At 48.9% G+C, this 230,494-nt stretch overlaps 4 protein-coding genes across 7 annotated transcripts; 1 reads left to right on the forward strand and 3 right to left on the reverse strand.

Moving 5' to 3' along the window:
• Positions 1-7,183: 7,183 nt before the first annotated feature.
• On the reverse strand, positions 7,184-48,819 carry PODN (podocan). Its single transcript, XM_031969097.1, has 11 exons — positions 46,010-48,819; positions 34,609-34,871; positions 26,043-26,136; positions 22,708-22,772; positions 21,367-21,474; positions 20,992-21,127; positions 20,282-20,453; positions 16,824-17,481; positions 11,691-11,839; positions 8,496-8,711; positions 7,184-7,370 (listed from the first exon to the last, which is right to left on the reverse strand). Exons 1-10 carry the CDS (start codon positions 46,068-46,070, stop codon positions 8,519-8,521), a joined length of 1,899 nt encoding a protein of 632 aa, XP_031824957.1. The 5' UTR covers positions 46,071-48,819; the 3' UTR covers positions 7,184-7,370; positions 8,496-8,518.
• Positions 48,820-54,942: 6,123 nt separating this feature from the next.
• On the reverse strand, positions 54,943-125,776 carry SCP2 (sterol carrier protein 2). 4 transcript variants are annotated; one of them, XM_031969098.1, is made up of 16 exons: positions 125,518-125,744; positions 118,249-118,306; positions 117,377-117,448; positions 112,231-112,362; positions 111,511-111,575; positions 103,077-103,203; positions 100,555-100,618; positions 97,551-97,637; positions 96,527-96,677; positions 95,386-95,533; positions 93,862-93,969; positions 84,051-84,216; positions 70,857-70,950; positions 65,233-65,362; positions 59,101-59,180; positions 54,943-55,982 (listed from the first exon to the last, which is right to left on the reverse strand). In XM_031969098.1, exons 1-16 carry the CDS (start codon positions 125,587-125,589, stop codon positions 55,887-55,889), a joined length of 1,650 nt encoding a protein of 549 aa, XP_031824958.1. In that variant the 5' UTR covers positions 125,590-125,744; the 3' UTR covers positions 54,943-55,886. The 4 variants fall into 4 exon arrangements, with proteins under 4 accessions (XP_031824958.1, XP_031824961.1, XP_031824960.1 ...); XM_031969099.1 differs by lacking the exons at positions 54,943-55,982; positions 59,101-59,180; positions 65,233-65,362; positions 70,857-70,950; positions 84,051-84,216 and adding an exon at positions 90,310-93,270 and having other exon boundaries at positions 125,518-125,776; XM_031969101.1 differs by lacking the exons at positions 84,051-84,216; positions 93,862-93,969; positions 95,386-95,533; ... (7 more) ...; positions 118,249-118,306; positions 125,518-125,744 and adding an exon at positions 83,586-83,611.
• Positions 125,777-146,725: 20,949 nt separating this feature from the next.
• Positions 146,726-162,314, forward strand: ECHDC2 (enoyl-CoA hydratase domain containing 2). The gene is made up of 9 exons (XM_031968549.1): positions 146,726-147,026; positions 152,657-152,724; positions 154,870-154,962; positions 155,521-155,632; positions 158,101-158,445; positions 158,704-158,891; positions 159,615-159,665; positions 161,518-161,565; positions 162,236-162,314. The coding sequence occupies exons 1-9, from the start codon at positions 146,885-146,887 to the stop codon at positions 162,311-162,313; spliced, it is 1,125 nt and encodes a 374-aa protein (XP_031824409.1). The 5' UTR covers positions 146,726-146,884; the 3' UTR covers position 162,314.
• A 5,743-nt stretch (positions 162,315-168,057) lies between these two features.
• ZYG11A (zyg-11 family member A, cell cycle regulator) lies at positions 168,058-200,429 on the reverse strand. Its single transcript, XM_031969102.1, has 14 exons — positions 200,340-200,429; positions 197,623-197,788; positions 189,719-190,473; positions 188,053-188,193; positions 181,385-181,561; positions 176,901-176,965; positions 176,417-176,516; positions 176,272-176,325; positions 175,026-175,187; positions 174,897-174,944; positions 171,478-171,675; positions 171,330-171,391; positions 171,016-171,113; positions 168,058-169,209 (listed from the first exon to the last, which is right to left on the reverse strand). The coding sequence occupies exons 1-14, from the start codon at positions 200,427-200,429 to the stop codon at positions 169,028-169,030; spliced, it is 2,298 nt and encodes a 765-aa protein (XP_031824962.1). The 3' UTR covers positions 168,058-169,027.
• Between the last annotated feature and the right edge of the window lie 30,065 nt (positions 200,430-230,494).

Genomic DNA, 230,494 nt, shown 5'->3' on the forward strand with positions numbered 1-230,494 from the left:
CGGGGGCTCCAGATCCAGAGCGGGGCCTTCAGGTTCAGAGTGGGGGCTCCAGGTGCAGAGCAGGGCCTTTAGGTCCACAGCAGGGCCTTTAAGTCCAGAGTGGGGCCTTTAGGTCCAGAGCGGGGGCTCCAGGTCCAGAGTGGGACTTTCAAGCCCAGAGTGGGGGCTCCAGATCCAGAGCGGGGCCTTCAGGTTCAGAGCGGGGGGTCCAGGTGCAGAGCGGGGCCTTTAGGTCCACAGCAGGGCCTTTAAGTCCAGAGTAGGGCCTTTAGGTCCACAGCAGGGGCTCCAGATCCAGAGCGGGACTTTCAAGCCCAGAGCAGGGGCTCCAGATCCAGAACAGGGCCTTCAGGTTCAGAGCGGGGGCTCCAGGTGCAGAGCGGGAGCTCCAGGACCTGGGGCTGCTGGGTTTTGTTCTGCATCCCATGGGGACTCTCCCTGGCTGAGAGGTGAGAGATGGCCAAGCCCCCTTGGGCTCTGGCAGGGGCCCCTGAATGGGAGGCCGGGTTGGGGCTCAGGACCTCTGAAAGAGGGGCCTCGGCATCCCGGCCCAGCAGGCCGCCTTCTGTCTTCCCAACACTGACCAGAGACTTCCTGTCTCCTGAACCCCAGGCCACATTCTGGGGATAAAGGAGAAAACAGGGATGGCTGCTGGCATTGGGAGGACGAAGCTGCTCCTGCTTTTTGTGGGAGTGTATCTATAACAAACCTGAAGTTCGGGGGAAAGTTCGGGGGAAAGTTCGGGATTTGAACTTGTCGCTGGGGAGAGTGGGAGGCCATGGCGGACAAGGAGGGGAGGGGCGAGAGGAGGCAGCAGCATCAACAGTCTGGCCAGCCTCAGAGCCAGTCAGGGAGCATCTATTAAGCACCTAGGGTTTGCCTGGCCCTGTGTTCGGGAAGGGCCACCCTGGTGACAGCTTGAACTATTTAAAGAGCCTATTGTTAAACTCTCCGTGTGACCAGTTACACCTGGGAAATCTGCGAACTCGGCATCTCGTGGAGGGTGTTTGTGTCTTGTTGATTGTCTTGACTTAAGGAAATGATGGAAAGAATTTTTAAAATCCAATTTTATCATATTTTCAGCTCTGAATTCTCTCCTTCCCACTCTCTGTGCTTACACACAGACACACACACACAAGAGAAAACATGAAAAATAAAACCCTTAATTAAGATGAGCCTTCATTAAGCACCTACTATGTGTCAGGCTCTGTGCTAAATCTTTTACAAATACTTTCCCCCTTAATCCCCGTGACAATGCTGGAAGGTAGGTGCCGTTATCATCGCCATTTTACATTTGGGGAAACTGAGGCAAAGAGAAATTTGTTTGTTTTTTAATAGTTAAGATTATAAATTAGTATGAGTTGAGGTTGGATTTGAATTAGAATTAGGCCGTTTTGTTTACTTGGTACACCAGCGTTTCCAGAATCTGTATGGTTACAAAAAATTATAATTAGCTATGTGTGTGTGGGGGGTGCCTCAGTCTATCACCTTCTATCTGGAGGTTAGCAGCCTGTGGGAAAATGTTACTATTTGCAAATTAAGGGGCAGCTAGAAGGCACAGTGGAGAGGGCACTGGGGGGAGGGAAGGGGAGGGAAGGGAGGGAGGGGGAGGGAAGGGAGGGAGGAGGGAAGGAAGGAGGGAGGGAGGAAGGAAGGGAGGGAGGAGGGAAGGAGGAGGGAGGGAGGGAGGAGGAAGGAAGGAAGGAAGGAAGGAAGGAAGGAAGGAAAGGGAAGGGAAGGGAGGGGGAAGGAAGGAAGGGAGGGAGGGAAGGGAAGGAGAGGAGGAGGAAGGAAGGAAGGGGAAGGGGAAGGGAAGGAAGGAAGGAAGGAAGGAAGGGAAGGGGAAGGGAAGGGAAGGGAAGGAGGGAAGGAAGGAAGGGGAAAGGGAAGGAAGGGAAGGAAGGAGGGAAGGAAGGAGGGAAGGAGGAAGGAAGGGAGGAGGAAGGAAAGGGAAGGGAAAGGAAGGAGGGAAGGGGAAGGGAGGAAGGGAAGGAGGAGGAAGGAAGGAAGGAAGGAAGGAAGGAAGGAAGGAAGGAAGGAAGGAAGGAAGGAAGGAAAGGGAAGAGGAAGGGGAAGAAGAAGGAAAAGGGGAGAGCTAAGGGGGGAAGGAAGGAAGGGGGGGGAGGGGGGGAGAAGGATTTGGGGAAGGAGGCCAGGGCCTCCTCCTCCAGGTTCCCTGCCCTCCCAGGCCGGGAAGCCTGGGCCCCAGGCCCGGGCGCCTTCCCTTCCGGGTCTCCCGCTTGCCCTCCCCCACCTCCCCCCTCCTGGGTGACCCGCGCCGGGGCCCCCCGGGGCCACCTTCTGCCCTTCCCAAGGACTTGGGGACGCCGGAAAGCCCCGCCGCCGCCCCTTCAGGCCCTCCCCCCCGCCTTCCCTCCCCTCCTGCCCGCTGCAGCAGGACCTTGGTGGCCCGGAAGGCCCTGGGGCGGGGCGGCCTTCGCTTTCCCAGAGGGAAGGCTGAGGGCAAGACCAGGCCCCCGCCCGGGCCCTCCCAGAGCCCGGCCCGGCCCGGAGGGCGCCTCCCTTGTTGAGGCCCCCATGCCCTGGGGCGGCCGAGGCAGTGACCTTTTGTTGTGGTGGCTGCGGGAGGCAGCTGGGGCTGGGCGGCGGGGCTGGCCCGAAGTGTGTGTTGAGGCTGCATTAGAACTCAGGCCCTCCTGACTCCAGGGCCGGGGCTCTACCCACTGCGCCCCCTAGCGGCCCCATCGTGGTTCCTCGGGTGGGCCCTTTCTCGGGTGAGGCGGTTCTCTCAGGCCTCTGTGCCACGTGTCAGTCAGCGAGCTGGAGGAGGGACTTATGGGCCGGAAGTGATCACCACGTGTGCAGGCGGCCGGGCCGGAAGTGATCACCACGTGTGGAGGCGGCCGGGCCGGAAGTGATCACCACGTGTGCAGGCGGCCGCACCATTGGCTCTTGCTGGACGACGCCTTCCGGGCCCTGGCGAGGGACGTGATTGTACAGACGGCCGAAGTCGGGGAGCGGGAGTCAGGAGGGAAGGGGCTTGCACCAGACTGGGCCCGCCCAGCCCCAAGCCCACCGCTTACGGCCGCTCCCTTGGGCCCGGGGAAGAGGCCGCTCCGCAGGGTCAGCGCCACACCTCAGCGGCCGGGCCCAGGGGGCCGCCTTCCGCCCCCGCCCCCTCTCGGGGGTGACCCGGCGGGGTTACCCTAAGCTTCCGGGTCACTGGCTTTAGGTCTGCCTCTGTTCTCCCGGGAGGAGCTCCGAGCCCCGCCTCCCGGGGCCCCTCCTTCGGGGGCCCCGCCTCCCGGGGCCCCTCCTTCGGTGCCGCGTCCCCCCCAAGCTCGCGGCGGGAGACTCCCGGCCGAGAGGGCCCTGACTGCAGGGTCACAAGCTCGGCCTCCGGGTCCCAGGCTGGGAGATCGCCGCGGGGGCCATCGCACCGCCCTCCTCCGGGCCAGCCTGGGTAGCGAAGACAAGGAAGTGGAAGCTCAGAGCTGGCCTGGGGCTGAGGCCGCTGTGCGGGGCCCCTCGGGACCTCAGAGTCGTCTTCGGTAGAACAGCGGTGAGGAGCGCTCTCGGGAGCCGGCGTGCGGAGCCGTGGAAAGCGGTTCTGGAACCAGAAGACCTCGGGTTAAATTCCTTCTCTGCCGCACACTGGCTGCGGGACCTGAGGAGAGCCCCTGACTTCTCTCTCCCTCAGTTTACTCTTCTGCAAAATGAGGGGAAACCTCTAAGGTCCTTTGCCAGCCTGCATGAGCCCACGTGAAATGCCTACAGTGCCAAACAAGCATCAGCGAGCCAGAGAAGGAAGAGGCGGGGTTCTAAGTGGTTCTCTTCCTTCCAGACTACAGCATCAGGCTGCCCCCTCCCCCACCCCCACCCTCCCCCCGGAGCCCAGCAGGTGGGGAGCCCCATTCGGCTCCAGGGGCACCGGGAATCCCCAGCCCTTCCTCCTTCCTCCCAGGCTAAGATCCAACTCCAGAGCCGGCAGGGGCGTCAGAAACCTTGAAGCCAGCCCTGTTTTACAGAAGAGGGAAACCGAGTCACAGAGAGCCTCCATTCACTGCCTTCTCTTCGTAGTCTGCCGATGGTGGAGTGGGACCGAGCTCTCGGTCTGCGCAGCCCCGGGGTCCTTGGGAACCAATGAGCCTCCCGAGGTTCCAGACGGTGCCCCTGGATCTCTCCGGCAGGGCCGCCCCTCCCCGGGCCAGCCCCTCGTCCGGCTGATGTGTCCGCCTTGGCCACGAAGGCCGCTGAGGAGCGTCCCAGCCCTGCCCGCCTTACAGCTTCTCTTTGCATGGAGCCGCCTTCTTGCAATAGGGAACGTCCAGTCTCCCCTCATGGAGGCACAGGAATCATCATTCATACTCATCAGGTGGCCATTTGGCCGAACCCACACAAATACTGCCGCCCTACAGGCCATCCGCTGTAACCGAGTTGGTGATGTCGGCGGGGATATCCTGCTCCCCCTTCCCCCCTCCCCCCCTTCTGCAAAGAGGCTGGAACCCGGAGCCAGCGGTTGTCCTCATGACTCTTGGGATGGTCAGGGCCCTGAGGGGGGACTGGGCGCAGTGACCTGAACCCTTCCTGTGCCAGTCCTCCACCCACGTGACCAAGTGGCAGAGTGCTGGCAGGGCCTGTGGGGATGGGCCCTGAGCCCTCAGGAGAGGCGGGAGGAGTGGGTCTGGCTCCGGGGTGCCAGGAGCACCCCCACATTGGAGCTTCCAGACACATGGGGGACCCAGAGGCAGGGGCTCCCCCAGACTGTGCCCAGGTTCTCAGACAGCATCTAGGCCACTTCCATGCCTTTGTGGGACAGCCCCGGGGAGGAGACTTCTTGCCTCACTGTCCTCACTGTAAGCTGGAAGGAAAAATCCCATGTTCCTTTGTGAAACCTTTATGAGAGTGATCCATGTGACTGTGGAGCGTGGCCCTTCCCAGACGGGAGACGGGCCTGGCGGCCTCGTCACTCAGGACCAACCGTCTGCGGGCCCCGCCCTCCTGGTGCCCCCAAGCGCCAGAGGGGAGAGGATCAGGGGGCCGCTTGTGCCCGTCAGGGCTGGACGACTGACTGGGCCCTGCTTGGAAGGAGGCGCTCCTCCAGAAGGGGGAGGGGCTTTTAGGAAAGATTTCTCAAGGTTTCTTGTGAGCGGGCAGTTATAGCACAGTGATTTCAGGAGGACCTGAGTTCGAATGTGACCTCAGACACCTCACACTTCCTGGCTGGGGGACCCCGGGCAAGTCACTTAACCCCAACTGCCTCAGCAAAAAACCCAAAAACTATTTAAAAAAGAAAAGGTTTCTTGTGGTCAGTGGAAGTCTGAAGCAGCTCCCGGACGGGAGCCCCACCGAGATAGAGAATGTCCCACACGGAATGAGGGTGCAAGAGGCCCGGCCTCCAGGGTGAGCTCGCCCAGGGAGCCCTGGAAGGCAGGGAAGCCAATGAGGTCTCGGCCCACAGTGTGGGAGGTAAGTCCTGGGCAGATGCAGGGGCTGCGATCAGAGCGGTTCCCGCAAGGAGTGACTCCCTCCCGGGGAGGGCCCTTGGGACCCTTGTAGGAGACACTGCTGCCAGAGGTCCCGGCTCCCCCTGCCGGCGAGGAGGACAGGACCGCATGGAACCTCAGAGCCAGAAACCCCTCGGAAGGGACTCTGGTCAGGAACCCTCCCCGCGAGCTCTGTGGGATAAGCCGTTGTTCAGAGCTGGGTGGGCGCCGCTTCCTCCCGGTAAATGGAGAAGCCGGACCAGGGCTCTGGGGCCCCAGCTGCCTACGACCGGCTGCGCAAAGGGTTCTAGAGCTTTCTAGGCTTCCCTGTCCTCCGTTACACATTCCAAGGGCACCCAGAGTTCAGACGTTCCAGGGGCCCAAGAACCTGGTGCTGGGAAGGGGCGGCCGAAGCACAGAACCGGGCTTGTCTCCCCTCCTCAGTGTCCGAGGGGGACAGGACCCCTGGGCCTGGCTCTGGGCTCCTGGCCGCTGCTGAGCCCGCAGCTGAAGCTTGCGCAGGCTCAGTGTGTTCCTGCACCCCCCTTCCCCCCACTCACCCTGGGTCTGTTCTCCCGCAAGGCTTTTCCTCTGCTCCCCGCCCCCTGCCCCCCGCCCGGTTTGTCCCCCAGCCTGGAGTTTCTGAAGCGGAGCACTAAGTCCTGTTCTGGCTGCTTTGGGCCCACTCAGTCGATAAGCATTTATTAAGCGCCTATTGTGTGCCAGGCTCTCTCAGCCTGTCCAAGCAGGAGCCATTCTTCCAGGGAGGAGCCGGGAAAGAAAGCAAAATGCGACGCAGGGGAGCACCCGGGGCCACAAGGGAAGGAATATGCTTTTTATATTATTTTTTTAACAAGGCACAAAAATGAATTTTTTTCTTTCTTTAAAAACAAAACAAAACAAAACATGAAGAAATCCACCACCAAACCTGCCGGAATAAGTGACTCTAACCCTGTCAGGAAGAGGATCTCCGCCTGCCTCGGTCCAGATCGGCCGCCACCCCAGCCCCTCCCCCAGCCCCCAACATAAGGTCTTCAGGTCCTAAGCAAAGACTCCGCAGGGCCCGACAGGGGCTTCTTGGGCTATGGGAGTGTGAGTTTTCTGTGGCCACGGAGGACGCTGAGAGCGGGGCCACAGGGCGGTTGAGGGCGCACCTGGCCAGGCGGCTCCGAGTCCTCCCGGGCCGCAAGTTCGGGGCACTCAGTCTCTCTGGAGGGAAGGCGGCTGGGGCGGAGCAGGGGGACACCCTCAGCCGGGCTGGAGCCCCCAAGGGGGTGGGCGAGCCTGGGGGGGGGGGGAAGGGACTGGACCGTGGGGAGCCTCCCTGGAGGCTCCTGCCCACAGCCTGGAGGAACAAAAGCCAGCTTTTGTGTAGTGGGAGGCGGCCAAGACTTGGAGAGCCCCGGCCTTTTCCTCCGGGGGCTGGAAATGGCTGCCGGCGGAAGGGAAGCGAGGCTCCCCCAGCCCAGGATTAGGGGGCCTGGAGGGTAGCTGGGTGTGTGTGTGTAAGAAAGAGAGAGAAAGACCGAAGAAGAGGAAAAAGACAGAGTGGGAAAGGGAGGGAGATAGAAAGAGAGTCAGAAAGAAGGGAGAAGGGAGAGAGATCGACAGAAAGAGATAGAGACAGAGACAGAAAGATAGACAAAAAGGGAGGGAAAGGAAAAAGACAGAAAGACAGAGATAGAGACAGATAGAAGCAGAAAGGGAGGGAGATAGAAAGAGACAGAGACAGGGGCAGTTTAAAGGGGGGAAGGGAGGGAGAGAAAGACAGACAGTCAGTCAGTCAGAGGGAGGGACAGAGAGCCAGAGAGAGGCTGGGGGTGTGGCCGGGTAGTTGGGACTACGCTGGGCGGCTGGGTGGGAGGAAGCTCCGGGGTATAAATACACAGACACCGAGAGAGACATCATTTTCCATCCGCTGTCCTGTGGGAGACACAAGCAGAGAACCTGGGAGGCTTTGTCGGCCTGGCCAGGCCCCCACCCCCATCATCCCCTTCCTCAGGGCCCCTCTCCAACTTCAGAGACCTTCCCTAAGAGCTGACGTCATACCAATTACCCCCCTCCCCCCTCCACAGATAACTGGCCTCCTTTCCAGTTTGCCCTCAGACTCGTCCGTGCTCTTGAATTGGTCCTGGAAGACCAGAGTCTCCCCTCCAGTGCCACGAGGCACCAGAGGAAGAGGGACATGGAAGCTTCTACCAAGGGCAGACTAGGGTAGGGAGATGGGGCTTTGTCCAGGGTGACAAAATTAAGGGCACTTGCAGTCCTTGGGCAGCTTGAAAACAACGGAGCTTGGTGCCTAAAGCAGGATGCTCCCCCCGAGATAGCCCAACCCAGCCCTACTGGACAGAGACATGTGCCCCTGATACATCGCCATCCTCCACTCGCCCCATGCACACATCCCACAGCCACACACCTACATTATCAATAAAGCACCGCCCGGCCACGCCCAAATCTACATAAATTCATCGTGTAGGGGTTTCTTCCACAGCCCAGGGGTCCCCAAACTACGGCCTGCAGGCCAGATGCGGCAGCTGAGGACATTTATCCCCCTCACCTGGGGCTAGGAAGTTTATTTAAAGGCCCACAAAACAAAGTGTTTGTTTTTACTCTAGTCCGGCCTCCAACAGTCTGAGGGACAGTGAACTGGCCCCCTATTTAAAGTTTGAGGAGCCCTATAATAAGGGAACAAACTGTGGCACAGGCCCCTCACTAAGGAGAAGGCAGACCCTGTCCCCGCCTCCAGCAGAGTCTGGCCCAGACCCTAGCCACAGCAGGAAAATGTCTGAGACCCTGGGACTCCAGGATGAGGGCAGTAGACCAGAGTTAAAGAGAAATTTCTGGACGAGGGTGGGGGGTGGGGTGGGGGGAGTGGGTGTTAGAGGCAAACGTTCCCAAGACAACGAGACCCTCCTGCTTCCCAGGGGACAAAGGGGGGCTCTGGGAGCCCGAGAGCATCTGTCTGGGATGACCCTTTAGGCCTACAAGTCCCAGTCCTGCCTGGGAGCTGCCTCCCTGCCCTCCCTCCCAGGCCCAGCCCAGCCCTACCTGGGCCAATCCTGCTCCCTTGGCTATCTCATTTCCTCATCTTCCTCCTCCTCCTCGCCTTCCTCTTCCTCCTCCTCCTCTTCCTCCTCTTCTGGGCGCCTGCGATTCTTGGACCCCTCGCCCAGTTCAAAGTTGCCCTCGATGTCCAGCACCTGCAGGTGCGCCAGCCCTTTGAAGGTGCTTTCCTTCACGGCTCCCACAGCCAGCTTGTTAAACCTGCACAGGCCAAGAAGACAAGATTCAATTGGGCTGAATGTGACACCTTCAGAGACAGAATGGCAGAGTACACAGAGTTGGCCTTGCGGCAGGAAGATCTGAGTTCAAATCCACCCTAAGATACTTGCTAATAGTGTGATCCTGGGCAAGTCATTGAACTCCCTGCCTCAGTTTCCTCAACTGTAAAATGGGGATAATACCTCCTACAGTTATGAGGATCAAATGAGAAAATAATTCTAAAGTGCTTAGCACAGTGCCAGGCACATACCATAATAATATATCAATAAATGGTTATAAAAAAGTTGAAGTGGGTTTTTTTAAAAAAGTATATGTATGTGTATACATACATACAAATACATCTTACATCTAAGTATACAATATCTTACATACCAAGTATTAGACTTGGCTGGCTGGCAGTTCATCTGAAAACAATTTGGGGGTTTGGGTGGGCCACAAGTTCAACCTGAGGGTCATAAAGCAGGGAAAAAAGGCTAATGAAATTACAGGCTGCATTTAGTAAGAGGCACAGCACTGACAAGGAGGTCAGAGCACGCTGGGAGCGCTATTTTCACTTGTCGATGCCCCTTTTAGGGAAGATGATGGATAAACTGAAGATGGTGGCAGGATAAGGGAGGGTCCTGAGGGCCTGCCACAAAATGATCTGTTGGGGGAACTAGGACAGTGAAATCTAAAAGGAAGCCTGAGGGAACCAGCTGGCTGCCTTCGAGAAAGATTGCCATGGAGGAAAGGCCTTGCCTTGGTGCTCTGGACCCTGACGCCGGAACTAGGAAAAGCTGCTCAGTGTTGTGGGAAACCACCTTCTAATGGGCCACTAAAGGCCAGAAGGCAGGGCTGGGTGCCCTTGCTTGGGTTTGTGGCCCCCAGAACTCTTCGAGCACGGCTCAGACTGACTAGCTGCTGCCGAGCTCCCTCCCCACGCTGGGCGGCTGTAATCCAAGTGTCTAAAACCGAGACACAGACTCTCGGGCCAGGGCTCCATGTGAGAGTGACAGGTCCTTGGCCAGGACGCAGGGCATCCCAGCGTGAGACTCCTAGCTCTGACCGGTGGGGGGGCGGAGGGAAGAAACAGCCCCCGGACATTTTCCAAGCCAGCGACCACAGAAAGCAGAAGGCCATGACACAGAGAAGACAACATCCAAGGAGACAGAGGGAGTCAGGGCTGTCCATCCCACGCTCCTGGCCGGGAGTGTCCACCACAGACATACAGGCCATCAGCCTTCGATGCAAAGATCGGCCTTCAGGGCGTTAGCAGTGACACAGGATGAACAAGGAGCCATGCAACGGGCCATGGGGTTGTGCTTCCAATTAAGTCCCAACATGGAGGGCCTTCATCCCAGGTTTACATCAGAAGGACCTTAGTCCTAGAAGTGGTTCCCTCATTTAACAGATGAGAAACCGAGGCACAACGAGGTTAAAGGGACCCAAGGACACGGTTACTAAGTGTCTAAGGCAAGATTTGAACTCAGGTTTCTTGCTACCCCCTAATTTCCCCAATGCCCAGAGCCTTACAGCCAGTATGCTTTGGAGGTAGACCTTGAACCTGATGCCAGGCTGGCCCTCCATCCACTCTCCCCAAGACCCTCACCCTTTTTTGTGTCCAGGATTCCTTTAGCCATAAGGATCTCCTCTCAGAGGGTTGTTTTTAAATGCCCCAAACAAAAATCACAAGCTTACAAAGGAACCAATTCTACTGAAATAGAGGTGACATTTTCCCATCCAAGTTCACCTGGAATCTGTCCTTGTCCTCCTTCATCTCAGGTAAAAACAAAAAACAAAAACAAAACAACTCCAGTACACTAACTGCAGAAGCCTGGAAATAGCAGATTTCTTATTTAAAACAGAGATTGGTCTGAAGGGGTAGGGTGGTATATTAAGAAAACACGCCATGTGAGGAGATCCAAAATCTGGAACCAGGAAGAAGCGGCTGAAAAGAAGTGGAGAGGAAAACTGGTACAATACCGTGGGAAGGGCCGGCTACAGACCACCGGGTCAGAGGGAGGAAAGAGGCTGGGCCCTGGAAATGGAAAGGGTAGGAACAGCAGGGAGGAGCGGGTTGGCCAGGACCTGACGTGCCCCCAAGAGCCGGAGAGAACAGATTTCACAGAATGCAAAAGAAGTTCACATATGAAGCGTTGTTTCCTTATCTGGACGGAGAATTTTAGAAGAGATCTTGGTGAGACAGGGGAGGGGACTCAGGATCAACAAAGAGGATCAACTGGATGAAATGAGCTCAGAGAAGAAAAGACTTGGGGAGGACATCCTAGCTGCCACTTAGAGAACAGAACTAGGAGTGAGGGGCAGAAACTGGGGAGAAGTCAGTAGAGGGGAACTTCCTGGCTGGGAGCTGTCCAACAGTGAAAAAGGGCTGACTCCTTGGGGAGTGAGGGGATCCGCAGGCTGACTAGCCCTACTTGGAGCTGTTCAGGGTGATGGATCTTACTCAGACACAGGCTGGACTGGGGGATCTCCGAGGTCCCTGTCCAGTTCTGAGGTTTTTGGGGTAAGACCCAAGAAACCCAGCTAGTTAGTAAGGCTGCCAACCTGCAGATCCTTAGGCTAAGGCTCCATTTTGTTTCTCCCACAATTCCATAAGTGGGCCCATAATAGGTGCTGGGTAAAGGCTTGCTGGATCTACTCTTGGCTCTGCAGCCACCTCGTCATGTCTCCCGAGGAGACCCAGACTCCCTATCTTCTCCCATAAGATGGGGACGATGAGTTCAGTAACCTCCCTGGTCTCTTCCAGCTCTGGCATCTTAGGTTCTAAGGTTCTGTCCACTCCAGCAGTCCACATTCTAGTGCTCTGTGTTAAATGAACTGAATTAGGAAAACCCTGGCCTGGGATCTGGGGGGCTCCCAGGGGATGCTGGACAATAGGCACAAGGAGAAGTACTGGAGGAAACCCAAGATTCTCTGGGTATGTTCTGGCCCTGCATCCTGGGGCCCCGCCCAGCCTCCTACCTGAGAAAGATCCCCTTGAGATTGGGGGTCGACTCAAAGGCATTTTCAGACACGGAGCTAATCATGTTGTTCTGTAGGTAGAGGTACTCCAGGGACTCGGGCAGCCCCTCTGGGATCTCTGTGAGCTGGTTCCCGGCCATGTTGAGCAGCTGAAGGGGGTATAGGGAGGTGGGGAGATAGATAGGAAGGGGTTAAGAGGAGAGGGAGTGGAATTTAATTCCTCCAGATTTGGAGAAGCAACAAGATTGGGGTGGGAGCAGGGCCACCACCCAAGCCCCAGAACCCCCCTCCCTCTGCCCCACATGAGCTCTTAAGAAACAGAGCTGGATGTTGTGTTGTACAACAGTGCCAGGGTTAGGGTCCCATTTTACAGAAGATGGGGGGTCTGCCACCTGGAGGCTCCCCCGGATCCCACAGCTGCCAGTGTGAAAGCCAAACCGGAGCATCCAGCTGGGACTCAGGAGACCAAGCTCTATGTGGTCTCCATTCAGTCACTTCAGTTCACAGAGACTTAGCGATTGCCACCTAGATCCAAAGCATTCTGAGGCTCACAAGTTATTATAGATGAGGAAACTACCCAGGATCCCTCAGCCCAGCGGTGTCCAAGATTTACTCCTGACTCCAAGCCCAGCGTTTCATTCACCACAGATCTGCCTGATGAGAGGGGAAACCGCTGCTCAAATAACACCAAGAAGAGAGGCAAGCGTGGGAAAGCCAAAGAAGGAGATGGTCTGGCCAAGCAACACAGAAAAGTCAGAAAAACAAAATATACAGAGAATTGACTCTAATTTATAAGAAATCAAGCCATTTTTCCAATTGATAAATGGTCAAAGGATATGAACAATTTTCAGATGAAGAAATTAAAACCATTTCTAGTTGTATGAAAAAGTCGTTATTAATCAGAGAAATGCAAATTAAGACAACTCTGAGATATCATGACACACCTGTCAGACTGGCTAGAATGACAGGGAAAGATAATGCGGAATGTTGGAGGGGATGTGGGAAAACTGAGACACTGATACATTGTTGGTGCAATTGTGAACATATCCAGCCATTCTGGAGAAAGAGTTGGAACTATGCTCAAAAAGTTATCAAATTGTGCATATCCTTTGACCCAGCAGTGTCTCTACTGAGCTTATCTCCCAAAGCAAGGGACCCACATGTGCAGAAATGTTTGTGGCAGAAACTGGAAACTGAGTGGCTGCCTATCAGTGGGGGAACAGTTGAATAAATTGTGGTATATGAATATTATGGAATATTATTGTTTGGTAAGAAATGACCAGCAGGATGATTTCAGAAAGGCCTGGAGAGACTGACAGGAACTGATGCTGAGTGAAATAAGCAGGGCTAGGAGATCATTATATACTTCAACAACAATACTATATGATCAATTCTGATGGACGTGGCCATCTCCAGCAATGAGATGAACCAAATCAGTTCCAAAAAAACAGTAATGAACTGAACCAGCTATACCCAGAGAAAGAACTCTGGGAGATGACTATGAACCACTACATAGAATTCCCAACCCCTATATTTTTGCCCACCTGCATTTTTGATTTCCTTCACAGGCTAATTGTACACTATTTCAGAGTCTGATTCTTTTTGTACAGCAAAATAACGGTTTGGACATGTATACTTATATAAAGTATATATACTTTAACATATTTAATATATATTGGTCAACCTGCCATTGCGGAGAAGGGGTGGAGGGAGGGAGGGAGGGGAAAAGTTGGAAAAGATTTTGCAATTGTCAATGCTGAAAAATTACCCATGCATATAACTTGTAAATAAAAAGCTATAATAAAAAAAAAAAAGTTGGAAAAATAACGGTCCTGTCCAGGAGGGCTTCCTGAAGAAGGGGTCACCTGGGCTGGGTCTTGAAGGACTTTGGCAGATGGAGGAGGAAGCTAGAGGGGGTGAAGCTGATTCCAGGCACTGGGGAGGGTCTAAGTTAGGAAATGGAGAAAGGGAGAGATGGGCTGTGGCGCAGCTCCTCTTGTTTCTGGGGATCTGGGCTAAGTTTCCTGAGGGCAAGAACCTTGTCCCCTGCGGGTGTCCCTCCCACCAGCCAACCCCAGGTCCCACACAGAGCCAGACGCACAGCCAACCCCCCAAACGCTGCTGAATTGCTTTAAACCTGTTTGGTTTCCTGGACTCCAGCCCTTGCTCATTCCTATCCACTCTCTCCACAGCAGTCAGATGATATTTCTCCGGCCCAGGGCTGGCCACGGTGCTCCCTGCTTGATGACCCCCCTACTCAATGACCCCCCTGCTCGATGACCCCCCTGCTTGATGACCCTCCTGCTCGATAACTTCTCTGCTCGATGACCCCCCTACTCAATGATCCCTCCTGCTCGATGACCCCCCGTGCTCAATGACCTCCCTGCTCGATGACCCTCCCTACTCGATGACTTCTCTGCTTGATGACCTCCCTGCTCGATGACCCCTCTGTCGATGACCCCTCTGCTCAATGACCTCCATGCTTGATGACCTCCCTGCTTGGTGACCCTCTGCTCGATGACCCCCCTGCTCCTTCTGCCACAGATCAGACACAGATTCCTGCCTGGCTCTGACAGCCCTGCACAGTCTGGCTTTGGCCAGGGTTTGCCTGCTCGCGTAGCTCTCCTTTGCACGCTCTGCCGGCTCCCCCAGCCAACAGTCAGTCCATCTGCCACATCGGCTTCTGCCCAGGCTGGCCCTTGCACCCAGAATGCGCCCCCTCCCACCTCTGCTTCAGAGCCCTCAGAAGTTCGCACATGTTCTGGCCGGCCTGACCCCCCCCCAGTTCTGAGTGCCCCCAGATCCTTTTGGATAAACCCACCAGAACAGGGCTACTGTGCTCCGGGGACGGCACCTTCCCCCAAGGGAACAGAAGCTGCCTTAGACAAAGTCCATTGGTTTGTAGCCCCAGCACCTAATAGTGTCTGGCACACAGTAGGTCCTAATTAATGAGCACTGAATTAGGCTGAATCCTGCTCTATCCTGGATGATCGGGGGTCCCAGGGTCACAAGCTCATAGAACACTGAGTCTACCCCCTCCCCCACCTTCATAAGGAAGGAAATCACATGGCCAAGGGCGCACAGGCAGGAGGTGGCAGGGACAGGGTTTCTAAAACTGCACCTATTCTCCTGTCTCAAGCTGGAGGCAGGAGGACCTGAATTCAAATTCAGCCCAGACCCTTAGGAGCTCTGTGATCCTCGGCAAGTCACTTAACCCCAATCGACTCTGGCTCTACCTCAGAGAGCGGCTGCAAGGCTCTGTGCTGGCTCATAATGCTCTCATTTTACAGGGAGGGAGGTTGTCCAAAGCCACATAGGTAGGATCACTGGCAGGCCCTAAACGCGGGTCCATGAACTCCAGAACCCAGGGCCCGGAGCTCTGACCAGCTGCCTCTGAGCTGGCCACCAGGGGAGCCACCCCCCAGAGCCCCAGGCCCTGCACGTGCAGGTGGAGCAGAACCGGGGGTCGAGAGGAGCCAGGGCCCAGCGTGGAGCTGCCCCGGGATGCTGGGAGTGAGGGCAGAGCCCGAGGCCCCAGGGATCACAGCATGAGGACCCGCACCCTCCCGCACGTCTCTTTGGCTCGTCGGGGAGCAGAGAGCTCGGTCATGGGGAAGAGAGCTCACAGTTTCCCAGGGAGAGGGTGGGAAGCCCCTGGGGCTCCTTCCCGCCCTGACCCCAGATCTCTGAGCTGTTCCCTCAGATGTGATCCCCGTGACCACGACTTTGTCTGGCCTCCCGTTCCCAGGTGAACACCACAAGTCCCCAGTAGGATGCCCCGTTCTTCACCCCAGGCCGCAGAGTGACGCCGGGCCAGGAAGCCTCTGGATCCCCCGGGAGCTCAGCCACTCACCGACAGCACATGGACAACTGTCCAGCCCCGTCAGGGCCCAGGCCCCTCTGGCACCAGCCTAAGGGAGCCGAGGCCATTTCTGCCCCCACACCGGGCCCCAGAGGAGACTGAGGGCCCTCCCTGCCCCCCCCTCTCCCAGCATGCCCCAGGGCCCGGAAAGGGCACCCATGATCTCCAGCAGCAGAGACCCACACCCGTTCTGGGAGCCCGGGCACAAGCAGACGTGGCGAGATAGACAGCAATGTGTGATAGCAAGGAGAATAACCACAGCTGATTTTCCGTAGCCCTTTGAGGTTTGCAAAGCACTTTGTACATGTATCTCACTTTATTCTCACAGCCCTGCTTTTATGAGCCCCATTTTACAGATGAGGAAACCGAAGGTCAATGAAGTGACTGACCTGCAGTCACACATCTCACACACATCTGGGCATGGACTGAACTCAGCTGTGGGTCTGTGGGTCTCCTCCTTCTTATGGGGTAGGGATAGAAGATCTGAGCCCCTAATTTAATCCACAGAGAGAACTACCAACATGCAAACTCCCTCCCAGGTCAGCAAGATCTTCTGTGACAGATGGGCTCTGGGCGCTGTCTTGGACGCCAAGGTCAGGGGACTTGCCCAAGCTCGCCAAGTTAGGATTCGAACTCAGTGCTCCCTGCCTGCTAACGCTCTCCCTGTGTCTGTGTAATGTTGTACGTAATGGGCACCTCTGGGCCGACTTCCCTGTGATAAAAATGTGTCCTCCTCTATTTCCTAGATACGGACACATTAGGAGGGTGAAGGAGTGGGGGCGGGGGCTGGGTGGGGGCCACAGTCCAGATCCTCTCCATCCCCTTGATATGCTACTAAATCCCAGGTTATAAACCAGATCAACCAAGTTGGCCAGTGCAGAGTATTGGGGCCCATTTGGGGTCCAAAGGCCTCCGATCCCAGGTTGGCCAATTATCAACGTGCCCTTATTACAAATTTCTGAGGGCCCCGGTCTCCCCCCAGGCTCTCCCAGGCTCCCCCAGCCCTAACCCTCAGGCCCCTGCCCGGACCTCTGGTTGTGGACCCAGCAGTACCCAGCAATACCCAGGCTCCAAGGCTGGAGGGCGGCTGGCCCCGGGCCCTACCTGGAGGCTGGTGAGGTCGGCCCAGGTCCGAGATGGCACCGCCCGGCTCTAACCCCCAGGTCCCGTGCACTCCATAGACCCCTTCTCCGGGCCTCCGGCTGCGGGCCCAGCAGCACCCAGCAGTACCCGGGCCCCGAGGCTGGGGGGCGGCTGACCCCGGGCCCTACCTGGAGGCTGGCGAGGTCGGCCCAAGTCCGCGGCGGCACCGCCCGGCTCCTGAGGCGGTTGTTGGTGAGGTAGAGCTCGCGCAGCTGGGCCATGCCGGCCAGGGCCCCGCGAGCCACAGCTCCCAGGTAGTTGCTCTTCAGCTTGAGCACCTGCACGTTCTTGGGGAGGCCCAGGGGCAGCGTCTGCAGCAGGTTCCCCGAGAGGTCCAGGGACTTGAGCAGCCGCAGCTTGCGGAAGGCGTCACGGTGCACCTGGGGGCTGGTGATCTTGTTGTAGCTGAGGTTGAGCTCCTCCAGGAAGTAGGTGGTGGCGAAGTCGTTGCGGGCAATGCCAGAGATCTGGTTGTGCAGGATCATGAGGGTCCTGACCCTGCGGGGGAGCCCGCCCGGCACCCGCTCCAGGACGTTGTTGTACAGGTGCACCGTGTGCAGCTTCTTCAGGCCCTGGAAGGCCAGTGGGTGGATGCCTTTGGCCTTGAGCTTATTGCTGTGCAGCAGCAGGTACTCCAGGTTGCGGATCTGGGTCAGCACGTCGGGCCCCACGCTGCGGATGGCGTTCTTCTCCAGGTGCAGAAGCACGATGTTGCGGGGCAGCCCCGCGGGGATTTCCGACAGGTTGTTGCTGGACAGGTCAAGGTACTCGAGGCTCGAGAGCTTCCTGGGGGGGGGGGGAGACAGGAGGGAGACTGAGTCACATCAGAGCCGAGCCCCAGCCAGCGCCTCTCCCTCAGCGCAGATGTACCGGGGTGGGGTGGGGGGTACAGCGCTGCTCTCAGCCTCCTTGCAGGAGGTCCGGGCCCGAGTCCTCTTCTGGTGACCCTGGCAAGGTCCTTCTCTCGCAAAGCTCTAGGCAACTCTAGGCCTCACACCCTTCAGATTGGCTGAGATGCCGGGAAAAGATAATAATAAATGTTGGAGGGGATGCGGGAAAACAGGGACACTGATACATCATTGGAGGAGTTGTGACCACATCCAGCCATTCTGAAAAGCAATTTGGAACTATGCTCAAGTATCCCACGGAGATACTAAAGGAGGGAAAGGGGCCTGTATGTGCACGAATGTTTGTGGCAGTTCTGTTTGTGGCCAGAAACTGGAAAATGAATGGATGCCTATCAGTTGGCATTGGTTGTGGTGCATGAAAGTAGTGGAATATTATGGTTCTATAAAAAATGATGAACAAGTCTATTTTAGAGAAAGACTGAAAGGAACTGATGCTGAGTGGAAAGAGCAGAACCGGGAAGACACTGTGCACAGTAACAGCAAGATTATGTGATGCTCAGCTATGAGAGACCTGCTTCTTCTCAGCAGTCAGGGATCCAGAGCAATCCCAGGAGACTTTGCACAGAAAATGCATCTGCAGCCAGAAAAGAACTGAAGAGACTGGATGTAAAGCAGCACTAGGCTCACTTTTTTGTTTTTCCCCTCTCCCATGGTTTTGCCCTTTGTACTGACTTTTCTCTCCCAGCTGATTCGTAAGCAGTGTGTGCTAAAAGTAATTAATTCATTAATGGGGCCTCGGGCTTCGTCTTTTTGCCTCTTGGTCTCATCCTCGCCCCTGGGCCCCATGGTCCCTCACAGCCAAAGCCCTGCCCTCCCAAGCTGGCCCAGCTGCCGCCCACAGCTCCCACCAGAAGGGCCGGATTAGCATCCAGGACTGAAATCATTCTACTCTCCACCAAACCTGCCCCTCACTCAGACTCCTCCAAGAATGATCCGGATTCACAAACAAATAACCTTCAGCTTCTTTCCCTGCCAGGGTCAAGCCAACAAGCACCTGCCCACCTAACCGGCCCTCCCCTCTCTGGGCTAAGTGGCTGCCAAGCGTTGTCTGGTCCATTCACTTCCACAAGCTCTGGCTCCTTCCTCCTTCCCTCTGCTCAGCCCAGAGGCCGCCACCCCATTTCAGGCTCTCATCCCTTTGCTCCTGGGCCACACAGCCTGGGAGGTGAGGAGTGGGCTGAGCTTTGTCTCTGTTTTATATATGAGGAGACATTTCTGGACATGCCCTCAGTCCCACAGCCAGGAAGTGGCAGAGAGGGCCCCTAATGCAGGCCCTCAAGGGCCCCCTACTGCAGGTCTTCAAGGGCCCCCTAATGCAGGCCCTCAAGGGCCCCCTGATGCAGGCCTTTGAGGGCCCCCTGAGGCAGGCCTTTGAGGGCCCCCTGAGGCAGGCCTTTGAGGGCCCCCTGAGGCAGGCCTTTGAGGGCCCCCTGAGGCAGGCCTTTGAGGGCCCCCTGAGGCAGGCCTTTGAGGGCCCCCAGCCGTCTCCTCTGCTTTGTCTCCAGGCCTCCAGCCCCGCTCCACCTCTCAAGCCCCAACCACTTTCCTCCAACAAGGCTGCTCAGTCCACGTGCCTCCTCCTCCCCTCCTCACCCTAGGGGCCGACAGAGTCCAGAATCCTCCTCCCGCCTGCAGCCAACTTCCCTGAGGACGGGGAGTTACTGGAAGTGCCTGGAGTCTCCTGGCGGGGAGCCCCGGCGTGGCCTGATGGGCCCTGGCCCAAGCTCTCCCAACCAAGACCCAGAGGTCAGCAGCAGGCCGGGGACTTGGCGCCTGCCCCGGGCCTTCAGGGAAGGACTGGCTCCGGCCACGGTCCCTCCAGCTAAGGCAGGGGCACGAGGGCCGGACGGCGGATTTCTCCCCTCCCACCAGCATCACGGCCCCCCTTGTGTAGCTCTCCGAGGCTCTGACCGCGGCCCGCACGTTACACATGAGCAGACGGTGCTGCCCAACGTGTGCCAGGGGAGCCGGCCCCGATCCCCCTTGCCAAGGGCTGAGTCTGGGCCACATGGCTCACGCCTGACCGGGGCCTTGTGCACCACAGGCCTCTCCCAGAACAGGAGGGGAGGGAGTCGAGGACGTGGCGCTCGCCAGGGGCCTCGTGGCTGACCCGAGCTCTGAGGGGGGTGAGCGGGAGCAGCTGAGTCAGCTGGCCTGGCCCTCGGCCCACGTCCCCGATTCTAACACCGGGGCCGGGCCAGGGAGGCCAGAGTGCCTGACAACGGGGGCTTGTGGGAGGCTCACAACTGCACCGAGCCTTGGTTTCCCCCTCTGTAAAATGGGCTAATGATGTCTACACTAGCTCCTCCCACCAGGCCTGAGCAGAAAGCTTCGGTGGCGGCTCCCGCCTTGTGGGGCTGCGGCCTTTGCCAGAGCACAGACATCAGCGGCTCCCCGCCGAGAAGCCCATCTGTGGGGGTCGTGAGGGGCACGGGAAACTCTGCTGCCGTTGATGGCCAAGGTCCCCGACCTCAAGCTCCCGGCTCTTCCCTTAGCAGGGCCTTCCGCAGGAGGGGCCGGGCTCGGGGACCCAGAGAAGGGGCTTGGCCAGCCTGGGAGGGGGTCGGTGGGGTCCGGGGGGGCTGACCTGGAGACCCCGGCCCAGCCACTTCCCTCCCGTCTGCCTTCTGACTCTGGGCCCCACATGTGGGGAAGCCGGCGGCCGGCGGGAGGCTCACCAGAAGGTCTCGTTGTCCATGCCTTCGTTGGTCAGGTAGTTGTTCTGCAGGTAGAGCTCCCGGAGGCTGGTGAGCTCGCTGAAAGCCCCGGCCGGGATCTTCTCCAGCTTGTTATTCTGGGGGGAGGGGGCGGCGTGAGGGGGGGCAGTCCCGAGAAGGGCCGGAGGCCGGGCTTTCGGCCCCCAGAGATGGGCAGCCCCACCCGCGCCCCGCCATTAATCAACTGCCTTCAGCTTAGCTCTTTCTTGGACCTTTTCCCTCTGGCTCTCCCCTGGCAGCTCCCTCCCCCTCTCACGGGATGAGAACCCGGGGGGTGGGGGGAGGGGGCCGGGACACCCTCCCTGGCCGCCTGTGAGCCACCTCTCTCCCCCCCTCAGAAAGTCCCGCGGCTTGGAGGCTCTTGTCCCGGGCTCCAGCACCGCCCTCGGCCCCCCCCCGGGCTCCGTTCGTGGCTCGCACTCCCCCCCAGCTCCTGCCTCACTCAGGGGGCTTCGGGCTACAGAGCGGCCCCCTCAGTCACTGGCACCTCGGAGCTCCAGGGCCCCCTGAGCAGACCCTGCCTCGCGCTTCACCCCAGAGCGGGGGCTCCCGGGGGCTGCGCCCCCGCTCCCACCCCCACCCCCCGCAGCCTCCGGCCCCCTCCTCCAGGAAGGCCTCCGGCCCCGCCCCTGCCGCCACCCCCAGCCCCCTCACCTTCATTTGCCTTTGGCCGCGCATTTTCCGTTTGAGGAAGTTACTGGACATGATGAGGATCTCCACGTTGCTGGAGCCGTTGAACATGTTGTCCGGGAGCCCGGCGTCGGCCAGCTTGTTATTGTGCAGGTAGACGGACCCGGGGGGGGGCCCCTGCCCCCCACCCCCGCGCCCTCCCCTCCCCCCACAGGCCGGCCCTCCTTTGCCCGGATGGCATCCTCCGCCTCAGGGCGTGGGAGACCGCCGGCGCCTCCTTCCCCCCCCCTCCCTGCAGGCCGGGCCCAGCACCCCCGCCTTCCAGTGCCAGACGCCGGGCCCCGCCCCCACGGGCTGGGCTCCTGTGAGCCCCACCCCGCCCCCCCAAGGGGCCCCCCCCACTGCCCACGCCCCACCCTCCCTCGCCTCAAGTTTGGCTTCTGGCCGAAGGTGGCCCCAGGGATCTGGTAGGAAGTTGGCGGTTCGGCTGACCAGGGCTGGGCAGGAAACCTGGGCCAGGTCAGCTGACGGCGGGGCGGGGGCAAGGCGGGGTGAGGGACGGAGGGCAGGGACAGCAGGCGGGCCAGGGGACAACTGGACGGATGAGGAGTCGGACCTGAAACACAGGCCGGGCCGGAGCCTTCCCCCCCACCCCCCTCCCGTCCCGCTGGCGGCAGGAGGCGGGGGGAGCCCGGCCCGCCTGGCCCCCGGGGGAGCACGGCCCGCCTGGCGCTGGGGCGCCCCCCCCAGGCCGGGCAGTGATTCCCACCCCCGCTCCTCGGAAAGTTCTTGGCTCCTCCTCTAAGCGATGGACTGACCGCCCCCCCCCTCCGCTGGCCCCCTCCCCCTCCAGCGTTATCCCGAACCACGTGACTCCTCCTGCTTAGGGGACTCACTGACAAGGGCTTATTTGGCGCCTGCTCTGGGCCAGGGGCAAAGGGCACCATGAAAGGCCAAAGGTCATCCCTGCCCTCGGGAAGGTCACGGTCTAAGGGAAGAGACAAACCGCGTGGGCGGGACTTCCCGGCTTCAGAGCAGTAGGACCCGGGGAGGAAGAGGGGCGGGGACGCGGCCAGGGCGAGGAGGCTACGCTTGTGTCCCCGAGGTCCCCAAAGGCCACCGGGGCCCCAATGACGGCGCTGGGCCAGAAACGTGCAGAGTCCCCCCCACACGTGAAGGGGCGTCAGAACTAGAAGGTTCCTAGAACCCGGAGGTTCCTCTCATTTTACAGAGGAAGAAACTGAGATTTAGGGAGAGGCCAGGACTGTGACCCTCCCACTCTTCATGAAGACCCTGCAGGACCGGGCGTGGGGCAGAGCCCCAGGGGCCTGGGCTATCGGTGCCTTTTCTGCCTCCTCCATTTAAAAATCACCGAGGGAAAGTTCGGCTCCTTGTGCTGCTGGTGGGGCCTTCCCAGAGCTCCCCCAGAACACTCTCAGCCTCAAGGGAGCCCAGAGGGCCCCAGGCCAGCCCCCACTCAGCGGGGAACCAGCTGGGGGAGGGGAGCTCAGGCAGCCGGGCCCCTGCAGCGCCTCACGGCTAATGAAGCACCAGGTTCTCGCTCAGCCCGCTGACAGCCAAGCCCCAAAGGTCTTAGCCCCCCCCCCCCCCCCCCCCCCCCCCCCCCCCCCCCCCCCCCCCCCCCGGGCTACATGGGCCCCTTTCTAAGACCTGTGGCCTGGAGGGAGACCGAGCATTCTGGGAATCTGCAGGAGCCCCTCCCCCTCACATCCCCCCTCCCTCACACCCCCCCCTACCTTATTGTTGGCCAGGTACAGGTAGTTCAGGTTTGTGAGCTGCTTAAAAGCTTCCTCTGGGAGCCCTTTAAATAAACAACCAAGACAGATCAGCACCTTGGACAGAGGAGGGCGCTGGGGCAGAGCCGGCCCCCTGGGGTCCTAGCCCGGCATTCAGGGCTCCGCCACTGGGCCTGCTCAGGCCTTGCAGCAGCATCTACTCTTACTGCTTCCTGGAGCTGGAAGGGCCCGAGCCAGAGGCGGCTGGGCCAGAGCTCTGCCGAGGGGCCAAGGGAAGGGGGGACCACGAGGTGCAAGCTCAAATCTCTGTCAAACCATCTCTGAACCACGCACGACACCTCCTTTTTATCCCCCCACCCCCACCGAAGCTCAGACTCCAACCCAAGAACCGCCTCTGATGAGTGCATTTCCCCATTATCTTGCCCTGGTCCAAGCTTCCAGCTCAATCTGGGGTCAGGTTCACCCATGATTCCTGCTTTATGGTGTCAGTGTCTCTGTCTCTGTCTCTCTCTCTCTCTGTCTCTCTTTCTCTCTCTCTCTCTCACACACACACCCCCTTCTCCAGTCCCCCCCAGTGTATTCACTTCCCCGTTAGAAGCTAAGCTCTCTAACTGTCCCAATGATTCTAAAAAGCAGCTTGGAAGCCCCTTTGCTCATCCATCGCAGCCCTAGGCCCAAACCCCAAAGAAAGAGGAATAGGAGCCCGTAGGGAAGAGAAGCTCCTTTCTGGAGGCAAAGGCCCGGGGACCGAGGGGACGCCCATGAGCTGGAGAAGGAAGGTTTCAGAGGAATCTGGGAAAGCGCACAGGGGCTGAGGCAGGAGAGGAGCGGGACCAGGGGCACAGTTCATGCTATGGCATAAATACGGTAACAAATGAGCAGCTTTGAGAGACCCGGGAGCTCGGACTGACAGTGACTAACCCAGTGACCAGGTCACTGGTCAGGACCCGACCTCAGAGGAAGACAGAGCTGAGGGCTCTGAGGTTGCTGCATCTCTGGTCACGGGCGGGGGTGGGGGAGGGTGGGGGGGTGGGGATTTGTTTTGCTTGACTAGAAATAGTTGTTGCAAAAGTTTTATCTTTTTTTTCTAGAGGAAAGGGGTCCGAGAGAAATACATTCTCATAAATTGCAAGCTCTTGGAGAGCAGAGACCAGCTCACGTTCTGTTTCAGTCACCAGCACTTAATGCAGCCCCTGTATGTTGTAAGTCCCAGTTATCCTGACTCAGGTACTAAGTCACTGGCTACAGCCTTGGACCAATCCCAGCTCTCCCGAGGACCCCGAGGAGGCTGACAGACAGGAAAAGCCAGGACCAAATTCCCCAGTTCCACCTGAGAGAGCCTCACCTGTCCTCTCCCACTCTGCTCTCCGGGCTCCCCAAGAGCCCGTCTGATCCATCACACACAGCTCTGCTCCCTCATACCGTCCTAGCTCATCGTCCACGGGTGAGGGAGGTGCAACACACCCCATGCCCTGACTCCCCGGCTGCTTCCCTAGGCCCAGAGTACAGAAGGCTCCCTCCGGGCGAGCACACGGCCCCCACCCCCTCATGCTCTTTCCCTCCCCCAGCCCTGCCGAGCTTCTTTCTGACATCTTGTTTATAATAATAAGTTGCATTCCTAACGTTCTCCGGCACTCCCAGAATCCCGATCTCCAAGGCCCCCAAGGACAGAGGCTGCAAATGTTATTCTGGTCCTAAACAGGGGGGAAAATGGGCCCACTGAGGGGAAACTTTGCCAGACTCACAGAGCTTTTAGAGGAGCAGGGAGGATCCGAACCCAGGTCTCTCGCACCCAGTCACAGCATTCTTTCTCCTCAACCACTCTACCTGCAGTAGTGACCAGAGAAACTCCACCGGCTCAGGGTCTCTGTGACTGAGCAGTGTCCTAATGAGTATCACAGGAAGGCGGCCCCCAGTGAGTGCAAAGAGCTTGTGCTGGGAGTTGAGATACGGCTCCAATCCCAGCGTGGGCCTGACTGGCCGAGCCCTCCCGGGGCAGCCTCCCTCCTCCCTGCTCCCCAGCAGCATTCCTGGGAGGGAGATGCCTATTTCTGGGCCGTGGGGCAGGAGCCAGCTGAGGCAGCTCAATAAATCAGCCATTGTCTGGCCCAGGGAGAAGGGACCCATTCAAGGTCATGGGTGGGTCCTGACCCCAGGCCCCAATATCTCTGGGAGCCCTGAGCTTACAGGGATCCCCCTTCTCAGCTCTTTAATAGCCTCTGAGAGAGCAAGGGCGGTGCAGGGAGGAAGGGTCTGAGACATGGCACTTCCCAGACCTGGGACTCAGTTTCTTCTCTGTAAAATGGGAGCAGGTTCCCTTAGAACTCGTTTCCTTCCTTTCCTTTCCCTCACCCTTGGAGAGTATTTATGAGGACTGGGTGAAGTAACGTGGAAATACTCTATGGAGAAAATATAAATGATGGGAGAGATGAGAGAGAGGGGACAATAGCCATGATAGATCACTGCCCTCGGGAGTATCCTGGTCTTAGGCTGAGTCAGAGGGAGCAGCGAAAGCAGACAGAAATGAATCCAACAGAGATAAAGGTAAAATATTCCAAGAGCGCTCAAAAAAACCGACTTCACAGATATTAGGGAGCTGGTCAGTGATCTGAAGAAGATCTGGGGGGCTTAGTGGGCTGACAGCTCATACCAATCTAGACTGTGATGTGGCCGTCGAGAGAAGTCATTCAATGTTGGGCTACATTAAGCAAGGCCCAGGGTCCGAGAATAGGGAGGTGACAGTTCCGCTGCCCTGGGCCCTGCAGACTCCATCCGGAGTCCCGGGCTCGGTTCTGGGCCTTCCATTTTGAGGGAAACAGTTGATAAGTTAGGAAATGCCCAGAGAAGGGCGACCTGCCAAAGACTATGGCAAAAATGGCCAGGCCTGTTTAGCTTGGGAAGAGAAGCTGCTGATGGCAGAGGTGGGGACAAGAGAGGGGGCAGAGGCGGGGGCAAGAGAGGGGGCAGAGGCTGGGTCAGTGGGAGACTAGCCAAGAACAGGATGGCTCGCCCCGGGAGAGAGGAAGTTCCCCATCCAGCCCAGTCTCACTGGACATTGGGGACCCCGGGGCACCCCTCCTTCTGCCTCTGTTCTCTCCTCCTCCGGGCCTCCGCTTCTCACGTTAGGGCTCTCGGAAGAGATTCCCTAGTCACACCTGCTGAGTGCCTGCCTCCCCGACCTGGAGGAGCAGCCCCCCTGCCCTGGGCCGGTGTAGGCTCCCAAACACCCAGGGTAGCCACAGGGGGCCCCCAACCGAGGCTCACCCCTGGCACCCTCACCGCCTCCATCCAGCACTTCCAGCAGTCTCCATTTCCCCTGCCCAGGGCCCCCTCACCTCGGGACGTCAGCCGGTTATTCTGAAGGTTGAGGGTCTCTAGCCTGTGGAGTCGTGAAAGCTCATCGGGGTAGATTTTCTCCAACTGGTTATTCTGTGGGAGGGGAGGGGGGGGTTACACGTCAGAGGACAAAGCTCCCAAGGCTTCCCTTCTCTGAGCCTCGGTTTCTCTCCTTAGTGGGACTCGCCGGGGTTTCCCACATTCCCAGGGATGTTGTCACTGGGGCATCCCAGAGGGGGCAATGAGTGGGCAGTGGTTGCAATAGGAACGATGGGGAGGCCGCCCGGAGTGTCCCCTGCGAGAGCTTGTGGTGGAGAGCACGGAGTAAAGCACAGTCTGACATGGGAGACTCCGGGAGCAGAGATTGTAGGAAGGAAATGTGGGAGCCACGGACCACCCTCACCTCAGAATGAGACTCTCCCGGGGAGAAGATTGGGAGGAGAAAGAAAAATCACGAGTTGTATGAAAGATGCCTTACCCTGTGGGTCACAACCCCCACCCCGGGGGTCTCATAACCGAATGTGGGGGTCATGAAATGACCATTTATTATCAGCACATGGTTTGTATGTCTATTTCCTATACCTGTTACCCAGTGTCACACAAAAATTTCCCTCAGGGGGGCATCTGGGGAGGCGCAGTGGGGAGAGCCCCAGCCCTGAAGTCAGGAGGACCCGAGTTCAAATCTGGTCTCAGACACATAACACTTTCTAGCTGTGTGATCCTGGGCAAGTCACTTAACCCCAATTGCCTCAGGAAAAAAAATTCCCTCAGGAAAAAAAAATTCCCTCAGGAAAAAGGTAGCCAGTGGAAACAAGTTTAAGAAGCCCTGGTCTAAGGCAACCCAGTGTGGATGCCCAGGAAACTCAGCCACTGACTTTTATTTGAAAACCCAAGTACGGAAGAGAGAAACCAGGGCAAACACCTGAGAAGCAATAAGGCACCAAGCATTTAAGAAGCACTTACGGCATACCAGGCCCTGTGCTAGGAGCCGAGGATACCAAGCGAAAATTGAAGCATCCCCTGCCCTCCGGAGCTTGCACTCTGCTCCAGGAAACATTGGCGCATGTCTGAGGGTCTCCACAGCAACATACAGGACAGTGCTTATGGGGGGGGGGGGGGGACTCAGCCTGTCCCGATCTAAGCTGAGCAGCCAAAGAAACAAGAAGTTCTCTAGAAAGCAGAAGGAAGCTCCTATTCAGGACCAGAGATGGTGAGGGCAGGAGGGAGAGATGTACCCTAAGGCAGGAAAGAGGCTGGAGACTGTCATGAAGGACTCTAAGCTGCATTTCGTGCTGGGGCAGGGATTCTTAACCTGACCTGGGCTTCAAAAAGCCAGCGGGGCGAGTTCGGAGGGATCTGTGAATTTGGAGAGGAAGCATGTTGCTTTTTCCTCAATAGAACTGATTTCCTCTGTAACCCTATGCATCCAACTCCATGCATGTGAGAACATTATTGTGATGACGGGCAGGATGACGAGCCTGGAGCAACTTATAGGAACTGATGCAAAGGAGAACACAGCTAGGCTGCACGACGTTCAATTGTCGGTGACTTAGCTATTCTCAGCGGCACAGGGATCCAAGAAAACTCTGAAGGACGTGATAAAGATGCCGCCCGTTGCCAAAGAAAGAACTGGTCGATGGAGTACAAATGCTTTTCTTTCCTTTATTTTTTTGGGAGAAGGGGGTTTGTGTTTTCTCTCACAGCATGACAATGGAAACATGCTCTGGATGACCAGACATGTGTAACCTATGTTAAATTGCTTTCCTTCTCAGTGGATTGGGGGGGGGGGGAGAAGTCAGGGAGAGAATCTGGAGCTCAAAACTCAAGGGGGAAAGAGTTCTAAAGTTGTTTTTACATTTTATCGGGGAAATAAAATATTAAATTTTAAAAAATCATTATTTCTGAAAAAGGGGCCATAGGCTTCACCAGTCTGACAAAGGGGTTCATGACACAAAAAGATGAAAAATCCCTGTCCTTAAAAAAATTAGGAAAATCCTGGAGTTTATTGAGAAAGATGACAGATAGGCACTTTTGCGAGAACATTTTAGCAGCTGTGTCATGGATGGATCGGATGGGGAGAGTCTGGAGACAAAGAAACCCCTTGGGAGACGAATGCAGTAATCCAGGACCCGAATGAACAAGGTGGTTGTATGAGTGCAAAGAAGGGGACAGAGGTGGGAGATACTGTGAAGATAGAATCCAGAAGAGTTTAGAACAGAACAATTTATATAAAAACGGCAATACCGTAAAAACAAACCATTTCAAAAGACATGGACACTCTTATCAACTCAATGACCACCACAATTCTAGAAGACTAAAGGTGACTCATGCTCCCTTCCCTCCTGATAGACTGGCAAGAGCAGAGACTGGGGGGTAGGTCGGGAACATGGCCAAGGTGGGAATTTGTTTTCTTTAATTAAACAAGTAGGTCCCCATGAGCGCAAATAATGAATCACCTGAAGCAGTCACATTATGTGAATTTGCACTGCATATTTCCACTGGATTAGAACAATCACCAAATTTACCTGATTCTAATTTTGAATGGATTGTGTGAATTAGAACACACAAAACCACTTCACAGGACTCAGTAGCTGCACTAATTAGAACCTCGATATACATGTTTTACTTGCCTTCTCAATGGGCTGGGAGGCGGGGAAGGAAAGTGAGGATGTGAAGCTGAAAATAAAAAGAAGACTTGGCAACTGATAGGATGTGAGAATGAAGGGGAATATACAAGCACTTTTATTACCATAAGAACAGCCAGGCATGATAAAGCTCAGAATGAGTGAAAATGTCAAGGAAAGCTAAATATAACCCAGAAATGGGCGTCTGAAATGATCCTGAAGGAAAAAAGAAGCTGCAAGAAGGAATTGCCAGTGCTTGGGACAATGATAAATGGCAACAGAGAGAGGGTAATGCTGCTCAACTCTTAATTTGGGGGGAGATTTTCTTCTGCCAAAGAGAAGGTTCTCTACCTAGGAAATAACAGAACCCAAGTGATCAATAGAAGCTGGTGCCTACAATGAATTAGGAGATGGTAAGAAGCACTGAGCAACCCCTGATGAGTTCAAAGGTTGTTTGGTCCAGATGTATAACATCACCAGAGTGTGAAAGAACTAGCAGATGGAATGGACTTCCCTTTCACGATAACTGGGACATTAGCCTCTTTCCAGTCAATCAAATCAAACTGTAGGTCAGTGAACTTGACTTAAATTCTTGGGAAATGCAAGAATGAATCACTAAAGTAATGATTTGTGATCATCTCAAAAAAAGAGCAGGGGTGACTGAGAGGCAGCCTGGCTTCATCAAGAACAGGTCCTTTCAGACTGACCTCATATCCCTTCTGGAAAGGATTACCAGACTAACAGATGAGGGGGATACTGTGGATCCGATTTATCTAGAGTTGAGTGATGAAGTTCATAAAGCAACCCACAGCCTAGGTTAGATGGATTCAGATCTGGATGGATACAGATAGGATATACTTAGAGAACCCTAGAAAATCATCCAAAAATCTACTGGAAACAATGCACAGCTTTAGCAAAATTGTAGGATATAAAATAAACCCTTGCAAATCATCAGCATTTCCATATATTACTGACAAAACCCATCAGCAAGAGCTAGAAAAATAAATTCCATTTAAAATGACCGTAGACAAAATAAAATATTTGGGGTTTACCTGCCAAGACAAACCCAGGAACTTTGTGAACACTTCTCACATAAATAAAGTCAGATCTAAACAATAGGAAAAATATTAATCGTTCTTGGCTAGGCCAAGCTAATAGAATAAAAATGACAATTCTGCCAAAATTGCTCTACTTGTTCAGTGCCGTATCAAACTGCCAAAACATTATTTTATAGAACTAGAAAAAATAGTAACAAAATTCATCTGGAAGAACAAAAAGTCAAGACTGTACAAAAGATGTTGGCTTAGCAGTACCAGACCTAAAACTGTATACAGTAGGAGTTCTCAAAACCATTTGATATGGCTAAGAAATAGAGTGGTAGATCTGTGGAATAGATTAGTTCCACATGACATAATAATCAGGGTCTGTAGCAATCTAGTATTTGATAAACTCCCAAACTCCAGCTTCTGGAATAAAAATTCATTATTTGACAAAAATTGCTGGGAAAACTGGAAAATAATATGTCAAATTTGGCATAGACCTACACTCACACCCATACTAAAATAAGCTCAAAAATGGATGCATGATTTGGGCACAAAAGGATGACATAAACAAATTAGGAGAGCAAGGGATCATTTACCTATTAGATCTTCAGAGGAGAGAGGGATTTATGACCAAAGAAGAACTGGAGAACATTATGGAAGGTAAAATGGACAATGTTGATTACATTAAATTAAAAAGATTTCATACAAACAAAACCAACAGAAACAAGATTAAAAGGGAAGTACAAAGCTGGGAAAAAATCTTTACAGCCAGTATTTCTGATAAAGGTTTCATTTCTAAAATATATAAAGAACTGTATCAAAATTATAAGAATACAAGTCTTTCCCCATTGATAAATGATTTTCAGATGACGAAATTAAAGCATCTATAGTTATATGAAAAAAAAGTTCTAAATCACTATTGATTAGAGAAATGCAAATAAAAACAACTCTGAGATATCACCTCACATCTTTCAGATTGGCTAAGATGACAGGAAAAGATAATGATAAACGTGGGAGGGGAGGTGGGAAAACTGGGACACTGATGCGTTGTTGGTTGTGAAATATGAAATGATCCTGGAGAGCAATTTGGAACTATGCCCAAAGGGCTATAAAACTGTACATACCCTTTGATCCAGCAGTGTCTCCACTGGGTCTGTATCCCAAAGAAATCATAAAGGAGGGAAAAGGCCCCACGTGGGCAAAAATGTTTGTAGCAGCTGTTTTTGTGGTAGCAAAGAATTGGAAAATGAGTGGATGGATGCCCATCCACTGGGGGATGGCTGGACAAACTGTGGTATATGACGGTAATGGAATATTATTGTTCTATAAAAAGTGATGAACAAGCTGATTTTAGAAAGGCCTGGAAAAATTTACACGAACTGATGACAATCGAAACAAGCAGAACCAGGAATACGTTGTACACAACAACAATGAGAATGTACAATGATCAACTATGAAAGGCTTGGTTCTTCTCGGTGGTTCAGTGATCCAAAGTAATCCCAAGAGACTTTGGACAGAATATACCATCTGCAAACAGAAGAAGAACTAAGAAGACTAAATCAGCACATGCTTTGGTCACTTCTTTTTTCTGTTTTTGTTTATCTTTCTCATGGTTTTTCCCATTTGCTCTGATTTGTCTCTTCCAACATGATTCATAAAGCAATGTGTGTTAAAAATAAATTTTAAAAAAAGATCTGGATGGATGGTCTCAATCAAGGCAGGGTCATTAATGCTATAATGTCAATGTACCAGTGGAATGCCCCGGGCTTAGCCCTGAGCTGTTTAATATTTTTATCAATGTCCCAGACAGAGATAGAAGCATCATCAAATTCTAAAACAGGCTAATTGGGTTGAATTTTCAGATAAAATTCAATAGGGATAAATATAATTTTATACTTGGGTTCAAATAACCAAGTTCTCGAGCACAAGACAGGGGAGGCAGAACTAGGCAGCAGTTTGTTAGGAAAAGATAATGGGTTTTATTAAACTACAAGCTTGTTATGAGTCAGTCACATGATAGGACAAGCAGAAAAGCTGATAAGCTCTACTAAGCTCTGAGGCAGCAGCTTGGGGGTCGGGGGCACGCTTCCAGGAAGGGATGGCACTTCTTTCTGTCAGAGTGCATCCGGGTGCCCAGCTTTGGGTGCCAGGAAGAATGTCCAGAGGAAGTTAACAAGAACGAAGAAGGGTCTTACATTCTTAATGTATGAAAATCAGTCGGAGGACCTGGGCCTGGGAGCTGGAGAGGACTTGGGGGATACTTGATGGCCAGCTCTAAGTTGCTCATGGGCTGTTGTAGAGAAAGGGTAAGATTTGGTATTTGGGGCCTCAGAGGACAAAGTGAGCAAAGTGGGACATGGCAAGGTCACTTGACCATTTGGGGCACACGTAGTGGGAGGTGGGAGTTGGGGGACTTTTCAGGAAAGGAATTGGTCTAGATGCCACTGAAGTACCTTCCTACTCCTCTGAACTATGAATCCTCTACCCTACTTCTCCCATGTAAAGGGAGCCAGGTTAAGAAATGTCAAAGAAAACAGAGAAATTAGAAATAACAAACTATATCTTAATATAAAATTACAATTACAGGTTATAACTTTGGCATCCCAAAATGTTATACTTAATAGGTATTTTCAATAGGAATCAACCCTTAGCATTTATTAAATACCTACTACATGTCAGGCACCGGAAGAAAAGTGTTACATTCAATATTTGAGAAGGGAAAAGAGTGCTGGGATTGGCATTTTCTAACAGAATCTGATTCGTGTGAAATTTGGGAAATCCTCAAAAATCTTTCAAGCTCCAAACTCTGTTTCCTAACATTTTATGTTTATGGAATCCCAAGACTTGGAGTCAGACCTTGGAGATCACCTAGTCTTCCTCCTTCACTATCCAGATGGGGAAACTGAAATAAAAGCTGCCATTGATACAGCCCTTGAAGGTTTATAAGTTACCAGCAGTCTCTTCATTGCCCAATCTAATGGCCTCCCTTCCATCCTCTTCTTTCTGATCCTCTTGGGGGGTGTCTAATATTTTGCTTGCTCTCTTCCCTTTCTCCTGACACTGCTTTCTCTGGGTTTTCCTTCTCTCTCTCTCTCTGTCTCTGTGTCTGTCTTATCTGTCTGTCTGTCTGTCTCTCTACTTCTCTCTCTTTATTTCTCTTTCTGTGTCTCGCTCTCTTTTTCTATCTCTCTCTTTCTGTCTCTTTCTCCTTTCTCTCTCTCTCTCTCTCTCTCTCTCTCTCTCTCTCTCTCTCTCTCTCCCATCCTCAGTCTCTTTTGCTGCTTCTTCCTCTTAAGTCACACACACTAACCACAATGTCTCCCAAGACTCCAAGTGCTCTTCTCTTCTCCCTTCATATTCTCTCATCAGCTTCCGTGGGTTCAATGATCACCTCTAAACAGGTCATTAATTTTCAAATCTCTATTCATCTAGCCTTAATGAGGGATTTATCTAGACCACTGGCTGGCTAATTAAAACAGAGGCAGAGGTGATTCAATTGCAGATCAAAAGGGGAAGACCTTGTCTAACGGGGGCGACCAAGGAACGGGAGACACAACAGTGGGCAATCTGGCAGGAGAAAAGGCAGAGACCTAACACTGTCAAGAGGAGAGCTTCTGTGAGGTCCAAGGAGGAAACGGGTGACTCTGAGGGGCAGGGGACCAAGGAAGCTCCTTGGAGGATGAGATGATGAAGAATGGAGCAGATTTCTGCAGGTAAAGGGGAACAAGGGAACAGGGAGGCCAGATCCAGATCCAAAATCCAGATCCAGGTAAGAGCTTTGGCAAAGAAACAACAGCCGAACATTACCGAGCTGCCCGGTTTGGGTGATGGAGAACGCTCAGCTTATCTGGAAGGTAGAGTGGGTGAAAAATAGCTGGAAAACACTTTGAAAACTTTCTTTCAAGCACAATATAACTCAGTTATTCTCATATAAAATTTGTAACTATATATACAGATATGATCTTAGGTTCATCAATGTAGAACGGGGAACTACCTTAGGGCAGAGTTCTTCATATTTCATCCAATTAACTTGGAGGAAAAAAAATATATATATTTTTTTAATTTCAACATAGTGGGTTTCCTTTGTAACTTTAGGTATTTTGTGCCTTTAAAAACACGGTCCTGAGGAAGCTTCCCCAAATTGCCAGTGGCTTCCACAAGACCTGAAAGATTAAGAGCTTCTGCCTTATAGATTATCCGGACCATCTTTTATCTCACATCTTACAGAAGAAGAGACTGAGGTCCAAAGAGGTTAAGAGTAGTAGTTGTTTGCTCTCATTAGACTGTGAGCTCTTGGAGGGCAGGGACTGTCTTCTTGTCTGAATTCAAGTGTCCAGCACTTAGCACCATACTTGGCACATAGTAGGTGCTTAATGGCTGTTGACTTGATCTAGTTATATAGGTAGAAATGGTCAGGGTGGATTCCGAAGCCCCCTTTGCTGCCTCCAAAAGCACCTCTCTTTTCCCTCTTTTCCCTTTTGGTCTCTGAGTGGAGGAGATGTAGCGGAGAGGGGATCAGCAATGGAGAACCAACTTCAAGCCCTACCTCGGACACTTCAGCTATTTGACCCTTGGCTAATCAAGGAAATCTCTGAATGTAAATTATAGGTGAAGCGATGAGCGGCAGCTACAGAGGGGCTCTCCACACGGGAAGTTTCCTACACAGAATAACTCCCAGATTCAGATTAAGTCCAAAGGAATAAAATCGGGGATGTGTGTCCGGTGCTTCAGCATTGACAAAGCCCTCTGTGATCCAGATCTCGTCTGGAGAGCTGGCAGGTGGTTTGTAACCAAAGCTGTGGGGTGGGAAGTCTCTGGGATGGGAAGTTGTCTCTGTGGGGTGGGAAGTCTCTGGGATGGGAAGCTGTCTCTGTGGGGTGGGAAGCTGGGGCTCTTACCTGCAAGGACAGGTGATTGGTGTACTCGGGAAGGTCTCCAGGGAACTCCCTGAGGTCAATCCCTCCACAGTCCACCACCCCCTCCTGTGTGCACACACACTCCCGGGGGCAGTCGAGGCTCCCCTGGCCCGGCTCCGGCCTCAGAAAAAGGATGGGATCCTCCAGGAATTCGTTGTCTTCGTGGGTCTGACCGTGAGCACCGTGGGGCCCCCAGGCCCAGGCCCAGAGCACCAGCAGGAATGTCCTGCTTGGGACCATTGCCTCTGAAAAGGAAGGAAAGGTGTCAGGAGGAGAAGGGGGAAGAGCTCAGCTTCTGCTCTGGAGCCACGTGCTGAACACACAGTCAGAAGGAGCTGGGCTGGATTCTACCCCTGGCACTTGTGACCTCAGGTCATCTCTGAGTCTCAGCTCCCTCCCCTGTAAAGGGGGTGATAAAAGCCTGGGTCTGAGTCTGGTACCCACCACGCTCTCTGGAGCTGAAGGGAGCTTTGCACGGGGCAGGAGGTGGAGGGTGGGGGTAAGGGCCTCGGGTGGGCACCTTCCAGGTGGAAACGGGCCAGAACGAAAGCGTGAAGTGGTGAGCTGGGGGCTGGAGCCCTTTACCAGCTCCCCCCCTAATCCCCGCCCATCACTCCCACCCCCTTCCGCCACAGGCCCATAACCTGCCTGTCCTGGGGAGAACGTGCAGCACTTTGGCTGGCAGGGGCCACATGAGAAAGCGCTAGGCTTGGAGTCGGGAATTTTTATTTTGAGCCACACGCCCTCCCCATGAGGAGGCAGAATTTTTTTTCTCCATATAAAGGCAATATCTAGGGAGGGTCAAAGTTTCCCACAGAGCAGCGTCTCCTTCCCACGCCATTCCCCAGCCAGACAACCATCGGCCTGGGGTGACCTTCATTCCTCTCTCTGACCCAGAGGGCAGCAGGCGGAATAATCCCTCCTGGGGCACGGAAACTAGCAGCACCCTGGCCCAGTCAGCCTGCAAGCATTTATCAAGCACTTACTGTGTACCAGGCAACCACTGAGGATGCAAGGATAAGTAAAAATGACCCCCCCCCCAGTGTATGGGGGAAGACTATACTTAAATGAGCAGGTCCGTATAAGATACATACAGAAGAGAGAAGACATTTCAGAGAGAAAACATTAGGGAGGAGGGGGGCACAGGGAAAAGGCCCCCAGTTGCAGGTAGGACCCAGGTTGGGTCTTGAAGAGAGACAAGGGGGCAAAGCAGGCAGAGCATTTCAGGGGTGGAGGACGGCCTGGTAAAGACGGGATGTCCAGAGGAGCCAAAGGGCCCTTTGGGTTGGATTTCAGCTTTTTGTGAAGTGAGTGGAGAATGAATGAGTGGCTGACAAGCCAGGGATTGAGGAGCTTTTGACGCCAAGCGGAGTGGATGTCTGAACCCAAAGGAGTGAAGAGGCTCCTGGGGTTTCCTGGGCAGGAAGGACAACACGGCCAGACCTGGGCTTCGGCAACGCCAGACCGGCCGTGGTGTGGGAGTGGACTGAGGGTGTGAAAAGAGGAAAGCTGATGAGGTCCCTGCTGACCAGGTGACCCCAGGCTTCTGCTCCGAGTCTGGGGAAGCCACAGGCCCGATAGCACCTTCACCCCCCACCCATCCCTAGGAGCTCCCACATTTATGGCACCGGCCCCTGGACACCTGGAGTCAGAGGCTTCTCCTCCGGCGTCCTCCTGGCCCCTCTCTGTGCCCTTTGCATTCCTGGGCACTGACTGGCAGCTCCAAGAGGTGGGCAAGGGTTACGGTGGCTCCCTGAAAGCTTTGGCCTTGGGAGTTGGGCATTTTTTCTGAGTCACACATGCTCCCCAGAAAGCCCTTCCAGGCCCCTCGATACCTGAGGCTGCCCAGCAGAGTGCCCGTTGGTGTCCCAGAATCCCAAGCTGCCCCCCCTTTCTCCATCAAGATGTCTCACTCCCACCAAAGGCAGCCTAGATGGAGACAAAGCATTCTCTCTGGCTCAGACCCCAGCTCCAGCTGCTAGCCCCCCTCCCCACCATACACTCAGCGCCCCCATTGACCTGCTTCTCTGCACCCGGACGTCTCCCTTCTCGCGGGGGCTGAGGCTGGGTCTCCACAGCCCGGCACGCCAGAATCCCAGCCCCCGTCCCCTGGGAAGTCAGTCCATTCATCCCCCCGGGACAGTCCAGCCCGGTGGGACAACTTGAACTTGAACAGCTGCCTGCCAATGACCCTTTCCCCCCCTTCTCTGGTCACCCCTCACTTGGAGGCTTGATCATCTCCCCCGAACATGAGCCTCCTGCGGTCTCTGTCTCTCCTTCTGCGTGTTTCTAGCCCCAAGTAAATGCTTAACTAAATGAGTACTTAATTAACAACTCGTTATTCATTCAGCTGGAGGCCAGTGGCCAAATCACTCAACCATCTAGACCCTCAGTTCTCTGTAAAAATGGGCACAACTAACAACCTGCAAGACTGAGGGCAGCAGCACTCAGCAAGACTCAAGCTCCACCTGTGCAATGTCATCTGGTTAAAGGTTAGGGACCGAGTCAGGATTTTACCGCTTACTTTGTATGTTTGTTCTCATTAAATATGAAGTTTATGGATTGTAAAAATGAAAAAAAAAAAAAAAGGTTCCAGTTTCTCAGGTTTGTCACTTAGAACACCCGCCTCTACATCTCTACAGCACCGGGAGGGCGGCAAAGCCCTTTTTCCAGAACGTGTGGGAGACAGGCAGCCCGGGAGGTACCCAGTGTAAGGATCGTTCCCATTTTACAGATAAGGAACCTGAGGCTCCATGAGGGGAGAGGGGGGATTAGGATTGTAAGCACCATTATTTATTCTTTTTTCGTTTCCTTCTCTTTGTACTTCTAATAGGTATCTGTTATCTTCTCCATTAGAATGCAAGATCATTGACAGTAGGTTTGCTTAATTTTTTCTCCTTTTATGGTACATAGTAGGTGCTTAATAAATGCATGTTGATTGATTGTTCGCCAGAGTATTCAGGGAAATTGTATCACATTATTTAAACTTTAATTAACATCTAACTTAAGCCCTTCATCTAGAGGGAATATCCCCCACACACTGAGACCCAAAGCTGGTAACAGAGCTAGAATTTTACTTGAGAACCTCTGACCAGCCCAGCACTCTCACCACCACACCGGGCTGGGGAGTCCGGCCTCTCCCCTCCACAACCTCCAAGATAAAGGGTCTCTGCAGCTCTGCAGGGATGTCCCCCCTCCCAGTGCAGCCCGTTCCAGCCGGGGGTCCCCATGAGGATAGTCAGCAAGCCTTGATTTAGCCCCTACCACATGACAGGAACATCATAATAATAATATTGTTCTATTGTGTCCGAGTCTTCAGGATCCCTCTTGGGGTTTTCTTGGCAAAGGCGCCGGTCTGTCTGCCATTTCCTGCTCCAGCTCGTTTGGAGAGGACAGAGACAGACAGAGTTCAATGACTTGCCAGAGAGACCAGATCTGGACTCAGGGAGACGAGTCTTGCTGATCTAGGCACTTGCTACTGCCCCTCCCGGAGGGCCTGTAATAATAATATCCAGCATTTCAATATCACTGGAAACACTGCATGTTTTAGCTCATTGGCTCCTCACAAGCCTTTGTTAGGCAGTCACTGTTCCAGTTTTACAGACGAGGCAACCAAGTCTGAGGGCATAAGTTAAACGAAGGAAGGGCGTTGTACGGCGTGTCCTCGTACTGGGCCCCAGAAAGCTCACCGTTGGCCAACAGTTCTGGGCCCGAAGGCCTTTCCCTTGGGCCAGACCTACTGAAGTGGCTCCTGGGCCCAGAAGCAGGGGGCTCTCCATAGGTGACCTGCCCGCACTAGTCCTGCCCCCTTGGCCGAGAACAAGAACAAGGATGAGCTCTTTCAGCATCCTCCCCCAGCAGGAGCCAGGAATGGCTCATGCCCACCCCCAAGAGCACAAGGATGGCCCAGGACTGGTACTGGCCGAGCCCCTCCTTCCCAGGTCCCAGCCCCGCAGCCGGGCGCCTGGGAGGCCGCGTCCGCCGCCCCACTCCAAGGTTACTCTCCCATTCTCTCCCCACAGCCCCAGGTCTCCTAGGCTCGGGGGCTGCCAAAGCACACAACTGACAACCGCGGAGCCCCCGGCCCCCAGCCCCCAGCCCCCTCTCGTCTGCATCTGTGAGTCGGAGTCTGGAGCACGAGAACAAGGGAGTTTGCCTTTCTTCCTGCTAAATCCCACCACGGGTGTAGCCTGAGAAAATCCTGGGGCTCCTCTCACCAAGCGTGGCCCCCCCGAAACCGGCCACAGACAGGGGACCCGAGGCGCTGAGAGAAGTGTTTATGGCCCGGGGGCCTCCCCGACTGCGAGCTTCTGGCTTCCCCCTGAAGCACAAGCCAGCCTGGAGGTGTCGGGGCGCGCTCCCCACTCTGTCCCACCCATCCTGGGTCATGGACGCAGACTGAAAGGCCCAATCCTGCCGCTCCCATGTAAGAAAAAAATCCCATGTGGGAAAACTGGGACATTGATTCATTGTTGGTGGAGTTGTGAACGAATCCAACCATTTTGGAGAGTAGTTTGGAACTATGCTCAAAAAGTTATCAAGCTGTGCATACCCTTTGATCCAGCAGTGTTACTACTGGGATTATATCCCAAAGAGATCATAAAGAAGGGAAAGGGGCCTGTATGTGCACGAATGTTTGTGGCAGCCCTTTTTGTAGTGGCTAAAAACTGGAAACTGAGTGGATGTCCATCAGTTGGAGAATGGCTGAATAAATTGTGGTATATAAATATTATGGAATATTACTGTTCTGTAAGAAATGACCAACAGGATGGTTTCAGAAAGGCCTGGAGAGACTGACAGGAACTGATGCTGAGTGAAATGAGCAGGACCAGGAGATCATTATATACTTCAACAACAATACTATATGATGACCAGTTCTGATGGACCTGGCCATCCTCAGCAACGAAATGAGCAGGACCAGGAGATCATTATATACTTCAACAACAATACTATATGATGACCAGTTCAACTCTGGGAGATGACTAAAAACCATTACATTGAATTCCCAATCCCTATATTTATGCCCACCTGCATCTTTGATTTCCTTCACAAGCTAATTGTACAATAATTCAGAGTCTGATTCTTTTTGTACAGCAAAATAACGGTTTGGTCATGTATACTTATTGTGTATCTAAGTTATACTTTAATATATTTAACATCTACTGGTCATCCTGCCATTTAGGGGAGGGGGTGGGGGGGGGTAAGAGGTGAAAAATTGGAACAAGAGGTTTGGCAATTGTTAATGCTGTAAAGTCACCCATGTATATATCCTGTAAATTAAAGGCTATTAAATAAAAAAAAAAAAAAAAAAATCCCAGGCGAGAAAGAAATGTGCTCAAAGTCACCCAGGTAAGAGGCCTCTGGGAGGCCTGAGCCCAAAGCCTCCAAAGCCAGCACCGCCCACTGTCCCGCACTGCCTCCATCAATGTGTACAGAACCAAGTATGACAAGGATGTCATGCCCCCAGCTGCTGATACACAGCCAGGTGTTTTGTAAAATGCTTTGCTAACAGCTAAGGAAATCTCTTTGTGCAACCTTTCTCCCATTGGGCAAGAGGAGGGACAATGAGGAGTGTCTTCCATGGCCTGTTCCTGGTGAATCCCAATAAATTCCCTACATCAGGGAAGTCCTCCTCCTTCCCTACATCAGGAGAGATCAGGGGCTGGGAGTGGGGAACCCCCCCAACCGCAGTCCCCCACTAAACATAAACCGGGGTAAGGTCTTACTCATCCCATTTTACAGATGGGAAAACAGAGGCTCACGCCCTAGGGCAGGCAGCAAGGAAGATGTTTTTTTAAGGGCCCCAAAGTCCAGAGTTCCTCAACTCTTTCCCACGGCCAGTGTTTGTGATCAGCTTTGGGGTCTTCCTCTGATCAACTCAGGTATTAAGGATCAGCAAGGCTTGAGAAAGCCAAGCCAAAATCAACCATTTTACAGTCCCTGCCCTCCAGGGGCTTCCCGACTCCTAGGGAGGAGGGTTCCACAAGGTCTCCGTTCCATTACTGACTTGGAGCACCAATGGCAGCCCCTGCTCCCTGGGAGCCACTGAGAGCAAAGAACGGGGGTCACCTGGGTTGGGAGGGATGGGTGACAAGATCCAGCCTGAGGCCCTGGCCCCCACCCAAGGTTCCAGACCCTGTCCAAGGTTCTAGTCCCTGCCCAAGGTTCCAGCCCCTGTCGGAGGTTCCAGCCCCTGTCCAAGGTTCCACCCTCAGCCCGAGGTTCCAGCATCTGCCTGAGGTTCTGGCCCCCTCCCAAGGTTCTGGCTTCTGCCCAAGGTTCCAGTCCCCACCCGAGGTTCTGACCCCCGTCTTAAGCTCTTGCTCCCGCTTGCCAGGAACCAGGGAGGCCACTGGGAAGTCGTCTCTCTGGGGAGCCCAGTTTTCTCCATGTGGAGGATGAGGAGTTAGGACCCAGGGCCCATTACACTATCTGCCTGCTCTGAGGTGCAGGGACACGGGCTCCCTCAGGGGCTCCTCTCCCTGCTCAGACCAAGAGATTCCCGGACTGCGCGGGCCCTCCCAGGCCCAGCCCTGGCTTCTCCAGGAGCCCCGGGCTTTCTGGGGGAGGGTGCTCACCTCCAGCTAAAGAAACAGCAACAGACGGGGCGAATAACCGGGCTAACAAGGACCAGGGGGTGGCCACAGACAACAGGCCCGTGGGGGGTGTGAACCATGGCTTCGGGGTCATGGGGTATACGAGGGTGAAAAGGCCCAAAAGAGAAAGTGTCATTGGAGCTGGAGGGGGGGCTTAGAAAAGAGACTATCAGAGCTGGGAGGAGGCTTAGAACGGGGCATCAGAGCTGGGACAATGGGGAGGGAAGAAGAGAGTGGACATTTACTGGGAAGGTACAGCCAGGGCAGTCGTCACGATACCCCCCCCCCAACCCAGGAGCACATGGTCCCCTGGCACATACACAGTTCCTGGGGCAGATGGACTTGAACACAGGACTCATGTGTGGGGGATACATTCAAGGCTTCTCTTCTCCACGAGTCCCCATGAAGGTCAGCTCCAGAGAGAGCAGTTCCCAAGGCAGGATCACGTGGAGTCCCTGCGTGCCGGGGGGGACCTCGGTGTCTCAGCTTCCTGGCCGGCCGTGCTGCTGAAGGGCAGCCACCAGTGCTGACCCAACCCTCCCCCCCAGGTGCTCCTCTCCCAGGAGCCCCAGCGACCCCAGCCTAGACTCCCAGAGTCCTAGAGGCTCCACCAGCTCTCCCAGTCCTACAGAGACCCAGGGTGGGACCCATGACAAGACCCTTCCGGGTGCCGTCAGCCAGCTCCAGGCTGATCACTTGCACCTCCTCTATGTTCTCACTGGATCTGGCTGTTGGGGCCTTCTGGGATTAGGGAAGGGTGAGCCACTCCTTACACCAGCAAACCCAGAACACAAAATGGTTCCACGGAACTGAGAGAGAAACTGAGGGAGGGAGTCGGGAGTCCCCCACTTTCTAACTCCTGCTCTGGGCAGGGATGTTAATCCAATGGTGCTTCTGAGAGGGCCGGGGCATCCACCTGCCCTCCACATCAGCTCACCACCTGTTTCTGTTCAGAGGTCACCCTTGGCCATCCTTCTCTTCTTCCAAGTGCTTTTTCTAGTCTCATTTGTTCATTAATTTCATTCCTTCCTTGGGGATTCTGTCCTTAGCTCAGATGTTTCCCTTAGGGTGATGTAAACAGCCCCTTGGAGGATGTTAAGGCAGCAGAGAGTTTTAGGGAGCCTGGCCACGCAAATGATCGGGGGAGAATGAAAAGCTTCTGCTTAACCTGGGAGAGGAAAGGCCCAATGAAGCAGGGGAGCAGCGGCCTGAGCGCCACACACCCCACATCTGTCACCATTCAGAGCCGGAGGGACCCTCGGACGGCGTCACTCCTGTCCAACCTGCCATACACGAGTGAGGAAACTGGTTAACAGACCTCCCCAGCGTCACAAGCCGGGCCCCCGACCAGATGCCCCGACTCCAAGCACAGGGCCCTTCCGTGGGTTCGGGGCCCCTCCGTGGGTTCTGACCCTTCCGTGGGTTCGGGCCCTTCCGTGGGTTCGGGCCTGTGGGTTCTGGCCCTTCTGTGGGTTCGGGCCTGTGGGTTCTGGCCCTTCCGTGGGTTCGGGCCTGTGGGTTCTGGCCCTTCCGTGGGTTCGGGCCTGTGGGTTCTGGCCCTTCCGTGGGTTCGGGCCCCTCCGTGGGTTCTGACCCTTCCGTGGGTTCTGGCCCTTCCGTGGGTTGGGCCCCTCCGTGGGTTCGGGCCCCTCATGGTTCTGGCCCTTCCGGGTTCGGGCCCCCTGGGTTAGGGGCCCCTCGTGGCTGACCCTTCCGTGGGTTCTGGCCGTGCCGTGGGTTTGGGCCCCTCCGTGGGTTCGGGCCCTTCCGTGGGTTCGGGCCCCTCTGTGGGTTCTGGCCCTTCCGTGGGTTCGGGCCCTTCCGTGGGTTCTGACCCTTCCGTGGGTTCTGGCCCTTCCGTGGGTTCGGGCCCCTCCGTGGGTTCGGGCCCCTCCGTGGGTTCTGGCCCTTCCGTGGGTTCGGGCCTGTGGGTTCGGGGCCCCTCCGTGGGTTCTGACCCTTCCGTGGGTTCTGGCCGTGCCATGGGTTTGGGCCCCTCCGTGGGTTCGGGCCCTTCCGTGGGTTCGGGCCCCTCCGTGGGTTCGGGCCCCTCTGTGGGTTCGGGCCCCTCCGTGGGTTCGGGTCCTGCTTCCCTTCTTAAGAGATCTTGGGTAAGTCACCACCCCTCTGGGTGTCGGGTTTGTCTCCTATAAAATGAAGGGGTCCATAAAGTTCCCAGGATTAAAAGCTAAGAGGAAGCTTAAGCGGCATCCACAGGCATTGCCTTCACGTCACCGATGGGGAAGCGAGAGCCGGAACGTTGCCTCTTGCCCGGGGTCACACAGCTGACTCCCGTGCGGCGCTTTGTCAGCTCAGACGCCCCCAAAGCACCGGACCGGGCACGAGCCGACCGGGCACCAACGGCCGAGCACGAGCTCCGGACACGAACGGCCAGAGCCGACGGACCGGACACGAGCACCGATATGGACACGACCGACACGGACGCGAACCGTCGGACACAACGGCAGGACACGGCACGACACCGATCGGACGCGAGCCGGAAACGGACGAGCACGAACGGACGGGCCCGGACGGCGTTCCGGGGCCCGGCTCCAGGGCAGGGAAGACTCCCCTCAGTTAGAGCTCCCCAAAAGTTCAGTGGGGGGGAGCGGGCCCTTCCTCCTCCAGAGTCCGGATGAGCGCGCGGAGGCTGATTGTCTCCAGAAGTCCCTGGGAAAAGGCATGTTCTCGTGACAGGGAAGAAGCCTCCGCCGGCGAGTCGGGTGGGCCATAAAGCGGAGGCTCGTGCTCCCGGGCTCGGTGGGCCGCGGATGCTCACGGGGCAGAACGACTCAGTTTCCCCGTCTGCAAGATGGGAGCAAGAACAGCGCCACCCTGAGCGGTGGCTGTGAGCGTCGGTTTCTGAGGGCCCTTTGAAAGTCCGAGTTCTCGCGGCTTTAGTGGGGAGCTCGGCGCGCTGCCTCCCAGGGTCCTTTGGGCTGGGGCAGGAGGGTCAAGGGTGAGCGTGGCGAGGAAGCGGCCCGGGGCATCGCCGGCTACGGAACTCTCGGGGATGTGAGGGTCGTTCACCGCCCCGCCCCCCCGGCCCCGGGACCCCCCGTGGGGGACACCGCACGCGGCCCTGCAAGTGAGCACAACGCCACTGGGGGGGGGGGCCGGGAAAGGAGGCGAACCTGCCCCAGAGGGCGGGGACCGTGCGGTCGGCTCAGTGCGGAGGGGAGGGGCCGCCCGGGGAGGGAGGGGGCCGCCTTCCCTGCGGGCGCCGGAGCAGAGGCCGGACGGGGCAGAAGGGATTCTGCTCAGGTGAGGGCGCTCCTCCACCCCCCCACCTCCCCTGGCGCAAAGCGCGGGCGGACGGCCCCAGGCTCCGGCTCCCGGGGGCGCTCCCGCTCCCCCGCACTCCCCCAGGCTGCGGACCAGGCTCGGTCCCGCCCACGGAGCCTCCGACCCCGCTCCCGGTCTCCTGCCCCCCCCGCCCCCCCGCCAGCGTGTGTGCCCGGGACAGCGGGGGCGCCCGGCTGGGGACGGGGCTGCAGCGTCCCCGGAGGTCGCCCGCCGGGTCGGCGGAGGCTGGGGAAGGGCGCCGCCCCCCCGCCCCCTCAAGGTGTCAGTCTGCCCGTCCCGTGCCCGCCCCCGCCCCACGCGCCGCTCCCTGCCCCGCCCTCCGAGGGGAGCCTCTCCAGATGTGCGCCAAGGGGGGGGGCCCCCCCCCCCAGGGCCCCCCCGGGCCGCCGGGCCCGGGCGGGAATTTCCCCCTGAGGCTGGGGGTGGGGCGGGGCGGGGCGGGGCCCAGGCCCGGCCGGGACCCCGGGACAGGCAAGGGGGGCCCTCCCTCCCCTCCCGGCCCCGCCTTCCAGGGCTTCCCCTCCCCTTCTCCACCGCGGCGGCGGGGGGGGGACCCCCCCCGCCCCCTGCCCGCCCGCCCCCCTCCGGGCCGCCCCCCTCCCGCCGGCCCGTCCCGGGGGCTCGGTGCTGAGCTGCCGGCACTCCCCCCATTCAAGTCAGGGGCTCCCCTCCGTCAGCAGTTTTGTTGGGCCCCCTCCCCGGCCTTGAGGGCATCTGCTGGACCTTCCCCTGGACCAAGGGCCCAGGTTCCTCAAAGCCAGGGGGAATTCCACCCTCCCCTCCCCTCCTTCGTCCCTCCCCGTGATTCAGGCCCCCCCCCTTCCCCCCCTGTTCTGGTTAACTCCCCAGGGTCCTGGTGGGGGGGCCCCAAGGGCGGGGAGGGGCTCCCTCCCCTTCCCTCCCTCCCTCCCCTGCCCCCTCTCCCCCGTGCCCCCTCCCCCCCCTGCCCCCTCCCCTGCCCTCTCCCCGTGCCTCTTTTCCCCTCCCCTGCCCCTATCCCCGTGCCCTCCCTTCCCTCCCCTCCCCGTGCCTCTCTCCCCTAAGTTAAAATCCTAGAAGTATTTCAGCATTTTATTAACGAGCGACGAAACAATCCTCCCAGAATAGAAGCGAGTTCTTTGAAAGAGACCAGAATTCCAGGCTCTCGGCCTGCAAGCGCCCCATCCACTCCCAGCTAGGAGTGACCAAAAGCCCCTTGCCCGTAACCTCCCCAGAAGGAACCAGCCCCTTTGCTTTAAAACATATCATGTTTCAGTCCTTCCAGAATTTTCCTAAAAACAATCCAGAGTAAAAGTCTGGGGGAGGGCCGATGGTCACCTCCTTCTATCTCCCCCCTGCTGGAGGCGGGGCAGGGCGCCCAAAGGCCGCTTTCCTGGGCCCTAAGCCCACCCCGTGCCCCTTCTCTCTGCCCTGGGTCCTCCGCCCTCCCCTCCCCAGCCCCTTAAAGGACAGTATATGGGGGGGGGGGGGCGCCTGCTTACCCCAATCACAAGACAGAGGGGAAGAAAACCCTCTCTCCGAGCTGTGCCATATTGAGCTCATGAGCCAAGAATATTTCCAAGCAAACTAGTATTAACTGCTAACAGCTGAAGCAACATTTTGAGTTTTGGCTTGAGCTGTGTGTGTATAATGAACACAGAGGTGGTTCAGGCGTCAGCACCAGGCCAAGTGGCAACAGTGCACCAAGTCCTCCTGGGCTGGGCGTGGGGGGTCATAACATCCTCTCCCTGCCAAGCTGGGGTGGAGGGAGTGCCAGGCTCCGCTGCCTTCAGCCCGGGACCAGCTAAGAGCCAGAAGGGTCCCCCGGTGAAAGGGCAACTGCTGCTGGAAGAGACTGGAGGCTACTGGGAGACCATCCTGGGCATCCCTCCAACCTCTCTGGGCGGCGCAAGAGCATTCGTGCCCTCTCCCGAGGGGCCGCTGGGACTTGGAGGCAGGATGCCCCTGGCTGGAGGGGCTCGGCAGGGGGAGGACCTTCCCAGGCACAGGAGTCAAGCAATTGACTTTTTATTAAGCACCTACTATGCGCCAGGCTCGGTGCTAAGTTCAGGAGATACAAAGAAAAGTAAAAGAAATGGTGTCTGCCGTCAGGAAGCTCCCAGCCTAATGGGGGAGACTGCATGAAAACTACCCAAAAATTAGCTACAAACAGAATAAACTGGGGGTGGTCTCGGAGGCAACATGCAAGATTAAGAAAAACCTGAAAAGACTCCTTGCAGAAAGTGGGGCCTTCTCGAGACCTCAGGAGGCCAGGAGGCAGAGACAGAGAGGGAGAGCGTTCCAGGCAAGAGGCACGGCCAGTGCAAGTGTCTGGTGACCGAGGAGTGCAGACACGCCCCTGACTGGTTAGGGCTCCCCCAGCCTTTGTAGCAGAACCCAAGAGATGGTCAGGGAAGGATGCAGCAGGCCAAGAAGCGCTGCCTAGAGGCTCAGGCCTGGATCCGATCCCATCTCCACCTAGACCTGGGACCAGCAAACTTCTGGACCCCACTTTTTTTCTCATTCATGGAAGACCAAAGTTGGGTCCCTTCCAGCTCCTGAGCTGGCATCCTGTGGGTCTAAGGTTAAGGGCCCAGAGTTTGCGTCCCAGCTCTGCCGCCGAGCCCTGGGGATCTCAGGGAAGTTACTCAGACCCCTGAGCTTCCATCTGCAGAGGCCCCAAGGAGCGGCAGAGAGGCTTGAGTCGCAGACATCATGCTCTCCCCTCACCATCGGCCCTCAGCCGGGCAGCAGGAGAGGGCCCACCTTCTGGGGCCCAGACTAGCGGGCTTTCTGATGAGGAAGGATGGGGGCAGCAGCCGAAAGGGGCCCAGGTGAGGGCCAGAGGACGAGAGGCTGCCGGGCCCGTTCCACAGAATCCGAGATGCTGCCGGGGAAGGAGAGGAGGAATAAGGAAATGCTCATTAACAGTGTGGAGGACAGCAGTGAGGTGACCCCTAATTGGTCAGAGCATTAAATCATTAGTTAATCGTAAAGGTAAAGATGTGCACGTTAACAAATCAGTATCACATGCCCACTCCTTGGTCATGTTCCTTGTCCACAAGCACTTCTAACAGGTGCCTATGAGATCCACTCGAACCACTGGAGCACACCTGTATTATTGGGGTGGGGGGGGGCGGTCTGAGTAAGTAGCTCGCCTGGTCTCTCAGCAACCCAAGGACAAATGCCTGAGGCTGGATTTTAACTTGGGTCCTCCTGGCTCCAGAGCCGGGCTTTATCCACTATAGCGCCACCTAGCTGACCCCATAACTCTGCAGGAACTTAAAATACTACAATCGGGTGAGGGAGAAATCACTTGTGGTTGAGTATCTCATCTGTCTATTCCAGGGTCCAGATGTTCTGGGAACATCTGCTTTCCTTGGGGAAAGCGCCTCGAAGAGCTGATGGGCTCTGGCCCAGTCCCAGAGGTTTCAGAGATGAGCCTCCCTTTGGCCCATGACCCTATCAAGGGGCCTACCAAGATTTTGGAGGGGGGGGGGGGGGGCATTGACACTTCTGAGAGCATAAATCTTTTCACATTATTAAGCACAGAATAACTATCTGAAAGGTTGCCTGATTTTTGCAAATTTAAGCCAAGAAGCTACCTGTGAAATCCATCTAAAACTAAGTGATTTCTTTAGTCCCCGTCTTCAGTTTGTTTTCCCCCCATCCACATGCAGAAGTCTCGGTCCCTTCATTTCCTTTCATCCTTATGGTTTCTCTCCTAAGGAAGGAAAAGTGATCTGTTTCAAAAAGAGGGAATTCCGGGAAAGAACAATCATCAAAACAAATTACTCACAGTCAAGAAGAATGGGAGGAGAGACGTCATCTCTCTCCCAGTCCCATCTCTCGACTTCTCTCAATCTTCAGGGAATGTTCCCTTCCTTATCTCCTCCACCTCTGGGGATCCTCAATCCCCTCCGAGACTCAGCTCAAGCACTAACTCCTGTGCTTCCTGACCCTTTTCCCCCCTGAAGTTGTTAGTGCTTTCCCTAATTCCCAAATTGCTTTGCAGAGTGTCATGGTCTCTCAAGCAGGAAGTCAAATCCCAATGAGTTGTGTGATCCTGACCATGTCACGGAGCTCTGGTCAAAGGTTCTGAGCAGTCCGGTGACATCGCCACTCTCTTCAATCCCTCTCCTTAACTTACTTATATGCGCCCTCTGATATACACTATCTGCAAAATGCAAGGTGTTAGGGCCTCCTCTGCCTCCTGTAGGCGGCCTCTCCCGAAGCCCCGCTGGCTGGAGCCCCCAGTCCAAGTCTTTGATTCACTTTGTAAATACATTGTGTGTGTGTATACATTATATGCATATGTATGTGTATATATTGTATATGTATGTATATTATATGTGTATATTTATTGTGTTTTTACATATATATGTATATATATTATATACTATAAAGGTCTGAAACTCGAGTTGATACACTGGGGTCAGACAGCCGAGCACTGAAGGCTAATTACTGATTGGACAATACTCTATTAGCATATGCTTGGAAAATGGCCCTTCCCACTATCCTGTGCTGGCTCGATAATTGGTGTATACAGAGAATTGTGGGAGGGATTAAGGGGGGGGAGTAAGACTATCCAGGTCACTTCTGGGTGGGAGACAAAGAAGGAAGGTCAGGGAGATCCTGCGTCCATCCAATTCACTTCTACCCCTAAAGACCAAGAATAAAGATCAAGGACTTTTGCTTATCATGACTGTGACTGATTCTAAGGTTTCCAGGGAGCTAACTCGGGCTTTACAATATATATGTATATATGTATATACTCTTGGGCACATAGACTTGTCTTAGCTTTACACAGCCATGGTTTTGCAGAACGTGGGCCCCGGGCCGTCGGGGGGAAAGTCCCGCGCTGTCCATGTGCCCAGAGACGGCTGGGTAACTTTGATGAGCCTGGCATTCCTGGAATGCAGTGAATTCAGGACAGGAAAATGGCCCCTTCCAAGGACCGAGGGCTTGGCTCAAAAGCAGCCAGCGACAGCACTGTCAGCTTCCGTTTCTGGGAAGCAGTTACCAAGCCTTTAAGGGCCCCTCAAGTGGGCGCAGTGCTATACTATACAAAATGAAACAAGTCTGTGCCCCCCTCCCTCCGGAGCCCCAGAGAACGGGAGGGAGGCAGGGGAGCAGCCGCAATTACATGCAAGGTGCACGTGAAATAAGAATGGCTCTGTGGCTGGGAAGGGGAGCACTCGCCATGCCAGGCTTAGAGGGAACCCAGGGCTCTGGGAGGCTCCCAGCTCCCTTCTGGACTCAGCTCGGAGCCCACCTTTGGCCGAAGATCTCTCGGGGTCCCTCTGCCTCATGGTCCCCCGCCCCCCAGCAGGTGCCGGCACTGTCTACATCCCTCAAGGACAGAGTGTTGGAAGGCTGTCCAGCCCTTTCCAGCGTGAGCTCCCAGAGGGCAGGAAGTATGTGCTTTTCTTGTAATGCCAGGGCTTACTGGTATGCAGAAAATGCTTAATAAATGCTTGCTGACTGTCATTTTGAGGAAGAATAAGGTCAGTTTGGCTACACTGGAGAGTTCACCAAGGGGGAAGGAGATGTTTGAAATCAGGTAGTGAAGAGTTTTAAATGAGAAACAGAAGAATCTGTGGTTGATCTTCATGGAATTGGGGGCTGAGGCCCTTCACCAATCAGGGGCTGACACCACCAGGCAATCCGGCAGCAATGTGGAGGCTCACCTAGGGAGAGGTAAAGGCTTAAGTCTTTATGATCGCTAACATTTTCCTCACAATTCACCTGAGGTTGGGAGTGCGAATATCATCATCCCCATCGTTGTTGTTCAACGGTGACCAGCTCTTCATGACCCAATTTGGGTTCTCTTGGCAGAGATACTGGAGTGGTTTACCATTCCCTTCCTTTTACCGATGAGGAAACTGAGGCAAACAGGATAAAGTAACTGAGAATCACACAGCTAGTGTCCTGGAGGTCACCTTCCTGACCAGGCCCCACACTGTCTGTACCACATCACCTAGCTACCTATCCCCATTGTATTGAAGAACAAACTGAGATTGTTGAGAGGGGGGTTCGGTGCTTTGCCTAAAATCACAAGTCTGGTAAACATCTGGGCCTTGGAGCCAGGTCCATGACTCAGCAGTGCTATCTCCACCACACTATGCTAAACTATAATAAGAATTTTCACTAACAGAAGCCTCCGAAAAGAAGCCAGAGGTCCCCTCTGATGGAGATGGATGCATCCCTCTGAATATTCACACTATTTCTGCCCACTCCCAGCACCATAAACCTACCTGGGTCTGGGTATCCAAGGGAGCAGAACTTTTGTTCCGATCCCCAGCTCACCAGCTTTCACCCTGGGGAAATTCTCTCTGATATTCAGGCTCAAATTTCCTTTTCCTGTATTTCCTCCCATTCCTCCTAGTAACCAGGCAAAATAATTCCTCTCCCTTCTTGGTGTTTCCATCTCTCAAATATTTATGAACTGATATCATGCCCTCCCTTAGTTATCACTTTGCCAAGCACAAGGTTTCTGCCTTCTCAAGTGAACTCGTCTCGTTGCTGCAAATCTTTCCTGCGACCTTCTCTCAAACCGTAAACGCACAGAGGTGTCCGCAACCCAGCAAAGAAGGGGCCCGTCCATACTGAGGAAGGCTCCTCCTTTTAAAAATCATGTAAAAACCTAGCCTTCTACCATCAGAGAGAGAAGAGCCACATGGGTTTGGAGAAATCCCATGTGGGTGCCCTTTGTCCACTAGCAATCGAGCCAGGGTTTGAAAAGAAGTATGATGGAGTGGGAACGGCACTAAGGTCCTAAGATCAGATGTTTTTCCAAGAGCTCCATGTAACTCGGTTCCCCCCTGCTTTGCATAAAAATGTGAATCAAGAAAAGACTGAAAGACAGAGCCCAAGTCAGCCGGGCTCCAAAGCTCTCCTACCTGGAATCGAAACCCTCCTACATACAGAGAGCAAAGCATCGGGACCAAGGGGACTGCATACTCAGCCCTGCTGAGATTTGTATCAATCTCAGGTCTTCTCAAATCAACAGCCTTCTCCAAAAAGTTCTGCTAAATAAAACTGTGGTTCAGACTAAACTTACTGCCAAATGGAGTCACATTCCACATTTCCTGAGAGCTCCAATGCGAGACCAAGATTTTCTGTATTTACGACAAACTGGGGATTTATTTTACACACCGTAATACTGAGACAGAGATACAGGATGGGCACGCTCGGTGAATTCTGTAACCTACTATTAAGAAGAATCACCAATATTTGGCCAGATCCTCCCAGTTGAAAATAAAAAACCTGCTTCCTGGCAGCACATAAATAATCTTTGAGTCCCAGGTTAGTATCCGGTACAATACAGCTGGCTTTTCTCAAGTCTGATCAGAGGTCCTCAAAGGACCGATGGGTCTCTGAGACTGCAAGGTCAACCTGCCAAGTAACTTGTGAAAATGTTCCATGTGGTTGACCACCTTTCCTTCTATTTAATGGTTTCCTGTTTCTTTAGTACTTCTGAAAAGAAACCATGTCTTTCAGGGAGGCTCAGTACTATCAACAGATTTAAATGGAGTTCTAAAAGGATTCACACTAAATGCCCGCCTTGAGTAAGTGGTACATCTAGGATAGAAGCCGCCCCCTTCCTGCTCCAGCCTCCCCTATCCCAAGGACTTTTTCTTTTCCAGGACATGACCATCCTCCTCTCCAGCTTCTCTGGGGTCCTTCACTCTCTATCTCTCCCACCTCACAATCCACTGCCAACTCACAGCAATCCTACCTTCATATCTCTCACCTCAGTCCTCCCTTTTCTGTGCTCCCTCAACTCCAACCACCAGCAAAACATTATAACAGTCTGTGGAAAGGGGTTCCTTGTCTCCCAATCCCTCCTTCTTTAATCTATCTTGTACACGTCAAGCTAGGAGACGGAATGGAGAACATGGTGGGGATTAAGGGATAAGAAAACTGGAGAAGCAGAAAGCAGCCAAGTCATGAAAAGCTTTTGAAGCCAAACAGTTGTTGACCGAGTGGGAGGGATGTGTCAGGATGGTCAGCCCGGCGGCTGAACGGAGTAGGAAGTGGTGCAGGGAGACCAGAGGCAGGCAGACCTTCAGAGGCTGCTACAGCAGTCCTAGGGTGAGGTGATGGGGGCTTGCAGGAGGAAGGGCAGGGCCGGGGGAAGAATATGAGATGTTATGACAAGATTTGCCAAGGGGTCTGCGAGAGGGGGTACAGAATGGAGGGTGAGATCTCTGGGTTGCAAGCCTCCAAGACTGGGTGCTACACTTGTTGAGTTCTGTTTCAGACACCGTGCATGTGAAAAGTCCCCTGGACTCCCTGTAGCAAGACTGGAGGTCAGGATAGAGGTTAGCGCTGGGTAAGGAGATCTGAGAATCTCCTGCAGAGAGATCACCGCATCCAGGGGAGCTGCTGAGATCAGAGCTGCCAAATGACGCTCCAAACAGGTCACTCCTTAGTAAACCCCAGTGATTTCCAATGATCATTGGGATCAAATACAAACTCTTCTCTTTGACATTTAAAACCCTGCCCAGTCCAGCTCTAAGGTGTCTTTCCATGTACATTATGGGTTACCATCCATCTAGCAAAAAGGGCAACTAACCGTCAAAAAAAGCAACCATCGAGGCTAATGGTGGGATCCCATTTGGACTTTAAAATCAGAAGCCAGGATGTGCTAAATAAGGGGAAATGGCCCTGAAGAACACCTGTATGAGGACAGCAGCTCATCTAGACTAAGGCCACCGAGAGGGGACACAGCGAGGGACTGACACGTCCAACCTGCTCGTCCGAAAAATCCCATTAATTGTGAGCCACTCAGTGAGCTCGCTGCCCTCTACCAACTTGTAGATCACTTCAATCTGTGCCTTCCATGGGGAATCTCTTACAAAAGGCCAGATACTGTACGAGCACTTTGACCCTTGGCCAGTCTTTTAACTTTAACCTGCCTCAGTTTCCTCATCTGTAAAAATGGGGATGATAATAACAGGGCTGTTGGGAGGATCAAACAAGTCATCTGTAACACATTTAGCACAGGGCACGGCACATAGTAGGCATTGAATAAATGCTTGTTTTTGTCCTTTCTGTAGCAGGACCGGGGGGAGATACCATGCCAAAAAAGGTGTGGCCTCTGTCCTCAGAACTGGAAGGGGGCTGTGCTCCAGAGAAATGTCCCTAATACAGTTAACAGAAACAGAAATACCTGTGGGATGAATGAGCGAGGGGAAGGCTGTGTCTGGCCGATGACTCCTCCTCTAGCTGAGGACCGCTGGGGAAGGAAGGGACCCGGGTTACAAAGAGGACTCCCAAAGAGACAGCCAAAGGGTTGGCCTGCTCCCTGGCAGGGGACAGCCCCCCGATTCTGACTTATTTTCTTAGTCAGGGTTGATTCTCCCCATCTGCACAATGTGTCCTGGCTGCTGAGAATCTCTGGAGTTCCCTGAGACCCCAGCTGTGGGGGAGGTAGAACATCATCATCCAAGGGGGAAAGAGAATTTTTTTACCCAGGATTCCTTAAACGTACAGGCTGGAGATGGTTGGGTGTATGTGAAGGAAATAAGAGGTCGCCCGGAGCAGGGGAAAGCCCGCTAAAAGCAGAGGAGATGCCTAATGGGAAATGCACCATATCAATGACCTAGGAGGAGGAAAGGACTCCTAAGGAGGGGCAGGTGCAGGTAAAATGCGCCAACATGGGGGGATGGAGGGGAGGCTGTATGGCAGCAGGGGCCCCAAACCCATTCTCTACCTGAGGGACCATTATTACAGCACTCGGCTCCAAGCCAGAGGAGGAGCTGGGCGCTGTAGAGTCACAACTAAGGGGAGAGGCAAGATGACCGCCAGCTGGGGGACAACACGATGCCATACGAGGGCCCCTTGGTGACTTCCTACACATGCATGTATTTTCATGCCAAAAAATTCTGCTCTCCATGGCCTATGGGGATTATCTGATGATAAGTCAGGGTGAATTTCTGTTCCTCAGTCACATCTAGCTTTCCATGACCCTGTTTAGGGTTTTCTTGGCAAAGATACTGGAGCAGTTTAACATTTTCTTCTCTGGCTCATTTTATAGATAAGGAAACTGAAACAAACCAGGTAAAGTGAATTGCTAAGTAACACCAAGGCCAGACTAGAACTCACAGAGATGAGTCTTCCTGGATCCAGACTTTGCACTCTACTCACTACTGCCCCACACAGAGCCTCAGTGGACTGGAGCAACACATGAGATACACTATTCCATTAGACTGTAAGCTCTGTGAGGGCAGGGACTACCCTTTTCCCTTATTTGTGTCTCTAGTGTTTTTTACAGTGGCCGGCACATAGTAAGCACTTAATGCTTTTTGACTGACTAGTCAAACTTTGCCTAGAATACTCAAGTGCCTTTGTCACAGCTGTTCCCTCTCCAATAGTCCAAAATATCCTAAGCAAAAGCAGCACAAATAATACAAATAAAAACAAAGGAAACCAGGAAAAAAGCAAATTTAATTTTCTAGTATAGCTTTGATTGGTCATTATTTACCCCATCTTAGTAAATTACAAGAAAGTTAAAAAGAAATGTTGCATAATTAACATTCATTCACACACCAGAAAAATTAAATCAGGTTAAGTAATGAAATATACACGAAATAATAGTTATGAGGAAGGAATAAATGAAAAGTTTGCTTAATGAAGTCATCCAATAAATGCTGTGCCTCTCAAAGTAATTTTATTGCCCATTTAATTGTAAATAATGGTTGGTTCAAGAATCTAACACATTGATTTTTAAGAAGAAAACCAACCCTCCCTCCTCATTAAAGGGTTTGATTTTAAAAGAGGTGATCGAAGTCTCTCTCTAAGACCTATTCCTGATTTTTTTATAGTTACACAAAAACAAAGAATTAAATTCTCTTTAAAAATTCAAGTTCCGTTACAGCAGTTTAAAAAATATTAAGGAAAATAGATTAGGTATTCAAGTGCACAACACTAATTACTGCCCAGCTAGTGGTATTCTGTTTCATCCAGTTCTCCCAAGGAAAACTCTAAAATTGAAATCTCAGCAGAATAATCCTTAACTGTATTTTATAAGCAATATGAGATCTTTTGTTTACTGAGTTCTTGGATTTTGTTGCTCTACCCTGTACCTCAATTTAACCCAGACTATAATTACCCCATTAGCTTTTCAATGCAGTTTTATGTGATTCAGCAAGGCCACAGTAGTACTGTCGTGCTCTGTTAACACAGGGCTTGAGAAAGACAAGGTCAGTGATCCCGACGGCCTACGTTACTGACAATCCTTTTCTGAGTAGTTTCTGATTATAAGGACATATACATACATGCATGTGTGTAGGCACACATGTGTGAGTATGGGAACACATACATGTATATACATCCAGTCTCGCTGTTTTGCAGAAGTCTTCTCCAAGGCGCTCAGAGCTTCGCTTTGCCAGGCTGCAGTTGGAGGCTCTGTAACTTCATGGCCAGACCCATATTGCCAGTAATTTTCAATTTGCCTTGAAAGAAAGCCTGTAAGAGCAAAAGAAAAAGCATTACTTTGTCTTGTTCTCAGGCTCCGAGACTTCTGATGTTTCCTGGACTTTAGTGTTCTTGGATCAGCCGCTTATCCAGGTCATCTGAAATCCTTCAAACACTGGGCTTGGCTAACGGGAAGCTGCACTCAATTTCTTTCCTTTACAAAGCCTGAAGGAGGACCAAATTCCTCAAAACCACAGATTTTCTGAGCGACTATAAGAGACTCCTTCTGAGGTGTGTCTGAGGTGAGGTGACAAGAGGACGTGGGGCTGAAGGCAGTATGACACAAGATTCTTGAAAAGACTATGGGTAATCAGCCTAGAGAAGGAAGTTTGAGAGAAAGCAGATTGTTGTGTTCTAATGGGCATCGAGGGCCATGTGAAGAGTAGGGGAAGTCTTGTTCTGCCTGGCCCTCGAGACAAAACCAGGAATTAAAGAGAGACTGGCTCAGCTCGACAGAAAGAAAAGTGTCCACTTAGATCTGACCAGAAATTAAAAAAACCTAACTGCCTTGGGGATAGCAGCAAGACCGGGAGGAAGATCCTGATTTGATTGGGAGAGCATCGCCTCCACCAATGCAGATTGCCACTCCTTTCCATCTCCTTGGACAGTCTTCAAGATTTGTGAGAGCTAAAGAACTCCTCCCCAGGCAGGGCCCACAGTGAGAGGTTAATCTAATCTAAGCTAAGAGATGTCTTGTCCGTGTCAGGCCCAGACTCAAGGCCTTCTCAAAGCCCAAGGCTGAGCACAAAGAAGCCATCAGTGGAGGCCCATCACAATAATGGTGGATTCTCAAACAGGCTTTACATGTAGTGAGGGTCAGCTGGACCTGGTAGGGCAGCACACTGAACTCACACACCAGCCACAGAAATAAGTCAAAGTGAGCCACCTAACCCCTCCTGGATGCAGAGTCCTCATCTCTAATGGAAATAACACCCAGAGTATTGACAGCTGGTTGTGAGAAACAAAGGGAAGAACATCTAGGAAGAGCTTTGCAAGCCTTAAATCCTATTTATTAGTATCTAAAACTCAAAAGAGTCCTGAGAAGTGGATGCTACAAGTACAAGGACTGTAGGGTCATGGATTTATAGCTGGAAAGCACCTAAGAGATCAGGGGGTCAAGAGATGAGGTAACAGGCCCAGAAGGCTATGTAACTTGCCCAGAGTCACACATACATACATACACACACACACACACACACACACACACACACACACACATACACACACACACAGCGCACATACACATGCACTCATGCCCCATATGCAGAAAAGGGCTCAAGCCTTCCTCCTCCAAACCACACTCCCCACTAGCCAGCTGGGGGGCCTTAACCAGGGGCCCAACAAACTCAGACTAACAGGATTTGAGAATCACTCAGAGAAGAAAGGTGGAGAAAGACCCTCGCTCAACATCACTGGGACAGACGCAAAGCCTGTGCTTGCATGCTCCAGTTAGGTCTGACCAGTGGACCTCCACACTCTGTGCTGCATTGTGTCTGTCCTGCTGTGCTGAAGAGTGGGTAAGAGAACGTTGCCCCTCACTCTTTTCTTGGAAACTGGTTCCTGTTGGATGCCCTACAAAGGGAAGCCAAATTTCCAATATTTGGCCAAGCAGGTTGGCTTTAAATTTTCTTTAAAATTATTGCACAGGGCCTTGGTGTATAGGATTAAGTTTACTATATTTTTTCTTCTTAGAAAAGCACCAATCAGAATATATTCATAAGTCCTTGGACGGCAGCACAATGTGGATTAAATATCGCCCAATTCTTCTCCCCACAGAGGCCTTCTCCCCACAGAGGGCGGCCCGCCAATTCGGGGGCACTCCTGTTATTGCTTGGCTCCTTGAGGAAAGTCAACCCAATCTGTACTGGGAAGCCATTTTAACAACTACTAAATTTACCACGTAATAAAATCCCAGGCAAACTCAGGAGAAATGGCAGAACTGGGAACACAACATGTTGGATGTTTTGGGTGTTTCGACACTAAAATTCAGAAATGTTTGGATGAAAAGGATTTGGCAGTCTCACTTTTTCAGCAAGGAAATAAAAAAGTCACAGCCTCCATATGCATCACACTGGAGAATGTAAAGAACTCTGGCTTTCCCCGGCCTGCCTGGGAATAATGACTAATTCCTTTTATCCTCTGTCTGGACAAAGTAAATGTTTCCTTTCTTTATGGAACATAGGCCCCTGCCCAGAGACTTAAAAATTAGAGGCTTCAGAGTACGATACATTTAACAGAGGCTTTTTTTAAAAAGAGCACGCCGATGGGACAGACACCAAAACCCCCTCCCTCATTACTAAGGCAAGCAGAACAAATCTTCCCTTCCTGAATTTGGCTCAACTGTATGTAAATTAGTGATGGACTAAGTTAGTGATGGACGAATGCACATGCTGGCTAGGAGGCTGGCATGACCAAGACTCTCAGACTCCCCGTGCTGGAACACGGGGGCTGGTTTTTTCCTCACAATGAACAACTTCCCCCACCAGAATCACAAGAGGTGCCTGGGGACGCAAGAGACCAGCCCAATGCCATGAGCCAGTACCAGGGTGGGAGGCAGGATTCACCTGGGCTTTCTGATCCTGAGGCCAGTTCTCCCATAGGGACAGGAGTCATTCATAAGGTTCCTGACTAAAATGGCTCTGGATGTTCATTTAACCCAACCCTTTTGGAAGTCCATTGCTTTGCCCAAGGTCTCACTGAGGGTGTGTGCCACAGCCAGGGTCCAAATTCAGAGCTCTTCTCACCACATCCTCCTGCCTGCTTCAGGTCTGTTCCAAGTATTCTTTATGAGAGTATTCTACCGGTAATAGCAGAACACTGCCTTGTTGGAATTGGAACCAAAGTTAAGCCATTCTAAGTGATTGATTTCACTGCATTTTGTGTTTCCTGCTGTGCCTGGTGGAAGTACATGAACACATCATAGAGGTGACTGCCTTCTCTATCAAGGACCACCACTACTGTACCTCAGTTTCCCCATCTGTGAAATGGAGGGGTGAGCAAGGTGGCCTCTGCGATGTCTACCCACTGATGTCTTGGGAATGGGGGAAGCTGCAAAGGAGTTAACAAGGCTTTTATTTTTTTAGCCTTTTCCCCCGTGCATCAAGCTTACCGACTGAGGATTCATCTTGCCAGTCATTAAATCCAGTAAGTCAGTGTCAGCCATTGTAATTGTGCAATCAGCCTTCTTATCTGTAACAGACACAAGAGGGGGAAGAAAGGAGCAAAGTGAGCATGGGGCTCCACACACACGTTTTTCTGAAGGCTCAGGCGCCAGAGCCGGCACCCCAATAATTGCAGCAGAATGAGATCAAGGGGACATGCCTCCACCCAGATCTATAGGTACGGACACAGATGGCACAGAGCCAGACCCACAGACATGAGTGCTCAAAGAATCTGGACAAGCACTCAGCAAACATGTGCTCCAAGGCATCAGAAAGAACACACTACCCGAGGATGCATCCCATCCTGCCTTGCAAACTGGCAGGGAAGGGAAGCAGAGTCCAGCCGGAGGGGACAAAGACACGTGTCCCACTGGCTGAGCTGTCAGTCAGCCTGGTCAGAACAGCAAAACATGCCTTTCTGACCCAGTGATCTCATGACAAGGAACAGAGGGAAATTTCACAGATACCAAATTATTTCCAGAAGCATTTTCCATAGTAACAAAAAACTGGGAATAAAATGGATGCTCATAAACTGGGGAAAAGCCGAACCAACTGGGGGGAATATGAGACTCATCAGCAATGACAGAGACACAGCAAGACTGATGTATGAGACAATGAAATTAAAATCTTCTCTAGTCATATGGAAAAAAATGCTCTAAATCACTATTGACTAGAGAAATGCAAGTTAAGACAATTCTGAGGTACTATTTCACACTTTTCAGATTGGCTAAAATGACAGGAAAAGATAATGATGAATGTTGGAGGAGATGTGGGAAAACTGGAACACTGATGCATTGTTGGTGAAGTTGTGAAATGAGCCAATCGTTCTGGAGAGCAATTTGGAGCTAGGCCCAAAGGGCTATCAAATTGTTTATACCCTTTGATCCAGCAATGTCTCTACTGGATCTGTATCCCAAAGAGATCATAAAAGAGGGAAAAGAATTCACACAAGCAAAAGTGTTTGTGGCAGCCTTTTTCATAGTGGCAAGAAACTGGAAACTTAGTGGATGCCCATCAATTAAAGAATGCCTGAACAAGTTATGGTATATAAATGTTACGGAACAATTATTACTGTTCTATAAGAAACGATCAGCAGGATGACTTCAGAAAGGCCTGGAGAGACTTACAGGAACTGATGCTGAGTGAAGTAGCAGAACCAAGAGAAAACTGTATACAGCAACAAGAAAATTATGTGATGATCAACTGTGATGGACATGGCTCTTTTTAACAATGAGGTGATTCAGGTTGATTGCAATATTCTTGTGATGGAGAGAACCATCTGTGCCCCGAGAGGACTATGGGGAGTGCATGTAGTTTGATCACAGTATTTTAACTTTTTGTTGTTGTTGTTGTTTGTTTGCTTGGGTTTTTTTTCTTTCACCTTTTGATCTGATTTTTCTTGCATAGCATGACAAATATGGAAATATATTTAGAAGAACTGTACATGTTTAACATCTATATTGGATTGTTTGCTATCTATGGAAGGGGCTGGAGGGAAGGAAGGAAACATATGGAACACAAGACTTTGCAAAGGTGAATGTTGAAAACTATCTTTGCATATATTTGGAAAAATAAAAAGATATTTTAAAAAATTCAAAAAGGAAAAAGACTGAGGTGTGCTCACAAGATGGGGGAAAGGAAACTGAGCAACAGGCAGATGATATTCACCACGATATAATTGTTCAACAGTGATGCAAGCTGGGATGACCAGCCCCTATCCAGAAGGACTAGAAGCAAAGCAAGTTGGCCTCCTGGCTCCACTGTACCAGCCCAAGGCTCCTGGAGTCACCCCTGCCCAAGATGTCACAGAACAAGACAGTCTCCATTCCTAAGCATATGGTGATCATCCCCTGAAAGAGCCCACAGGAAGCCCACACTCCTCTGGGAATTAAACGTTTAATCATGGAAAGCTTTCTAGGACTGGGGGGCTGTCAGTACAGATTTTAGGGGAAAATGAGGCAGGGATTCTTGGAAGATGGAGAAAAGGGTCAGAAGGCCTGTCAGATGGGGTGGAAATACATGTGAGTCATTCTAACAAAAATCTCCCTGCAGTGTAGAGTCAACAAAATATGTTTTAAGTAGAGGTGGAAAGAAGTGGAAAGCCACAAATAAATAAGCCATTAACATAAAGATTCAAAGATTTGGAAAAGAAATCACCTCTCCAGTACCAGTTCAAGTTAGGACATGCTAACAATGCTTTAATGTTGCTGCTCTCTAACAAACAGTCACTTGTTGCCCACATGAAAGCAGCAGGCACGTCCCCACGCTCCCAATGTACACGTGCAGATTGCTGGACTGATCCCAGGTGCCAACAAGTATGGGTTTCAACAGATTATCCTTCCCTAAGGATGATAAAACTTTGGCCTGGAGAGGGGCACCCCATGGGGTGACCTTAAATTGACACCAGCAAATGGGCAATATTAAAGCTCTTCAATGTCTTTCTGCAACCAAAATTTCTCATGGTTAATTTTTTTCTTAAGAAGGAGAAGTACAGTTAGTAGAGCACTATTCAGAGATTATTTGTGTTTAAAAAGAAAGGGGCCTTTGAATCAGGGAACCCCTCAGCAATATTTAAAGCAATGTGCCATTTCCCAAATGGAATCCAGTCCACTTTCTTCTTCCTGTTTCATTTTGGGTCCAATTCACTGTCTACTTGTAGCATCCATCTCAAATAAATACTAACCTATTACCCTAATGGGATGACAGTCCAAGTGCCGAACCAGATCAAAATGAAATTGGGAAATATTTAACAAAATAAATAAAAATACACTAAAACATAATGTCAATCTGGGCTTGTCTAAATCAATACGTGACCACAGAGATCCCTATGTGTATTTTAGTGTCCTCCTTTCTAGTTCATTTGAACATTATGCTCCCGAGAATATGCATTTTTCATCCATTTAGTTCTTCCCATATGAATTGCCCCAGCAGTCTTTTCTGAATGATCATGATGATCAAGGGACTGAAGCAATCAGTACAATATCAATCCCAAACAAAAATACCTCACTCAGGCACGGTTTAGATCTCTGTGCTTCCTTTCAACTCCGATTCTAGGATCCCATGAATTTGATCTCATACAAAAAATAACACTCTTCTAAATGTTACGGAATCTGTGCATCACCTCTCATATCCCCTCCTAATGTCAACAACTTCTTATCTTACCTGCTGTTCCCACTTTCTCCTGATCTCCCTTGCCTCTAACATGTTCAATCTATCTTCCCCGATACCAATCTTCTAAAGCTCCATCCTCAGTCACTGTCCAACATTATCAATGACTAAATCGATACCTAAGGAGTGATGAGCCCAACCTGACCTCCTGGCCTAGTCTTTGAGGCCCTCTGTAAGCCAGGCCTACCCTGACCTTCTAGCCTTATCTGCTCTAAATATCCTGTCTAGCCCAGCCGGCTGGGAATTTGTAATTGCCAGAAGGTTCCCAGGACTTGGACAACTTTAATCTTTCCTCATCACTTTCATTTGGCACATTCCTCCCAGCCTCCCCATCTCCCACCTCCAGGCGAAAGCCTTCCTATTTTTCAAGTTGCAGTTGGGAAAGGCCTCCCCCAGTCTCTGTGCCCTAACTCCGCACAAGCAGAAGTAGCCTCTTCGCTCCTGTGAATTCCCTAAGCATTCTGTGGCTCTCCTACTACTCATCATATCTTGCCCTTCAATGCTGTTAGCTATGGATTCACTAAAGCATAAACAAGTCCTTTCTTAGATAAACACCTGGAGGGAAGGGTTTTATTGTAGCTCTCTTCTGCCTCCTATATCATCCCTATCATATTTGTGCACAGTAGGCACTAGACAAGCAGTTGCATGAATATGAAGTAAGAAGGAAAAAATCCAGGGAAATGTCTTTCCTAGAACTCACTTTAAAAAATGCCTAAAAGAAACCCAGTATTACCCTTATCTACTGGAGTGATTTCTTACGTGAGCATTTCAATTAGATTCCAATACAGCAGTTTGAAAAATAAGGTGGTTCTTTGATCCAGCAGTTGTCTTTACTGGGTCTACAGCCCAAAGAGATCATGAAAGAGGGAAAGGGACCCACATATGCATGAATGTTGTGGCAGCCTTTTTTGTAGTGGCAAGGAACTGGAAACTAAGGAGATGCCCATCAGTTGGGGAATGGCTGAATGAGTTATGGTATATGAAGGTTATGGAATATTATTGTTCTGTAAGAAATGATCAGCAGGACGACTTCAGAAAAACCTGGAGAGACTTACACGAACTGATGCTGAGGGAAGTGAACAGAACCAGGAGATCACTGTATACAGCAACAAGAAGATTATGTGATGATAACTGTGATGGATGAGACTCTTTCCAACAATGAGATGATTCAAAGTAATTCAATAGGCTTGGAATAGAAAATGCCATCAACATCCAGAGAGAGAACTATGGAGACTGAGTGTATTTTTTTTAGCCTTTTTGTTTCTTTCTTTCTTATAGCTTTTTCCCTTTTAGTCTGATTTTTCTTGCCCCAGTGTGACAAATATGGAAATATGTTTAAAAGGATTGTACATATCTATCCTAGATCAGATTACTCACCGTCTTGGGGAGGAGGGAAGTAAAGGAGAGATGGAAAAAAATTTAGAACATAATTTTACAAAAGTTTTACAAAAGACTCAACCCCCTGCTCGCAGACACTTAACTGGCAAAAGGATCATGAGTAAGTCCCTTAACATCTTCAACTCTCAATTTCCAAACTTGTAAAAGAAGGAGATTTATTCTTAACCCAGGGTCATGGTAAAGACATTTAGCATCGAAATGCTAAAACTGTATGTGCAGGTACATATGTATATGAGTGTGTGGGCCACTAAGGGATGCCATAAGCTGGTTGACCCTGGGTTAGTCACTTATTCCTGTCTGCCTCAGTTTTCTCATCTGTAAAATGAGCTGGAGAAGGAAATGGTCAACCACTCCAGTATCTGGTCACAGAGTTAGACCCAACTGAAACAACTCAACATGTGCATGTGTGTGTAGTATGTTGTGTGTGTTGTGAAACTCAGTGAGAGCACATCGTCCCATTAGCCACTGCTGCCAACGTGGCCCTGCTTTGCTGCCAGCTTTTCTCCTTGCCTTCCTGGGTAACAGTCTTCCACAACACCGGCCCATCAGGGACTCATGGCCAAGATCAGGGTCATTAGGCCCAAGGGTTCCCAGCTGGACCCTTCTTGACCCTCAGGCAGAGGCAGCCCTCAGCAGACCAGGTGTTTTAGGGGAAAGGGAAGGTAGAGATTCACTCTGGCAAGGTGGAGACCATGGGCAGCAGCCCCTCGAGGCCACCGCCCCCCCCCCTTCCCCCGCCCCTGCCCACTTTACCTCCCCAGCTTCTCTCACCTGGGGTTCTCTGCCCAGGTGCCAGCCTAGGGTTAAGGCTCTGTAGCTTCTCACCTGGACTGTTACAAGAGCCACCCCCACACAATCTCCCTTCTGCCCCTCCTCCCCAGAGCACCTTCTGACCTCCCCAGCTAAAAGGGCTGCTGGAGCTCCCTACTGCTCCTCCTCCGGACTCAGGGCCCCTCTCCTCCCTGCCGTCTCCTCAGCCCTCTCTCACAGAACCTCACATTCCAGGCTCCTCTCGAGGGCCTTTCCTTATCCCCCAAATTGCAGGTGCCTCCCCCAGAACCTGTCTGGATTACTTGTGTGTCTGTTTGGGCATCTGCCTGTGCACAAGCTGCTTCCCCAGGAGAACCCAAGATCCTTGTGTGTGTGCCATTTTGTCTTGTCTTCCACCCACAGCAGCTAAGCTCAGAGCCAGGGGTCATGGGAGCTTTCACTCAAGCTTGCCAGATGAACTTTCCCACAGCCCGGAGGGCCTTGCATCAGCTGGCCCAAGAGAGGGGAGGAGAAGGAGCCTCGGTCTGACCCCTGCGTTCTGCACCGCCCCCCCCCCCCCCAAGAGCCTCATGCAGGGAGAGTGCCTAAGTAGCCGGGCTCCCTCTGGTTAGCCGGTGCTCGCCTGTGGCCATGTGGCAGCACCTTTTCTGCTCCCACATTGGACCTGCCCCTCCCTGGAGCGTGCCACATCAGTCTGGGGCTGTCCCAGCACACAGTGGGAGCGCAACTCCCGCCTGACTGACCTGAATTAACAGCTACAGAGCCTTTGCCGTTTTTCACGTCCACTACCCAGGTGGCTTCTTTCCCACCGGGGCCATCTTTCACCTTGAAGGCAAACACGCCTCCAATTTTCTTCACGTACTGCTCTCCTTCCTGTAAGTGAGGAGGAAACATCAGCATCACAGGCTGTTCATCTGGATGGATCGCTTTGTTGTAAGCCTCCAGGTTCCGGTGGGACCATCCCCTTGGGCCGGCCTCCCCCATTACTGTGACCAAAGCCACAGTGCGCTAATGAGGGCAGAACTCAGGTGAAAAAGAGACTTTTCTGACCAAAACTCAAAAGCAGAGTAGGCTGGCCCCCATGCTCTCGCTCACACCAGCCCACTCTACCCTGCACCTGCATCCCTCTGTTAGATTCCTGAGAAGTGGCCCCAGAGCTTCCTGCAGAAGTCCAAGCTCAAACAAATCCAGCCTCTAAGGGCTGACAGAACAAAGGCTCAGCAAGGAGAGAAGTGGGGAGAGGACTGCTCCATTGGGTTTCCTCAGTATCTGGGGGTGATCTTCTCTGACAACAAGCTGCTCTCCACCCACAGCTGTCCCTGGCATAAGGGGCCTGCCCCTCCCATACCCGGGAGCTCAAGCTGTGCCCCCTCCTTCAGCACCAAGGCACAGTCTGCCCCTAAGGGCCCTCCCCGGAGAACCAGGATCCCCCCCCCAAGCTGTCTGGTCCATCACTGAGAGTCCGACAGGGCCCAAGTCTGGTCCCAAAGCACATGTCTATCCATGCTCTCTTGCTTAATTAAACCCCAAAGACAGAACCAGAACCAACAGGCAAAAACTTAGGGGGCATCTTCCGGATTCCCTTGGCCCTGGTTGCTGGCACCCCAGCTGTCGGTCACACTGGAAGGTGGGAAGGAGAGGAAGAAGGAGAAAACAAAGCATGGGGAGCCGAAGGAAAAGCCACACTCCATCCCGAGGCCTCCTCCCGCACCCCAGAGGGCAGCCCGGCTCCCACGCCAACGGCTGAATCACTAAAAAGAGTCAGGCCCGAATTCCAAGCAGGGTCATGGAGGGCTGTGCCAGCGAGGACAAAAGCGGAAAGAAAATCTCTTCTGGAGCTTCCTTGGCCATTTCACGGGGGTATTAATTTACAGAAATCCCCATGACTTTCACTTTCTCCCTCTAGCAGCAGAACCTGACAAGCGTGGGAAGAAGAAACTGCCAAGTGCGAAAGGCAAGGAGCCCATCTTGGGCTGAAGAATTCAAGGAGAAAAGCAAAGACCCAAAGCCCAAATCCTGGGGTGACCCCCTGGCAAGGCCCCAGGCTTCCCTGCTCTCAGGGTTTCTGACTCTTCAAACAAGCCCCCAAGAGCAGAGGAGTGAGGGATGGAGAGGGAGGGGCTTGTCCGGGTCCCAAATCTGGTCTCCGGACTCTCTGGCATGTGGGCAATGAGGTCCTGCTGACAGAGAAAGCCTGGAGTTCTGAGGAGATGACCCCTGAGGCAGGCGAGCAGGGCAGGCCCGTGGGGGTCAGCTCTGCACTCCCCCATCCCGGCAGTCCCCCCTGGCACCCGAAAACTCTGATCAGAGCCACCATCTTTGCTGAATCCCTTTGGGGACTACAGTCCGCCACGGCACTCTGCCTCAGGGAGAGTCTCTCCCCTGATCTGGCACCAAATGTCGGGGTTCAGTCATGTGAAGAATTCACAATGGCCATTCTCTTTAGCAAAAGGAGCTTCCTCAGACGGGGAAGTCACAGACAAAAGGTCTCGAGATACGACAGTGGGGAGGCCCCCAGTGCCACAGTGGAACTCGCCTTTACTCAGGGGGGAGGCTGGGGCAGGCCCTCAGTTGGCAGGTACCCCCGACAAGGACCGAGCATCCTAAGAGTGGCTGTGAGGAGGAGGCAGAAATCGGGAGGCAGGGGAAGAAGGCCAAAGACCCAAAGGAGTTCAGCAAAGATGGCGTGGGCCATGGACAGATTTACAGGGAAACAACCTCAAGAACGTGACGGGGATTTCCGAGGGGACACAGCAAGTTGGGGCTGCCTACGACCTCCACAGAGGTTAGGTCAGACAGGGATTTCTTGGCTGGATGTGGGAAGGTGAGGCTGTAAGGTTAAACCTTCTCTGCCTGCCCTAGGGAACAACTCCATCCATGCCCCAGGTCCTCTCTGCCAAGCGCCCCCAGACACCTCACCCCCTTCCCCTCTCCCTCACCACGTGGCACCTTCCCCTTCTCATGGCTCATTCCCTCTTTAGGGGGCGTGGTCCCTGCCTGCTCCCCTCTCCTGTTCCCTTTCTCCTGGGTAATTGTGAGCTCCATTAGGGAACCGTGTGGTCTCCCCACGCCATAGTCTCTTTTCATTGCCCATAATCTCTAGGCTTCCATTCTTTCACCTTCTTATACCTAACTCTTTTAGGATGCTAAATTCCTATATAAATTTAGCTCCCCAGCTAAAGGCACACTCCAACCTCCTCTGGAGTTTCTTTCTCCCAATAAATGGCAAGTTCTTCAGGGAACTCTCCCTTTCCATTATTAATTATTAAAATCCCTTTCTTCCATATTTAACATGTATAGGACTGTTTGCCATCTGGGGGAGGGGGGGGAGGGAGGGAGGGGAAAAATCGGAACAGAAGTGAGTGCAAGGGATAATGTAAAAAATTATCCTGGCGTGGGTTCTGTCAATAAAAAGTTGTAATTATTTAAAAAAAAAAAAAAAAAAGATTGTTTGGATCTAAAAAAAAAAATCCCTTTCTATGCTCTCCCCGCTCTGTTTCATAGTTACCATTCCTGGTGTCTACTGTACCTTCATTTCTGTCTGTTACTGCTTCCCCTGAATAAATCTACCTTTTGCCAAAGAGAATGGCCATTGTGAATTCTTCACATGATCGAACTCTAACTTGTGGACACCAGATGATGGTAGGTGCCAATCCCCCACATCTCTCGTATTATTAACAAATTAAATTTCTGCAGTGAATTTTGAAAGCCCTTTCCTCCCAAAAGCCTGTGAGGGAGGCAGTGCCGGTGCAAGTTTCCTTGGTCCCTAGAGCCCCTAAAAGCACAGGTGGGCACTGGGTGGGCAGCTGAGCCACAGCTTAGCCCCTGGGCCTCCTAGCTGGGACTTAGGACAATCTCCTCAAACCTCTCATCTAGTCTTTCTCCCTGGACTGGACTGGGTAGCATGTCAGCACTCCTCAGCCATAACTGAAAGAAAGCAAAGGAAAACTTGGGAAAACTTGATTTTGCATCAAAAGGCAGACTCAATTTTCTTGAGTAGGTTCAGCTCAAAGCTCCATTCATGGAAGGCACCTCCTGTGGCTTGGAGCCCCAGCCACCTGAGGTCTGGCCAAAGGGGCCCTTCAACTTGGAGGAGAGAAGCCGGGAGTGAGGACATGAGAGCTGTCCGCAAAGTCTCTGAAGAACAGGGAGAGGGAAAAGCGGCTGCATGGCTTCTGCTCGGCCCCTTGGCAAACACTAGGCAGCATGGGTGGGAAAGAGCCAAGCAGAGACTGCCCACCCTCAAGAAACACCCAAAGGGAAATAGGCCACCTCGAGGCAGGGGGTCCCCATTGCCAGAGGATGTCTTCCTCGGGCGGCTGGATGCCCAAGGGGCAGATTAGCTGGAAGGGCATCAGAGGTCCCCTGTAATGAGATACTCCCATAAAAACTTCACCAGCAGAATCCAGAATGCTGGGCTAAATATTCAACAGGATATTTCTTATGTTCAAAGTTTTTAAAATATAGGGATTTTTCCAGTTCACTTAAAAGTTGAGTAACAAAAACAAACCCCTCCAAAAAAATAAATAAATAACACTTCCTGGGATCTAAAAGAGCTCTGTGGCTCTAGAGACATGATTTCAGCCCTGGGGCTCCTCACCTACAGAATGAAGACATCTAGATGAGCCAATCTGTGCATTTCAGATATTTTCAGTGCAGCCAATGGACGTGAATTCTGAAACCAGCGAATTCTCTCCTCTAGTCAGGAAAAGCTGAAACACTCATCCTAGAACTCGCTTTCCCAGACTATCATAGTTAAGGTAGCCCTAATGTGCCCAGTCTACTCTCCATTTAAAGAGGTCTGGGCCTGGGTCAGCTAGGTAGATTCCACCTGGCTCCTCCCATCCTGCCTCTGCTCCTCGGAGACTTTAAAAGTTGTGTACCCTGAAATATAAACTGCTCGTTCATTTTGACTCTGCCTAGTAGCTGAGCCAGCAAAGCTATTCACATAAATAAATAGCATCCCTTTCTTTACTAACTCCTTTTCAGCACTCCGCCTGCTCTGAAATAAGTTCCTCATAGCATCTTCCCTCTACTGGCTTTTTCCTCTTAGTTAATTATAGTTCCTTTAAGGAATTTTCTCTCCCCTTGTTAATTCAGATAATAAATTTTGTAATCTATGATGGATGACTTGACATGGTTGCTCCATGTCATGAACTGAAGCTCTATTATGCTATTTTTTATATAATGTTCTTTTTATAATTTGTTGCTCTACCAAATCTATTTCTCTTTACCATTCCCGGTGCCTATTTTATCTCATCACTATGATGATCCTACTAGGAAATTTTGCAAAGCAACTGAGAAGGGGAAAATGGATGGAGAGGCCTAATTCTTTTGCTTAAAATGTCAAGCTATATATTCCCACCATTCAGCACAGTGAGTGGTACAGAACAGGTGTTTAATATATGCTTATTAACTGTCTGACTTCCCACTAGAGAGGTAAAAGATGGCTACCACAGAACATGGTAGATGTTGGTAAACAAGTTTTCTGCGCTGGTTGTTTTTGCTTAATTATTTTTCTTTGTCATAAGGTGGAGTCAATTAATGGAGAGGGGAATAATGGGATGTAAAGAAAATAGACATCAATAAAAAGATTACTCAAAAAAAAACAAAAAACAACAAAAAATAATGTCAAGCTAAATAAAACATCCAGGACAGATGTCTAAGTAACAGAAAAACAATGGACTCAAGACTTTTTTTGAGGGGATAATGGGGGAAAAAAAACCAAGGAAAACACACATTTTATTCAAGACTTAAAATGCACAATAAAAAAAAAAGTCTGTTCTGAAAGAATTGTTGTTTTTCGTATTTCCAAAATTAAGTCCATACTGTCTAAGGGTCTCAGTTAGCATGTTCAGCCAAAATGGTAATAAAATCCAGGTACACTTGTGCCAAAGCCCTGATTTATGCTGCATAAATCAAACCATATTTCCCACCGGCTAACAGGACGTCCTGATCATTTCTCTAAAATGCAGAGATAGCAAAGAAAATCCCCAGGGCTTCCCCTTCCCCATTCCTCATGATGCATCATGCTTGCAGACTGACTTGACCACATTCTCCTCGATTCCACTACAGATCCAGACTTGGCTACCCGGCTTTTTCAAACACCTTTTGCCAAAATTATTTATTAAGAGGAGACTGAGAAATGGAAAATGTATGCAAGCCCTGAGATGGCGGGAGACTCCTGATCACACAAGCAGCAAAGGCAGGATTCGACCCTGGGATCTCAGACTCCAGATCTAGGGCTTTTCCCATCATTCTCTGTCCAAACCACGCCTCTATCTGAATCATGGAGCTCTCTTCCCTTCCTTTGGGTCCTATCTCTTCACCCACCTCCTTCTAGACAAAAATGAAAAAGGGAACTGACCTCTTCAAGCTTCTTCTCAATCTCTTTAAAGATAAGATTTGCCTTAAATCCATCAAATGCTGTACTGGTAGGATAAGCTTCAATCTGATGCCTCCTAAAGGAACAGAAAGAAATCAGTCAGTTTACTTAACCCTCAAATCCACAAGCGTTCATTAAGCACCCCTAAGACCCAAGCACTGTGCTGGGTGATGGGAAGCCAAAACCAAAACAATTCCCGGCTCCAGGGAGCTAAACAGCCTCTCACGGGAGACGGCACACATGTAGGTATACACAGAACAGCACATGATAAAGGGAAGGCAGACAGCAGCAATCAGGGCAGATGTCAGGCCAGGCTTTGGGGCCGAAGGGGAGTGGGGGGATCTCTGCATGGAGCACAGCCAAGTGTAGGAAAGGAAGCTGCCTGGGGAGCTTGGGGAGCCACAGGAATGTACTGAAGAGTGACATGAGGGAGCATGTTGTGGTGCTGGAGTGAAGGAAAACCAAAATCACAACTCCTTCTCAGACCCTTACTGTGATCGACCTCAAATTTCCCCATCCGGGCCCCAGTGGCCCCCTGCGGTCTACACAAGCTTGCCGCCGAGCCTTTATCACTGCTTGGAGTCCTGGGGGACCTCCTGCCATATGGCAGCACGAAGCCCAGTCCGGCCTTTGGAACTTCCACCTGCTTCTGCTCCTCCTGACTTCCTCCAAAGCAGTTGGGAATTAATCCAACAATCCACCTTTCTCAAGCCCCTCCTGGGCCCCAGAAACTGTGCCCCATGCCCAGAGGCCTGCCAGGGCCCCGAAGGATCCTTCCAAGATTCTGGACTTCAAACAAACCCCAAATGGAAGCAGCTCAGCAAGTCTTGTAAGCAGCTCATCTTTGCTCACTTCCTTTTATTCTATTTTTAATAGAATAATAAAAAAAAAATCAATACTCCTCCTCTTTTGGGGCCTGATTTGACGTTCCTTCTCATCCTTTCCTCTCCTGTGACTTTTTCTGGATTTGGACTCAAAGCGGCTGAGCTGCAATCCTTCAGTCCTCCCCTGCTCCTGGGCCAGTTTCTTTATCTTTAAAAAGCCGAAGTTGGACTGAAGTACCTCCAAGGTCCCTTCTAGCTACAAGGGGAAGATCCTAATCACCTGGGTCTCCTCCAAGACCACAAAGAATGACAGAATGTTACAGCTGGAAAGAGCCTTGGGGATCATTCAGGAGAACACTCTTTGATGCTGGGGTCGGGGGGAGAGAGCTGAGGGGACAGAGACTGAGCTGGCGCGCTCGCTGTGGCTCTTGCCCTCTCTCCAGCTCTCGTCCTCCCTCCCTCCCTCCCACAAAAGCACTTCGTATTAGCACCATGACCCAAGTCCTGTGGCTCTGCATGGCTTCCATGGGAATGACCGATGAATCTGATGAGCTGCTGGTCTGTTCTGTCACGATAAAGATCAAAGGGCCAAACCCACCCCGGCTTTATCACTGCATCGAGTCCTGTGGGATCAGCGCAGGACACCTGGGGCAGCCAAAGAGCACTCCCCACAGATATGGCCTCTCCATCACTGAACCTTGAAGACCGGTCCATTCCACTAACCCTGAGGAGGTGGCTGCTGCCCGAGGCAGCTTTCTCCCACGGTATCTGTCTCCATACGACTTGGGAGAAAAGTCCAATAAAGTTGGTCTCTCTCCCAATAGCCTTTCAAATATTTAAAGGCCTCCATCACAAGTATTAATGACACCTTTGACACCATATATTTCAAATGTGGTCCACTTAAATGTAAAATCAATGGACCAATATTTTTTTATTTTTGATTAAAGCTTTTTATTTACAAAACATAGGCATGGGTAATTTTTCCAACATTGACCCTTGCATAACCTTTTGTTCCAAATTTTCCCCTCCTCCTTACCCCCTCCCCTGGCTGGCAGGTAATCCCATATATATTAAATCTGTTGAAATACATGTTAGATCCAATATGTGTATACATATTTATACAGTTATCTTGTTGCGCAAGAAAAATCAGATTAAGAAGGAAGAAAAAAACCTGAGAAAGAAAACAAAATGCAAGCAAATAACAACAGAGAGAGTGAGAATGCCATGTTGTGTTCCACCCTCTCTGTTCCCATGGTTCTCTCTCTGGGTGTAGATGGCTCTCTTCGTCACTGAGCAAGTAGAACTGGTTTGACAATGGACTAATTTTTTAAAACTGTTAAAGTTAAATTAAGGAATAGGATCGTTCACACACAGGAATTCACCTCAAACAGCAGATCACCCTACTGCATTTATGTCTGGACCCACTTTTTAAAGCTTGAAATGGCATGTCGTTTCAGTGAGCCGAAGGGAGCTACTTCGGCACCTTGGTCACACTGTTCTCTGTGGCGGGGTCCCTAACGGTGCTCCTTTATCTAATTCTCCTCTTTCTCATGGTGCTCTCTTAGCAGTCTCTTCTAATTAGTGCTGTCCTCTGAGGGATCACTCTACAGAGGGCAGAGTTCTACAACGAGGCCTTGTTGCAGTAAGCAGTTGCCTGAAACACACCCCATCACCTCCAAAGTCATGGGATCCTAAGTACCAAAGCAAAAACCCAAGGAAGTGTAATACAAGAGACAAATGAAAATAAAAAATCAACTTTTCTCTATCATGGCCAGTGCCCTGATTATGACTAAGCTGGTGGCCGTTGCCCAAACACTTAATCAAAGAGATGACAAACAGGTGTGAATTCCTCCTTTGCCTCTAAAAGCCAGAAGAATGGGTTTTTTTTATTGGTGTTTTGTTTTAATAAACTCCAAAGAAAAAGTTCAGATTTGAAAAATAAGAGGGAGGGAGGAAGGGAGGGAGGAAGGGAGGAAGGGAGGAAGGGAGGAAGGGAGGAAGGGAGGAAGGGAGGAAGGGAGGAAGGGAGGAAGGGAGGAAGGAAGGAAGGAAGGAAGGAAGGAAGGAAGGAAGGAAGGAAGGAAGGAAGCCAGAAGAATGATGTTCTACATGAATATCTCATTCTACCAGACATGCAGCCAACTCACAAAGAAGTTGGGTTCCATGAACATGGGGCAGCCACCAAGATTTCTAAGTTACTTATCACCACTGAGGGTCAGGATGTATCCCTGCTCCCAAAGCACTTCCTCATCCAAAATGACTCTTGTTCACCCAACAGGTGAGAACTGAGAGACCTTGCTCAAGGTCCTGTCACATTCTGTGGGTTTCTGGGTACCTTGGTTTCCTCATCTGTAAAATGGAGATAATAGTGCTATTTGAATGTTAGCAATCATTATCTAACCAGGTCACCTTTCCAAGTTATACATATCTTAATTACCAACTCACACCTCTTCTTCCACGGCAGCACCAATGTGCTGTTCCCTGTCCATGCCCACATGGAGCTTCCTTGGAGATTGCAATATTCCGAAATCCAAAGTCACTTTCTTTGACCGGCCCTGTGACTTCATTGGCGTAAAAGAGTTCTCAGACAGGAATCCCTTCAGATATTGCAGACGCCTTCCCCGAGACCGCCGGCTGACACAGGGCAGAGGGAAGGCTTGAGTGAGGCTTTCCTGGCTCTAAGGGAGCCTCCACTGCCTCTCAGTGATGGAAAAAGCTACCACGGCTCCTGAGAAGGAGCTTCTTATTTTGGCTTGGGCTTTTTTTGTTTTTTGGGGGGGAAGTTGGAGGGGGTTTCCAATAAGAAATTTGGGGTTGCTGAAAGCACCCCGGAGTCTCCTGGTAGAAGCTCACCTGCTCTCAGCCAACTTGCTTCCAGACCCTGCTGCCTGCTCGGGCAGCTCAGGGACGTGACCCCCATTGCCAGCTGGGTGAGCTGCCAGCCTACCTTCTCTGGCCCTCGTGAGAGTCTCCCCCAGGAAACTCCACAATCGGCACAGTGGCAACCCCCAGGAAGGCCTGAGGACCTCCCCATTTAAGGAGTCCCACTCTCGCCCATACCCCATCCTCCACAGTGGGCACTAATGCCTCTGGGATGTCTCTGTTGATCTATTTTATGCCTTGCTGATATAATCAGAATTTCATCCCAAGTTTTCTGTACCGGCATCTGCTCACAAAGACTCCGGAGAAACAAGAAGAGTCTGGAAGACCGCGTTTATTTCTACCACATCAAATGCTTTTCAGTGGACGATAAACAAAACAAGTGGGTTTTACTGTCCCTATATTCAGTTAATTTCTGATGGAGACACAGAGAATGGTGTATTATGCACATACAGAAAGTGGTTTGACTTAAAATTGCCAAGTCCTTGTCCTTGTTAGTTCTGAGACCCCAAGCCAAGGTTTCCTGGAGCTCCAATTTCATCGATCCAGCTCCAGCCTCCACCAACACAAAGCACGGCCCCCTTTAGCATGGTAGATGGCCTCTAGCAGAAAGACTCATCTTCTAATATGCAACCTGGGATGAGTCTTTCCTGCTTGGCTGGGAGTCCCTTGGATAGTGTATACAATGTCTTGTGGCTGGCTCACATTCGAAGCCCTCCTAACTTAAGAGACAAGTTTTTAAGTGGTTTTCAAGCACCTAGAGTCACTTCCATACCACGTGGAGGCTACAATGTAGAATTTTTGTGGTAGTGGAGACACAAAAGTGAAAAATAGAATAACTAGCTCCTGGCCTTGAAGAGCTTGTAACCCAGTGGGAGGATAAGGCTGGTACACAAATAATTACTGCGTTCCAATGTGCAGTGCACAGAACAGGTCAAAGGGAGACAAGAGACTGGGGAGCAAGGGATTACTTCCACTTTCTAGGGACAGGGAAAGGTATATTTATGAAGGGATGACAATAAACAAGGCCTTGAAGGAAGAGAAGGATTTCAGGAGACAGAGATGGAGACAAAGGCCATTCTAGAGATGGGTGATGTCATAAGCAAAGAGAGGAGAAAAATCAAACAAGAGCTGCTCATTAGTGTGGCTAAAATGCAAGCCCCCATGAGAGGAGAGGTATGAAACAGGACTGGAAAAGGACCCTGGAGATATAGAAAAGAAAGACTTCAGTGATGAGGAATTTATGTTTTATCTTGTAGGAAATGCAAAGCCCCTGGAGATCTAAGCAGGGAGTATCGTGACAAGCAGACTCAGGTGACAGAAGACTGGCAAGTTTGTGAAAGACCCAACAGAGAAGAGGCAGGATGGCACTCAAACAGCACAGCAAAAGCTCACAGAAGTCCAAATGAGGCAGAGGTAGAGAGACCAGATTTTAGTAAATTAGGGGATGGGAGGGAGAAGGAAGGATGAAATATAATTCCAAAGTCTGAGGCCTAAGTGACTAGGCCAATAGTGGTACCTAAGCCAAGATACAGGGAGGAGGGGACAGGGGGACAGAGTCGGGTTGTATGTGAGACTCCAGCAGAGACAAGAATAGATTAATAAGGGAAGCATGAAGTTTAGTATTGTGTGCCCTGCACTGTACTGAGAGCCAGGGCTACAAGTAAAGCTCACAGGGAAGTCCAAGATGCCCACTATGGAAATGACCAGAAGTATCACAATGGGCTTAAGACCAAAGAGGCTAACATGAAGGTCACCAAATGGAACCCAGTGACATAAGAGGTGGTAACTGAAGTTAGGGGAGAGTCCAGGAGAAGAGGAAAGAGGAGAAAAGTGAAGCTGAAGACAGTCAGGTAAACAAACCTAAGTGCAAGGAAAAGGAAAAATCAAACCAAAATAAGGGCAGAGAAGCACAGGAAAACCATGATAGAAGAGTATCATAAATCCAGAAAGATAAGGAACAAGGGGGAATGACTGACAGCATCAAATGCAGCACCAAGTCGGAGAACATGATATTCACTTGTAAGTCCTCTGTGACTAGGAAGAGCTACTGGCCCAGTCCCTTAAGCCTCAGCCTTTGGAATTATATGGCATGCTTCCCTCTCCCTCCCATCCCCACCATCTAGCAACCTCTAAAACCCATTACCTCGACTTCTGCCTAACTGGGACTTCTGGGACTTTCTGCCTATGTTACGAATGCCATCCCTGCCTCCCTCCCTGTCGTCCACCTCTTTTCCAGTTCGTCTTTCACATAACTGCCAGAGAACTCTCTGTCCCACAATAAGGAAGGAAGCCAGAATGCAGGGAACTGAGAATTCTTTCTAAAAGGCTGGCAGGAAGAAGCAAGATGGCACAGTGTGAGAAAATTTAAACTTGGGAGTCAGGATGGACAAAGGTTTGAATCTCACCCCTAAATTTACTGGCTATAAGTGATAATAGGCAGTCACTTTTTAAAGTTTCGGTTTCCCCATATTCTCCAGGACAGTATCTGTCGCTCCAGCTGCTGAAAGGTTCAAACAAATGCCAGAATGTGCCTAATGAGCAGCAAGCCTAAAATGCTACATAAAGGTCAGCTAGTACTGGAAAGGGGGGAGCAGTTGGGGAGGAGTTGTAACAAGGTCAAAAAGAAGCGGGTCTTTTCTCACATTTGTAAGTAGAGAGGAGTCAAAAGTGGGAAGAATCTGAAATTATAATAAATATTACAGGATAAAAATTCAAACCAACTAGAAGAGTGATATTAAAAAATTAAGTGGGTTTTTTCCCCCTTAAACAGACCACAGTTTCGAAATATGTCTGTTCTTTTATACTTGGCTAGTTCCCCTACTTAAAAATAAAATTCACATTTTCCCCAAGAGAAGTTATACTGCCCAAGCAACACCCAGACCCGTTCAAAGCTGGTTGAAAAGAAGGAAAGGTCAAGCTGCAAGACAAAATTCTCTGAAGATAAAAGAAACAGTTTTGTTCTGGTTTGGCTTTCTTCTTTAAAGACAATTTTACAATTTTACTGGGAGAGCAGAGCTTGGACTCAATGTTCTGATAATCAAAATGCAATTATCATTATTGCTTTACAGCAGAAATATTTACTGTTCTTCCCCTAAGTAATAAGTGATATTACATTTAAGCCAGTGATAAAATAAAACTTTGATATGGAAGAAGAAATCTTTCCAATGACTTTCCTTGGCTAGGAAAATTCTAAGGAAGAAAAACAAAATTAAGATAGAAGACAGATAAGAAGTCCTCAAATGCTGATGGATCTTTCCTCTTGGAAATGTAGCTTGGGCAAAAATGAGCTTTCCTCCAATTCAATTAATTACAAAAAGAAATCATCACCTCCACAAAAGCCAGGCAAATGGCTCATCGACAGTAGAGATGTGCCTAAATGGCAAGCACCAGAATGGCTCCCTGTGAAATGCTACCAGAATCACTCTGGAACTATTGCTTCTCTCATACTCAGACTATTGAATTCCTTGAAACTTAAGATGATGTTTGTGGACTGTGACCAGTACAGCTCACAACCTTCCCATCAAGGCCTTCTCATCCTGTGCCATTTTTGTCCCCGTTTTCCTAAAAACCCTCCTAAAAGGCATTTCATGTTAGTGGCCCTTCGGGCTGTCCATCAATGCCTTCTCCCTCTTCTTCCCTACGAAACTGCTTTTGTCCAGTTTGCTGATTCTTTAATGACATTGTGCTAAGATGCCACCACTGAATATACACCGTCCCCTACGCAAATTCACCATAGTGAGCAAGAAATAGGGAAGGGAAATCATTTCAAGGACTTGCGATCTCAGCAGAGCTCTGCTTTTTCACGTGTGCAGGAGCACACAGATCCCTGTTCAGCAGCTGAGTTAGCAGCTGCCTGAGGCTTGCTTAAGACTAGAGGCAGAACCTGAATCCAGGTCTTCCTGACTCAAAATCTAGCTCTCTAGTATTATACTATGCTAAAAGTAGGAGATGTTATCAATGGACACCAGGGAAAGGGAGTGGTCCAATCAAAGACCTGGAGGGAGGCTAACCACATGATGCACAGAAGCCTCAAAGGCAAGAAGGGAACAGCCTAAGCAGGTCTGGATGAGTTAAATCTGCACCCACGGAGGGAGGATCTCTATGCTGACAAGAGCATGAATCCACTCAAGTATCAATGTAAGCAATCTTTCTATGATTATTAAAACCACAGCACCTGCCACTCAATGATTACATATGTTTATGCTCTAGTGTTTATCTTTATCAAGCACGTACAGGTCATATCTGTATTTATGAATAATAAGCAGCAAATCTAAGGAGCAAGTAATAGAAAAACTAGGCAGAGACATTTTCCCAGAATTTCCAGCCAGAACCCTTGGGTCTAACAAGCTGACATACCATATAAGAAGTCAAATCAACAATTTCCTGAAAGAGAAGAAAATATTTATCGAACAGAATAGTGGGATACAAAAAAGTATAACACTCGGTTCTTGCTCCTGGAAAAATGCTATTAGAAAAGTAAAAAACACAAAAAGCTAAGCAAACACACAAACAACAAAAAACCCTCAAGAGAAATGAAATTTCCAAATTTTATAAGGTCTGGGTAGGAAGTTAGAACAGGCTAACATATTTTATGCAATTCACATTACTGAATTCATAAAAAAAAAAAAAACTGAGCAATAGCCTATTAACCTCTTGTCTCTAAATGTCCTTTACATTTTGACTAAGAATAGACCAACACTGGAAGTTCATCCCAATAAAAGTTTACTAATTCGGAAGAATTGGTGGATAAAGGAGTCAGTTAAAATGTTTTTGAAGGAAAAGAGTTTGTTTTGCCTTGAAGTATCTCCAGTAATGTGAATTAATAGAGTAGTGCCTTAAATTCTGTATAAAATTTCTATTTACAAAAGCCATACCCCAATTAATAAATGGTTAAAGGATTTGAACAATTTTCATATGAAAAAAATTAAAGCTATTTCTAGCCATACGAAAAAATATTCTAAATCATTATTGATTAGAGAAATACAAATTAAGACAAGTCTGAGGTACCACTTTACATCTCTCAGACTGGCTATGATAACAGGAAAAGATAATGATAAGTGTTGGAGGAGAGATGGAAAAACTGGAACACTAATGCACTGTTGGTAAAGTTGTGAATTGATCCAACCATTCTGGGAAACAATTTAAAACTATATCTAAAAGGCTTTCAAACCGTGCATACTCTTTGATCCAGCAGTGTCTCTACTGGACCTATATCCCAAAGAAATTCTAAAAAGGGGAAAAGAGCCCACATGCGCAAAAATGTTTGTGGCAGCTCATTTTGTAATAGCAAGGAACTAGAAATTCAGTTGGGTAATTCAGCTGGGAAATAGAAATTTAACCCCTTAGTTGGGTAATGGCTGAATAAGTTATATTCATAACATATGAATGTTATGGAATATTATTGTTCTGTAAGAAATAATGAGCAGGATGATTTCAGAAAAGCTTGGGAAGATTTCCATGAACTGATGCTGAGTGAAATGAGCAGAACCAAGCGAACATTGTATACAGCAACAGCAAGATTATGTGATGAACAACTTTGATGGACGTGGCTCTTTTCAACAATCAGGGGATTCAGGTCAATTCCAATGGATTTTGGATGGAGAAAGCCATCTGCATCCAGAGAGGGGGCTATGGAGATTGAGTCTGGATTACAACATGGTATTTTCACCTTTGTTGTTGCTGTTGTTTGTTTGCTTGGGGTTTTTTTCTTTTTTTTTTTTTTCCCTTTCTTTCACCTTTTGATTTGATTTTTCTTGCACAGTATGATGAATATGGAAATGTGTTTAGAAAGTATACATGTTTGACCTATATTAGACTGTCTGCTATCTATGGGAAGGGAAGAGAGGGAGAAAAACAGTCAGGTTTAGGTCTTTGCCAGATCCTCTGCCAAGTGCTGGGATACAAAAAGAGGCAAAAGAAGCTTTCTCAGAGCTCTAATGGGGGAGGCAACAAGCAAACAGACACACACACACACACACGATCTGAAATGATCTGGGGCTCTTCAATAAACAAGTAAAAATGACTCTGAATACCAGTAGTTACTCTGTAAAGAGAGATTTCAGAATGTTCTAAAATCAAGGATTTGTGAAATCAATTCCTTTGACACATTTTTACCCTCCCTATGTTAAGTGAATCCTTTCTCCCACTCTCCTCCTGTCAGACTTACACTAATTCTGAGTTAGTGCATTTTAATGAAATGAAGTTTATTATTACTTGGTTCCTGGCTATGTATATTTCCTAGTCTGGCTTGATTTGCCTCAGAATGTCTCTCCCCCCATTTTCACTAGTTCTTCCACTACCCTCCTCCTCCTCAGAGTCTTTCCTGATTTTTCCCAGCATCACATGTGCTTTCTCTTTATTATACAGGAAGGAAAAAAGCTATCTATTTTCTAAAGCTGTGATTCCTTAAGCTGGTGCTTAAAAGTTATTCATTAAAATTCTGTCTAAATATTTCTTCTAAAATAATATAACTCCTGCCTGGGACATAACACACAATAAATATTCACTCAAATGATGTGATGCTGTGATGATGTGACCAGCTCGATGCTGGTTTTGTTTGTTTTTTACTTTGAAACAGCTTTCCATATTAAAAAAAAAAAAAACACTCAAAACTCTACAGTATTAAATTGTAACTAATTTTTTCTGATCAGCCTCAGTTTCAGTCTAAACCTTTATTAGTTCTTATTTTTCTGGATTATGTCACATAGTTCTGGAGCAAGAAAATGCTAAAACTGGACAGAGAATTATGTAGTTGAGGGCTTTTGTATGAATTTATCATTAAAGCCACGTCACAGGTGTTCTAGAGGATTCAAAGATAAAAAAAACACATAATTTAGTGGGCAAAATAAGTGATTAAAAGGTATTACCTGGCATTTAGAGGAGAGAGCAAATGTGATGTTGGGAGAGATCAGGAAAGAGGAAGAGTAAGAGGAGGAGGAGAAGGAGGAGGAGGGGGAAGTATATGTACTGGTGAAAATGGGAAGAAGGGCATTCTGGAGCAAGTCAGGCCAGATTGGGAAATAGCATAGCTTGTGATTGATGGGTCACATGGCCAGAGACAAACTGAGGTCCAGATGCTGGCAGATAGAATAGTCAGTGATGGAAGAAAGCTTCAGCAGAAGATGGAATCAGGCTTCTCTGGCAAGTAAGAACACAGCCAGTGGAGAAAAGTAGAAAGGTGCCCTTTAAACTAGGTCAACCACCATGAGATTAAATACTAGTTGCCTTAGGACAAGATGTCTATATTCTGTGCATGTGTCTACTTGTCCATGGTTCCCTAGGAAAACTTTTCTGGAAGAATAGATGCTCTCATTAGCTGAGCTACTGAATAATTTAGGATACTAGCGGTCAATGGCCTAGAGGGGAAGAGACCTCAAAGGCCAATTTAGGCAAACTTCCTTCCCACCCTTTCAGAGAAGGAAACTGGGACCTTTAGAGATAACCTTCTTATCTAAGAACAGGGGGTGTCAGAGGCAGGATTCGAGCCCTCTGACCCCCCGTGCCCATCCTTTCCTGCTGCTGCTTCACTACTAGCCTCTGACTTGGAGAATGAGCTCTGGCCATCTTTTCTTGCTCCTTCCCTGGTCACTGTCTAACTTGGCAGGTCACAAAGTCCCGGGCACACCTACGTTGGCACGGTCACAAAGCCCGAGGTACATCCTCCTCACTGGATCCTCATAACAGCCCAGAGGGAGGTACTCAATGTCAAGACTAGGGTCACAAAGGCTCTGAGAGAACACATCATGTGAGGAGCTCCACTGAATCCCGGACCTGATCTGCTCCATAGGTTGCCTCTAACTGCTCCACGGAGCTCCTAAGAGATAATTCCAGCAAGATAAAAACAGTGTTGCTTACTGAGGCCTGCAGAACTTCCAAATTGACAATTTCTAACCAACTAATTCTGCCTGCACAGACTTGAAAAAGAACACACAAGTGCGTACCAAGGCCTCTTTCAAATGAAAATGCCAGTAAGTCCTTTAGGAAAAAAGATCCTTCAGATAAATAACTATAAGTACCAACATTCTAGCTAGAGGCTGAGGTCATTCATTCTCCGCTATAAAGGACGGCAAAATCTGGGGGATATAAGACCAGAAAAGTCGATAAAAATCTATTTTTAAAAAAAGAAGCTGCCCTTCTCCTATTCCCTATGTTCATCAAAGAAGGATGAACCTAAGTGAGGACAATGACCTGGAGAAAGCAATAACTCAGTACTGAGGAGCCGAGTTCTAGTCCTGGCTTCTTCTGTAACACCTACTCAACCTTAGTTTACTAAGGACCTTTGAACTGAAAACTCCAAAGGTCTTCTCTCGTGCTGCCGGAGCCTGCTGATCACTTCCTTCCCCAATGCCCTTCGGACATTCCTCCTCAGTCCCCTCTATGCCCGGAGCCCCGTCCCGGCCGCCTTTGCTACACTTGGGGAGCTCCTCAATCCCCAGTCATGCAGATGGCTCCCAGGTGCCGGTCAGTCCCACACCCACATCACCAGGCACCTCTTGGAATACCCCCCCCCACTTCCCCATACTTCCATCACCGCGGCTGACATCACTGCTCCATTGGCTTCCCCTCACCTGCCGCCTGTGCCGCAGGTCGCCAAACATCTCACGCATTTTCTCGTATGAAGATCCCCTTTCTCTCCCTCCCACCTTCCCCACGGCGGAACCGAAACCCCCATCACAAACCGCGTCCGACCCTGAGCCTTAGACTGCAGCCGGACTCGGGCCCCTCGCGGCTGCCGGGGACCCGCCCGTGGAGTCCCGCGGCTCCCCGCGCTCCGCCTCCCCGCGCTCCGCCTCCGGCCCTTCTCCGACATCACTGCCTCCGGCAGGCAGTCGGGGGAGCCAAATGACCTGCCCTCGGCCACTGCGCGCTGCCTGCCTCAGTTTCCTCATCCGTAAGGCGGGCTGGGGAAGGACGTGGCCGACCCTCGCAGGATCTCTGCCAAGAAAACCCAACTGGGGCCAAAAAGAGCCGGACACCGAGACAGCGCCCCAACCGGCACCCCCACCTGCAGGGCATCCTCCTCTCCCTCCTTCTCCCCCCCCCGCGCAGGGAGCTCTCGATCCCTCTCGGGGCGGGCGGCTTCGGGGCGCTCCGGCTCCATTCCCGGCTCCCCAGGGACCCGCCCCCGGGACACACCCCCTCTGGCTAAGGACGGCTGCGGCTTCTTCCCCGTCGCTTCGTGCACCGGCCCCAAGGCCGGCGCGGGCCCCCTCCCCCCCGACGGCCCGGCCCCCGGCCCCCGGCCCCCTCCCCCTCTGCGGGCCGGCTCCCCTGCGGGCCGGCTCCCCGACGGCCCCCGGCCCCCGGCCCCCCGGCCCCGGCCCCCCGGCCCCCGGCCCCCTCCCCCTCTGCGGGCCGGCTCCCCTGCGGGCCGGCTCCCCGACGGCCCCCGGCCCCCGGCCCCCGGCCCCCGGCCCCCGGCCGGCGTAAGGGCTGCACTCGGGCAGGAAGCCGTCCCCCGCCCTCTCACCTGCCGGCCAGCGCGGCGTCGTCCGGGAAGCCCATCCTGTAGAGGGTCACGACGACGGCTCCTCCGAGGCCCAGGTTATGCTGCAGCGCGACCTTCGCCCCCGGAACCTGCCTGGGGCCCGCCTCCCCGCGCAGCTGCCAGCAGAGCTCCGCGCACTGCGCCAGGCCTGCCGAGGCAAGCAGAGACACCGAGCGCGCATGCGTCAGCCAGGCCTGACCAGTCACTCAAGGAGCGAGCGAGCCAAGCGCGCGTGCCGGCCCGAGCCCAGCAAGCCTAGTCCGGGACCCACCTCCGAGCGAGAGGAGCTTCGGCCCCGGGCCTGGGGGGGGGGGGGGGGGGGGGGGGGGGGGGCATGGGAGCCAAAAAGACAGGTCCTGAAACCTACCCTCCAAATATAGGGCTCCATTCCAGGCTCAAACCTGGGAGTCATCCTCCACTCCTCCCCGTCTCCGCCCCTCCCCCCTTCCCCATAGCCAAGCTGCCGCCAAGACCTGTCAGTTTCACCTGCAGCATCTCTGGTCAGTTTCACCCTCAGCATCTCTGGGATGTGCCGCTTTCTCTCCGGACGCCGCCCCTCCCCCCGAGCAAGGCGCTCATCACCTCACCAGCCTCCGCTCAGTGGTCCCCTATTTCCAGCTGATTGCTAATTACTCCTCATGTTCTCTACAGCATGGAGTCCACATGAGCCCCAAATCTGGCCTGCTTACTTGGGGCCCGGGCCTATTTTCCCCGACCCAACCCATGGCTTTCCGTTTGTCATTTTTCTCACTCTTAGAGAAGCTGACAGCAGGTGGGAAATCTAGTTCCTTTAGCTTTTCCATAATCTATGCCCTCCCTCCCTTCACTCTCCAAGAGGGTTTCCGAGTAAACAAGAATTTGCTTCAGAGCTCTTACCTGGGGGAATAACAAAAATCAAAAGCTGACCTCAGAAATCTACTTACCAAGAAATCCTTCCAGCCAGTTACTAAAACACAAAATATCTTTAAAACAAGTTACCTTTTGTTTTTATTTTTTCTTTCTATTTATTTCACCTTCATGAAATAGTTTTTCTCCCCTAAGCTTGGGGACAGGGGTGAGGTTCAGAAATGCTGTCAAAACATAGTAATATCCTACAAATGAAGAAGGTTCTTTATTTGGCTTAATCCAATCCCATTATCTAATAATGGAAAAGAATAAATAAATTGTAACATAGCGTACACCCGTGTGGAATAGAGAGACAAGGTAAAGAACTTACAGGAATGTATGAATTCTTTTTCTGTATTTAATTTTCATGATTTTTGTGTCTCCTCTATGATCTGTATAATATGCACAGGCTCATATTTACTGAGCCTTGACCAGTTAGAAACATATTTAATTAACCTGAGCTGATGACACTTAACAGTATTTGGCATTTATTGATATTTAGTCTGTTAGCTTGTTTAAGCCTGAAGGCCTGATTTTGTGTTTCCTAGAAATCAGATTTCCCTGAAACCTTCCATTCCAATCTCTCCTGATAGCAACAACCGATTAGACCAGGGGTCCTCAAACTACAGCCGCGGGCCAGATGCGGCAGCTGAGGACAATTATCCCCCTCACCCAGGGCTAAGAAGTTTCTTTATTTAAAGGCCCACAAAACAGAGTTTTTGTTTTTACTAGAGTCCGGCCCTCCAACAGTCTGAGGGACAGTGAACTAGCCCCCTATTTAAAAAGTTTGAGGACCCCTGGATTAGATGCCTCCCCCTCCCCTTCTCAATGCTCTCTTACTTGTGATGTAATCTCTTGTATAAAAGCTGTATATTTTTACTACTTCTTTAGCCCTCCTACCACGAGCTTTCCCTTTCTTATCTCATGATGGGATGGATGACATCCTCCAGAGGTTTTCAATAAACAACTTTTAGGTTTTCTATTGAGTGATCTCTGAGTAGTCATTTTGGGTAAGGGTCTTCTGCATCCCTCACACTACACTATTCAATTTCCTTTCTTATTGTCAATATCCATTCCTGAAGTTTGGTCTACTGGACAAAGAATAGGCCTCTTATACCCACTGGCCATGTGATCCTGAGCAAGTCATTCTCAGAGCTCCATCAACTATCTAAAACTGAGATGTAGTGAAGACAAGAGCTTGACTTGGAAGGGGAAGTTCCTCATCTGAGGCACCTTACACTGAGAAAAATCACAGGTCTAGTCCAAAAAAAAAAAAAAAAAAAAAGACATTGATTCACTTAATTGAAAAACTTTTCCTAAACACATACCTACTCTCCTAAGTAGCCTGTAGGGGAGTGTTATGAGAGATGCAAAGATGAACCAGAACCCCAAAACATAAATACCTCCCTCCTTCCCAGCTCTTTTCCCTCCTAAACGTTTGTTCTCTCCCCCTACTAGAATGTAAGCCCTTAAAAAGAGGAACAGTGCTGCTCATTACAAGGCCTAACACACAGCAGTGCTTAATAAATGCTTCTTCATCCCTTCATTCACAAGTGAGGAAGTAGAAGAGTGCTGTAGGTATAGACAAGGGCACAGAAGAAGGTGAGTCCAGGACGTATCTGGGGCAGCCAAGTCATAGTGTGTTTGGAGTTTACAGTAGGTGAAAGAAGGGACTGTGAATTAGGACCGGAAAGTCTGGTTAGCTGGAGAGCAGGATCCTTCAACTTCTTTGTATCCTGAGCACCTTGGGCAGTCAACTGGGGAAATCCCTTTCTCAGAATATTTGTAAATACACCAAAAAAAATACAGAGGATTACCCAGGGAACCAAAGTTACTAGAAACATAAGGGTGCTTTCCCACCCTTATAAGGGCTAAGGTTAAAAACCCCAGATCTAGAATACCAGGAGTGGGGAGCCCAACTCTTAGGGAGGGAGGTACAAGCAGAAATTTGGGAGTAGGCCATGGGTGAGGTCACCATTGTAAATCAGAAAGCTTCATCTCATTTATTTGAGGAAAGAGGGGCTTTGACAGGCTAGAAGATGACTACATTATTCCAGATAAGGCAAAGAAAGCTGAACCAGGTTGATGTAAGTATAAAATCAGACTGCTTAGTTCTACCAACTGCTCCATCTCTTCAACAAGATAGCTTGGCTCTTCAACAATGAGATGAACCGAATCAGTTCCAATAGAGCAGTAATGAACTGAACCAGCTACATCTAGGGAAAGAACTCTGGGAGATGACTATGAACCATTACATAGAATTCCCAATTCCTCTATTTTTGTCCACTTGCATTTTTGATTTCCTTCACAAGCTGATTGTACACTATTTCAAAGTTCGATTCTTTCTGTACAGCAAAATAACAGTTTGGACATGTATACTTATATTGTATTTAATTTATACTTTAACATATTTAACATGTATTGGTCAACCTACCATCTAGGGGAGGGGGTGGGGGGAAGGAGGGGAAAAGCTGGAACAAAAGGTTTGGCAATTGTCAATGCTGAAAAATTACCCATGCAGATATCTTGTAAATAAAAAGCTATAAAAAAAAAAAAAAAGATAGCTTGGGGTTGAGTAGTGGGGGGGGGGGGGGGGGTTGGTCTTCAAATGCAACAGAAAACCCAAGCAGAAAATGATAATCACTATAGAAGCAAAACTAGATTGTGGAGCATATGACATTTTTTTTAACAGATTAATCTTTCTTGTGTATTTCTGAGTTTATTTTTTAAAATATGCCAATAAACCTGTCTTCACCTCATGAAAATGTATTTTTTAAAATGTGGCAAATAAATATGGAGGAAAGGCAGCAAGGACCATTAAGAGTCAATATAGCTTTATCAACTACAGTATAAACCAAATTACCTTAATGTCCTTTGTGATAGGGTTACTAGGCTTGGAGATTAAGAGTAATGCTGCCTATATAACTTAGTCAGATTTGTGCAAAGCTTCTTAAAAAGTCTCTTGTGATATTCCTGAGGAAAAGGGAGAAAGATGGGGGCTAATGATGGTCTGAGTAGCTGGGCTCAAAATAGGCTGAAATGAAAAACCCAAGAGAAGTCATTAAAATCAGTTTCTATGGCATGCCCCAGGACCTTATTCTTGGGCCTGTGCTATCCAAATTTTCATTAACAACTGAGTTAAAGAGAAGAAAAGCCAATGGAATTTACAGACAACAGAGTCAGTGCCTAAAGAGATCTCAACGGGCCACAGCACCCTGAGTTGAATCTATTAAGGCAAAATTCAACAGGGATCAACTGAAAATCTGAGTTTCGGTTCCAAAATTCTATTTCCCCAGGATAAGAAGAGGGAGTCTTGGAGAGACAAAAGCTCACCTGAAAAAAAAAACCCGGGGATTCACTAAGACTGTGAACTCAGTATGAGCCAGCACTGAGACGGCAATCAAAAGGTATTTCTATGAAAGTAAGGAAAGCATCATGGCCAAGCCTGAAAGGCAACCCTAGTTGGAACAAACAGAGGACTCTGGCTTTGGCTCCTCACCAGCAAAGGGAGGGGCTCACATTATATTGCCTCTAAAGTCTCTCCCAGTTCTAACCCATGACCCAAATAGATCATTCTAGTTCCATTCTGGGCAACGTATTTTAGGAAACACATTAATATACTAGATAACACTAAGAGAATGGCAAGGAAGTTGTGGAAAATGCTTCAAGGTCACAAAAGAAGGAGCAAGTAACTGAGGAGTAGACCAGGGGACAAGAAAGATATGTCAGGTCTTTGCAGGGCTATTATGGACAAAGAGGATGACCTTTGGCCTGGCCCTCATGAACAAAGCAAGAGCAACCGGAGAAAGATTTAAGGATAGACGTCCTAACCAGAGAAAAACCCAGAGTGAGACAGCCTGCCAGAGGCCGGCAACAAAGGTGGGAATAGCTGTTTCTGAAAGGGGAATTCTGTTCCCATACAGAAGGGTCTTAATGGCCTCTAGAAGAAAGTCCCTCCAACCCAGATGCTGTGATATCATCAAAAGGAAATCCAATCTGTTTTAAACATTCATTTTAAAATGAGACTGGATACCAAAAGTTAGCTAGCTGCCCCAACTCATTGCATGGGAGCTGATGGGAAAAAGTCTATCACTGAAAATCCACTGTAATAAGTCACATGCTGAGAGCTAACTAGGCTTCAAGTCAGCCAGTTTTCTATTTCAAGACTTAATTGGTGCCAGCTCTTAGCTTTTAGCCAAGTACAATGTGTTATATAACTTAGGGCCAATGTTTTAGGACTAATATTACTATTGTACATTTATTTCTAAATAACTGACTCTGCTTAAAAAATGATCTCCCAGCTATTTCCAAAAAGAATTTGTTTACTCATTTCAAGCAGATGGACAACTTTATTTTACTGCTCCCCCCCAGAACACTTTAATAGCCAACTGACTGTTCTACAAAGTTATCGTTCCATTAACAAAGATATCACCAATGTTGCCAAATCTGATCTCCCTCACCCCAAAAACCTATTAGATATAACTAGAGAAAGAAGCAAAGGCTGCTGTCAATTTTTAACCACACTGAAGGGTTTCTGCTATTTATCTAAGTTATCAAGATCAAATGCAAAGGTTATGAAGGCACTTCTCCAAAATCAGCACACTTGAACATGTATTGTGTAAGAAAAAGCTAACTTCCAAGCCTTATGACATATTAAGGAGATCAAATCACATTGGACCATTTTTAAGGGAATTCAATTGTATGCAATCCATCTGTTGCTCAACTAGAGCATTAAATTGTGCAATCTGAACCTTTCATCTGGAATATGTTCCCTCTCACATGGAAACCAACACTTTTATTCAATTGCTTCTTAAAACTTCTCTGTTAAAGGGGGGCAAACGCAGAAGCCCGCTTCCCGTTTATGGCAACATTCGGACACGGCACAAAGGCCGAGTCCCCAAAATCCTAAGGAGCTTCTTCAGATCAAAGGCAGAAGTCAACACAAGTGCTCAGAGCAACCCATCACTTCACAAGCGATTATTAATTACCTCCCATGTGGTGGACATTGGGAAGACAAGTACAAAGAATGAAAGAATTCCTATTGGAAATCTAATAAAACAAAATTCAACAGGGACCAACTGAAAGTCCAAGGCCTGGGTTCCAAAACTGCAATCCCAAGCCAATGGGAGAAATGAGAACATATAATTAATAATGATGATGAAAATGATAACTAATATTTACATGGTGCTTATGTAATGCCAAAGTTCACTTTTAATGGGGTGACCAGTTCCTACAATTGTCCTATTTTGTAATTCTTCCTTAAGGTTATGACCGACCCCTCTTAATGGTTGAGATAAAGGTTTTATAGACATTCCATAATGTCATTAGAATATCAGTAACCTCCCTCTATCCCCACCTAGGTCCCTCCATTGTTGTTATTCCATAAAAGGCTTGTTGTCCCGATACTCTCAAGGCTAGACTCTGAGATGATAGTCTCATCTAGCCTTGGGATCCATTGGTCCCAGTATTTCTCTCCATTTAATAAATTATTGAATTGGTCTCTAATCTCTGTCTTGCTCAATTTCTTTGGCAGTACACTTATTCTACGAGGAAACAGGCAAGGAGTGCGGGAGTGGCCAGGAGCTCTCGGTGTACAAGGCAACCCGTTTTTCTATTTTATGAAACTCCTTAGAAAAATTAACCAACAGTTGCATAATCCAAAATGCTTACATAATGAAGGTCTCGATCAAAAAGATTTTGAAATCAAATCACTCTTTTTAGTGTCTCCAAAATGAATTCTCCCCCCCAGCCTTATCATCATTTATCTCTAAGTGTAGCCCTAAAAACAAAGAAAAATAAAGGGCCCTCTGTTCCAGACACAATTATTGCCTCTCCTCTACCCCTTGCTATACAAGTCAAACAAGCACGGACTGAGCCCTCTCTCTGCGCATTCGGGACCCAAACCAAACCGAAGCAATCTCTGCCCTCCAGGAGCTTCCATTGCAATCCAGTAGCACAAACATTTACAGGTATTTATGTAAATATGAAAATATATTTTGTTTTCAGTGACTTTAGAGCTTTGTGACCACGTTTAGTTTCCTGGCAGAAATACTGGGGAAGGGGGATCTCTCCACTGGCTGCTAGAAGAGATCCAGCCTCACCTTAATGTCCTCTGCCATCTTTGTCTGGCCTTTCCCTCCCAAGTCAAAAGGAACTGGACTCCACTATCTTGCCCCCTCTTGCCTCCGTGGCTTGGCTATGTCACCGACTTTTGTTGTCTCTACATCTTCCTTCCAGCTCAGCTGGGCTGAGAGACCTTCTCTTCCCTCCACCCCCAGGGCCATCTGCCTCCCCCATTACACTGCAGGCAAGGGCCCATCTTAATGGAGAGCGCCTCAGCCATTTATCTCTGATGTTAATTCCTGTCGTGGAAAGCTACAAGTACTTGTAGCAAGCTGCCGGGTTAAGTGACACAGACTCAGTGTGGATCAATGGCAAGCCTTAAACCCACCCAGCCTAATTTCAAGGGGCCAGCCCCATGTCCATAATACCCACGCTGCTTCTTGCTCTGTGCTTAATAAATGTTTGTTGAATTGAACAGAACAGCAACATAAATGGTTAAAAGTGATTCTGGCCTCGGATAATTCAGAATTATGATCCAAGAAAATAGAACGAGTTTAATGGTGTTAACAAAAGAGTACAAGCCACAAACTAAGCTAGCTGGGGCAAAAACCACCATCCCAGTCCACATTCAGAGATCACAACACTTTACTGTTCGAAAGGACTGGAAAACAATAAGGTTTTAAGCAGCCTTGAAAAGACTCCAACGTCGGTGCACTTCCAAAACCACTCTATTAATATCTGCAAAGAACTGTGGGCAGAATTTGTGTTGGACATTTAAATATTTACACAGATTACACAGATTTTCTTGTGAGTTCTGTTTCCTGGGTCAAAATTGAAGAAAATTCTCATTAAAAGAAAAGTATATTTGTGTTTTCCTAGTCCCTCTCCCTGATTCTTGGTCCCTTTCTCCTCAGATGGCCTTCCGTCTATTTAGTCACATCTTATAGGTATCAAGATACCTACAGATGGTCTCCATTCTATTGTGAGATCCCTGGAGCAAAGATTGTTTCTGTCCTTTCTATGGCAAATAGAAAGTATTTAATAGATGTTTTATCAACTCTTTCTTAGCTGAAGAAGTAAAACTGGCAAATTTAATTCCACAAACGTTATTTTTTTAATGTTTTAAACTGGCAATTAAGCAGAAAATATGTAATTTAAGAATTTAAACCCAGGTGCCCAAATTGGATAGTATTAAAGCAACTAGGAACATCTCATGGATCCATGCACTGCATTCAAAAGTAATTCTATGGAAATATTTAGCTCCTACCGAGCTGGTATGATCTCATGCCTACACTGAGCCTATTCAGGTCCAGGTGGTCCCACCCCCTGCTCCCCACCCCTACACCACCCTGTCTTCCTGCAGTATGCTTGGAAGCTCTCAGAACCCACTGTCATTTGCTTTTCAAGCAGCCAATGGAACAACTCAGAGATCATCAGCCCCGAACATTTCCCAGGAGCACTCCAGCCACAGGCCACACCCAGATCATCTTGAAAATCGATGGCAAGTAAACATTTCCTCTCACTAACGGTCAGCCCTGTCAGATGACCTGACTCGGTTTTGGTGGTTTCCCCTTCACTTGACATTGCCCAAAGCCTCAAGCACTGGAATGGTCTCACCAAGGAATAGTGGGAATTCTCTTTCTTATCTCTCGATGAAAACAGCCAGGAATGGGAATTCAGTGAGGGCCCAGGGCCTAATCTCATGGCCCACCTGACAGGCTACTTCCGGGAGGAAACATCCCTGCCCGTGGCACCAAGTGATCACCCCCCCCCTTGGTCTCGCCTGCACCCTCTCCTAGGTACTGGGCGTAGGAGAAGTAAGCCGGTCTGCCCTAGAGCCTCTCACCGAGGGCAGAAGGTGCTCTTCTCCTTCCTTCTTTGTATCAGCCCTGCCCGGCACAGTCATCAAACACAGTACGAAGGAAAGGGGATCACAAGAGTCCAGGTGTGGGGCAGGGATGAGCTCCCAGGGGGTGCTGGGGGACAAGTGACACCATTACCCGGAGTCTGAGGGACAAGCAGAGGATCCGGGGGCCGCTCAGCAGAGAGGGCGGAGCCCCAGGCAGTCTGAGCCCAGAGCCCACTGCATAGAGACCCTGAGTGAAGTCAGGAGCAGATGCAGGCCAAGGCAAAGAAAAGGAGGGAGGCCAGAACCAGGCGGCGGAGGTAGGAAGCACCCAGTGCTCAGGGAAGGAGAGGCCAGAGAGGCAGGAGGAGACTCGTAAGGGTGCAGAAGCCAGGAGGAGGTCCAACACTGCAGAGGAAGCAAGGGAGAGGCCAGCCGGGACTTCACAGAGAGCCTCTTCAGCAGAGGGGAGGAGGCAGACACCAGGCAGATCACCCACTCTTGAGCGGGGTCTTCCTCTGGCCTAAATGGGGAAATCTCAGGGGCCCAGGAACCTGACCCTTTGGGACGTGGACAATGGTAGTCAACCTAAGTAGTTTGTTTTGTAGGGTTTCCTGAGGACTTTATCCGAGGCACTCACAGACACTATTCAGAGAAGAGGTTCCTGGCTCCCCTGGAATGACTGCCCAGGGGATCCGCAACAGAAAGAAAGGGAGGAAGCCCTCGCTCTAGAGGCACCGTCTGAGCCTATAGAATACATTCAAGCAGGAAGAAAACTGGCAAAGAACTTTACACCCAGAATTCTGATAAAGGCCTCATGTCTAAAATCCACCGAGAAGTCGCCCAACTTTATAAGTATACAAGCCAATTCCAACTGATAGATGGTCAGAAAACGTGAACAATTTTCAGACGAGAACATCCCCCTTCAAACCCTCCCCAGAAGCACCGGGCTCAGTGCACAGTCCAAGACTGCTAAGCATAGGAGCTGGGTGGGGTTACCTGTGGCCCCAAGGGGGTGGCCCTTGGAAATCAGTCCCCCGCTGGGGTTTATCACCCACTTCCCTCCGTAGGTGTTGTCTCCTCTATCAATCAGCTCTCCTGCCTTTCCTAAAAAAAATAAAGGGCAAAAATGAAGCTGAAGCTGACACCAGAGATGTTTCTTCAGTTTGCTGCGATGTTTAGAAATCTAAATAAGCATTTTCTATCAACACAACTTAAGACAGTTCTGACAGAGGGCGACAGGAAGAGCCATGTGAACTGTCGCCACAATGTCTATGGAAAGACAATCCAGATCAGATGTTGTGACATAGTCAAGAACAAGCCTGGAACCCAGAGAGAGGGAGAAGGAGCCTTGCTCTCTGCAGAAGGGCGGGCCTGTGGCAAATGGTTTCAAAGTTTCACAGGCTGCTTTTCCTCTTCCTCTTTTATTTTTTAATTATTTGGGATAAGGCCTAGGAGAGGACAGTGGGAGGGAAATGGGGGAAGACACCCAGGAAATGAAAAAAAATCTATTTGGAAGGTGAAAAAAACACTTGCACAGAGCTTCTAAGACGTGGATACTGAGCCGGAGGAGAAGCTGGTGGCTGAGGAAGGGCTTCATGCACCAGGAGAGCCCCCCTCCCTCCCAGGACCTGTAACTTCTGACAGAGTCCTGGGAACAAGGGTCTCTGGGAGGCTGGGGGCAAGGAAAGCATTCACCTCAGGGCCGCCAGTCACAGGAAAATGGCCAAGATCCAGAGATGGTAAATCTGACAGAATCTGAGCTCTGTTATTTGTCCTCCAGCTCTTCTCTGCATTCTACCCAACATTTACCCAACCATAATTGGCGGAGCGTCACCGCCCGTCCCCCACGGATCGTCCCAGGCATGGGATACGCTCTCCCCCACATCACGCATGTGTCCTCCACGCCGACGCCAGAAGGGACAAATGCACCCCCATGATGTCATTCGGCCCCGGGGCCGGAAAGGCCAGGGCCCCGATAGCCGGGTCCACCCAAGGGCCCAGAGCCCAAAGACCTCCTCAGCTCCAGCTCCAAGCAGGCTCCTCCCCTCCTCAGCAGAAACAGGGAAGGATCAGCAGTCCCGGCACAGGAGCCCCAGGCTTCTCCGGCCCAGGATCCGCTGCTCCCCCCAAGGACCTTCAGGGGCAAAGGGCCGGGAGGAGGGGGGATCATTCTGAGGGCACTCTGTCCTCTGTGATATGAGGCGTGGGGATGCTGAGCCCCCAGGGCTGAGGTCGGAGCCCAGCCTCCCTGGGGACAGAGGGAGGGGGGAGAGAAGGGGACTCTCCCACTTCTCCAGGCTGAGCAAGTCACTTCATCACTGCCTGCCTCGGTTTCCTCATCTGTAAATGGTGAATAACTCCACCGGCCTCCCAGGCTGCTGTGATCACCTTTGTCAAGTGCTCTGCAAAGCTCAGAGCATCCCACACACTCTCACACACACACTCACATACGCACATCACTCACACACACACACACTCACAAGCCCGGGGGGGGGGGGGGGGCCAAGCCGGCAGCCCTACCTTCCGCACACAGGCCCAGGGCCTCGTAGGTGATGAGCTCGTTGGCCGAGAAGCAGTCGTGGAGCTCAATCACGTTGACGTCCTTGGGCTTCAGGCCGGACTTCTCATAGCACCGTCTGGCTGCCTCTTTACTCAGGTCAAAGCCCACCTGAAGCCAGAAGGAGACAGAGCGGAAGCGCCCAGGTGAGGTCCCTGGGCTCGGCTGACCTGGACGGGCCCCTGTGGGTGGGGGTGGAGCAACCAGAGGAGGGGCAGGGTCATCTTGGCAGGAGATGAAAGGGGCTTCCTGCAGGAGGCGGCGCCCCACCCCCCACAGATGGCCCACAGACTCCCTTCCATGGCACAGTCCTTGTGGGGCCCCTGGGGAACAACTTCCCGGGCGCTCGTGGTCTACCCTGGGCCTCTGCTGCCCACACCGGCCAACCACAAGGGACCAGGGAAGCTGCAGTGCCCGGGGCCAAGTCTGACGCCTCTGGGGCAGCGCCTGGTTATCAGAGACATCAGTGTGATCGTGGGCAGGGACGCTAATGATAGACTGCCCAGGCTGTGCTTAAATTAACCTCGGCCCTCCCAAGCAGCACCTCTCTAGCATCCGGCCCAGAGAAGATGGGCCCTTGGCAGATGGCGGTTTCCCATGAGCTGCCCAGCAGCCCTGGGGTTGCCTAGTGAGCCGATAACTCTGGGGGTTCTTGGGGGATTTTTTCTGACAAATCTGTGATTTTGCTGCCATAGGGAACCCCCAATAGTGAAATGATGCCCTTGGTCTGGCAGCCCCCCAGCACTGCCTGGAACCTGAGGGGGGGCTTCCTTCAGTCCCTCTGCCCTCAGCCACCAGGTCTCACCAATGCACGTGCTCATTTAACAGCCAGATCAGTAAGAGAAAGCAGAATGCAGCCAGTGCAGAGAACAGGCACACACAGCTCTTTCAAGAGAAGCCGAAGGAAGCCCAGAGTATTTCTCTAAGGAGAAGGTCTGGGGGGGAGCAGAAGGTGACCACATGAAGGGCTCAAAGGGCCCAGAGGGAGCAGGTGGGCCCAGCAGCACAACAGAATGGACGACAAGTCCCCAGCCATTGGAGGGGTGAGGGGCCCACTCTCCCTCCCTGGGGGTGGGGGGGGGGGTCTCAGGCCATGGGACGTACCACCTTGATCATGCTGTCCTCTTGGAAGGTGCTCAAGCGGTCCGTCACCATCTCCTGGGCCACGATCTCCACGGCTTGGGACTGCAGGTTGTGCTGGATTACAAACGACTCGCTGGCCAGAATTGCCGCGGCCGCCCCATCAGAAGTGGGGCTGAAAGCACAAATGACAAATGACACCCATCCCCGCTCCAGATCAATCACTCCTGGTGCCTCCAGGAGGATCCTGGCCACCTTTTTCTACTCTGAACTGACGGGCCCCAAGGAAAGTCACCGAGAGCACATGCCGAATTAGCTGTCCCATTGCTCACATTTCTGGTAAAAGGTTAGAGACCGAGCCCTCTACGAGGCCCCCAGGAGGTACAGACCTCCCCCATGGGTCCCACTTCTCCATCCTGTCCCTATTGTCTCCCCTGTGAGTCTCCATCCTGTCCCTATTGCCATGACACCAGGCGACTGGGAAGAAGGCGCCTCCCCCTTATAGACCCCTTTGAGAGAGGGGAGGAGGATCCCACAAAAAGACGCCTGGGGTGCCTCCAACTGCCTCATGGCCAAGGGTTTGCAGCATCCCCCCCTCAGCCACGAAGGGCCTGCCTCTGTCCCCCCGGCCTCCCAAAGACTTCACTAGGCCAGCCCAGAACCTCACAGCGGGCTGCAGCCGGGGCAGCTTCACCAGGACCAAAGGGGAGGGGCTGGACGCTCACCTCGCAGTTTCCGCTCAAGGGGGATTTGAAGTTGGCAGGCCCAGGACAAAATGGCCACAGAGCCGTGAGCTCTAAGTGTGGCCGAGGATGAGGTGAGCCTCCTTCCTCGGGCAGAGGAACTGCTTGGGAGAAGTGGGGGGCAAGGACGGAGAAACAGGAGGCGCTGATATAGCTTTAAAGAAAGAGCCCGGGGCTCCACCACAGGCACCAGAGCTTGGCAGAGAATGGAGCAAAGGGGACTTGGGGAGCCCTGCGTCAAATGCCCAGTTTGTGCAGGAGCAACTGCGGCAGACTCTGCGCCATGTCAGATGGAGCGCTCTTACCAACACTGCAAGATGGTCAGATAATCAAAGACTTTCCGAGAATTCATCACTTCCTCTAAGTTGTACTTTTCCTGGAACTGGGAATACCTGGGGACAAAAAGGTCAGTTGTGAGACGGGGGCTACCAGGCTGGGGAAGGGAGGGACGGGGGATGGAAGGAACTCCAGGAGCATGGGAAGGGCTGCAGTGTTCAGCAAAGCATCTTCCTGGACACAAAGGATTGCCTATCCAAAGATACTCTTCTAAGCAAGGGAAATTTCGATAAAAACCAAATCTTCCCTCTTGCTTTATTTTCCTTTCAAAAAGTAACATGGTAACAAGCGCCAAAGGCTTTCCGATGAATCCGCTCCCTCTGCACCAGATTCTGTGCCAGGTGGAGGAGTCACAGCTGATGAAGACAGAGGACTTCCTTCCTCCTCCTCCTCCTCCTCCTCCTCCCCCCTCCTCCCTCTGCTTCTGACCCCCCAGACATGACTCAGGCCTCGGCTGCTTTGGCCCCTGGGAGCCCGCCCGCCTCAGAGACACCTTCCCCCTCCTGCAAGTGCCATTTAAAGAAGACCAAGAGCCAGGCAGCCTTCAGAGCTCTGCACCAGCCACCCCCTCCCTGGTACCTCCTCCTCCCTGATTTTTCCAACTCCCTTTTTTTTGGGGGGGGGGTCCTTTCTCAATTAGAATCCAAGCTCTTTGAGGGGCAGGGATTCTTTTCACCTTTATTTGCATCCCCAGTATCTTGTACATAACAAGCACTTAATAAAGATTTGTTGCAGGCTCAACTAAGTGCCTTTTGTTTGCAGACCAGTGTGCCCACACAACCTTCTGGTCCAGGAACAACTAAGGTAAACTGAAAGGCATGACACAAGCAGAAGGGCCTAAGGAAGTGAAAACAAAGCTCTGGGATCCCAGGGGAAGGGAGCTGCTGAAAGGAAGGGAGGGAGGGCTTCCTGGAGGAGGTGGTCTGGGAGTTGGTCCTTAAAGGATGAGTAACCATTCAAGCAACAAATAGGAGACGGGCACATGCGCAGAAGCACAACTGTGGATTCTGCTGCCTTTCCACTGCCTTCACAATTCCCAAGGAGGCCGGCTCAGTGCCCCACGAGCCCTTGAGGGTCCACTCCCAGGCAGGTTTAGCAGAGTAACCAAATGACCAGCATAAAGGGCCCACTTCCTGTCTCCACCCAGAAGAGAACCATTCTCCTCTTCTCCCTCTGCCAGCCCCTCTTTGCCATGCCCTCCTCCCTATGCCAGGCCCTCCTCTCTATGGCAGACCCTCCTCCACCATGTCCTCCTCCGGGATTTTCTGCCTCAGGCCTCTCCCCACACTAACCCACTCTTTCATCCAATATTTCATTCCCATTGATTACTCTTTGTGCCTGGAGCCGTGGGGGGCTGGGCAGTCAGAGCCACCTGCCCTCCTTAGACTCCACTGAGGGAAGCAGTGCACACAGAGAAATGCCTGGGCACGGGCGCTGGCAAGCAGGGGCATTGGGCATGGGGACTGGCCTCCAGGAGATGGCACCTGAGGCTGGAAGACAATTGGAGAGTCCAGGGCCTAGAGTGAGGATGGGCATTCTGAGCCCGGGACCAACCTGCCCAGGGCCCAGGCCCTGGGCGTCCGGAAGGAGAACTGGCCCTATGCTGGGAACCTGGAAAAAGCTTCACCAGGGAGCCCTGTTCTGTCTCTTAGGTGACACAGACCAAGCGTGGTGGCTCCTCCGCAAGGCAGCCTCCAGGTCCCCCCTTTCCCATGACTAACTCGGCTGAGCTCCCCCTTCTTACCATCCCCCAACTCCCACAAGCGTCTCTCTCCACACTGTGACTGCAGTGAGTTAAAATCTGTCCTATGCTGTTGTCTTGGCACCTAAGACATTAATCGCCTTTTCCTGACCAAGGCCCCTAGAGAACCCACTGAGCCCTCCCCCTTCCTGGCTCACCCACCCCCTGCCCGGCCCAGGGCTGAGTCAGGGCCCGGAGGCCTCCACACACAGTGGGCTCTGAGGGCCTGCCCTCTGCTCTCTCCAACTAACCCCGTGAGGATCCGGCTGGTCCCACTTATTTTGATGTTGTCTCCCCCATTAGAGGAGGTCAGGGGCTGCTTCTGTTTCCTTGAACTGGGCACAGGGCCTGGCACAAAGTCAGAGCCGAGAGGGGCTGCCCGCCAGCTGAGGAATGGCTGAGTAAGTTATGGTCTATGAATGTTATGGATTATTATTGTTCTGTAAGAAATGACCAGCAGGAGGATTTCAGAAAGACCTGGAGAGACTGACAGGAACTGATGCTGAGGGAAATGAGCAGGACCAGGAGATCATCCATGGCAACAACAAGATTGAGTGATGATCAACTGTGACGGGCGTGGATCTCTTCATCAATGAGATGATTCAGGCTAGTTCCAATAGGCTTGTGATGAAGAGAGCCATCTGCATCCAGGGAGAGGACTATGGGAACTGAGTGTGGACCACAACATAGTATTTTCACCTTTTTTATTGTTTGCTTGTTTTTTGTTTCTCATTTCTTTCCCCTTTTGATCTGATGTTTCTTGTGCAGCGTGATAAATGTGGAAATATGTCTAGAAGAACTGAACATGTTTAGCCTATATTGGATTGCTTGCTGTCTAAGGGAGGGGGTGGCAAGAGGAAGGGAGAAAAATTTGGAACACAAGGTTTTGCAAGGGAGAATGCTGAAAACTATCTTTGTGTGTATTTTGAAAACTAAAAGGCTATTATTATTTTAAAAATAAAATTTTGAGATTCTGAAAAAAAAGTGCTATTTGACTTGACTTGAACCCAAATCCCCTTCATCTTATCCCAGCACCTCTGACGCAAGCTTCTTCCTGGCGGCTGATCTCACTTCTACAGAGAAGACCGGGGAGGCAGGGAAGGGGGGTCGGAAAAGGACTCTGTGTTTGAAGTCCAGAGAACGTGAGTTGGACGCTCAGCCTCTGCTTCATTATGAGCAGTGAAGTTTTGCATAACACTGCAGGAAACCCTGCCATGGCTCTGGATACTTACGGATTGTTGACTGAATGGCTGTGATTCTTCCAAGCAATTTTTGCAAAATGTTCAATTTTTGTACCTGTGGACAAGGTAAACATCTGTTAAAGTATATAGATATCACTTTGTTTATATAATATTAATAAAAGGCAACATATTATGTTATTAATAATATTAATTAATATTAAATTGATATGTATTGATATTAATAGTTAACTAATAATTAATAAAAAAGGTAATATATAATATTAATAAAAGATAATGGTACCTACCTAATTTAATCACTCTACATGGAAAGTGTATCAAACAAGCCCGTCCCATTAGAATCTATTTGCCACTAAATGGGAATCTGGTTATCAAACTGAGTCAACTACTAAGCAGAAACCCCCCCCCTGCCTATTCTACCTGACACAAGAACTGGTTTCAGCTCTGGTTCCCCGGGCTTGCTAATAAGCCAAGGAAAATGTCCGGGAGTCTGCTTGAAGGAAGGCCTGCCAGAAGCCCTCCAGCGATGTTGGAACCAGTTCTGCACCCATCTGGACCTCTTTAAGGTACAATCAGTCTTCCAGCCTGCAGAATAGCCTGCTCTGCCTCCACCCAAGGCACTTAGGGGAGGCTGGTGACAAGGGGAGGAGCCTCGGCAGCAGTGACCGCTTCTGACTGAAGGACCTGATGTGGGCTGGGAGCAACTGAAAAGACGCTGCGAGGCTCATTCAGTGATAGCCTCAGATTCAACCTCCCAAGGGCTCTGCCTGGACCAAAATGATCTAAAATCACAGCTAGCCCAGCAAAGGGAAGCCACAGCAGAAGCACAATTCTCGACGCCCCACACAACAGGACGTGCCGGACTGGGCCAGAACTCAGAATTTCCCCATTTGGTAGAAACTCTTAGGACGTAGATTTCATCAGCTGAATGCAAGGAAGACCCTTCCCAAAACCGGAATGAGATGATCTGTCTCTGAAAGACAAGAGCACCCCACTCCCCTGAGAGGGAGAGTGATCAGGAATGAAGCATCCCAGTTTCCCAACTGTATCAATCCTCTAATTTTCAAAATACTTACAAAACCCCGAATAATCTCCTGTATACACCTGTGGGACATAGCAAGAGCTTCGAGCAATTCTCAAATCCCACCACAAGTTCTGAGCAAGTCTCTGGCTCAGGGAAAGGTCATGGGGATGAGGAATAACGTGCTGACTAAAATTTGCACCAATCTTAGCATTCTCCCGGCATTTGTCTTAAATATTACACTCTGAACTAAGACAAAGACTGCCAAATGGGGCATGTGTACGTTAAGCCTGCAGTACCAACAAAGGAGACAGGACACATTCTGCTTCCCCCATCTTCCAGCCTCATCCTGCGAGGCAGCAGGCGAAGTGGTCCCAAGGCCTGCCTGGCTCCTACATCTATGAACCATGTGAAAATGAGCAAGCCACAGCAACGTTCTGTCTCAGCTTCCTCATCTGTACAGTGGGTATAAAACTTCCGACAAGCTAAGCTTCCAGTTACTGTAAGAAGAGCCACAAAGGGTCCAGTTGTTTTTTTCTTTTAACTTCATAAAACAAACTAGAAAAGAAGCTAGATGGGATTAACCAACCAAGTGCAACTGAAAATCCAAAGAAAATTGATTTTTCAACATTTAGACCACTTGGTTGTTCTGAATGCTAAACAAAAAGTGACTTTCTGAGTATTTCCAGTCAAACAAGGAAATAGATTGCCCCAAGAAAGGCCTTTGGGCCAAGAATCTTCTGAAGCTAAGCACCCCTGCCCAGGTGAGCAGAGAGACTCTGCCAAGTGGCGATGCCCTCCACAAGCAGGGCAGGGCTAGAGCTCACGCCCTCTAAGGGCCCTCTCTCAGCAGATTTGCTCGAGCCAGCCACCACCATTCTCAAGCCATCAGAGAGATGAGGATGCAGCAGAGGCAAGGCCACCTTTGAAATGGTGCTTCCTGCGCAGGCACCAATATTTCAGAGATGATGTCAGGATTCCCTCGGCCCCTCTGCCCCTCTGCCCCTCGGCCCCTTGGCAGCTGTGACGGCTCCGACATGTATCATCCCACAGGTGCCCACGGCGCAGCTCTGCAGGCTGACTTAGACTGTTCTTCAGTGGGCCCAGCCTGAAACGTCTGGGCCTGGGGGACATACCAGGGCTTGCCTTCCAGGGTGAAAGCCCAGGATGCCAGCCCCCACCCACACATGCTGCAGCACAGACCAGGAGGACAAAGGAGGAAGGCAGGGCAATGAGGATGGTGACGAACAGGACTCTAATACCATTTAGAGCAATGTGGCTTCCCCACGTGACAGAAGCAAATCCCATCCAGCCAGACAGCATGAAGGCCAGAGGAAGGGTCCAAGTCCCCAAGGACTAAGCGAGGGCCCCAGGGGCACCTTCCTGCCCACTGGAGCAGAGCCGGGGTATGTGGCCCACAACATGGGAGCCTTCTGAGAGCAAGGACCCAGCCCCGAGCCCTCTGTGCTCTCTGCAGCACAGACCTGATGGCTGCTTTCCCCCCATCCCACTGAACCCGCACTCCCGCAGGTACCGTATTTCTCCATGTGTTCTTTGCCAGCGCATCCGAAGAGCTGAGCTGCGACTGGAGCTGAGGACAGGCCGTACTTGTCCACCATCACCTCCACGTGTTTGTCCATTGGATTGGCCCGGTCCACAAACTGAGGGGAAACAGAAATTCAAGAAGTGACCAAATGATTCCTTCCTGATGAAGGATGGAAGGTGAGCACATTACTGTCAAGACACCTGTGGGGAGATGCAGAGGGCTAGAACTCTGACAAGGTGCACTGGAATCTGAGACAGCAGAGCACTGACTGGTGCCTGCTGAATGCAGTGTGGTGAGGTAATTGTAGGGGAGGATTGGAGGGCTGAGGGAGAGGGTCAGAGTCTCTCTGCCGCAGGGCACTAGGCAGGGAAGACTTCAGGCTCCAGAGTCCAGAGTCCAGGATTTATCTTTAATGAGCCGCATGATCCTTTGACTGATCCTCAGATGTTCCAGAGAGCTAGGCCGGCCATTATGGGGAGAGGGAAATGAATGAGGACCAGGGAGCACTCCCCCGAGTTCAGTCCCCAGATGCACTCTGGAAAGTCAGTGCTGCTGGGACAGCCACTAAGAGCACTGGGCCAGCGGGCTAGGGAAGGATAACGAACCCCAACCCAGGCAGTCCCTGCTCTCAGAGAGCTCATATCATCGAGCATGGTGGAGTGGAGAGTACAGGATGACCACAGGCCGGTCAATTAACCCCTAAGACTCAGGGTCCTAACCTAGAAAAGAAGGAAGGTGGCCCCCAGGGGCTCCATGCTTATATTCCTGTGCACATGACCAAGGAATACAAAGGAAAACAAGCCATGGGACGGGGGGAGATGGGCAGCAAAACAGGGATTCCCAGAGGAGGAGGAGGGAGCCTTCTGTCTGGAAGCCGTCCATCTTTCACAGCCTGACTAACATGGACTACACACGTACAGCCTGTATCAAGCTGCTCGCCTTCTCGATGGGAGGGGGAAATCTGGACCTCAATTTTAAAAGCAAATGTTGAAAATTGTTTTACACGTAATTGGGGGGAATGAAATACTAAATAGATCTTCTACAGGGTATCTAACTACCCTAAAAGGCCTTAACCTGAAAAGTTTAGCATCACTCTGGGAATGGGGAGCCTGGGGGGTAACAGAGGAAGGATCTTTAAGGAAGAGAGGATTTCGAGCATTTCTGATGAAAAGAGTAATGGAGGAACTTTGACGTGCAAACCCAGGAGTCAAGAGTAACCAAGAAATTTCTCGGAGCAGCTGGAAGGCGCCACAGACGCAACTGTGAAGGTGGTGCTGGCGGTCAGTCCTTTCCCTCATGTTTGACTCTGCGCCCTCCCTTTGGGGTTTTCCTGGCCTAGATACTGAGGGTTTGCCATTTCCTTCTCCAGATTTCATCTTACAGATGAGGAAACCAAGGCAAACTTGCCTAGGGTGGCTCAGCTAGTAGGTGTCTGATAAGGCAAAGCCAGGAAGAGAAGTGTGGCCTCCAGGCACTCTGCGACCTGCATTCTAATAGGAGGAAGAGAAGTGTACCCTAGAACCCAAAGGTCTTCAGAGGGCATCGAGGGAGTCGGAGGGGACCCAGTTCCAAGAGCTTTTGCAGCAACTGAGCATCTCCCTGTATCACAGCATTCTCTCTATATCTCCATTTCCTGCCCCCCGCAACTCGTAACAAAAACAAAATTTAAAAGAAAAAAATGGCAGATTAGATAGCTGGACCAAACATCAGTATTTCCCTGCTCCACGGTCCACAAAGGGGCCTTTCTAGTTCTTTGTGGCCACAAAAGAGAGCTGCTGAGAGACTTCCTCTTTATTAGAGATCTCCATGGTATGAATGAGACTTCCAGGTCAAAGGGTACAGCCACTGCAGCTATTTTACTGGCCTGGTTCTAAACTGCTTTCCCAAGCAGGCTCAAAGCTCTACCGACTCATTACAGGAACCAGCACTTATGAAGCACCTACTGTGTGCCAGGCACTGTAGCGCCCTTCACACCTCTGCATTAATGGGCCCGTCTTTCTACAACTCCAACCTGTCTCCCCTTTTATCCTCATAGCCAATCTCTTCGCTGTGGGTTTATGAAACCTTTGGGAGGTGTCAGCCCGAATCCTGGGATCCTGGATCTGCTTGGAAATAGCTTGTGGTCCTATCTCTTCCTGATGGCTGACTGTGGACCTTGGATACCTAACTTTATGTGAGAAATCTGTCACAAGGCTTTTTTTCCCCCTTTGACCACATTCCCTTCATGCTAGAGGCATTAGTGTTTGCTTGTGCAAAAGCTCTTTAAAATTTCATGTAATCAAAATTACATATTCTATTTTTTGTAACTTTTGTAACTTAAGTAACTTAGAATTCATCTCTCATCCGTAATTCTGCACGGTATATGATCTCTTCTCTTTTTTTTTGAGTTTCAAGAGAGGAAAAGAAAAGGGAAAAGGGAAATGAAAGGAATACACTAGCTTAGAAACAGAGAAAACCGGCCTCCTGCTGCTTCTCAGAATTGGCGGGGGGAGGCAGAGTCTCAGAAGGGTGTACAAGAGAACCGTGCAGAGGAGGCTACATAAGTACAGAGTTTGGTTCAGAAAACAGTAACAGGGAAACAAGGTGGGAGGCAAATGCCAGGGACAATGTCCCGATCCCGAAGGCGGGGATAAGAAAAAAAAGAAAAGCTCTAGCATCTAGGGGCCACCCAGCCACTAGGGAACAGTCAAAGATGGTAACTGAAGGCAGAGTAATGAAAGAAATGACATGGGACAAATCCAGAGAACCCTGGGAAACATGAAGTGACACACACAGGAGGAGTCCAAACTTTGTGAAGGAAACGACTTGAAGAATTCTGGTTTGGAGTGAAGAGTGACAAGAATGGAGGTACTGCCCACCTTCTGCACAGAGGGCACATGCGCAAGTTGGGGAGCAGACTGCTTTTTGTTAGGAGACACCCGGATGTGGATTGATATCAATGTCAAAACACAAGGAAGGACCACAAGAGTATAGAACAGTGGTTCTCAAAGTCTGGTCCAGAGCATCCTGGGAATCTCTGAAATCCTTTCAGAGAGTCTACAAATTCATAATTAGTTTTTATTTTTAGTGTGATCAGTATCTATAACTATAAACCACATAAACAAAAACTCTTTGGACAGATCCTCAATCATTTTTAATAGGATAAAGATATTGAGAACAAAAGTTTGAGGACCACTCAGGAGGGAGTAGTGAACAATTTTGAAAGAAACATCTAGGACAAATTACATACTTTAAAAAATCAGCAAGTACAGTTTCATTAATAGCCTCTTTTTTGTAGAAGTGCTCTTTTTATATTTAAATTCAGAAAAGAACAATTTTTTTAAAAAGAAAAAAAGACTGGGAAGCAGATCGGAAAAGGGAATGAGAGACGTCAGACTCAAGGCTGCAACCCTGGGGCCTTGAAAGAAAAAGGAGGGTTAGGAAGCAGGGTCAGACCAGAGGGAAAAGCTGAGGTGATGAATGTGAGATGCCCCCAAGTATGAGCGGATCAGGTAGACATGTTCTCTCCCTTCAGATATGAGAGGGAACTTTATGGGAAATGTTTATCATAATCAATTTTTCTCCATGGGGGAAGTGGGGAAAGGAAATTAGCAAAAGAGATTGAATGAAAGGAAAAGGTTAACAAAAAGATGACAAACGCTGATTAGGAAGCATTCAGAGAGTTTATGAAATCTCCCCAGTTGGCCACACCAAAGACACGGACATACGGGTAAGGATCTTGGGTGTTCTGCCAATGGATGGGGATCTCTTGTTTATCAAAGACTAATAATGATCCATATCAATCTCCACACTGAAGAAAAACACTTCTTACACTGACACAAACATTCACATTAGCAGCTTTTAAAATGAGGGGGGGAAACACAAAGGTGTGTGCAACACATTAGCTCTATATCATGGCCAACAAATGAAAAAAATCTGGCCAGGAAAGACACATCAGAAGGAAGAGACAGAAGGAAAAAGGGACAGAGCCCAAGAGAAAGACAGGCAGAGGTGGAAAGGAAATGACATCTCTGGAGATGGTCTCCAGAGAAAGGCAGAAGCAGAGGGGGGGAGGTCACTGGGACTTTCTGAGACTCTGAAAGCTGATACTGATCACTGCATACATCATTATCCCAACCGCTCTAATCCTTCAGATCTTGAGCAACTCCAAAATTACTGGTTCCAGCATAATAAGTTCTACAAGGTAGACACTATTTCCTTGAGAGAAATTTTATAAATGGGTGGCAAGTGAAGAGAGCAGAAGCAGCGAGCTTACAGTAAGTATACTGTAAGTATAGAACTTACAGTAACTGAAGTAAAGGGAAAAGCACTAAAAGGCAGCTGAAGCAAATGCAATGATCATTCTTGGTCCTCAAGAACGGATAATGAAACACTTTTCTTAGTCAAGGAACAAGAGATGTGGGAGGAAGGCTACTAAACAGCCTTCTAGGTCAACTGGTTTTAATTCTTTTCTCTGGGAGCTGGAGGTAAGTGGTTTAAAAACAATAAGTATTTTAAAAAATGATTTCTTCGTGCTACACGCTTACACATCTGCAGAAGCCAAGAACCACAGGCTGATCACTCTCTCTGCAAACAGGAAGAAGCCCCAAATCCTCAAGAGCCTGGGACATAACTGGGGAGCTAAGGCAAATGCATTCAAACAAAGGAAGATGTTACTGATGTCTGAGCAATCTCTGAGATTGGGGGATCTCTCTCTGTGTGCACAGTTCTCTCTCCCAGGGCCCCCAGAGCAGCTAGACTGGCTCCCGCCATGTCAGCAGGGGCACAAGAAAGGAATTAGCTGAAGGGACAAATGGGAAATGACTAGAAAATAAAATCAGGTGCATTCAACAAGGTGGATGGAAGAGAAGAGGCAGTGCTCACAGTGCACCAGGAAGCCCTCTGGGTGGAGCCGTGAGCTGGGTCCTGAAAGATGCCTAGGAAGTGACATGGGAGAGACGTATGGTATAGGAATGATGGGACTCCCAAGCATGGAGGACATCTGAGCAGGGAAACGGGCCCAGAAAAACCCACTGGCCTAGAGAGCTTCAGAGTCAACTGAGAGGCCTTTAAACTAAGGAGGAGAAGCTGCTGTCACAATACAACTGGGCTTAGAGTCCCGAGGACCCCTGTTCAAATCCAGTCTCAGACACACGACTTTACTGCTTCCTGCCTCAGTTCCTTAATCTGTAAAATAACAGTGATAACCACTAACATTTATAGGGCACTGACTCTGTGCTGGGCACTCTCCTAAGCATGTTCCGTTCTGTCTCATTGGAGCTGGGGCAGTGGTTACAGCATTTCCCCCAGAAACCAGGAGGACCTGAATTCAAATCCAGTCTCTGAATCTTAATGCGTGCTAGCTGTATGACTCTGCGCAAGTTACTTAACTCCAATTATCTCACCAAAAAAAAAAAAAAAAAAAGATAAGAGAACTTCTATCTCATTTGATCTTTAGACAACAGTCCTAGGAGACAGGCGTCATTATTAAAATGGAGATAAGAACACCTGCCTTCCAGAGTGATCCGAAGATCCAGTGAGAGAATGTCTTTGCCAAGGAGATAATGTCTGTAAGTCATTTTACTAGGAGGAGGAAGAGAAAGAAGAGGAGAAGGAGGAGGGGGAGGAGAAGGAGGAGGAAGGCAGGCACAAACAAAGAACAAGTACTGATAGGCAGCAGATCACCAGTAGAGCCCACATGATTCTCAGGAGACAACCCAGCCAGGGAACCCCTTCATGGTAAACGTGCCTGCACCAGTGGACAGAGCACACAAGGCTCATCTTGAATCAGAGAAGTAGATTTAACTTCTTCAGTCCCCCTGGGACTCTGCTGGCTAAGCCATCAGTGGACCATGGCTAGGTCACTTGGGCTTCCCTCTATCAGATAGGATGAGAGGCCCTGGACCAGGGCCTGGGCTGGGGCTCAGCGGAGATAACAGAGGCAAAGGGCCAGGTGAATGGGGAGCTATGTCTTATCCAAAAGGAAGTGTTTAAAGGGGAGGAGAGTATTTGTGTTAGAAGCATGTCTGACGGCTGCAGGCCCCTCCCCAAGCTGCCCCTCCATAAAGCAGGAATGGACCTGGAGCACCAGACCCAGGCCTTGGGCCTGCAGGGCTCAGGCAAACAGCCGAGGCAATGGCCAACTCACTGGGGATGATCCTGGAAACATCACAGAAAAGGGGAAATGGGTCACTGGACCAAGAAAGACAAATGCTGCCCCAGTTTCCAAATGACAGACCCGTGAGCTGGGCTTCTGTTCCTCAGAAAATTCTCGCTGTGCATTAAAGGAAGGACTGTGAACCATCAGGAAGAGAAACTTTGGGATGAAGCAATAACGTGGCTTTGTGAGGGGCTGGGGGCGGGGTCACGGCCAGGGAGGCTCCCTGACTTTTTAAGCAGGGTATGCCGGGGATGCTCCGGGCTTTACCTGTGTTTCAGTAAATTGCTTAACCAAGACAGAAGAACGGACCAGATGGAGAGATGGGGGCCAAGGGACAAAGGGGAGATTGTTAAAGGCCTGAGCGAATGGCCTGAAAGGAAAGGCATTAGAGGATCCGAACCGCCCTGACAGGAGAACTCTGGCGCAAGGCCTGCCCTTGACCCCCTTTTCTTCCTCCTCTTTCTCAACAACTTGAAGGAGGGCCCAGTGACTGGCTCATCAAATTATCAGATAATTTTCAGCGAGAGTGAAAACTGATGCAATGAAGAAACCCCACAACTGCCAAGCAAGCTATAGAACTGCAGCCAGATGAACAAAGTTCAGATTTGGGGTAAGCATAAAGAACTTACTATGTCAAAGTCCAGAAAACTAAGTGCCCAAGCACAGGTGGGGAGGGGTAACCAGACAACCCTGAGCACACACCCCAGCCCTGGGAGAGGTCACTGACCCCCCAATCTTGTATCCCATCAGGCTTGGCCCAGGGGTCGGTGATCTTCAGCCCAGGGGCTGGCTTGGGCCCTGCCTGCCATTCCAGGCTTTGGGCCACACAAAACTCTGAAGCTGTAGTCAGGTGTCAGCAGTGTCCCCAAGCTTTGTGCTGCCTGCCCATCTGACAGGTGCCCCCCAGCAGATGAGCAGAAAGTACTTCTTGGGGGGCTCTTCTGGGCCGGGGGCTCTGCACTCTGTATGTAGCTCAAACCTTCCTAACTCACAAGGTTACAGTATTTATCTAGAGAGAATGATGTAGAGGCTGACATTGTGGGCAAATGGGGGAGGGGGGAGAGGAGGAAGAAGGGTGGCTGCAAATACATTAGGAGTCAGCACACAACGTGACAGCTAAGAACACAGTGTTGGGACATGCCAAGAGAGGCCCTGCATCTTCCAGAACAGGAAGGGACGCGGCCCAAACCCTCAGGCCCTCAGAGTCCTTCTGGAGTACCCGGTTAAATAAGGTGCCACATGCAGGACACATCCTGAGCGTCGGGGGAGGGTCCCAAGATCCTGCTGCACGAGGACAGGCTGAAGGGGACACTTGTCCCTCCCACTCTGGCTACCGTACCTCCCATCACATGCCCTGCGTGTCTGTCAAACTTTCCTTGCACTCCCCTACATCTCCCCAGAACGGCCTCCATGCTCTCTGTGGGAGCCCGCATGATGTGAGCCCCTCAAGGGCCACACAGGGCCTCTCCCCTTCTCAAATTGTTGTATATACTTTGGGTCTTCTTCTTGGTGGACATGGTGCGTTGTCTAGCAGAAGGGGAGCCCCTCTGGAGGGATCCTGTTTTGTTGGCCTTTGTATCCTATCAGAGTTCCTGGTATTCTTTATGTGAGAGAGACAGAGAGAATCAGAAAGAGACAAAGAGAGAAAAGAGACAGACAGACAGACAGAGAGAGGAAAGAGACAGAGAGAGACAGAGACAGAGAAAGAGAGAGACAGAGAGAGAGAGAGAGAGAGTGTGTGTGTGTGTGTGTGTGTGTGTGTGTGTAATAAAATGTATCTAAAGGGTTATCATGGAGAAGAGGGTTTAGACATGCCCCCCTTAACCCCTAAAAGGTTAAGAAGAAGAATGGGCAGAAGTTGCAAAGAAGAAATGTTTAAGGAAAAATTTCTAAAGCAGGAAAGTCACCACGGAGAGAGGGGAGGCTGTCCCAGGAGGGCTCTGTCCCCAGGCAGCACATGAAGGGGTCTTTGCGCAGGTGGGCAGCTTGGACAAGACCCCTCGGAGGTCCCAGCCCGCCCAGAGGCTCTCGGCCAGCTTCCCAGCCCAGGAAGGCATGAGGGAAAACCTGGGTAGGCAGACATTTTTCAATGGGCCAAAGCAGTGCTTGGCTGGTAGGGAAGCCTTTGTTATAACCCTACCCAAATCCTCCCATCAAAAACCATACAAGGAGACGATACAAAAAGCGCTCGTGAAAAGCTGCCCTTCTTCTTCCCAAGAGCCTCTTGGCCACATGGAGAGTTCTGTTCGCACCTGTGAGGCCTGAGCCACAGACGACACTCACTTTGAATGCGAGGGAGCCCTTCTCCATCTTCTCAAACCCCAGCGCCAGGACGCAGTTTGCCAGACCTGAAAAAAAGGCAGGGAGTTAGACAGCGACCACTCCCCATACTCGGCAGCGTGGGGAACATCTGAGGCTTTTTTTTTTTTGTATTTGTCTATTGAGGGCGGGCAGTACTTTATGTTCCTGAATTAAACTATTAAATTTAAATATGTTGTGGGGGTAAAAAACAAACCCAAGGTGCCTAATTACACAATGTTGCCTTAAGTCAGAGCAGCCTCTCAGAGCCCAGGGCTTTCCGGGGAGTGTCTTTAATCCCCATATCCTCTTCCACGAGACAACCCATGACCACTAGGTGGCACTGTGCTGCTGGGCTGAGCTCTCTCAGGCCACAGACCTCTCAGGCCACAGACCCCCGGCCTCAGTTCCCTCCTCTGTAACTCTGGGGTGACAGCCCCCCCCAACGGGGCGAGGGTCAGCTGCGTGTGCAAACCCGGGGCAGGCCCCGCCCAGCAGGCTCGGCAGGTGACAGGCCCCCTCACATTTGCCCAGCGGCGGCCAGAGCCCAAGCACGAGGCCCGCGGGCACCCAGGGCGCTCTGAGGGGCCCAGCACAGCCGGGGGCGCCCACATGACTCCTCGGGTCCGCCCAGGAACAAGGCAGACAGACCTCCCGGAGGCCCCCGGCGCCCCCCCCCCCCACAGGGATCCCCGGGAGCCTTACCGCCCTGGATCAGCTGCCTGGCCATGTACAAGGCCGTGGAGCCGGTGGAACAATTGTTATTCACGTTGAAGATCGGGATCCCGGTCAGTCCCAAGCTGTGGTAGATGGCCCTCTGGCCGGACGTCGATTCACCTGTAGGGGGAGCAGCCAGAAGGGGGTGATTAAGGAACGGCGCCTCCAGGAGGCGCTGTCGGGAAACCAAACCCTCCGGAAAACTGCCCCCCAAGCACCAGGGCGCCCCCGAGGGCCGGTGCGTGTGGGGCAGCTCCTGGCTGTGGGGTTCCGGGCAAGGCAAGGTCCAGGGCCCCAGGCTAGGATGTGGGATGTGGCTCCGGCTTAAAGCTTCCCCGGCAGCTCCCGAGCACTTCAGTAAGACGGCGGAGAGGGGAAGCATCATTCCTCTGGTTTGTGGTCTGTGAAGCAACTGGCCATCGTGGGTGGCTGGGGCTCAAGGCCGTGCCCTGCAGAGCATCATGCTCCCCCAAAACGTGGGGCTGTGAGGAGGGGCGGGGAGCATCCCAGGCTGGGCTGCAGAAGCCAGGAGGGCACCCAGGGCCCAGGGAGAACCCGAGAGAACATGGGAGGGGGTGCGGGGGGAGGGGGGGATGGAGGTGACAATGAGAAATGGTAACGAGAGGAACAGGAAAAAAGCCAAGTCCTGCACTGAGTGATTATCTCACCCTAGGGAAAGATATCATCCCCTTTTACAGATGCGGAAACTGAGGCAAACAAAGGCAAAGGGCCCTGCCCAGGGAGACACGGCCAGTACGTGTTTGAGGCTGTACCTGAATTCAAGCCTTCCTGACCCCAGCGCTCTTATCCGCTGCCCCACTTATTGATCCATCTGGAAAAGGAAAGGGTTGGACAGGAGAGGGCTCCGAGTGCTGCTGTAGCAGCTCGGTCCTTACTTTGTGGGCAGCAGGGAGCTATGGAAGACTTAGCAGCAGAGGACATGACGGAATCACAAAGATCGTTCTGGGAGCAACACAAAGATGGGACCAGAAGAGAGAGAGAGAATGTGGTGGGCCCTTTGGGAGGCAAGTGGTCATCATGAGGGTGGCGATGGGAAGCCAGAGGTAAGAGACAGATGGGAGGAACCTGGGAAAGGTATCAGCTGGATCAGAAGGCAAGTCAGTGCCAACTCAGCCAATACCTGCTATAGTGAAAGAAGGAAACCAGATCCTTGCCTTTCCTCAAGGCCCTTCCAATCCAACAAAGGGATATTGAGACACTGGGTCTCAAACCATAGTCCAGGAACTGCCAACCCCCCAAACCTTCAAATGGGTTCATGAAGTCAAAACTATTTCCATAATAATAGAAACTTTCTCATTTCTTTTTCTTATTTTTCTCATTTTATTTTTGAATTTATTTATATTTTGTTTTCCCCAGTTACAATTTTTTAAATTCATCTTTAAAATTTTGAGTTCCAAATTCTCTCTCCACTACTGTCATTGAGAAGGCAAGCAAGCAATTCAATATAGGTTATGCATGTGTAGTCATGCAATACATTTCCATATTAGTCATGATGCATTTCATTTCTAGTATGATAGCTATATGGTAGCTATTAATAGAAATAACCCACATAAACAAAGGCTCTTTGGGAGCCTCAATAATTTTCAAAAGTCCTAAAACCAAAAAGTTTGAGCAGCACGAGACACACAAATCACTAATAAGATTAGTACATGTCAAGTGCCAGGAGAGATGAAATGAAATAACTCGGGGCGGACTGGAGGTGGGAGATAAATCAAGCACAGCAGATTTTAGTGAAGGAGGCAACTCTGCAAGGGGCCTTGAAGGCAGGGAAAGTTACCTTTATCTGGTATAAGAAAGGAACAAACACACCAGCAACAGCTAGACAACCCAAACCCACTAAGTCTGCAGCATCTACTTTATAGAAACTATGTTCTCAGTAGACAGAATGCTATTGTGTTGTTTTTGGTAAAAAAAAAAAAAAAAAAAAAAAAAAGAATTCAATTTAACTGATACATATGCAGTTTTGAACAAGGTGTTTCCTATACATAGAATAAGAGCATTCGATAAAAGAGAGATCTCTGATTCTTAATACTAAGCAAGTCATAAACAGGTCCACACATACTCACCACATACTCATATCCATAAAAAAGAGCTACAAATCAAACTTTAAGCCATACAATTATAGATTGAATGCACATTTTTTTTTATCTTGTATTTATTTAAACTCTCCAAAGCACTGTTCAAGATACAAGATATGATTCAGGAGATTGTCCCTGTGACTGACTCCCTGTCACCATCTGGGCCATGTAACTGGAAAACTATAAAATACTTTTTAGTGCAAAAAAACAAAAGAAAAAAGAAAGAGATAATTTATAGATAACTGACTCATTTATAGAGAATCCATCTTTTACTTAGATTCTTTAAATAAAATTCTTCACAACATGAACAAAGATCTTTGGTAAGTACATGTGGCCCTAATTTATGCCCTTCCTGTTGCTAAGTATATGAGGCTCACTCTGTTCTCATTTATCAAAGAAGCTGATATAATCTTAACCTCTGGGTTGGAAATGTTTTGTTTATTCAATTAAGTTTTTCTGGCCTTCCTTAACCTCAGTGCCGTCTCTCTAAGCTCATATTCATTTTGTCTGGTATAGACCTAATTTGTACCTAGTTGTTTGTCTAGCAAACTGTAAGCTCCACGAGGGCAGAGATGGTCTGCCTTTCCCTCTGTCCCCAGAGCTTAAGCAACTGAACCTGGCACAAAGTGGCGTTTAATAAATGTTTGTTGATGACTCTACACCTTTCAGTCAAATGTAATCACAAGGCTGTAATCTGCCACAGAAAATTATCTGGAAAGCACATATATCCCCTTCTCATCTATTCAAGTGTTCCCTACATATATGAAGAGACCATTCTCGGCAGCACATGGGTCAGTAAATAAGTCTTCTTAGCAGCCTTTTTGGATAATGACACTCATTTTGTACTTGTTGTCTTTCTCTTTTTGAGAGAGTTTGAACCCTCAATGTTTTCAAAATTACATTATTCTCAACACAGATTTCTCTTAAATCTATTTGGTCGAGTCCAACTGTTTTTTCCAAATTTAATTCACATACTTTTCTGCTTCTCTGTATGATAAATGTGGCATCCTGAGCCATTGTTTCTATCATCCATGAGTGAAATAGGCTGCCTACAGATACACCATTTAGCATCTATTTGCTATTCTTCCAACTCCATTGTACACACTGTGAGGAGACTCTCAGGTCTCACATCACCCTTGCTCCAGACTCACTTTCTCATTCCATACTTTTGGTGGTTTTAGAAGGTAACAGAGAAAGGGATGGGGTTTTTATAAGGTAAATTAGCCACATGATCCTCCTGCATAAGGTTTCCTGACGAGCTTTTTGCTCTAAAACAAATTCATCAGGACTGAGGGCAATTCTGTATCACTAATGTAAGGCTAGGTCAGAGCTAGTGGCCAACTTGCTGGTGATGAGATTTCTTCACACTTAAGTTAGGCTCAGATATCAATCACTCACCAAGCACTTATGATATACCTACTGAAAGCCAGGCACTATCAGGAACATAAGGATAAAAGTTCAACAACCCCTGTCCTCAAAAGCTTACACTGTACTCAAGGAGACAACAGGTACCTACGTGACAAAAATAGACCAAATACACACAAGGGAGCTCACTTTGGGAGCTGAGGGGATTAAAAAGGGTTCTGGACAGAAAATGGGAGGTTGAGAGAAAGGAAAGCATTCTGGGAGTGGGGGTTGGACAGGGCCAAGGGCAGTAGAGGAAAACAAGATCCCAAAGATTTCTAAGGCAGTTGGGCCGGCCACAAACCCAAACCAAGGGGTTGATTTTTGATCCTAGAGGCAAGCACAGTCCCTGGCGTTTACTGATTAGGAGAATGACAAGTTTTGGCAAAGCTGGTAACAGCTTTGAATAGATGCTTGTTGACTGAGCTGGAGGACAGAGCAGAAGGAAAACCAATTAGCAGATATTACAACAGTCCAGGTCAGGGGCCCTCGGGCCAAAGTCCACCAGCCCTGATCTAGAAGCTCACAAGGATCTGAACTGAGCTGGTAAGTAAGGGAGTCCTCACGAGGGGTCAGATGTGAGAGATGTTGGGAAGGCAGACACAAGAGCTGAGAGCGGACCAGGGCAGCCGGGTGAGGAAAGGAAGAGCTAAGAGTGCCAACCAGGCTAGAACTACAGGACCCTGGAAAGATGGAAACACTCTCAGCAAGAGGAGGAAGGTTCACAAGCAGAAGGAGAAGAGCTGTTTTCCAGACATCCTGAATTGGCCGCCAAGTGCCACAATGCACAGAACACTGGGCCTGAAGTCAGGCGCACTTATCTCCCCGAGTTCAAATCCAGCCTCGGACACTTCCTAGCTATAAGACCCTGGCCAAGTCACTGAACCCTGCTTGCCTCAGTTTCCTCATTTGTAAAATGAACCAGAGAAGGAGATGGCAAATTATTCTAGTATCTTGTCAAGAAAACCCCAAAAGGGGCCATGGAGAGTCAGACGCAACTTGAACAAGCCAACGACAACATGGAGCATCCCTTTGAAACACCCAACAGGCATCTGGTGCTGCTGGAGCCCAGATATAGAGGGGGGTCCTCTGCACAGAGATGATGATCCCCGCCAGGGAAAAGCAGAGGGCTGGAGGAACCAGCCGGGACACCGGAGCAGGGCCCTGAAGATGAGACAGAGGCCAAGGAGGAGCCAGCCAGGAGAGGCACAGGCACAAAGGCCCATGGGAGAGAACAGCCACAGGGCATGTGTGGGAGGAAGGAGATGGGGGAGGAGGAAGGAGACTGGAGACTCACTGCTCTATGGACAGGGAGGGGGAGGGGACACCAGTATCTAAAGTCACACTTCTGTGACAGGGTAATCAGTCCCCAGAACTGCTATGAGATAATCACAACAATAACAGTAACTAACATTGAGGCAATGCTCTAAGGTTTAGTGGGGTCCGACTCTGTGACCCCATGGTGGGGTTGACTGCCATTTCCTTCTCCAGCTTGGTTTATACCTAATATCACTGGCCCCCCCCCAACCCCCAGCACCGGACAAGGCGACTGCTGTTCGCAGGTGAGGAGACTGGCCCGGGCCCACCCAGCGGAGGGAGGGAGTGACCGAGCCCACCCCAGCACTACTCACCGTACACGTAGCCGACACACGCCTGCTCCACATCCGAATAAGAGACCCGGGCATCAGTCAGAGCCTTGAGGCCTACCAAAAAATAAATGGATTTTAAAGAAAAGACTTTTTAGGCAAGTCAAGAATTAAGTTCTAGCATTCTCCCAAGTTTAAACAGCAAATACTACCTCTCTTGGGATCAAGCTTCCTACGTGTGTCTTCAGGAAATACAATTAAGGAAGAGCTGAAGTCAGGGAAGGAGAAAAGCAGCAGCTGGAAGACCCTAGCATAGGTAAAGCCCAGGAGCCTGAATCAGGCCCACAGTGGCCTACACTCTTTTTAGTGAGAAAGCATTTTAATGCCCAAAGTCTTTTTTTTTTCCTTCATTTTTGGAGGCAATTGGGGTTAACTGACTTGCCCAGGGTCACACAGCTAAGCCGTCTGAAGCCAGATCTAACTCTGGCTCTCTTTACTCCAGAGCCGGTGCTCCCCCCACTTCTCCCTGATGCCTTGAGGAAAGTGGGGGAAAGGGAATGAGAACAGTTCGGGCCACAGTTGGGCATGGGGGACAAGCAGTGAAATCCCTCTATGGAGCAGGCAATTAGCACAAATTAGGGGCTTTTTCAATTCAATACATGGGGCCACCCAATTGCAGATAACAGAGGTCACAGGCAGCCAAGTAATAACCCCTCTACCGATCATTCAGCGACCAAAAATGTGGGAAGAGCAGCCGGAGCCCGGGTGAAATGGTCTCTCCTGCCCGCTCCCGGGCAGTCCCAGGCAGGGGAAGCTTCGGCCCCAATTCATGGCCGGTCTAGCCCCTCACCCTCAGGGAAGTGAGACTGTCTGCAAGAGAAATGAGGAGGGAAGACAGGTCAGAGCCTCAAGGTTACCTGCTTCTTTTGCCAGGTCGGGGTAGTCCAGTGAATCCTGAAGCCCTGGCTTCTGAAACTAGACAAACAAGAGGAACCAATCAGCACAAATAGCATGTCTCAGGTTTCCCACCTGGGCTACGTAGATGCTAGAAATACACATCGTAAAGAATGAGAGTAGTTTTTTCTTATTTTAGTAATGACTGGGGCCCAGGGAACAAAGAGATGGGTAATTTATTCAAATATGGCTTACTTAGGGAGTTCAAAGGCCTTTGGTTGGTTGGTTGCTGTCCTTCCTTCTCGAAGAGGACCAAAGGGACATCACTGTTGAGTTCAGCGTGTCCGACTGTGGCTGATCAGACCAGCATGAGATCGGAACGCTCTGCCACAGGTTGGACTCAAATAAACCCTACGAACATCTAGGGGCTTCTCTGCCTTTACACATCTCCTGTTCCTTCTGGGCTGACTGGGTTCTGCTGTGCTCCCAGAGCCCGGGCCCTTCTCTGAGGAGGGCACGCCATGCTGGTTGGTGGTCCTAGGCCAGGGTCTCCCATGTTGTACGATCAATTCTAAAGTTCTCGAGAGAGACCTCGAGTGGCCTTGTATCGCTTCTTTCCGACCATGCTATGAGTGCACTGTAGATCATACTAAAAATCTTTGAACTTAGGGAGCTTAAAGGTCTTTTACAGCTAGCTATGAGGGGAAGGGACAAGAGGAGAGGAGGAAGTAGAGGGAAGGGGAGAGAGGAGGCAGCGGCTCAGCCGGCTGCGGGGGACACACAGCAAAGGCACTTTCTCTGCTTGGAAATACAAAGCCCTAAGTTCCACATGCCATCTGACGGCCCAATGTTGTGGGTAGATACGGGGTCTGTAACCACTTGTTTACAAGCCTCAGCTGTATGGCCACACCTTGGCGCTGGGGGCATGCTGGGGGAAGAGACAGACCCCCATGCTCCTGCTCACCAGGAGGACCAACATGGGCTCCTGTCCCCAACCTCCTCTTCACTCCTCTCCATGATGACATGCTCCTCCATTCCCCCTAATTCTACCTCCAAGATGTTCCCCTCTATTTGACTCCCTTTCTTACATCCCCTCTTGGGACTGCTAGGTCTGAGTGACCACAAAGCATTTATTACTGCTTTGTCTCTCCAGGGCATTCTGCTAAACACCAGGGATACCAATACCAGCAAAACGGCGGTACCTGCCCTCAACAAGCTTGTATTCTAGTCACAGGAATGAAGATAATTATATGGGGGACATAAAACATGTCACAAATACACAGAATCCTCCTCACACAGGTTCCCCTTGCGAAAAACACCTTCCGCTATGGCCATCACCTGGGTGAGAGCAATAACCAATTATTAATATGGGAGAGGGCCAGGGCTTTTTGCCTTTTCTATTTCCCCATTCTTGTGCAGAGCCCCATCCAACTGGGACAGCTTATTTCTGATTAAGACCATCTAATCTAGGTCCCGATTTCTTAAACTATGATTTGAGACTCCATGTGGAATCTCATAAGTGAATGTGGGGATCACAAATTATGATGTTGTCCATAAATGTCTGATTTGTGTAGCTGTTTTATATACCTTTATACTCAGGGTCCCATAAAAATTTATTGGTGAAAAGGGGTCACTAGTGGAAAATGTTTAAGAAGTCCTGCTCTAGATAATTCTGGCTCATTGTTCTACTGAGGTAGGATCCAAGTGGAAAACAGATTCTTTTGTATAGATTACTAGAGGTCAAATGATCTGGGTAGAAATAAGTGTTTCTAGAATGTTGACATGATCAGTCACATCCTTTCCAGCCCCTCATTAGAAAAAAGGCCTATCTTTCAATATAACATTCACTTTCTCGTTAATTGTTAGTCAATTAAAGTTGATGTCAGCATGTAGGGAAAACCCACTCTTCCAAGGATATTTAAGCACTGGATGATTCCTCTTCAGTTCCCATTTTCTCATTAATTATTATCCAGTTAGAATTGATGTCATTCTGTTGGGAACACCCATTCTTCCAAGGGTATTTAAGCACTGGATGATTCCTTTTTAGTTCCCAAGAGAACCGTTGGCTTCAATTTATTATTTGCTAGCCATAATTAATAAAATGATTATCAGTTACCCAGAAGCTCTGTCTCTCAGGCTTTCTATTAATTTTATGGGAAAAGGTCTAGGTCTAGGAATGTAATGAAATATTACTATATTAAAAGGAATGGTTTCAAGGAAGCCTTGAAGGACCACTTCATACAAGGTCCTTCATATAAGGACCACTTGGATGAAATGATGTGGAGGGAGGTATGGAGACCCAGGAAAACAATTTATACAGTAATATAGCATTAAAGACAAACAGCTTTGAAAGCCTAAAGAACTCTGATCAATGTAATGACCAGTCTAGATTCTAGATGAAGCCTGCCGTTCACCTCCTGAGAGTGAGAATGGACTCAGGACACACGATGAGGGAGACTGGCTCAGCACAGCCAGTGCAGTGGGGCGATGACTTTTGCTTGATTATAACTGAATTACAAAGGTTGTTTTGGGGGGAGGGGAGGAGGAATGCAGAGAGAGAGAGAGGAGCTACAGAGAGGGATACCCCCTAAAAGAAAGAAAAACCAAGAAAAGAGGGTCACAGAACCACATTTCTGCAATGCCCAGAAGAAAAAAGAAGGCCAAAGGGATGACAGCCAACTAAGAGTGAGACTTGTCACAAAACAATCAAAAGTGAATGTCACAAAATTATAAAGAACAAATATGGTCCAAAAAAGGGATTTAGAAAGACGTTCTAAATCCACAATTTTGTGAAGGTAGAAATGGATATAGAATATCACATGTATTTTCAAGCCTTTTTGATGTATTGATTAGTTCTTCCCTTCTTTCTCTTTTTAAAAAAAATATTATTTACTATATGAGATAGCTCTTGGCAAAGAAGGAAAGGATACTGGGAGAAATTCTGTCCATCTTTAAAACATCAACTACAAGTTATTGTTTTTAAAGTAATTTGTTTATTGTTATTTAAAAAGAAAAATTACTGTCCACATTGGAGATGTGTACTTTCATGTACAAATTCCCATTTCCTATTCTACTAAGTGCCCATTTTAATTGTAAAATTCAGAATTTTTTTATGCTGAAAAAATAAATAAGAACTTGCACAGGGAGGGGAGGGACTAGAGAGAAATGTCTCCTCAAAAAAAAAAAAAAAAGGCCACAAGTGTCTGTGACAGAGAAACCTTCAGAGTGGAAAGCCAGCTCAGGTAGCCACTGACACAGGCTTCTGTAGAAAGACTCTGCACCTGCTGGGGGAGGCAGAAATCTCATTGTCTATTTGTCTTTATAACAGATTGAAGTCTATTTACATCAGTCAGCTACTGATAGAACAAAATCAGAGTTGAAAGAAATCTCAAGAAATCATTTAGTTCACTTGCAACTATTTTATAAAAGGGAAAACAGAAACCCAGGCCAAGTGGAGTGGTTGGCCAAGGGAGAGTAGACCTCTCTTTCCTCTTACTGGTTACCGGAGGGAGTACAAGAAGACATGAAAGATGTTCAAGTTGTGGTTTATCCTTCTTTCTCTAAGAGCATCATGACATCGGAGGAGGGGAAGCCAGGACACACAAGTGAGGAGGACTGAAGTGAGGGAGGCCGGACAAAGTCACCAGTCTCCCTTTCCCCTCCAGAGCCCCCTGAGTCCAATGGTCAGATGTAGGTCAGGCCGGCTGGAGATGGCCCCAGATGCTGAAGGAGACCTGGGCCTTTTTAAGCTTAGTCAGTCTGACTGAGCTGCCCATTCATTGATTAAGGCTAGGAGGGTTATGGGAATGAATGGATGAAGAGTCAAATAAGAAGGACCAAAAGAATACACAAAGACTATGTTGGTCTAAGTTGAAAGATTATCAAAAGATCACTATAACTCAGCCACTAAAGACCAAAACTGGTCCCAAAGGATGGATGGTGAAAGAGACCGCCTTCCTCACATGGAGGAAAAAAAACTCCTAGGGCAGAATGCTGTGTACGGTTTTAAATGGATTCACAATGTCGAATAGTTTTCTCTATTATAAGCAGTGCTTCGAACTGGAAATGACTGATATAAATAAACAAATAAAAAACAAATTCAGGACCTGGCCAATGGGAGCTCCACCTGAGGTCCTGAGGCACGCTGCCAGCCCACCTGGAAATGCTGGGCAACTTGCCTCCAGAGACGGGCCCCTGCTCCCCAATCTGGAGCATGATGGACATTCTGTGGCTGACTCTAGCCTTCCATCCCCGTGTAAAGAGATGGATTCTTGACTGACTGTTGAGCCAGGCCTGATATACACTGAAAAGGTGCTAATCAGCCAAAGCCGGCCTCCACTACTGCTTTCCTGCCGGGCTATGTTCAGCAAGAACAGCCTCCCTAGCAGAGCACAGCAGAGCCATGAGTCCATGGCCCTGCCACTGTTTCAATCCAGTTGTCTGTACTTGTTGCTTTTAAGCACAATATTAAAGATAACTACAACTTCAGGAGTGTCCAGAGGTTCCAACATCAAATCCCAAGAAACCCAAGTGCTAGAATTCCTGCCAGGACGTGGAGTCTTAGTAAGGGGACAGTCCACATAGATATGTTTGATCCAGCCCGAATCACATTTGGAAATGAACTCGATGGGGTGAATATCTTCTAGAAAAAGTTAAAAGTATGAGCCCCCCTTCTTCTAGGGGTTGAGGTGATAGTTCAACATAAAAAAAAGAAAAAACAGAAGTTACCAAGACTTTTTTCCATTACTCCTTCCTCATCTATGGGGTCTCACTGTCCTACCACCCATCAAATCTCCTTTAACATATTCCTCTTATTCTCCCATCTCTTTCCCTTCGACAAATATTTAGAACAGAAATATTACACCCCCAGATCCTCTGTTTTTCTTATTTAAGCTGCTTGATATATCAGAAGACATGAAAGTGTTAAAAAGGCACCTGTTTCTCCCCTCTCACTAGAGTGTTAGCACTACATCATCTGGTAGCTCCTTCCAATGGCCCAAATAAATTCCCTTTCTAGATTTCTCCGAATCCTGTTTTTATGTTTCAAAATTACCACTTAGCTCTGGTTTTTTCATTAAAAAATACTTCAAAGTCTTTTATTTCACTAAGTAGCTTTCTTTTTCAATCTTGTAGAATGATGCTCAGCTTTTCAGGATGTTACCCTTAGTTGTAAATCACTTCTTTGGCCTTTTTGAAATACTGAAATATGTTTATGTATTCCAAGATCTATTAGCAAGTCCTCCCAGGCAACGGCAAAAAAAGTGTCTTACAATAGACACCTTGGAAGTTTTGATTGCAGGAGGAACATAGAGAAAAGAGAGAGATTAATTAATTATGGGGGTCATGAATCAGAGAATAGGGATCTAGAGTAGACAGAAAGAGAGGATGGATAATAAAGGAGAAAAATCCTTTTTGAAAAGAAACACAAAAAATGAAATTTACAGAAATAAATGCACAGGACTAGCTGAAAGGGAGGAAAGGAATGAGAAATCTACTTAATTGAAAAGAAAAAAGGAGGGAGAGGGGCAGCTAGGTGGTACAGTGGTTAGAGCACCAGCCCTGAAGTCAGGAAGACCTGAGTTCATACCTGATCTCAAACACTTAACACTTCAGAGCTGTGTGATCCTAGGCAATCACTTAATTCCAATTGCCTCAGCAAAAAAAAAAAAAAAAAAAAAAAAAAAAAAAAAAAAGGGGGGGGGGGGAGTGAGGAGAATTATGTAACCAATTAAAAGTAGGAGGAAAAAGAGGAACTAATAAGCAAAACTCCAGAGGGAAAGAAAGAGATAACAAACAACAAGAGGGGATTGGGAGTGAAAGGCAAAAAATCAATGGAAAAGGGCTACCTTTAAAAAAAAAAAAAAAAAGTAACTAAAGAAACACAAATGTGTTTACAGCAGAAGGAAAAAAAATCAATACAAAGATCTGTAAGCTAGAAATATAAGGCCAGACCTATTAAGATGAGACAAATGGTCTCTAAACTTTAATCAGCCTCACAAGTTCAAAGTGGATGAGTGGGCAAGATGATTTTCTACCAAAGCTTTGCAGGCTTCAATACTACTTGCCCAAATGGAAAAGAGCTTCAAGATAGAATAGCTTCTTCCAGATCCACAAGGCTAGTGATCATCCTTGTTCTGCATTTGGGTGTGAAGGAAAGAAAAACTTCCTAAGGAGTGCTACAAATGGCACAGGCTGCCTCAGGGGCCTTGGGTGCTTTCTTCAGTGGAGTCCTGCAAGCCGGGCCTGGCCTGGATGGTCACTGGGCTCCCTTTCAAGTTCTGATTCTGTGGATTTCATTCAGAAGGTTCAGGAATTGAAGGAGGTTCACGTAATAGTGAAACCCACGGCAGAAACACCTGAAGGAGAACATCCTATGAGACCACACAAAGTTTGGGACCTGAGAGGCTGCTGACTCCAAGGTGGAAGGACCTCCAGCCCAGCCTGAGTGTTGGCCCAAGCCCAAAGGCAGTTACAATGTAATTGGGAAACATCTGACAAAATAGAATTGCAACAGGACACGGTGACCCCTGCTCTGGCGCGTTTCCCACCGCCCTCGGGAAAGCCAGTACCGGCTGCCAGGCTCGCCCACTTCCGGACCCGGCTCCAGGACAGGGTCCTCCCCGGGAGCCCACCTTCCTTCCCCAAAGGTCTGATGCCGGAGACGTGCATTTATTTAAACTCCAGCCCCGTCCCTTGGATAACAGCCAAAGTGCGGGAAACTGGGCAGCTAGAACTCCATTCTCTAGCTTGTCTGGCCCCTGGTTGCTGTTTTCATTTTCTTCTTTTCTCACAAGGAGGCCTGGCCCTGTAACTTACAATGGGTGTGGCCAACAGCCTGCCGGGTGATGGACACCTCCGGTGATAGACAGAGACCCCATCTATGACACTGACGTCTCTCTGACCTAAAGCCTGCGCCCACCCCAGGCTCGCTGGGCCTGAGGCTCCTAAGGCGCACAGTGAGGGCTTCCCCCCCCCCCCCCCATTCATCCCACATGCCCAGTTCTTGGCCGACACTGGTTAAGTGCAGGCGCACGGCGGACGCCCCTTGCAGCTGGGACCCCGCCCCGCCCCGCGCGGCCCCTCCCCGTCTCGGAGTGATCACGGTGGGGTGGGAGCCTCCCGCCTCGGGGTCTCCCTCCCTGCAGCCCAAGTCGGCCCCCGTCAGCTCCGCCCCCCGGAAACTGACCCCACGCTCTCGCCCCGCTTCCTGCCCCCGCTCCGGGCCCGGCCTCAGGCTCCCCCAGCGAGGGCCGCTTCCGCCAGGCTGCGCCCGGCCTCAGGCCGGCCTTTACCTTGGTCATGCCCACGCCCACCACGAACACGCGCCGGGAGCCGGTGTTCTGCATGCGGAGGGCGGCGGTCATGGCTGGAGGGCGCGGAAGGTCCGACCTGACCCACTGACAGACCCGACGGACTGACGGGAAAGGAGCTTAGGGGGTGCTCCTGGAGGGGCGGGGGCGGGGCGGGGGCGGGGCGGGGCGGGGCCTTGCGTCACCCGGAGGAGCCGGGCCCGGAATCCGGGGACACAGCTCCCTCCCATCCGCGCCCTGGGGACGGAGTGCGCGTGCGCAAGTCCGCTTCCGAGCCGCTCCACCCCCCCCCCGAGGGCTTCTAGTGCGCGTGCGCGCCGTTTCCGCCTCCCCTCCCGGTCCCTGAGCTGGGCTCGCTTTTGGGGGCAGGTGCGCGGGCGATCAATCAGCCCATAAACGTTTATTAAGCGCCTGGAAGGTGCCAGGCCTGGGCCGAGCGCTTTGCACCCTGCTCCTCTGGCGCCCGGCCTGCTGGGGGGGGGGGGGGCGGCAAAGGAGAGGAGACTCGCGGTCCGGCACCAACCGCTGCACCCCCCTTCCCCTCCCCCACCCTCGCTGCCGAGCCGTCAGTCAGCCGGCGCAGAGTCCCGCGCCGCGCTCCCTCCCCGGGGTCCCGCGCTGTCCTCCCTCCCCGGAGTCCCGCGCCGCGCTCCCTCCCCGGGGTCCCGCACCGTGTCCCGCGCCGCGCTCCCTCCCCGGGGTCCCGCGCTGTCCTCCCTCCCCGGGGTCCCGCACCGTGTCCCGCGCCGCGCTCCCTCCCCGGGGTCCCGCACCGTGTCCCGCGCCGCGCCCCTCCCCGGGGTCCCGCACCGTGTCCCGCGCCGCGCTCCCTCCCCGGGGTCCCGCGCTGTCCTCCCTCCCGGGGTCCCGCACCGTGTCCCGCGCCGCTCCCTCCCCGGGGTCCCGCACCGTGTCCCGCGCCGCGCTCCCTCCCCGGGGTCCCGCGCTGTCCTCCCTCCCCGGGGTCCCGCACCGTGTCCCGCGCCGCGCTCCTTCCCGGGTCCCGCACCGTGTCCCCGCCGCGCTCCCTCCCCAGGTCCCGCTTGCCCTCCCTCCCCGGAGTCCCGCGCTTACCTCCCTCCCCGGAGTCCCGCGCTGTCCTCCCTCCCCGGAGTCCCGCGCCGCGCTCCCTCCCCGGGGTCCCGCACCGTGTCCCGCGCCGCGCTCCCTCCCCGGGGTCCCGCGCCGTGTCCCGCGCCGCGCTCCCTCCCCGGGGTCCCTCCCCGGGGTCTCCCGTGGCGGCGAGGGCGAGTCCGGGGCTCGGACACTTGAGGCCCCGCGGGGGGTGCCCCGCGCTGTCCGAGACCGAGGGCTCCGCCATCGCCGTGGCCCGGATCAAGGACTCGCCCGGGGCCGGGCTGCCGCGCGCCTTTTTAATTAAGGTCTTTCCCAGGTCTGGGCCCGGCGGAGGCAACAGCCCGCGGCGTCTAAGGCCTAGGGATCAATTGGACAAAAGAGGGACTAATTCGTCCCTAGAGAATCGGTCTGAAAAAGGCGCCGTGATGGGCCCGGAGTCAAATAGCTCCCCCAAATGAAATCCGTGCAGGGAGAGTAAATTGTCCCGCCTTCGGGGGGAGAAAGTAAACACCTGAAAACAAAAGCCCCTCACCTCCGGACCCAGGAGGGGCTAAAACAGAGCAGCGTCCCCCAGCTGACGCTGGCAGAGGGTTCTTAGTGACTTCGGGAAGCGCTCGTTCACCCTCCTCGGAGTCCAGGGCCGGAGTCAGCCCGGCCGCCCGTGATCCTCATGGCTCCGCAGCCATCTCACAGTGAATCCGTCCGGCCACAATTGCTCTTCGCCATCCCCCAGTCATTAGGTGACTTGTTCCTGGTTCTCAGCTACCCTGACTATTGCTGCTGCTCTGCCTCTGATCTCCTTGTAGTGCAACGAGCTCAGCAGTGAGATTTCTGGTGCTTCGTGTTTCCAACAAATGGTCCCCAGCTTCTGCTTGAAGCCCCCGATCCGGGGAAAACCTACCTCCTCCTGAGCAGAACATTTCACTTGGGAGCATCTCTTAATTGTCGGGAGGTCGCTGCTGAGAACAAGCCTCTTTCTGGCTGTAACTGTCTCCCACTGCTCATGGGTCTGCCAAAGCAACCAGAACCAGTCCAACTCTTGCTCCCTACAGCAGCCCCCCATACTCGGAGGCAGCGAACATCCCCCACCAGTGGGGGAGGGAGAGAGTTTGCCGGCTGGGTGACCCTATCCAAGTTACTTACCTACTCAGCAACAACTCCTCATCGACCAAGAGGGAATAATAATAGCACCTGCCTCCTAGAGTTGTGAGGATCAGATAAAATTATATTTGTAAACCTTTTTGCAACCCTTAAAGCTCTCTATAAATGTTACCTATTGATAATAACATTGTTCTTATTATCATCCTGCCTCTGCAAAGAAAAAGGATCCAGGAGCACATCTCAACTCTTCTCTGGTTGGCCACACTTGGTCATTGTAAATTCATCAGTTTGTTTTTTCCTTTCCATTTCCATTATTGCAATAATGAATGCCCACAGGAGTCAGGGTATGGAGGATGAGCCACAAAAGTAACTGAGAAGAAGCAATCAGATAGGTAAGAGCTGAACCAGCAGACAGCAGTGTCATGAAAACCCAAGAGAACCCAATATTCAGGCAGAAAAGTGATCAACATAACATCATATTTTCATTTTTTGTTGTTGTTTGCTTGCTTCTTGTTTTCTTTCTCATTTTCTTTCCTTATTGATCTGATTTTTTCTTTTGCATCACAATAAGGGTGGAAATATAGAGGAATCATATTTGTTTAACATACTGTCTAAGAGGGGATGGAAAAGACAGGGAGAAAAATTGGGAATACAGAGTTGTGGGGTTTTTTGGTAGTTTATTTTTTATTATAGCTTTTTATTGACAAAACGTATGCGTGGGTAATTTTTCAACAATGACCCTTGCAAAAACTTCTGTTCCAACTTCTCCCCTCCCTTCCCCCACCCCCTCCCCTAGATGGCAGGTAGATCAATACATGTTAAATAGAACACAAAGTTTTTCAACTGTGAATGTTGAAAATTGCATATGTTTTGATAATAAAAAGCTAAAACATTTTAAAAAGAAAAAGAAAAGATCAAGGCTGCAGGAGCTCAAAAAGGATGAGGACTGAAAAAAGGCCGTCAGATTTGGCAATGAAAAGATCACTGATAACCTTGCAGAGGGCAATCTCAGTTAAGTGATGAGCTCCAAAGTTAGATTTCGGAAAGCCGAGATGGGAATGCCATGTGCCTCTGAACAAACCTGGCTAGAGCTCAACCAGTGGAGAGGTCCATTCTCGTCACAGGCACAAGCCCAAGGCACACAACTGTCAGTTAGCCCTTGGCACTCTGGCAGGGCCGTATCTTAAAGTAATAATAAGATAAAGTGATAAAGCCTTCCCTCTGGCCCAGTTATTTCCGAAGGTTCCTCATAATTAATTACCTATGGTTCATACCTTGGACTTTCCTTTGGAAACATCAGAATGGAACTGGAGATCCCTTAAATCCCAAACAAGCACTCAAGATGAGTGGGAAACCCAGCAATGGTTGGAATACCCGGCCATAAGTGTCCTTCAAACTGAAATTTGGTGATGGAGGAGGAGGGAGGAAAGAGAGAGAGTGGTGGGGATACTCACCCTGCCAGCCCAGCCCCCAGTGCATTTCTACAGCAATAATCCAAATACTCCCTCGTGGAAAGCATTAAGGCTGGTGGGAAAGTCATCCCAAGAAAGCTGGGGGGGAAGGACTTTAACCTGGAGATTCCCGTGATTGAGCCCAAATCGGGGAGTAGCTCTGGCTCTCTGGGAAAGAAAGCAGCCTATGACATGTGCTGGGAGATGAGGAGAGGGGCAGCAGTGATGGGCAGCCAGGTGAACTCCAGAGGCAGAACAGGGGCTGCTCCAGCTGCTGGGAGCTACAGGGGAACGCAGAGTGAAGGTACAGAGAAGGGCTAAGTTCCTCCCCCGCCCCAAGAGCCTCAGAAAGAAGCCCGACCAAGGGAATGGCTTTAAGGAGAGGACTAACACCAGTCTGTCCAGATGGCTGCCCAGGCTTACAGAATGGAGCACAGGTAATTACTAGGTGGTGCAGTGGATAGACCCCCAGCTCTGAAGTCAGGAGGACCTGAGTTCAAATTTGACCTCAGACACTTAATACTTCCTGGCTGTGTGACCCTGGGTAAAAAAAAAAAAAAAAAAACAAGAAAATTGCATCCAGTGAATCCTGGGCTCTGAGACATGGGTTTTCTCCTTATTATATATCAGGCCAGTATCAGACCATCCTCCTCATCCTCTTCTCATTGACCCTAAGGCCCTAGTCTCTGATGGGCAAACTCCCTTTGTCTTACCCAGAGCTAGACCACCAAGTTTTCCAATGATATTTCAACATGTATATGCCATCCCCTCCTGCTTTCTAACTCCCTTTTATCTTTTTATGTGGTATCTCTGTCATTAGAATGGATGCTCCTTGAGGGCAGGAGTTTCCCTTATATTTCTATCCTAAATACAGTTATCACTTAATAAAAGCTTTGGGAAAGGCCCTAAAGAAAAAGGGGACCTGCCTCTGCCCCCAGAGAACCTTCATTCTTATGGAAAGATACAGTATGTAAACAAGTGAGTGCAAATATAACAACTAGACAAGGCAAATTTGTTTGTCTGAATACAGCAACAACCTCCTTCTGTAACACTTGGTTTACAAAGCACCTTCTTCACACCAATCTCGGTAGCTAGGAGGTCAAGCAGTTGTATCCCCAGTTCACAAATGAGCCAAACTATCAGTTTATCTAGATTTTTGTGAAGCTTCTAATAAAGTATCTGTATTCAGATTTGAATAAAGTATCTAATAAAGTATAATAAATTGTTCTGGGGAAATAGAGGGATACGTATTAGACAATCGTGTAATTAGATGGATTTGGGATTGGTTAAGTGGCCAAACTCAAAGACATCTTATTAATGGTTTAATGACAGCTTGGTGGGAGGTCTCTACTGAAGAGCCTCGAGCATCTGTATTTGGCTCTGAGCTTTTTAATTTTGTAATCAATAATAATCAGTATTTATGTAATACTTTAAAGTTGATAAAATGCTTTCCCTATGTTACCTCTTTGACCCTCCAAACAATCTCGGAAGCTAAGACCTATCATCCCATTAAATATAGGGAAACTGAGGCTAGAAGAGATTGACTTTCCCAGACTCACACAGCTAACAAATGGAGGAGAAAGATTTGGATTCAGGTCTTCCTAATTCTGGGCCTATGCCTCTAACCATTATGCCCACAAGCTGCTCCAGCAATTTTTATCAATGGCCTTCATGTTTTTCAAATAAGCCCTACAGAAAAACTTTTTGATCACTCACCCAAATGTATCTATTTACTTATTTAGAAATGTATGCAAACTGCAGTTATTCTTGTTTGTCCTTTGTTTTCTTTTTTTAAAATAATACCTGTTTATTTCCAAATATACACAATGGTAATTTCAACATTCACCCTTTTTTCCCTTTTTTAATCCTTTTTTAATTAAAGCTTTTACTTTTCAAAACATATGCAAGGTGATTTTTCAACATTAACCCTTGCAAAACCTTGTGTTCCAATTTTTCCCTTCCTTCCCCCCATCCCCTCCCTTAGAAGGCAGGTAGTCCAATACATGTTAAATGGTAAAAATATATATTAGATCCAATATAGACATATATATTTATACAATTATTGTGCTGCACAAGAAAAATTAAATCAAAAAGAAAAAAATGAGAAAGAAAATAAAATGCAAGCAAACAACAGCAAAAGAAGTGAAAAGTTATGACCCACCCTCAGTTCCCACAGTTCTCTCTCTGGGTGCAGATGGCTCTCTCCATCACAAGATCATTGGGACTGATCTGAATCACCTCATTGTTGAAGAGAGCCACGTCCATCAGAATTGATCATTGTATAGTCTTGTTGTTGCCATGTACAAGGATCTTCTGGTTTCATAAAACTTCCAAGTAAAAGTCGGAGTTTTTATTCATATCAATAATAGCTAATACCCCTGTGGCACTTTTAAATTTATGAGGGATTTTTACAAACATCATCTCATTTTATTCTCACAACTACACTAAAAGATAGATGTTCTTATTATCTCCATTTAACAGTTGGAGAAACAGAATCAGCCAGAGGTTAAATGAATTGTTCAGGGTCATACAACCAGTCAGTGTCTGAGGCTGGATTCAAACTTGGGTTTTCCTGGCTCCAGGCCCAGAGGCACCATTTAGTTAAAGTGTCTTAGGGTTGTCATAGTTACTAAAAGTACACATTTCACTGAAGCTTTGTTTATGGATCCGTCTGTCCAGGACCCAAAGTAAGCTAAAGTGACTGGAAATTCATTTTTTAACTTCCATTAAAAGTGTAGGCAGGATCCTGGGATCTTAGCCCTTTCCTTAAGGAAAGGAACAATGAGAAACACTAGCTATAGCAATAAGAGCTGAGAAAAAGATTAAAGGAATAAGAATAGGCAATGAGGAAGCCAAATTATCACTCTTTGCCGATGACATGATGGTATACTTAGAGAATCCCAGAGATTCTGCTAAAAAGTTATTAGAAATAATCCACAACTTTAGCAAAGTTGCTGGTTATAAAATAAACCCACATAAGTCATCAGCATTCTTATATATCACAGACAAAATCCAACAGTCAGAGTTACAAAGAGAAATTCCATTTAAAGTAACTACTGATAATATAAAATATTTAGGAATCTATCTGCCAAGGGAAAATCAGAAACTTTATGAGGAAAATTACAGACCACTTTTCACACAAATTAAGTCTGATCTAACTAATTGAAAATATTAAATGCTCTTGGATAGGGAGAGCTAAATATAATAAAGATGACAATATTACTCTAAACTAATCTATTTATTTAGCGCTATACCAATCAGACTCCCTAAAAACTATTTTAATGACCTAGAAAAATAACAACAAAGTTCATATGGAAAACAAAAGGTCAAGAATTTCAAGGGAATTAATGAAAAAATCAAATGATGGTGGCTTAGCTGTACCAGATCTAAAATTATATTATAGAGCAGCAGTTACCAAAACTATTTGGTATTGGCTAAGGAATAGATTAGTTGATCAGTGGAATAGATTAGGTTCAAGGACAAACAGTCAACAAATATAGCAACCTAGTCTTTGATAAACCCAAAGATCCCAGCTTTTGGGATAAGAACTTACTGTTTGATAAAAATTGCTGGGAAAATTGGAAACTAATATGGCAGAAACTAGGCATTGATCCATACTTAACGTCCAGACACCAAGATAAGGTCAAAATGGGTTCATGGACCTAGGTATAAAGAATGAAATTATTAATAAATTAGAGGAACACAGGATAGTTTACCTCTCAGACCTGTGGAAGGGAAGGTCTTTATGACCAAAACAGAACTAGAGATCATTACTGATCACAAAATAGAAAATTTCTGATTATACTCAAACTGAAAAGTTTTGTACAAAACAAAACTAATGCAGACAAGATTAGAAGGGAAGCAATAAACTGGGAAAATATTTTTACAGTCAAAGGTTCTGATAAAGGCCTCATTTCCAAAATATATAGAGAATTAACTCTAATTTATAAAAATCAAGCCATTCTCCAATTGAAAATGGTCAAAGGATATGAACAGACAATTCTCAGATGAAGAAATGGAAACTATTTCTAGTCATATGAAAAGATGCTCCAAGTCATTAATAATCAGAGAAATGCAAATTAAGACAACTCTAAGATACTCACTACACCTGTCAGATTGGCTAAGATGACAGGAAAAAATAATGATGATTGTTGGAGGGGATGCGGGAAAACTGGGACATTGATGCATTGTTGGTGGAGTTGTGAACGGGTCCAACCATTTTGGAGAGTAGTTTGGAACTATGCTCAAAAAGTTATCAAACTGTGATACCTTTGATCCAGCAGTGTTACTACTGGGATTATATCCCAAAGAGATTATAAAGAAGGAAAGGGACCTGTATGTGCACGAATGTTTGTGGCAGCCCTTTTGTAGTGGCTAGAAACTGAAACTGAATGGATGCCCATCAGTTGGAGAATGGCTGAATAAATTGTGGTATATGAATATTATGGAATATTACTGTTCTGTAAGAAATGACCAACAGGATGATTTCAGAAAGGCCTGGAGAGACTTACACGAACTGATGCTGAGTTAAATGAGCAGGACCAGGAGATCATTATATACTTCAACAACAATACTAGATGATGACCAGTTCTGATGGATCAGCCATCCTCAGCAACGAGATCAACCAAATCATTTCTAATGGAGCAGTAATGAACTGAGCTAGCTATGCCCAGAAAATAACTCTGGGAGATGACTAAAACCATTACATTGAATTCCCAATCCCTATATTTATGCCCACCTGCATTTTTGATTTCCTTCAAAGCTTAATTGTACAATAATTCAGAGTCTGATTCTTTTTGTACAGCAAAATAATGTTTTGGTCATGTATACTTATTGTGTATCTAAGTTATATTTTAATATATTTAACATCTACTGGTCATCCTTCCATCTAGGGAGGGGGGGGGGGGGGTAAGAGGTGAAAAATTGGAACAAGAGGTTTGGCAGTTGTTAATGCTGTAAAGTTACCCATGTATAAATCCTGTAAATAAAAGGCTATTAAATTAAAAAAAAAAAAAAAAAAAAAAAAGGAAAGGAACAATGGTCCTTTGTAACAGTGCATTGTGGGCAGGGAAGTGAACGCCCCACTTTTTGCCAGTTCATGTTTTCTCAGAACCTTCTCCACAATTTCAAGATCAAAGTCTGTGGCTTCCTGACAGGCTCCATAACTTTATAGTTGTGGTTTTGATTTCCTGCGATAAAATAAGATGATTTTCAAGTCATGTCGTGGACTAGGGTTTATTAAGTGTCCACCTACTGGAGGATAGGGGCTGTGCTAAACCCTGGGGATATAAAAAGGGTCAAAAGCAGCTTGCCTTCAAGAAGCTCCCAGTCTACTGAAAGAGACAACTATAGACAAATTATAGGCAGGATAAATCCTTTTTCTTCGTGGACAGCTCAGGACTGTTATGGGCCAGAACTCTGAACTGAAACAAAGGATTCTTACAAGGTGCTAAGTGGAATTGATAGAGACAATGGTTATATAGTTTTAATTTTTTTAATTTTTAGTTTAATCTTACAGCAAATAATGGTTTCCTAGTGATAGAATGATTGGTTTATACTCAGTGTAGAGCATATAAGCTGGGAGCCTCAGCCAGACTGATTCAGGGGCAGAGAAGACAAGAAACTGGAGGCAGGAGCTTAAGCTCTCACAGGCCCAGAGAGAGAGCTAGAGAAGACAAGTGCACTAGAAGCTCTCGGAGCCAGGGAGACAGAAAGTCATTTCACCTTCAGTCAGGCTCCTGGTGGCTGGCCTGGCCTCCTGCACTGCCCCACTGAGAGCAAGGCCCGTCTGAAAGGCTCTCCAGAAAGCTGGCCAGCATCACCCAAGGAGATAATAAAGGATTTGGACTTTAACTCCAGGCTGTTCTTGTGGTGATTACTAAACAGAAACAAAGGCTGTCCCAGAGACCCCAAGGAAACTGAACCAGAGAACATTACACAGAACTGCCTAATTGTTTCTGATTTAATTATTTTATAAATATTAATTTATGTATAAATTCTTTAATTTTAAAAATTCTGTTTCTTTATTCCACTTCTGTAAAGCAAGGCTTTTTTATAAAGAAAATGTAGATCAAAGCATAGTATTTTCACCTATTTTGTTGTTTGCTTGGGGTTTTTTCCTTTCTTGAGTTTTTTCCCCTTTTGATCTGATTTTTTTTTCCAACTTTTGATGAATATGGAAATATTCTTAGAAGAATTGCACATGTTTAACTTATATCAGATTGCTTGGTGTCTTGTGGAATGGGGAGAAGGGAGGAAAGGAAGAAAAATTTGGAACAAAAAGTTGAATGTTGCAAAGGTGAATATCTTTGCATGTATTTGGAAAAATAAAGGATCATTAAAAAAAAAAGAAAAGAAAAAGTAGCATAGTAATTTACCATATTCCAGATCTGTTTTAAATTGTGTCTTTATTCCATTTCTGTAGAGCATAGCTTTTTTTTTCAAAGAAAATGTAGTATAGTAATGACCAAATCTGTTTGAAAAATCAAATCAAATCAAATCAGAGATGAAGTTCTCAGAATAAGAAATAAAACAGAATGATTTCACCCCTATGCTTTTATCCCTGTGGATTTGGGAATGCATAGAAATAGTAAACTTTTCCATCATTGCTACAGAGAAGTTTAATGTAAAATGTAACATTTTAATGTAAACATACTTTAACATGTTTAACATGTATGGGACTACCTGCCATCTAGGGGAGGGGGTTGGGAGAAGGAGGGGAAATTTTGGAACAGAAGGTTTTGCAAGGGTCAATGCTGAAAAATTACCCACGCATATGTTTTGTCAATAAAAAGCTATAATAAAAAATGTAACATGAGAAAGGGAGTATATGACTAAAATGGCATTAAATTTAAGCCAGTTCTGGAGCTAAAAATCATACATTGATCTTTTAGACCAAACTCCTTTGGTTCTACTGGATTTGGAAGAAAGGTCAGCAATTTTTCAGAACTGCCAATTTATGTCGCTGGCCATAATAAACACTTTAGCCCAGATCATGATGTGATGATAAGGGTAACAAGTAGTACATTCCCTCCCACCTGATCTTCAGTCTTCTGGATCAGAACCTTGTGTTTTTCTCTATTCTGACCCATCCTGGAATTTCCCTTAAGTCCTATGGCTATTCACCCTGGAATATTCCTCCTTCCCCCACATACACGCCTTCTCCCATTGGTGAGTTCTTCCTGGAGCCTCTGTTTTATGGAAGGGCTCGGTTTAACCTAGATTCATCTTCCATCTGGCCTTCAGACTTCATAATCATGCTCTCTCTCTGAGCCTTTTCAGCTTCCTTTGGAGAACAGAAGCTCCTTGAGGACAGGAACTTGTTTTCTTTTTGCTGGTTCCATATATAGCAGATCAGCATTTAAAAATTAAATGGGAATTTGGGGGAATTTTGCAGAAGTCACACGTGAAGACCAGAAGAAGACATTGAAAAAGTTTAAAAACCCAGAAATACATAAAATGTATGTAAAGTATTACATAACATCAACATATTTTATCTTTTAATGCCATAATAATTCAGATTTCTTCTCTGGTATGAAGGAAGAAGCAAAATCTTTTACATAAATTTCCAGATCTCAGGGGTTCTGCACTCCCAATCCCCTCAAGGTATTAGGGACACCATATCTGTATTCCCACAACTTAGCACAGTGCTTGGCACATAGGAAGTATTTAATAGATACTTATTTCCTTTCTTCCTTCCTACCCAACAGGACTGAGAGAGTCTACCTCATAAACTCCAATGCCTTCAATGAAAGCAAGACTCAATCATCTATAAGTTATCTTCAAAGAGAAACAAAATAATATAATGTCATGGATAGAGAGCAGTCTTTGATGCAAGGAGTCCTGGCTTCCAGTCTCATCTCTGAATTTTGGCTGTGGGACCCTGGACAAGCCATTTAACGTGTCAGTGCTCAAGGAAACTCTCCAATACTGCCCACCCACCTTTAGAGAGGGATTTCCCTCACCCAGGAACTCCCAAGTCCAGGGCCTATCCCTACCCATCAGCACCTCACCTACTTCAATGTAGCCTGTAATGGAGAGAGCTGTTTTACCTGCAATTCCACCTGGGCTGCTTTACCTGCTGGGGATCCAAATCAACAGCTGAGAAAGGAGAGGCACCTAGCAGAGCCAACTAGCACGTGCACCCTTTTGTCTTTTCTGTACATGCCGTCCGTGGTTTGTGTATAATCAATGAATCGGGAACATTCCATTTAAGAAGTATTACGTCTGAGTTCCAATGGTCTTGTGATGGAGAGAGCCATCTGCACCCAGAGAGAGGATTGTGGGAACCGAGTGTGGATCACAGAATAGCATTTTCATTCTTTTTGTTATTTTTTGCTTGCAATTTGATGACGTTCTCATTTTTGTCTTTTTGATCTGATTTTTCTTGAGCAGCAAGATAATTGTGGAAATCTGTATAGAAGAATTGAACATGTTTAACCTATATTGGATTACTTGCTATCTGGGGGAGGAGTAAGGAGAAAGGAGGGAGAAAAAAAATTGGAACACGAAGTTTTGCAAGGGTGAATGTTGAAAATTATGCATATGTTTTGAAAATAAAAAGCTTTTTAAAAAGTATAAGGATGTATTTCTAGCCTTTGAAATCTAGAACTGGTCCATCAGAACCATAAATCCATTAGAGTATCATGACAGTGTCTTTGTTTTCCTGAAGCACTTAGTTCTGAACCACTTCAGTATGCAGAGAGAGAAAGAGAAAGAGAGAGAGGGAGAGAGAGAGAGAGAAAGAGAGACAGAGAGAGAGAGGAGACAGAGAGACAGAGAGAAAGACATACAGACAGAGAGAGAGACAGAGGGAGAAGAGAGAGAGAGACAGAGACAGAGAGACAGAGAGAGGAGAGAGGGAGACAGAAAGAGAGAGAGAGAGAGAGAGGGAGAAGAGAGAGACAGAGACAGAGAGAGACAGAGAGAGACGAGAAAGAGGAGACAGAGAGACAGAAGGAGAAGAGAGAGAAAGAGACAGAGACAGAGAGACAGAGAGAAAGAAGAGAAAGAGACAGAGAGAAAGACAGAGAGACAGAGTGAGAGACAGAGGGAGGAGAAAGAGAGAGAGAGAGAGACAGAGACAGAGAGAGACAGAGAGAGGAGACAGAGAAACAGAGAGAAAGACAGAGAGACAGAGGGAGAAGAGAGAGAAAGACAGAGAGACAAGAGAGGGAGAGAGAGAGACAGAGAGAAAGGAGAGAGAGAGACAGAGGGAGGAGAGGGAGAAGGAGAGGGAGAGGGAGAGGGAGAGAGAGAGAGAGAAAGAGAGACAGAGAGAGGAGACAGAGAGACAGAGAAAAAGACATAGAGACAGAGAGAGAGACAGAGGGAGAAGAGAGACAGAGACAGAGAGAGGAGAGAGGGAGACAGAAAGAGAGAGAGAGAGAGGGAGAAGAGAGAGAGAGAGACAGAGAGAGACAGAGAGAGACGAGAAAGAGGAGACAGAGAGACAGAAGGAGAAGAGAGAGAAAGAGACAGAGACAGAGAGACAGAGAGAAAGAAGAGAAAGAGACAGAGAGAAAGACTGAGAGACAGAGGGAGGAGAAAGAGAGAGAGACAGAGACAGAGAGAGACAGAGAGAGGAGATAGAGAAACAGAGAGAAAGACAGAGAGACAGAGGGAGAAGAGAGAGAAAGACAGAGAGACAAGAGAGGGAGACAGAGAGACAGAGAGAAAGGAGAGAGAGAGACAGAGGGAGGAGAAGGAGAGGGAGAAGGAGAGGGAGAGGGAGAGGGAGAGGGAGAGGGAGAGGGAGAGGGAGAGAGAGAGAGAGAGAGAGAGAAACCAGAGAATTGTATTTTGTCTTGTTTTTTTCCCTCTAGCCTTTTTGCTCTTCCCACTTTGTTTAAAGAAGTCACATTGACTCTTAATTTATAGACAAACAATAATCTAATAGCAAATGTCCTCTGACAAACATGGAGATTGAAAACCTTGAGCTAACTGCCCTTGGGTTTGCTTTGTTCTCTCTGGTATCCATCTTTTCTGTATTCTTAGAGATGGAAGAATCATTCCTACCTTCACTTCACCCCACCCACTAAATCCTCCAGGTTAAGGTTGATGCTCAAACTACAGACATAAAGCAAGGAAAGGGGGTGCTCCCCGGCCCCCGGGCCAGCTTTTCAGAGTCTGACGTGCTCTGATATTGTAGCCCTTATCTCATTCTTCCCTGCTCCCCTAACCCTTATCTTCTTTCACCTTTCAGGGGTCACAATAGGGAGACCACTATTCTCACCTACTGCTTCCCCTAATCCTACCTGGTCCCCACTGTTGACAACTTAGTCATGAGTTCACTTCTAACACCCCACTCCTGGAATCACTTTGTGGAATCAGTCTAGAATCCATCCAGGCAAGCTGTACAATTTGTGGTTGTTTGGTCTAGCCCAAGACCCCCTGAGTTCAAATCTGGCCTCAGACACTTAACACTTCCTGGCTGTGTGACCCTGGGCAAGTCACTTAACCCCAATTGCCTCAGCCAAAAAAAAAAAAAAAAAAGATCCCTGATAACTTTGCAGAGACACATTCAGTCGAGTGCTGAGGTACCACATTGGCTCACAGAAAGCTGAGATGGGATCACCAACAAGCTAGGTCTTACCAAGAGCACAACTGGGGAAGAGAGACCAAAGGGGGAGAAAAGGTCATTCTTGTCACAGGCACAAGCCCAAGGAACACAAGTGCAAGTTGGCATCTGGCACCTTAGTATAATAAGGTACAGTAACGATGCCTTCCCTCTGGCCCAGAGACATAATTCTAAGATCCCCCAGACAAGAGTTACAGCTGCAGGCTCCTTAATAATAACCCTCTGTGGAATAGAGACAAGGTGAAGAACTTACAGGAACGTATGAATCCTCTTTCTGTATTTTATTTTCATTATTTCTATGTTTCCCCTATGTACAACATGTGCAGGCCCATATTTACTTGAGCCTTGGCCAGTTAGAAACATATTTACTTAACCTGAGCTGATGCCATTTATCAGTATTTGACATTTATTGGTATTTAGTCTCTTAGTGGGACCACTGTCTGCTTGATGAAGCCTGAAGGCCTGGGAGATTTGGGGGAAACAGAAATCTTCCATTCCTATCTCTCCGAATAGCAACAGTCAATCAGATGCCTCCCCCTCCCCTTCTCAATGCGTTCTTACTTGTGATGAAATTTCTTGTATGAAAGCTGTGTATCTATACTACTTCTTTAGCCCTCCTACCATGAGCTTTCTCTTCGTGATAGGACGGCTCATCCTCTGGAGATTTTCAATAAACAACTTTTCTGCCTTCTACTGAGTGATCTCTGAGTAATCATTTTGGGTAAGGGTCTTCTACATCCCTCACAGCCCCATGGCTCACGCCTTGGAGTTTCCTCTGGAAATAGCAGAGTGAAGTTGGGGTCTCTAAGATCCCCAGGCAAGCACTCAGGCTAACAAAACACTGACTAAAAAGTTTCATTAGTCCTCTCACTCACACACCACCCACTCTCTCTCTCTCTGTCTCTGTCTTTCTCTCTGTCTCTGTCTCTCTCACACATACACACACACACACACACACACACACACACACACACACATTGCACAGAACTCTCTGACTTCCCAGGATCCAATGTGGTTCTCCAAATGTTATATACTATCCCAGGTGGCAACTCCCTGCAAGAAGAAACTCGGGGCTAAGTCCCACCTTTCTGGCAGAGTCACCTTTCTTAGGACCTTCTCAGACTCATTCACAGACCAGCAAAGGGGCAGGTCTAGGTGCTGGTCCATATCTCCCTCCCTGCTGTGCCATTCCTTTTCCCCCTTTCCTTCTTTTTCTCCTCCCTTCTCTCCTGGGTGCTCTGCCATCTCCTGGAGGTGCTGTTTAAAAGCCAGGGCTCCACTGCAGGGAAGTTACTGTTCCTTCTTGTAGCTCCTTCCCTTAGAGGGGATAAACCACCTACAGACTAGCCTCCATGCCAGTAAAAAAAAAAAAAAAAAAAAAAAAAAAAAAAAAGCAGTCATTCAGCCAGCCTAACTCTAGTTCAGGGGATCCTAAACCATCATTGGTGGATTAAAAAAACCAAACAAACAAGCAGCCTGTACTGTATTTGTACTTCAGTATAATTGGTTTCATTTATGATCAACAGCTTTCTGAGAAAGGGTCTGTGGGTTGCCCCAGAAAAAGGGCCCAAGACACCAAAAAGGCCAAGAGTCCCTGACCAACTCCATAATTCTCTATCTTTGCCTAGGAAGAGCATGAAAGTACATTTATCAAATCCTCTATTAAAATCTATATAAGCTACAGCTCCCCTCACACCCAATTTGTCTCTGTGATCCAATAATGTCAGCCTTCTGGCCACGTTCCATATCTTAACTGCCTATTTCCCTCGGCTGTCCTTGGGCCTGGAGCACTGTCCTTCCTCTTCCTCCTTGTTGCCTTCTCTACTAGTTTTTGTCAAATCTCAGCTCCTATTGTACCTTTTACAAGAAGCCTTTCTTGATTCTAGCCTTGCTCACTGAATGGGTGCTGCCCCAGACAAACCGAAAGCTGGAAAAGATCTTAGTTTAAAAGGTCGAGGTCCGCGTTATATTGGGGGCCATCTCCACTCCATCCTGATTTATATCTTCCCACTGGACCCAGGTGGCTCTGGAGGAGAGAGTGAGCTGGTGCACAACTCATCCTCCCTTAAATCCAACTCCCTTGCATGTCATAGCGTCACTTCCCTGCTGTCACCACCCTCTTGGATAATGAAGGACAAAAACCAACCTGTGAGTGGTAGTAGCTGCCTCGCGGGGACCTAACTAGCCAGTTCTAGTTGGTCAAAGCTTTCTTTATATTCCCATCACTTTGTGATTAATAAGTTTTTATTGATTTATGGGTCAAAGTGTATAGTTTAGTTTTTAATTGCTTTCCAGAATTTGGATCACTTCATATTTCCAAGAAAGTATTAATGTGCCTATCCTCCCACAGCCTTTCCATTTTCCTTTTTTGTTATCTGGTAGCTCTGAAATATTACCTCAAAACTGTTTTAATTTGCATTTCTTATTATTTAGTGCATTTCTTCCTATGGTTGTTGATAGCTTACCCCTATTCTTTTGAAATTTGCCTTTTCAACCTCATTTCTCAAACATAGAAGGAACTGAGTCAAATTAATAGAAAGTAAGAACCATACCCCAATTGATAAGTGATCAAAAGATATGATCTGTGCCTGAAGTGCTGTAAATTCACACATATCCTTTGACCTAACAAAACCACAACTAGATATGAACAACAAAAGAGATTTTGAGGGGAAAAAGGGAAAATAACCCACATGTACAAAAAATATTCATAGCAACTCTCTTTTCAGGCCAAAAAAAATGGAAGATGCCCATCAATTGGGGAATGATTCAATAAACTGTGGTGTGTTTGTGATGAAATATTATTGTTCTGGGGGAAATGATGAGCAGGATGCTCTCAGAAGAAAAAAAAAAAAACAACTGAAAAGTCTTCTAAGAACTTAAGCAAAGTGAAATGTATTCTGTACAAAGTGATAGCAATGTTCTGGGATGACTGGCTATGAATGACTTTGCTATTTCCAGTAGTACAATCATCCATAACCAGTCTGAAGGACTTAGGATGAAAAATCCTATCCAACCCAGAGAAGGAACTGATTGTATCTGAATACAGATGGAAGCGGTCTCTCTTTTTCTCTTTCTTTTTTTAAACTTAATTTTTGGAGGGTTTTATTTTAATTAGGGTGGAAGATCTATGTTTTTTTTTTGTTGGTTTTTTTTTTTTTTACAATTTAACTATTATGGAAATGTTTTGGATAAGTTCATATGTTGTTTCTTAATTGTGGGTGGGAATAAGGGAAAGAACCTAGAACTCAAAAATTTTAAAAACAAATGTAAAATTTCTTTTTGTTTTGAATGTAACTGGAAAAAATATTAAATTAAATAAAACGGAAAAAAGCAAATTGTTTTTTCATAGCCTTTGACCTGTTGCTTTCTCCCTTTGCTTTCTTTTTCAAGGTTCTGTACCTTTACTTTTAAACCTGCCTAACCCCTTTGATAGGGGTAAAGTGCTGAACCTGGAGTCAGATAGTCCTGAATTCAAATGTGGCCTTAGACTTTAGCTGTGTGATGCTGAACAAGTCACTTAACCATACTTACCTCAGTTTCCTAATCTGTAAAACGAACTGAAGAAAGAAATTGCAAACTACTCCAGTATCTTTGCCAAGAAAACCCCATATGGGATCATGAAGAGTCCCATTTGACTTGAAAGGATTCAACAATTCAACAAAAACTTCTTTCTTTCCTCTTGGGCCAGCTGGGAAAAAGGGTAGTGGAGAGGGGGTGGGGTGGGAAAATAAGCCCAGGCTGCAGCTTGTTATTTGAAGTATTGTTATGTTGTTTCTTTCTGCTTCTTCCAGCTCTGATTGTGTTCATCATTACATCATCATTAATAGGAAAATCTTGAGTTCTATGAATTTTGGATCCAATAAAATGAAACAACCTGTGCAAAAACACTTTGCAAAATTTACGTGTTATATAAATACTGGCTGTTGTTGGGGGCAGGGTCCTAATTGACGATATTTCCCCGTGAATGAAAAATGGGAGTTCAAGCTAGCAAAGAGGGAGAGGTTTCATTTTTTTAATTGGGGGCTATTGAACTATGGAACTAGATTTGATCATGAAAAGGAAATAAAATTGAATTAAAAAAATAAAATATTGAACCTGGGATGTCAGCTCAATGATCACCTAACAAGGCTCAAGCCTTCTCAATAATGGTGACAATACCTACTTTCAAAGAGTTAGAATGCCATCTGGTGGCTCAGAGAGTATCTTACAGCCATTACAGCTGATTAAATAATATTCTAGGGCATTCAATGAGTAAGGAAACCCACAAGTTCACGGGAGAACATCCTAGAGAGCAGTCAGCAACCCCTGACTTCAGGTGATTGTAGGTTGTTGTTCAATCATTTCAGTCATGTCCACCTCTACGTGACCCCATCGGGGGATTTCTTGGTAAAGATACTGGAGTGGTTGGCCATTTCCTTCTCCAGTTTGTTTTACCGATGAGGAAACTGAGGCAAACAATGTGAAGTGATTTATTTAGGATCATGCAGCTAGTAAAAGTCTGAAGGCAGATTTGAACTCAGGAAGAGAAGTCTTCCTGACTCTAGGCTCAGAACTTTTTTTTTAAATTGTAGTAAGTTAATTTATTTTTAATATACATTGCTTTATGACTCATGTTGGGAGAGAAAAATCAGAGCAAAAGGGAAAAATCATGGGAGAGGGGAAAAACAAAAAAAGGGAGGGAGAAAGGAAGGAAGGAGGGAAGGAGAGAAGGAAGGAAGGAGGGAAGGGAGAGAAGGAAGGAAGGGAGGGAAGGAGAGAAGGAAGGAAGGAGGGAAGGAGGGAGGGAAGGAAGAAAGGAAGGAGGGAAGGAAGGAAGGAGGGAAGGGAGGGAGGGAAGGAGGGAAGGAGGGAGGGAAGGAGGGAAGGAGGGAGGGAAGGAAGAAAGGAAGGAGGGAAGGAAGGAAGGAGGGAAGGAAGGAAGGGAGGGAGGGAAGGAGGGAGGGAGGGAAGGAAGGAGGGAAGGAAGGAAGGAGGGAGGGAAGGAAGGAGGGAGGGAGGGAAGGAGGGAGGGAAGGGAGGAGGGAGGGAAGGGAAGGAGGAGGGAGGGGAAGGAAGGGAGGGAGGGAAGGAGGGAGGGAGGGAAGGAGGGAGGGAGGGAAGGAGGGAGGGAGGGAAGGGAGGGAGGGAGGGAAGGGAAGGAAGGAGGGAAGGAAGGAGGGAAGGAAGGAGGGAAGGGAAGGAGGGAAGGAAGGAGGGAAGGAAGGAGGGAAGGAAGGAGGGAGGGAAGGAAGGAGGGAGGGAAGGAAGGAGGGAGGGAAGGAAGGAGGGAGGGAAGGAAAGAAGGAGGGAAGGAAGAGGGAAGGAAGAGGAGGGAAGGGAGGAAGGAAGGAGGGAGGGAAGGAGGGAGGAAGGAGGGAAGGAAGGAGGGAAGCAGGGAAGGAGGGAGGGAAGGAAGGAGGGAAGGAAGGGGAGGGAGGAGGAAAGGAGGGGAAAAGGAGGGAAGGAGGAAAGGGAGAGAGGGAGGAAGGAGAGATGTAGGAGAGATGGCTGTACAGAAAAGTACAAAGAGATAAATTGGAAATCCTGATGCAAAGGGGGCAGCATGACTTTAGAGGAACCGCTGCTTGATGGTGGGATGAGGGCCATGGCTGGATCAGGTCTCCATGTCAATTAACCAGTCAACAAGCATATCGAAGAATCCATCCTGTGCCATGCAGATGGGGGAAAAGAAATGGCCCCCAGAGCAGAATCTGTGGCAGCGAGTAGGGACTGAGTTTCAGTGGCTGCAAAAATGACCCAAGCTGTTTTGTTAATTCCCATAGAGACCAAACATAGTGTCCTGAGGAAATTATAGAGGGGGGCAGCCCCCATAGAGGCAGTGCCTGTGGCAGCTATCCTCCGATCATCATAAATTCATTGTAAGGCAGAAGCTTTAGGGTGTGATACGGGAGCCACCTGCCAGTGGCTGCTGGAGGTCTAACTCAGGCCTATAGAACGGATCTCTTCTTGTAAGAGGATGATGATGATACAAGGAGACTGAGAGGCCGTTGCTGCTCTCTGACCTCTCTCCTCTTCCCTCTGCCTCCAATTTATTTCATTTCATTCCCAATCCACAAGGAGAAGCTGCATCAACAAAGGCTGCTTTGCAACTCTGGTTATGATTCCCAACAGCAGAGGCTCTCACAGAATTGACCTGATACCAACTACGGTGCTTCCTGCTCTAGTATTATTAACGCCACTTAGCTTCCACAAAGAGATACTTGCTAAAAAGATACAGTAAGAATAGAAATTAAATTTTCTGGACCAGGAAGTACCAAGTCACTGCAGCCTCTTTGCCGAGGAGACCCCAAATAGGCCAAAGAGAGTTGACTGAAAAATTACTCAACAACAACAATTATTTCTTGGCACCCTCTCCCTGGCCCAGACTAAAGCTTCTTAAACTGTGGGTCCCTGCCTCGTAAGGGGTCACCCAACGATACTGGGCCCACAAAATTATGATTTCTTGTCAGCAAATTTGCTTACCCATTTTATATGCCTACAGGCCCCCAGGCTGCATAAAAATTTCTCAAGTGAAAACGGGTCGAGAGCGGAAGTTTCAGAAACCTGGATATTAAATCCCCTCAGATGCTTATTAGGTGTGTGACCTTGGCTAGCCGATTGACCTCCGTGCCTCAGTTTCTTCATCTGTGAAATGAGGGGATTATGTTTAACGGCTCCTCCGGTCCCTTCCAGCTCTAAATCTGGGATCCCAAGTGTGTACGTGGCCGGGTTTGTGAAAATGTTCTGATAGACCCGGAGGCCGCCCCCATTCTACAGATGATTAAACTGGGGCTGAAAAGCGAAATGTCTTGTGCAAGTTTCTGAGGAGGAAAGTGCCGAGCCAATGGGGGAAGACCTGAGGGAGGAAGCAGAGGCCAAGGAGGAAAAGGGGCTTGGAGGGGGTGGGAGTCGGAGCCGGCCGCGGGGCAGCGGGGGGGGGGGGGGGGGGGGGGGGGGGGGGGTGGCCGAGAGCCGGCCGCCCGGACTTTGTCCCACGGGGCAGCGCCGCGAGCTTCCGGAGCTGAGGCCCAGGCGGCCCGCGGGGGGAAGTCTCTCCCCTCCCGGGGCCCTCGGCTTCCTTTTCTGGAAAGCAAGGGGGTGTGTCCGGAGGTCCCGGGCCCGCAGCCGCAGAGCTGCCCCCGCCCCCGCGGCCGCCGCCACCATGCTGAGGACGCTGCCCCGCGCGCTGCGGGCCCTGGGCCCCCGGGGTCCCGCCTGCGGGCCGGCCCGCGGCTGGGCCTCCCGGGACGCGGCTCCGGGCGCGGAGATCCAAGTGAGCGCCCTGCGCGGGGGCCGCGACGCAGGTGAGAGCGCCCGCAGCCGCGCCTTCCGGGCTCGGGTCCGGCCGCCCGGTGCCTGACCTTCTTCCTCTTCTCCTAACTCTGCGTTCCTTTGCCTGGGCGAGGGAGGGGGAGGGGCTGCCCCGGTCCCCGGGTCCTGCTGGGCCCGTAGTCCGCGATGTGTGACCTTGGGCCGAGGACTTTACCTCCGCGGGGCTCGGGAGCCTCCCGATCCAGCTGCAGGCTGGCCTAGGCAAGGCCCCGAGCCCGGAGCCCCGGCGCGGTTGTGACAATGTAGCGGCGCTTTCGAAACTTTGTGTCCCGCGGCCTCAGACCGCCAGGCCCCCTAGTCTCGCGTGCTCTCCCAGCGCCTCCCGCTCCCTGCGGGCATGGCCTTGCTCAGACGTGACGCCCGAGTTCCCACGGGGTCTGTGCCGGGCGCTCCCCGTTCTAAAGGCCTTCCCGGATGCTCCGTTCTACCGTCCCTGCCAGCTCTGACCTCTGTTCTACGCTCCCTCTCAGTGCTGGCGTCTCCTGTTGTAAGTCCCCTCCCAGACGCTCCCGTTCTCAGCCCCCTCCCGGCCCCGACCTCCCCCGCTCTAAGCCCCCTCCCGGCCCCGACCTCCCCCGTTCTCAGCCCCCTCCCGGCCCCGACATCCCCCGCTCTAAGCCCCTCCTCGGCCCTGACCTCCCTGCTCTAAGCCCCTCCCCGGCCCCGACATCCCCTGTTCTAAGCCCCCTCCCGGCCCTGACCTCCCTGCTCTAAGCCCCCTCCCGGCCCCGACATCCCCCGTTCTAAGCCCCCTCCCGGCCCCGACCTCCCCCGCTCTAAGGCCCTCCCCAGCTGACCCGTCATCCCTTCCATGTGGTGCTTTTAGGACCTTCCCGTTCTTACGCTTTTGTTTTCGCCCCCTCAGCTCCGGGACTTTGTGACCCCGGGCCCTCCTCTGCCCCCAGCATGTTCCCTGTAGTTATGTGCCTCCTCCTGCTTCCCAGCATGCCCCTCTGGGGCTCCCCTCTCTGGAGCCCCGTCTCCTCCTCAGTCCCCTCCGACCTGGACACCCCAGACTTCCCATCCCCACTCCCCCCCTTCCAGCAGTGACCGCGGATCCCCGGGCCTGAAGGATTTGCCTGGCCCTGGGGAGGGAGGAGGGGCGGTGCCCAGTGACCCGAGAAGAGCTGGGACGGGCTTGGGAAGGGGCTGGAAGGTCAGGGAGAGCGCCCGACCCTGTGCCAGCCGTGCCCCGCTGCAGCCGATTGCTACAAGCAGCCTGACTTGCAGCATTGGGGGGGAGGGCAGTCCCGCCTCCCAAAGCCGCCCATCACTGGCCGACCACGCTGGCCACGTGGAGTGGACTTTGCCTCCCCTCCCCCCCAGTTGCCAGACTCTGAATAGCGAGTGGGGACATATGGTCATCAAATCAAAATGCAGCAACGCCTCCGCGGGGGTGGAGCCTGAGGGGTGCCAGGCTGTATAAAAGTCAGCTGTGGGTGGGGGCATTTACCTGTGGGAGCCGGGGAGCCGCCCCGGGGCAGGACTCGGTCTTCTCAAACTGTCTTCCCAACCCCCCCGGAAAAGCTTTCATTCATCTGAACCCTGCTAGGGTCTGGAAACCCCGAGCTGGGGGCCACTAGGTGGCGCCATAGTGCACGCAGTGCTGGATTCTGACGTCAAAGGACTCAATGATTTTAAATCAGCCTCAAACGCTTACCGGTGTGATCCTGGGTAATCCCTCCCTTCCCTCCGCCTGCCTCAGTTTCCTCATCTGTCAAATGAGCCGGAGAAGGAAATGGCCAGCCATCCGATATCTCTGCCCAAAAACTCCAAATGGGGTCACAAAGAATTGGACGGGATCGAAAAACTGAACCCCCAAAGGCTTCCAACGCCCTTAAATGTATTCTCATCTGAGCCCTGCAACCAATCATTGTCCCCATTTTTCCAACGAGGAAACTGAGGCTGTCACCCAGCTAGTCAGTGTCTAAGGTGGATCTGGGATACGGATCTTCCTGATTCCCACTTCAGCACCTACATGCATTTAGTAAGCACCTACACGCATTTATTAAGCACCTACATGCATTTATTAAGCACCTACACGCATTTATTAAGCACCTGCATGCATTTATTAAGCACCTGCACGCATTTATTAAGCACCTACACGCATTTATTAAGCACCTACACGCATTTATTAAGCCCCTACACGCATTTATTAAGCACCTACAAGGTGTTTAATTTCTGAGGGCAAGAAGAAAGGCAAAAACAGTCCCGGCTTTCAAGGAGCCTTGGGTCTAAAGGAGCAGACACATGCAGAGTGGGCCATTAGAGAGGATGATAGGCCTTGATGGGGAGGGAGGGCAGCAGGAGGGAGGAGGAGGCAGGACTTCTTGCAGAAGAGTTCCAGGCTCAGAGGCCAGCAAAAATATCCAGAATCAGAAGAGCGTGTCTTTTGTGAGGAGCAGCCAGGAGAGCACTAGTCCCTGCATCAAGGAAGGAGGTGAAGATGCAAAAAAGACTGATGGGGAGGGGCAAGTTAAGGGCTTTGAACACAGGAATTTATATTTGATCCCGGAGGTGATAGGGAGCCACAGGAGTTTATAGAGTAGGGGGTGACATGGTCAGACCTGAACTTTTGAAAGATCACTTTAGTGAGTGGAAGATGGGCTGGAGTGGGGGGCAGACCACTCTCCCATACAGCCTCTGGGCTGTTGCTTTGAAGCAATTTGTGAAAACTCTGCTCCTTTCCAGCTCCAAATTCTAGTCTTGGCTAATAAAAAACAGCTCAAAATGAGCTGTTGGGAAAGTGAGGAACAAGAATTAGACTCCTGGCCTTCTCTCATTCAGCAATCAGCAGTGGAAGGGCTCTCTGACCCAATCTATACTGGGACTAGTTAGGGGGTCTCTGAGAGGGCCATGTTGAGTCAGGAAGAAGTGAGTTCAAATGTGGCTCCAGACACTTGCTCAGTGACCCTGGAAAAGTCCCTTTACTTCTGTCTGCCTCAGTTTACTAATGAGCCTAGACTTTATCTTTGTTGACTTTGGGTGGGATGGGGAATGGGGCTTTGAGAATGTGTGCCTCCTCCAGGCTAAGCACTATGGGTCTGTGAGAAGAAGTCTATAAACATATATTAAGCACTAGTTATGTGACAGGCACAGTGATAAGTGCAGGGGGGCACAAAAAGAGGCAAAAGATAAGCCCTGTCCTTTAGGAGCTTACAATGCACCGGGGGAGCCCACAAGCAAAAATATACAATAAACCATATTCAGGATGAAGAGTAAACAGTTAAAAGAGAGAAGGCTCTAGCGCTGAGAACTGGGAAAGCCTTCCTGAGCAAGGTGAGGTGTTAGTTGGGACTTGGTTAATCAGGAATCAGGAGAGAGGGCCCTCCAGGCATGGAGGACAGACAGAGAAAATGTCCAGGGCTAAGAGGTGGAGGGATGGCCTGTGGAGAAGACTGCTACATGCCCCTGCTATTAGTAAGGCTGAGAGGACCAGGAAATGAAATGAATAATATTCTACTAGCATTTATAGGAGAGAAAGATGCACAGTGTTATGCTTTGCTTCCAAAAATAGAGCCGAAGTACAAAATACAGGAGATGTAGCAAATTCTAGTTTGCGAGGAAACGAACTGGTGGTCTTAGTGGACCACAAGATCAACTATGAGTCAGTTGTGGAAGCAAAGAAGATAATGTGATCTTTGGCTGCATTCAGAGGGACAGAGCTTCCAGGAACAAGGATGTGATGTGTTGGGCAGGTAGGTGGTGGAGGGCCCTCCAGGCCATTAGGTCTGAAATCAAGAGGAGCTCTATTCAGATTCAGCCTCCAGATACTTCCTACCCTTTCTGGAAAACCAAACTCAGTGCCCTGTGGGGATTTCCAGGCCAGTGGCAGCTGTCCAGCCCTCCGGGCTCTTTCAAAGGGTAAACGAGATAATATTTGAAAGGCCCTTTGAAAGGCCCCAAGCCACCAGGCCCCGGACGGGACCGTAGCCAGTGGCTCCATCGGTCCATCACCCAACAAGCATTTGTTAGTCCCCTCGTGGCCTGGGTTCTGTGTGTGGCCCCCCCGGCCTCGGGCAGCCTCGTCCGAACAGTTTTGGTTTCTGTAGTTGTTTAAGTTGTTCAGTGTCACGTGACTCTGTGCCCCGTGGACCGCACCGTCTGTGGATTTTCTGGGCAGAGGTGCTGTCGGGGTTCGCCATCTCCTTCTCCAGCTCCTTTTACAGATGAGGAACTAAGGCAGACAGGGGGAGTACGCAGTGCCTAGGGCCATCCGCTGGGACGCGGGGCAAATCGGAACTCAGGGAGATGTTTTTCTGAATCCAGGCCCACTTAAAACCTGACTGCCTCAGTTTCCTCCTCTGTAGTATGAGGGATTGGACTAGATGATCATGGCTAACCTTTACAGAATGCTTACTGCACGCCAGACACTGTGCTGAGCACGTTACAATTATCATGTCTGATCTTCGAGACCACCCTGAGAGGTAGGTGCTACTATTATCCCCATTTTACAGATAAGAAAACAGAGGCTGGCAGAGAAGTGAAGCGAGTTACCCAGAGTCCCACAGCCAGGAGTGTCGGAGATTTATTTAAACTCAGGTTTTCCTGATTTCAAGCCCGGTTCTTTGTCCACTGCGCGGCTTTGTGCCTTTAACTCTATGCTCCTGTGTCAGCCTCAGCTTTCCCCCCTGGAAGAGAGGGACAGTAACGGCTCCCACTTCACGGGACTGATGTGAAGATCGATCGAGATTCACAAGCAGAGCCCTGGAAGTTGTTAGTTGTCTTGTTTTTGTTGTTGTTGATTTTACTTTACCGTTGTCATTGTTGAACTCGTTGGTTTGTATCTAGCGTTGAGCGCCCGGTTTGCCCCCTTCAGCATCTAACGGCCAGGGCCGCTGACGCTCCCGCTCTGGAGCCCCCCCCCCCCCCCCCGCCGAGCCCCCCCCCGGCGGGCTCTCCGCTGCTGAGCCACTCGATTTCAGAAAAGGGAGAAAGTGCAACAATATTTGTATAAAACGTTCCTCTCCAACAAAGGCGCCCTCTCCTGGTACGGACAAGCCCCGGGGAGAATGGCTTCACATAGAGAACAGACGGGTGGGGGCATGAGTGTGGTCTGGGGCCTACGGGGTCCCTTGCCCTTTCCCTGTCACTGCCGGGTCCCCCCCCTCCGGGACCCCCGCGGCGTCTCCTCGGTCCCCTTTGCCGGATCCATCCGGCTCCTGCGGTGCTCCTCACACGTCGGCTGCTCCTCCCGGGCAGATGGCTGAAGCTTCAGTTCTGTCGGGAGACTCATGGACCTTTCTCAGGGAAAGGAGCTTCCTCGCCGCGAGACTACAGGTTTAGACTAAACAATATAAAAGCATCTGTTTGTTTGTTTGTTTGTCTGTTTTTAGCTGAGGCAGCTGGGGTTAAGTGACTTGCCCCCACGGCCAGGAGGTGCTAAATTAGAACTGGATCCTCCTGACTTCAGGGCTGTGCTCCACCCCCCCCCCCCCCCCCCCCCGCGCCCCCCAGCTGCCCCCGATAAACCATAATCCCCAACACCAGACACTAAAACTTTACACGACGATTATACGGGCTTCCAGTGTTTACAAACCGCGGCTCGGCCAACTCCTGACGGTTCCCAGCGTCCTTCACGGCACCTTTCCTCCCTCTCCAGGTATCGTGGAGATTTCCATGAACAGGCCGCAGGCCCGAAATGCTCTGGGCAAAGTCTTTGTCGGTGAGGTGAGTGACCGCGTGTCCGCGCTCAGGCCGGACCCGCCAGGCAAACGGGCAGAGCGGGCTGGGGTCAGAGGGCGGGGACCATGTGGCGCAAGGACCTAGGGGGCCCCACCTCCCCCCTCGGTCAGCGCCCCCTGGCTCTGGGAACTTAGGGGAGGATGTGGAGGCCGCGGGACAAAGGGGGGGCATTACCTCATTCTGCTTGGCCCTGGGGGCAAACCAAGGCCCAGAGGGCAGAAGTCATAGAGGCCATGGAGGCTGGAGGTCAGGAAGGCCTTTCTAAAGGCTTCTAGAATCCCAGAACTGGAGAGGGTCCGTCTAGTCCAGCCTAAAAGGAATCCCCATTATAACAGACCTGCCGAGGGCCCAGCCAGGGAAGGGCAGCTGGGGCGCAGCGGGCAGAGCACCGGCCCTGCAGTCGGGAGGGCCTGAGTCTGGCCTCAGACACTTCACACTTCCCGGCTGTGTGACCCTGGGCAAGTCACGTAACCCCTGCTGCCTCCCCCCCAACACACACAAATGAATGAATAAAAATAAAGACACCCAAGGAAGGGGAAGCAGCATTATCCCAAAGGAGGGACGGCTCCTGTGGAAGCTGGTGGCCCCCCCCTTTCTGGAGGTCCTCAGACAAGGGCTGGACGACCACTTGGAGGTGTCGTCCGGGGAGTCCTCAGCCACGGCTAGACCGTCCTCGGCCTCTGAGGCCCCTTCCAGTTCTGAAGCCCTGGAACCCTGTGATGGAAGCCTTTGGAGAGCTCCTAATGTATTCAATGTGATTCCATTCAGTCAGCATCTATTAGGCCCCTCCTGTATACACAGGATTGTCTTAGACCTCGGGGAAATAAAAACACAGTGGCCAAGTTCCGGCCTCAAGGAGCTTCCGTTCTACTGGGAAGAGAAGCAAGAAGACAGATGAGGGCAGGAGTATTTAAGAGGGGAGAGCGGTGACCCCAGTGTGGATCAGTAAGGGTCGGAGGCTGACCCTGGGGACGAGTTGGGGCGCTATGGGAGGAGAGCCCTGGCCCAGACACAGGCAGGGAAGGGGCAGCGCCAGAACAAGGGCAGAAGGGAAGCGGCCGAGGCCGGCGTGTCTGGAGCCCCTTGTATGGCGAAGGGCTGGGCCCCCCGAGCCGAGCCCTCGGTCCCAGAGCCTCCTCCCAGAGCCTCCCGGTGTGTCCGGCTGACTGTGGCGGAAGCCCTGTCCTCTTCCACTGAGCCAGAAGGGCAGGGGCCAGGCCAGGCCCAGTCAGGATGGGACAGAAGGCCCCGCGGGCTCAGGGTGGAGCGCAGGGGCAGGCTCTCATCAGTCCCAGAGGCCTTCCCCTCACACGTGAGACGCCAGCCCATCCAACCCCCTTAAGGCTCCTCACAAATGCCTTCCTGGCCTCCAGGGCCCCCCAAGCCTAGAACTCTCACCCCACCTTTGGGACTCTCCCAAAGGGCTCTTTCAGGCCTTCCCTGATTCCTCGTGACCCTGGACCAGATATTACCTTCCTGGACCTCAGTTTCCCTGTCTGTAAAAGGAAGGGGTTCAGTGTGCGAGGCCCCCCCAGCTCTAAGTCCCTGCCCCCCCCCAGCCCCCCCCCCCCACATTACTTTATCGGGCTTTTCTCCTTTGAACTTTGGAGAGATGTTGACTGGCCGAGGGCCCAGAGCTTTGCCCTCTCCTTACTTTTGCCTCCACAGCCCAAGCAGTTGCACACGCTTGGCAGGAAGCAGGGGAGAGAGCCCCGCAGAGTCCATTGTCCTTCCCAGACCCCGGCCCAGGGAGGGAGATTGGGATAGTCCAGATCAGGCCGGATGGAGGCAGAGGATGGGCTCAGCTCTGGAGCTCTGGGCCCAGCCCCGCGGGCCTTCGGGGGATGCTGTCAGCAGGGCCGCGCTGGGGCCGGGCCCTGGGCTGAGCTCTGGGAGGCTCCAAAGGAAGGGACACCATCCCTGCCCTCTGGGCTCGCACTTAAACGGGGAGACAGGATGGAAACAGCCGCCGGAACCAGCAGACTCTGGGCTGTACCGGTGGAAGTGGCTGCTAGGAAGAGCCGCTGGTTCCCGGGACTCCTCCCTCCCTCCCTCCCTCCCGAGCAGCTCCGGCTCCTGCTTTCCCGGGCCCTCAGCTCCTGTTGGTCAGCCAGATTGTTTCCCTTGTAGCTGTCCGATGCCTTGGAGGAGCTTCGCCTGGACAGGAGCGTCCGAGTGCTCGTGTTCAAGAGCACTGTCCGGGGGGTGTTCTGTGCAGGTGAGTGACGTCAGGGACGCCCCCGGTCCCCGTGCCCCCGGCCTGGCACCGCATGTGCCATCCCTGCCCGCCTCCCTTCGGAAGCGCGCGGGGATTTCCCAGTTTTGCCAGGAGCGGAATGGTTGGGGGGCAGAAGGCGTGTGCCTTTGAGGTTTTCGTGAGAGCCCGGATTTTCCAATTGGCCAGCGTTCCAGATGTTTTCCGGGGAGGTGACTTTTTGGGGTTAAATGCATTCCCCCCTGGAGAGAGCTGAGTGAGCGCGGCCGTGTTGGGCGGGGCGGCCGGTTAGATGCCGGTGCTGGTGGAGGCGGGGTGGCTGCTTTAGTGGGTAAGAGTGTAGAGGCCGGGCCGCGTTGTGTTTTGGGCCGGTAGTGTTTTCTGGTGGTGTTTGGTGCGGCTTTGTGTTGTGGGTCGGGTTGGGGAGGGGCTGGGAGTGGAGGGGGTGGATGGGGCCCTTTGTTTGGCCGCGTGGTGATTGGGGTGAAGAACTAGGGCCCGAAGACTGGAGCCCTTTGCGTGTGGGGGACAGAGTTGGGGGTTAGCCGTGTTTGGGTTTTCTCCAGTTTTCGGTGTGGGAGTTTGATGGGGAGGTTTCCGTTTCATGTTCCTCCCGGTGGCTAAAAGAGTGCCCGGAGCGGGCAGGTGGCGTGTGCGGTGGGGAGACGATGGGGAGGGGTACGGGAGGGGTGGGAGCCCAGTTAGTTTTGCGTTGGGCTGGCCTAGCGGCTTAGATGGGCGAGCGGCCCAAGGGCATAAGTATGCGGTGAGTTTTGAGGTTGGGACGGATTTTGGTTTTGCTTGGGGTAGAAGGCGTTTTTGCTTTTCGCTTTTCGGAAAGGCCAGGTTGGGTTGGGCCCAGTGGTTTCAGGCTGGTTGTTTGCCCGGGAGGGAGAATTCAGGAAGCCGGCTTTGAGCCCGTAGGGGGGGGAGGGAGATGCCCTGGCCGTTTCCGTGGTGGCTTTCAGGACAAGTGAAAGGAAATTTGTGGACGGAGAGTTGGCGGCTTAGGGTGGGGGAGGCGGGGACCCCTTCGGCATTTAATTTTGGTCATATGGAATAATTGAAGTGATGGAGGTGGTTAGGGTTCCTTGAGGCTGTTTTTGTTATTTTTGGTGAGTTGGGAATAGGGTTTTGCCATTTTCAGAAGAGGAAATGAGGGTAAGGGGTAGGACTGGTTATTTGGTGAACTGCTTTTTGCTTTTTTTTTTGTGAAGAGATGGCACTGATAAAGGAGGGGGAGGGAGAGATTTATGTTTCGTGATTAAAATCTTTGGGGATGAATTGAAAGCGAAAATGTGGGCAGTTTAGAGTATTTACTGGATAACAAGGAGAAGTGATTATTTTCTTTGTGAATTTTGTTTTAGAACAGGGAAATTGAGGTGAGGGTTTAGTGTGTTTCTTAGTGTTAGGGTTTGGCTGATTTTTGGTAGACTTTCGGTTAGAATTGCCTTAGCTGTTTTGGCGGTTTTGATGTTGTTTTAAGCAATTTGCGCCCATTGGCATGGCGGATTTTCGGTGGGGGTGAAGCGGTTTGGCCTGTGACCGGGTGGCGGCGCTGGGGCGGGGGGGGGGGGGTGGCGGGGAAGGGAGAGACTGGGTGGCCAGTTGGGGGAGAAGTTTGGTGTGGTTGGAGCGCGTTTTGAAGAGTCGTAGGGGGTTTTGGATTGTAGGAAAGGGGGTTGGAGGGCTGACTTTATTTTCAAGAGGAAATTGAGGTAGGGGTGAAGGTTGTTGTTTTGTTAAGTATTTTTTTTCCATTGAGAGGAGTTATGCCAGACATAAGGCACTTATGGGTTCGGGGAATGCGTTATGAGATGTTTGGCAGAGTGTTTTTGGATTGTTGTGATGGGGAGGGGAGGTGGTAGGGAGGGAATGCTGAAGAAAGTGTTTGAGGTTGAAATAGAGAGTTTCGTTTAAGATGCGGGGAGGTGTGTTTGTGTAGTGTGAAGGGGGAAAGATGGGTGGGAGAGGGCAGGGAAGGGATGGGGGGGATGGGGGATGGGGGGATGGATGGATGCGTAGATGGTTGGATAGAAGGATAGATGGATGGATGGATGGATGGGTGGGTGGGTGGATGGATGGGTGGATGGATGGATGGATGGATAAGTGGACGGATGGATGGGTGGATGGGTGAATGGATGGATGGATGGGTGGATGGATGGATGGATGGGTGAATGGGTGGATGGGTGGATGGATGGATGGATGGGTGAATGGGTGGGTGGATGGATAAGTGGACGGATGGATGGGTGGATGGGTGAATGGGTGGACGGATGGATGGATGGATGGGTGGATGGATGGATGGATGGGTGAATGGATGGATGGATGGGTGGATGGGTGGATGGATGGATGGGTGGATGGATAAGTGGATGGATGGATGGGTGGATGAACGAGTGAATGAACAAATGAATAAATTAATAAATGAAAAGCCTTTTTTTTAAAGTGCTTGACTATGTGCTAGGCTGGGGCTGAGCTCTGTGGATAGACACACAAAAATTAAGACTCAACCTGGAATCCATTAGCTTGTTTTATATATATTTTAATACTTGTAGCTCAGGACAATTGGCTTCCTTTGTCATCCCATGCTTTCTGTTTAAATACATGGCTCTAAGAAGGGAATTTCAGCTTCTTCAGACTGCCCCCAGGCCCGGGACACCAAAGAGATAAAGAGCCTGGAATCACAGGATCCCAGATCAAGAGCAGGAAGGGACATTGGAAGCCATCTCATCCAACTCCTTTTTTTTTTTTCCCCTACAACAATTGGGGTTAAGTGACTTACCCAGGGTCACACAGCTAGGAAGTGTTAAGTGTCTGAGCTCGGATTTGAAGTCAGGTTCTCTTGATCTCAGGGCTGGTGCTCTATCCACTAGCTGCCCTTTAACTCCCTCATTTTTTACATGGCCCAGGAAGGGAAGTCTTGTCCACTTGTCCACTTACTAGGAGAAAGTAACAGAGCCTGGATTAGAACTCAGGATTTTGAACTATAGATCCAGGGCTTTTTTTCACATAAGTTCAAGCATCAAACTTGGAGCCAGGATAAGTCTCAGTTTCCTGATCTGTAAAATGGAAATCATAATCCCTGCATGCTCTGCATGACGAGTCCCCAAAGCTAAGGCCTCTGTAAAGTGAGAAGTGTCATAGCAGATGAATGACACTGCAGAGACCCCTGAAAAGTTGGGCTTTTGCACTGACAGCCGTTGGGTTCGGGGAGGACTTGGGGGAGATCGTGAATGAGAGATGGCGGGAGGCAGGGATATGTCATAGTGGCCGTGACGGGGGAGCCATGTTTTGTATCCTCTCCAATCCCTCCTCTCCATATTGTCCCAAATTATACGAGGGAGCCCGGGTGAATAAAGGGCATGGGGAGAGGATGGGAGGGGGAGGGGGCCTGGAGAGGATGGGGAGGACTTTCACCTTGTCTCCTCCTTCAATAGCTTCTTCCGCCATCATGGGACTGATAGAAACAACCCGTGGACTCCTTCCAGGGGCAGGTACTTTGGCCTGAGCCCCCCCAACCCCCCCTTCCTCTCTGCCCCCCCACCCTGAATGGGGCCACCCTTGGGTCGGGTGTTTGGCCCCCCCTCACCTCTGTGCCCGGATCTTTGGCGATGGGAGGATGGGAGGGACCTAGAATGGGCCCACTCTGGCAAGCCCGTTGCCCCCTTATGCCTGGCTTCTGGCCTGTGCCATGACCACGTGCGATGCCCCCCAAGCGTGCCAGCCTCTGCCTGGGTCCCGTCCTCTTGCAGGGGGCACCCAGCGCCTGCCTCGGTGCGTGGGCGTGAGCCTGGCCAAGGAGCTCATCTTCACGGGACGCCGGATCGGTGGGGAGGAAGCGAAGGGCATCGGGCTGGTGAATTATGCGGTGCCCCAGAACCAGGAGGGCACAGCTGCCTACCAGCGGTCGCTGGAGCTCGCCAGGGAGATCGTGCCGCAGGTGAGGGGCTGGGGGGCGGCACGGACACCCACCCCCGGCCGCGGGCCCACGGGAAGCGTTGCTGGGGTCCCAGCTTTCTCTGGCCACTGAGGGAGGAGTGGGGACGAAGGGTGATCCAGAGCCCAAAGGGCCTAGAATGTGCCGAGCAGAAGCTCAGGCTGCTGAGGGACTGGGCCGGGGGATAGAGGGGCAGATGGGGGAGGGGGCAGAAGAGCCCGGCCAGCAGCCATGGGGGGGGGGCCTGGAGTTGTGTAGACTCTGGATCCCCCTGGATGGGAATGGGGGAAGTTAGCATGCAGCTGGATGAATGGGGAAGAGCCCCACTGGCAGCTGTTCCTGCCTAGCGCCCCTCAGAGGCGGGGGGGGGGGAAGGGGGAGGTTGTCCCCCCCCAGATACCCTCTGTGGGGGTTGGGTTGCCTATGGAGGGCTGGAGACGGCAACTCCCCCCACCCTTGGCTGCTGCTTATCAGTCCCAGGAGAGCCCACGCTCTGGGAGGGCAGGAACTTTCTCACTGTGCGTGACTGGCGCGTGATAGGTGCCTTTCCTTTGTCCATTGGCTCCTCTATAAAATAAGAGCACCAGCTCTCTCAGGCCCCTTCCGGCTCTGAAGCTCTGCCGGAACCGAGAGAAACCCGGGCAGACGGGGAGCTTTCTGGGCCCGGGGCTGGTCCGGCTTAGCCTGAGTCAGCCTGCGGTGACCCGAGCCTCTTTCCCCCCGTAGGCCCCCATCGCGGTGAGAATGGGCAAAGTGGCCATCGACAAAGGGATGGAGGTGAGGAGCCGGGGGGCCCGGCGGTGACTGAGGGGGCCGGGGGCTGCGAGCACAAACTGGAGGGAGTCAGAGGGGGGACCGCGGGTAGACCAGCACGCAGTGGGGGCAAGCTCTGGTGCTTCCGCTGTGTGACTTTGGACAAGTCCGTTTCCCGGGCCTACCTGTCACTGCCGGAAGGGGGAACTAGATCGAGGCTTCTTTTTTTAAGTTTATATATTTTGCAAAGCAGCTGGAGCTGTGACTTGCCCAGGGTCCCACAGCCAGGAAGTTTGAGCGTCTGAGGCCGGATTTGGACTGGAGTCCTCCTGACTCTATCCACTGCACCATCTAATTGCCCCGTAGATCAATGTTTCTTAACCTTTTTTCTGTCCCGGACCCATCGTACAGCTGGCGAAACTATGGACCCTTCTCAGAATAATGTTTATTCACAAAGGCATAAAATTCTGAGGATCACAAGGGGAACATTTTATTGAAACATAGTTATCCGTATTAAAAATCAAAGAAGGGGCAGCTGGGGGCGCAGCGGAGAGAGCCCCAGCCCTGAAGTCGGGAGGACCTGAGTTCAAATCTAATCTCAGACACTTCCTAGCTGTGTGACCCTGGGCAAGGCACTTAACCCCAATCGTCTCAGCCAGAACAAAAAAAAATCAAAGAAGTTCATGTCCCCTGAGGTAAGAGCCAGCACAGAGGGACTCCAAGGCCCCCGACTGCTCTGTCTGATCATTCGGTTCATGAGTAAGACGGGGCCTCCATGGCTCGGCTCTGGTCACACTGAGGCCGAGACCCTGCACAAGTCCCTGGGCTCCCGCACTCCAGGGTCCCCTTCTGCAAAATGGGCGTGACAAGCCCGGGGCTCCTCCTGCCGAGGTCCTCCCGGAGGACGGAGCCCATTGTGACCTTCACAGGGTGAGAACCGCGGCCCCAGGCTCCTCCTGCCCCCAGGTGGCGGCTCCGGGCTAAGGTCCCCGGGTGTGTGCACCCCTGGTGGGAGAAGCGGCCTGAGTCAAGGAGTCCCTGGCATGGCCAGCAGTTCCGAGCTTGTGACCTTCAATGTCCACTCAGCCCTGGGCCTGGGACGCTCTGGAGGGAGCCGGGGGCACCTGGGCTTCAAGGACCTGCCCAAAATCTGGCTCTTTCTCAGGAGTCGTAGCAATTGCAGGGGCCCCCACTGGGGGTGGGGTGGAGAAGGCCTTTGTCAGGGTCTCCGTCTCCGTGAGGAAGGGCGCTGCGTGAAAGCCCCAGAGGATCAGGGGGACGGGGAGGCCGGGAGAAAATAGGTCACCCACCAGTCCTGTGTAAAACCAGGCCGGGCTCCATCACACCGGGCGTGCTGTGGGTGAGGGGCTGTGGGAAGGGTGTGGGACAGCTAAGGGTCCCAGGCTGTGCCCACCCTTCCAGAGTAACCAGGAGTCTCTTCCTGCTCTGGAGCCCGAGCCCCGACGCAGGACCACGGCGTGCCAGCCGGCCTCCAGGCCCGTTTCTGTGCCAGGCGCTGCCGTGTGGGCCCACAGCCCACCTAAAGGGCAAAGTGCCTGAACTGGCAGCACCTGGGCCTCCCTCAGAGCCAACTTGGCCACCCTGAGGGCCTGGGAAGACGCCCAAGGGCCCCCATGGCGCTGAGCGGGGCCAGAGATCAGAGCTGGCCTTCGGAGCCTCTCCCTCTGTCGGGTGCCCAGAGACCCCGGCCCTTCCCCCTCCGTCCTCGGCAAAGCCGGCGGGACTTCTGCGCCTCCCTGCAGTCCCCCCGCTTCTCGTTCTGAGCTCAGAGTCCCCTGTGGCGGAGTTCAGGCTGTCTCTACCCTCCCCCCCCATCTCCTAGAACATCTCACGGTTCTACTTTCTCCCCGCACAGGTGGACATCGCCTCTGGGATGGCCATCGAAGGGATGTGTTACGCCCAGGTACGTTGGGGCCGGGTTTGCCGGCGTTTGGGGCTGGGTGCGAGTCCTGCCCTCTCCCACACGGCAGAGCCGGGTGACTTCAGGGAAGTCACTCCCCATCCTGGGCCGGGGTTTCCTGCTCTCTGCCGAGGACTGTCCCAAAGCCTGGGGGGAACCTCCCGCGGACGGGGACTTTCCCACAGTGAGAGCTGGAGGTCTGTCTGGGGAAGGAGTGAGCCCCCTGCCCTCGGGGGTCTCATTGGCTGCCAGCCACCCTTTGTCCCTCACACTCGTCTGGGACCTGCAGGCCTCGGCGGCGGAAGGCGGCCCCCCCACAGCTCACGGCCACTTGGGGACTTGGCCAAACTGCCCCAGGCTCAGGGGGCAACAAAATGTTTTAGGCGTTTTCCCATCAGGACCCTGGCTCAGTCTCCCACCCGAGGAGGGGGGCCTAACCTGCTCTTCACCACCAGGGTCCCAGTCGCCCAGGAGCCGACTCTGCCAGCCTGGGGGCTGCAAGGGGGGTATCAGGAGGAGGAGCTCTGGGGGACGGCCTGTGGGTCTCTGACCCCGCGGGGCTGACGGGTCACTGACCCTCCCCACGCTCCCCTAGACATGGCTGCAGGGATCCGGCCACGTGCCTCCCCCAAGCCAGGGCTGGGAGAAATTAGAGCCTTGCGGTTTTTTGCAGAACATCCCGACCCGGGACAGGCTGGAGGGGATGGCGGCTTTCCGGGAGAAGCGGCCGCCCCGCTTTGTTGGCGAGTGAGCGTCCGAGGCGCGTTGGGGAGGTGTCCGGCCCCCGCAGCCGGGGCTCTCAGAAGCACAGCCCTTGAGCCTCTCGCCTGGGTCAGGGACTGCCGTGCCTTCGTCCATCTGCAGCCTTGCCTTGCCGCTCCAGCAGGTTACCCGAGGCCTCCGCCACATCCCCGGCCTCTGCCACATCCTCGGCCTCCGCCACATCCTCGGCCTTCCCGGCCTTCCCGGGGCTCGGCCTCCGCCACATCCTCGGCCTCTGCTACATCCCCGGCCTCCGCCACATCCTCGGCCTCCGCCACATCCTCGGCCTTCCCGGCCTTCCCGGGGCTCGGCCTCTGCCACATCCTCGGCCTCTGCCACATCCTCGGCCTCTGCCACATCCTCAGCCTCTGCCACATCCTCGGCCTTCCCGGCCTTCCCGGGACTCGGCCTCCGCCACATCCTCGGCCTCTGCCACATCCTCGGCCTTCCCGGCCTTCCCGGGGCTCGGCCTCCGCCACATCCTCGGCCTTCCCGGACTTCCCGGGGCTCAGCCTCCGCCACATCCTCGGCCTTCCCGGACTTCCCGGGGCTCGGCCTCCGCCACATCCTCAGCCTCCGTGCCCTGCAGATGCGGGAAGACCTCAGGAGGCAGGAGCGGCTCGGGGTCCCCTCTAGCATTCTCTCTTTCCCCATAAAGCAGGGGATTGAACTAACCTGTCAAAATGAACCAGCAATAACAAGCGCTGATGTCGCACTGAAATAAGATCTCATGACCTTCACAAACGACCTTGGGAGCTGATGTTATTATTGTACCCATTTAACAGATGAAAAAACCGCGTCCCAGAAAGATGAAGGAACTTGCCCGGTCACGTGACCAGCAGGGTCTGAAGCAGGGTTCTGCCACTGTAGCCTAGGGCCTCGCTGCCTCCCGCTGACTGACAGGCAGGGGCTTCCTGGCCCAGTCTCCCCCACAGCCAGAGCCCCATAAACCCTGAGGCGGAGGCAGAGGCGTTGTCACTGCCCCGACCCCGGGCAGCCAGAGCCGCTGGGGAGGTGTGCCCGCCTCCGCCCTCCCCATGCCCGCGCCCGCTCCCCCAGCTGCCGCCATAACCTCCCTGGGCCCCTTCGGCCCTCCCCGGCCTCCCACACCTCAGTGCCCTCGCACCATGTCCGCCTGGTCTAGAATCTTCCCCCTGGTCTCCAAATCCGGGCTTCCTTTCAGTCCCAGCCAAGGCCCTTCCTCAGCCCCTCCCCCTCCCGCCCAGGTCACCTCCCGTTTGTCTGGCCCCGGGGCTGGGCCTTGGTGACCCCTTGCTGAGGGGGGAGGGGGGAACTGCTTTTCCCTGGGGCTTACCCGGAGCCCGGTGCATAGTAGGCACTTCACAGATGCTCTAAACCCCACTGAACCAAACCAAAAGCCCCCCTCCCCTCCAAAAAAAAGCCACCGCTAAATTCAGGCCTGGTCCTCAAGTTCCCGTGGAGAAAGAAGGGCGAGAGCAAAGGTGGGAAGGGGGCGGCTTCCGGGGAGCATCATGTGCTGGGCGGGATCCCGCCGTGGGGAAGCTCCAGAGGCTTGCGAGGAGGGCAAGTCCCACCGTGCAGGTCTGGGCTGGGCCCGAGGCGCCGGACACGGAGCAGGGCCGGGAATCCCAGGGAGCCCCAGGAAGGGCAGGCCAGGAGGCCTGTGCCGGGCAGGGGGAGGGGACCCATGGGCACCGTGGCAGGGCTTCGGGACCCAGACAGGGAGGCGGCAGGTGCCCGTGAGCCCCAGAAAACCTGCTACTTCTCAGAGCACTACAGTAACCCTTTGTGAGGGGACCCCGGAGGATGGGTGTCAGGGCCGGCCCAGGGCCCAGCTCTGGAGAACAGCACGTCCCCCACTGTCTGGGGAAAGGCAACAAGGGCCTGGAGAACCCTGGCCCTGCAGCCTCCGACCGGGTGGGTCAGTCGGGCCTCTGGGACACTGCTCGGTTTCTGCAGCCCCTCTCCCCCAGTTCTCCCCCCTTCCCCCTTCCGGATCTTTCTCCGGGTCACACCCGGGGGGTGGGGGAGAACAGGCCCGCCCTTGGCCACTTTCAGCCCCAGCCATCTGGCCTAGCACCCACTGCCCTCACCTTTGGGCCGCGATCCTCAGGTCTCAGCCTCTCTCTCTGCCCATCCCGCCGCCCGTGACCTCCCACTGGGCCTCCCAGTTGGGAAACAAAATATGGCGTGTCCTCGAGGCAGCGGTCAGTGCAGGGCGGGTGTGGGCAGGGCAGGCCCTGCGCAAATGCCGGTGGCGCTCCATGACCACCCGAGGGAGAGGCGGCTGCTCTACAGCTAAGGAAACTGAGGCAGACACTGACTGGTCTCGGCTTCGGGCGGCAGGCCCAGAGCTCTCCTGCATCCCAGCTGCCTAAAACACCCTCCGCTCCCTGCCCCCGGGCCCCAGCCTGTCCCCCCACACCATGTAACAGTCCTCTCGTTCCGGCCTTGTTCCAGACACAGCCCCCGCTCGGCGCCCCCCACCTCAAGCCCAGACTGCTGCTAGAAGCGCTGGGGGAGGAGGAGGCTGCTCACCTCAAGTCTCCCCCCCTCCAAATAAGCTTCCTCAGTGACCGGTCTGACCCCGGCCCCTCCAAGGGCCCCTCACTGTCCCTAGCATCAAAGCCCCCCACCACGTGTGTACGGGCCTGCTTCCGCGGCCTTCCACGTGGCTCTGTCTGCCGGGCTCTGGGCTCTCCCTTGTTTGTCTCGGGCACCAAGAAAGCTTCCCCCCCAGTCCCGTGTCCACAGCACAGGTCAGGTACCCCCTCAGGAGGTCTTCCTCACCTTCCCAGGGGCTCTTCTCCCTATTCCTCCAGTACTTCTCCTTAGTTCCCTCCCATTTAGTTTGGTTCCCCCTGTAACTCTCCCCTGTTCTCCTCTTAAAGTCATCCCCCCCCCCCCCCCCCCCCCCCCCCCCCCCCCACACACACACACACAAAGTAAAGAATGGAGGAAAACATTTCAGACTCAAAATGAAAATACCCGATCCACAACTTGGCCTCCTCCCCGAGGCCGATGACCCTGTGATGCTCTTTGCCCCAGCTGGGCCATTCCTGGGTCTGTATCCCAAGGGATCAGAGGGAAAAGGCCCCACTGGGCAAAAATGTCTGTCGCGGCTTCTTGTGGTAGCAAAGACCTGGAAAATGAGTGGATGCCCATCAGCTGGGGAATGGCTGAAGAAGCTGCGGTACATGGAGGTAATAGATTATTATTGTTCTGTAAAAAATGAACAAGAAGCTGGTCTTAAGACGGTCTGGAAAGGTTGACATGAACTGATGCTGAGGGAAACGAGCAGAACCGGGAAAACATTGTGCACAGTAACAACAGGACTGTGCCATGATCAGCTGAGAGAGCCTGGGTTCTTCTCAGTGATTCAATCCCAATAAATTTCATGACAGAAAACGCCATCTGCATCCAGAAAGAAATATGGAGATGACTGGGCGTAAATCAGCGCATGCTACGTTCCCTTCTTTTTTCTTGTGGTTTTCCCATTTTGTTCTGATTTTTGTCTCCCAACGTGATTTATGAATCACGAAATATGTATTTTTAAAGTTAATATACATGGATAATCAGAAAAAAAAATTTAACTAGAAAATACACACTCCAGCTTCAAACTGCTAGCTGTGTGATCCTGGGCAGGCCTCTCAAGCTCCCGTCACCTCAAAAAAACCCAAACCCCAGAGCAAACCTGCAGCGCACCCTGTGTGGGGCTCCCACTCCCGGAGATGGGGGGGGACATCTTTCTGGTCGTACTAAGCCAGCGGCCTCAGCTCTTGTAGGTCTGTCTGCACTTCGGCATTCACCACATTCAAAACCAAAACTTCACTAGCTGAGTTCAGTCTCACACCCTGAGCGAGTCACTCCAAACCCGTTTCCCCAAACAGAAAATAATTTTCTCTACCTCACAGGGTCGTCTTGAGGATCAAATAGGACATTTGTGAACCACTGGGCTTCACACAAATCGGCCATTTACAAGAAATTGGAAACCCCTCAGTGGGGGACGGCCAAAAAGGTGATGGTACATGAATGTTATGGAATATTATTGTTCTGTAAGAAACGACCAGCAGGAGGATTTCAGAGAAGCCTGGAGAGACTTACAGGAGCTGATGCTGAGGGAAGTGAGCAGAACTAGATCATTATACATGGCAACAAGACTATATGATGATCAATTCTGATAGACGTGACTCTTTTCAACAATGATCTCATTGTTGATCTAGGACAGTCCCAATGATCTTATGATGGAGAAAGCCATCACACCCAGAAAGAGGACTGTGGGGACTAAGGGTGGATCACATTATAGCATTTTCACTTTTTGTTGTTTACATTGTTTTCTTTCTCATTTTTTTCCTTTTTGAATTGCCTTTTTTTGTGCAAGAGAATTGTGCAAATACATATGCCTATATTGGATTTACACATATTTTGCCATGTTAAACATATATTGGATTACTTGCCATCTAAGGAACAAGTGGGGCGGGGGGGAGAATTGAAACACAAGGTTTTGCAAGGGTCAATGTGGAAATATTATTCTTGCCTGTGTTTTGACAATAAAAAGCTTCACGAAAAAAAAGGAAGTATGTTTTAACATGATTGTACATATATGACTCATATCAAATTACTTGCTCTCTTGGCAGGGGGAGCAGGAAGAGAAAGAAAAAAGTGGAATTCAAAATTTCATAAAAACGAATGTTGAAAAGTAATTGGAAAACTGATTTGCAATTAAGTTAAAAAAAGAGGAAAAAAATTGGCCACTTAGATGTTTATTCCCTTCCCATTATTCCGTTCCATAGTTGGTTTAGCATTTCCCAATTCTTTGCCGTCACAAAAAGATGCCGCTGCATCTTACCTGTGGCCTCCGAGATACAAGCCTAGGAACGGAATCTCTGGGCCAAATGATAGGGACAAATCAGCCACTCTGTTTTCATACATTCAAATGACTTTCCAAAATGGCTGCCTACGTTGATCGCCAGCAACAATGCCCCTTCCAATAGTGACTCCGTCCATCTTGCCGTAGTTGCCAATTTGTCAAGAAATCTGATGAAGTGACAAGTTTGTGAGAGCAGGAGATGGACCGGGAATGAATGAGCCAGGAAAATGGAATCAGCTTGCAGGGATGGGTGGGGGCCACAAGGCAGCCCCAGTGACCTGGCCGGATAGCCATGTGCTCTGGTGGAGTCTGATGGAGGAAGGCCAGACTGGGGAGGACGGCCAGCCTTGGCCCAAGGTGTCTGGGAGCCTCAGAGGAAGAGGGGGAGAATGGCTGAAATCCAGCCAGCCAATAACTGGGTAGAGGCTGCACGTGTGAGGACTGGGAGACAGAAGGTTCCCAGATTAATCCAAAGTCTGCAGGGACTTCGGAAGATCAAGGCCATTAAGCAGACCCGAGTTTACGTGGGAAGCAGGAAGGGAAACCATCTCATCACCGAAAGCCACATCCGGTAAGAAGACAACGTCAGACCTGGTGCTTGTTGGTTCAGGAGCCAAGGACCGGGGAGGGGCGGGGATGGCCAGCTTGGCTACGGACGACCCACCACTACCAATTGTGAGAAGGGAATGAAGGCCTTCAGTCCTGACCAGGAGTTAAGGGGGAGCCTAGGACCTAACTACCCACCACCTTCCTTACAAAGTCTGATAGAAAGTCCTGGCCTAGCGGCCTGGGAACCCACAGCCAACTCTTTTCTGCCCCCCTTTCCCACCTCCCCACCCCCGACTCCATCTTGGTGTGGACATAAGAACAAGGACAGCAGGCATTTCTGTAACACTTTAATGTTCTTCACAACAGCCTTGTGAGGTAGGTACTGCAAGAAACGTCCCCATTTTATAGATGAGGAGACTAAGGCTCCAAGAAACTGGGGGATTTGCTGAGAGTGCCGGTCAGGAGAGGTAGGGCTGGAGCTCGAGCCTCTCTAAAGCAGCAAGTCCCCCTTTGACCCAGCTCTCCTACCTGAGTCCTTCATTGAACACAGCCTTTAAAGTTCAACAAAGATGAAATATCACCAAATCTTAAAAAGAAACAATTAGTTCCTTGTTGACTTTGGCCCTTCTGTTTTGTTTTTTTTAAAACCAAGACGCTATTTAAAAAAAAAATTTATTAAAAAATGAAAACCAAACATAGGTCCTATTTTCTAAAGTGACATATTTACCGTGACTTCCCCAAGACCCTTCAGTCCAGGACCAGTCCCGGAATGACCTGGGAGTCAGGCCTTTAAGGTGAAATGTGGGGTCCCCCGCCCAAGTCCCTGCCCAACTACTCCTGGGACTTCCCCCACCCTCCTGGGTGCCACCTGGGCCCTCTCCCACCCTCTGACAACCAAGCAAACAAACGGAAGCTGGGAAACGAGCCTCAGTCTCCACGTGGGCTGGAAACCAACAGCCTTTTAACAGGCACTTTCCATCGTGGCCTTGCAAAGAATAAACAATAACATTCAAAAATATTCTTTTGGCTCCAGCTCAGGAGTTTGTCAGCAGAGAAAGCCAGTGGCTCCCTTTCCTCCAAACAGCCACGAGGGTCAGAAGGGCATTCCCGGCCCCGGAATCATCAGACAGCGATTCCGGGCTGTGCCGGAGCCATGCTGAGCCACCCCTCGGTGAACCTGGACAATCAATGATCAAGGTAAGCTGTCTGGCAACTCACAAACTCAAAGGCAGCATCCCTTAGACATTCAATCGAAGGCAGGCAGGTGAGAAGGCAGAGGGTGAGAGCTCCACGGGAGCCTCCTTACGTCTGCAGAGGCCTCTTATACCCGGGGGACTTCTTGTAGCTCATAAAATGCATGTGAAAGTCTACAAGGATGGACGTGGCGATCTGCTGCACGTGGGGCTCGGCCTGGCTCTGGTCCCGGATGTCCTGCAAGAGCTGCAGCCCACCCTCCTCGATGAGCATCCTGCAGTACTTGGTAGCTAGAAAGGCCGACAGAACGACAGTGAGGGAAGGTGGTGGCGGGCGCTCTGAGCCCAAGGACAGGTGGGCTTGCTTAGGACTGCCTTACTCTACTGCTGCCGACTCAACTGCCCATTTTGGAGACTTTTCTATTCCTGCTTCACTTCGTGGGGGGAGAGAACACAAGCCCGGTTACTCTTCTCCACTGAAAAGAGGGGCCCAGTCTTCCACTGCAGCAGAACCAAGGCCTGTCTGTTGCTGGGTGCCAATAACTGCAGGACAAGTCCAGTCACCCTCTCTCAAGCTGGGGGTGCCTTTCTCCAGTCCCCCAGCAGGGTCCTATCCCTCCCCTCCACGCTCTTCCTCTACTTAGCTTCCTTTCAGAGAGCAGCCTGAGCCGGGAACAGGCTCTAGAATACTCTCTGTATTCATCTCCTTGTACACCTCGGTGTCATCTCAAACGCAACCATCCAAAAGGGCTTCTCCATCTCCCTCAGGCACTGGTCCCCGACCTTGGGGTCCTCCCTATCCCATATATCCAGGTCAGAGATGAAATTCCATCCCCTTTAACTCCCAAACCCAATGGGAGCCCTCCTCTCTGTCCCCATGGAGGCCTAGATCACTGTGGCGGCCTTCCAAGGGGGATTTTCCCCAAGTACAGCTGACTTTATGACTCTCCTACTCAACAACGCTGGTGGCTCTCTATCACCCCCGCTATTAATTGGATTCACTTCAGTCCTTCACAACTGGGCTCCAACCTCTCGGGCCAATGTCACTGTGGATCATTTCCCTTTGGCACTTAGAACCCAAATGGTCATTTCTATGCTTTGCATCACACAAAGAACTCCTACTCTCACCTCTTTTTCTCCCTTTAAGATGTAGCTCAAGCATCCCCTTCTGCCCAAGGCCTTCCCCCGCCATTTTTACTGCTTTGCAGTCACTTCCTATTTCTGCTAGACTCATTTACACGCCATCTGCCCTGCCATGAGAATGTCAACTCTTTGCAAGCAGGGACTGTTACTCAGTCCCAGTAACTAGCTCAGGGCCCGCCTCATAGGAAGCACTTAACACTTCGCCACCATTACTGATTTTTATGCTCATCTTTTAAAAATATAAGCAAGCTTTCATCCCCTCTGACAACTGCAATCATCCAGTTCTTCCCACACGGGGCTGCTAAACTAATATTCCTACAACACAGGTTTGACCACATCACACCCCTCTGCTTAGTTTCCATGGCATGGCATGCCTCAGTGGAACCATCCCCTCTTCGGGCTGGCACTGCCACTGCCACTGCCACAAGCTGGTGTTTCTCAAGCTCACTGCATGCTTTCATCCCTTCAGGCAAGTAAGTCCCAGTTGGTCTGATCCCACCATTTTTCAGGCCTGTGCCTATGGACAGACTCCCCATCCCCATGTCTAAAGTAAAGCTCTTTCTGAGCCCTGACTCCTTCCCATCCTGCCCACCCCCAACTGCTAGACATTTCTTTTTCTTCAATTTTTTAAGTATGGAGGTAAGTAAGCAAATGTTGCATCCTAGTGGTCACTCCAACAGGATACGAGATCCCTGTATACAGGGCCCATTATTTTTGTCTTAGTAGACATTTACTAAAAATCAACTTCACTATCCCCACTTTCCTTTGGCATATAGCCCGTTTGGCCTGATTCCCTTCTCTGATAAGTCATGGTGAAGTACTTCCTAGAGGTTCTGTTATTTAGACCACCAGATCACCACAGCCATAGATCAGGGAAGAAGTGCTGGGGGACTCCTCAGCTTCTCTCAATTGCTCCCCCCTCCAAAATGGCATCCTGGCCCCTAGAGTACGTACGGTTCTTGCTGCAGACGTGATGCATGGCCCACAGCGCCCAAAGCTGAACCTCAAAAATCGCAAAGTTGCTAAGTAACGGAAAAAAGGATTTGAAGGACCTGTGGATTCCAAAGGAAGACATTTAGAAATCGGGCCGACATCTGGGGACGTGGCCATCATTTCCGTGCCTCTAGTGTTCGGCTCTCAGGAACCCGATGGCCAACAACCAGCATCAGAATACAGATGAAAGGGACATGGCGTGTGTCCCGGAGTCTTAAATACCGGCTCCTTGGGGGGAAGCAGGGAGAAAAGAGGCGAACGTCCTGAGGGCTCACCTGTAAGTCACCAACGCCACCATCTTACAGCTCGGACTGGGCCACTTCAGCACCGTAGTGTACTGCAGGGACGAGAACAAGCCCTGGTCAGCCCGGGGCCGGGAAGGGCAAGGCCACAGTCCCGCCAGGTAAAAGGAGTGCTCCCTACCAGGTCATCCAAAAGGACTCTCCTCCGGATGCTGCTCAGCGTCCACGCCTGCTCCCCCAAGGAAGTGAGATGGGAAATGATGCCTGCAGCAAAGTAACTCACTTCCATTTCCACGCTGTGGAGTAACCGGCTCACATGGCCCATCAAGCTGCTCACCATCAGCTCAGAGGATAACTCCTTGACTTCGGCAACATTGTTCTACAGGGAAGACAGAGCCACAGAGCTTGGGAAGGGTGAGGAAAGGCGCAGGAGCAATCATGAGCTTCTCGATTCTTCCCCCCCTCTCCCCCCCCATGCCATGGACTGGACTTTTACTACCCTATCAAGGGAGGCACCATCAAATGGGTTGGAATAAGTGGCCACAATCCACAAGCTGAGGCTGAAGCTGTAGAATGTAAATCTGCAAGGCCACTCAGAGCATGGATGCTTCCTTTGGCTCCCTTCAACATCACATAAATGGGAGCAAAAGAGCCAAGTGATTCAGGACTGGGACTTAGCAAGGCGAAGGGAGAGAATTGAGGCGGAGACTGGATCGGTCTACCAAAGTCAAGGTCAAAGTCAAGAGGAGTGTATGGCTGCAGCCCAAGCAGTCCTAGGAACTGAGGGCAGAAAGGCCTGAAGATCACGGGGAGAGCTAAGAACAGAGTCAGAGCATCTAAAGGACCAGGGAAAGGTGTGTGTGTGTGTGTGGGGGGTTGTCAGACCAGGTGACCCACAGTCCTCCCCTTTCACCTGTGGTTCTTGTGGTTTGTCACTCATTCCTGAAGACCCCAGCCTCAGGCAGAAGTGAATCAGACTAAAGTAAGGGAGCAGCCTTACTCTTTCTGCGGTATGGCAAAGAGTCTGGGGGGTTAGAATTCTCCCCAGGCCTTTGTCTAGGGGTCCCTATTTGCCCAAGGCCACTCAGTCAATATAGTTGGTACTTTTTTTTCCCCTGAGGCAATTGGGGTTAAATGACTTGCCCAGGTTCACACAGAAAGGAAGTGTTAAGTGTCTGAAGTAACATTTGAACTCCGGTCTTCCTGAATTGTAGGGCCAGTGCTCTATCCACTCCACCATCAAGCTGCTCCAAAAGTTGGTACTTCCTATCTACCCTATCATACCCACTCCACAGAGTACCATATCCACAAACTTGGTCTTGATCTTTTAACCCTCGCCCCTTCACCCTTGGGTACGGGCGACAATCTGCTGAAATGATGACCCACTGAGGGAACAATCAATGACCTCCTTACCTCCAGAAACCGTGCAATTCCTCCTAACATTGGGTGCTACCGTTTATCTTGCCCCAAGATGGGGCAAACCCTTTCTGAATCCAACTATTGTCATCCCCTTTTTACAGCTATTCAAAAGGAGGTGCTGAGCCCAACACTGCTGAACCCTCAAGTCCAAGCCTCCAGAGTCTACGACTCTGTCCTCCTCCTTCAGAGTAAGACAACGCTGGGGAGCCTTCCGCCGAGGCCAGCCGGCGTAACTTTCCCCCGATACCCATAAGAGAATGGCCACTCTAAGAGGTCGTTCAGACTTTCCCACAAGAGCACCAGGTTGTAGGAGGGTGTTGGATTCTCAAGTCAGAGAACCTGTGTTCAGATACTAGCTCGGCTACTGACCACGGGGGTGACTCTGGGCAAATCACTTCACTAACCTGGGCCAGAGTCTCCCTGTCTGTAAAGAGAAGCTATTGGATAAGACTCTCTTTAAGGCCCCTTCCAGCTCCAGATCAATGAGTCCACAACCTCCTAAGGGAGCTCACCCCATTCTGGGCAGCTCAATTGGTTTGGTAGTCTCTCTTTCTATCAAACATAAACATTTCTTTGGACTTCAGCTGAGAGAAAATCAAACTGGCCACCAAAGCTGTCCTTATCCATTGGCCTCAACTTGGACCTTGGGGAAATGGGAAGAATCTACAAAAAACAAAACAAAACAAAAAAATCCTAAGTATCCAGAGAGCACGGGCAGGAGCAAGGGCACCCCAGGGGTAGAAAGGAAGGAGTCCTCTCCTGTTCAGATGGAGATAGAGCAGAGAACGTGATGCCAGCTGGCAGCAGCCCCTACTCAAGGGAAGGACAGGACCTTATCCAAGAGGATCCCCGAGATAGACTTGACTCAACCATCTGGCTTTTGGCTACTTTGCAGCTTTCACATGCCTTTATCTCTTCTCGCCATCAGCTGAACAGGCGCTGCATTTTCCCAAGGCCCCCACACACTATTTCCTCCTCCTGAAATGCTGCCCCTTCCAGCTGCCGTTCAGGTGAATCTGCTGGAATCTTAACCACAACTTAACAAGGCCTAACTCAAAGGCTCCTTTACCATCAAATCTTCCACAATTTCTACTCCTATCCCTCATCTGTTTTCATAGCTTTTTGCTCATTTTCTTCCTGGGCACAGGCTGGCAATGTGGCTAACATACACGCTGAAGACCAATAACAGAATCTTTGCAATAACATGGACATTGCCGAGTCTTGCCATCTGCCCCTTTCACAGGGCTCTCTGGCTCGGTCATCTGACCTGCCAGTGCTCCCTGGGCCTCCCCATCTGCCACAAAGCTAAGCCATCCCATCTCTAACTAAAATGGGAAGGAAAGTCTTGTTCTCTAGCCATATCTCCAGCCTGTGGTCTGGCATCTATTAAATGCTTAACAAATGTTTTCTATTTTTATTCTCATATTCTAGTTTTAGTCACATCAACATTAGTAGACTAAACTTGTTGGGGACAAAGAATCTCACTTAGCTCTGAAGCTCCCTTGGTGCTCCATGTAAAGTCATTCGGAAATCTGGGGTGGGATTTCACCAGGGTGGGCCTTCCCTTTGTTGATGCTGACCACACCCACTATTGCTGACTTTGTTAGCAATAATTATGACTCAGAAATGTATCATTCTGTAGCCAATTTGGCAGTAAGCCTGAATTTAGTCAGTCCGGCTAGCCAAACATAGACTCTGTCTCTGATAATACCTTGCCACTTGGGCAGGAACAGTCAGACTGTGTTCCACTGGCATAAGGAGAATTGAAGGTCACCTCCATACTACAGTCGCATTTGGAAGAAGGCTTCAGTAGAGGATAAATTAGGTAGCCCTATTGCTCTAAAAACGGTGCCCTTGGCAGGGAAAGATGCCGAGTCATTAGCCTAATTTCCATTTTTAATTGATTCTCCTAAAGTGTCCTTTCTATAGCCCCTCTTTCCACACAACTAACCTGCACTCTGAAGCAGGTCAAGCAAATGGGAAGATTTTCATCTGGTAGAGGAGATTGAGGCTCAATAAAGCAAGGGTTTTGCCCAGGGTCACTTGGCCAGGAAAGGTCATCACTAGGACCCCTTCAGCCAACACACACAAAGAACATTTTCCCTTAAGAGATAAGATTTGTGATTCACGTCAATTGGAAGAAGTTGCCATAATTAACTCCATGGAATTAATGCATCTTACCAAAAGGCCAAGAACTCTGGTCTGTATCGTTGATTCTAAGGGGAAAGTCTGTCAAAAGAAACATCTTGAGGTCAGTAACATCATCAAGAAGCTGAGCTCCACGTGAAGTCCACCCTCCCTGTCTGGTACCTCCAAGACTTGTACAAAGATGGCCAGTCCTTGGTTTTCAACAAAGTGCTTGCAGGTGGCTGGGGACTCATCCGTGAGGTTCCACAGTGCTCTCAAGGTAAACGTCAGAGTGATATCTTCTAAATTCTCAGAGGTTTTCTGTTTCACTATTGCTAAAAGTTCCTAAGAAAAAAGAGGAAGATTCTTATGTTCTGACAACTCAAATTATCACAAAAACCTGATTTCATGATATCATTTGTTCCCTATCCTAACCTAAGTCCATCAAACAATTCATTAGATTAGACAATTTCTGGAAGCAATTAATACCAATTTCAGATCTTATTGGAAACCATGTTATTTCAATCTGAGGGTGTGTAGAGAAAAACTTGTGACTTTCTAATGAGAAAATGCAAAGTTTTATCACAGCACTCAGGTCAGAAGAGAACACACATTGTCTACTCTGGAACATTTTAGGGAATCTCCACTTGAGATAATCAGATTTAGCTAAGAAACAAGTCATATGACAATAGATAATCAAGGACAGAATGATTTTAGGACTCCTTCAGAGAAGGAAAAAGAGCTTGATCTAAACTCTGGAGATTAAATTCTCAGTCTTTAACAAAAACCGACTAATCTTAGACTTCCCTTCCTCATATGTCCTTAAAAGTTGCCCATGCTGATTCTAAGCTTCAATTAGGTATTAATATCATTAGGACCAGCTTTTATTGTCTTTTTGACTCACTGAAGAGTGAGGCTGGATTAGACCCCAAGAGACTCTGACCAGCCTTTACACTAATGATTGATCAACCAAACTGATCAATAAATCCTGATTTTGAATGCCTGCTAGGAACTAGGGCTAAGGGATCCTATAAAGAAGACACAAGAGTCTTCCTTCAAGGCTGCAAGGAGATCTATGATATAGGTAGGGGTGCAGCTAACAAATTGTCCAGAGCTGAAGGGGTCACTATGGCCAAACCCTCCAATGCCTGTTGAGAGGCTCTCAGGTGTTTAGCCAGGCTTATCCCCAGAACCTCCCAAATTCTGACCAAAGATGGAGAGATCTAGGGTTGAGGCAGCTGTGCTAAGGCACTGGAAAAAAAGATGGCAAGGGAGGCTACTACTCACCATAATCTGGTCACAAAACATGTCAAGTTAGCGACCAAATTCTTCAGACAAGTGCGTCTGAAGCAAATCTTACAACCTGGTAAATGGTCATGTCTATGTACCAGGAAAACTGGATGAGAAAGCAATGTGCCAGTCCACTCACCCTGACAACAATGAAAAGTTCTGACTTCAGCTGTGCCGTCTGTTCAGGAGAGAGCTGTAAGCAAAGAAGGGGAGCAGTGATTATCGGCATTCCATCAAAATCCGGGAGAGAAGGAAACCTGGCCCACTTAGGCACAATCTCATACCTGAAGGGCCAGAATGGAGATGACGCTCACTGCCATCGTCTGCATATTTGGGTTTTCGTGTTTACAGAGCCATTTCATAACAAACTTGGCAGCATCAAACCTGAAAAAAATAAGTTCTGACATTTGTAATTTCTTAAATTAATTAACATTGTTGGGAAAGGGAAACTGAGAGATATCACTACCATCTATAATAAAAAACAAATTCCCAAACTCCAAAGTCTTATCTCTGAAAGTGTGGTGTTAAGGCTCATGGAGAAAGTGATCATTTTAAGGTCTGTATTTTTTAGTGTTTTTTCTTTTTAGCAAACATTAAAAATAATTCTTTTAGGCTAATCATCAAATTATGAGATTAGGATAGCACCTCCAATATGGAACGGGGACTTCTAATCATCTCTCTCTCTCTCTCTCACACACACACACACACACACACAGACATACACACACAACCAAGAACCCCTGACATGCTTACTGAACTTGAACTTGCCTGTTAAATGGGACATCCTGAAGAATTCTGGCATTGGTCAAGGAAAGAAGACAATTCTTCTGTAGCTTTTCGGGAATCAAGAAAAGTAACTTTAGTCAGAGATCACTTCAGACTATACACAGTAAATCATTCAACTCCAGTCCTCAACTGTGAGCATGATAGTCAAGGTCCCAGCAAGACCTTTGGGGAGTTCAGTAATTAACTTCCTCTGTGGAAGATCCAAGACAGACAGCTCTAGACAAGACTTGGGAATTCTACCACACCAGTGGTTCCACTCTCACCATTATTGTCTAGTTACCGAGCTGGCCAAGATTATGAGACAGATCACCAAGGACTCCAAAGGGTTGGACTCTCGACTCTTGGCTAATTTGACAAATAAAAATGCTGCAGTTGACGATTGCATCCTCTCTTCCCCTCATCTACATAGCTTTCTCCTTGACAGAAATAAACTATGCACAAGAAATCCAATTAAGGAATTAAGAATATTCAGGTCTCTTTCGGACTAGCCTTCCTAGTCCAGCAACTATGCATTTCACACTGAAGGACAAAAAAGTTAAGGTCTGGTCCCAGCCCTCAAAAAGCTTAGATTGTAATCCAGAAGACATATCATATGTACACATTAATATCAACATAAAAAACACACTGAGGAGGATTCTGGGAAGAAGGCAGAGTAGGTGGTAAATTTCAAGCTCTCCAGATTCTCCCCACAAACAGATCAAATTTGTGCCTCAGGGTGAACAAAGACTGGTGAAAAACAAAGATGTGGGCAAAACAGGGGTTCTCCTGGAACAAACCTAGAAGACTCAAACAAAGACCCCGGGACAGACTTTAACCAGTGTGAAAAGCAAACACTGTCAGGCTGGTCAAGACAAACACCAAGTGGGGATTCGTGGGGCTAACATAAGGAATCCTGGGTCTGACTCCGTGAAGACTGAGGGAACTTGAGCTGATGAACAACTCCAGCTGTGCTGCAGAGATGCTGCCCTGGGCGAGAATCCAGCACATCAGGAGTGCAGAGGTCCTGGGCTGCAGGCTACCACACTTGGGGGGAGGTGGCGGGGGAGGAAGCTCAGTTTAGGATTCTAGGTCAGAGGGGAAAGCCTAAAGTGAAGTTAGAGGCACCATCCCCCTACTCCACATTTAAAGGAGTTTACATTAATACTTCTCATTTAAAAAAAAAAAATGAGCAGGCAAAGAAAAAAGAACTCAACCATAGAAACTTATTATGGGAAAAGGGAAGACTAAGGATCATCTTCAGTGGAGGACACTGAAGTAAAAAAAAAAGGCTCTTTGCAGGCCAGGAATATACTTCAACAACAATACTATATGATGATCAATTCTGATGGATGTGGCCATCTCCAGCAATAAGATGAACCAAATCAGTTCCAATGGAGCAGTAATGAACTAAACCAGCTACACCCAGTGAAAGAACTCTGGGAGATGACTAAGAACCAGTACATTGAATTCCCAATCCCTATATTTTTGCCTGCCTGCATTTTTGATTTCCTTCACAGGCTAATTGTACAATATTTCAGAGTCCGATTCTTTTTGTACAGCAAAATAACGTTTTGGTCATGTATACTTATTGTGTATCTAATTTATACTCTAATATATTTAACATCTACTGGTCATCCTGCCATCTAGGGGAGAGGGTGGAGAGGAGGGGAAAAATTGGAACAAAAGGTCTGGCAATTGTCAATGTTGTAAAATTACCCATACATATAACTTGTAAATAAAAAGCTATGGAATTAAAAAAAAAAAAAAAGGCTCTTTTACCCCAGAGAGTAATGTTAAATGGCTCCCTGCCCAGAGAATTTATAGAAAAATTCAAAAGAATTTAAAAATCAAAAGTCAAGTGAGAGAGACTGAGGAAAAAACTTGAAAAAAAATCTAAGAAAAACAAGATTATAAAAAATCTTAGAAAAGGAGATGTCTTTTTTTCCCCCGGGGCAAGTGAGGTTAAGTGATTTGCCCAGAGTCACATAGCTAGGAAGTATTAAGTATCTTAGGCCTAATTTGAACTCAGGTCCTCCAGATTCCACAGTCAAGAGATTAATTTTAAAAAAAGAAATTCTTTGAAAATTAGAATTGGACAAGGGGAAACCAGTGAAGCTATGAGACCAAGAAATAACAAGACAAAATATTAAAAAATGAAAAAATAATAAAGAATGTGAAACATCTTATAAGAAACATAACAACAAATTTGGAGAATAGATCAAGAAGAGGAGAAAATATAAGAATAATTGAACTACCTGAAAGCTGTGACCAAAAAATTAATTTTGACACAATAACGCAAGAAATAACCAAAATTGTCCTGAAGTGTTAAGACATGAGGGGAAAATAGAAACAGAAAAAAATCCACCAATCACCACCTCAAAGAGATTCTTTGTGGAAAACTTATAGAAATATTGTCAAATTTCGAAACTCCCAGATCAAAGAGAAAATTTTGCAAGAGACAAACAAAAAATTCAAATATGCTGGAACTACAATTAAAATTGAACAGGATTTATCAGCAGCAATTATCCATAATGCTGACAACAACAAGAAAAGACATTCAATGAACTTGCAAATTTTCAGGACTTTTTCTCAACCAAATCTGAACTTAGTAGAAAACATATGAGAGCTAATATTAAAGATTAATTTTTCAAAAAAACTCAACACAAATTGTTTTTTACATGAAATATACACTCTAGTTTGAGACTGACATCAGTAATTGGGTAGCTAAAAAGAAATTCTGGGTCAGGCTGAGTTTGATCTGATTCTAAAAAGCAAAACTGTGCAAAAGGAAGAACCAACAAGAGGCTTTAGAAGGAGGAGGGCTCATAGTTCTGAAAATCTCACATCGGAATAGATTAAATAGGGAATACTACATATATACATACATATACATATATATATATATACATACACACACACACACATTATATATATATATATATATATATATATATATATATATATATATATATATATATACACCATGAAGAATATAGCATTCTCCAAAAACTATAAAGGGGGTGTAGAAATAGAATAAAGTGGACTACAAAATGATGTATAGATTTAGGGTAGTAGAACAAGGGATAAATGATAAGATGGGGTATAGAAAGATGTAAAGATGTACAGAGTTATGGTAGTGGGACAAGATGTATAGATTAATGGGAAAAGGATAAAAAGAAGGATTAACAGATTGGCAGGAATGGGATAAAGTGTGTAGATAAATAGGAATGGGATAAAGAGGAAAGGAAGGGTGGGAGGAGAGGATAAGGGACAAACCCTCCACAGAACAGGAGGAAATCATTAGAAAAAAAAGGGGGCTAGTTATCACTGATCTTAGACAAAGTTAAACTTTAAAGATTCAATCAAGAAAGAAATGTACATTTATATGTGAGCCATATTGATATTTGTTTTAAAGCATAGGTACACATGGGTAAATGCTTGTGTGTATGTGTCTATATATGTGGGTATACCTATGTATATCTCATATATATGAGTATACCTATAGATATATATGTAGATATATGCATATGTGGGGAAGTCTGTGTGTGTGTGTGAATATACTTATATGTATATATGTATGTATACATAAATATATCTGTGCTGCTTGGAAGAGCTGGGGAAGATAAAATAGGGGGGAAAAGAATACAGTAAAAAGTGCACAGCAGAGACCAAAGATTAAGTTACTTAAGGAAGCAAAAACTAGATGAGCAGTTGTGAATATATTATCTCTTCTATTATTACATGTTTTGTTGAAACGGAAATTTATTGTTATATATTTTGAATCTTTCCGGTGCACATTTGCTGGGCACATGACAATGTTTGTTTTATTTTTATATTTTCCCTTTCTGTTTTTCCTTATTTTGTATTTAGTTTTAAAAAATTTTAATTTTAAGGAAATGTATCTTAAGTGTGAAATTAAAAAGCAAAAGAAGTGCTATGAAAGGCCAGAGGAAAATAAGAGAAGTTTGGGCCGGGGTAGTCAGGAAAGGCTTCAAAAAGAATGAGATGTAAATTGGGCCCACAAGTACAGAGAGGGAAAGAGAAAAAGATGATTTTAGAGGAAGAAGCCCCTGAATGTTCAGGGTGCAGATATACCTGAATCACCCTGTTTTTTCTGCACCTCAATGGGATCTATTTTTTCAGCAAAATTTGGGAAAAACATCAGGCACTACTCAAATCTATTCTTCCTTTAATTCATAAGGTTTTCCTTGGTCATTAAAGAAAACTGAACAAGAAACTTGCCCAGAGTTCACTGCCACTGTTCCTTCTTCCATGTCCTTAAGAGTCAGGTCAAACATCAAACAACCTGGACACCAAAACAGTGCCAGATCTGCTTCTACCATCCTGGAAATTAATTTTGAATTATGCAAAAGAGAAAAAAATGGCCACGCCAAGGCTGGCATATGCCCTACGGAGGACAGGGATAGAAAGCAAGGTTCTAAATACTCCCAGCTAAGTACAGTAGCAGAGAACTAGAATTAAATTACCTGCTGGTTATTAGGGAAATTTTTTAGAGCTTTGAGAAGTAAATGGATGACCTCTGACAACAAACGAACGGGCATGCCCATGGCCAGACCCTGCCGGGTTAAATTGAGGGTGCATGCACTGGCTGTGAACTGCACAGGCAAGTCCAGGGGGTGATTCCTCATTCCGACAGCCACAAGCTGGAGATAAAAGAAGAAAAGAAACATTACTATTGGACCATTATTAAAACCAATGCACGCTTTGTCTACCTTGAGGTCACACAAAAAAGCTATTTAAATCCCAGGGTGTTTCAGGCAATTTTTTAGGTGGCAAAGGGATGCTCTTCTTCCTGAATTCAAATCTGGCCGCAGACACTGTGCCGACCCCAGCCAGGTCACTTCACCCTGTTTGCCTTGGTTTTCTCATCTGTAAAATGAGCTGGAGAAGGCCAAGAAAGCCCCAAATAGGGTCATGGAGAGTTGGACACAAATAGAAATATAAATGAACAGTATTTGAGGGTTTGTTTGTTTGTTTTTTTTTTTTTTTGGTTCGTGAAAGTACTTTAACCCCAGATCAGGAACCTGAAAACCTGACTTTGTATCATGGCTCCACGGCTAAATTGGTGGCACTAGCAGGCAAGCTGCCCCCTACCCGATCTTCAGTTTCCCCTTTGGCAGGTGAGGGGTTGGCCAAGATGACCTCCAAAGGTGCTTCCCAGCTCTGACATTCTCAGTTCAAAGGTCTCTTCCAGCGCTAATGTTCTACATCAGGAGAGACATCGGGGGTAATGGGAAGAATGCTGCACCCCGAGTCAGGACCTGGGGCCTTCTCTAAACCTAGTTCCTTCCTCTGTAAAATGAGGGAGTCCTTATGGGAACAGACCGTGGAACACAACATAGCATTCTCACTTTCTCTGTTGTTAATTGCTTGCATTTTGTGTTTTTTCTCAGTCTTTCTTTTTCTTCCTTCTTAATCTGATTTTTCTTGTGCAACCAATATGTATACACATATTGGATCTAACATGTATTTCAACATATTAACATGTCTTGGACTACCTGTCAGATGGGGAAGGGTCAATGTTGGAAAAATTACCCATGTATATGCTTTGTAAATAAAAAGCTTTAATTTAAAAAAAAATGAGGGGGTCCTTTCCCTCCATGGCTCATCTCTTATGCTTCTTCAAACATGGCAGAAAGGGTAACAGTCTAGATGGGGGAAGGGGACAGTTAAAGCTGACTGATTTTCCAGTGTGTTTAGAGGCCCTGCCGCAGCTCATTAATGCTGTTTCTGATCTACATTTGAAAAATGATCATAAACATATGAGAAAACATCAATACCATCTGAAAGTCAATTCACAACTATCAGCTCTTGTACAAATGGTCTCTGAGGCACAGAAGGGCAATCATGGTCAGTTATTCATCTCTCCCATTCTCTTGCTCTGCCTCTTCTGGCTGTGCGACCATGAGCAAGTCACTTAATCCCTGAGCTTCAGTTTCCTTATCTGACAAAGGGGAGCAGTATCACCCACAATATTTATCTTACAAGGATTCCATGAGGATCAAATGAGACATTAATTCGAAGGGCCTTATGCACAAATGAGTCGTGTCCATATGGCCAAAGTCCAGATCCTTTGTTCTGGCTCTGCTCTTCCCTCATTTTTTTATGACCCTAACTAACATCTCAACCTTGGAGAGCTTTCCAAAAGGATTCTACTAATCTGCAACTCCACCACCAATCAATGAAGATACCCGTTTCTTCCCAACCCTTGAGGAAATGAGTCTCCTTAATTACTTTTGCCAGTTAGAGGTGGCACCTCAGAATTGTTTTAATTTATACTATTGATTATTGGGTGAACAAAATGGTTTCCAAGTAATTATCAAATTAATGTCTCTTGAAAATCATCTAGTCACAACCTTTGACCATTTATGTTAAGTGGCAATTACATTTGTAAATGTCTCACAATTTTTCATAGATGCTACATTTCTAACTTTTCCCAAACTTTTACCTTTCTTTTCATTATTTTTACTGCACATTAATTAAATCAATTATGCCTATTTACACCCCTTTTCTATTTAAGAAAAAGCCCTATCACCTCTACAACTTATATTTTCTTATTTTTAAAAGTGATTTTAAAAAGTCTACAATTAACATCCAACTTTAATCCACTGAAGTATTTAGCACGATAGGGGCTCACATCAATTTCCCACCCAACTGCTGACCAATTTTCCTAGGTACATTTTTAATGCAATTAATCCTTTCCCCCACTTTTGTTTCCTGACAACTTAATAAGAGCACCTTTCTTAGATGGATTTAGCTGAAAGTCAAATCTCTCTTCTGTGACAAAGATCTACTTCTATTTTTTCCCAGATGTCAACTAGCATTAATGACAAAAATCACCTAGTAACAGTTTAAGTCTGAGACTTTAAGACCAGGTTTTGTCCCCAACATTATCTTGTTATTCCTGCTCATTTAAAAAGAAAATTAAAAATACACACGCACACAAATTATTTATATAGTTCTCTCTAAACACTGGATATTCTTCCCACTTCTATTTCATCCCATCCCATCCCATTCAGTCCCCTATGTATAGGGACATACATACCCACAAGGGGTATTCCTTTCCTCATCTGTAACAAACAAGGGAGAACATACTAGCACCGCATAGGGATCGTTTAGGACAGCAGCATCAAATTCAAAATAGAAGCAGGGCCACTAAACCAATGAACTATGCATGTGGCTATCTAGCGACTTAGAAAACCACATATTAAAATTAAAATGATCTATACTGTATTTTTTGTTCTTTTTTTTTTTTGGGGGGGGGGAGGAGGAGAGATAAAAGGGATTAAGTTACTCGCCCAGGGTCACACAGCTAGGAAATGTCAAGTGTTTGAGACCAGATTTGAACTCAGATCCTCCTGACTTCAGGACTGGTGCTCTCTCCACTGTGTCACCTAGCTGCCCCCATTCATTTACATTTTAAAGCACTGTGGGCAGCGTGTCTGATACCTTTAGGGGATCAAATGAGAATGTACATAAAATGGTTTGTAAAATCTAAAACACTAAATAAGTGGAGACATTTATTATTTCCTTCAGATACGGCGGTTTGAAAATTGTCCTTAACCTGGAATGTGTTAAGTAATCTCTCAAATAGTTCATCATTTTTATGAGGTTTCTTTTTTTGTTTTCTTTACTGATAGTAATAGTAATATATTAGATAATAATAATATAATAGATAGTAATAGTAATATAAACGACTTTGTGGTTTACCTGGCATCTCTGACTGGACTGAACTCTCATTTATCGTCTATTCTTTGTTATATCCCATTACCTGAGTGCTCTGGCCTCTCCATTTCCAAAGCTAATTCTTTAAATACTTTATTACGTTAGAAAGGATTCCAAATATAATGCCAACTATGAGGTGGGAAAATGGTCATTTCAAACCTTTTTTTTAATTAAAGGAATGCTTGGTTGTAAAAAGCGACAGGATGGAGCCCCTGGAACATGCCAGCAGCTGTGTGCTAGCAGTATGACCCTGGCTACAGGTCCCATGACCCAGTGGAACTCCAGGTGATTCAAGAAAACCAGCTGCAAGGCTGGCCTGTCCTGAGGAAGTGATTTGCTCACAGGAAGCTCCCTATAATAATAATTTTTTTTTAATTGCTCAAATTTACTTCTTTAAATTTCTAATGTTTCTCCACTGCATATTATGTTGCTTCTTAGCATAAGCTAGTTATTTTTTATCGTGAGGAAATCCTATACTTTTTCTTCTTTTGTTTTCATAATCAACATCTTATTAAAGGGTTTTCTTGCCTAGTATTTATATAATCACACAGAATTTCTGGCTTACATATCTTATTATGATCTTAATGACTTTTAAAACAAAGACCCATTTATTTAACAAGGTCCCGTGATCTATACAGCAAATCCACAGAAATTCCTCAACCTCTTTTAAGAATTCCCTTTTTCTTTCTGGAAATGCAACAGCTGCAAAGGGCTATGGTGTCTCTGCTGAGCATCACGGAGTCCCAGTCTGCTCCTTTCTCTATCCTTGGGCTCACCTGCCCCTCCTGAGCCCCTGTCGGAGGTCTGGTGGTCCCTGCTGCCAGAAGCTTACCCTATTGGCTCCAGTCATCGCAGACATCCATCAGCTCAGTACACTGCTAGGCTCATGGGAGGTATCAACCTCAGCCTTCCTGGAAGCAAGGATTACAGGACAGGCCCACGTGCCCAGCATCCCCTGAAGAATGCCAACCATCAGGAGCCAGCAGGCAGAGTCCAAGGACAAGTCATCACAAAGGCTGGTCTCACAGAGCCAGTGGCAGAGAGGAGCCATCCCAGCAGGAGCCTAAGCAGGAGGAAGGCCTCCCACGCTTGGAAAACTGATGGGAGGACACCTTTTGGGGCATACCCACACTAACAGGTTTACCAACCCAGATAAATAAGATTTTCTTCTCCTGAAGCAGCTTTCCACATCTGCTTACACTCACTAAGGATTTACAAACTCTGAGAGCAAGAGATTAGGGGATTTTCTATGGCACCTTTCCTCACAATAATGATAAAATTTAAACTTAGGACTGTGAATGAGTCAGTCCACGGCCCAGGTTCTCCCTACCTTCAAGACAGAAGAATGAGTCATTTTCTGTAAATAGTCATCATAAAATAATTCCTTATTTTGAGGAGGCTTGACTGAATGTACCTGTTTAGATAGTCCAGATCAGGTGATCTTTTTTTTTTTTTTAAAAGAAAACAAACTGGTTGTATTCTTTTATTTTCCATTTTTCAACTTCAGTCTCTTTTAAAGAATTTCTTCCAAGACAGCTAGGTGGCGCAGTAGATAGAGCACTAGCCCTGAAGTTAGGAGGACCCGAGTTCAAATCTGAACTCAAATAAGTAATACTTTCTAGCTGTATGACCCTGGACAAGTCACTTAACCCCAATTGCCTCAGCAAAAAAAAAAAAAAAAAAAAAATCTTCCTGTTTCTTATTCTAATACTTTATTTGAAGTGTAACCTTAATTTCGTTTTTTTCCTCTCTTTTTCTAATATAGGTTTTAGTTCTCATGATCTTTCCAGATAAATAATTAAGGATATCCTTGAGAAAGACCGTTTGGTGTACGCTGTGAAACCTATATAGCAGAACCCTAAAAGAGTCACAGTTCTGTGCACAGTCCTCTTTTGCTGTTATGTTTTATGTATGGAAATGGTCAATTTATTTGGTTTTTAGTTCAGAATAAAAAGTACATTTTTGGTTATCTTTTTACAAACTGCTTTGCTGATGACAGTATCTAGAAAAGTGTCCCTAACCTGCATTCAGGAGTTCTAGAGCTCCAGCTCTAGAGCTAACAGCTCAGATAACTATCTCTCATCCAGGCGGGAGTGCATCAGAAAGGCTCTTAATACCTTCTGAACTGAGATAAGGGGAGAGGGAGAGGTCACTGATCTAATCCAATCCAAAGTTCTCATTTTAACTATTTGAGAAGATATTCTGACCAAGAGTTGTATACATCCCTTCCTACTTTCCATTTTTTATAGTTCAATTTAATAACAACGAGGTGGTAAGTTCCTTAAAGTCCAGAATCTTCCCTTATTCATCTTTATAGCCTAGAAAACCCCAATTGAAGGTCTTCCGTAATCATGAAGTATCTGAATAAAAACATGGGGCATTAATAGATGTAACTATTGAAAAAATATGAAGGATACTGAATTTATGGCAAATCCATCAACCATCCAAACATCTATAAGGAGCCCCTAACAAAGCTCTAGGAGGCAATGAGAATATCAAATGGTTTAAAACCCCCTTAGCCTGAGGAAGGACCCTAAGTAACAATCAAGCCCAGTTTTTACATTTTTACATTAAACATCTTCATCTTATTTCCTCTATCATCGAATATAACCGTTTACAGGACCCCATACCCATCCTTTTCTTCTTCCCTTTCACTTTTCCCTCCTGCTAAGCTTCTGTTCCCCCATTCTGATCTCAATACTCTACAAACTAAATGGGGATTTCTTCAACAGAGACTTCTGATGAAAAAGCAGCTACAAGTTAAGAGCCATATCCTGCTTGCCTGAAGAATTGCTTTTGCAACAAGTGGTATCAGGCTACCCCAATGGCCAGGGCCCAGAGCTTAGAATCACCAGTTCTGACTTAAGGGTTTTCCAGTTTATACAAAGCACTATCTCCCAGGACTGTCCCAGAAACAAGGTCACAAACAGGTTGTGCAATTGACCCTTCACAGATCTCATTTTTCAGAAACCGAGAATTGGAAATGAAGTAATTTAAGGCAAAGTCAAACTAAGCCCAGAGTTTCTGAAGTCTAAGCCAGGACTCTCCCTACGCCCCAGATGGCCCAAGTGGTCAGCAGCTGTGCAGTCCTGCCTTCCCTCCCTCCCTCCATGACTTCCACCTCTCCGCAGTGAAGAGGAAGGCCCCTAAGGCAGGCATCTCATCCAACCTATCATATGGCCACCTTTACATCCTGCACACACATAAGGAGCATGTACTATGATGATGATGATGATGATCACCAGAGAATGGAAGCCTCCAAAAAGCAGGTTGTTTTTCTCCACCCCAACAGCTATGTAACGCGTACACAAGTACATCCAGTGAACCAAACCCCCGCCTACTCCAGGTTTACTCATCCATGTTACTCAGCAGTCCATGGATGACTCTTTCAGCTAAGCTGCAGTGTTACCTTTAAAACAGCTGGCTTGGTTATTTGCATGTAAAATGTCTGGGTGAAGAGGCGGATGAGGGCTTCCTTCATAAAGCATACTCTCTCACTGTATCTCCTCAGAGCTTCAGAAATCTGACTGACATTCGCTCCGCCTGCAACCTTCAAAACAAAAAGTCCAGAGAGTTTTTCTCCTCAGCTTTCAAAACAGACTTTGAAAATTGCAAATTTAACTACAAGGTGACTTCAGAGAGGTGTCCCAGACTCACATGTTAGCAATGAAAAGAAATAGAAGAATATGAGAACGAAACCACTTAAAAATACTGATACATTAAAAATTTCAACCCTGTTTTAAAAGGCTTTAAGAACATTTCACCTGAATACTATTCAACAGCCTATGGCAAATATGAGATAATGACACAAGGACAGTTTAAGAAAGAAAAGGAACCCGCTACCAAAGAGCCCTTTCGGAATAACTATGGACCTGAATTTCTTGATACTTCTCATTGAATACACACCCCCCCCGCCCCCCCCCAGTCTGTGATAGGAACAAAACGTTCCAATGGATACCATTCACATATTTTGAATAGCTACATGATTTCATGCGGGCATTCTCTCCATGAGTAAAGGTTCATGGCTTCATTCTTAGTTGTCAGGATCGAGATAATTAACTCATGAGGCCATGGCTCAGAAGGACTGCTTCTGGTAAAAACAGATGCACAGCCCAAGGCTGTTCAAGCTTGGACTCGGCCCAGATAGCCCTGGAGAAGCCAATCCCCTCCAGGGTGATTCCACAAGGAAGTATCCAAGGACATTTAATGGAAAAACATGACATACTATGATTAAAATGCCATCGACTTAATTAGCAATGAGGTGGTACAGGGGATGGAATGCTGGATTTGTCAGGAAGACCTAAATTCAAATCCAATCTCAGCTATTTGCCTGTGATCTTGAACAAATCACCTGACTGGTCTGCCTCAGTTTCTCACCTGAGACAGGGATGACAAGAACCTACTATCTCTTCTCAGGGCAGTTGTGAGGACAAAATGAGATAATATTTGACAAGTGCTTTTCAAAGCTTCAAGCATTAGCAAAAAAAAAAATTAGCAAAATTAGCAAGCAAGTTCTAGAGCTCCTAGAGAGCAAGGCCAAATTTTGCCCTTCTTTGTAGCTCTAGAACGGACACAGGACCTGGCCCAGAGAAGGTGCTCCCTAACTGGCTGCTCTCTGACTGAAGTGGGAAACATAAGAACTAAAAGAGAAAACATGACACAAAATGTTTGGCCAAAACAGAACTGATTAACCCACACTCCCCTCTTTGGTGACAGCAGCACCAAGAGATTTCAGAGCCCCCAGGGCAATCTATCTTCCCAGGCCTCCAAGTAGACGAGAAAGGAAGCTCTTTGCGGGAAGGATTCTTTCATGGGATCATAGCTGTAGGAGACCATCTGGCCTAGTCCTCCCCACTTACAGATGAAGACACTGAATCCCAGGAAGGTAGTAAATGACAGAGATGGGATTTGAATCTAGCTCTTTCCACTGTAGCATTGCACCAACCCCCAATGCTTCCTGGCCTTCCTCAGTCAATGTACTCTGAAAGCCTCACGAGCTAGATTTAGCCCTGACAGGTGCTGAGCCTGCCCCTCCCCCTTCCCCCGTCACCTATGCAGGTCCCCCCAGAACACACCATGAAGCCGGGCTCTGAGGTAAAGAAGTCAGAGTAGCCGGCGTCCGTGGCCAGCAGTCCCACAAACTGCATCGCTGGCCGCTGCCGGACAAAAGCTTCGACAGCTTCGTCGGTGATGTGTTTGCCCCCCGAGATATCTAGCGACATGATATTGGGCAGGATGTCTTTCTGCTGCAGCAAATGAAAGGCCAGGTCTGAGGTGAACTGCTGGTCATCCGAAATGTCAAGGTGAACCAGGGCCTGCAGTTCTCTGATGACGTCCAGGATCTGAGCCGTGGTCATGGTCAAGCACTTCAGATAGTGCATGGTGAGAGATTTGAGGCGGTGCTTGCAGGCGAGGAGTGCAGAAAGGTCAGAGACCGAGGTGTTAGAAATGTCCAGACTCTCTAATCTCGGCAGCAGAGCAACGTCCGCCAGGTCCCTGTTCTGAAAAGGAATATTGGAAACACTTAAAACCCGCAGCCCCGCCAGCTGGCTGAAGCGGGGGCCCCCGGCCTCCTCCACGGGCAGCGTTCCTGAGTTCAGCACGAGGCACTGAAGGTGTTTCTGGGTCCACGGACTGCTGCCAAGGCCAGTTAGGATATCCGGGATGGTGAGGTCTGCGCTCACACCGGCAGCGTCCAGTTCAATAATCCGGTGATGGCAGAAGGCTTTCTGGAAAGCTGCTGCGGAAATCTTGGCCTTCCGGATGCATACTTGCTTCAGCTGCATTTGATTGCCTTGAAAAATGCCCACGGTTCGATCATTCAGCTTGCCTGCAAAGGAATAGGAACCCAAGCCTGGTAAGTTAAATAGCAACAGACTTCCAGGGAGACCTCAATCATTTATCAGTGATAATAGTGACTAAAGCACTTTATGTCCCAGAAAGGCCCTAATGGGCTTCCACCCCCCCCCCCCGGCCCCCCACCTTTGAGCTCTGCAATGAACTTTTCTTCAGACCTCATTGTCCCCCACTCTCCCACATGGGATCTCCTTCATAAATCCCTGCAAGGACCTCATCCTGCCAGCACTTAACAAAGAACTTTGCTTTTTCTTTCTTTCACCCAATAAAACAAAGATAAAATACTATTTTTAAAAATGAACACACAGCTAGGGAGCGCTGTGGATAGAGCACTAGCCTGAAGTCAGGAAGACCTGAGTTCAAATCAGACCTCAGACACTTAACTCTGGACAAGTCACTTAATCCCAATTGCCTCAGCAAAAAAAAAAAAAAAATATATATATATATATATATATATATATATATATATAAAGGTCAATCAGATACTAAAGTTGTTTTAGGAGAGAGACAACAAAATTTCAGTCTAAAGGAAGGAATACTGGATTTGGAATCAGAAGGCCCCAGTTCAAATCAGATGGCAATAATAAAGCACATGCCCCATAAAGGCTGATGGGAAACCTCCCCTCCCCCACAGTGCCCCAGCAGGTTTTGATGAAGGGTTGGTCCATAAAGGCCAGATGTGTCATGGTCATTATGACCGTGGGTGAGGGCCATAACTAGGACTCTGCCCCAGGTTGGGGACGTCCACCTCTCTGCACTGCTCCCTGCTTCTATAGATCACCTCAGAAGCTTTCAAGACAGAAAAGCATGCTACAAGGGAATGTAGCATGAGGCCGAGGCAGCTGTTGCACATGTGCATGCACGTACAGGGGAGGGGGCCTGGTCTGATGAAGCCCATGGGTTGTCCCCCAACTAATCACCAATATCTTAAAAACTACCCAAAACCCTATTCAAAGCAAAATGTACTTGAATTACTTTCACTTTAATAGCAATTGTGCTCTTGCACTGTTGAGGGAACAAGACTCTTACTAACTCTATATCCCAAACAGATCAAACACAGAAGGAAAGGACCCGGGTTGTAACAAAGAACCGGAAACACACTGTATTATGTGACTATAATAGAAGAGGATCAGAAAGAAACAAAGGAGGACAGTTTCCGAAAACCAGAGAAGGCCTTACTTACAGTGCACTCAGCTGAGCAAAGTGAGCAGAACCAGGACAACTCTGTGGGATGAACCATAAGCAAGGCAACAAGCAAGGGGAGTTTCAGAAAAGTGATAATGAATCAAGTTTTTCTGCCTCTCTTTGGGGAAAAGGTTCCAGACAGAACCAAGACAACACAAGTTTGTTGTGCTCCCAAATAATTGTTACAAGGAAGGTCTTTTATAGGTGGGTGGAGGGAGCAGTAGCTAGTGATGCAAAAGCAATGCAATGCAATGAAATTTTTAAAATACAGCAAAAAAGGGACAGCTGCACGGCACAGTAGATAGAGCACTGGCCCTAGAGTCAGGAGGACCTGGATTCAAATCCAGCCTCAGACATTTACTAGTCGTGTGATTCCAGACAAGTCATTAATTCCTCCCCCCCCCAAAAAAAAGACAAACACAAAAGAGAATAGGAGAAAGTTAAGCAAGTCAACATTAATACCAGATTAAAATTATCATAAATTAAAAAAAAAAAAAAACCTAAGCTTATGTAATAAATCAATAGTTTCAGAAAGTCTTTTTTCCTGGATTTCCTCATATATGCAAATACTTGGTTTTTCTGATGAGTTTTCTAGTTCATAATTTAAAAAAATTAATTATGCTCCATCTAGCACTTTTGAGAGAGAAAAATCCCAAACACAAACAATAAGACTGGAGAAGGGAAAAAATTACAAAAGACTGATGTTGATCTTGGCTAAGTATTTACGTCTAAGTGGCAAATATAGGTAATGAAGGTACAGGATCCTGCCCAGTATTTGGTACTGACCTCAAAGGTTTAGAAAGAAAAGCATAAACATTTTAAAGTACATTTTCTGACCCAGATTGCACATAAAAGCAGGAATCCTTTCTGCTATCTTTGACAAACTATCACCGAAGCATCAATATAGACAGAGAACTCATTGTACTTTTTAAAATAAATGTTATTTTAACATGAACCCTTAAGACAGCCAATTGATCTCTTCACCCCATACCCACCCTAAAAAAGGTCAAGCAAAACATAAGTGACATCTATTACAAGCAACTTTCTATTTTCATGGTTTTCTGTCAGAAGAAAGCAAATGTGTGAGTAGGATGGGGAAAGAGCACCCAATGTTTCTGATCTAAGTCTTTTTGTTACTTAGAACTTTTCAGAGTTGTAAAAATTATCTACATCATTCTTTTGGTTTTTCCTTGCCTGTTTTGCATTACTTCATACCCAACATGCTGTACTTCTTTATTTACCCATTAATACAAGGTTATGACAACCACCAGGCTTAAATACCTCCCCCAGGCTACAAGGTGAGAAAGGCCTGCTTGCTGATGAAGTGAGCAGCCATGGCTATCCTCCCTCCCCCACCGGAGACCCTTACTGATTTCCTCACCCCCATTATTAATGGCCTTCTCTCCCAATGACTTTGTTTGGGGCAGCTAGATGGGGCCGTAGTTCGCAGCCTTGGGCCGAGTTGGGAACTCCTCCTGAGTTCAAATCGGACACTAGCTGTGTGTCCTTGGGCAAGTCACTTCACCCTGGTTACCTCCGCTTCTTCATGTAAAATAAGCTGGAGAAGGAAATGGCCAACCCTTTCTGTATCTGCCAAGAAACCTCCAAAGGGGGTCACGGGAGTGGGACAGGACTGAATATGAACCCGATACTTTGGATATAAATGCCTGGCCAGTTCCAATCAACTTGTGATGGAGAGCCACACAAGAAGTGGGGATTATAGAGACTGAATGTGGATCACAATACAGTATTTTCAAAGTTCAAGTAAAGTTCAATTAACTTTATTGTTTTAGGATTTTCTCCCTTTTTGATCAGATTTTTCTTGTGCACCATGAAAAATGTGGAAATACATTTGGAAGAATTGCCCATGTTTAACCTATATTGAATTGTTTGCTGTCTAGGGGAAGGGGAGGAGGGAAGGAGAAAAATATGGAAAACAAGGTTTTTTTAAGAGTGGATGTTGTATCCATATCCATATCTGGAAAGAGAAACCTATTAATAAATATTTGTTGAATTGAGCAATTTATGTGTGCATGTGCTGTGCCCTTCCAGGAGAATCAGCTCTCCAAGGGCAGGTATTTTTTCATTTTCTTTTTTAAAATCCCAGTGCTGGGCCAAGGCTCAGAGTCCTATGAATGGGGCTCTCCCAAACACGGCACAAATGCATCTGAGTCCACAGACAACTTACGACGTTAAAGAAATTATCCAAAAAGAGGGAAACAAGAAAGAGGAAATATTATGAGAGATAATAGACTGGAACCTCTTCGTATTACTGGTGCTTAAGAACTAAATGTGCTTGAAGAGACAGGCAACAGCTGCATCTCAAGGGAGCTCCATTTGTCAGGAACAGTGCAGAGCACCCACCCATGGGGAGGGTCTGTCAATCCCAAGTTTGTTTGACAACAATAATGTCATAGTCTGGCAATAGGACAGGATGCATCGAGGCAAAAACAAATGGAAATTTTACCTCCAAACTAATGGAGGGAACCTGTGTTTGCCAAAGCCCCCAGAGGTGCCCAGTGGTAACTTGTGGGTTGAGTAGGCCAGCTTTTTATGCTGAGTAGACTTCAGTGAAGGTAGAACAAATGGCCTTAAAAGTTTGTTGTACATATTTAACACATATTGGTCTACCTGCCATCTGGAGAGGAGTGGGGGGAAGGAGGGGAAAAATTGGAACAAAAGGTTTGGCAATTGTCAATGCTGAAAAATTACCCATGCATATAACTTGTAAATAAAAAGCTATAAAAAAAAAAAAAAAAAAAAAAAAAAAAACAACACTAAACTAAACTAAAAGTTTGTTGTAGATAAACTGCACTAACAAACAAGCACTAGAAAAGCCTGTGGCGAATGACTTCAGGTTGTTCTGTGCTCCGCTCTTGCCTCTCTGCCTTCTCAACCTCCCCTTCAGCCCCTTCCTGATTGTCTGGTTCCTCTTCAGGCTCTGGACTTTGTCTAAATCTCTTCCCCATCTCTCTTACACAGCTTTTTCTTACCCTGTCTTCCTGCCGGGGGGGGGGGGGGGGGGGGGGTAAACCCCTCAAGGTAGGGATTATCTTTCTGCTTCTATTTGTTTTCCCAGTATGATCCCTGGCACATAAGAAGTACTTAATGCTTGTTGACTCTAAAACATGATGATAGATGCTCAATGTTATTTAATTGTCAAAGTAACAATGACAGCCAAGAACTATTTAAGAAAGTACTACAATAGAAAGAATGGGCCAGTTTTTAAAGTGTCTCAAGCCATTTCTGGTTTTTTCTGCTTTATAACAATAGTTGCCTTCTAAAAGAAATCCACAATTAGTGATTTAAAGTTTTCTGCTTAATGAGGAACAAGGATGAGGTGCTTGGGAAAGATGTAGTGGAAATATTTCTTCCAAGAAAGTTTAAAAAGTTCTTGCTGATAACATGTTTCTAGTTTGATTAGTCAAAGTGTGGGTGGTGCAGAGGGCAGTGCTGGGCTGGGAGCCTGGAAGCCCCAAGTTTGAACCCTGGTCAGGGCACTTGCTAACTGACTCCAGAGCCTCTTAGTGGGTCAGTTTCCTCAACTACAAAGTGATCACATCTCCCAGAGTAGTTGTTGGGATCAGATGAGATGTCCAAGTCAAAAGTGCTTTGCAAACCTCCAGGACATACAAATATCAGCTATTATGGGGATCTGGAATTATGATAAAGCTAATGAATTCAGAAAAAAATTCTGGAACTTAAAATTTTTTTTCCAGTTCCCATATTTAATATTTAATTTTTGGCAAAAAATGAAAATAAAGTCATGTTTGTTTACTTGTAATTTGATTCTATGCATATTAAGCTCAGTCCCATAAAAAATTGCTGCAAAAGTATTTGGCAGCTGAATCATTGTCCCCACCCCCCCAACAGCCTAAAGTGACCGAAATGTAAAAACAAAACAAAATCCCCCACACCATCCAGAACTGCACTTTGCCCTTATTAAATGTATATGAACATGTGCCCTTGGTTCAGATTGGGAACTCCTATGTCACAACAGCAACACAATCCCATATTAATGAGTATTTTGGAGGCTCAGTCTCGTAATATCTTGGTGTGAGGAGCTCCCTCCATCGATCTCAGTCCCGGAAAGCTGTCCGGCTAACATGAACTGATGCTGAGTGAAGTGAGTGGAACAGGAGATCGTTATACACAGCGACAACACGATCAAATGATGATCAATTCTGATGGATGTGGCTTTTCAACAATGAGGTGATTCAGGCCAATTCCAATAGACTTGTGATGGAGAGAGTCACCTGCCTCCAGAGAGGGAACTGTGGGGACTGAATATGGTCACCTTTTTTTTTTAATTGCTTGCTTGCTTTTCTCTCATTTTTCCCCTGATCTGATTTTTCTTGTACAGCAAGATAAATGTGGAAATATGTTCGGAAAAAAGAAAGCTGTCCAGGAGCACCTCTAGTTATGCAATATGGGTCAAAGACAGGACTTGTACACAAGTCTTTCTGATCAAGGGCCACAGTCTTCCACCAGCTATCTACTTTGTAGTGCTGATATTCCACTACATTCATAAAATCACAATTTCTAATTTCCAGTCATTGGATACAGCTCACCTGCAATTTCTTTTCATAAATAGGTTTGTCTTAAGACTATAAACCCAGGAATGGAATTGTGGGGTCCAGGGTAAAAGCAATGTTTTCCCTCCTTTTTCTAAGGTCTGCCCCAACTCTAAATGCCTCAATTCTGCCTTTTTTCTCTGCCTAAGCCCAATTTAATTCAACATTAATTAAGCAACAAATATGTGCAAGGCACTAAGTTGAGTGGTGGGGACATCAAGACAAAAATGAAAAATCACGCCTCCTCCAAGACATTAATTTAAATTAAACACTCATGAGAAGGAAGAGTAGAGAATTCAGATTAAACACTCACTGGGCAGTAGTTGGCATGGTTCAAAATAAAGAATCAATTTTAATGCCAAAGGGCAATTTTGCTAGTTCCTTGGGAAATGCCTGCAGTGACCTGGAACTTGGTTTCCTTGTCTTCAAAAAAGAGGGTGAGGAAGGGGACTAGAAGTCATTCCCCTAGCGCCAAGCCTAAGATCATGTCTGTCTAAGAGGTTTCTGGACAGCTTCCCTGCTACTCCAGAGTAATTCAGAAAATTTTCAAAAGCAGCAAAAACCTTTAAGCTTTCTCAAGCTCAGAAAGCTAAAAACCTCTGAGAGCCTAGGGAGAATAATCATCACCCCTTACATTTCCACCAGTTTACATTTATTCTGTCAAATTTACCTTCACAGTTGCTCTTGTGAGATCAGCTAGGCAAGGGATTTTTTTTTAATTAAAGCTTTTTATTTTCAAAACATATGCATGGATAACTTTTCAACAATGATCCTTGCAAAACCTTGTGTTCCAAATTCCCCGTCCCCTTCCCTAGATGGCAAGTGATCCAATGTTAAACCTGTTAAAAATATACATCAAATCCAATATATGTATACATATTACACAATTATCTTGCTGAACAAAAAAAAAATCAGATCAAAAGGGAAACAAAAATGAGAAAGAAAATAAAATGCAAGCAAACAAACAACAAAAAGTAAAAATACTACACTGTGGTCCACACTCAATTCCCACTGTCTTCTCTCTGGCTCTCTTCATCACAAGATCACGGCAATTGTAGGCAAGGATTTCTCTCTCCATTTTACAGATGAGGAAACTGAAGTGCAGAAGAGCAGAAGACCTGCCCAACCCCAAAAGTTTTGCATGAGAAACTTTGGACAAAGGACTTCCCCTTTCTGGCCCTCAACTTCCCCATATGAAAACTTAAGAGGGCATCAGGCCTTTAAAATTCAGATTCATTTCTCCACATGCCACCACAAAACATATTTCAAAGAGATGAGCAATTCATGAGGATTTCTGGCCATGGATCCTCACCCTTTATCAGAGACATTCCAAATGCCCATAGATACCAGATAAAGTGCTTTACCATGAACGGTCATCATATGCAGTAGGCGATCAGCTACTTCCTGGGGGAAACTCCCCAGCTCGTGCAGGCACAGGGTCCCATCTGGTCTTTCAGAACAGAACCTCTCCAGGTCAGAAGCCAGGACAATCAGGCAGATGTCAACCAAGGAGTAGGGAGATGCTTCCTCCTACCAAACGAAGCCCAAGCAAAGATATTTTATCAAAATAAAGAAACCTAAAATGACTAAATGTTAATATTAACCAGTTAATTAAGTGACTTGACATTTGGGGAAATGATATTAAAATCCAATTAACATTTATAAAGCACCTACTAAATGTAGGCTACTGTGCTGTCTTGAAGATACAGCATGTATGCAAATCGACATAATACAAGGAAAAATTGGATGGGGCAAAGAGTTCAATGTATACTTATCCAACACTTCATAATCAAAAAGTGGGTTATATACATCAACTGCAATTTCATCCAAGACACAGCAACTGAAATCTTCTATTTACCTCTTACAACACAATCTAGGTCAGCATCAATGTTCTGCAAGTTATGTTCTCCAGATTATGGCTGGCCAATTTCATCCACTATAAATTTTTGCTTTTAGTCTAAAACTTGGATTCTTTATCTCATTCTCCACCTTTTTCTTCCTCTTCCTCAAACCCCGTATTATGACAGAGAAACCTCTTCTTCATCCAAAGGAAATATCTGCCTCTAAAGTCCATTCTCTTTGCCCCTTCCTTCTTGCAGCAGACCTGACCCTCCTGCTGCCATGCTCATGCCCATCCTCCACCTTCTATCCTGTTTCATTCAAGCTGGCTCTACCTCTCCCCCCACTCACTCTTTCCCATCCCCTAGAATACCCAGACCTCCCTAATTTGGCAATATATACTTCCCTTAACTTTTAGGCTAGTTGTCATTCTGTTTCTCTACTTTTTTTCATAAAACTTTCTTGAAAAAAACTCACTGCCTGACACTTCCACCCACAGAAACCTGGCTTGCTGCCATAAAAGCAGCCTGCCCTCAAAGGAGCTTCCATTCCACTAGTGGAGCACAACATATAGAGAAAGGGATGCATATATGTATATATATAACCTATATATACACACACATATATTTGGAAAATATCCACACAAGCAATGTTGTTGTTTTTTGTTTTTTTTTAAACAAAAGCTACTCTCAAATTGGCGATTACAAATAACCATGTTCAATGACTCCCCCCCCCTCCTTATTTATCCCTGACCTCTGAAGAATTCAAAACTATCCGACGTCCCCTTCCCACTGGACCCTTGAATCTCACAGGCTCCGGGCCACTACTTTCCTGGTCCTCCCCTCTACTAGGGTCCTTGTCTTCTCCATCAGTGGGCTCACGATGTCCCTTGACTGCTTTGAGGTGGGTCCACTACCTAGGTCTTTTAATATCCCAGCCACTCCCGCGGCCCGCAGCCACTTGCAAGAAACCTTCCGGGATCTGGCACTGAGGGTAATGACCTTTCCCCACACCCTCGGGCCTCCCACAGAACTTCGCCGGCCCTGCAGCGGGTACTCTAATGGGTCTGTTTCGGCAGGTCCCTTTACTAGGCCGGCTACAGTTTAAAGCGCTAATCTCGATTCTCTCTCCTAGCACAAAGCCCCGCAATCTAGGCCAGCAGCAATCTATGGCTAGAATTTGCTCAATTGTATTAAAATGGATGCAGGATCTCAAAGATATAAAGGTTAAACGAAGTGTTTGGCAAGAAAAAGGCTCCTAGAATTGCAAAGCTCTCCCAGCCCAGGGCTCCGGCCACGCTCGGGCACTGGCTCAGGGAGGCGCCCTCCCTGGCGGCCCCGGACTCCCGGACTCCCGGAGGCGGCCCCGCGCCGCGGGCGGATGGGTCTGTGGAGCCTGCGCTAACCCGATGGGCTCCATCTCCGAGGAGCGCGGCCAGCTTCCTCCTCAGCTCCCAACCGACGCTAAGGCGGCTCCTCCCCCGGCTCCCCTCGAAAACGGAGGCCGGACGGGGCGCCGTCAGGTGGCACTTAAGCCGAGAAAAGAAACGCAAGTTGCAAAATAATTGTCCGCAAACCAGGCTGGGAGTCTCCGTGGCCCTGGCGGACAAGCGGACCCCTCTCGGCCATTCCAAACGCGCACTGGGCGCCCCCGCCCCCGACACCCCCGAGGGAAGGGCAAGTTACGGAAGGGAAACGCAGTCCGCGAAAAAGCCCCGCAGCTTTGCAGCCTGGGGGCCGCCGGCGAGGGTCGGACGCCCGGCCCGAAACCTGCGGGCGACTGACGCTGGGCTGGGCAGGAAAGGAGGCTCGCGAGCCCCAGTCATCCACCGCAGTAAGAGACACGCACACACATCACCGGGCCCTGGCGCGGCCCCCCAAACGCCTCCGGCCAGCCTCCGTGTCTCCCGCCGGGGCAGCCCTTGCCGGCTTGTCCTCCGTTAGAGCGGGGGCTCCGGGAGGCCACGGCGCCGGACACAGTAGGCGCTTACTAATTGCTTCCAGACCTTGACCAAGGTTCCCCAAAATTGCCTTGCCCTCCCCCCTCCAAGAAGAATGAGTGAGCATTAATTAGACGCCTGCGGCGTGCAGACACGGCGCAAAGCGCTTCACGACGTCACCTTTCCGGGTGACCCCAGCCGCGCTCGGCTCCGCTGAACCCCGCCACCGCCGCGCGGCTCTCCCCCACTCGAACTCCCTGCCCCGCCCCCCCCCGCCCCCGGGCGCGGTGGCCGCTTCCCCACCTGGACCACGTAGCAGCCCGGAGGGTCCTCCAAGGCGTTCGGGGTGACGATGGTGCGGGGCCGCAGCCCCGGGTGCAGGAAGTGCACCATGGGGCCGGACCCGAGAGGCCACCCGGAGGCGCCGGGGCCGGAGTGCGGACGAGGAGGCGGCGGCCGCCGGGGCGCGTGCTAGGCCGGGGCCGCACCGCCGGGACTAACGGCCGCCACCGCCGCAGCCTCCGCTGCCAATGCCGCTACTGAGGGGGAAACAGGAAATCCGGAGGGGCGGGGCGAGGGGCGGGGAGGGGCGGGGCCGAGGCGGGGCGCGGAGGCCGCTTCTCCTCAGGCAGCCGGGAAAGAAGCGACGCGGCGACCGCACGAGGAGACGGAGGCCTGCGCCGCACGGGGCAACTGGGCCCAGCGAGCGTGGGCCCGCCCCTGCTCTAATAGGCAAAGCTCGCCAAGCCCCGCCCCTCGGGCCGGCGAAGGCCACGAAGCTCCTCCTTCTGGAGGCAGAGTCCACGAAGTCCCGCCCCTTCGGGCGCCGCAAAAGCCCATTTCTCATAGGCAGAGCCGGAGAAACCCCCGTCCTATAGGCAGAGCCCACAAAGCTTTCCTCCCATAGGCTACGCCTGGGAAGTCCCGCCTCATGGGGGCAGAGCCTGCGAGGCTCCTCCCTTCCCAGGAGCACCATTAAGCCCCTCCTCTCTCCGGCAGAACCCTAGATGCAGCTCCGCCCCTCCCGGGAAGCCTGCCCCGCCCTTCCCAGATTTCTGTCAGTTAACTAGCACTTCCCTAGGGGGAAGCCGGGAGCTCTAGCTATGGATTGCTACACAAATGCAAAAACCGTCGTCCCAGCCCCTTCCCCTGCTCCCTTACCCTTTCCCCTTTCACCCCATCCGCCCCCGGAGCCGCCGAAACAACTCGGTGCATAACAATAGCACTTTCCCCGTCACGAGGCTGGCGTGTCCGAGGGACTTGCCTCCGGGTCCCGGCTAGAAGTGGCGGAGGCTAGGAGGGCTTTCTGGGAGCCCTCTTCCCTCAGCTGTCCGAACGCTCTTCCTGAAGCCGTCTGCGCTTCGTTCCTTTACTTGCCGGGAGAGCGCAAACTGGAAATGAGCCCCCCCTTCCCCGCCCCCTCCTACCTCACAGCATCCCCCCCCCGGGTCCTGCCACCTCACAGCATCCCCCCCCGGGTCCTGCCATCTCACTGCATCCTTCCCCCGCGGGTCCCGGACCGCAGCGGCGCCCCGCCCCTTCCTTGCACCAGACACTCAGCCCAGCACTCCCGAGATTCCTTGGCGTCCCCCACGTCGGGAACCCCTCCCCTGCCCTCTGCAAGTCTCCGCTAAAACCCTCCTTTCCGAAGAGGGAATTGGGAGGATCCCCATCAATTGGGGAACAAATTGCGGCGTGTAATTAAGATGGAGCGCTCTCTGCGAGCAGCCGCCCTGTAATCCCCAGGGCAGCCGCCAGGGAGTGAAGCCCAGCCCCTTTATAGCCTCCCTCAAAGCCTCGCCTCCTTTCCCGGCCGGCAGCTTTCTCGGAGACGCGTCTCTCCCCTCGGCTCCGAGGGCTTGAGCTCCGGCCGCCGTCCTTTGCGTTCTCTGCCGGCTTCCTGAGGTCCTCCCGAATGTGTCTTGGGTTCTGTGGGGGAGGCAGGGGGAGCGCCGCGGCCTCTGCTTCCAGGCCTGATTCTGTCCCAGCTCACGTGCTCTCCTCACGGGGGGGGGGGGGGGGGGGGGGGATCTCGGAGACCTGGAGTAGCTCCGAGGGCCTGCTCCGGCCCGCCTTTGGCATCAAGGCCGCTGAGTCAGCACCTTGGATTCTTGCTCTGTTCCAGCTGTCAGAGCCCTGGCCCGTGACGGCGCTGTGAGAAGCGAGGGACGCTCTCAGGAAAACCTGGCGCCAAGGGGGACGGCCCGCGCAAAGCATCAGCTGGGAACGAGGGCCCCTGATGGGGCGGAGGGGTGCCCACAAGGGGGCTCAGTCCGAGGAGAACCCAGAGGCCGTTCTCTTCGGCCAAAGGCGGGTTTGGGGCCGAGGTCACGGACAAAATGAGGCGGAAGCGGAGGCCCCCAGGGGGATCACAGTTACCCGGGGAAGGGGCGCCCCGGGAGGTCGGGGCCTGCCCTTAGCTGGCAGCTACACCCGGAAAGGGCCTTGCCCCCGAGAGAGCTAGTTACGGGAAAGTGGCACTGAGAGGGGGAGACGTGCCCGGAGAGGCTCTCGGAGGCTGGCCCAGCTGCAAAGCCCGGGCCGTCATTCTAGGGCAAACTCCGTCTCAGGGCCTTGGGTTTCCGACTAAATTACCTCCAGAACGGGCCGAGAAGGAAGGAGGGAGGGAGAGAGGAAGGCAAGGAGGCAAAGACTGACTGTCTGGTTGGCGGAGTCTTTCCATTATGGGCCCAAGCGAATAATTTTTATCAGTTCTTCAGTTTCTCTCTGTCCACCATAACCTCCATTCAACACGACGATCCAAGGCAATTCTGAAGGATTTAGGATGAAAAAGGCTGCAATTCATCCCCAGAGAGAGAACCGATGCTATCTGAATCAGATTGTTCTTGAGGGATTATTATTTTTTTTTTGGTCTTTGTTTTTGCCCACAACGTGATTATTATGGAAATATTTTGCATGTTTATACATGTATGACCTATATTGAGTTGCTTGCTTTCTCAATGGCGGGGGGAGGGAAGAGAATCTGGAACTCACAGTTTTAAAAAAAGACCAAGGTTTAAAATTGCTTTTATATCTAACTGGGGGGAAATTAAATGCTAAACAAATGAAAAAAATACAGACCTATAACTCAGGAAAAAAAATTAATTCCTTTCTTTTGAAGAATCTTTTCCTCTTCTTTCTTAATTCTAACCCCTTCCCTCTAGCAATTGTCTCCAATTTATCCCAAAAAAGTCTGGTGAAAACCTAGTTGTCTCCAAGTTGTTGTCTTTCTCCCCCATTAGCCCGGAAGTTCCTTTGGGGTCTTAGCACCGTGGCTGGTGCTTAGTCAGTGCTTCCTGATTGAAAGACTGAAATAAGAGTTGAACTCTACTGAGCCACCATAAAGAGCTCCAATCATGTCCCCAGCCCCAGACAGAGCCCCCCCTCTGCCTCTCCCAGGCCCTCCCCGTCTGACACTTGAAATTCAGTCCTGCAGGCCTGTGGGCTAGGAAACAAAAGATTTGGGGATTCTCCCCCCCCCCCATCTATATACAAGGGAAGAGAGAAAGGTCAAAGAAGATGTCAAAAATGGATTAGACAGAAAAAAATAGGTTGCGTCTTATTTTCCTCTGATTTCTGTTCCAAAGAGAACTGTCTTTGGGCTGCATGGTTTAGTTCAAAGTGGGTTGGATCTGAACTGTTAAAAACGCCAGTGACTCCTTAGAGGCCCAGGCTCAAGTGATATGGTTTAAGAAGCAACTGCTGGCTCCAAAGTATGAGATTGTAGGTACCAAATATTGGGGTCCAGTCACGTGAAAAATTCACAATGGCCGTCCTCTTTGGCAAAAGGTAGATTTATTTTATTATTTTTTTTGCTGAAGCAATTAAGGTTAAGTGATTTGCCCAGGGTCATACAGCTAGAAAGTGTTAAGTGTCAGAGGCTAGATTTGAACTCAGGACCGCCTGACTTCAGGGTCCCTGTGCCCCCTGGCTGCCTCTAAAAGATAGATTTATTTAGGAGAAGAGTTTTCAGACAAAATGAAGAGAAATGATAGAGCAGAGGAGAGGTAACTATGAGAAGTGGAAGAGCATATATAGTTAGCAAGAAAAGGGATTTTAACAATTAATGATGGAAAAGACAAGTCCCCTTGTGGGGAACCGGGGGAACCAGGGGAAAGGGAACACTCCAGGAGGTTGGCATATGTCCATTAGCTAAATCAATACAGGTGTTTAGCCCCGAAAAGAGTTATAAAAAGGAGAAAGAATGGGCAAGGACAGGAGAGACACCATGAGCAGAGCACTGGGTGCACTATACCCCAAAAGGGGTTCAGCCAAGACGGCGGGAGCCGTGGGTAGGTTTGTAAGGGAAATCTAATCTCAGGGATTTGATGTAACTCCAATTTCTGAAGGGATGTGGCAAGGCTGGGTTGCCTAAGCCCTCCACAGAGGGTGGCAAGCTATGGTCAAACTGATCCCAATCAGTGCCCTTCCCTACTTGCCCAGGAAGCAGTTCTGTCAGTCCTTAGGCCCTCTCTGCCCACTGCACAGTTACTGAGGACCTGGTCCCAAGGCCAAGCGCCTGTGCCTGGTGTTCCAAGCCCTCATAAAGCTTACACTCACACACACTCTCACACACATACTCACACTCAGACACACACATTCACACACACACACACACACTCACAGGCTCACACACATTCACACTCACACACATTCACACTCACACATTCACACACACACACAAATTCACACTCACATACACACTCAGACTCACATTCACACTCACAGACTCTCACACACACACAAATTCACACTCACATGCACATTTACTCACAGATTCACACACACACACACACTCATACACACACACATACATACACACACACCCTCATTCCCCTCCCCATTCTCTTCAGTCCAATGACCAGCATCCTGGTTGTTCTTCAGAAGTGACCATCCATTTATCTCCTCACTATGTCAACCAAGGGCTCTTTGCCTTCCACTCCCAGTCCTGGCTTTTCTGGATTCCTTCAAGGGCCCCCTTCCACAAGGATCCTTTTCTCACCTCCCTTAATGTCAGTGTCTTCCCATTGTGAATTGCCTCCAATTTAATTGTAATTAAATTAGAGTAATTTAAGTAATTTTTTACTCTGGTCTGGTTTGTATTCAGCTGTTTCCAGGTCTCCCCCTTTGGATGGAGAGCTTCCTCCAAGGCAGAGTGGGCTTTTTGCATCCCCCTCACACACACACACACACATACACACATAGACACCAGAGGGTCTTGAATAAATGCTACTTGATTTGATGGGTTGGTTGTTGTCCTTTAATCTCAGAAAGAACCAAGATGACATCACTATGCTAGTCAAGTTAGAAGGTGTTGGATTGTGGCTGATCAGACCAAGAGGAGCTTGGAGTGCTCTCCTACGTCCCTGTGAACATTTGGAGTGGGCTCTCTTACTCTGCTCATCTCTTGTTTCCTCTGGGCTAGTTCATTTCTGCTTTGCTCCTAGAGCACGGCCCCTTCTCTGATGAGGGCACGCCATGCTGGGCAGTCCCCTGCCAGTGTCTCCCATGTCATACCATCATTTCTAAATGTTTAAGAGAGACCTCAGAGTGTCCTTGTCTTGCTTTTTTCTGCCCACCTCCTGGGCTTGCCCTGTGTGAGTTCTCCATAAAATAATCTTTTTGGCAGGCATACATTTGGCATTCGAACAATGTGGCCAGCCCAAGGGAGTTGTGCTCTCTGCAAGATTCCTGCCATCGTTCTCCTTAACAGGATGACTGTACACCTGGAAAAAGATCATTTACCCAAGAGCCAGCATAGCTCCAGAAGGGGCTGAGGAACAGTGATCATGATGTTTGTTGCCTGACAATCCCAGGAACAGCACAGGGATCTGTACACAATATTTGTAGATCTGAGCAAGGCCTTTGATCCTGTCAGTCGGGATGGTTTATGGAAAATTATGTCAGAATTTGGTCGCCCAGAGAAGCCCATCAGCATAGTACATCAGTTTCACAAAGGCCCGCTCACCTGGTTCAGACATGCTCCCAAGCTTTCCTGGTCACCAATAAAGTGAAACAAGGCTATGTACTTGCTCCCACGCTTTTTAGCACAATGTTTTCAGCCATGTTGTCAAATGCCTTCAATAGAGACAAACAGGAAACCAAAGTCGATTTGAAGAACTGGGTTCAACACCTCTCCAAGGTGTGCCCTGGGCCTTTTCCAATCCCACCCTGGAAGTTTGCTCTAGCCCCGAAATTCCTACACAGGAAGTATTCTCCTCCCCTGTGGTCTCTGCTTCTGATCGGGGCTCCTCTCAGCACCTCCACTTAAAGAAGTCAGCTCTGTGGTCAAAGGATATGAACAGACAATTCTCAGATGAAGAAATTGAAACTATTTCTAGTCATATGAAAAGATGCTCCAAGTCATTATTAATCAGAGAAATGCAAATTAAGACAACTCTAAGATACCACTACACACCTGTCAGATTGGCTAAGATGACAGGAAAAAATAATGATGATTGTTGGAGGGGATGCGGGAAAACTGGGACATTGATGCATTGTTGGTGGAATTGTGAATACATCCAACCATTCTGGAGAGCAATTTGGAACTATGCTCAAAAAGTTATCAAACTTTTTGATTCAACAGTGTTTCTACTGGGCTTATATCCCACAGAGATACTAAAGAAGGGAAAGGGACCTGTATGTGCATGAATGTTTGTGGCAGCCCTCTTTGTAGTGGCCAGAAACTGGAAACTGAATGGATGTCCATCAGTTGGAGAATGGCTGAATAAATTGTGCTATATGAATATTATGGAATATTATTGTTCTGTAAGTAATGACCAACAGGATGATTTCAGAAAGGCCTGGAGAAACTGACAGGAACTGATGCTGAGTGAAATGAGCAGGACCAGGAGATCATTATATACTTCAACAACGATACTGTATGATGATCAGTTCTGTTGGACCAGGCCATCCTCAGCAACGAGATCAACCAAATCATTTCCAATGGAGCAGTAATGAACTGAACCAGCTACGCCCAGAGAAAGAACTCTGGGAGATGACTAACAACCATTACATTGAATTCCCAATCCCTCTATTTATGCACACCTGCATTTTTTATTTCCTTCACAAGCTAATTGTACAATATTTCAGAGTCTGATTCTTTTTGTACAGCAAAATAACGGTTTGGTCATGTATACTTATTGTGTATCTAATTTATATTTTAATATATTTAACATCTACTGGTCATCCTGCCATCTGGGGGAGGGGGTGGGGGGTAAGAGGTGAAAAATTGGAACAAGAGGTTTGGCAATTGTTAACGCTGTAAAGTTACCCATACATATAACCTGTAAATAAAAGGCTATTAAATTAAAAAAAAAAAAAAAAGTGAAGGAAGATAGTCCAGCCATACTAGATCTCAAACTATTGTAAAGTGGTAATTATCTTTTTTGTTGTTGTTTACATTCTCTTTTTTATTATTAAAGCTTTTTATTTTTAAAACATAAAAAAAAAGAAGTCAGCTTTGTCTCCATCCTTTTTCAAGGGGCACTCTGCTTTTCAACTCTGGCTTTCCTCCCATTAGAATGGAACCTCCTGGAAGGCAAGGATGTTTTTCTACTTGTATTTGTATGCACAAAGGCTAACATAGAGCAAATGCCTAATAAATGCTTCTTGTCTGATCTCACCTCCTAACCAAACCATAAAACAGTATTGTTCCACAGCCGGGAATCAATGGGTATTTCTTTATTAGCCTCTGGATGCCAGGCCCTGTGCTGGGCACTGCAGACACAAGAATGGAACAAACAGTCCCTGCTTCCAGAGAGCTGTTTTGTAACAGTGGAGACAGATCCATCAGATAGAAACGTTTCCAGACGAACTATCCATCTCGCCCATGACAGCCCCTTGGGCCTGTGAAAACAAAGGTGGGGGCTCCCCCCCCTCACCTACAGAGCCAGCCTGGCCAACAGAGCCACAGAGCGGTTACAGATGAATGGAAGGCATTGATTAAGCACTTACTAGGTGCCAAGCATGGGGCTAAGGGCTGAAATACAAATGGAAGAAGCAAGGCCATCAGCCTTTCTTCTGCTCAGGTTTTCCTTTTCAAAAAATCTCACTCAGATGACTTTGTAAGTCCCTTTTAGCTCGAAATCGATGTTCCTAGGACGAGAGAAGAGTTGTGGTCTGAACTTCAACGCTGAAATTATCATTTCCTTGGGTACTGAAAGAATGGGTGGATGAATGGGATTACTGGTCCCTGCAAGCAATTTCTAAAAAAATTACAGAAAACTGGAAGGCTATCACAGAAATGGCAAGAGATTATATATAGACATATGTGCGTGTGTGCATTGTGTTTATGTGCATATACATATATAGATCTTTATCTCTATTTATATGTGCAGATTTGGAAGAAAAAAAGAGAATGTGGTTTGAAAAAAGTAAACCAGTGACTAGCTGACCAATTGAGGTCAACCTCAATTGCAAGCAAAAATCTAGATTATATTATTAAGAGCTAATTAGCAAAAACCTAGATTATCTGTTAATAAGAGCTAATTAGCAAAATCTAGAAAAAAGAAGCAAATAACACTCATAAGGAAGCAATGATCATAGCTTAGTTTAGAATAAGTCATACCAAATAAACCTTATTTCCCCTTTTTGAAAAGGGTTCCAAAGAGAGTGAATAATACTATTTATCTTCATTTTCATCAGTTGCAGATAGAAATATCTCTCAGCTCTCTTCCAGGTAGCTAGATGGCCCAGTGGATAGAGCACTGGGTCTAGAGTCAGGAAAACCTGAGTTCAAATCCAGTTTCATTTTATTTTTTTTATATATTATTTTTTTTTTATTTAATAGCCTTTTATTTACAGGTTATATGCATGGGTAACTTTACAGCGTTAACAACTGCCAAAGCTCTTGTTCCAATTTTTTACCTCTTCCCCCCCCACCCCCTCCCCCAGATGGCAGGATGACCAGTAGATGTTAAATATATTAAAATATAAATTAGATACACAATAAGTATACATGACCAAACCGTTATTTTGCTGTATAAAAAGAATCAGACTCTGAAATATTGTACAATTAGCTTGTGAAGGAAATCAAAAATGCAGGTGGGCCTAAATATAGGGATTGGGAATTCAATGTAATGGTTTTTAATCATCTCCCAGAGTTCTTTCTCTGGGTGTAGCTGGTTCAGTTCATTACTGCTCCATTGGAAATGTCAAATCCAGTTTTAAACACTTACTAGCTCTGTGATTCTAGGCAAGTAGCTCAATTTTCTGAGGCAAATAACCCTTGTCTTTCAAGGTTGTTGTGATGATCAAATGGGATAATGGTAAAGCACTTGGCCCCTAAGAAGAGCTATATAAATTTATTATTATAGGACTCCTCTTACCATTTCTGTGACTTCTCAGGCCAAAACACCCTTCTGGGCTCCCATTCCCATGCATCTATGTCTTCCCTTATTAGAATATAACATACATGGACTGTCTTATCTTTTTTATTTTCATCTCCAGGCCTTAGCCCAGAGCTGGGAACACAGCGAGTGGCCTTCCCTTCATCTATAACCGCTCTGTGGCTCTGTTGGCCAGGCTGGCTCTGTAGGTGAGGGGGGAGCCCCTGCTTTGTTTTCAAAGGCCTGAGGAACAGTCAAGTGGCAGATTGATACTTAGCCTAGAAATTTATTTCTATATACCTGTTTGTCTCCAGTTAACAGTGCCAGCTCTCTGGGAGCAAGGATTGTGTAGTTCATTCTTCCTATTGGTATCTGTAGGGCCTGGCGCATCGTTAGTGCTTAATAGATGCTAGATTGTAGGGCTGGATCCCAGAGGGGGAATGTTAACTTGAAAGCCCAAATCCCCCATTATATGTGACCCCCCCAAGCAAACTTTCTGCACGCTTTGCATGTCGGCTCAGCAGCCACTAAAAAGAACTCCCATTGATGGATACCTATTTTCTGGGCCAAAGTACCATTAGTGGGGAGAGAACAGAGCCAGGGAAGATGAATGACCTGAGAACATGGAGGAAAAGGCCTAATGGGAAGCATGTCTGTGTGGGGAATGAAGTGGCTCCCATGAAGCTTGGGAAGTCATGCAAAGGGGGCACAGAGAGGGGCTCTGGTGTTCCAAAGAACACTGATATGGTCTTTTCAGAAGCAAAGTTAGTGCACTGCCACCAGCACCCCAAACTCACTCTGGGGCACCTCCCCAACTTTTACTCCCCCTGGCGGGTTGAATCCCTAGAAGGCAGCCCACTAGCATTCTCCACAGGGAAAAACCGAAAGGCTGGAGTTTCAGTACTGTTGCCAATGAGCCCCCACCTGGGATGCTCCCCATTATTAATCAACATCCCCAGTTCTTATTTTATGTAAACTTGCTTTGCCCAAATTCAACTTTATATAAAGAATGATGTAAGAAAAGGCCTTTGTTAATTTACTTATAGTAACATGCTCCCGCTGTGCTCCTGCCCCCCAGCTCAGCGTCCCACGGCCTTCCACCAAAATCATCCTCCAAGTGAAAACATCATCTGTTCCCACAGGGTTGCAAGCTTTGGGGTCGTGTGGGACAGTGGGTACCACCGACAGAGAGGTTTTCAGAATGTGAGAGGTTAAGGGAGGTTAGGATTCACAGAGCAATTAAGTGATCAATAGAAGCCTTGAGCAAACAAGAAATTGGGGGGCTAGGAAGGCCCAGGTGGATTCAGCCAATCAGAAGGAGTCTTGTGGTTTTGAGAAAACCACAAACTTAAGATAATAGCCCATCCAGCCCAAACCAGTTGGGGTCAATGACCTGACCTGGCCAAATCACTACTGAGCCTGCCTAATAGGCGAACTGAATATTAAACACCCAGAGGAGTTTTCCACAGTTCTTGAACATGGGATGTATGATGGGGGAGCATGTTTGATACACATTGAGGGGAAACAAGTAGTGGGCGTGCCAGAAATACTGTAACCCCGATAAAATGGACCAATCCCCTCTCTGAAGGGAGGAGCTCGTCACACAAGCAAGTATAAGGGTTCCCCCACTTCTGTACTCGGGCTCCCTCTTCCCGAAGAGGAATGGGCCCCGCTTCTGGTGAAAGACAGTAAGACGATTCCTTAAGATTCTTCTTTAATAAATTATCCTTGATGTCGAATCTAACAATAAGAACAGACACATGGAGAGCCCTCCGCCATTGTGGGACAGTCCGATGAGGGCTTGGCTTGCCAAGTGCCAAGAAAGGAGACTTTTGTCCCGTTCTGCCCCCTCGCCCACCCAGCCCCTGGGTGTCTGGCTCCCATCTCTCCATGTCTGTCCCCTGAGCCTCCCTCCTCTGGGTCACCATCTGTCTCCGCTGCCTGCCCCATAGTTTCCTTAGGATTTGGACACGGCTCCCTTGGAGCTAGCCTTGGCCCCCACAGGCTCCTCCTTCTGCTTCCATTTCTCTGTGTCTGGCTCCTACAAGTCCCTGAATGGTGTGCCAGCCCATCCCTCTGGGCATGTGGCCCCTTTTCTGTTTTCCTCCCTCCCTCCCCCACATCCGTGGGCAAATTCACATTTTGTAAAGTATCATTTCATGTAGAGGTCTGCAGAAGGAAAGTGGGACTCTCTGTATTAGCTTTTAGAAAAGGGATTTCCTGAGATGGCAGAGCAAGAAAAGTTATTACAAAACAACTTCCTCCAACCAGGGCCATGTTCTCCTCTTGGACTCACAAGGTTCCTCGGTAGAGTGGGCTCAAACTTAAAATCCAGAGACAATCAAGCAAATGCACAGAGAGTATCCAAGCCGTGTCTCCCCTTTCCTGCTGAAGTCCTTTCCTCTCCTTGTGAAGTCATCGTGAGGTCCTCTGCTGGGATATCAGTAGGAGTATCTATCTAGAGATTATTGCAGTTCTTTTACCCCTAGAGAAGGGTCACGATTCCTGGAGACGCTGCCTTCTTCAAGGGGAAGACCAGCACCTCGGTGAGAAGCTGGCCCAGCCTTTTCCAGAGCTCTGGTTTCCACCTCTCACCTGCAGCATCAAGACCCTCCAGCATGTGCGATGGCCACATCCTGGCTGAGCCGTCTCAGTAGATGGGCCCAGCCAGGTGAAGGCCTCAGACATATTAGTCAGCAAGGGACATGGCCACCCCGAGCATGGGAAGGCTTCCCCCGGCAGGATGGGCAAATGGGAACAATCTGTTCCAATGACAAGGAAGGAGGTTTGAAGGAGGCGCTTCCAGCTTGGTCAGACATCAAAGCCAAGGTCATCCACTGCAGTCATCCTGACTTTTATCTTGCCACTGGACTTCAGTGAGAGAGTAAGGCTGATGACTTTGTGAAACGCTGCTGCACTTAAACCCAGTTCATGCACAAGTCAAGACATCCCCCCCATGATCTCATCGGTCCTCTTCAAAAATGAAGGCAAAATAGTATCTTTGCAATCTGTCTACAGGTACCTTCTCTGGTTTTTGTTTGCTTGTTTTTCTCAAAAGTATTTTACTAAGATGGCGTACATGTGATATGTACATGTATATTATATATTTTTCTATATAATATATACATGCACATGTATGTATGTGTACATGTCTGTGTGTGTGTATGTGTATATATATATATATATATATATATATGTAAAGAGAGTTTCCAGCATTCATTTTTGTAAGACTTTGTGTTCCAAAATTTTCTCCTTCCCTTCCTTCCTTCTTCCTCCCTAGGACAGCAAGAAATCTGATATAGGTTAAATTCATGCAATCATTTAAAACATATTTCCATATTTGTCATGCCGTGCAAGAAAAATCCCTCCAAAAGGGAAAAAAAAAACACAAGAAAAAAACAAACAAACAAACAAATAAGGTGAGAATAGTACGCTTTGATCCACAATCGGTCTCCATAGTTCCCTCTCTGGATGCAGATGGCATTTTCCATCCCAAATTGCTTTGGTATTGCCTTGAAACGTTGCATTGTTGAGAAAAGCTAAGTTTATCAGTTGATGGTCACATTATCTTGTTGTTACTGTGTACAATGATCTCCTGGTTCTGCTTGCTTCCCTCAGCGTCAGTTCATGAAGACTTTCCAGGTTTTTCTGAAATCAGCCTGCTCATCATTTCTTTCTTTTTTTTTTAAAAGCAATCTTAACAATAGCTTCTTATATGTTATGGAATATTATTGTTCTATAAGAAACGATCAGCAGGATGATTTCAGAGAGTCCTGGAGAGACTTACAGGAGCTGATGCTGAGGGAAATGAGCAGGACCAGGAGATCATTATACACAACAACAGCAATACTATATGATGATCAATTCTGATGGGTGTGGCTCTCTTCAACAATGACATGATTCAGACCAGTTCCAATTGTTCAATGAGGAAGAGAATCAGCTACACCCACAGAGAGAACTATGGGAAATGAGTATGGAGCACAACATAGCATTTCCATTCTTTCTGTTATTGTTTGCTTGCATTTTTGTTTTCCTTCTCAGGGTTTTTTTTTTTTTTTTACCTTCTTCCTAGATCTGATTTCTCTTGTGCACCAAAATAACTATAAATATGTATACATATACTGTATTTAACATATATTTTAACATATTTAATATATACTTAAATATCTGCCATCTAGCAAGGGGATGGGGGGAAGAAGGGGAAAAGTGGGAACAGAAGGTTTGCAAGGGTCAGTGTTTTGTAAATAAAAAGCTATAATAATAATAAAAAAGCTTCTTATTTAAAAAAAATACATGCAAAGACAGTTTTCAATGTTTGTCTTATTATATAAAGCTTTTTATTTTCAAAACATATGCATATTTTCAACATTCACACTTGCAAAACCTTGTGTTCCAATTTTCTTTTCCCCTCGTCCCCCTCCCTTAGACAGCAAGTAATCCCATGTATGTTAAAATGTGGAATTCATCTATACATATTCCCACATTTATCATACTGCACAAGAAAAATCAGATCAAAAAGGGAAAAATCCTGCTCATCATTTCTTACAGAACAATAATACTCTATTATTTTCATAAATACTGTAATTTATTCAGCCATTCCCCAGCTGATGGGCAGTCACTCAGTTTCCAGTTCCTTGCTATTACAAAGAGGGCTGCCGCAAATGTTTCTGCACATGTGGGTCCTTTTCCCTTCTTTATGATCTCTTGGGGATACAGACCTAACAATGAGAGTGCTGGATCAAATGGTGTACACACTTTTAGAACTCTTTGGACATAGGTAGCTTCTCTGTTAACAGCCACAACTGGCACCAAATGGATTCTGCAACTTATTTCATTTGCTTGTTCTAAGTCTGATGGTTCTTCTGACCTTTTAAGGTTCACAAGGTCATAATCTGACTGATTCCATGAATATTTTATAACCCAAAATCAAAAACAAACCAAATCCATTTACCATGTGCTCATGGACGCATGATAATTCAGTGGGAAAATGGAGTTTTTGCTGTTCCCCTCTGAGAAACTCATAATAGTGTGGCCTGGCTCACAGCTCGGGAAGAAAAAAGATGAAAAAGTCTTCTGGCTCAGCACCTCCTAAGGAACCGATTCTTTCCGTTCTCCCGGCAAATGAGGAGGCTTTTCACCACCACATAGAACCAATTACTCATTGTTTCCCAAAGCTCCATGGACTGGAATTGGGCAGGGAATATCTGCGTATGTTCTGTATGATCTACCAGGAAAGTCTGAGCCCTCAAAGGCCGTTACATGCTATAGTATTGGCTTGATTGATTGTGTGACCATGGATTGATTGTGTGACCAGAGCAGGTGATAACGATAAGTTTAGGAGTAGGGGTAGAGAAGGCCCATGGGAAGATGGATGACTGGATGGGATATCAGATATAATGTGAGATAACCCTCTTCTCTCCTGGTTCCATCACAGACTTGCTAATTAATTTATGGGATAAGAAAATGGGACCACAAGAAGGGAGACCTTCTGGGCAGATAGGGGACGTCTGGTTTTTTGGATTTTTATTAGGAAAGACCATGGAGGCAGCAAAAGGGCAATGATGCTTCAGTCACGCCTTATATAAGACAATACAGAGACAAGTAGGGAGGAGGGAGGAGGGACAGAAGTCCAGAGGTCCTGGGGACAGAGAATGAGGTGGTGGAGGAAGGCAGGCAGCTGGGGAAGAAAATGGGGAGCAAGTGCAGACTGGAGCTGGGTACTCTCCGCTTGCACCTCCAGGAGAGGGAAGAGATCTGGAGGCCGGCAGAGCGGGGCTCTCATTTTTGGAGTTGGGGAGGGAAAGGGGAACTCTTCAAAGTGCCTCAGGGATGCTGGGAAGATGGCGGAGTGAGTGTCTCCAGATTCCCCGCACAAATAGAACAGATTTGTGCCTCAGGGAGGTGAAAATTTCAGAAGACTGGGGCAGATGCGACCCAGGCTCTGGGCTGGGGATTAACCAGTCTAAAGTGCAAACCCCTCTGAGCCAGCTCCACAGAAACACCCGGGGGGAGCCCTGGGGCAAGCTGGGATGCTGGGGCCTCCACAAGAACTGCAGAGACTTTCACCTCCATGATCTGAGTCCCAGAACACTGAGGGAATCCCTACTAACTGGGAACAGCAGGCCCAGGTGCACTGCTGAGATGCTGCCCTGGGCGAGAAGGAGCCAGTACACCAGGAGGGCAAAGCCCGAGGGGCAGGGACTCTGCTCCCTATCGGCACTTGCTGGAGGGGGGAGCTCTTGGTTTGGGGTTCCTAGGATCAGAGGTGCTTACACTAATACCTCTTATTTAAAAAAAATGAACCAGCCAAGAAGAACTCCATCATTGAAACATATTATGGGAACTGTGAAGAATGAGGTTCATCTTCAGAGGAGGACACTGAAGTAAAAAAAAGCTTCTACCCCAAAGAGTAAAATGAAATGGCTCCTTGCCCAGAGAGGATTCATAGAAGAACTTAAAAAAGAATTTAAAATCAAATGAGAGACATTGAGGAAAAACTAGAAAAATAAAATAAAAACCATCCAAGAAAAACGATTATGAAAAAAAGTTAATTAGGAAAGGAGATTTTGTCTCAAAGACAAAAATAACTTTGAAAATTAGAATTGGACAAGGGGAAGCCAGTGAAGCTATAAGACCAAGAAATAACAAAACAGATTATAAAGAATGAAAAAATAGAACAGAATGTAAAACATCTTGTAAGAAAAACAGATTTGGGGGAAAAAAAACAAACGCTGATCTGGAAAACAGATCAAGCAGAGAAACTATAAAAATAATTGAACTGCCTGAAAACTATGACCAAAAAAAGAACCTTAACACAATAATGCATGAAATGATCCAACAAAATTGTCCTAAAGTGATTGATAAAACATGAAGGGAAAGTAGAAATAGAAAAAAATCTACTTCAATGTGATCCCATGTGGAAAACACATTGGAACATTATTGCCAAATTTTGAAACCCTCAGTTCAAAAAGAAAATTTTTCAAGAAACAAGAAAAAAAAAAAAAAACAATTCAAATATACTGGAGCTACAATTCGAATTGTACAGGACTTAACAGCAGCCACAATAAAAGACCACAGGGCCTCGAATCATCATAATCGACAATCAAAAGAATTAAGCCTGTTGCCAAAAATATCATATCCAGCAAAATTATCTATAATATTGAATGAGAAAAAATGAACATTTAACACTTGCAGATTTTCTGGACTTTCTATCAACTAAACCTGAACTTAATAGAAAATTTAACATAAAAGAGCCAATATCAAATCAAAGATCAATTATCAGGAACTCAACATGGACAAATTGTTTATGTTGTTTTTTTTTTTTAACATGGGAAATGAGTAGCATATGATATTAACAATAGGGAATCTCAAAAGAAAGATTGGGACAGAGTTCTAGGTAAAAATAATAGTGTCATACAAAGGAGGTGCAGAGAAAGAAAAGACACAGAGGCATTAGAGGGATGAGGAGAGCTCATTGTCCTGAAAAATCTATTCACATCCAGAATGGGTTAAAGAGGCAACACTACATATATACATAAAGGGTACAGCATCCTCCAAAATTTGTAAAAGATAAAAATAAAAATAAAAAAAGAAGGGGGAGAGCTGGGCAGACTGGGAAGCAAAGGGTATGGGAAAAAGACAACGGAGGAATCCATGGATGGAGGAAGGTTAAGTAATAGCAAAGCAAGCTAAGAGCAGAATTAAAGCAGAATCAGCAGGGATAGGAAAGATGTGTGTGTGTATGTGTGTGTGTGTGTGTGTATGTATGTCTACACATGTATACATAAATATATCCTTTTTTAAACTATAGCCTTTTTGAGGTGGGGGAGGGATGAAAAGGGAAAAAAAGAATAAAGTAAAAAAGGTGAGCAGAGGAAAATAAAGAACAATTTGCAAGGAAGTAAAGAAAAGATGAATACTCGTGAATGTAATTTCTTCTGCTATCATATATACTTCCTTGATCTGGTAATTTGTTGTTACATATTTTGAATTCTCCCTGATGTTCTGCTAGTCACACGACAATGTTCTCAATTGTTTCATTTTTTCCCTAGTAAATTTACTTATTTTTAATACACATTACTTAATAAATCATGTTGGGAGAGAAAAATCAGAGCATAAGGGGAAAACCATGGGGGAAAAAAAAAAAAAACAGAAAAAAGAAGTGACCATAGCATGTGTTTATTTACATTCAGTCTCCTTAGTCCTTTTTCTGGATACAGATGTCATTTTCTGTCAAAGTCTACTGGGATTGCTTTGGAGGTTTTCATTTTGGTTTGTATTCATTTTCCCTTTCTTCTTATTCTGTTTTAAAAAATAAATTAACACCCCCCCATCACCCCCCCCCCCCAAAGGTACTGCCTTACATTAGTTTATTTACATAGCCATAAAATCTCAAAGTTAGCAACACCTGGTATTCTGTTGGTCTAGTGGATGTCTGGAGCTTTTCTGAAGCTTACAGATCAGGGCAGTTAACAGGGCTTCCCATGAGTTAACATATAATCCCTGGCTGTAGTTTTTAGTTAATTTATGAGACAGTTTGCAGAGAACCATTTTGTTCCCTTAATCTATAGGACAGTCTGTAAGTAACTTCTAGGTTCTCCTTTGCTATCTTATTTCCTTCTATTGTTACTTTATTTTCTGTACAACTAGAAGGGGTGGGGATGGTCAAGGAGACCAGAACGAGATACAATTTTAACACAGTCCCATAGGGAACTAGTTGAGTTTCCACAACTCACCAATCAAAATTTGAAAATTAGAATTGGGCAAGGGGAAGCCAGTGTAGCTCTATGAAAGACCAAGAAATAACAAAACAGATTATAAAGAATGAAAAAAATAGAACAGTATGTGTTCAGTCCAAAGGAGTAAATCCTCTTAGAAGAGAAGTTATAACTTTCAGGATTTCTCCTGCTTAACTCAGAGAAGACTTAAATACATATTCTTTTAAAATAAATACTAAACAAAGAAATGAATGTTAATGATAAAATGAATGGCACACACCCTTGGAGAAAATGCTTTCTTGAAATTACCTACTCTCTTTTTCAGTTTAGTAGATCATGAACAAAGAGGACAACATCTCTTTATTTGGTTAATAAAAAAATATTCCTTTTGGTGTGAACACCCATAAACACCTTCAGAATGAACTAGCTAATGGTTGTGATAAAGGTGAAGAAGAAAGCCTAGATCTCTATTGCTCTCTAAGTATTTGAGGAGCTTTCACCTGGCAGAGACACTAAGCTTACTCTGGCTTGAGAGTCCAGAATTCAAAGTAATGGGTGGAGTTTACCAAGAGGCAAGATTAGGCTTGATATCAGGAAATTCTTTCTTACCATGGGAGCTGTCCAAAAATGGAACCCAACCTTGGCCTTGGGAGGTTCCCCTTCTTTGGCGCCTCAAAATGAGTTCCATAACCACTCGTGAGGTTTGTTGTAATGGAAATTCTTTCCCCTACAGGAGTTGGGCTAGAGTTCCCAGCCAACTTAAAATCCTTTGATTCCTATTGGTTCCAATGTATGTTCCTCCTTAAAGATAAGGTCACTTGCATAGTAATAAATAAATAAATTAAAACTAAGTGATTATAAAAAAAATTAAGTTCCTACTGAAAAATAATAACACTAGTACAGGTCACACTCAGGTCTCGAAACACATGCTATATTTGGAGGGAAAGTGAAAACAGGATGCAGACTAATACGGCAGATGCAGTGGGCACTGTGCTCTTGACTTTAAGGAGAAACCAAGATCAGAATCTTTGTCCTTTTGGGACTGCAATCTGATACTTGCAGTAAGAAAGGTCTGTTCCATTCTCGGAAGGCTGAAATGTTGGGTCATGATAATAACTCTAGGTTGAGTTGGGAAGGCTTTCAAATCCAGGATCTCATTTGGGCCTCTTGTAACTGGTGTTGAGCAGGGTTTAGAGTCCTTATTTCAAAGAGTTGAGTTCAAGATCAGGACTAAGGTCCCTTAATATATCAGCCTACCTTTGGTTTAATCAGAGAACTAGGTCTTGTTTATTTGGAATCACAGCTTCACTATTCACTTTTAGAATTTGAAAAGACCTAAGAAATCACCAAATCCAACCTCTTCCTTTTGAAGAAAAGGCTCAGAAATAATGGTTCCTTGTGATGACCGCGCTAGCACCCAGGACACCCCAGAATCAGCTGGAGTCAGGATAAGCAAAAGTCCGTCTTTATTCTTGATCTTAGATTCGGGATTGAACAGGATGGAAGCAGAATCTCCACAACCACCTTCTACCTCGTCTCCTGCCAAGGAGTGTCCCTCTCTCTTGTCTTACTCCTAGTAACCTACCTCCTAGTCCCTCCTACAATCCTCTATACACCAATCATTGAGCCAGCACAGATAGTGGAAAGGACCATTTTCCAAGCATATGCCCATAGAGTATTGTCCAATCAGTAGTTAGCCTCAAGCGCTCAGCAGTCCCGACCTCAGTGCATCAACACAATAGTTTCAGCCCTCTACATCTCCCACTTTCTTTTGTTTTAGAACATAGGTGATCACGCCATCCCTGACTTCTCAGGATGGTGAGAGTCCTCAAAAGGAGGTGATCACGCCCTCCCTGACTTCTCAGGAAAAGAGGTGAAAACACCAAAAAGGAGGTGATCACAAACCCCCTGATTTCTCAGGAAGGGAGGTGAAAGCACTAAAAAAGAGATGATCACACCCTCCCCAACATCTCAGAAAGGGAGATGAAAAGCACCAAAGGGACGTGGGGATTGCCAGTGGGCTTCTGGGCTGAAGTCTCTTATTAGAAACAGGTATGCACAAACCCATCAGCATGAGAGGTATTACACGAGGACATAGCAATAATGTACAGGCTGTTAGTGATGACTCTCCCCACAGTCAGCACAGGCTCAATATGGTGCAACAGACATGAATTGTATATTCAAGTAATGATGTAACGAACAATATAAATCAATATAGTATTATGAGAGATTTCTGGAAGTCCTAGAAGGAGGTTATGTAAACAACAGTCACACATATGCCTTCTTCAGCAGCCAAGAAATGGTCCAAAACCAATCTATTGTCCATTGCTTCATGTGTCAGGGAATCTAATGATCCCAGCAGATTTTGAAGTCCTGCAACAGTCTTATTATTTCTCAGAAAATCCAATGATTCCTGAGGGTTTTCAAGTCCTACAACAGTCTTATCATGTCTCAGAGAGTCCAATGATTCCTGAGGGTTTTCAAATCCTACAACAGTCTTATCATGTCTCAGAGAGTCCAATGATTCCTGAGGGTTTTCAAGTCCAACAATTTTTGATGTTCATGAGTCAAACGCCATAACTGCCACGCTCTTTCAGTGGTGGGCACAGTCAGCACCGGAACCATCTGATGTTTCTTGGGTCTTCTCCTTTGTTTCTGTCTCCCTCCCATGGACAAGGTGAATACAGCTAGTTGGCACTCATCTGATTCCTTCTTCACCTGTGGAAATACAAGCAAACCCTCTTCCCCAAGCAGTTAATCTTTCTGGTCCCTTCCATTCATCACTTTCTGGGTCTCTCCACATCACCTGGCGATTATCTAAAGAAAGTGGAGCCGCTCACACTGGACACTGCTCTTCCGGTGGGTTATAAAACCTGTCTGCCGGAGCCAGTGCATCTTTGTCAAAAATCAAGTAATTAATAGTATAAAGAGCTAGATTTAGAAGTTCTCTAGGGTTACCTGTGGTTCCCCCTTTTTTTTGTTTTTGGAGGAGCATCTTTTTTTTTTATTTAATAGCCTTTTATTTACAGGTTATATGCATGGGTAACTTTACAGCATTAACAATTGCCAAGCCTCTTGTTCCAATTTTTCACCTCTTACCCCCCCCACCCCCTCCCCTAGATGGCAGGATGACCAGTAGATGTTAAATATATTAAAATATAAATTAGATACACAATAAGTATACATGACCAAAACGTTATTTTGCTGTACAAAAAGAATCAGACTGAAATATTGTACAATTAGCTTGTGAAGGAAATCAAAAATGCAGGTGGCCATAAATATAGGGATTGGGAATTCAATGTAATGGTTTTTAGTCATCTCCCAGAGTTTTTTTCTGGGCATAGCTGGTTCAGTTCATTACTGCTCCATTGGAAATGATTTGGTTGATCTCGTTGCTGAGGATGGCCTGGTCCATCAGAACTGGTCATCATATAGTATTGTTGTTGAAGTATATAATGATCTCCTGATCCTGCTCATTTCACTCAGCATCAGTTTGTGTAAGTCTCTCCAGGCCTTTCTAAAATGATCCTGTTGGTTCTTACAGAACAGTAATATTCCATAATATTCATATACCACAATTTATTCAGCCATTCTCCAACTGATGGACATCCATTCAGTTTCCAGTTTTTAGCCACTACAAAAAGGGCTGCCACAAACATTGGTGCACATACAGGTCCCTTTCCCTTCTTTATAATCTCTTTGGGATATAATCCCAGTAGTAACACTGCTGGATCAAAGGGTATGCACAGTTTGATAACTTTTTGAGCATAGTTCCAAACTACTCTCCAAAATGGTTGGATTCGTTCACAACTCCACCAACAATGCATCAATGTTCCAGTTTTCCTGCATCCTTGGAGGAGCATCTTAATGTCTCTGTTTCTCTTCTCTACTATTGCCAGTCCTTGAGGATTAAAGGGTATGCCAGTGGTGTGTAAAATCTTATACTGTGCGCAAAAGTGTGCAAAATGTTTAGAAGTATATGCAGGCCTTCAACAGCAGCCCTGGCTAAAAAACCGAGGTACTCATTTTTAATCCTAATTGTTGTAAAATGTCTCTTCCCCACAGATTAATGGGGATTTTTTTCAACTATAAAAGGAGTAAAAACTCCTGTTTCACCTTCAAATATCCATCTCATAGGGGCAGCACTAACTTCAGCTGCTATTGATCCTCCTATGCCAGAGATGTAGGTGTCTGCCTTAATCTTTGGCCAGTAATGACTGTACGATCTGCACCTGTTTCTACCAATCCTTCTAATGGTATGCGATTTATATAGATCATAAGCATAGGTCAGTCAGCTGTTACAGCTGCTGTCCAGTATATTCCTGGATTTTGTGGTCTGGAGTCAGAATCTGGGTGGCTATCACCAGATTGCTTATTAGGATTCTGTATGAGTAAACCTGATGCTACTACTTCTCCTGGGTGAAAAGTCATTAATTGTCTGCCTGTATTGGTGACTGGGATATTATCTACACATTCCCCAGTTTCCCACATCAGTGTGTGGATGGACACTGTTTTGTAAGTGCTTTCAGGAGGTGAAATGGTCAAGCCTATTGTGCCTGGAGGCAAGGGATTCATAGGCTGGAGAGGAACAGATTTCACTTCTCCAGGGGATAGCTCATTTGTCCCAGCTGCATACAACTCTATTCTAATCCCTTTCTCCCATCAAATTGCTTCTTGGATGATTGGTCATGTCTGGGTACTGGACTTCTAGGCACTCTCTGGATGTGGCATTGGCTGCCACCATGCCCCAAGTGTTTTTTGTCTGGGGCTCTGGGGCTGGGCCCCTCATCCTGTTTCCCTGAATCAGTCTACATTCTGAGGCCCAGTGGAAGCCTCTGTTGCATTTTGGACAAGGGATATCGGGTCTTGTTCTCCCACCCTGTTTTCTCATTCTGTCTCTATACCAACATTGAGCTTTCAGATGCCCTACTTTACCACATTGAAAGCATCGATGAGTCTCTCTGGAAGTCTTTTGCCAAAAGGCACCCTGTCTTCCCATTTTCGGATCTTGGGGAGTCTGCATCATATCCTCGCTATAAAAGGCATTTGTGCCCACTGTGGCACAACGTCTTATGAACTCCTTTAAAGGAGCATCCTTGCGCAGTCCTAGTATAATTCTTCTACAAAGCATTTTCTTTAGCAAGTTGCCTTATAATGTCTGTTACTGCATTTTCATCATTAGTTCTTGTGATAGCTGTCTGCAGACATCCCACAAAATCAGCAAAGGGTTCATTTGGCCCTTGTGTTATTTTTGTGAAGGCTTCACCCTTGTCGTTTTTATTGGGGAGAGAAGCCCATGCTTTGATAGCAGCAGCAGCAATTTGCCCATATACTGCTAAGGGATAATTAATCTGTACTGAAATTTCTGCATAAGAACCTACACCTATTAGTTGGTCACAGGTGATTGGAGGATTAAGTCCACTTTGACTATTTTGTTGGGCTTGTATCTTACAGAGCTCACTATATTCAGAAAGCCACAACAAGTTTTGTCTAGGTTCTAAGCATGTCCTTGCTCTAGATTTGTGGTATGAGTTTGAACAATCTGAACTTATTGCTGACAATATAATGTGGAGCGAAGCCTTGTATATGTGAGAATAGGTTATGTTTTAAGGTTTAGGTTAAGCTTTATGTGAGAATAGGTTAATATTTTAAGAGGAACCAAAAGATATTTTGTGTGTTAAAAACTAGAGAAACATTAAGAGAGAAGAAAGATTTATTTTCCCAGAACGATCTCACCATACTGAGACTTCCAGAGAACTTTGGAAGCATGATGGTAGATCAACTCACTTACAAATAACTGTTTTATGACTAGAGGGTAAAATTAATAAAAATGAGAGCACATACTAACATGTGAAGATTGAAGGATGATGAGAAAGGGATTACTGGGTGGCTGGGAGAAATTTGAGAAGCACTTGTTTTTTAAAGTAAAAGGTGAATTACCAAGAGCCAGAAAGGTTTTCATTTACCAGCAGCTCCTATAGGGACAAAGAAAAGGGCAGGACAAAGGCAAGAAAAAGCAACAGAAGACCCATTGTGTTGGTAATGGTATTGCCAATGGTGATGGTTGGGTAATAGCTCTTTGGCATCAACCTAAGAGTCAGAGAAAGGTAAAAACTTTTCCTGAGGATTCATTTCCCTCTGCTGGCATTTCTGGTTTGAGGAAGCAAGTTGGTAATTCGCTGAGGGAGGAATCCTGGTCAGTGGGCCTAAATGGTAAACCTGTCTGGTGTTCTTATAGTCCAGTGACTGCCAGGTTGCTGGGTCCTGGACTTCTGAGAACTGTTATTCACACTGAAGCCCTCTTGAGAGTGTGTTGAAGGAGCTTGTAAATGTAGTTTGAGGGGGGAGAAGAGGATTTTGCCAAGGAAAGAGTAGTGAGAAGGAACAGAGAGCAGACAAGTGGTTCCTCCGGTCCAGATGTACATTGTAGCCCACAGTCCAAAGTTGTGATTTATTCCTTCTCCATGTGATTTCTGACCAGGTTCCCATAAAAGCGTGCCCCCTCTTCACAAAGAAGTAGTAAAGATACTCAGCTTTTACACAAGAGATGACATCACAAGTAAAAGAGCATTGAGAAGGGGAGGGGGAGGCATCTAATTGGTTGTTGTTATCCGGAGAGAATGGAAGATTTCTGTTTCCCCAAAATCTCCTGATTTCTAGGAAACAGAAAGTCAGGCCTTCAGGCTTAATCGAGCAGACAGTGGTCCCGCTAATAGACTAAATATCGATAAATGTCAAATACCGATAAATGGCATCAGTTCAGGTTAAGTAAATATGTTTATGGCTGGCCAAGGCTCAAGTAAATATGAGTCTGCACATATTATACAGGTCATAGGGGAAACACAGAAATCATGAAAATAAAATACAGAAAAAGAATTCACATATTCCTGTAAGTCCTTAACCTTATCTCTCTATTCCACACAACCATATTTATTGACTATTGTTGGGAGAAAGTGATCCAAGTTTAAATGTTTATTGTGACATATCTTATTATTTATTTATTGACATATTTATTATTTTACTATCTATGATTTTTCTTTTGCCTCATCAAGTCAATAGTTATATGTAACATCTAAAACGACCGTTATTGTAAGTGGCTGATTGTAAGGACAAAAAGCATTGGTGAGCAGGGGAACTATATCTCTCTTCCACAAGGTTACACTTAGGACTCTGGGTTAGAAAGAAATCCTTTGGAAACTGAGTGGGGATCACAACCGAGCATTCTCACTCGTTTTGTGGTGTGTGCTTGCATTTTATTTTCTCATTTTTTTCCTTTTTGATATGTTTTCTTGTGCAGCACGATAATTGTATAAATATGTATGCAGATATAGGATTCAACATATATATATATATATATATATATATATATATATATATATATATATATATATATATCATGTGTGACATATATTGAACGACCTGCCATCTAGAGGAGGGGGTGGAGGGAAGGAGGGGAAAATGTGGAACACAAGGTTTTATAAGGGTTAATGTTGAAAAATTATCCATGCATGTGTTTGAAAAATAAAAAGCTTTAATTAAAAAAAAAATGAAGAAATCCTTTAATGGAGGTACATTTCTGGGAAATCAGACCTGAAGTTTGAAGCAGCAGCCGAAGCCAGAGAGGGGCAGGGGTATTCATACCTTTCTTTGTGATTTGCACTGGGGTGTCCCATTTAAGGTGTTTCATAGTAGGGTCAGTGGAATAACCCACAGAACATGCATGAAGACACTCCCTCGAGTACCTGGACTTTCCTCAGTCCACTCTTGACTCGCCTCACATCCACATGGAGAGGGTCATAGCCTTGACCTTTCCAAGAGCTCCTGGCTCATACCGAACCCTATTTAGCCTTTCTTTCTCCCTCATCTTTGCTTCCCAGCTTTCCCCAAGACCCAGCTGAAACCCCTTCTTCCACAGGAAGCCTTTCCCAGTCCCATAGAAGACCGGTGCCCTCCCTCTGCTAATCAGCTTCGGTGGATCCTGTCCACATCTGGTCCGGACGCGGATGCTGGGACATTGTCCCCCCTCTCAGAGCTCCCTGGCAGTGGGGGCTGCTTTTCTCCGCATCCCCAACGGGAAGGTGACACGATGGACGCTGTGCCTGGAGTCAAGGATCCTCAGGCACAAATTTGGCCTCAGACACTTCCTAACTGTGGGATCTCAGTTTTCCCATCTGTAAAATGGAAATAATAATGACATTTACTTCCCAGGTCATTGAGGGTCCAGATGAGAGATTTCTGCCGGGGGCTTAATAAAATGTCGCTCTACTGCTGGATTGCTCCCACCCTCTGACTGATTCTTCTCAACCTTTTACTGGATTTTCACTTACTTCTCGCCGGCTGTGATGGCTCTGAGGCTCTGCCTTGGACCCTGGACTTCAGCCGCCCCTGTCTGGGACCCACCTTCCTCTCAGCTATATCACAGCCCTCTCCGGTGTCTCCGGCTGTCTCGGGATGAAACGGAAAACCTGACTTCCCCACAATGGCCCCCCCACAAGGCGGCCCGAGCCTTCTGGCTCCCGTTACCCCCGTCCACTCGTGTGGCTCCTGGGAGCTCGCTGGGTCAGTCACTTACTGGGTGACTTAAGGTAGGGGACTACCGCCACCTGCTGACAACGTGAGGGAAGTGCAGGGCTCTGGGGCCTGAGGGAAGGAGGGCAGGGAGAGGCAAGGAGAGAGCTGGGAAGCATCTAGAGAACCCGAGGTTCTCAGCAGGAAGCCTAAAGCCCTCCCCCACAGCTCCGGGGGCCTGGGCTTTGGGGGGGGGAAGGTTTAGTTCCCCGGCTCTGATAGGAATTCCACTCATTTCTTAAATCTGAGCTTTGGGAACACGTGTGCTTTTAAGGGGTGCCGGTGACGGTCATGAGCTAGGGAGGACTTCAGATCCCAACGGTCCCAGGGGACCTGGCTAGGACCAGCGGGCCTGAGAACACCCCCAGAGCACACCTGGGCCCTTCAGGTCAGGCCAGGATCCCTTGCACACGTTATAGAAATCGTTTTCTTAGGAACAATGACGTGTTGTAGAGCCAGGAGGAACCTGAGATCCTGCAGTTCAAGCATTGCTTTTATACTATATTACATATATAATACCAGGCCTCTTTTAGCGGCCTGGTATCAGAACCCAAGTTTGCAAACATAGATGAAGGAAAAGGCATTTATTAAGTGCTGACTGTATATAAAGCAGGGTGCTTGGCACTGGGCATACAGATAGAAGAGAGAGGTGGCCCCTGCTCTCCAGAAGCTCACCTTCTCATGTGGAAGGCCTTACAGGCTTCAGCTGCAGTCAGAAGGAAAGGCCCCCGGCCTTTAAAGGGCAGTGGGGAAGCAGGCGAGATTCCCACTGATAAAACTCATGTGCACTTGGACAATAGCAAGGACCTCGGGGAGAACTGTTTTTTCAGGTCTTAAGGAGACGGGGCTCTGAGGGTGTAGGGCAGGGGATGTAGCCCCGGCAGAAGGGACTGCTGGGTCTTGTCTACTCAGGACTTGCTTCCTTGGGTGATGATGGGAAATAGGGTCATGATCCATTCCCAGGATTCTTGGGTACAGATTCCCAGGCATCAGGGAAGCTTATTAAGTTTGTGGCTGACACAAAGTTACTGGGATAACTAACGTGTTGAATGGTAGAATCCAGATGCCTCCCAAATTTCTGACAGGTTAAAAGGTAGGGCCAAATTTTGTAGATAAAATTAAATTGGAGGGGCAGCTAGAGAGTGCAGCGGACGGAGCACCAGCTCTGAAGTCGGGAGGACCTGAGTTCAAATCCAGCTTCAGACACTTAACACTTCCTGGCTGTGTGACCCTGGGCCAGTCACTTAACCCCAATTGCCTCAGGGAGGAAAAAAGATAAGATTAAAAGTAAAAAGTTTTACATGGCTTCAAAAATGAATTTCCTAATTATGAGAATAGGAAAGGCATGGCTAACTGTGTAAGAAAGATCTGAGTGGTGGGCGAGGGGATGGTTAGCAAACAGCAAACTCAAAATGAATTAAAAACATGAAGTGGGCAGTCAAAAAAGCAGATTCAATTTCAGGCAGCTCTGATCGTTGCACAATCAAGTGATCTTTGAGAGCTCAAGAGCAGAAGCACCATTGTCCCGTTGCCAACCAAGCATTTCACCGGGCACCCATGTGTCAAGGGCAGCGCGCTGGGCACTGGGGAGAAGATGAACCAGTCCCTGCATTGGCAGAAGTCGTTTACTTAGGGTGGACACGGCCAGAGCGTTTGGACAGAGCAGTTCAGTGGGGAGGACACACACACAGGGGAGACGGACGTGCTGGACAGAATCCAGAGGGCTCGAAACACGAATTCATGCCAGAAATGAATCAATGGAAGGCCTAGTAATTGAGGGAAGGGTTTGAACAGCTGGTAGGGGGCTGGGGTAGAAAGGAGGAAGAATAGGATTCCCTCTAGAATAGGAGATGAAAATGTGTTTCCGTAGCTGACTCCACAGCTTGAGCCACTGAAAGCAGCAGAGTAGGGGCTGTATGAAAGCCAGGAATGAAACCAGGGAAAAGAAACAAGCATTTAGAAAAAAATGATTGTCAAACTCAATAAATACTTATTGAGGCCTATTATGTGCTAAGTGCTTGACAATTTCATCCTCACCACCTTGGGATGTAGGTACTATTATTATGCCCATTTTATAGCTGAGGAAACTGAGGCAAACAGGAGTGGTGAATGGCCCAGGGTCACACAGCTAGTGTCCAGGATCAGAATCTGGGGGAGAGGACTTACCAAACTACGTACAAACAAGAGACAGGAAAGACTGGGGGGGGGGGTCTATGAGGGAAGGCACTGGCATTAAGGGGGTCTGGGAAAAGCTTCCTTTAGAACGGAGGACCTCAGATGGGGATTAAATGAAAACAGGAAAGCCGGCTGAAGGAGGATAGAAAATGGGGGGCCTCCCTCGCCCCCATTCTGAGACCGGAGGGGAGGTCTGGCGTTTAGGATGATGGCAGTTGGGTAGTTTTGAATGAGGAAGAAATGGAGGGTTTGACCAGGCCCTCGTAGGGCTGGGGTCATGGAGAGGAGGAAACCAAAAGCAGCATCCATGGATGTTGGAATCTTTACAAACTGCTAAGCCATTGGAGTTGATTTGATCTTAGAAAGAGATATTTTGGGCCAGAACTTGAAACAAGGTACTAAGTGGAACTGATAGAAACAATGCTTGTGTTCACACCTTTAGAGAGCTCATAAGTATCCAAGTACTCTATGGAGTTCACAGGTTTGGGAGAATTCAGGGTTTAGAATGAGATAACCAAATTCACACCTCCCTTAGGGCCAGAGAGCACTCTGGGAGATAACCTAGAATCCCTCTCCCTCCAGAAAGTGGAGTTAACCTTTGGGAGATCATATATAACAGGGAGCTCTTAGAGCTTAAACGTAGTTGCTGGAGTTAGTTACTTGAGGGAGTTTCTTAGAGAGTTTTCTTGTGAACATCGACTGGGGTCGGAGACAGAATCCTCTGGAAGAAAGCCTACAAACCCTATCTTTGAGGCAAGAGAGATTCATCATATCTTCTACCTTGGTGCTGGATGGAGGCTGAAGAAAGCAGAGGCAGAAGCCAAGGACAAAGCTGCAAGATCTCTTGGAACCAAGCAGAGAGAGGCCTCAACTAACCGGGCTATTTTGGAAGTAGAAATAAACGTTTGCATTTTTACCAGCTGGCTGTATTTTAGAGTAATTATTGATTGTAACTGAAACTAAGGCTGCCTCCAGAAAACCTTCACATTCTGGCGCCCGAACAGGGACCGACAGGACCCTCAGTGCATTTCAGTGGAAAAGCAGAGGAGGAAATCAAAAGCAGATTCACAGACACATCCCCACCTGCCATAGAACGTGAGGACACCAGAGCTCTCCTGATGGTCGAGAGGACTTCTCTCGGCCAGTCTCTGGGGGCACAGCGCGATTACCTTCAGGCCAGGAGACGGCCATCCCACCTCCATCATGGTGCCAAGCTGGTTTTTGCTTAACCTTATACCTTTCTTTGTTAAAAGTCAAGTCTCTATGGTGAGGAGGAGGGAGGAAGTAACAGAAGATCCTACACATCCGTAAAGCTTTTGAATCAGAAAGTCCTCACGTTCCCAAGGATGGGGGCAGGAGTGGAGAAGACTGCGAGCAACCTGGCTGGCGCCGGCAGGCAACAGCACCGAGGATCTGGACGGAGCAGTCGGGTCTGGAAGAGCAGAGCCTGTGGTTGCTGAGGCACGGGAGCAAGGCGAGGTCTGGAGACGGAAGGAGCGAGGCAGGCCCAGGGTATCGGGGTGCTTGGGCCATCCCTGGAAAGGGTGACAAGGGGGCACCCATTGATTAAGCACCCTGTACAGAACCCTACTGGGGAAGACAGTTTGCACTGTTCTCATGGTCCTTCCGGTCCTCTAAGGGGCAAGGGATGGCACAGGAAGGAGAGGCT

This window comes from Sarcophilus harrisii, chromosome 4 (genome assembly GCF_902635505.1).
Source record: "Sarcophilus harrisii chromosome 4, mSarHar1.11, whole genome shotgun sequence".
Classification (NCBI taxonomy): domain Eukaryota; kingdom Metazoa; phylum Chordata; class Mammalia; order Dasyuromorphia; family Dasyuridae; genus Sarcophilus; species Sarcophilus harrisii.

What these genes read in the sequence shown, in the direction of transcription:
- PODN (XM_031969097.1), bottom strand. Translation starts at nt 46,070, where the DNA reads ATGAGCTCAATATGGCACAGCTCGGAGAGAGGGTTTTCTTCCCCTCTG. An exon ending in ATGGACAACGAGACCTTCTG is followed by an intron (nt 17,482 to 20,281) that starts GTGAGCCTCCCG and finishes CCCCCCCCCCAG; the next exon opens with GAAGCTCTCGAGCCTCGAGT. An exon ending in CTCAAGGGGATCTTTCTCAG is followed by an intron (nt 8,712 to 11,690) that starts GTAGGAGGCTGG and finishes TGGCCTGTGCAG; the next exon opens with GTTTAACAAGCTGGCTGTGG.
- SCP2 (XM_031969098.1), bottom strand. Translation starts at nt 125,589, where the DNA reads ATGACCGCCGCCCTCCGCATGCAGAACACCGGCTCCCGGCGCGTGTTC. An exon ending in GTGTGTCGGCTACGTGTACG is followed by an intron (nt 112,363 to 117,376) that starts GTGAGTAGTGCT and finishes CTCCCCCTACAG; the next exon opens with GTGAATCGACGTCCGGCCAG. An exon ending in CTGACCATCTTGCAGTGTTG is followed by an intron (nt 96,678 to 97,550) that starts GTAAGAGCGCTC and finishes TTGTGCTTTCAG; the next exon opens with CCCCACTTCTGATGGGGCGG.
- ECHDC2 (XM_031968549.1), top strand. Translation starts at nt 146,885, where the DNA reads ATGCTGAGGACGCTGCCCCGCGCGCTGCGGGCCCTGGGCCCCCGGGGT. An exon ending in TGGACTCCTTCCAGGGGCAG is followed by an intron (nt 158,446 to 158,703) that starts GTACTTTGGCCT and finishes GTCCTCTTGCAG; the next exon opens with GGGGCACCCAGCGCCTGCCT. An exon ending in CCAGGGAGATCGTGCCGCAG is followed by an intron (nt 158,892 to 159,614) that starts GTGAGGGGCTGG and finishes TTCCCCCCGTAG; the next exon opens with GCCCCCATCGCGGTGAGAAT.
- ZYG11A (XM_031969102.1), bottom strand. Translation starts at nt 200,429, where the DNA reads ATGGTGCACTTCCTGCACCCGGGGCTGCGGCCCCGCACCATCGTCACC. An exon ending in CCAAGCCAGCTGTTTTAAAG is followed by an intron (nt 181,562 to 188,052) that starts GTAACACTGCAG and finishes TTTTATCTCCAG; the next exon opens with CTTGTGGCTGTCGGAATGAG. An exon ending in AACTTTTCATTGTTGTCAGG is followed by an intron (nt 175,188 to 176,271) that starts GTGAGTGGACTG and finishes CTTTTTTCTTAG; the next exon opens with GAACTTTTAGCAATAGTGAA.